The sequence below is a fragment of the Dasypus novemcinctus genome, chromosome 13 (genome assembly GCF_030445035.2).
Source record: "Dasypus novemcinctus isolate mDasNov1 chromosome 13, mDasNov1.1.hap2, whole genome shotgun sequence".
Lineage (NCBI taxonomy): Eukaryota > Metazoa > Chordata > Mammalia > Cingulata > Dasypodidae > Dasypus > Dasypus novemcinctus.
Window position 1 is genome coordinate 26,014,099 of NC_080685.1, and position 282,419 is coordinate 26,296,517.

The 282,419-nt window shown below is 46.0% G+C and overlaps 10 protein-coding genes and 1 long non-coding RNA gene across 34 annotated transcripts; 4 read left to right on the top strand and 7 right to left on the bottom strand.

Moving 5' to 3' along the window:
* The first annotated feature begins 7,486 nt into the window (after nt 1–7,486).
* Nucleotides 7,487–118,084, top strand: SNX27 (sorting nexin 27). The gene is made up of 12 exons (XM_058309642.1): nt 7,487–8,014; nt 41,787–42,018; nt 59,587–59,779; nt 61,402–61,466; nt 62,750–62,854; nt 71,643–71,721; nt 74,119–74,282; nt 99,526–99,615; nt 112,037–112,186; nt 112,518–112,646; nt 113,031–113,090; nt 113,987–118,084. The coding sequence occupies exons 1-12, from the start codon at nt 7,695–7,697 to the stop codon at nt 114,032–114,034; spliced, it is 1,635 nt and encodes a 544-aa protein (XP_058165625.1). The 5' UTR covers nt 7,487–7,694; the 3' UTR covers nt 114,035–118,084.
* Nucleotides 118,085–123,005: 4,921 nt separating this feature from the next.
* CELF3 (CUGBP Elav-like family member 3) lies at nt 123,006–137,204 on the bottom strand. 12 transcript variants are annotated; one of them, XM_058309645.2, is made up of 14 exons: nt 137,129–137,204; nt 136,250–136,355; nt 135,013–135,095; nt 130,013–130,061; nt 129,468–129,593; nt 129,291–129,370; nt 128,346–128,489; nt 128,074–128,215; nt 127,674–127,823; nt 127,212–127,277; nt 126,903–127,019; nt 126,501–126,644; nt 125,651–125,788; nt 123,006–124,041 (listed from the first exon to the last, which is right to left on the bottom strand). In XM_058309645.2, exons 4-13 carry the CDS (start codon nt 130,059–130,061, stop codon nt 125,661–125,663), a joined length of 1,146 nt encoding a protein of 381 aa, XP_058165628.1. In that variant the 5' UTR covers nt 135,013–135,095; nt 136,250–136,355; nt 137,129–137,204; the 3' UTR covers nt 123,006–124,041; nt 125,651–125,660. The 12 variants fall into 12 exon arrangements, 11 of the variants coding, with proteins under 11 accessions (XP_058165628.1, XP_058165630.1, XP_071063540.1 ...); XM_058309647.2 differs by having other exon boundaries at nt 129,468–129,596; nt 137,129–137,193; XM_071207439.1 differs by having other exon boundaries at nt 126,903–127,016; nt 137,129–137,175.
* Nucleotides 137,205–143,095: 5,891 nt separating this feature from the next.
* Nucleotides 143,096–150,075, top strand: RIIAD1 (regulatory subunit of type II PKA R-subunit domain containing 1). 2 transcript variants are annotated; one of them, XM_071207440.1, is made up of 5 exons: nt 143,096–143,197; nt 143,642–143,718; nt 148,219–148,265; nt 149,276–149,452; nt 149,959–150,075. In XM_071207440.1, the coding sequence occupies exons 1-4, from the start codon at nt 143,114–143,116 to the stop codon at nt 149,344–149,346; spliced, it is 279 nt and encodes a 92-aa protein (XP_071063541.1). In that variant the 5' UTR covers nt 143,096–143,113; the 3' UTR covers nt 149,347–149,452; nt 149,959–150,075. The 2 variants fall into 2 exon arrangements, with proteins under 2 accessions (XP_071063541.1, XP_058165631.1); XM_058309648.2 differs by having other exon boundaries at nt 149,276–149,403.
* A 17,507-nt stretch (nt 150,076–167,582) lies between these two features.
* MRPL9 (mitochondrial ribosomal protein L9) lies at nt 167,583–174,013 on the bottom strand. Its single transcript, XM_004451750.4, has 7 exons — nt 173,835–174,013; nt 173,536–173,692; nt 172,949–173,073; nt 172,690–172,740; nt 171,587–171,688; nt 171,045–171,128; nt 167,583–170,917 (listed from the first exon to the last, which is right to left on the bottom strand). The coding sequence occupies exons 1-7, from the start codon at nt 173,976–173,978 to the stop codon at nt 170,783–170,785; spliced, it is 798 nt and encodes a 265-aa protein (XP_004451807.1). The 5' UTR covers nt 173,979–174,013; the 3' UTR covers nt 167,583–170,782.
* Nucleotides 174,014–176,548: 2,535 nt separating this feature from the next.
* OAZ3 (ornithine decarboxylase antizyme 3) lies at nt 176,549–179,834 on the top strand. Its single transcript, NM_001290400.1, is given in 5 exon segments — nt 176,549–176,777; nt 177,060–177,196; nt 178,041–178,216; nt 178,710–178,795; nt 179,579–179,834. Coding segments are annotated over 5 exon segments (705 nt in total). The 5' UTR covers nt 176,549–176,613; the 3' UTR covers nt 179,722–179,834.
* On the bottom strand, nt 178,386–196,522 carry TDRKH (tudor and KH domain containing). 8 transcript variants are annotated; one of them, XM_058309652.1, is made up of 14 exons: nt 196,402–196,522; nt 195,748–195,864; nt 188,108–188,256; nt 187,273–187,379; nt 186,072–186,261; nt 185,226–185,365; nt 184,957–185,116; nt 184,073–184,233; nt 183,721–183,893; nt 183,432–183,496; nt 183,019–183,170; nt 182,690–182,791; nt 182,340–182,436; nt 178,386–182,152 (listed from the first exon to the last, which is right to left on the bottom strand). In XM_058309652.1, the coding sequence occupies exons 3-14, from the start codon at nt 188,229–188,231 to the stop codon at nt 182,100–182,102; spliced, it is 1,524 nt and encodes a 507-aa protein (XP_058165635.1). In that variant the 5' UTR covers nt 188,232–188,256; nt 195,748–195,864; nt 196,402–196,522; the 3' UTR covers nt 178,386–182,099. The 8 variants fall into 8 exon arrangements, with proteins under 8 accessions (XP_058165635.1, XP_058165632.1, XP_058165634.1 ...); XM_058309649.1 differs by having other exon boundaries at nt 184,786–185,116; XM_058309651.2 differs by lacking the exon at nt 195,748–195,864 and having other exon boundaries at nt 178,386–181,900; nt 182,068–182,152; nt 184,786–185,116; ... (1 more) ...; nt 186,172–186,261; nt 196,402–196,510.
* A 5,443-nt stretch (nt 196,523–201,965) lies between these two features.
* Nucleotides 201,966–211,668, bottom strand: LINGO4 (leucine rich repeat and Ig domain containing 4). The gene is made up of 2 exons (XM_071207441.1): nt 210,994–211,668; nt 201,966–208,525 (listed from the first exon to the last, which is right to left on the bottom strand). Exon 2 carries the CDS (start codon nt 208,510–208,512, stop codon nt 206,731–206,733), a length of 1,782 nt encoding a protein of 593 aa, XP_071063542.1. The 5' UTR covers nt 208,513–208,525; nt 210,994–211,668; the 3' UTR covers nt 201,966–206,730.
* A 995-nt stretch (nt 211,669–212,663) lies between these two features.
* On the bottom strand, nt 212,664–234,514 carry RORC (RAR related orphan receptor C). 2 transcript variants are annotated; one of them, XM_012522645.4, is made up of 11 exons: nt 234,359–234,514; nt 232,301–232,330; nt 221,540–221,625; nt 221,090–221,231; nt 219,408–219,920; nt 219,058–219,179; nt 218,012–218,144; nt 217,801–217,872; nt 217,472–217,582; nt 216,281–216,390; nt 212,664–213,327 (listed from the first exon to the last, which is right to left on the bottom strand). In XM_012522645.4, the coding sequence occupies exons 1-11, from the start codon at nt 234,396–234,398 to the stop codon at nt 213,166–213,168; spliced, it is 1,521 nt and encodes a 506-aa protein (XP_012378099.1). In that variant the 5' UTR covers nt 234,399–234,514; the 3' UTR covers nt 212,664–213,165. The 2 variants fall into 2 exon arrangements, with proteins under 2 accessions (XP_012378099.1, XP_004451816.1); XM_004451759.5 differs by having other exon boundaries at nt 217,765–217,872; nt 234,359–234,511.
* Nucleotides 234,515–235,489: 975 nt separating this feature from the next.
* Nucleotides 235,490–282,139, top strand: LOC139436270 (uncharacterized). Its single transcript, XR_011645382.1, has 3 exons — nt 235,490–235,577; nt 253,213–253,316; nt 275,347–282,139. It is a non-coding gene; the product is annotated as an uncharacterized lncRNA (long non-coding RNA).
* On the bottom strand, nt 239,641–245,825 carry C2CD4D (C2 calcium dependent domain containing 4D). 4 transcript variants are annotated; one of them, XM_004451761.3, is made up of 2 exons: nt 241,903–245,825; nt 239,641–241,091 (listed from the first exon to the last, which is right to left on the bottom strand). In XM_004451761.3, the coding sequence occupies exon 2, from the start codon at nt 241,013–241,015 to the stop codon at nt 239,963–239,965; it is 1,053 nt and encodes a 350-aa protein (XP_004451818.1). In that variant the 5' UTR covers nt 241,016–241,091; nt 241,903–245,825; the 3' UTR covers nt 239,641–239,962. The 4 variants fall into 4 exon arrangements, with proteins under 4 accessions (XP_004451818.1, XP_071063543.1, XP_004451819.1 ...); XM_071207442.1 differs by having other exon boundaries at nt 241,593–245,825; XM_004451762.3 differs by having other exon boundaries at nt 242,004–242,577.
* THEM5 (thioesterase superfamily member 5) lies at nt 250,616–257,731 on the bottom strand. Its single transcript, XM_004451763.4, has 6 exons — nt 257,492–257,731; nt 255,932–256,133; nt 254,505–254,643; nt 251,566–251,676; nt 251,137–251,261; nt 250,616–250,809 (listed from the first exon to the last, which is right to left on the bottom strand). Exons 1-6 carry the CDS (start codon nt 257,609–257,611, stop codon nt 250,766–250,768), a joined length of 741 nt encoding a protein of 246 aa, XP_004451820.1. The 5' UTR covers nt 257,612–257,731; the 3' UTR covers nt 250,616–250,765.
* Nucleotides 282,140–282,419: the final 280 nt, after the last annotated feature.

Consider the following 282,419-nt stretch of genomic DNA (forward strand, 5'->3'; position numbering starts at 1 on the left):
TTCTTCATAGTCTACTTGGCACAGCTTCTTCTTAGGCACACAACCTGGGCACACGGTTCAGGTTTGGGCAATTATAGTTCTTCACACTTCAGGTAATATTCATTGGTCCATGTGGTGGGCACCTGACTCAAGGAAAGGCCAATGAAAATCCTTCCCCAGGAAATTATATGCAGATGCTGAGGAAAAGAAAGATGTCTTTTGCTATTAGACAGAGAATGAAAATGAGCAAAAATGAGCAGCAGATGAAAAAGAGAGAGGAAACCTTGAGTTCTCTCTGTCTGACCCTAAGGCCTTGTTCCCTAGACTGCTCACTTTAATTCTGTGAGTTATCCCAGTGTGGCAGGTGATATTTTTCAAAGATGGCCGCCATGATCTATCCCACCCCACAAGCTCTAATTACAAGGCAGCATTGACATTCCTCCATCAAGTGGTAGGGTCTATGTCCCCTCTCCTTGAACCTGAGCAGAGCGTTATGACAGCTTTGACCAAAACAGTAGATTGGAAATGATGCTACCTGACTTCTGAGGCGAAGTCATCAAAATGCCATGTACTACTGCTTTATTCTCTTGGGGTGTTTTTTCTTGGAACTCAGCCACCATTCTGTGCACAAGCCAAGTAGCCACGACAAGAGGACATGTGTAAGGATCAGGACAACAGCCCCAGCAGAGGTCTCATCCGCTAAAGGGAGGATGTTGCCAGATGATGCCAGCACATCCCCTGCGTTGTTCTTCATTTGCACTCCTGGCCCACAAAGTCCATGAGCATAATGAAATGATTGTTTTGCATTACTAAGTTTTGGGGTTGTTTGTTGGAATACTCAGTGTCCAACCTAGTTATAGGAGCCAATAAATTATCTTTTTTGCTTAAACTAGTTTGACTTGAGTTTCTTTTACTTGCAAGTAAAGGAATCTTGAGTAATAAACCCTCCAGACACTGGTATTCTCTACTTTCTGCAGATCAGTTACTCAGTGACAAAAAAAGTAATTTTTCCCATGGTCTTCATGGAAAAAGTATAGGAAGGTAGTGAAGAGGAAAGAGTCACAAGTAGAGAAAAGTCCTATGAGCTTCCTCCCCCCTCCTTTTTTTAATCCCTTAATCCACAAGGCAAGACATGCCTCACTGCCTCATTCAAGTCATTTACTTTTTCCTCTTATGGTTGAGTTCTGGCTATTGACTTGCTGAGTGACCTTGGACGACTCACTGTACCTTGCTGGATCTATTTCTTTTTTTTGGCAGGGGCAGGGGATGGTGGCAGGGGGAGCAATTTCTTTTTCAGCAAAATGAAGGAATGAATGGTATAGCTGAGATATTTTTGTGTATTGTTAATAAGAGCTGTGTGCTAAACACTGTGTTAGGTATTTTCCACATATTATTTATTGATCCCCACCACAATCCTATGCACCAGATATTATTAGCCACTTTATGGTCCTTGAACTAACAAGGACCGTTGTGTCTAAAAAAGGGGCCTTATTGGGGCAGTTGAAAAAATGGAATATAGATTGCTTTATATCAATGTTCAGTTTCTTGAACTTGATGACTGTACTTAATGAGGTTACATAATTGAATGTCCTTGTTCACGGGAAATATACATGGAAGTATTAAGTGTTCAAGGAACACGACGAATACTATTACCATCAAATGTTAAGAAAATAGACTAGTAGGAAGGTAGATAAATAGACAATGGATGGATAGAATGATATAACAAATGCAGCAAAATGTTAAAAGATGGTAAATCTGGGTATCTGGGTAGGGGGTATAAAGCAGTTCTCTGTATGATTTTTGTAATTATCCTGTAAGTGTGAAATTATTTCAAAATAAAAAGTTTAGAAACAAATTATGATCTAAGCAGAAAGGCACTGGCCTTAAATGCAAAAGGAGTCATATTATTTATTGCCACATAGCAAATTACTACAAACTTAGCAGCTTGAAACAACATACATTTATTATCATGGTTTCCATAGGTCATGTGCCCAGACACAGCTTAAGTGGGTCCTCAGGGTCTCACGAGCCTGCAGTCTTAAGCTTTGGCTGGACTGCGTTCTTTTCTGGAGCATGGGGTTGACTTCCAAGCCCATGTGGTTGTTGGAAGAATGCTGGTCCTTGCGGGTGGAGGACTGAGGTCTCCATTTTTTTGCCCACTGTCACCCAGGATTGCTTTCAGCTCCTGGAAGTCCCTGCAGTTCCCTGCCACGTGACCTTTTCCATTGGCATGCCACAATATGGCAGCTTCCCCTAGAGGCCAGCAGGAGAATCTCCCACTCTGTTCTGCTAAGAAAGAATCTGACATAATGTAACTTAATCTTGGGAGTGAAGGCTCATCCCCTTTGCCATATTCTATTATCTTGAAGCAAGTCACGAATTCCACCCACGCTCCAGAGGAAGGGATTACACAAGGGTGTGATTCATTAGGAGGTCACCTTAAGGTACTACAGGAGTTTAGCAAAGAGATGTCAGAGTAATGGAATCCTCAGGGAAGGTTTCATGGTGGAGGATTTATGGTAGGGCTGGAAGGATGAGTAGAATTCAGACCAGCAAAGAGGGAAAGAGAAGAGTGAGAGCATCTGGGAACAAAGGACTATGTGAGCAAAGGTACGGAGGTAGGATTCTCATCTAAGTAATTCCTACACAAAAAGGCGATGGAAGTCTGCTGACTTTGCAGATCACAATGGGTAAGAGGAGATTTTTCTCTAACTAAAAAGAAGCTGGGTAGTGGAAAGAGTCCTCACCTTGGTGTCAGAGAATTCTGATTCAAGATACAGGCCTGTTATTAACCAGCTGTGGGATATTGTGAACACTTCTATTTACCTTGTTATTGTGAGGACTAAACAAGCTCTTGAATGGGAAATGCTCCGCAAATTGTCCAAGTCCTATTTCCAAAGGTGGCTTCATCAACTTTCAGAACTCTGCTCTCTCAGGGTCCCCCAGCTTTATGCCTCCTCTTTCTCAGTCTTCCTCTTCTAGTCTCCTAAATGGCAGGGCATTCTCTGGGTTTTGACCTTGGCACTCCTTCATCTCACTACATGCTCTGCCTTGGGGTTTTCCCAGAGCTGATGACACTCAAATCCATGCTCTTGCCCAGACCCCTTTTCCCAGTGCCAGACTCACACATCCAACCACTTACTAGACAGTTCGCCTTGAATCTCCCACAGGCCCCTTGAACCCAACATGCCCAAAACTGAACTTATTATCTTCCCTGCAAATCTCTTTTCCTTCCTTTTTTATGCCCTGTCTTGGAGAACCACGTCCCTAGCTACCCTGTTGACCAAGTCAGGAATCGTAGCTCCCTCACCCTCACACCTGAGATCCAAGTGGTCACCAAGTCCCTACTCGCTAGTGAATCCCCCTCCTGTGAATTCCCAGCTCCACTGCCCTAGTACGAATCTCATCAATTCTCACCGAATCACAGCATGTTGCTTCTTTTTTTTCCCCAAAGATTTATTTATTTATTTCTCTCCCCTCCTCCCCCCCCCCCCCCCCCCCCGGTTGTCTGTTCTCTGTGTCTATTTGCTGCATGTTCTTCTTTGTCCGCTTCTGTTGTTGTCAGTGGCACGGGAATCTGTGTTTCTTTTTGTTGCGTCATCTTGTTGTATCAGCTCTCTGTGTGTGCTGCACCATTCCTGGGCAGGCTGCACTTTCTTTTGCGCTGGGTGGCTCTCCTTACGGGGCGCACTCCTTGCGTGGGGGCTCCCCTACGTGGGGACACCCGTGTGGCTCGGCACTCCTTGCGCGCATCAGCACTGCTGTGGGCCAGCTCCACATGGGTCAAGGAGGCCCGGGGTTTGAACCGCAGACCTCCCATGTGGTAGACGGACGCCCTAACAACTGGGTCAAGTCTGCTTCCCAGCTTGCTTCTTAACTGGTCTTTCTATCTCAATTCATTTGCCACACTTTCTGCAGTGTGAACACAAATTTGATAACACTGCTGCTTGGTTTAAAAGCATTCAGAGGCCCCCAAATACTTGGGAATGAAATTCAAACTCCAGGGCACAATAGTCAATATCCACAGCCCTCCTGGATCTGACTCTTGCCCACCTGTTCAGCTCACTTCCCTCTAGAATCTTCCCTTTCCCCTCTGCTCCAGTCCTACTAAACTGCTTGCTGTTCTCACACTGCACCATGTTCTTTCAAATTTCTGTGTTTAAATGTACTCTTCTCCTCATCAGAAGTGCCCTTCCACCACTACTTTTCTATTTCCCTCTATGAATACTCAGCTTGGCTGTCCCATTTCATGAGAAGTCTTCCACAGCCCTTCATCCTCCAGACAGTTGAAGAGCTCTCCTAGGTGCACGCTAGCATTTTGTGCAGGCCTCTATCACAGCTCTCACTACACTGTATTGTAATTGTTGTTTTTTTGGTGGTCTCTTTTGCTAGACTGCGAGTTCTTGAGAGCAATAATGATGCCTTAGTTTCTTATTTTCAGTCCTCTGATCACCTTTCCTTCCAATCTGATTCTTTCTAAATATTTTATTTCTATATTGTTGAATAGGTAACATATTGACCTGATTAAACATTCAAAAGTTACAGAAAGGTGTATGGTGAAGTTTCCCTTCTACCCCTGGCCCTCACCCTACGTGCCCAAACCCCTCCCCAGTGGCGATCAATGCTATCAGTTTCTTCTGAATACTTCCAGTGATGTAAAGATGTATATAGTTTCCCCCTTTTCTTTATACAAATTTTATCATGTACTACGGACTGTGCTGTACCTTGTTTCCACCTAACCATGTACAGTATCCATGAGATCATTCCATATCAGCACATGAAGAGCTTCCTTATTCTTTGTTTACAGTTATACAGTTTTCCATTGCCAGGATGTATCACAATTTAACCAATGAACATTTAGGTTCTTTCCAGTCTTTTGCAAATACAAATAATGCTGCAATGACTAACCTCAAAAAAAAAAAAATGTCATTTCACCTGTGTGCAAGTGTAACAGAATGAACTGCTAAAAGTATAATTGGCAGATCAAGGGGTATGTGCATTTGTAATTCTGACTATGCCATACTGCCCTTCATGGAGTTTGTAGGTATCTTAGTTATGTCTGTATCCCTAGCCACTATTACAGAGCCTGGAATGGAGTATGCATTTAGTACACTTTTGTCAAATAAGTAAATGAAAAGGAAATTAGCTTTTTAGTGGCAGTTCTGTTCTTTTTCCTTTCTCTGACTTGCTTTAGTAAATAAGTTCCTTTCCATTCAGCATTCCGTTCAAACCAAAGATTCACATTCAATTCAAATGCCTTATTATTTTGGAGCAAAATTATTATTCCAACTCATTAATTTAAATATTTGTGTAATTAATAGATATCCTTCTTCATTCTCTTGGTTATAAGGTCACATTTTATTTGTATGTTCTTATTTTTTTTTATAGGCTTTCTTTTTTTTTAGATTTTTAAATTTTTTATTTATTTCTCTTCCCTTCCCCGCCCCTCCTCAGTTGTCTGCTTTCTATGTCCATTCGATGTGTGTTCTTCAGTGTCTGCTTGTATTCTTGTCAGTGGCACCCGGAGTCTGTGCCTCGTTTTCTAGTATCATCTTGCTGCATCAGCTCTGTGTGTGCGGTGCCATTCCTGGACAGGCTGCACTTTTTTTGCACTGGGTGGCTCTCCTTATGGGGCACGTTCCTTGCACATGGGGCTCCCCTACGCAGGGGACACCCCTGCGTGGCAGGGCACTCCTTGTGAGCATCAGCCCTGCAAGTGGGCCAGCTCATCACATGGGTCAGGAGGCCCTGGGTTTGAACCTTGGACCTCCCATATGGTAGGCAGATGCCCTATCGGTTGGGCCAAATCCGCTTCCCTGTATGTTCTTATTATACTGACTCTGAGTCCTCATCCCACATTTTGTGAGATGTCTTAATTCTTTTACTGGTTTTTCTTTTCCCTAAATAATTCTTGGAAACCCTTACATAGTTCATAAATTCTTTGAAGGGGTTGCTTGTAGCTTTCATAAGTCATGAGACTTATGCAAGTTGACTCTTGGTGTCTTTTAACCATGTACCTCTGTTTCTTCTTCTGGATTCATTGTTCATTAATTATGTGACCTCCTTTTATCTGCTTACTCATTTGTAAAATAGAGGACATTTCAGGGTTGTGAGGATTAAATTAAATTATGGATGTAAAGTGCTTAGAATAGTGTTTGGCACATATTAATATTGGGAGAGACAGTTCTCCAAGGGACTTTTGCACTCCTACACATCTTCCTGGGTATGCTAAGAATGCAAGGCCCTGACTGCTTTTTACCAGGGTTGTTTCTCATGGTTGTGTTTACACTGAACAATCTTGAAGGACAAAGTAATGTCTCCCTCTAGGGCAAAGAACAAGTTTGCCTACTGCTCCCTATAAAATAACAGATTCCCCAAGCACACTGTTCCTTACCTGTGATGTAAATCTACTGAATGTGCATCATTCACCTGAGCCCTTTGTGTCATCCAGTGGGATTTGGGGGACAAGAGGAATTGACACAACCATGGTGATGTTTATGCTGTTTGCTATGCTGTAATAATCCTTTGTCTCTGACCCAGGAGTCTCATGTCTCCTTCAGCATCTGCAGAACAGTAACAGATTAACTTATTAGCACCTATCAGTAGGAACCCAAATACCAGATAGGAGAAGTAAGTGCTTATGTAAGCTACTTTCATAATTATTTTAAATAATTTTCATGGTTTGTTTTTCATTATTACTCATTCTTCTTACTTTTCTTCATCAGGGACACTGTACAATATGTATAAGTCAATAAGTTTAGTAGGCAGCCTAAAAGTGGTACTTGCTGCCTGTGGCCAAAAAAAACCCAAAAACCAAAATCAAAAACAAGCAAAATCCAAAGAAATAAAATGAATTTTAGATAAAGTAATTTCAAAATTATTGCTCAATTGAAATTACTTGCCCACTTTAATATACAGCTCTAAATCACAGAGATGATAGTTTCCTTTCTACATATACTTTTGCATATTTCCAGCATAATATTCATGTAGTTGCAATACAGGAAAAGAAAGTTGCACAAAAATAACTAGGTCTTAGTTCCTGTTACTTAATAGCTGGATGACTTTGGCCACTCTAAGGTTTAGTTTCCTAATATGTGAAACAGGGAAACTAATTCATGATCCAGTTGTCTCACAAGGTGGATGGGACCGTGGAATAAAACAATGTCCTGAACAAATGAGATGTGGTTATAGTTTAAGACTGTGCTGCATCACAAATGTTTATTTACCCCAACGTTATCGTTTTCAGAGGTTATGAGATGAAAGAGGTTATGAAATGAGAGGGAAAAAAAATTGCACAACGGCAACAGCTGAATCATATTGCCACGACGGGTGTTGAGTTAGATGTTCACCACCCAACCACAGACAACCAGAGAGGATGAAACGCCCAAGAACATAAATGACAAACTACAACTCCCAGCAGGCCTTGCTCCCAAACGCGTCACATAAACTCTGCTCCGGCCCGGGCCCAACCCCCTCCCCGCCCCCACCAACCAGAAACTACATCTCCCAGGAGGCTTCGCGGTGCCCAACCGGCCGCTTTCCCCTCGGCGCTGCTTCCCCTTTACCCTGTAGGCAGCTCGGTGGTGACTAGAGTCCCGCCGTCGGCGAAGCGGTCGCGCACGCTGGGGGGTCGCGCGGCTGCTAGGAACGGCGAGCGCGCGCGGGGAGGGAGTGGAGGCGTAGGGGGGCGGGGGTACGGCTCGCTCGCTCGCAAGATGGCGGACGAGGACGGGGAAGGGATTCACCCCTCAGTCTCTCACAGGAACGGAGGCGGTGGCGGCGGCGGTGGCGGTGGGGGGTCTGGGCTCCACTGCGCCGGTAACGGTAGTGGGGGTGGCGGCGGCCCGCGGGTCGTGCGCATCGTCAAGTCCGAGTCCGGCTACGGCTTCAACGTGCGGGGCCAAGTGAGCGAGGGCGGGCAGCTGCGGAGCATCAACGGGGAGCTGTACGCGCCGCTGCAGCATGTGAGCGCCGTGCTGCCCGGGGGGGCGGCCGATCGGGCCGGGGTGCGCAAGGGGGACCGCATTCTGGAGGTGTGAGTATCGGGGCCGCTCGCCGCCCCTCCCTGCCCCGACCCCCTCCGCTTGTCCCAGCATCTCCCCTCTGTCCCTGTCACCCTCAGACCGCACCTCCCCCACCCCCGACCCGGCCCTCTAGACCCCCGCCCCCCTCAAGGCCTACGCTGCCCCGCACCTCCTGTGATTGACTCTTTTATCCTCACCCCCGTCCCATCCCCCACCCCCTGCGTTCCTGCGACTCCTGTCTCCCTCCCTGTGGTCTCCAGTTGATGTCCCTGCGCCCCAGTCCTTTTGCACCTCCTCCCCACAATCCTTTGGCTTCACCTCCTTTTTTGCCCCTTTTGCCTTCCCCTTTGGCATGCTGCTCTCTTCTCACCGCGCCTCGCCTGCCTCATAACCTCTTCTGTTCCTTACTGTCAGCAGCATCTCCTTTTCTGACCCAGCCGCTGTCGCGTCCTGCCCAAACTCTCATCTTTAGCATTTTAGTTACTTGTTTGTCCCTACTCTCTTAACCCGCTGTGAACTGTACCTTCTGCCCCCTAGACCAAGTAGGCAGGACCTCTCGTCTGCTCCTACTTTTCCTCCTTAAACGTCATCCCTCCACCCTGCACTCCTTTTCCTTTTCCCCTCCTTACCGTTAAGCACCCCGTATTTTTCCATCCTACTGTGCTCCTTTTCTTCCTTTACCTCCCCCCTTTTGCATTCATATTCCAAGATGATCCCTTCTTTATTGACCCTTGCCTGCCTATTTTCTCTTTTTTTCTTTGACACTCTAGTTTCTCATCTCATGAGCCTCTGTTGTACACCCTGTTTTTGAATCCAGTGTCTCCATCACCACATCGCTCTAAGTGCATCCCGTACTCGCTCCTTGTCTTTCACGCTTCTTTTTAGTCAGGTTTATGGTAGAGCTCTCTTTAGCTCCTCGTTCTCCGAAACTGCTTCCCCTTTGAGTCTTTGACCTCCCCACGTTTTCAGGATACCTGCCATCTCCATTCTCCTACTCTATCCGCTCTCTTGTAATCCCTCACTTGATTTTATCCTATTCTTTCTTTCCTCTAGATGGCTTTCCCTCACTGCTCTTTTTAAAACCCCATATCTACTGCTGTAACCCAATCTCCTTCCCTGCTGCAGTCCCTCCCACTTCATACTCCATCCTTACTTCCCCACTGCATCCCTGAAAGCTCTTTCGTGATGATGCCTTATCTGGCAATTTCTGTGCAGTACTCTAATCCAGGTGTTACATTTGTGTCTTGTACACTGTATAATAATTAATATAGTGATTTTGGGTTGACTTATAGGTGTATGCTATTATTATCTCCATTCTCCTCAGCAGTCTTCAATCATTTATTTTTCTCCTTCTTACTGAATCTGTCTTATATATTCCTTTCAGACTTTTGCCCTCTTCCTCTATGCTTGGGTTTGCCCTCATGAAATCCTTCTCATTTTTTATTTTAATTGTAATGAAAATAGGTTTGTCCAAGGTTTGTGAAAGGGCCAGTCTCATGAAAGTCTAGCCTATGCAAAAGTCCATTCCTCCTTATTTACCTTACCCCCCCCATCCTTGACATTCTTACTCTTCCACTCATTGTTTCCTCATTCTTTCCACCTCACCTATAGTAGTTTACCAAAGCAGGTGGTTGGAGAGATTATACCTTTCCTCTGCCGTTTGTGTAAATAGGTGCTGTCTTTTCCCGTTTATGCCTTCTATACTGTTTTCTAGTATTCTCTGGCAATATATTCTTAATCTGTTGGGGGGGGCAGGGCATTTACACACACAATGCAGTAGTGACCTTTTGGTTTCTTGTACCTGGGCACCTATGTATTACTCAGTATCTGTGCCCTCTGTTTCCTTCTGATAGAAGCTCTTGGAGTTGTCATTTTCCTTTCCCTTTGGAAGTTAGCCTTCAATTCAGTTTACTTTTAAATTTAAAACTAAATGTTTATTTAAAATTATAAATTTATTATAAAGTTCTAAAGCATTGACTTTTTGCAAGAGCTAAAGAAACTAAAATAAATAATTCTGTAGACTACAGCTAATGTGATCTACCACTGCAAATAAATGCATATATGACAGCAAACATAGTTAGCAGTTTCTTGCCTTTTTTATGGTTTCTGCAGCAGAGCCCACAGAAGTGAATACTGTGAAGGAGACCTCTGATAGTCCCTAGGGCAGGCAGAAGAACTTGCCTCAGGCCCAGGTTCCAGTCTAGGCCCATTCCTCCTTTAAGAGCAAAAATACTGCAATTTGACATATTTCTTGGGTGCTGAGTGGAGAACTTTGGATCTTTGAGTGGGCAGGGCAAAAGAATACTCTTTGTACTCTTTGCTTACAGGACCTCTTTCTCAAAGGTTCTGGTGATCAGAAATCTAGCATTGTTTTTCCAACCTTTCCAACTGTGTGTATTTGGATGCCCAGATTCTCTTTGAAGGTTCTCTGATGCCATAGTGGAAATAGCGATAGTTGCAACACTGAGCTGCAACTATCGAGCTGAATCAACTATACGATTTCTTTCTCTTTCCTTCCCTTCTTCAAAGTCTGTGTGTGTCTTTATATTTTCAAGTGAGAGAAGGAAATTATGGACCTGATTCTGGAGGGATACTAGTGCCTGCTAATTGTTTTTATCTTGGTTATGTTGATGTTAATTTCCTTAAAGCATTCTCTAGGCAACACTCCTTAGAGCTTTTCTCTGTCTCTCACCCAAGTTCTTCAGATTAACCTTTCTGCTGTCCCAGGAAACCTTTGCTTGTTGATAAAGTGCCTAGTGGGGTCTGGGCTAGGGATATAGATTTCAAGTCTAGGTGGATATCTGGATCTTGATAATTACTATTTAAGACTTTCGCCTATTTTAGATGCATTCCAGTTTTCATATATTGCTGTTTGGATAACTCAGAGGGGTGAAAGAACAGAGTAACTTTGAAATTTGAGATTTAAGGAGATACAAGTTTGGACACAAGCACGATCATCGATTTCTTTATGTTTCTTTTACAAGTCTGCTTACCAAGGCTGCCTACTCATTGAATCTTGGAGTAATTAAACTATATTGAAGCTAGTATGGTTCAGTTTGTCCTTTCTCTCTTTAAAACTAACTAAATTCTAGTTGGTTTGTGAAGGAGTCATGCTGCAGGGCTTGGTACTGCAATATGAGCAAGCCCTCTGGGCTCTAAATTTTACTGCAGATGGAAAGTTTTCTTGTTTAGCAGTGTTAGTCTCCACCTTGTAGTTTTTCCCAGTGTAACATACTTTGAGGGGCTTTCCTTTGATGTGTATGCACCAGGGAGCTAATGAGTGAAGGGTGCTTTCAACAAATAGCCAAAATAAATATGTCTTTGAACTAATAATATCGTATGTGAAGTAACATTTGACTTAAAGTTAAATTTTTTTAAAAGATTTATTTATTTTTATTTCTCTCCCCTCCCCCCCCCAGTTGTCTGCTCTCTGTGTCCACTCGTGTTTCACACTGGGCCGCTCTCCTTATGGGGCACAATCCTTGCGTGTGGCGCTCCCCTACGCGGGGGACACCCCTGCGTGGCATGGCAGTCCTTGCGCACATCAGCACAGTGCATGATGGGCCAGCTCCACACAGTCAAGGAGGCCCAGGATTTGAATCGCGGACCTCCCGTGTGGTAGGCGGATGCCCTATCCATTGGGCCAAGTCTGCTTCCCTCAAGTTAATTTTTTTAAGATTAAATTATTTCCAAGGGCTCTTGATTGATTTCTTGAGAGATGCTCTTAGGAGTTTAAGTGTGCAGTGGATATGGATATGGGACTGTCTATATTTTTTAGGGTCCAGCTGTGACTCTTGGTTAGTTTGACTGATACTTGGATGGTATGATCTTTAAGCATGAACTCCTAAGGTTGGTTGACTTGCAAATGATGATATATTTATGCTAGCCAGAGAATATATGTTTTCCTACTTGTTAGATATAAGATAAATATCCAGTAGCTTTCCTTAGTAAAAGTTAAATTATAAGAGAAATTAAAACTATATATGTCGACTTATTTATTGAGAGTAAGTTAATTTTAACAACTTATCAATATCTCATGGTTCTTTTTTTTTTTTTTTTTTTTGGCATTATTCTGTGTGAGTTTTGAAATCATAGAATAAAAAAAGGTTGTGCCATAAGTATTTTTACAAGTTAAATGTGTCACGTAATAGTCATTAACTGCTAAGTACCTTTTCAAGAACTGCTTTCTCATTTGTAACTGAATTCTGTTTACCTCAAATTTTCCAGGTAGAATTCTGGTAATCATGTTTGAAACCATGGTGGTTGATCAAAGAAAGTTTTTATGGCAATGATTCTCAAGCTTTAGTTTGTGTAAGAATCACTTGTGTGCTTGTCTAAAGTATAAATCCTCAGATGACCCATTAGGGTTTATGATTTAGTAGGTCTTGCATTGGGCCTAGAAATCTTTATTTTCTCCTGCTTGGCCAGGTGAGGATAATGCAGGTGCTTCTCCAATCATGTACCCAGAGATGCTGCAGGTTATAGGATTTGAATTTTCAATTAATTTTATCTTAACGGTTACTTTGAGAGTCATGAACTAAGACCATACATACAGAGGAGTAATAGTGATTTGTTAGGCTCCTGAATTCTAGTTTAGATGGAAAATCAGTTAGGTAGATAGTGGGACTAACTTCTCTTCCTGATCATCCATACTTTATTTATTAGATCTTGCTAAACTGTTGCAATAAAGGTGGATTGTTAGGAGGTAGAATAACTTAATGGTAATAATCATATCACTTTGGAGTTTGTATAGTGTATTGCAGTTTGTGGAGTGTTTTTATATTTGATCTTTACAACAGCCCTGTGAAATAGGGAGATTATAAACTCTTTGAGGGCAAGGACAACCTCTGTGTTTAGAATTGTATCCCTAACCAAAGGTCTGGCACATAGAAGGTATTTTTCAATAAATACTTGCTGAATGAATGTATAAGTTTTTTTTTTTAATTATTTTTTTATTCATTTCTCTCCCCTTCTCCCCTCCCCCATTGTCTGCTCTCTGTGTCCATTCACTGTGTGTTCTTCTGTGTCTGCTTGTGTCAGCGGCACCTGGAATCTGTGTCTCATTTTTGTTTGTTTGTCATCTTGCTGTGTCAGCTCTCCGTGTGTGCTGCGCCATTCCTGGGCAGGCTGTACTTTTTTCACGCTGGGCGGCTCTCCTTACAGGGCATGCACCTTGTGCATGGGATTCCCCTATGCAGGGGACAACCCTGTGTGGCATGGCACTCCTTGCATGCATCAGCACTGTGCGTGGGCCAGCTCGTCACACGGGTCAGGAGGCCCTGGGTTTGAACCTTGGACCTCCCATGTGGTCGGCGGAAGCCCTGTCCATTGAGCCAAATCCACTTCCCTGTATAAGTATTATTCATATTTTATAAGAGAGGAACCTGAATGTTGCAGTAAATGGCAACCACAGTTAAACCCAATCTTGGTCTCTCAATCCAGTATATTTTCCATTTTACTGTCATCATTTTCTTTGTTTTTTCAAATATTCTTGACTATGAATAATCACTTAAAATTCTTAAAATTCAGTCACATCCCTATGAACTTGGGTAGCAGTTAGGCTTCAGTTCTACTATTGTGAAATCTGTTTTCTATCTTTATTTTCTGCTTCTCTTCTGCTGTTAAACTGGATGGGAGACAGGTGACCAAGCAGGCATTCTTTTCCCTTACTTTTGGACTCTTTACACTGTTGGTTATTGGAGAATAGAGCTTGGTAATCATAATTGTAACTTGAGGAAATACTTTTAGTTTCATAGGTAGTGGAAGTGACAAACAAATAAAACTGAATTTGAAAATAGCATTTATCTTCCCCGCAGAAATCACTGCTACAACATTGCTATGACCAGGAGAAGATCTTTTGTTACTAGCATAAAGATTTGTCTGGGTCATGTAAATTATTATGAAGAAGAGGTCTCTTCCTGGCCACTACTGACCAGTTTATTTCAGGTGAGGGCTTATTACTATGCTCTCAAGGGTAGGAAATTATTTTTTAAGTTAAGTTCCATTAGGAATTCCTGTAATCTGGTAGATAAGCAAAAGAGCTTCAATTAACAAGCAAACACTTATAATTTATGGTCACTATAGAGTGCTTCCTGAGTATAATCTGTAATGAGTGCATTGCTGACTCAAAGGATATTGTGGTGGTTTAGGTTAGAGCCAGTTAGGCTCAGTAATTGACTATCAGCTGTGTAGATGTTTTCTATGCTTCACTCTGGCAATCCCATAAGAACCTATGTATGGGTGGTACAATTCCAGCTCCGCATTTGGAAACAAATTATTTAGTCAGTGTTTTAATACTTTTTAAAAATTGCAACTCACAGTAAGAGATACATTTTATATTACAAATATAAATATATGCATATATATAATACAAAAATATATAAAGAAAACTTCCTGAAACAAATTTTACAAAACTTTATTTACTACTGTCATGCACTCTGGTATTTTTAGTGTGTTCAGTATCTTGTTTTTGTTTTGTTTTGTTTCGTTTTGTTTTAAATACTGGTTGTGGCCCACTACATTAATTTCATGACTCATTAATTTGTGATCCAGTGTTTGAAAAACAGTGATTTAGGGCATCAGTTTTTCCTGACGTTGGCCCACTAATATTACCTCATATTTGGTCTGGTTCCAAAAGTAAGCACAAATTATGTGTAAAGTACTGTTAAGCTTGTATAAATCGCTGTGCGCCTCCATTCCTGCACTTGAGAAGCTTGCACTCAAGTGGGAAAGGTACGAGTAAACAATTTACTCTGTGTAAGGCAAAAGGAAATGATGAAGATAAACGAAAAAAAAAAGCAGTGGAAATTTAGAGGAGTGATTATGTTAGAGAAGATTGGTGGGGAGATAGATCATAGAAAGCTTAAACTCTGAGTGAAAGACAAGAATAAATTCAGTAGGCAGAGAAGGGAGAAGGAGGATTTTATAGGCTATGGAAACTATGATCAAGGCAAGATGTGGAGAGGTCTTTGGATAGCAAGGGGTGTAAAGTGGCTATTTGTGGACTATTATGGTGATAAGAGGTTAGAAAGGAAGGTTGAAGTCAGTTCACAAAGGGCTTTGAATGCAAAATCCTGAGAAGTTTCGATGATTTTCTTCCATATATGAGGTCAAAAGATAGTTGTATGTGCATTAATCCCCAGGACTTCCATGGATTTAGTTTTTGTTTTTGTTTTAATTTCACTGAAGTATATCCTTCATACATGAACATACATAAACGGTGTTTAGTAAAAGTTGTGAACTTACAAAACAAACATGCATATCATCATGCAGGGCTCCCATATAACACCCACCAACAACATATTTGTGCAACATTTGTTACAAACTATGAAAGAGCAGCCTTAAAATATTACTACTAATCCTGTAGATTTAGTTTTAATTTAATTATTTACCAGAAGAAGTTGAATAACTTTTCCAAGGCCAAAAAGGAAAACCATTGTTAGGAACTAGAATGAAGAATTTCAGGGCCTCTAGTCTGTTGGACTGTTTGTACTATGTATATAAAGAAGAGAACTAAGTATGACCAAGCTCTAACTAACACCCAGAGCTGGGAACAGCTGGTAAGGAGCTATTTGCCTTTGACTTGTGTATATATTTTACTTCACAGTCCAATCCAGCATCTCTGATAACCCATTTCTATTTCCCTTACATTTTAAATTACTATACTTATTGTTGTATTTACAGTTGATGAGTTTCATCCATAGGCTGCAGGCTGACTTGTGCTCTACCCTACCCATGATGCTCTGTTTTATTTGTACTTTACTCCAGGTCTGTTCCTCTGATTTGAAATCGCCTTCTTTTTTTAAAATTAAATTAAATTAATTAATTAATTTATTTTTAATTTCTCTCCCCTTTACCCCCCCCAGTTGTCTACTCTCTGTGTCCATATGCTGTGTGTTCTTCTGTGACCACTTCTATCCTTATCAGCAGTACCTGGAATCTGTGTCTCTTTTTGTTGTGTCATCTTGTTGTGTCAGCTCTCCATGTGTGCAGCGCCATTCTTGGGCAGGCTGCACTTTCTTTCACGCTGGGCAGCTCTTCTTATGGGGTGCAATCCTTGCGCGTGGGGCTCCCCTATGCGGAGGGCACCCCTGCATGGCACAGCACTCCTTGCGCGCATCAGCACTGCGCATGGGCCAGCTCCACACGGGTCAAGGAGACCTGGGGTTTGAACCATGGACCTCCCATGTGGTAGACGGACACCCTATCCATTGGGCCAAGTTCACTTCCTGCCTTCTTTAATTTTAATCTTTTATTTTAGCATGCAGCATGTTGTTGGTAGTTGAGGGGACTGAACACAGAAAGGGAACTTAATATAGTACTAAGGTTTACCCCTGAACTCTTCCTTCAAAATGAAAATTCACACAAAGAACCTTTAAATAAGTTTAAGAATCATGGTAATGACTACAAAGTGAATTTTTGTTTTCTCTGAGTAATGTGAGGAAGATCTACTTCAGGATTAAATTTTTTGTTATGTTATTATTAAATGCTAGGTAGTATGTATTGCGTCTTTTGTTTATTACTTTTTGCTCCCTGCCAATTAAATAAGGTTCTTATTGTGGTTGAGGAAATACACCTATCTGTAAGGTATTTAAGTTGCCGAGGAGCTGTATTTGAGTATCCTTATGTATACTTCCTCCCATCAGTCAATTTCTCTTGTATGAAAACATCTCTTTAAAAGTGATTTTGGGGGAACAGGTGTGTAGCTCAAGTGATTGGGCACCAGCTTCCCACATATGAGGTCCTGGGTTCAACCCCTGGTAATGCCTAGAAACAAACAACAAACAAATGCAAAACCAACTTTCATTGTTGGGGAGCAGATGTAGCTCAGCGGTTGAGCGCCTGCTTCCCATGTACAAGGTCCTGGGTACCTCCTAAAAAAACAAAACGATAAAACAAACAAAAAACCTCAGAAATATTGGAGCAGATGTTGCTCAGTGGTAGAGCACCAGCTTCCCATGTATGAGGTCCTGGGTTTAATCCCTAGTATCTCCTAAAACAAAACAGATGCAAACCAAAAAAAGAAAAGCAAAATACAAAAGAATTTGTGTGTGTGTGTGTGTATATATATATATATTATTTTTTTTAAAGCTGCTTTAAACTCTTCAGATTATTGTGTCAGACATCAGAGCAAGACTAGACTGGCAGGTCTGAGTAGCCTGTGGACTTTATACGCAAGTAACTAGCTTACTTCTCTTTGGAAAATTAAGAGTGGTCTGCAAAGAGTCAGCTGCTTTTCAGAAACTGATTACTCTTATAGAACTATTCGGTGAGATTAGGTAGGAAATTGTCTCCCCCACCCCCCAAGCCCCCAAAATCCTGTAGTGCTTTTATATCTGTGTATCTTTCTAGTTATATTTGTTTAGCATGTTTTAAAACTTGGGAGATTGATTAAATGAATATTTGAAGTTCTTAGAAAATGTGATGACCTCTGTGAAGGTTTTGTAAACTTCTTCCTCTTTTGCAGGTCAGTGTAATCATCTATAAAATTTCTAACCCTCTGTGTAGTTTGTCTACAGAATCTACCATTAGCATTAATATAATCACTTTGATTCTGGTATGGTTGAAAACTTTTTGGATATCTTTTCTCTAGATATGTAAACTGACTCTGTCTTTACTTGGAAACAGCAGTGAGTTTTGTTCTCTTTACCTGGTGTTTTGAACACAAGGGAAATGTGACACTAATGTTTCCCTTGTGAGTTATGTGCTGATATATTATTTTGGATTTTCCTTTCTTACCCAGTTATCCTTAATACTTATAAGTAAAAAGTCCTACAGTACCTTACTTCCTCAATATTTTGAGATAGACTACAGACTTAAAAATCTGTAGTCTGTCTCTCAGCTTCCAAAAGGATTTGCCCAGGTTTATTATGAATTTAAAAGATGGTATTTCATTGTTAAAAGGCCATATCCCTTCAAAAGTATATTTCTTGTTATTGATTTTTAAATGCTGTCTTTCATAAATGAAGGTATTTTGAGCTGTTTTTTCAGTAGGTTTCCACTATTCCTATTTATGCACAATACCACTTGGGACCAATTGAATATTTAGGAAGTGGGTCATTGGGATTCAGGGTGCAGGCTGTGGCCCCAGAACAAATTTACCAGATCACACGAGGAACCATAATTTTAATCTCATGCAGTGATTCAGAAATGGTAGTAAATAGAACTCTAAAAATTAATGTTGTTTTCTTTGGTAATTTCTCTCCTCTTCCCGCTATTGTCTGCTCTCTGTCCATTCGCTGTGTGTTCTTCTGTGTCTGCTTGCATTCTTGTAGTGCGGCACTGGGAAACTGTGTCACTTTTTTTGTTGCGCCATCTTGCTGCGTCAGCTCTCCTTGTGTGTGGCGTGACTCCTGGGTGGGCTGCGCTTTTTTCGCACGGGGCGGCTCTCCTTGTTGGACGCACTCCTTTCGCATAGGGCACCCCTACTTGGGGGACACCCCTTTGTGGCATGGCATTCCTTGCTTGTGGCAGCACTGCGCATGGGCCAGCTCACCACACGGATCAGGAGGCCCTGGGTCTCGAACCCTGGACCCTCCATATGGTAGGCGGACACTCTATCAGTTGAGCCACAGCTGCTTCCTGGATTTTATTCTTAAATTAACTTTCACTGTGATGAGTATACCAAATTAAAAACATCTGAGAATTGCATTTAAATTAGCCATGTAGGCAATGATTCAAAATGTACCAGATCTCAAACTTGATTTAGAGTGGGTTTCAGGAAAGGATTTAGGACTGGTTATATTTGTATTGCTGGTGAATAACCAAATGAAGGTTCCTCAGAAATGGTATACATAGGAGGGAGAGAAGTTAGTTAGGTTTGGGAAACCAACATGCCTGATAGCAATGTTATTCTAACATTTCTATCTTTCATTGCCTCATAGTGGGAAGAAGTAACCAAATATCCAGCTTTACTTTTTTTTCTTTATTTTTTAATGTTACATTAAAAAAATATGAGGTCCCTATATACCCCCACCCATCCAGCTTTACTGTGGATAGAACTATTGAGTTGCTATGTGCTGATCAGGTTTTTAAAGATAAAAATTTCAAAAACAAACAAAATTCTATCAAAACAAAATACATCAGTGTTGTATATTTTTGTGTGACATGTCAGAACTTAATTTAAGACCTCACTGGTAGTTCTTTAGTCTCTCACATTTGAGGAAGGGCCTTGTGCTAAAATGTTTTCATATTAAGCATTTAGTTTTTAAGAAATGAAACAATGTAATTATAATAGATTATTCCCAGAATTCCCATGAAATAAAGGCTTGCTTTTAAAATGTCAATGTGTTTATTTCTTATTCCTTCTTCTCACCTCATTTTTGTTATCCTTGGAATCAATGTTTATATTTAAAAATTAATTTTAAAAATTACTTTCTAAATTATCAATACTTCTGAAAAAAGAAACAGCTAAGTTTTAAGTTGTATAATTGAATGCTATAGTCTATTTTTTAAAAAAGATTTATTTTATTTATTTTTCCCCCTTTCCCTCCTCCTGCCCTGCTGTTTTTGCTGTCTGTGTTGTCTTCTCTTCTCATTTTTCTCCTCTAGGATTTACTGGGATTCGATCCTGAAGATTTCTGATTGGGATTGAGATTCCCTATCAGTTGCGCCACCTTAGTCTTAGTTCCTTGTTTCTGCGGGCGCTTCACTTTGACTCTCCCCTTGTGTCTCTTTTGATGCATCATCATCTTACTGCATTACTCACTTGCGTGGGGCACTCGCTCACAACATGGGGATTCGCGTGGGCACTTGTGTGGGCACTGGCTTACCATACGGGCGCTTGCGTGGGCACTGGCTCTCTGCGTGGGCACACTTTCTCTTCTTTTTCACCAGGAGGCCCCAGGGAGCAAACCCAGGTCCTCCATATGGTAGGCAGAAGCTCTATCAGTTGAGCCACATGCACTTCCCTATATTCTATTTTTAAACTTCATTTCTACCGTGTCACACATTAGAAAGCAAAACCACTGATACTGAAGTTTTGAAAAATGTAGAGCTTGCACAATGTTATTAATACTTCCCCCAAATAGTGGTACCAGTGTAAAAGTTAAAGAATGAAATTGGAATTGCGTGAAGGAAAACATTATTGAGTTTGTGTGTTAGCCTTAGTAATTTTAATGTAGGAGAATATTTTAAAATTCTAAGATTGGAATTTTGGGTTGTTCTAGCAGGGAAATGAACAAATTCATTTTTATTCTTGGTGATGATGGTTATATTGGCCTTTTAGGTAATTATCATATAGCAACTTTTCTTCTAAATAGGTTGATTATATTTTTATATTTTTAAAATATTTTAGAACCATAAACTTTATCGTACTTTTTTATGAATGAAAAATAAGATTCATTTATTCAGAAGTAAATCTGAGTATCTTATAATATTTATATAATGATTGATTTGAGATTAGAAGATTTGAGGACTCTGTCACTCCTTCCCAATAATAAACTTTTCTATCTCCCTTTTGGCTAGAGATACTAAGGTTGGAAAACAGATGAGTCTTATTTGTACTTTTCTTGTCTCAGGCAGCATTCTTTATGAATAGGATACCCAGCCAAGTGTAAAATGTCCCAGTGATGGTAAGCAGCTTATTTGACCAGTTACTTATTCTTTTTATCCGTTTTTGGGAAAACCATATACTGATTGATACACTTCCCAGTTTCTCAGCCCTGGCAGGACCAAATTTCATTGTTTTTCATATTCCCTTGAGTCCAGTGTTAAATTTCTGGATGTAGGTACTTAAAAATATTGGTATAATGATTGGCTCTTGCTTTTGATAATTAAAAAAGAAACCGAAAGATCTGTGAAGTAAGGTTTTCCTTAGAATCCGGGAAATCTGCCTAATTCAGTTTATGTGTAGTTGCCATTTGTTGTTTTTCCCCCTCACCTGCCAGAGATGAGGCTTAGAATGTATAGGCTAGGCAAACAATAATTTGTCAGAATTATTGCATTAAAAGAATGCTTTATGACAATAGTCTTAAAAAGATCAAGAAGAGAAAACAAATTGATTATAATTTGGGGACCCTATAAATTTAATGTTGGCGTTTTCTATTCACTTAAATTTAGGCCCTTGTTCAATCTGGAAAATCGTTACACTAATAACTCAAGAGAGGAAATATGTTTTTTAGTTTTAATTTTGTTTGCTTGGTGGGCAGAGAAAGAAACAGGAATAAGTGACAATGAAATTGTTTTGTGGGTATAGCATCCTAAGTGAAAATAAAATACCATTTTACTCTTTAAAGCTATGGCATTTTTCTGATTTGAAGATTTCAGATCTTGGCTTGATTTTTGTGGCAGAAAATGAAATAGCTTACTTTTTCTTGTTACTGAATTATTTACTAAGGAATCATGATAGAGTCCTAACCTTCTGACTGGAGACTTTGTAGTGTTTGACAGTGGAGGTCAGATGCACTTTGATTTATTAGTTTTTTTATTCTTTTCATTCTTAAATTTTAAAATTCATTTTTTATAATTAGAAAAGTAAAATAATAAAATAATTATATTATAGAAAATTTGGAGACTTCGAAAAAGGAAAAAAAAAAGCACCCATAATTGTATTATCCTAATACAACTACTTTTGGTATTTTGGCTATCTTATGCATTCTTAGGAAATTGAAATAATAATTTAAAAAAAAATTTCTTTCCCCTTCCCCGCCCCCCCAGTTGTCTGCTCTTTGTGTCCATTTTGCTGTGTGTTCTTCTGTATCCACTTGTATTCTTGTCAGTGGCACCTAGAATCTGTGTCTCGTTTTTTGTTGCGTCATCTTGCTCCGTCAGCTCGCCATGTGTGCAGTGCCATTCCTGGGCAGGCTGCACTTTTTTTGCGCTGGGCGGCTTTCCCTGCAGGGGGGCACTCCCTGCACGTGGGGCTCCCCTCTGTGGGGGACACCCGTGCGTGGCACGGCACTCCTTGCACGCCTCAGCACTGTGTGTGGGCCAGCTCATCACATGGGTCAGTAGGTCCTGGGTTTGAACCTTGGACCTCCCATGTGGTAGGCAGACGCCCTATCCGTTGGGCCAAATCCACTTCCCAATAATAATTTTATATATAACTTATAATTAGCTTTTTAAAAATCTAATAGATTTATTTTCTAGAACAGTTTTAGGTTTACAGAAAAGTTGAGCAGATAATATGGTTTCCATGTACCTCCCACACTCCCCAAACACACGTAGTTTTCCCTATTAATTAACATCTTACATTACTATAGTACATTTGTTAAAATTAATGAACCAATGGTGATATATTACTATTATTAACTAAAGACCATAATTTATTCAGGTTTCCTCAGTTTTTATCTAAAGTCTTTTCCAGAATGCCACATTACATTTAGTTGTCATGTCTCCTTAGGCTCATCTTGGCTATGACAGTTTATCAAACTTTTCTTATTTTTGATAAGCTTGACAGTTTTGAGGAGTACTGGTGTATTGTAGGATGCCTCTCTATCGGAATTTGTCTGATTTTTTTTCATGATTAGACCCATGAGGGCTTTGGGGAGGAAGATCACAAAGGTGAAGTACCATTTTTCATCACTTCATATCAAAGGTATATACTATTAATATGATTTATGACTGTTGATGTTAACCTTGATCACTTGGCTGAAGTAGCGTTTGTCAGGTTTCTCCACAGTAAAGTTATCTCCCCTCTTTCCCCCAGCTTCTTCATACTGTACTTTTTGGATAGAAGTCACTATGTGCAGTCCACACTTAAGGAGTGGATGGGGAGTTATGCCTCCTCAATTTAGGGTGGAGTATCTACATAATTTATTTGGAATTTTTCTGCACAGGAGATTTGTCTTTTCTCCCTCATTTATTTATTTATTCAATCATTTATGTCAGTATAGACTCATGGGTATTTACTTTATACTTTGGGTTATAATCCATTACTACTGTATTTGCTGCTCCAGTCATTTTACCTTCGGCTTTTGGAGGTTCTAAGTTGGCTCCTGTGCCTCTTTTCACTTTATTGTTGAAGCCTCTTGTTGGTTTTTTTTTTTTAAAGATTTATTTATTTATTTATTTAATTTCCCCCCCTCCCCTGGTTGTCTGTTCTTGGTGTCTATTTGTTGCGTCTTGTTTCTTTGTCTGCTTTTGTTTCTTTGTCCGCTTCTGTTGTCGTCAGCGGCACAGGAAGTGTGGGTGGCGCCATTCCTGGGCAGGCTGCACTTTCTTTTCACGCTGGGCGGCTTTCCTCACGGGCGCACTCCTTGCGCGTGGGGGCTTCCCCATGCGGGGGACACCCTTGCGTGGCACGGCACTCCTTGCGCGCATCAGCACTGCGCCTGGCCAGCTCCACACGGGTCGAGGAGGCCCGGGGTTTGAACCGCGGACCTCCCATATGGTAGACGGACGCCCTAACCACTGGGCCAAAGTCCGTTTCCCTCTTGTTGGTTTTTTAAAAAATTTCTCCCCACCTCTACTGCCTTGTTTACACTTGCTGTCTGCTCAACTTTTTTTTTCTTTTTCCCTTCCCTCTCCCATTCCCTTCCCGCCCTGCTGTTTTTGCTGTGTCCATTTGCCGTGTGATCTTGTGTTATCTGTTTCTCTTTTTGTCTTCTCTTGTTTTCCTTCTCTAGGATTCACTAGGATTCGGTCCTGGGCACCTCTGATGTGGAGAGAGGTTTCCTATCAATTGCCCCACCTCAATTCCTGGTCTCTGCTGCGCTTCACCTCCCTTCATCTCTCTTTTGTTGCATCATCATCTTGCTGCGTGACTCTGACTCACTTGCGTGGGTACTGGCTCACCGTGTGGGCACTCAGCTTGCTGTGCAGGCACTCAGTCACCATGTGGGCACTCATCTTGCCGTGCAGACATGTTTTCTCTTCTTCTTTTTCACTAGGAAGCCCCAGGGATAGAACCCGGGTCCTCCCATATGGTAGGTGGAGGCCTTATCACTTCAGCCACATCTGCTTCCCTTGTCTTCTTTTTAGGAGGCACCAGGAACCGAACCTGGGGCCTTCCATATGGGAGGAAGGTGCCTAATTGCTTAAGCCACCTCTACTCCCTATTAGTTGTGTCTCTCATTGTGTTTCCTTGCTGTGCCTCTTGGTTGCGTCATCTCACTGTGTCACCTTGTTGCGTCAGCTTGCCGTGCCAGCCTGTCATGTCTGCTTGCTGTCTTGCTTGTTGTCTTTAGGAGGCACTGGGAACCAAACCTGGGACCTCCCATGTGGTAGGCAGAAGCCCAGCTGCTTGAGTCACATCCACTACCCTATTGTTTTTTCCCCCAATGTTTTATTAAGAAAAATTTCAAACATATGAAATAGTTGAGAAAATTGCACAGTGAATACCCATACACCTACCATCTGGATTTTACAATAAATATGAAGCTGTAATTATTTAATCACATATCCGTTAGAGTTTGTTTTTTTGTTTGTTTGTTTGTATGTGTGTATTTTAAGCTACTGGCTTTTATTTGTGGAAAAAGTCTAGGTGGGTAGATACTACTTGGGTACTCTGCCTTCCTAACATATCCCAATCAATGTATGTTTTTTTGTTTTTGTTTGTTTGAGCACTTCCTTATTTCTGGTGCTATAAGATGTTCCAGGCTGATCTTGTCATATTTTCTACCCCAGTCTTAAAATCAGCCATTTCTCTAAGGAGTCTTAGTTTCTTTTCTTGGAGAATGGTATTAGAAACTGAGAACTGGGTGCTAGGTGTGGCTTTTCCTTTTAGGCTATCTTAGATGACAGAGTAAAGAAATATGTGTGTGTATACTATATGTGTGTGTAATATATTATAAACACACATAAATATTTCTATATGTAACCACATGTGCATCTATTTTAATTTAAGCATGAGTTCTTACTGATGTTTCCACTCTCTTCCCACATGGCTCATTTTAGCCTCCATCCCTTATTTACTTTTAAATTTCCATCTTTTTTTTTTTTTTAATTTTGTTTTAATTTTTATTTTTTAAGGTTTATTTTATTGATTTATCTCCCTTTCCCCCACATTGTCTGCTCTCTGTATCCATTTGCTTTGTGTTCTTCTGTGTCTGCTTGCATTATCCAGCAGCATTGGGAAACTGCATCTCTTTTTTTGTTGCGTCATCTTGCTGTGTCAGTTCTCCATGTTTGCAGCCACTCCTGGGCCGGCTGCACTTTTTTTGCGCGGGGCGGCTTTCCTTACGGGGTGCACTCCTTGAGTGTGGGGCACCCCTACCTGGGGGCGCCCCTGCATGGCATGGCATTCCTTGCACATGCAGAGCTGTTCATGGACCAGCTTACCACACAGTTCAGGAGGCTTTGGGGATAGAACCCCGGACCCTCCATATGGTAGACGGTAACTCTATCAGTTGAGCTACTTCTGCTTCTCTGTAAATTTCCATTCTAACAGGAAACTTGACTCCCTTATTCTCCATCCATTTACTTAATTTGTTCATTTCTAGTATACATGTATAGTACTGTCAGATTTATTAACTTATCCTTATGGGAAGCAACATTATTGACTAAACACTTAGGTGTAGGTTTTTTGCCTTTAGTCTTACTTATTTCTAGAGTTAATATACATCTGCACCTTTTCCCCACTCCCTTCAGCGAAGTTGTTTCATGAATTTGTAATACAGTTAGGTTCTCTTGTCACAGTCTGCGTACTTTCCCAGGCCTCCTGATTTTTAAAAAATGTACATATATTAAGGCTCACTCTTTGTATTATAAAGTTCTGTAGGTTTTGACAAATTCATAATATCATGTGCCTAATGTATCATCATTCTGTATGCATCATACAGAATAAGTTTATTACTCTAAAAATTCTCTGTGTATTATCTATTAATCTATACCCTCAACTCAAATGCATGGCAAATACCCATCTTTGCCTTTTGCAAAATATCTTATAAATGGAATTTATAGTATTTTTCATTCTGGCTTCTTTGACATAGCAATATGCATTTAAAGTTTCTCTGTGTTTTTTTGTCCTTGATAGCTCATTTATTTTTATAGCTGAATAATATTCCATTATATGGTATATCACAGTTTGTTCATCCATTCACCTATTAAAGGACATCTTGATTGCTTCAAATTTTTGGCAATTATGAGTACAGCTACTATAAATATTCGTATGCAGGTTTTTGCATGGACATAAGTATTCAACTCAATTGGATAAATAGGAGTATAGTTGTTGGATCTTATGTAAGACTATATTTAGCTCTGAAAGAAACTGCCAAACTGTCTTTCAAAGTGACTGTACCATTCTGAATTCCTGTCAACAAAGAATGAGAGTTCCTTTTGCTTTACATCCTTGTCAGCATTTATTTTTGTATTTTAGCCAATCTAATAGGTATATAATTAGCATTTGCTAATAATGTTTGCTTATTCTTCATCTGTAAATCACTTTTGGTGAGGTGTCTGTTCAGACCTTTTGCCTATTTTTAAATTGTTTTAAGAATTCTTTGTATATTTTGGATACAAGTCCTTTATATGAAATATGTTTTGCAGATATTTTCTACCAGTCTGTGGCTTTTTTGTTTTCTTAACAGAGTCTTTTGCAGAGCGGAAGTTTTAAATTTTAATAAAGTTCAACTTAACGATTTTTCTTCATGAATTGTGCTTTTGGTGTTGTATCTAAAAGCTCATCAGCAAACCAAAGGTCACCTAAATTTTTTCTTACGTTATCTTCTACAAGTTTTATAGTTTTGTATTTTTATTAATATAATCTACTTTTTTTTTCTTAGGAGGTACTGGGAGTTGAACTTGGGACCTTGTGCATCTGCTCCCCTATAATCTAGTTTAAAAAAAAATCAGTTTTATTGATATATATTAATAAAGCATACAATTGCTCTAAGGTGTACAATCAATGGTATTTGCTATAATCACATAGTTGTGCATTCATCACTTTAATCATTATTAGAGCATTTTCATTATTTCAGTATTAATAATAAAAAAACAGACAAAGAAACAAACAAGAAAATTCCTCACTTCTCAGTCTCTCTACGCTACCCGCCACTGTGCATAGCTCCTGTTTCTAGCTATTCTATCTAAAATATGTAATCAATGGCTTTTCTTATAATGACAATATTGTACATTCATCATCTTAAAAATTCTATAACACTTTGATTACTACAAAAAGAAAGACTCCAAACCCCTTAGCATTCCTTCTTCAGACCTAGATAACAACTAATCTTTCTTCTTTATGAATTGGTTTATATTTACATTGTATATAAAGGAATCATGCAATATGTAGTACTCTGTATCTGCTCTCCTTCACTTAGTATAATGTGGTTCTTTTGGGGCTGATACTAACAATATATAGTATTATAATTGTTCAGCGTCAAGGAAAAATGGTCTTATATATGCAATTCTACCCATATTTATACTTCACATAATATATTTATCCTTCACATAATATATTTGGTTCATTATAAGGCAGGCATACAAAATTTATCCTTTTCTGTGTCTAACTTGCTTCGCTCAACATAATGTCCTCCAGGTTCATCCATGTTGTCATCTGTTTCTTAACTTCATTTCTTCTTATTGCTGTATATATACACCATTGTGTATATACGCCACAATTTATTCATTCATCAGTTGATTTACACCTTGGTTGTTTCCATCTTTTGGCTATCATGAATAACGGTTCTATGGACATCAGTATGCAGATATCTATTCACGTCACTGCTGTCACTTCTTTTGGGTGTATACCTAGCGGTGTATTGCCAGGTCCCACGGCAAGTCTATGTTCATCTTTGTTAGGAACTGCCAAACAGCCCTCCACAGTGGCTGTACCATTCTGTATTCCCACCAACAGTGAATAAGCATTCCTGTCTTTCCACATCCTCTCCAACATTTATGGTTTTCTGACTTTTTAATAGCAGCCAGTCTAATAGGTGTGAAATGATATCTCATTGTAGTTGATTTGCATTTCCCTAATCACTAGTGATGTTGAACATTTTTCATTTGTTTCATCACCATTTGTATTTCTTCTTTGGACAGTTGTCTTTTCAAGTCTTTTGCCCATTATTTATTTATTTATTTGTTCATTCATTCATTCATTTATCCCGCCCCTTGCGGCTTGCTTGCTGTCTGCTCTCTGTGTTCATTCACTGTATGTTCTTCTGTGTCTTCTTCTTTTTTTTTTTTTAAAGATTTTTTTTATATATATATATATGTTTTTATTTATTTAATTTCCCTCCCCTCCCCCGGTTGTCTGTTTTCTGTGTCTTTTTGCTGCGTCTTGTTTCTTTGTCTGCTTCTATTGTCGTCAGCAGCACGGGAAGTGTGGGCGGCGCCATTCCTGGGCAGGCTGCTCCCTCCTTCGCGCTGGGCGGCTCTCCTAATGGGTGCACTCCTTGCTTCTGCGTCTTCTTGTCTCCCTTTGTTGCGTCATCTTGCTGCACCAGTTCTCCGCGGGCACGGGCTGTTAGCTCTACACAGGCGCGGGCCACCTTGCCTTCACAAGGAGGCCCTGGGACATGAACCCAGGGCCTCCCATGTGGTAGATGGGAGCCCAATCGATTGAGCCACATTTTGCCCGTTTTTTAATTGGATCCTTTTTTTTTTAATTGTTGTGTCCTGTGATCTCCTTATATAGATCATGGATATTAAACCCTTACCAGATATGTAATTACCAAATATTTTCTCCATTGAATCGGGTTCCTTTTTACCCTTTTGACAAAGTCCTTTGAGGGACAAAGTGTTGAATTTTGAGGAGGTCTCATTTATCTGTTTTTTTCTTTGGTTGCTCATGCTTTTGGCATAAGGTTTAAGAAACTACCGCCTACCATAAGATCTTGGAGATGTTTTTCTACATTTTCTTCTAGGAGTTTTATGTTGTTTTTATATTTAAGTCCTTGATCCATTTTGAGTTAATTTTTTAATAAGATGTGAGATAGTGATCCTCTTTATTTTGGATTTGTCTATCTACTTCTCCCAGCACCATTTGTTGAACAGACTGTTCTGGCCCAGCTGGGTGGGCTTAACAACCTTGTCAAAAATTGCTTGACTGTAGATGTATGAGGGTCAATTTCTGAGTTCTCAATTTGGTTCCATTGGTCAGTCTGTCCTTATGCCAGTACCATGCTATTTTTTTTTTTACCACTGAGGCTAAGTAAAATGCTTCAGAGTCAGAAAGTGAGAGGCCTACAACTTCATTATTTTTTAAGACATTTTTTGCTATTCAGGGTCCCTTACCCTTCCAAATAAATTTGATTATTGGCTTTTTGATTTCTGCAAAAAAGGCTCTTGGGATTTTTATTGGGATTGCATTGAATCTGTAAATCAGTTTCAGTAGAATTGACATCTTAACGATATTTAGTCTTCCAATCCATGAACATGGAATGTCTTTCCATTTATTTAAGTCTTTGTCAATTTCTTTTAGCAGTGTTTTGTAGTTTTCTGAATGCAGGTCCTTATGTCCTTGGTTAAGTTTATTCCTAAATATTTGATTGTTTTTTATCATTATTTGAAATGGAATTTTTTTTCTGATTCCCTCCTCAGATTGCACATCAGTAGAATATAGAAACACTATTGATTTTGCTTATTAATCTTATATTCCACCACTTTGTTGAACTTGTTTATTAATTCTAGTAGCTTTGTTGTGGATTTTTCAGGATTTTCTAGTATAAACTACTTTTTAACGTAGCATTGGCTCAACATATTTCTGTTATTTTGTTCTTCATATTTATAATTTTCAGTGGTTGCTTTGCAGTTTATCAAAGTATTGTGCTAAATTTTCTTGACCATTCATGAACGGAAAAGAATAGAAACAGAAATTTGGAAACAACCCAAATGATGAATATGTTTGTGCCTAAGTTCTTGCCCTCATGGAGTTCATGTTCTGTTGTTTTTTTTTCCCCCTTAGGATAAATTCTCAGTAATGCCAGTATGAGTTGAAAAAGCCTGAATGTTTTTATGACTTTAGAGCTATATTACTAGTAATTTCTTTCTAAAAGAATTTTTACTATTTACACAGCCACCATCTCATATTCCAAATGATATATATCATTAAAGTTAATTGAGATATATTTTAGAAATCTTTAGCCCTTCACTTTCTCTAGTTGTGCTTCTTTCATCCTACCAATAATATTACATATTTAATGTTCCAGAACAGTAATTTTGTGCAGACCTGTTCAAGGTTCCCGTCTTTTTTATTGCATCAACTTTTAAAAAAAAAATATCGAAGTCTATCACTCACATATAAACATACGTAAACAATAAGTGTATAATAATAGTTGTGAACTTACAAAAGAAACATGCATAGCATCATACAGGACTCTCATAACTCACCCTACCAGCACTACCTTGCATTGTCATTAAACATTTTAAACTAATGATTGAAGAGCATTGTCAAAATACTACTACTAACCAAAGTATTTTTCCCAACCCACACTATTATTATTATTATCTTTATATCATTTATATATGAACACACATAAACAATAAGTGAATAGTAAAAGTTGTGAACTTAAAAAGCAAGCATCTATAACATTATACAGGGATCCCATACATCAACCCTCCACAAACACCTTGTATTGTCATGGGACGTTTGTTACAGATTATGAAAGAATGTTGTCAAAATCTTCCTACTAATTATAGTACTTATCTTACATTTGGTGTATTTTTCCCCAACCCACCCTATTATATTTTTTAAGACGGAAGTTGCAAACTTATAAAACAATAATGCACATGTGTAGAATTCCCAAACAACATCCATCTATCAGCACACCACACTGTGGTGGAACATTTGTTACAAATAAGATAATATCATCTGATTGGTTACCACATCCATAGTGTATATTTGGCACACATTCTTCATACTGTCCCATTTTCAACACAGTACATCTTTGGCATGGATGCAAGCATATTACATTATTACTGCTAACCTAACTCCATAGGTCACTCCAGTTATATTTTTCCCATGCTTCTCCACATTCCCACCACCCTGCAGTAGTAATGTACATTTGCTCTAGCTCACAATGCCACTCTTGCATATGTACCATCAACCACAGTTCTCATCCACCTCTTGGTTTACTGTGCTATTCAGTTCCTAGATTATTCTCTAGCATCTGTCAGTTGGCATTTACATCCCTAGACTACCATTTTCAGCCACATCTTCATTTATAAACTAGCTGTTTTACTCACTATGTGTTACAATCCACTTAATACATTTCCATGCTTTTACATTAAAGCTAATTAAAACTTCTACATATATTAAACACCAGTAGTCCATCTCAGTCCTCTATCTCCTTTAAGAATCCACCACCTACCACCAGGTCTTGAAGATATTTTTCTACAATTTCTTCTAGAAGCTTTTTGGTTCTTGCTTTTATTTTTAAGTTTTTGATCCATTTTGAGTTAATTTTTGGATAAGGTATGAGATAGGGGTCCTCCCTTCCTTCTTTTGGCTACGGATGTTCAGTTCTTTCAGCACCATTTGTTAAATGGACTGTTCTGCCTGAGCTATGTGGGTTTGACAGGCTAGTCAAAAATCACTTGACCATACATGTGAGAGTCTGTTTCTGAACCATCAATTTGGTTCCATTGCCCTATGTTTTTGTCTTTATGCCAGTACCATGCTGTTTTTATCACTATAGCTAGGTAACATGATTTGTCAGGATTATATTGAATCTGAGTAGAATTGATGTCTTCATGATTGATATTTAGTCTTCCAATCCATTATCATGGAATGTTCGTCTAGTTATTTAGGACTTTTTAAATTTCTTTTAACATTGAGTTGCAGATTTCTGAATACAAGTGCTTTACATCATTGGTTAAATTTAATCCTATTTGAGTTTTATCTGTCATATTTTACTTTCCCCACTCTTTTGACACTTTTGGTTACTTTTATTGATATAATCTTCAGTTCTAGACTCTCTTCCAGGCCTCTCTCTCCTGTCTTTTCTTTTCAGGCTCTAGCACACCCTTTAGCATCTCTTGAAAATCTGGTCCCTTGCTTAGAAATTCTCTCAGTTTCTGTTTATCTGTGAATGTTCTAATCTCACTCTCATTTTTGGAAGACAGTCTTGCTGGATATAAGATTCTTGGCTGGAAGTTTTTCTCTTGTAGTATCTTTTTTTTTTTTTTTTAAAGATTTATTTATTTATTTAATTTCCCCCCCTCCCCTGGTTGTCTGTTCTTGGTGTCTATTTGCTGCATCTTGTTTCTTTGTCTGCTTTTGTTTCTTTGTCCGCTTCTGTTGTCGTCAGCGGCACGGGAAGTGTGGGTGGCGCCATTCCTGGGCAGGCTGCTCCCTCCTTCGTGCTGGGCGGCTCTCCTTATGGGTGCACTCCTTGCGCGTGGGACTCCCCCACGCGGGGGACACCCTTGCTTGGCACGGCACTCCTTGCGCGCATCAGCACTGCGCCTGGCCAGCTCCACACGGGTCAAGGAGGCCCGGGGTTTGAACCGCGGACCTCCCATATGGTAGACGGATGCCCTAACCACTGGGCCAAAGTCCGTTTCCCTCTTGTAGTATCTTAAATACACTGTCTTCTTGCCTCCATGGTTTCTGGTAAGAAGTCAGCACTTAATCTTATTGGGTATCCCTTATGTGTTATGCATTGCTTTTCTCTTGCTGTTCTCAGAATTCCTTCTTTGTCTTTGGCATTTGACATTCTGATTTGTATGTGTTTCGGAGTTGGTCTTTTTGTATTTTTTTGGCTGGAAGTACATTGTGCTTCTTGGACATGGGTATCTATGTCCTTCAATAGGTTTGGGAAATTTTCTTAAATATTCCTTCTGCCCCTTTTCCCTTCTCTCCTCCTTCTGGGACACCCATGACATGTTTGCACATATTTGCTGTCTTTAAGTTCCCTGAGACCTTGTTCAATTTTTTTTCCATTCTTTTCTTTATTCTTTGATATGTTCACTTTCAGAGGCCATTTCTTCAAGCTCACCAGTCCTTTCTTCTGCCTCCTTAAATCTGCTATTATATGATTCCAATGTTTTGTTTTTAATTTCATTTACTGTGCCTTTCATTCCCATAAGATCTGTTGTTTTCCTACGAATGCTTTCAAATTCTTCTTTGTGCTCATCCAGTGTTGTCTTTATAGCTTTAATCTCTTTAGTCATCTCATTGAATTTATTAAGGAGATTTGTTTGAATATCTATGATTAGTTGTCTCAAGTCCTTTATGTCATCTGGTGGCTCATCTTATTCTTTAACTGGGCCATATCTTCTTGTTTCTTGGTATGGATTGTAATATTTTGTTGGTGTCTTGGCATCTGGCTTACTAGAGTATTTATTCTGGGTGCAGTTTCTCTCTTCATTTTAGGACTTCCTGCCCTTTCTCCCTTGCTTGTTTGCAGTAGGAGCCAAGGATGTAGTTGGTGCTATACACTGTGGAGGCTCAAGCTGCCCTCATTGCCCCAGGGACCGATGAAGCTTCTCCCACCTTTCTCCTTTGCCAGGGGTAGGACAGTCACATCTGTGTAGAATATTCCAAGTCCTGCATGCCTAGACTTCAGTTGCCCAGAGAGACTGATGAGGCTTCATGCCCGTTTCTCCCTGCCTGGGGATGGAGCTGCAGGTGTGGGCAGCAGTCTATGCAGTGTGGATCCAAGATGACCACGGTTGTCCCTGTAGACTTCTGAGTATTCAGTCTGTGCCAGCCAGATGTACCTGCAGTTACCTCGATAGGCTGGTGCAGGGCTTGCCAACCTCCTCCCTGCCAGAGGTGGAGCTGAAGCCTAGTCTAGGACTGCAGGCCGATGTGCGTGAAAGAAACCAGTTCCAACGTCACTGTGATTTTTGGTCCTGGCTTCCCCTCAGGCTGAGGGTGGGGTCAAAATGGCAGCTGCTGGCCTTTTTCCCACTTGGACAGATTCACACCCAAGCTGTTCCTTAGCCAGCCGAGTCTACTAATCAGTAGCTGAAATCAGTGGCCAACTGTCTCCTCCTCCCTTGTTTTTGGGAAATGGAACTTCCAGTTCCAGCCACAGAATAGCTCCTGGGTGGCTTGCACTGCTAAGAGTAGGACAATCACCGGCCTCCGCTGCTTGGCCAGTAATTTCCCAGAGGGGCTGGCACAGGTTCCCCCATCTTCCTTCCTCCCAGAGGTGGGGCTGGGCCTTAGGTTAGACCTGCAATCTGACCTGGATGGAATGAAGCTGGTCCCTACCAGCACTGTGATTTTCAGTCAGCTCTGCTTCCCCTCATGCTGGGTACAGAGTTAAGATGGTGGCCACCGGCCTCTTTCTGACTTGGACATGCTCAAACTTTAGCTCTTCTCTAGATTATACTTTAGTCCACTGAATTTACTCATCAGTAGCTGAAGTGGTGCCCAACTGTCTTTTCTCCCCCGTTTTTTTGGGAATTGGAGCTTTCAATTCCAGCCACAGAACAGCGCCCAAGGTGGCTTTGTTCCTCCAGTGGAGGATGGGCACTGACCTCCGTGGTGTGGAGTGCTCTCCATATGAATCTTCTCTTGAGACGGGCAATCTCCTCTTTCCATTCCTTCAAGGATGTGGCAGGATGCTCTTCTGTTCTCCTGGAGTCCCCAGACAGGTTCTTTAGCTAGCTCCAGATAACTGGGTGATTACTAACTACCCTGTAGCAGGAGCTGTCTCTAGGAGCTCCTTACTCTGCTGCCATCTTGCTGGTTGTCCCCCTTCCCCTCTTTTTTGATATATTCATTGTTTATGCGTATCTGAATCTCATATCTCAAAAGTTTGAGAGCAAAGTGCAGCATGTTTGGAAATACAATTAGTCAATAACTATTTTCTGTGACTTGTTTGCCTAAGTAAGATAACAAGGAAGCAGACAGAGTTTGATGAGAAGGAGCTAACCCAAGCCTTGATGATTTAACTGCAGAATTAGAAAGGATACTTTTTAAAATTGATACAGTAATTCCTTGCTTTACACTCCAATTTCTATTATTGCTATACTCAACAACTGGACAATGAGCAGTAAAATGTCAGAGGAAATGTCTTTATTCTGATGTGCTCAGGGTTCTGCTTTTCTCCAACTTGTGAGATCTTAACCCCGTTTTTATTTTATTTTTTAAAGCGTATTTTTAAAAATTTCTCTCTCTGCCCTTCCCCACCCCCCGCCAGTTGTCTGCTCTGTGTGTCCATTTGCTGTTTAACCCCATTTTTAATAAGATATATTGTGATGAATGCTGTAGGGAGTTCATTTTAAAAGGTTGTTATAGTTGAAAAGATGATATAACAACTATGTTAAGTGCAAAAAAATTTCCCATAGTTCCAGCCACTTCAGATATTTTCATTTTTTACATATTGTGCCTTTCTAATGGGCAAAAACATTTTGCATACTTGTAATCACAATGGAAAATGTTTTAAAATTTTAAGTGCAAAAAAACCCAAAACCAGACAATCCATAGTCTTTGTTTTTTGCATCTAACATAAATAAGAACTTTCCATGTTTCCTTATAGTCTACATAAATATTTTTAAGAGGTGTATAGTCCATTTGCTTGATGTACTTCAGTGTGTTTGAAAGTTTCCCTAGTAATAGGTATTTGGATAAACATTCTTTTTCAAATTCTCTGTTAGACGAAAAAGTTTTACAGCTTTGAATGCTTAAAAATCTAACAAAAGGAATTTATTTAGATCCCTTAAACAAAAATCTGTGTTATATTTGCAAAGCAATATAATGGTATTAACCCAGCTTTTGGTGATTTTGACTTTCATCTCTCACGTTATAGCTTTAATAAAGTTGAACTCGATGTTGCTATCTGATCTAATTTTAAAATCATCTGTTGCTGAGGTTCTTAATGATACTGGCCTTAAAATATATGCCCTATTGTTTATAGGAGATGAAGACTACAAGTCAAAGCAGTAGCAGGGGTAAAACTAGCTCTTGGCTTAAATTTTCTCTTCTTTACTCCATGAAACAGACTTGTAAGAGTTGCACATATCCGAAGTTTAGCTTCTTTTCAACAGAGATAGGGTAGGTGAGTGAAAAAGCCTGTGTTTTATCCATTAAAAGTTTAAAGTTGCAGATAGGTGTAGTGATTCATCTACTAGGATGGACGTAGCTACATTGTTCATAAGAGTAAAAAATTCAAAGTAATCTGAAAGTAGAATAGAGTTTAAACTGTTTGATTCTGATGATGGATTACTAGTTCACATTTATAAATGAGGCCATTGTATAGTATTTATTTTAATATCAGTTTTATTGATGTTTAATTTATATACTGTCAAATGCACACATTTTAAGTGTAGAATTTGAGTTTTATCCAATTAAGATATGGAGTACTTCCAAAACTTCAGAAAGCTTCCTTGTGCCTTTTTGTATTCAGTACTCACCACTTCCTCCTTCCTCTCTAGACAACCAACTGATATGATTTCTACCTCAATAGAATAGTTCTGTCAAATAAACGAAATCAAAATTTTTTTTTTGAGATTCATCTATGGTGTGTGGATATCAGTAATTTGTTCTTTTTTTATTGCTGAGTAATATTTCTGTTGTATGAATATGCTGCGGTTTCTTCACCTGTTGATCGACTTTTGGGCTATTTTTACTTTTGGACTTTTATGAATTAAGCTATAGTAAAAATTTGACATTTGTTTGTGGGGACATGTTTTCATTTCTCTTGGTTAAATATTTAGGAGTGGAATTGCTAGTTTATATAGTAAATGTATGTTTAATGTTAAAAGAAACTGCCAAATTGATTTTGTTATCAAACAAAATCCTATAGTGATACATGAAAATTCTAGTTGCTGCACAGCCTCATCAACACTTGGTTTTGTTAGTCTTTTTTTTTTTTTTTAAGCCATTCTTGTAGGCATGCAGCCATTGAGTTTTAATGTACAAACTGAAAAGTGTATCACTCTGCATGCAGTTATAGGAATGCTTTTTCTGTTTTTTATAGACTGCCTCTGAGGACCAATTACCCTTTAATTACTTTTTTGCATGGCACAGGGCATAGAAGATAATATTCTGTTTACCGTGTAGAATGGTTCCTTGCTATGGTAAATAGAGTGTTTGGCATTGTTACATTTCCATCCATACCTCGTGTTCATTGTATACAGCTTCCTTCATAAGCAGTGTACAAATCCTGACTATTAAGAGCTTTTACTCTTGCTTCTGAGAGTTTTTATATTAGCTTTGCAATTTCCCAAGCTGTCTAACTGGTCCAGTCATATTTAAAGACTCCTATTAGCTAAGTAAAGACCTCTCTTGTGGGACCAAATGTTGTTTTAATATAAAAATGAGACAAATTTTATTAAAATTATCAAGTATATCTGTACAACACTGAAGACATAAAGTAAATTGGGTATCATCTAATTGCCTGAGGAAACAAGCTTTTGGTCTATTTGTTGGTTGTTGAAATATATTTCTAGTCTTCCCCCACCCCCCATTGTTTTATTATGAAAAATTTCAAACATATGGAGAAGTTGAAAAAATTATGTAGTGACTACCCATACACCTACCATCTGGACTTTATATTAAACATTAAGCTGTATTTGCTTAATCACATATCTGTTAGAGTTGTGTGTGTGTGTGTATGTTTGTGTGTGTGTGTGTTTTAAGCTACTGGCTTTCATTTGTGGAGGAAGCCTATATGGGTAGATAGTACTGGGTACTAGGCACTTTTGTGTGGTCTAGACCTAGAGGCTCTCTGATGTGATGGCCTTTTGAAGGTGGCCATCTTAATGAACCCTATCATCACAGTTGTTGAGAGGTCAGACATTTATTTTGAAATGAGTTCTAACCAGCTTATTGTACAAAGACAGAAGTAAGATAAGGGAAACTGGTGGTAGAAAAGTTTTGCATTGTTAGGAGACCAAAATACTACCAACTTGCTTGTATAGCTGGTACAAATACTATAACATGGTAACTGCCATTTTTTGACTAGTTACCGTGTTCTAGATTCTGTGCTAAGTGCTTTTTCTCATTTCAGTTGTCACTACAACTCCATTAGCAGTAGGTATTATTAGCCCCAATTATGGATGAGGAAATTGAGGCTTACTGAGATTTCCTAAGGTTTCATATCTGTTAAATGACACAGTTGGTATTCAAACCCAAGTCTAACTCCAAAACCCATGCTTTGACCCAGAAGTCTGTCAAAAGTTCCCCTCATTGCAGGATATATATTTTGTGTTCATTTTGTCCAAAGTATTGGGCCACACCTGATTTGGGCCTGGTGAAGTAGCATTCTTGTGAAAAAGAGGTTATTATATAAACATTTTTATGATTGGAAAACCTCTTACTTCTTGAGGGAGGAGGATACTTTTTAATCAGACATCCTGTTTTTTTTGTTGTTTTTGAGTTAGTGGGGCCAGGGATTGACCCCAGGATCTCGTATTTGGGAAGCCAGCACTCAAGCCCTGAGCCACATTGGCTCCCCTGAGTTGTTTTTTTTATATCTTTGCTTGTTTGATTTTTTTGTTTTTAGGCGGCACTAGGAACTGAACCAGGGACCTTTTGTGTGAGAAGCAGGCATTTAACCACTTGAGCCACATCTGCCCCCCCGGAGTTTTGTTTTGTTTTGTTTTTGCTTGTCTTTTTCTTTTGCTTGTTGTTTGTCTGGTGTTTTTTTTTTTATTTTTTTTTATTTTTGCCTGTTGTTTGCTTGTTGCTTGTTTGTTTTTCTTTAGGAGACACTGGGAACTGAACCCAGGACCGCCCATGTGGAAAGTGGGTCCTCAACTGCTTGAGCCACATCCACTCAATGACCTCATTTTGTTCTCTGAAGAATGTAGGAATTTCCAGTTTTGTATTAAATTGTGGAATGTATACCGATCCTTCTATAGTTGAACGAAGTAAATATTAGCAAGTGTGTTTAGAATGTGATTCTGGTAGTTCTTTCTTGTCATTTTTAAAGAGGCTTTTGGCATGATAGCCAATTTGAAACTTGAACTTACTAATAAAGAAGTAAAACCCAAGCAAGCAAGTTTAAAGAATCACCAACTGTCTCGATGCTTGGCTATTCTTAGAGTAAGCCACACTTGTTTCTCTGATGATTTTCATGGCTTTGTTCTGTGAGTGATTTCAGGAACTGTGTACCCTGACTTGAAAAATGAATTGGGCAGAGATGTGCATTTAAAGCATTAGTGGTTGACCTTTTTGGAGATTACATATTCCTTTTTGAAGGTGACAAAATTTGTGGGCTCTCTCCCCAGAAGAAAGTGCATTTATGCACATATGTATAATTTTACACACAAATTATGTGGTGTTTCCTGCCTCCTAAGTCTGTCTTCAGAGTACCAAGATTAAAAATCCTTCTTTTAAAGGAAAAAATTAGGGAGCTGAAAAGATTTGAGCATCAGTTCTTAAACTTTTTCACTTACACATCTCATAAAATAAATTGCACTAACAAATCTCTTGTTTTAGTATCTGTATGTTTTGTTCAATCTTTAAAGTGTTAGTTTCCTCAGTTTGTTAAAAAGAATTAACATAGATATTTGTGAATAAGCTAATTGTCTGATGATTTGTAACTTTTGTTTTTCAATTTTATTTCTTCTATAATCAAAAGATTTTTTCAGCACTACTACTAAGGCCAAAGAATGATGAAATCCTTTGTCAATCCCTAACTTTAGGTTCCCATTTCTACTTTCACATAATCTCTTCATAGTACATGGTATTTCTTTCCTATTTATACCTTTTAACGTGCGTATTCAGGCAAGTTACATGTTTTATTGCATTAATCTTTTTAGTAACCCTCTTAGGGAGTTATTGTCCCATTTTACAGATGAAAGCAAGGCTAAGAAAGGTTAACTAACTTGATCAAGATCAATTCTGCTACTAAAAGGCAGAGTCAGGATTTGAACCCAGTTAGATCTGGCTCCAAAGCCCATTTTCTTTCCATTTTCCCATTCATCTGTGTGGGAAGAGTTGACCCTGTTTTTCTGATCACTAGTTTGACCTGATCATATTTTATAAAAGTCCAAATTTCCATTAGTAGAAGGGGCTCTTTGTTTTCTTCTACAGTTAGCCTATTGCAATTACTGAATATTTTTTGTGTAAGTTAGACTACAGGGTGTGAAATGTCAGTAGAGCTAAATTTACTGGGAGATTGTTAAACCCAAAATAAGGAAAGAAACTAACTGGGTGATATCATGCCTCTTTGTTTATATGAATGGATGTTTCAGATACCAGTCTCTAACAGACACAATTCCAGTGCCTGAAAAGTTTATGGAAGGCTTGTTACTAAACTTAGCATCATTTTCAGGAAGGAAAACTCTAATGGTTTAGAATAGGACTGAAGAAGAGTTTTAACTTTAAAGGATATATCAGCTTTAACTATCAAATTCATTAGAGGCCAGGTGTGTATTTTCTAACTCTCTTGGAATAGCAATGGGAGGGAACCTCTAGACCAGCTGCCCAGTGGCTTTTGGCTGAGACAGCAGGCTGGGTTAACATTCTGGGAAAGTAGTTGGGTTTGCTGAGTTTTGTGAGACTCAGCATATTTCTTGACAAAATTATTGTTCATACAAACCTTGTGCTTTTCCTAGTTTCAGCCTTTTTTATACACAGTGAAACAGGAAGGAAAATGAGTACATTGATTTACTGTATGTTAGAGGTTTGCAATAATTAACAAGCTGTAGCTCATTTTCCCCTGATAGGCACTGGGATAAGGCAAACCCCTTCCCCAGTGTCTGAGGGCATGGCACTTTCCCACAGGTTAAACAAAGAAACCACACAGAGACAGGAATAAAGGGAGATAGAGATCTTCGCATATCAGAGGGAGATGGAGATCTTCACTACCTCTACCTGCATATCCGAGGCAGACAGAAACCTTCACTATTTACATATCAGAAGGAAATAAAAGAAACCCTTTAAATCCCTACTGATGAGAAGAAACATCTGCTCCTGCTGGCATTCCAAGAAACCAAAAACTCCCTAACCCATTATCGAGGAAAATTTTCACCTCTAGGGCTTCCTCTTGGCCCCTGCACTTCACCTGGACCCTCAATCCCCCTCCCACTATCATTTTCCCGCCTAGGAAAGTTCTATATAATTCTAATACCCCTTCTTCCAGGGGTGGGCTGAAATCTCTCTTCAGACCCCCACCATGGTGGTAGGGGGACTGAAGTCTGTTCTTCAGACCCTCTCCATTGGGAGAGCTTCTCAATAAATTCTTTTTCTGCCTGTGGTCAGTCAGTCTCCATGTCCCAGTGAACACTGTTTTTCTCCAACACTGTATAACCAGAGATCTGTATTTTCTAGTCTGAATTGGTTATATAGTGCTGTAAGTGAGATAGCACAAAGCAGAAAAAAATAGATAAAATCCTGAGAGAGATGACTTGAAGTGATTGAGAGTACAAAGGAAGTTGAATCAGATAATATTTTAGAAAGGTAATCTTGATTTTTAGTTCCCAAGGCAATTAAACTTGGTATAAAGGAAAATTAAAGTTAACTAATTTGGGAATTGGGGGAGGAAATTGGGTATAAACATAAAGAAATTATCTTGAGTCATACTTTTTGAGTCTTTATTTACAAATTAAGGGAATTCATTTTATGAAAAGTTTCTTTTAACAGAATTCCTGTGAAGTTTAAAAAAGGATAGTACAGTTCAAATGGCAGAACTGTCAAAAACCACTTTGTATTGTATACATACTTAGGATGAGGAAATTAGGCTGTTTAGCTTAAAAAAAACTTTGTTTCCTCCTCAGCTTTACCCTCTCTTTCCCAAGTGCTTTCGTGAAGCTGTGTGTGGGATTCTAGTACTGAGGAAGGGTAGGTCCTTTCACTTGCTTCCATCCCTTCCCCCTCTTCTCCCATAAGTTCACAAACACTTTTTCACATTAAAACACAATTTTTCTGGAACCAAATTTATCTTTTGATTTTATGGTTCATGTGGTTGACACTGGAATGGGGGCAGGAGGGTGGAGACATAAGGTATTTAGACCCTTCTGGTTTATGGGATTGTTTTTTTCCCTTTTTCCCCTTAGGAACGGCGTGAATGTTGAGGGGGCGACACACAAGCAGGTGGTGGACCTGATCCGAGCAGGCGAGAAGGAATTGATCTTGACAGTCTTATCCGTACCTCCTCATGAGGTGGATAACCTAGATCCCAGTGACGACTCGTTGGGACAATCATTTTATGATTACACAGAAAAGCAAGCAGTGCCCATATCGGTCCCCACATACAAACATGTGGAACAGAATGGTGAGAAGTTTGTGGTGAGTGTCAGCCCAACTCAATCCTCAAACACCTAGCTTTTGTTTACCCTAATTTTATCATATACAATATATATTAGAGCAATAGTATAAGAGACTGCAACTTAGGTCAGTTTGTCTACCAGGAAGATGGGTTCATTCATAAATAAAAAGACCCTGACCTAATTTATTGGGCGGGGTGGAGAGTGAACTACAGTAATAAAGAGTCCTATTTCTGCTTAAGCATAATTCCATTTTATTTCTAGAACAGTTATAAGTTTGTACTCTGGTATGTTGTAAACATGTGAATTTTGTTAGTTTAGTTTTTTTGGGAGGGGTGAGGGATTGACCTATCTCTGCTAACAGTAATCTCTCACTGATTATGTTATAGAGCTCTAGAATTAGATTAATTAAAGGAGGTGGGGTCTTTCAAAACATTCTGGTAATGCTGAGCTCCATCCATTTCAGAAACTGCACATCACCTGCATTCCTCTCTACATCATGTTCTTTTTCTTTTTGTTTGGAGCTATGTCTGTGAATGATTAAATTAACTATGGTCTTTCCCAAGGTGCTAATTCTACTCTGAATGCAATTTACATGAGCTATTTTACACATTCCCAATCTGTTACTATTGTAGATATGCAGGAAAGCCCATCTTGAGTTCTGCCAGCCTCTTTACTGAATACCTATGTTTTTTAAAAAATGTTATTGCCACAGGGAAACCAATCTATTTAATTTTTCTTTTGGTTGCAATATGCTTTATTTGCCTTTGATTATTTTAAGAGCATTGATTTAATGAGAAATGTTTATTTTTCTTTGTAGAAAATGCAGTGGTTTCTGTTAGATGTTGGCAAATAAACTACATATGTTTAAAGATAATCTGCTGACTGCAGTTTCTGAAACTGGGATTTGTCCTCTGTAAAGGAATAGCCACTAGACATTTATGGCAAATTCTTTTTAAGGGGGAAGATGAGAAAAGCAAAAGTTGCAGAAGGATCAAATAATGTTTACATCTGTAATTTAGCTGGAGATATAGCACATAGATTTTATATCAGTATGGTCTTTGTATTTTCAGAACCATATATACAACACAGAGTTTTCTACTTCAAAAGATCTGTACTTTGAATCATAGGGCATTTAAGAAGTTGAAATCAGAGTTGTGTTCTAAAAGAACAGGTTGAATGATGAGGTTTTTTTGGGAATTACCTAAGTCCTTAGGAAACTGACTAGGCTTGAGGAAAGTCTTAATTATCTTTTTTGAAAAAAATCAACTTTATTGAGCATAATTTACCTACGTTAACTTTCATCTATTTTAAATGTCCAATTTTATGAGTTTTAACAGAAGTGTATAGTCTTATAACCACCAACACCACAATCAAGATGTAGAACATTTCCACCACTCCTAAAAGTTCCTTATGCTGCTTTGCAGTGCGTCTCTTCTCCCTGCCACCTCCCCTGGCAACCCCTGATCAGCTTTCTGTCACTATATTTTGCCTTTTCAAGAATGTCAAATAAATGGACTCATGCAGTATGTAGTCTTTGGCCCTGACTTCTTTCACTTAGTATAATCCTTTATGACTGATTCACATTGTTGCATATATCAATAGTTTGTTCCTTTTTAATTGCTAGTAGTATTCCATTGTATGGATTTGTCCGTCGTATGAATGTTATCCATTCACCTGTTGATGTCCTTTTTTTAAAAAACTCCTTCTATTTTTTAAATTTTAGTTTTTATTTATTCCCCTCCCACCTCCCTGCACTGTGTCCCCATTCCCCATCCCCCCCCACCCCCATCCCCACCCCACCCCCATTGTCTGCTCTCTGTGTCTATTCTCTGTGTTTGTCTGTGTCTGCTTGTATTCTCATTAGGCGGCCCCAGGAACCAATTCCTGGATCTTCTGGAGTGGGAGAGAGGCAATTACTCTCTTGCGCCACCTCAGCTCCCCTCTTCTGCTATGTCTTATTTTTTCTCCTCTGTATATCTTGCTGCGCCAGCTCTCAGCGTCAGCTGGCACTCCTGTGCATGGCGGCTTTCTGCATGGGGTGACATTCCCACACAGGGTGACACTCTTATGTGGGGCTGCATTCCTGCGTGGGCCAGTACTTCGTGTGGGCCAGCTTGCCCTCACCAGGAGGCCCTGGGGATCGAACCCTGGACCCCCTATATGATAGACAGGAGCCCAGTTGGTTGAGCCACATCCGTTTCTCTGTTGATATACATTTGAGTTGCTTCCCATTTTGGGCAGTTTATGGCTAAAGCTGCTATGAAATAGCATTAATGTACAGGTCTTTATGTGGATGTATGTTTTCATTTCTCTTGAGTACAAACCTAGATGTGGAATTGCAGGGTCATATAGCAAGTGTAAGTTTAACCTTATGTGAAATTGCCAAAGTGTTTTCCAAAATAGCTGAGCTATTTTTTGTATTCTTAACAGCAGTGGAGAATTCTCTTTGCTCCACAACCTCTTCAACACTTGGTATTTCCAGTATTTTAATTCTAGGCTTTCTAGTGGGTGTGATGAGCTTATTTCATGTGCTTGATGACAATTCATTTATCTTCTTTGGCAAAGTGTCTGCACAACTCTTTTGCCATTTTAAAAACTGGGTTTTATTATTTTGTTATAAGGACTCCTTATATATTCTAAATATGTCCTTTATCAGATAGATTTTTTTGCATTTATTTTCTCCCAGCCTATGGCTTGTTTTTCCTTTTTTTTTTTTTTTTTGTGAAATCAAGGTTATCAGTGTTTTCATTTATGGATAACATTTTTGATGTTTTCTTATAGATTTATAGTTTTAGCTCTGTTTGGTTTTTTTTTTGTTGTTATTTTTTTTTTTTTAAGGAGGTACTAGGGATTGAACCCAGGGCTTTATATATGGTAAACTGGCGCTCAACCACTAAGCTACATCTACTCCCCAATGAGAGTAGATTTTTTCATATGTTTGTTTTTAGGAGGTATTGGGGATCGAACCCAGGACCTCGTACATGGGTAGCAGGTGCTCAACCACTTGAGCTACTTCTGCTCCCCAGTTTTAGTTCTTTTTATTGTAAGAACTTTATTGAGGCATGAGTCACATACCTTAAAACTCACTCATTTTAAATATATGTGATCTTTAGTATGTTCACAGAATTGGGAACAATCACCACAATCAATTACAGAACATTTTCATCACCTTATAAAGAAATCGCATGCCCTTTAGCTGTCATCCCCCAAAAGTCTCATTGCCTCCAACTCTAGGCAACCCCTCTCTGCTTTCTGTCTCTATAGACTGTTTTGACATTTCATATAAATGGAATCATGTATTGTCTTTTGTGATTGACTTCTTTCACTTAGCATAATATTTTCAAAGTTTATATCCATATTGAAATATACATCAGTCACTTCTTTCCTTTTCATTGCTGAATAATATTGCATTGTATGGATATACTGCATTTTATTTATCCATTCAGCAGTTGATGGGCATTCAGGTTGCTTCTACTTTTGGGCTGTTATGAATAGTGCTGCTGTGAACAGTGTGCTAAGTTCTTATGTGGACATACACTTTTATTTCTCTTAGATATATACTTGGGAGTGGGATTGCTGGGTTATATGGTAGCTATATTTAATCTTTAAGGTATTCCAAAATGTCTGCACCATAGTTTTAGTTCTTATGTTTAGGCATATGATCCATTTTGATATAATTTAATAATTTTTATGTATTGTATCATATAAGGGTCATGATTCTTTTTTTTTTTTCCATATGTATATCCATTGTGCCACCAACATATGTTGAAAAGAATGTCCTTTACCTATTGAGTTCCTTGGCACCATTGTTAAAAATCAGTTGACCATATGTGTATTAGTCAGCCAAAGGGGTGCTGATGCAAAATACCAGAAATTGGTTGGTTTTTATAAAGGGTATTTATTTGGGATAGGAACTTACAGTTACCAGACCATAAAGCATAAATTACTTCCCTCATCAGAGTCTATTTCCACATGTTGGAACAAGATGGCTGCCGACGTCTGAGAGGGTTCAGGCTTCCTGGATGCCTCTGAGCTCAGCTCCTCTGTTTTCTCCATATGGTCAGCTGTAGACTATGAGTCCTTTTAGACTTTGCCTCTGTCCACAAGGTCAGCTGTAGACTCTCAGGTGAATGGCTCTCTCTCTCTCTACCTGGGGTTTCTGCCATGTCTAAGGAGCTATCTCTCTTCCTCTGTGTTCTTCTCCTGGCTCAGGTCCTCTCTTCCTGGGGCTTGCTTCTCTTTCCTCTGTGAGCTTACTTCCTGGGGCTCCAGTTTAAGACTTCAGCATCAAACTCCAACATCAAAACTCCAACATCAAAAACCCTCAGCTCTGTCCTTTGCCATGCCCTAATGACATCGCCCAATCAAAGTCCTCATCATAACTTAATCACAGCCAGGTACAGACCAGATTACAAACATAATCCAATATCTATTTTTGGAATTCATAACCATATCAAACTGCTACATTCCACCCTCTGAATTCCAAAAACATATTACAATATTCAAAAAAACCTTAAATCAGTAACAATGCAAGTACTAAATCATATCACAATCAATTTAAAGAAATATGGTTTGTCTTGGGGCAAAGTTCCATCTGCTATAGACCTCTGAAACTTACAAAACAACTTATCTATTTCCAATACACAAATGGACAGACATAGGATAAACATTTTCTTTACAGTAAGGAGAAATTGGGAGGGAAACATGAGGCACGAGTCCTCTACAGTTCAGTAAACCTGCAAGGCATACTCCATTCGATTTCAGTCTGAGAGTCATTCTTAAGATGATGTTTCTTCCCCTTGGTGCCTTATGGGAACCCAGCCTTTCCACATGCTTGCCCAATGGCCATTTTCTTGGTTCCACCCTCATCAAGCACCTGCGTATCGACCAAGCTCCAGACCTCACCCTCCAAGAGTGTTGGGGTGATTGCCACACCTTACCCAATCTTTGGGTTAGAGTCTTAAGCCCCCTGGTACAGTAATGTGAAGACAACATTCCCCCTAACCTTTGGCAAAAGGTTCAACCCACTCAGAGCAACGAGTTGGCTACCTGGACTTCCCTAACCTTTGGCATACAGGCTCAACCCTCTCAGAGCAATGAGTTGACACCTGGCCTTCCCTAATCCATGGGGGACAGGGACAGGTCCACCCCTCTCAGACCTGTGGGGTGCTGACCTTAAATGCCATAATCCTTGGGGAATGTGCTCCATCCTCTCTGTGCCCTGGGGTGGCAAAACTCTCTCAGAACATCGGGTGGGAATATCCACTCTCTTCAACTGCTGGTGCAAACTCACCCTCTCTGTACACATAAGTGGGGTTCCTCTCTTGGCCCAAGGTAATGTCTTAATTCCGGATCTCAGCTTCCATGGTTTTCCTCTTAAAGCTGTTTCTCCTTCAGTCTCTCCTTTCCATGTCCCTTTTAGTCCAAGCTGACAGTGGTTTTGTTCATATAGGTCTCTCAAAAACCTTGTTGGTTTAGCATGAAAGAAGCAGGGGTTCAAGCCGTCAGACAGTAAGACTTTCTACAAGTCTTTTTGAGATGACTGCATCTTCAATCCTGATTTACAAGAAAGCAGATTTGGCTCAACTAACAGAGCGTCCGCCTACCATATGGGAGGTCCAGGGTTCAAACCCAGGGCCTCCTGACCCATGTGGTGAGCTGGCCCAAGCACAGTCCTGATGCACGCAAGGAGTGCTGTTCCATGCAGGGGTGTCCCCCGTGTAGAGGAGCCCAATGCACAGGGTGTGAGCCCCATAAGGAGAGCCGCCCAGCACGAAAAAAGTGCAGCCTGCCCAGGAATGGCACCGCACACACAGAGAGCTGACCAGCAAGATGACACAACAAAATGAGACACAGATTCCGGGTGCCACTGACAAGAATACAAGCTGGTACAGGAGAACACACAGTGAATGGACACAGAGAGCAGACTCCGGTGGGGGAGTGGATAATAAATATTTTTTTAAAATCCTGATTTACAAGTTCCAGGTTTAGTTAAGTCCTCCAGTGGGGCACTTTCATCTGGGAGCTTGACTTCCAGAGGCTTGGAATTTCCAGAAACAGTTTCTGTTTTCTTTGTGCCCAACAATTCAGTCCTCAGTATATCTCTCTTGTCTAGCATTTTGCTATAAACTGCAAGCAGAAGTCAAGCTGCATTCTCCAGGTTTACTTTGGAAATTTCTTCAGCTAAATGCCCAGGCTTGCCATTTTCAAATTCTGCCTTCCATGAAACACCAGGAGTTAATCTTGCTAAGTTCTCTGCAACTTTAAAACACAGATTGCATTTCCTCCAGTTTCCAATAATAGTTTCATCATTTACTTCACATGTTGGAGCAAATGGCTGCTGATATCTGTGAGGTTTCAGGCTTCCTGGGTTCCTCTCTTCCCGGGGCTTACTTCTTCCTGGGCTCAGGGTTCCTCTCTTCCTGGGGCTTGCTTCTCTTTCCTCTGTGAGCTTACTTTCTGGGGCTCCAGCTTAAGGCTTCGGCATCAAACTCCAACATCAAAAACCTCCAACTCTGCCCTTTGCCATGCCTTTTATCTGTGAGTCCCCACCCACCAAGGGGTGGGGATTCAACACCCAAATGATGTGGCCCAATCAAAGCCCTAATCATAACAATCACACCCAGGTACAGACCAGATTACAAACATAATCCAGTGTCTGTTTTTGAAATTCATAATCATATCAAACTGCTACAAGCCTGTTAAGCTTTTATTTCTATCATTTCCATTTTACATTTTCTTAGTTTTCAAATATGAGAAATTTCCCATCTGTTCATACATGTTGCCCACCTTTTCCATAGTTCTTTTTTAAAATATATATATACTTTTTAATTGTTTTAAAGATAGTTGTGTATGTATACATACTTTTTAATTTTTTTAAAGATACTTAGATTACATAAATGTTACATAAAAAATATAGGGGATTCCCATATGCCTCACTCCCTACCCCTCCCATATTTACTTACATTAATAACATCCTTCATTAGTGTAGTACATTTGTTAAAATTGATGAACACATTTTGGAGCATTGCCACTAAGCATGGATTATAGTTTACATTGTAGTTTACACTCTCTCCCACACAATTTTGTTAGTTATGACAAGATATATAATTATGTGTATCTGTCATTACATTGTCATTCAGGACAATTCCCAAGTCCCGAAAATGCCCCCAAATGCACCTGTTTTTCCCTCCTCCTCCCCTCAGAAACTACGGTGGCCACTGCCTTCACACCAATGATAAAAGTTCTTCCATTGCTAGACTCGCTAGACTCACAATAAGTCTATAGTAGAATAACTGTAAGTCTACTCTGGTCCATCATTCATTCCCCAGTCCTGAGGATTCTGGAATGGTGATGCCCACTCCACCTTTAATTGAAAAGGGACTTAGATCCCATGGGGCAGATGGATGGAACTATCTTGCTTGCAGTTACAGACTCTCTTTGTTCTTTCAGACGATTGTTGACCATCATCATCTCCTTGTTTGTTGTTTTGGGTGAGTCCACTGAATTGGAGAGTAGGTGTTGCAGCTCTGTTGATATTCAGGGCCCAACTGGCATATGGATAGCCCAAAAGACTTAAGTCTCTTGGACACACACCTATCAACTCTAATACTAATTGTAGGTTCAGATAGAAGGGGCAGAGGAGCCATGTATTGGGAAACCACAACTGAGTCCAACTCTGTCACACTGGGGAGGATGAATTCCAAAGTAGGGCCCACTCACAAGGTGCAAACTCCTCATTTGTCTGCCCTGCCTGTAGTGTCTGGATGTCTCCACAGCCTTCAGGAGCCCTACTATTTGAGGCAATATTTACTTTGGCAGTCAATGAGATCCTGCTGAGACATGCATAAGTGTAACCTCTGGAATGACCTCCCCATTCAGTTTGAAGTTTCTTTGCCATATAAACTCATTTGTCTTTACCCTTTCCCCCTTTTGGTCAATATCTTTTTCCAGTTGCATTACTAGTTGGTGCTTGATAGTAATCCCTTGGTGCCAGGGAGGCTCATCCCTGGGAGTCATGTCCCACACTGGAGGGAATTTATGCATTTATATGCTGAGTTTGGCTTAGAGAGAGGCCACATTTAAGCACCAAGGAGGCTCTCAGGAGGTAACTTTTAAGTACCCTATAATACTAGGCTAAGTTTCCATTTCAAAAGTAAAGGTTCATAAGTACAGTTATCAATATCAAGGCCTCATCAATGGTCCATTCTCCTTCACTAGTCACTGCCCCTGTACTCAGAGGATTCTTGCTGTCCCATTAGAGAATGTGGCAGGGTTCTTCAGGATGGAAATTTGATATTCTTTTGGTTATTGTGTGAGTCTCCATACACCCAATACCCCATGAATGCTTGAACATATTTATATGCCTTATAGTATGTCACAGGTGAACTTCCTCCCATATATCCCCCATCACTGACACTCTACACCAATGATCCTTCCCTGCCACAGTTGTAACTGTTACCCTTCTGTGAGCCAAAACTTCTTAAAAAAAATGAAGGCAACTAAATAACCAAATACAATAAATAAGAAAATGAAATTATAATGATAATTTTAAAAATTAAAAAAAAATTTAAATTTTGGAATAATAAAAAAATGTAAAACAAATTAAAAAAATTTTTGACATTGTCTTTCATCACTGTAAGATCTTTTGTCTTGTGTGTACAGCGATATTTTCTTCCATTTATACCCCCAGTGTCTTTTATTTTTCATTTTGTCTTTTATTTTTTTTTAAGATTTATTTATTTGTTTATTTTTCTCTCCCCTCCCCCCCACCCCAGTTGTCTGTTCTCTGTGTCTATTTGCTGTGTCTTCTTTGTCCGATTCTGTTGTCAGCGGCACGGGAACCTGTGTTTCTTTTTGTTGCGTCATCTTGTATCAGTTCTCTGTGTGTGCGGCACCATTCCTGGGCAGGCTGCACTTTCTTTCACGCTGGGCGGCTCTCCTTACGGGGTGTACTTCTTGCGTGTGGGGCTCCTCTACACAGGGGACACCCCTGGCGTGGCAGGGCACTCTTTGCGCGCATCAGCACTGCTCATGGACCAGCTCCACATGGGTCAAGGAGGCCCGGGGTTTGAACCATGGACCTCCCAGGTAGTAGACGGACGCCCTAACCACTGGGCTAAGTCTGCCACCTCGTTTTGTCTTTAGAGAAACTTCAGGTTACAGAAAAGTGACGTGTGGAATATAGGGGATTCCCATATATCCAACATTCTCCCCCTTTTCCCCTTCCCTTATTAATAACATTTTACATATGGATGGTGCATTTGTTACAATTGATGTACTCCATTTTTTTTTTTTTTTAACATATTAATGATGGTTATTTTAGAGACCCTGTCTGATAGTTTCAACATCTGGGTCATTTCTGAGACTGCTTTATCTCTTTTTTTTTTTTTGGAAAAAAAATTTTATAAAATATTACCCCATACATTTTTATAATATGTGATTTCACATTAATTTATGCTTTATCTCTTGACAGTGGATTTTTTTTCCCCTTGCTTTTTTGTCTTGTAATATTTGATTGAATGCCAGGCATCATATGTAGAAGGACAGGATAATGAGGTAAATAGTATGTGTACTTGGAAATAGAAAAGTCCTTTCTCTTGTTGGGATATTGAGTCAGTCAAGTCAGGAGATAAGGTGAATTGGGTTTTGTTGTGGTTATCATTACCTTTATTGTGCCATAGACCTCAAATTCCTCTGGCAGTCAGCTACTATTACCTTGTGCTTAGAGTGGGTGTTGGGTTTCTGGAGAGTTTTTCTCAGTGTTTCTGCCTTTGCCTCAGTATTCAGCCACCCTGCATACCTGTACCAAAGATAGGTTCTCTCTCCACACTCTTTCTTTTCACCCAGTAGTATATGGCTCTTGCTTTTTACTTGGTGGGTGAGATAGATGGATTCAATGTTATCTGGTCCAGTGTCATTTCAGAATCTGTATGCCTGGTCTTGAGGGTAAGGGTTTCTTAGTTTCTCTACCCCTCCCCCTGATTGCAGCCAAACTCTTAACATATCTATGGTTGATCTTGAGAAGGAATTTCCTGTCCTGTCCCCAGTTGTAGCAGACCTCTTCTTGGTGTCAGTATAGGAATTTAGGGCCAAGATGGTTTCTTGCCTCTTTCCAGCAGAGAGAGGTTTTGCTTTTACATCTTTCCCAGAAGCAGTGGATTTTTCCCTGTGCCCTCTGAACAAATGAGAAGTTTTGCTGCCCAGCCCCCAATGGCTTAAAGCTTCTGCTTAGTAGAAGAAGGAGCTCTGGGGGAAGTGGATGGGGTATTGTGTCTCTCCTCTAACAGTTGCCAGTCACCTCCTGCATATCTGCACCACCAAGGGAAGCTATTTCTAGTCTCCTGCCCTTCCCCTAGTCTTTCTCCTGAGTACAGTGAAGGCGATGGAAAAGACTTGAAAGTGAGTGGGAATTCTCCTTTTGTCTCTAGGGTGGGAGTGCTATTCTTGCAGCTTTCTAAATCCTAAACAGAAGCAGAAGCAGCCTATTATAGCTTCTTAATGTTCTTGTCTGCTAATTCTTTGATCTCTGTCATTTCTGGGTAGGTTTCTATTGACTGTTTTTTCTCCTGGATGCAGGTCAAATTTTTTTGCTTCTTTATATGTCTAGTTATTTTGTTTGGATACTATACGTTGTGAATTTTCTGTAATCAGGTGCTAGGCTTTGTTATACTCCTTTAAAGATTATTGGGCTTTTTCCAGCACACAGTTAATTATTTACAGATCACTTTGATCCTTTTGAGATTTGTTTTTAAGCTCTTTTAGAATGGGTTTATAGTAGTTTTTTCCTCTAGAAATAATTTAGCACCACTCCCAAAGCATAGCCCTTTTCGGTTTTCTTCTTCTTCTTTTGGTTCTATGATCTCTTTATTTTTTTAATGTTACATTCAAAAATTGTAAGAGGTTCCCATACACCCCCCACCCCCTCACTCCACTCCTCCAACATCAACAACCTCTTTCATCATTGTGGCACATTCATTGCATTTGGTGAATACATTTTGCAGCACTGCTGCACCACATGGATAATAGTTTACATTGTAGTTTACACCCTTCCCCAGTCCATTCGGTGGGTTATGGCAGGATATATAATGTCCAGCATCTGTCCCTGCAATATCATTTAGGACAACTCCAAGTCCCGAAAATGCCCCCACATCACATCTCTTCCCTCTCCCTGCCCTCAGCAACTACCTGTTTTTGATGTTGATATTATGGTAAGAATGAATGACATTTCAGTTTTCAAAAATAGGGTATTTAAACCCCACTGCATATTGGAATCAGGCTTTGCCTAGGAGGCTTCACATCTCCTAGCTGGGGATCCCCAAAGTCATATATTCAGGGACATCTTTGTTCTGTCTGGAGAGAAGTCAAATGATTCCCGCTTCTATGTGGACTCAGAAATTGTTCATCTTATAGGTCCCCCCAGTAATGGTTCTTTCCTCAGATTCTTATTTAGCTAAAGCCCAAGGGGATTCTATGCAGATATCTGGAGCTTTTTCTCTCTTTAATTCCCTCTTCTTGGTTACTCTTCTAGCTGCATTGGCCTCCCTGCACTCCAGTCTCTATCTCCTCAACTCAGTGAAGTTATTGGACTCAGTTTGGGTGCTTCTCCTTGAACTTAAGGAGTCACCTTCAGGCAGAAGCTTAGGCTATGGTATCTTGTTTGTTTCCCTTTACTCAGGGATCACAGTTCTGAGCCATCTGCTGTCTAGTAACTGAAAATAGTTTTTCCTATATTTTGTCCAATTTTTAGTTATTTACAGTGAAAGGTTAATCACAGACCACCCAGAAGTTCCCAGATTGTCTTATAAATGCAGAGTATTTTTATTGAGCAATAATTAAATTAAAAGTTGATTTGAAATAGTCTTGGCTTTAAAAGAAATACCAATGGAACTCCACATCATACCACATAACAAAATCAATCCCAGGTAGATAAAGGACTTAAATGACAAAACAAAAAATTTAAAGCTCTTAGTAGAAAATATAAGTGAATATAGCTTATAGATCTTGGGGGTAGGGAAAAGTTTCTTAAGGCACAGAAATCATTGGTTGTAAAAGAAAAGATGAGTAAGCTGGATTGTTAAAATGAGAACTTTTTAAAACTCCAGTGATCCTTTAAATATAGTGAAAAGTTACAAATTGAATTAGGAGATGATATTTGCAGTACACACAAATGGTGGAAAAGATAATGTCAAGAACCAGGGGGAAGCAGATATGACTAAAGCAATTGGCCTCCCTTTTACCATATAGGAGGTCCAAGGTTCGAACCCCGGGGCTCCTGGTGAAGGCAAGCTGGCCCACACCATGAGCTGAAGTAACAAGATGACACAACAAAAAAAGAGACACAGAAGAAAGACAATTAGAGACACAACAAACCAGGGAACTGGTTTGAACCAATGGCTCAAGCAATTGAATGCCTCTCTCCATGTCGGAGATCCTGGGATTGGTTCCTGGTACCTCCTGAAGAGAAGACAAGCAGACACAGAAGAATGCACAGCGAATGGTCACAGAGAGCAGATAGCGAGCACAGGCAGCCAGTGGAGGGGGGGAGAATAAATAAAATAAATCTTAAAAAAAAGAACTCCACAGGTCAATGAGAAAAGCACAAAAAACACAATATAACATGAATACATAATGCATACATAATAAATACATGAATATTTATTTTATGAAAGAGGATACTCATGGCCTATAAGTATGTGAACATCATTAGTAATTAATAAAATGTAAATTAGGACCACAGTGAAAAATCTTTTCACACCCATTCTGTTGGTGAAAATTAAGAGGATCTTTTTTATTTTTAGGTTTATTTCTCCCCCCACCCTCGTTGTTTTGCGCTTGCTGTCTGTTCTCTGTGTCCATTTGCTGTGTGTTCTCTGTCTGCTTTTCTACTCTTAAGGCAGCTCCGGGAACTCATCTTGGGACCTTCTGGAATGGAAAAGAGGCACTCAACCTCTTGTGCCACCTCAGCTCCCTGGTCTGCTGTCTTTTATTGTCTCTCCTCTCTGTCTCTTTTTGTTGCATCATCTTGCTGTGCCAGCCCTCCGTGTGGACCAAGTTGCCATGCAGGCCAGCTTGCCTCCACCAGAGACCCTGGGAATCAAATCCTGGACTCCTGTATGGTATACAGGAGCCCAATTGCTTGAGCCACATCTTCTTTCCAAGAGGATCTTTTTATACATTGCTGATAGGAATATAAATTGGCACAATCACTGTAGCTTACAGTTTGGCATTATTTCCTGAAATTATACTTTCACACATGTTGTAACCCTGTAGTTCCACTCTTGCATATAAGCCAGTTGAACCTCTTATACATGTACAACAGGAGGCATGTATCCACATGTTCACAGCAACATTGTTCACAATAGCCAATCTACAGAAACAACCCAAATATCCAATGGGAGAACAAATTAAAAACAAACTGTGACTTTTCATTCTGTGAAATGTTATATATAACCAAATAAACCACAAAGATATATAACATTGTGGATGAGACTTAGTAATATAATATTAATAGAAAATTAATATTTTTAATATTAATTGAAGCAGGTTGAGCTCCTGCTTCCCACATGGGAGGTCCCAGGTTCTTTCCAAGCGGTGCCTCCTAAGGATAAAAACAAACAACAAGCAAACAGACAAGGGAGCTAACTCAGGGGAGTGGATGTGGTTCAGTGGTTGAGTGCTGGCTTCCTACATACAAGGTCCTAGGCTCATTCTCTGGGCCCGGTACCATTAAAGAAAAAAAAAAAGTAAATCCTAAAATATCTCATTCAGTATGATATCCTTTAATTAAAATTCTCTTTAAAAATTAAAATAAAAAATGTTAAGGATTACACTTAGATGTTTAAAAAAATCTGTATTAAAAGAAAAGCAAGGGAATGATGAACATGGTTCAGTGTGAATTTGGGGGGAAATGAAGCAGAGAGATGAGATGGAGAAATTATAGTTATTGTCAAGGTCTTAACTTGCTTGTTACATGATTAAACAAAAAGCTAGCCATAATGATACTGTATTATGAACCAAATATTATGATTAATTCAGTTTTGGGCACCTAAGGTCCAAAAAGGGGGAAAAAAAGAAAAGTCATAGCATTCATTTAAGATCTATATTAAAGAAAACACACACACACACACACACACATACACATACACTTCAAGTTATTTAAGAGGATGATTACCTTCATGCTTTTCCGCTTTCCAAGCAGAAGCCTAAATTATGTGTGCATTTGGGAAGGATCCTTTAGATAAGGATCCCATGATTTCATCCAGATAACAACTAGGAATGCTACTACCTTTTAGCTGTTATAAGCAGCTTGTGAGGGCAAATAATGAATCCTTTTAAAGTTGCATTTTCAGCTAAACATGGGATTTAATGGCAATATAGCTTTGGATATAATTTGTTAATCATTATGTACATTGAAGATTCATCCAGATCAATATCATGAACCAGTTCAGGGTCTTTTACATTTGGGAGCTCAACTCGAGTAATGTTGCCATGGCTTAAATGTATTCTATCACATTTTTCTAATCACTTCTGCATTAAATAATCATAAGGAGATTTTCTTTGTGTGTTCAGTAGCACAATTCCTGTTGGTTACTAAAGGTTTGAGAAAAATGCCAACATTTTAATATTCAGATCATATATAGAATATGGGGCTATCATTTTAAAACCTTAAGAAGTCTGTAGATGGGGGTTAAGGGACCAAAAAACCGAAGATCTGACATTTGGGGTTTCGATTTTTGCTACTGAATACAGAGCCCAAATGTGCTAGAATTGCTTTTCCTATACTGGTTTTGCTCATTTTAAGACTTGATGAGTTCCCACCTTCTGGCATAGATTCACTAGGACTATGTCTTGAGGGTAGGAGACATATAAATGGGTTTTCAACATTAACATATTGAGAAACAAATTATTTTGAAGCTGAATTCTGAAACTTTGACTTGTAGAATCCAGAAAAATAAAAATAGGTTACTGATTAGATAAGTTTTTCACATTCATTCCTCACTCATAAATCTGTCTTTTCCTCTTACTGGTTTTAACAACAAATGAGTGCTGTTTGAAACTTGTTACTCTGTTACTACTGGCTTTGCAGTCTGAAATTCTAGCTTGACAGGTCTTAGAGGAAGAATATGGTCGCTTAAAGAAGAGGTTGACTAGTGATCATTAAAGTCAATGTACTATCATATTTAAAGGCAAGCTAAACTAACTTTATCTAATTCCGTCTATGAGCCAGCGAATCTGAAGATTTAAACTAAGGTGGAGGGAGCGGATGTGGCTCCTTCTCATGTGGGAGGTCCTGGGTTCTTTTCCTGGTGCCTCCTGGAGAAGGCGAGCAAACAGTGAGTAGATAGACAAGCAAACCATCTGGCAGAAAGGGGGATAAATAAAGAAAAATAAAGTAAATTTTAAAAATTTACTCCTCCCCTCCTCTCCCTTCTCCTCCTCCCCCTCCCGCCACTGCTGCAGTTGTAGGGCTCTTTCTACCTTGAGAAAGGTTTTACTGGATTTAGGACCACTATGTCACCCTTGAGGAAATGGAGTCGTAAGTCTCCCTGTGTGTGAATTGTCAAAGACCTGCTCTAGTCTTCCTTGGAAAGAGATATTTGGGAATATCTTTGAATCAACAGTGCCACTAGCTAGTTTTTCCTCTCTTCTTTTCTTTCATGTGTGAGGAACTAACTCTAGTTTTATAATACCATTGATGTTGTGGATTTCCTTTTTCATCAAGGAAAGCTGATGCTATTGAGAATTTTGGAAAGTTGAGAGAAGTAAGAGTATATAAGACCACAGGGAAACGGACTTGGCCCAGTGGTTAAGGCATCCGTCTACCACATGGGAGGTCCGTGGTTCAAACCCCGGGCCTCCTTGACCCGTGTGGAGCTGGCCCATGCGCAGTGCTGATGCGCGCAAGGAGTGCCCCGCCATGCAGGGGTGTCCCCGGGTAGGGGAGCCCCACGCGCAAGGAGTGGGCCCCGTAAGGAGAGCCGCCAGCGGGAAAGAAAGAGCAACCTGCCCAGGAATGGCGCCGCCCACACTTCCTGTGCCGCTGACGACAACAGAAGCGGACAAAGAAACAAGACAACAAGACGCAGCAAATAGACATAGAGAACAGACAACCCGGGGAGGGGGGGAATTAAATAAATAAATAAATCTTAAAAAAAAAAAAAAAAGAGTATATAAGACCACATTGCCTGAATCATACTTCTTGAAAGTGCCTCCCTCTAAGAGAATGTGTGGTCTTATCTGAGGGGAAGACCATTTTTATTTTTTTATGCTATTATACTTCAGAAAGTAGTGATGGAAATATTTGGTAATATGTGTGATTCATTTCAATTACAAATTTGAGTTGATAGTCACAGGAAGAATACTTACTGGTCAGAATCACATATATCCTTAGAGGCTGTTTGGTAGTGATTGGTGCCTTTGGTTCTAATTTTGGGAGGGATCACAGGAGGATAGTTGTGAGAAAGGAGCTTTGAATGAATAAAAAAAATTTTTTTCATTAAATTCACACTCCTCCCTAAATCATAGAAACATGGGTAAAAGTTGAAGGAAAAGTTTTGGTCTGCATTCTTACTGACTAGCTCCTCATTATCGGAGGAAATTTTCTGTTTTGTGCACATTTAAAATTCTAAACTGGTTTTTGCTAGCCTAATAAACATAATTTTGGGCTAATTTTTTCCATCTCTGCATTATTTGATATATGTTCCAAGGGTCCAAAGTAACTTGGATTATTTTATGTTTTTGGATTACTCATCCTACCACTTCACTTTTACTAGGGCATATATTCAAGAATTGCATATACATGCAACAAAATTCGACTAATATTTACTGAGTTCCTACTATGTGCCAGCCCCTGTTCTAGAAGCTTGACATGCATCTGTAAACAGTAGAGAAAATCTGTCCCATACTTCATGAAGATTACTATTGAGCCACTATTGCTCCAATTGTTTTTAGAACTTTTCTTTGGAATTAACTTCAGAGCCAGTTTGGGCCACTTTCACATATCAGTCAGCTTGCTTTAATAATCAACCCTCGTTTTTTACATCTCTCTCCAAATTTGCTTGCTTATTCATTCACTGTATTTACCACATTGGCCTCGAATGACTTTTTAAACTTTCTGAAAATAAAAGTGTGTTGGAGGAAAATTTTCCCCTGAGTTGGCTCCCTTGTCTGTTTTCTCATTGTCTGCTCATTTTGTTTTTTGCTTATGTTTGTTTTTTGGTTTTTGTTTTTTTTGCTCATCTGCTTGTTGTTTTTGTTTGTTGTCTGCTTATTGTTTGTTTTCTTTCGGGACCTGAAACTGGGACCTCCCATGTGGGAGATGGGTACTCAACTACTTGAGCCACATCTGGTCCCTGGAGGTCATTTTAATAGTGAAAATACAATCATGTCCTGCTGGAAGGGGAATAGCCCCCTTTTGTGCATATAAATTCTGCCATGTTTATTAAAATGTCTTATTTTAAAGTGACCTTTAACATGTTCTGTGATAAGTGCATAGCAGAATACACCTAAGCAATATCAACCTGAACATGACCTTAGATGATTCTGTAATTTAATTTGTAGTAAGTAAGCTCTTTTCTCTCACCAGGTGTACAATGTTTACATGGCAGGGAGGCAGCTATGTTCTAAGCGGTACCGCGAGTTTGCCATCTTACACCAGAACCTGAAGAGAGAGTTTGCCAACTTTACATTTCCCCGACTTCCAGGGAAATGGCCATTCTCATTATCAGAACAGCAATTAGATGCCCGACGTCGGGGGTTGGAAGAATATCTAGAAAAAGGTAAGATTGCCCATTAAATTCTATCCTGAGTAAACATGGGGGCTGGGTGTGTAGTGCAACTCCTAAAGAACATAGTGAAAACAAGTCAAGTTTCTGAATACAGGTGTTTAATGCTCAGATCTTTGAAGGCAAGACTAAATTGTCCACTGAACATGTGATCAATATTCTATGTTTTATTGGCTTTCTAGACACTTACCAACAGAAAAATGCATACTTAGTTTTTAATATATTAAGGATCTTATTTATAGGATTATAGTATTTGCTAGTAAACATATTCAGGCAGATTTACTAGTATGCCTCATTGATTGGGGAGTTAAGTGGTCAGTATTTAAGACATTTTCATTAAAATGACTCTTAGTTCACCAACATATCCTGTAAGAAAACTCTGTATTCTTCTTATGGTTCTCCTTGGATAGGTTTGCTGAGTTGTAGGTAATCTAAAGTCCCTTGTTTAAGAAGGTTGTAGGAAGAAATATTGAAACATACTTGTTATATCTCAGAGCTCACAGCTTAGTAGTCTGTGGATGTTGTGCCAAAATATTTGTTTATGCTAGAATGACAGGGAAATGACACAGATCTCCTGAAAAAAATAGTTCATCTTGTGACTCAGAAAAGAGACATTGCCTTACTACATTATAGAGTTATATAATTTGCTAGTGACACAATTGGTTTTTCATTAAAATAGTAGCTTAATAAAATTATGGTCTTATCTGGTATTTGATAATTCTATGTCCTTGTATCCTTGCATAAAAACTAATTGACCTGGTTGAAATTTTTTTTAAACATTGGTAGAGAGTTTTATCCCTGAAGAAAAACTGTTTCCCCCATAGAAAGTAGTGAAACTTCCTCAACTGTTCTTAGGTTTTTTTATTTTTATTTTTTAAAACATGGATTCGCCCTTTGAGAAATGAGAAACATAGCCCTTTGAGAAATGAGAAAGGGTACAATTTTTTTTTCCAGTCAAGTGGAAATAAATTATCAGTTTAATTTGCCATCCTTGTGAGTATAAAGAAATTGACTTTTTAGATTTAGGTAACGACTACCTGCCTGCTTTACCTCCTTCCTTTTTTTAAAATATTTTCCTCCGGTTTTGACATTAAAGTCGATGAGGTAAAAGATGTGCTCAGACTAATATTTACTTACCTATCCATTTTTACCCAAGTGGGTTTAAATAAATGCCTGTGGTTCTCTGAACTGGCTTTTTCCTAGGTTAAATGGATGTTCTTCCTTTTGTAATTCATTTTTTTATTTGGTTTATAACTGATTGATCTTTCCCTACCACTGACTCTTTTTTCTCATGCTCTATTGTTCTGGCTTGTTCATAGTTCACACAAAACTGCAGAATTAGATTTACTGAACTTCTGTTTCTCTTTTCTGGGTGACTTCCTTTGACTGTGTTTAATATTTTTAAGAAGCTACATCTTTGTATCTCCTAGTATTCCTCTGTTCTAGAAAGTCTTTATAGGATTATTTGTCATGCCTTAAAATCTCATATGCCAGGAGTGGCATGCTGCCTCAGCATTGCCTACTGCTGCTGATGTATACTTAAACCTTAATATGTTCTTGACTTTATATTCTTGATTTTAGGGCTTCATGCCAGATTCTATCTTTGTTTTCTACAGTGTGTTCAATACGAGTTATTGGTGAGAGTGACATCATGCAGGAATTCCTATCAGAGTCAGATGAGGTAGGTGAATATCCCCTATAGTGATTATTTACCTCTAGGTTACTTGTGGGGAAAAATAAAGATACAGATTATGGATTGAATTGCCATAAACTCTCCAAACAACTGTAATTTTTCTGCCTCCTTTTTATATGTATCCTGCTTGTCCTGCTTGTCCTTCAAGACCTAGTGCCATGTCCACTTTTTCTTGGAAGCCTTCCCTGATGACTTAAGTCACCAATTTTTCATTTCACTAAGAAATTTTAGTCAGTACAGTCAGTGCCACTCAATTGTCACCTTGTTGCTCTCTCATTCTCTAATTTTTAGACATATAATCAGATTATCACTTTATATTTTTAGCTTACTAGAGTGTGAACTACCTTTAGGTAAGAGATAAATCTTGATCATCTTTATATTCCCAGTGTTTTCCACAGTGTCAAGCATGTTATAGGTACTTAATAAATGTTAATCGAATGGAAGGATAAATGTGCAATGTTAATATATTAAATGATGCATTATCCACTAACTATTTTATCTGTATATGTCTTATTTGCCCAAGTAGATTATAAGCTTCTTGCAGATACGGACTTATAATAAAGGTAATGCTTAGGATGGTTTTAGGTAATGAACAGTACTTTTTTTTTTTAAGTGGTAAATGCAGAGGAACTTGTTCCTAAATAGCTGTTTCTCTCTAATGAGAATTAACAATATGAATATTTTGTTAAAGGAATGTGTTAATTATAAGCAATAAGAGGATTTCTTTTGAATTAAGGAGAATAAGAATTGCTTACTCTTTGTTAGCAAAAGAGGGCATCATACTAACTCAGATCCCTGAGTTTAATTCATTTTTCCTTTCAAAGGAACCAAGATTATTTTAGGGTTCAGAAAGGAACTTAAAATTCATCTGAACTAATCTACAATCCTGACCATTTAAACTCAGAGAATATTTGTTGAAACTATTGCTTTAAGTTATTCTTTCATTTGTAGGTTCTGAGTGGGGTTAGGGAAATAACGAAAACCTGATCTGTTTGACCTATATTGTTTTATACAAGTTCCCTATTTTGAAATGTGAACATGTTGGCATCAACATGTTTCTTCCCTCCCTGTCATTCTTAAAAGATTAACTGCTACGCCTAGAGTCAACTTTATGACTTGTCAATGTATTGGCTTTTAAGGCATCCTTTCCTCCCTTTTTATTGGAGCTCACTTCCTCTCTATCACATGTTTAGATTATTGTTTAGCTAGCATGTTATAAGGAGAGTGAGGATATAATGACTTATAAATTCTTTCTTTGTCTTTTCCCCCAGAACTACAATGGTGTATCTGATGTAGAGCTGCGAGTAGCACTACCAGATGGAACAACAGTTACAGTCAGGGTTAAAAAGAACAGTACTACAGACCAAGTATATCAGGTAAATTAAACTTGAACAAATGGATTTCTATGGATGATTGAAGCCAAGGAAAATTGGTTAAATGAGTTAACACACAGAAAGTGCATTGAGTTATCTGACACATAGTAAATATTAGTAAATGCTAGCTACTGTTGTTGTTACTGTTAATTTAAAAATACTTTGCCTTGTTGAAAAATCCCAGGTTATAGTGTCTGTGATTAACTCTTTTTTTTTTTTTTAAAGATCTATTTATTTCTCTCCCCTCCCCACCCGCAGTTGTCTGCTCCCTGTGTCCATTCACTGTATTCTTCTGTGACCACTTCTGTCCTTATCAGTGGCACCTGGAATCTGTGTTTCTTTTTGTTACATCATCTTGTTGCATCAGCTCTCCGTGTGTGTGGCACCATTCTTGGGCAGGCTGCACTTTCTTTCGCACTGGGAGGCTCTCCTTACAGGGCGCACTCCTTGGGCATGGGGTTCCTCTATGCGGGGAACACCCCTGTGTGGCACGGCACTCCTTGCGCGCATCAGCAACTGCACATGGGCCAGCTCCACATGGATCAAGGAGGCCCGGGGTTTGAACCATGGACCTCCCATGTGGTAGGCGAACACCCTATCCATTGGGCAGAAGTCTGCTTCCCTGTGATTAACTCTTAACCTCCTCCTTGTTTGTATTCTAAAAAACTTTTATAACATACATGAAGACAGACTAGTACATTAAAGCTCCCTCACTCATATTCAGTTAACTGTCAAGATTTTGCTGTATTTGCATCATCTATACTTTTTTTTCCTTTTTAAGTATTTTAAAGCGAATCCCATATTATTGGACTTCTGTGCATCTCTAAAATATATGAACATGCCTTCTTACATAACCACAATCCCATTAACTTAAAAAATTAATAATATTTCCTTGGTATTAACTAATAACTAATCAATAGTCAAATTTCTCCAATTATCTAAAAATGATTTTTTATTGTTGGTTTGTTAAAATCTGGATCTAAACAAAGGTCCTTAAAACATTTTATGTTTTGGCTTTTATGTCTCTTAATATAGAGCAGTCCCCTGTCCTGCCTGCCTCAACATTTTTTCATGTCATTGTTTTGTTGCAGAAATTGGGTCAGTGTCCTATGGAATGTCCCACATTCTGAAATTATCTGTTTATTTCTTTTTGGTGTCATTTATTATGTCTTTTTCTATCTTCTTATATTTTCTGTAAATGGGATTTTGCTATAGAGGCTTGATTAGGTTCAACTTAAAATTTTTTTTAAGAATACTTCATACTTAGTGCTATATACTCCATATTACTTCCTAACAGGAGGTTTAGATGGCCGAGCCTGTAGTTGCCCAGACAGACTGATGAAGCCTCATGCCCCTTTCTCCCCTGCCTGGGACAGGGATGGTGCTGCAGGTGTGGGCAGCAATCTATGCAGTGCAGGTCCAAGATGACCTCAGTTGCCCTGGTAGGCTACCAGTTATTCAGTCTGTGCCAGCCTGCAGTTACCAGGATAGGTTGATGTAGGGCCCGCAAGCCTCTTCCCTGCCAGACGTAGGGCTGAAGCCTAGTCTAGGACTGTAGGCCTATCTTGGTGAAAGAAACCAGTTTCTACCATCACTGTCAATTTTGGTCCTGGCTTCTACTCATGCATGAGGTAGAGTCGTGCCTGCATGACTTGGATTATTCTACACCGCTGTGACTCTGCCCCTATACCTGGCAAAGGAGATGGTTGGGAGAAGCTTCAATGGTCTTTCCACAGCTTATAGCACCAATTACAGCCTTGGCTCCTATTGCACAACCAGCAAGGGAGAAAGGGCAGGAAGCCCTAAACTAAAGAGAAAAACTATACCCAGAATAAATACTCTCATAATCCAGATGCGAAGACACCAACAAAAAATTACAATCCACACCAAGAAACAGGAAGACATGGCCCAGTTAAAGGAACAAGATAAGCCTCCAGATGATATAAAGGAGTTGAGACAACTAATCGTAGATGTTCCAACAAATCTCCTTAATAAATTCAGTGAGATGGCTAAAGAGATTAAGGATATTAAGAAGACATTATTAGAGGGAAGCGGACTTGGCCCAATGGATAGAGCATCTGCCTACCACATGGGAGGTCTGCAGTTCAAACCCCGGGCCTCCTTGACTCGTGTGGAGCTGGCCCATGCGCAGTGCTGATGCTCGCAAGGAGTGCCATGCCATGCAGAGTGTCCGTGCGTAGGGGAGCCCCGCGCACAAGGAGTGCGCCCTGTAAGGAGAGCTGCCCAGTGCAAAAAAATTGCAGCCTGTTCAGGAGTGGCGCCTCATACATGGAGAGCTGACGCAGCAAGATGACGCAACAAAAAGAAACACAGATTCCCAGTGCTGCTGATGAGGACAGAAGTGGTCACAGAAGAACACTGAATGGACACAGAGAGCAGACAACTGGGGGGGAAGGGAGGGGAGGGGGGAGGGGGGAGGGGGAGGGGAGAGAAATAGATTAAAAAAAATCTTTAAAAAACACACACACACAGATTCCTTGTGCCACTGATAAGGATAGAAATGGTCACAGAAGAACACACAGTGAATGGACACAGAGAGCAGCCAACTGGTAGAGCATCCATCTACCATATCGAGGGCCCAGGTTCAATCCCCAGGGCATCCTGAGCTGTGTGGTAAGCTGGTCCACGTGCAGTGCTGCCGCGCGCAAGGAATGCTGTGCCACGCAGGGGCGCCCCTGCGTAGGGGTGCCCTACGTGCAAGGAGTGCGCCCCGCAAGGAGAGCCACCCCATGTGAAAAATAGCACAGCCTCCCCAGGAGTGGCGCCACACATACGGAGAGCTGATGCAGCAAGATGACACAACAAAAAAGAAATGCAGTTTCCCAGAGCCGCCAGATAATGCAAGCAGAAGCAGAAGAACACACAGAGAATGAATACCAGACAGCAGACAATGGGGGGAAGGGGAGAGAAATAAATAAAAATCTTAAAAAAAAAAAAAGATGTTGGATGAGCACAAAGAAGAATTTGAAAGCATACATAAAAAAATAGATCTTATGGGAAAGAAAGGTATAATAAATGAAATTTTAAAAAACATTCAAATCATATAATAGCAGATTTGAGGAGGTAGAACAAAGGATTGGTGAGCTTGAAAAAATGGCCTCTGAAAATGAACAAACAAAAGAACAGATGAAGAAAAGAATGGAAAAAATTGAACAAGGTCTCAGGGAACTAAATGACAGCAAAGGCGTGCAAACATAAATATCCATGTCCAAAAAGCACAACATGCTCCCATCTGAAAAAGTGTGAATAGACCAACTCCGAGACACATACTGATCAGAATGTCAAATGCCAAAGAGAAAGGGAGTTCTAAGAACAGCAAGAGAAAAGTAATGCATAGCATATAAGGGACACCCAATAAGATTAAGTGCTGATTTCTCATCAGAAACCATGGAGGCAAGAAGACAGTGGTCTGATATATTTAAGATACTATAAGAGAAAAACTTCCAGCCAAGAATCTTCCAAAAATGAGGGTGAGTTTAGAATATTCACAAATAAACAGAAACTGAGAGAATTTCTAAGCAAAAGACCGGATTTTCAGGAAATGCTAAAGGGTGTGCTAGAGCCTGAAAAGAAAAGACAGGAGAGAGGCCTGGAAGAGAGTCTAGAAATGAAGATTATATCAATAAAAGTAACCAAAAGTGTCAATAGAGTGGGGAAAGTAAAATATGACAGATAAAACTCAAATAGGAATAAACTTAACCAATGATATAAAGCTCTCATATTCACAAAACTGCAACTCAATGTTAAAAGAAATCAAAAAAGACCTAAAGGGCGGCAGACTTGGCCCGGTGGTTAGGGCATCCGTCTACCACACAGGAGGTCTGCAGTTCAAACCCCCGGCCTCCTTGACCCGTGTGGAGCTGGCCCGTGCGCAGTGCTGATGTGCGCAAGGAGTGCCGTGCCACGCAAGAGTGTTCCCCGTATAGGGGAGCCCCATGCGCAAGGAGTGTGCCCTGTAAGGAGAGCCACCCAGTACGAAAGAAAGTACAGCCTGCCCAGGAATGGTGCCGCACACACGGAGAGCTAACACAACAAGATGACGCAACAAAAAGAAACACAGATTCCCCTGCCGTTGACAACAGCATAAGCAGACGAAGAAGACACAGCAAATAGACACAGAGAACAGACAACCGGGGGTGGGGGGGGGGTGGAGAAGGGGAGAGAAGTAAATCAATAAATCTTTAAAAAAAAAAAGGCCTAAATAACTTGAAAAACACTCCATGCTCATGGATTGGAAGACTAAATATCATTAAGGTGTCAATTCTACTCAAAATGATATACAGATTCAATGCAATCCTGATAAAAATTCCACCAGCATTTTAAAAAAATTGAAAACAAGATTATCAAATTTATTTGGTAGCATAAGGGGTCCAGAATAGCTAGAAACATTATAAAAGGAAAAGCGAAATTCTCTCAGTTTTGGATGGGAGTACGCTGTGCTTCTTGGACATGGATGTCTATGTCCTTCAATAGGTTTGGGAAATTTTCTACCATTATTTCTTTAAATATTCCTTCTGCCCCCTTTCCCTTCTCTTCTCCTTCTGGGACACCCATGACACATGTTTGCACATCTTTTGCTGTCTTTAGATGTGACCTTATTCAATTTTTTCCATTCTTTTCTTCATCTATTCTCTTGTATGTTCACTTTCAGAAGCCATTTCTTCAAGCTCTCCAATCCTTTCTTCTGCGTTCTCAAATCTGCTATTATATGATTCCAGTGTTTTTAAAATTTAATTTACTGTGCCTGTCATTCCCATAAGATCTGCTGTTTTCCTGTGTATGCTTTCAATTTCTTCTTTGTGCTCATCCCATGTCTTCTTAATATCCTTAATTTCTTTAGCCATCTCATTGAATTTGTTAAGGAGATTTGTTTGAACATCTATGATTAGTGTCTCAACTCCTTTATGTCATCGGGAGGCTTATCTTTTTCCTTTAACTGGACCATATCTTCCTGTTCCTTGGTGTGGATTGTAATTCTTGTTGGTGTCTTAGCATCTGGCTTACTTGAGTATTTATTCTGGGTGTAGTTTTTCTCTTCAGTTTAGGGCTTCCTGCCCTTTCTTCCTTGCTGGTTGTACAGTAGGAGCCATAGTTGTAATTGGTGCTATGAGCTGTGGAGGCTCAAGCTGCCCTCATTGTGCCAGGGACTGATAAAGTTTCTCCCAACTTTCTCCTTTGCGAGGGATAGGGACAGAGTCACAGCTGTGTGGAATAATCCAAATCCTGCAGGCCTAGACTTTAGTTGCCCAGAGAGACTGATGAGGCTTCACACCCCTTTCTCCCCTGCTTCGGGCTGGGATGGAGGTACAGGTGTGGGCAGCAATCTATGCAGTGTGAGTCCAAGATGACTGCAGTTGCCCCTGTAGACTTCCAATTATTCAGTCTGTGCCAGCGAAAGGTACTTGCAGTTACCTGGATAAGCTGGTGCAGGGCCTGCCAGCCTCTCCCCTGCCAGAAGTGGGGCTGAAGCCTAGGCTAGGGCTGCTGGCTGATCTGGGTGAAAGAAACTGGTTCCTACTGTACTGTCACTGTAATTTTCAGTCCTGATTTCCCATCAGGGTGGGGGTGGAGCCAAAATGGCAACTACCAGCCTCTTTCCAACTTGGAGAGATTCACACCCCAGCTGGTCCTAGGGTTATATTTTAGCCAACCGAGTCTACTAATCAGTAGCCAGAATCAGTGGCCAACTGTTTCTTCTTCCCCTATTTTTGGGAAGTGGAGCTTCCAATTCCAGCCACAGAATAGCTCCTAGGGCGGCTTGTGCTGCCAGACTAGGACAATCACCAGCCTCTGCGGCTTAACCAGTAATTTCCCAGAGAGGCTGGTGCGGGACCCTCCTCTTCCTCCCTACTGGAGGTGGCACTGGGGCCTAGGCTAGAGCTGCAGTCTGATCTGGATGGAAAGAAGCCAGTCCCCACCAGCACTGTTATTTTCAGTCTTCCCCTGCTTACCCTTGTGCCAGGGGGAGTGTTAAGATGGCGGCTCCCGGCCTCTTTCTGACTTGCACAGGCTCAAACTTCAGCTGTTTTTAGCATTATACTTTAGCCCACTGAATTTACTCATCAGTAGCTGAAGTTGGTGCCCAACCGTCTCTTCCTCCCCCGTTTTTGGTAAATGAAACTTTCAATTCCAGCCACGGAATAGCTCCTAAGGCAGCTTGTGCCTCCAGTGGAGAATGGGCACCTGCCTTCGTGGTGTGGAGCACTCTACTTACAAGTCTTCTCTGTAGATGGACAGTCTCCTTCTTCCATTCCTTCAAGGATGTGGCAGGATGCTCTTTTGGTCTCCTGGAGCCCCCAGACAACTGCTTCAGCTAGCTCCAGATAGCTGTGGGTGTTTACTAACTGCCCTGTAGCAGGAGCTGACTCTAGGAGCTCCTTACTCTGGCCATCCAGCTGGTTGTCCTTTCCCTCATTTTTGAAAGACAGTTTCACTGGATATAGAATTACTAATATTTGTTTTCAGCATTTTAAATATGGTTATCCCACTGCCTTCTTGCCTCCATGGTTTCTGAAGAGAAATCAATACTTAATCTTTTTGAGACTCCCTGATAATGTGACACATTGCTTTTCTTTTGTGACTTTCAGGGTTCTCTTTTTGTCTTTGGCCTTCAACAGTTTGGTCTATTTATATTTATCCTGTTTGGAGTTTGCTGTGTATCTCGTATATGTATATACATGTCTTTCATTAAATTCGGAAAGTTTTCAGCCATTATTTCTTTGAATATTCTCTCTGCCCCTTTGCCTCTTCTCCTTCTGGGACTCCCAGATGTGTATATTCATTCTTGCTGGTGTCCCACAGGTTCCCCAGGCTCTTCACTTTTCTATATTCTTTCTTTTTATCAGACTAAATAATTTCATTTGTTTTATCTTCAAATCTTCTGATTCCTTCTTCTGTAATCTCCAATCTGCTGTTGAGTCCCTCCAGGGAATTTTTAATTTCTATTACTGTGGTCTTCAGCTCTTTTTGGTTCCTTTCCATAATTACCATTGCTCTATTGATAATTCTCTTTGTGTGTCTGTTGTTTTCCTGATTTCCTTTAGTTTTTTTCTATGTTTGCCTTTAGCTCTTTGAGCATATGTAGCACCATTTTTTAAAAGTTTTTGTCTGGTATGTCCCAGGTCTGATTCTTCCCATTGATGGTTTCTAAATGTTTAATCTTCTCCTTTGCCTGGGCCATTACTTCCTGTTTGTATGTTTTATAATCTTTTGTTGAAACCTGGACATTTTGGTATTTTAAAGTATTATCTCTGGATTTTAGACTCTGAGCATCTGTTCCTTAAGCTTGTATCCAGCTAGTGTTATGACAGTACTTTCCTTGAATGCCAGAAACTAACAAAAAATAAAATAGGGAAAAAAGAAAACATCTTTCCTAGTCTTTGCAGATTCACCTATGTATATGCTCTCCATTAGGGCTTATCTATACAAAAAGCATAGAGAATATTCAAGCCCAGAACTTAAGGGCCCTCCCTGATCCTTTCTGTGCATGTGTCTTCTCTTGGGTATGTACTTGGGGCCCTAGGAATTCTCCTGTTTATACCATTCCAAAAATCCCCAAGAAAGTTTCCTCACATTTCCAGCATTACATGTATATCCTAGAACCAGGAATCCCTTGCCTCAGACAATATTACTTGACTGCTCACCCACAGTATTGTGTAGGAGAGTTTCATGAGTTGCCTTCCGCAAGGAGAGCAAGTTCTTATACAGTAAGTCCCTCACACCACCACCAGACAGGTTAGGCCAGACATACATGCTCCCAGTATATGCACAAGGGTTACTCTGTTCCCTTTGGAACTGGGAGCAGGGATCTGCACTGGGAGTGCAGGCTGACTCTATGATGAGCCAGAAAGGAGTGGCGGAGAGGCCAGACAGGATGCCATGAGATCCTACCACTTTAAGTAGCTTTTCTTGATTTGGTGCTGGCCCTGTTACTGCAGTCCTTTAACTGTTTCCTGGAGCTTTGAGAAAGATGTTTCTGCTAGTTCTTGCTGGTTTTTCAGAGCTTCTATGGGGGAGTGGAGCCTGAAGCATTTCACTCCACCATCTTAATTGGTATATGACCTTTGTTCCTAGAGGGAAGGGCTGAAAACTTGTTTAATATGCCTCTGGTTGTCCCAACGTTTGGCTATTTCTATGTGGATATTAATGATGGGAATTTTTAGGGTATGGAGATGCTTATGTCCCCAGCCTGAGATGTGGATCATCTGAAAAATGAATAAAAATAGATTATGAAGCATGAATGAAATTTACAAACTGTGTTAAGCCTAGGAACCAAAGAATAGATTTTGTGTCCTCAGGTAAATGTTGGCTGAATTTGTGAGACTGGCTATTTAAAAATTTATTTTCTTCTTAAGATTTGTCCTTATGAAGCACACTTCCTATAAGTGCTGATAAAAAAGACCCTTGTGTGTTTCAAAATAAAGAGTTAAAAAATAAATAAGGCCCATGTGGAATGGAATCCATTGCAGAGAGGAAAGCTGATCTTTAAGGAGGGAACATTATCAGCTTGTATTAGAGGGTACAAATTCATATTTGGAGATCATAGTTGTTTGGGTCAAATACACGTATTTTTCTCCTTTGTAATCACATACATGTACTTGCCTGCATGTACACCTACACACAAAGATGAATGACTATGGAACATGAATCTAGTTTATGTGAAGTCAAGATGTTCCTCCCCTGCCCCCCATCCTTATGTATTCACCTATCTTTTCCCACAGCATTGTCTGATTAATTTCTCTGAAACTAATCTATCCTATTTATACTTCAGGCTATTGCAGCAAAGGTTGGCATGGACAGTACAACAGTGAATTATTTTGCCTTATTTGAAGTGATCAATCATTCCTTTGGTAAGTTCCAATGGCTCATATTAAGTTTTGCTTTGGGGTATTTTACTCTAATACTATTAGATTGAAGCTCCTAGAAGCTGCCATATTAAAATTATTTGCCTGGAGAAGAAGAGCTTGACAACAATGGGAGATCCCATCCTTAAGACTGTTTCCAACAAGCAGATGAAATAAATCCCTTTAAGCCCAGGTCATTAGGGTATCTGATCACTGTTGATCTTTTTCCTGTTTTATAAGTTACCCCATAGCTGACTCAGATACATTCATGAGGGTCTGTTAAGTCAGAGTTTTAAAACTCATATATTTCAATAAAATAGCCTTTAAAAAATGAGGATTTTCTGTGTGGCCACAAGTTATTTTAGTGCACTCTACATATTTGTGAAGATTTTAAAGAAGAATAGCTTTTTATAATCAGGTATTAGAGATATTTTGCTTAAAAGTCTATGCTTTGGGGAAGCAGATGTGGCTCAAGTGATTGGGCTCCCATCTACCATATTAGAGGCTCAAGGATCAATTCCTGGGGCCTCCTGGTGAAGGCAAGCTGGCCTGCATCACAGAGAGCTGATGGCCTCTGCCATGGAGAACTGGCACAGCAAGATGACGCAACAAAGGGAGATGCAGAAGAGAGACGGTGAGACATGCAGCAGACCAGGGAGCTGAGGTCGCTTAAGCAACTGAGTGCCTCTTTCCCACTTTGGAGGTCCCAGTATTGGTTCCAGTGCCTACTAAAGAGAGATGAGAAGAGAATACAAGCAGACACAGAAGAACGCACAGAGAGCAGATAGCGAGTGCAGGTGGCAAGGGTTGGGCAGGATAAATAAAATAAAACTTTTTAAAAAAGAGTCTGCTTTAATGCATATATTTGAGTTTTTGTGAATAGAGTCCCTCTTCCTGGGATGTCTTAATTGCATGATGACAGGAAGTTTCTCTTTTATTTTATAAAATTAGGGATGGTAGTCACATTGTTTGCTTTGAGAACACAAAGGAGTGAAAGTCTGAGCATTTGTTCTGAATGGTATCAATTTCCTACAGTTCATAGGTCTCCTCCATCTCTCTCTCTGTCTCTCTCTTTCACACACACACACATATGGATAATATTGACTGATCCGACCTTCCTCATCCCAGAAAATGGTAGACTTGGGTCCCCCTGCAGTCCCAAGTCAAGATAGAATAACCTTGATGACCCGTCAAATGGCAAAATCCCTATTATTTTTCTTTCCAACTACCTACTGTCTGATGAGGTATACATAGAAGATATTACAAAGGATTACTAGAAATTAGGACTCTTGGACTCTAATTTTATCATTCTTTTCTAAGCTTTGGTTTCACTTTCTATAAAATGGAAAATACTAATTGAGTCTTTTTTTTTTTAAAGATTTATTTTATTTATTTCTCTCCCTTTCCCTCTCCTCATTGTCCGCTCTCTGCGTCCATTTGCTGTATGTTCTTCTTGTCCACTGGGAAACTGCGTCTCTTTTTTGTTGTGTCATCTTGCTGCATCAGCTCTCCTTGTGTGTGGCGCCACTCCTGGACAGGCTGCACAATTTCATGCGGGGTGGCTCTCCTTGCAGGGCACACTCCTTGTGCATGGGGACACCCCTGCGTGGCACAGCACTCCTTGCATGTGGCAGCTCTGCGCATGGGCCAGCTCACCACATGGGTTAGGAGGCCCTGGGAATCAAATCCTGGACCCTCCTGTATGGCAGGCGGATGCTTTATCAGTTGAGCCACAACTGCTTCCTCTAATTGAGTCTTTTATAGTGTTATAAAGTCAAGTAAACATCAGGAAAAGAAAACTCTGAACCTTTTCAAAGAAATGCAATATAGAAATTAAAAGTGGTGGTATTTTAATTCTGCTTTTTGTTTTGTTAGGAAGAGGAAGTAACCTTACTCAGAAGATACTTTTTGCTTTGAAGACTGCCCTAGGATTGGGGGTGGGGGCAACCTTTCAGCTCCTAGCAACAGAAGTTGTTCATTGAGAAATTGCCATTTGAGAGATTCCGAATGCACTGTAGTTGAGTAAGAGGGGAGAGAGGTAGCTTTAAAGATGCTCAGTGGACATAAGCTATGAGCTGTAACTTGAAGATAATGACTCAGATATTTTAACTGAATTTGGAGTTGGTGCTCTGCAGAGTCAGCATGTTAACTGCCACTCACGTGATAGGTTCCAGTTAGTCTGAAGCTCAACTGGCCATAGTCATAGTTAGAGGGTATAGATTCGCTGGACAAACAGTTCTTTTATACTTTCTAGGCAGAGTTCCTTGATGGATCTGAGCTGATATTCTGACCTCATTTAGTTAATGTTAATGTGCCATTTTTTGATCTCCCTTATACAGTTTATACTAGGGAAATTCCTTATATATGTTTTCATTCTAGCTTTATGTTTTGTCTTCTCTTCAGTACGTAAGCTGGCACCTAATGAATTTCCTCACAAACTCTACGTCCAGAATTACACATCAGCTGTGCCAGGCACCTGCCTGACAATTCGGAAGTGGCTTTTTACAACAGAAGAAGAAATCCTCTTAAATGACAATGACCTTGCTGTTACCTACTTCTTTCATCAGGTGGGTGAATTGATCTCCCTGAAAAGGACTCATTTCTTTTTCCTGATTGTATGTAGAGGATATTTGCCAATTCAGTGTGGACCTTAGGTTAGCTGCTTTGCTCTTTCGTCTTACTTACACTTGAAAAATGTTCTATCACATATCACAAAAGATAAATTAGCTAGCTAATAAGAGTAAAGTTTAAAATATTAAAGTTTTTAATTTTAAATATTAAAAAATATTGGCTCTTTTTTAATCAATAGAAAATTATTATGACTATACATATTTTCAAAAATGTTTCTTCAATATTATACATGCATAGAGTTTAAAGCATTAAATAGTTCTGTAAGGTTTATTATGAAAAATAGTAGATGCTCCCACTTGACATCATCTTTCCCTATAGGCAAGCACTATTACCTGTTTTAGCTTTGTTTTTTGTTGTTGTTGTGTGTTTTGCTTTGTTTTATTTGGTATTTACCTCCATGTCTCTATAATAACTTAGTTATATTGCTACTACTTGGCTTTTCAGATTCAAGTAGTATCTCTTAATATCCCACTATAGAATATGAGAACTTAGCTCCTTTTCCTCTCCTATTCCCACCAAGTATGCATAGCTTTTTTTAAAATAAAATTTTATTGAAGTATATCATTCATATACTAACATACATTAAAATAAATATATTATAAAATTTGTTAATTTACAAAACAAACATGCATATCATCATACAAGGCTCCCATACATCTCCCCACCACCAACACCTTGCATTGTTGTGAAACATTTGTTACAAACTTTGAAAGAATATCCTCAAAATATTATACTAACTATAGCCCATATCTTACATTTGGTGTATTTTCTCCCAGCCCACCCAATTATTAACACCCTGTTTTAGTATTATATGTTAGTTATTGTTCAGGAGAAAATGTTCTCTTATTTGTCCTGTTAATCACAGTCCGTCATCTACCATTGGGTTCCCTGTGTTAGGGGTCCCTTGCTTTGTACTATCCATTCAAAATGGCTCTCATTTTCATCACAGATTTGTGCTGTCATCACCGTAGTCAGTTTTAAAATGTTTTCATTACTTCATAAGGAGAAATCCCATACCTGCTTATACCCTATTGTTGTCCCTTAGTATTGAAAAAATGTCTTCTATTAACCATAATCTTTATCCACCACTAAGTTACTATTATACATTCCCTAGGTTATTCTCTAGTTTCCTTCCAATTGACATTTACTTCCACACACTACCCCTTTCAGCTACAATCACATTTATAAATCTGCAGTGTTAGTCGTACTTATTATAATGTGTTGCTCTCAACTATTCATTTCCACACTTTTTACAATTAACCTGATTAATAATGCTATACACATTAAGCATCATCTCCCATTCTCAACTTATCTTCTGTTTCCTAGTATCCTACTATCTGTAGTTTACCTCTGTGTGTTTACTTATTGTATTTAGTTCGTATTAATGATACCATACAAAATTTGTCCTTTCGTTTCTGGCCTATTTCACTTAACTTATCCTCTAGGTTCATCCATGTTGTCATATGCATTCCAGTTTCATTTCTTCTTACAGCTGAATAGTATTCCATTGTGTGTATATATTGCATTTTGTTTATACATTCATCGGTTGATGCACAGTTGGGGTGGTTCCATATTTTAGCAATTGTGAGTAATGCTGCTATGAACATCAATGTGCAAATGTCAGTTCTTGTCCTTGCTTTCAGTTCTTTTAAATATATTCTTGATAATGGTGTTACGGATCATATGGAAATTCTATATTCAGGCTCTTCAGGTACTGCCAAACTGTCTTCCACAATGTAGAATGGCTGCACCATTCTACATTGCCACCAGCAGAGAAGGAGTGTTCCTTTTTCTCCACCTCCTTTACAGCACTTGTAGTTTTCTGTTTTTTAAATAATGTCCATTCTATAAGGTATGAAATGGCATCTCATTGTAGTTTTGATATGCATTTCCCTAATAGCTACTTATGTTGAGCCTTTTTTCATGTGCTCTTTGGCCATTTGTATTTCCTCTTTGGAGAAATGTCTGTTCAAGTCTTTTGCCCATTTTTAAATTTTTTTTTTTTTTTATGATCTCTTTATATAACATGGATAGCAAACCCTTATTAGATATGTGGTTTCCAAATATTTTCTCCCATTGAGTAGGCCACCTTTTGCTTTCCTGACAGAGTTTTTTCAAAAACAAAAGTGTTTAATTTGAGGAAGGTCCCATTTATTTTTTCTTTTGTTGCTACAGCCTACCATGAGATCTTGAAGATGTTTTCCTAAATTTTCTTCTAGGAGTTTTATGTTTGTAGCATTTATATTTAGGTCCTTGATCCATTTTGAGTTGATTTTTATATAAGATATGAGATGGGATCCTATTTCTTTATTTTGGATGTGGATATTTGTTGGCCCAGCTTGGGGGGCTTGACAGCCTTATCAAAAATCACATGACTGTGGAGGTGTGGGTCTATATCTGAGTTCTCAATTCAGTTGCATTGGTCAATCTGTCTATTTTTATGCTGGTAACATGCTATTTGTTTGGGTTTTTTTTTTTTTTACCACTATATAAGTAATTTGCTTTAAAGTTAGGAAGTAAGTTCTCCAACTTCATTCTTCTTTTAAAAGATATTTTTGGCTATTTGGGGCCCCTTACCCTTCTAAATAAATTTGATAATGGGATTTTCCTTTTCTACAAAAATAGCTGTGGGGATTTTTATTGGGATTGCATTGAATCTGTAAATCAGTTTGGATAGAATTGACATCTTAATGATATTTAGTCTTCCAGTCCGTGAACACAGAATGTTCTTCCGTTTAAGTCTTTTGTTTCTTTTAGCAATATTTTGTAGTTTTCTGATTATAGGTTCTTTATGTCCTTGGTTAAGTTAAGTTTATTCCTAAATATTTGATTATTTTAGTTGCTATCATAAATGGAATTTTTTTCTGGCTTCCTCCTCGGATTGCTCATCAGTAGCGTATAGAAATGCTACTGATTTTTGCATATTAATCTTGTTCCCTGCCACTTTGCTGAACTCATCTTCTTTTAATAGCTTTTTTGTGGATTTTTCAGGATTTTCTAGATACGGAATCATATCATCACTGAGTAATGAAAGTTTTGCTTTTTCCTTTCCTATTTGGGTGCCTCTTATTTCCTTATCTAGCCTAATTGCTCTAGCTAGAACTTCTAGCACAATATTGAATAACAGTGGCGGCAGTGAACATCCTTGTCTTGTTCCTGATCTCATTTGGAAAGCTTTTAGTCTTTTACCACTGAGTGCAATAGTAACTAGGTTTTTCATATATGCACTTTACCATATTGAGAAAGCTTCCTTCTATTTCTATCCTTTGTGGTGTTTTTATCAATAAAGGATATTGTATTTTGTCAAATGTCTTTTCTGCATCAATTGAGAGAATCATGTAATTTTCTTCTTCAATTTATTAATGTAGTTTATTACACTAAGTGATTTTCTTGTGTTGAACCACCCTTGCATACCTAAGGATAAAACACACTTGATCATGGTATTAGTTTTGTTTTTTTCCTATTCATTTTTATTTTTTTTTATTTTCGTTTTTTCTTTGTTTATGTATAAGTTTTTTAATGTGCTTTTGGATTTGGTTTGCAAGTATTTTGTTCTTGTATCTATGTTCATTAATGATATTGGACTGTAATTTTCTTTATTCGTAGTATCTTTATCTGGTTTTGGTATTAGGGTGATATTGGCTACATAGAATGAGTTTGGTAGCATTCTTTCCTGTTCAGGTTTTTGGAAGAGCTTGAACAGGATTGGTATTAGCACATCTTGGAATAATTGATTGAATCACTTGTGAAGCCGTGTGGTCCCAGGCTTTTCATCTTTGGGAGGTTTTTGATGACTGTTTCAGTCTCTTTACTTGTTTGTGATTGGTTTGTTGAAGTCTTCTATTTCTTCTAGTGTCAGCCAAGTTGTTTGTGTGTTTCTAGGAATTTGTCCATCTCATCTATGTTATCTAGTTTTTTGGCATGTGGGGTCCAGTGGTAATGTCCCCCTTTCATTTCTGACTTTATTTGCATCTTATTAGGCTGCCAATGCAAAGTACCAGAAATTTGCTGGCTTTTTTTTTTTTAAGATTTATTTTATTTATTCCCACCCCCCTCCCCATTCCCCCATTTCCCCCTGTTGTCTGCTCTCTCTGTCCATTTGCTGTGTGTTCTTCTGTGTCTGCTTAGATTCTCATTAGGCGGCTCTGGGAACCAATCCTGGGACCTTCCGGAGTGGGAGAGAGGCAATTATTCTCTTGCACTACCTCAGCTCCCATGTTCTGCTATCTTATTTTCTCTCCTCTCTGTCTCTTGTGTCATCTCGCTGCACCACCTCTCAGTGTCAGCTGGCACTCCCACACGGGACAGCTTTCCCACGCGAGGCGGCTTTCCCACACAGGGCAGCTCTCCTGTGCAGGGCCGCATTCCCGAGTGGGCCGGCACTCTGTGTGGGCCAGCTTGCTGTGTGGACCGGCTTGCCCTTGCCAGGAGGCCCTGAGCATTCAACCCTAGACCTCCTATGGTAGATAGGAGCCCAGTTTTTTGAGCCACATCCATTTCCCTGCTGGTTTTTATAAAGGGTTTTTATTTGGTGTAAAAATGTTCAGTCCCAACGCCATGGAAAGTCAAGGCACCATAAGATGTGCTTTCTCACCAAAGTCAGGTGCCACATGTTGAAGCAAGATGGCCACCAATCTCTGTGTGGTTTCAGCCTTCCCGTCAGGGCTTCCTCTCTCAGGCTTAGCTGCCCTGCTTTCTTCCTGATCTCAGCTGCAAACTGGCTTATGGCTTGTCTCTTAGGGCATTCTCTTTCTCCTGACGTAGGCCTTGTTTCCCTTCTATATCATTCTTGGCCATTCTGCTCTCTCACTGATTTCAGCTGTAACCTATCAGGCAAAATAGCGTCTCTCTCCCCAGGGCCACAGCTGTTTGAGCCTTCGCCTTTCGGTTATATGGATAAAAAGTGACAGAGCTCTCTCTTCCTGTGTCTGTCTAAGTGAGTGTCCATTTATATCAGACCCAGCAAGAGAGTGGAGACTCAACTTGAGTTGCACCCACTAACATAGTCAATCAAAAGCCCTGATCTTAACTAGTAATCTAATCACAGACACCCCATCTGAATTTAATACAAAGGGTTTCATACCCAGAGGAATAGATTAGGTTTATTAACATAATCTTTCTCTTTTGGTGATATATAAAATAATTTCAAACTGCCACAGCAGCCTCATTTCAGCCTAGCTAAGGGTTTGTCAATTATGTTGATCTTCTCAAAGAACCAACTTTTGGTTTTGTCGATTCTATTGCTTTTTGTTCTCAATTTCATTTATTTATTCTCTGATCTTTATTATTTCTTTCTTCAGCTTGGTTTGGGATAAATTTGCTGTTCTTTTTCTAGTTCCTCCAGATGTGCAGTTAGGTCTTCAATTTTAGCTCTTTCTTCTTTTTTAATGTAAACATTGAGGGCTATAAATTTCCCTCTCAGCACTGCCTTTGCGGTGTCCCATAAGTTTTGGGTTTCTTTTCCCCCTGAGATGGCTCCCTTGTCTGTCTGTGCATTGTCTGCTCATTGTGTCTGCTTGGAAGCACCAGGAACCAAATCTGGGACCTCCCATGTGTAAGGCAGGTGCCTAACTGCTTAAGCCACATCATTCCCCCATCCTATAGGTTTTGATATATTGTATTCTCATTTTCATCTCAAGATATTTACTGAATTCTCTTGCAATTTCTTCTTGGACTCACTGATTATTTAACAGTGAGTTGTTTAATCTCTATATATTTATGAATTTTCCCTTTTCTGCCTATTATTGATTTCCAGCTTCATTCTGTTTTGATCAGAGGAAGTGTCTTGTATAATTTCAGTCTTTTAAAATTTATTGAGACTTGTCTTGTGACCACTCAACATATGGTCTGTCCTGGAGAAAGATCTGTGGGCACTTGAAAAGAATGTATGTCCTGCTGTTTTGGGGTATAATGTTCTATAAATGTCTGTTAGGGGAAACAGACTTGGCCCAGTGGTTAGGGCGTCCATCTACCACATGGCAGGTCCGCGGTTCAAACCCCAGGCCTCCTTGACTCGTGTGGAGCTGGCCCATGCGTAGTGCTGATGCACGCAAGGAGTGCCCTGCCACGCTAGGGGTGTCGCCCGCGTAGGGGATCCCCACGCGCAAGGAGTGCGCCCTGTAAGGAGAGCCGCCCAGCATGAAAGAAAGTGCAGCCTGCCCGGGAATGGCGCCGCCCACACTTCCCGTGCAGCGGACAAAGAAACAAGATGCAGCAAATAGACACAGAGAATAGACAACTGGGGGTGGGGGTGGGGGGGGCAATTAAATAAATAAATAAATCTCTTTTTTAAAAAAGTCTGTTAGGTCTAGTTCATTTATCATATTTTTAATTTATCCACTGTCCAGATGATCTATCCAATGTTGAAAGTGGTGTATTGAAGTCTCCAACTATTATTGTAGAGACATCTGTTTCTCCCTTCAGTTTTGTCAATGTGTGCCTCATGCATTTGGGTCTCCAAGGTTAAGTACATATGTATTTATTATGGTTATTTCTTCTTGGTGAATTGCCCCTTTTATTAATCTATAATGACCTTCTTCATCCCTTATAACAATTTTGCATTTAAAATCTATCTGTCCGATATTAGTATCACTACTCCAGATCTTTTTTCGTTACTTTGATTTGGTGGAATATCTTTTTCCAACCTTTCACTTTAAATCTGGTTGTGTCCTTATGTCTGAGGAGAGTCTCTTGTAGACCACGTATATATGACTCATATATTAGTCTCTGTCTTTTGATTGGGGAGTTCAAGCCAGTAACATTCAATATTATTACTGTAAAGGCATTACTTACTTCGTCCATTTTATCCTTGGTTTTCTGTTGTCACATCTTATTATTGTCTGTCTTTTTATCGTTCAATTTATCCTTCCTAATAATCTTCATTTCTTCATTTCCTCTCCAAGTCTCTGGCTCTTGTATTTTCCTTTCAGGCAGCAGTACTCCCTTAGTATCTCTTGTAATTCAGGTCTTTTTGTAACATACTTTTTCAGTTTTTGTTTGTCAGTGAAGACTTTAAACTTGCCCTCCATTTTGAAGTACAGTTTTGCTGGAAAAAGAATTCTTGGCTTGCAGTTTTCTCTTTCAGAGCCTTTATCATATCACTGCCTTCTCGCCTCCATAGTTTCTGAAGAAAAACTGATACTTAAGTCTTACTGAATGTCCCTTATATTTGCTTTGCTTTTCTCTTACTGCTTTCAGAGTCCTCTCTTTATCTCTGATGGTTTCCATTCCGAATAGTAGGTGTCTTGGAGAAGGTCTATTTGGAATTATTCTATTTGGGGTGCATTGTCCTTCTTGGATATTGATATTTATGTCTTTCATAAGGGTTGGAAAATTTGGGGCCATTGTTTCCTCAATATTTTTTCTACGTCTTTTCCATTCTCTTCTCTTTTTGGGACACCTGGAATGTTCTTTTTTTAATACAGTGTTCAGTTCTTGTTTTGTGGTTATAGTGTTTTTTCTGACTTTCCAAGGTTATTAATAATAGTATTTTCTTTTGAAGTTTCCTTTTCCCTGCATATTCTATCTCCTCCCTTGTTTATGCTATTTGCTTGTTTTAGTGCTCTGTATTAGAGAATTTCCTCTAACATAGATATCTGCTCAAATTTAAGATTGGGAGACTACAGAACTGATAAGAAGTTCAGCTTGTGAGTAAACCTTTTTGACTTGAGAACTTCCTTGTAGAGAAACTAAATCTTAAGTCTTCTGCTGGTTTGGGGGACAGCAGTCATCTGGCTGCAGGGAGCGAAGGAGAGGATCTGAGAATCAGACCGCTTCTTAAATAGGCTTTCTTTTCTTTCTTTTTTTTTTTAAAGATTTATTTTTTTATATAACCCCCCACCCCACCCCCAGTCCACTCTCTGTGTCTATTCACTGTGTGTTCCTCTGTGTATGCTTGTATTCCCATTAGGCTCCAGGAACCAATCCAGGGACCTCCCAGAGTGGGAGAGAGGTGATCATTCTCTTGTGCCACCTCAGCTCCCTGATCTGCTGCATCTCCTATTATCTCTCCTCTGTGTCTCATTTTGTTGCGTCATCTTGTGCCAGCTCTCCACGTGGGTGAGCACTCTGCGCAGGCCAGCACTCCATGCAGGCCAACACTCCACGTGGGCCAGCTTGCCACACAGGCCAGCTTGCCTTCACCAGGAGGCCCTGGGCATCGAGCTCTGGACTTCCTATATGGTAGATGGGAGCCCAATTGCTTGAGCCACATCCACTTCCTTGGATAGGCTTTCAATCAGTCTTTTTTTAAGCCACATACTCCCTCCTACCTCTTCTAGATGAGCGCTTAATACTACTACTTCTTGAGTCTTTGGGGAATTTTGTGGTATATATTGGAATGGTTCTCTGCCCTCCTACCAGTTTAACAAAATCAGTTTTCTCAAGTTTTCCAAGTTGCTACTCATTCAACTGTGTGCCAGATTCCAGAATTTTGTTCTGGTTGTCTCCTTCCATTCTCCCTGATTTTGTGGATTTGTTCCTTAAAAAAAATATATATATATCTGTATATATCTATATATATCTATATATCCCTTTACTGACATTTTAGTGGAGTTTCAGCAAGAAGTACAAGTAGATGATTATTTTTAACGTACATTTGTATCTGGAAGTCTCCTTTTATGGTCTTTTTCTGCAAGTATTTACACTTATAGCCGGCATTATTAGGTATTTATATTGATGTGTAAGTTTTACATAGTTCTAATTATTATCCTAATGTAGATATAATTTTGTACCCTTTTTTCCCTTTTCTACATACCTTTATAGTTCTTTCATATATGATTCATGGCTGAATTAATGTACTATATGTGTCTAATATTTCCTCTTATTAGTTCCAGGGTATTTTTTGAGTGTGTGATTATAACTAATTCTATTAGGAACTTTAGTAACATCACCGTTGTGCATGTGTTTTTCTTTTGAATAAATTCTTGTTTTACTAATTATGTTCATGTTGTATGAACTATTACTATACTTTGACTTTTTGTCTTAAACTTTTAAACCTTTATCTGTCGTTTTACAAATATTCTATTCATTTTTCTTTTTATATTAGTATTACTGATTTTTGTTGTAGAGAAGTTTTAACATATTGTATAATAGTATTTATATATTCCTTTGTAATTTCTGTTAGTTTTCTCTACTCAATAGTAAATATAAGTATGCTATTATTTTTTAATTACCATTATTTTATTTGTAATATTTAATGCTTTTATCTATCTGGAGTTTATTGTGGTATATGGTAAGAAAGGCTGGTCTAAGTTAAGTTTTCTTTATGTTCCTATCCAGATGGCCCAGGAGGATGTATTAAATGATGCATTTTCCTAATTTATTATGCATAACTTGTCTTTTATTAAATTTGTTTTTATATATTGTCTATTTTGGGATATGTCTTCTGTTTATCTGTTTCTATTTTTGACTCCATTACTTCCTTTTGATTATTGTTTCTTTAAAATACATTTTAAGATCTGGGAAACCTAAATCTTTTCTCTTTTAAAAGGCCCATTTTATTTTTCCACGTATTTTTTAGCACATTTCAAAACACTTTATGAAGTATCCTATTACTATTATAATTGGAATTTCGTTACATTTATTTGTAATTTAAATTGAGAAGAATCACTGCCTCCATCTTCTGGCACTTGTGAACAGTGCCGCTATGAACATCAGGTATGCAAATGGCTGTTTGAGTCCCTGCTTTCAATTCTTCTGGGTATATGCTGGATCATATATTAATTCTATACTTAGCTTCCTGAGGAACTACCAAACTGTCTTCCACTGTGGTGCACCCATTTTACCTTCCTACCAAAAATGAATGAGTGTTCCTATTTCTCCACATCCTCTCTAACACTTGTGGTTTACTGATTTTTTAATAGTAGCCATTCTAGTGGGTGTGAAGTGATATCTCATTGTGGTGTTGTTTTTAATACCCCCACCCCCACCCTGAGATGGCTCCCTCAGCTCTCCGTCCGTTTTCTCCTCACCTTCTTTAGGAGGTACCGGGAACCAAACCCAGGACCTCCTATGTGGGAGGTGGGCATCCAATTGCTTGAACCATATCCACGCCCCCTTGTTGTGGTTTTGATTTGCATTTCTCTAATAGCTAATGATGTTGAACATCTTTCCATGTGTTTTTTAGCCATTTGTAGTTCCTCTTTGGAGAAATGCCTATTCAAGCATTTTGCCCATGTTTAAAATTGGGTTGTTTGTCTTTTTATTGTTGAGTTATAGGATGTCTTTATATATTCTGGGTATTAAACTCTTATCGGATACGTGGTTTCCAAAAATTTTGCTTCCCTACATTTTCTTTTAAGAGTTTTATAGTCTTCAATATGCTTTAAAGTCAGAAAGTGAGTCCTCCAGTTTCATTTTTGGCTATTTGGAACCCTTCCAAAGAAATTTGATATTTGGCTTTTGCAGTTCTACAAAGTAGACTGTTGGAATTTTGATTGGGATTGCATTGAATCTGTAAATCAGTTTTCAGTAGAATTGACATCTTTACTATATCTAGTTTCCCAATCCATGAACACAGTATGTACTTCCATTTGTTTAGGTCTTCTTTGATTTCTTTTAGTAATGTTGTGTAGTTTTCTATGTACAATCCTGTATATCCTTGGTTAAATTTAATCCTAGATATTTGATTCTTTTAGTTGCTCTTGTAAATGAAATTTTTTTTCTTGAGTTACTCCTCAGATTGCTCATTATTACTGTATGGAAACACTACTGATTTTTGCGTTTTGATCTTGTATCCTGTTACTTTGCTGAACTCATTTGTTAGCTCTAGTAGCTTTGTTTTAGATTTTGCAGAACTTTCTATATATAGGATCATGTCATCTGCATATAATAGAAGTTTTACTTCTTCCTTTCCAATTTGATGCCTTTTATTTCTTTTTCTTGTCTAACTGCTCTGGCTAGAACTTCTAGCACAATATTGAATACCAGTGGTGACAGTAGGCATTCTTGTCAAAGTTCCAGATCTTAGAAGAAAAGCTTTCAGTCTTTCACTGTAAGTACATTAGCTGTGGTTTTTCCTATATGCCCTTTATCATGTTGAGGAAGTTTCATTATATTCCTATTTTTCTAAGTGTTTTTATCAAGAAAGGATGCTATATTTTGTCTAATGCTTTTAGTGCATCAGTCAAAATGATCATGTGTTTTTTTCCCCTTCATTTCGTTAATATGGTATATAGTACATTAATTGATTTTCTGTTTTGAACCACCTTTGCATACCTGGGATAAAATCCACTTGATCATGGTGCATGATTCTTTTAATTTGCTATTGGATTTGATTTGCCAGTATTTTGTTGAGGATTTTTGAATCTATATTCATAAGAGAAATTGGTCTGTAATTTTATTTTCTTGTACTGTCTTTACCTGGCTTTGGTATTAGGGTGTGTTGGCCTTATAGAATGAGTTCCCTCCTCTTCAACTTTTTGGAAGAGTTTGAGCAGAATTGGTATTAATTCTTCTTGGAATGATTGGTAGAATTCATCTGTGAAACTCTCTGGTCCTGGGGATTTTCTTTGTTGTGAGGTTTTTAATGACTAATTCAAAATCTTTACTTGAAATTGGTCTGTTGAGATCTTCTGTTTCTTCTGGAGTCAGTGTAGGTTGTTCCTGTGTTTCTAGGAATTTGTCCCTTTCATCTAAGTTGTCTGATTTGTTGGCATACAGTTGTTCATAGTATCCTCTTGTGATTCTTTTTATTTCTGTGGGGTAATAAGTCTACCTTCTCATTTCTGGTTGTATTTATTTTCATCTTCTCTCTTTTTTTCTTTGTCAGTCTAGCCAGAAGTTTGTCAATTCTACTGATCTTGTCAAAGAACCAACTTCTGGTTTCATTGATTTTCTCTCTCTCTCTCTTTTTTTTTTAAATTCTGTTTCATTTATTTCTGCTCTAATCTTCATTATTTTCTTCCTTCTACTTGCTTTGGTGTTAGTGTCCTTTTCTTTCTCTAGTTCCTTCAGGTGGTTAGCTAAGTCTTAGATTTTAGCTTTCTTTTTTAATGTACATATTTAAGGCTATAAATTTCCCTCTCAGTACTGCATTTGCTGCATCCCACTAGTTTTTTTTTAAACATATCAATTTTATTGATACATAATAGAGCATACAGTTTATCCAAAGTGTACAATCAATGGTATTTGATATAGTCACATAGTTGCGCATTCATCACTTCAACCATTATTAAAGCATTTCATTATTTCAATAATTATAAACAAAAAACAAACAAACAAGAAAATTCCTTACTTCTCAATCTGTTTCCCCTACTGTATATAGCTGCTATTTCTGGCTATTTCTGCACAGTTATTTATTTGTTTATTAAACTGTTTTATTGAGATATATTCACATGCCATATGATCTATCCAAAGTGTATAATCAATAGCTTCCTTTTTAGCTATTAAAAAGTCCTTTATTGTAAAGTTGTAAAATAAACAGAAAAACAGATCAAAAGAAATTACAAATTTTAAGAGAGAGTGCAAGGCCAGGTTAGATTTAATATAATCAATTATAAAAAATAGCATAGCAACAAACCTTCATAAATGTAAAAAGTAATTCAGATATAATAGGAATTAATAATAATTCTAATTTTTATATTATAGCTCTACCTATTGAACATAATCTCAATTATTGGTTTAGTTCTTTAATTTCCATTTAGGCCATAATTCTTTCTAGATCATCAAATTCCTATTTGGAATTCTTCACATCTTTTGGAATGAATTACAACAGATAACAGTTTGCCAACTCATAATCTTATGAGGCAGAAAAATTCAAAATCTTGTTCAACAGTAGTCATGGTAATCATTAAGTAATTGTTATTGATCCAGATAGATTATTTTAATTAAAGGGTATGAATAAGAAAGCATTAAAGAAAAATCAGGTATCCAAAAATATATCTCTTCTTCAGTCCTCTTCAATTAAAAGCCAGTGTTTGTTTTGTATGAAAAAAATTATAGAATACTGATGAATTTGTACAGAATACAGGAACAATTTGCTAGTTGCACTGAGTTATTATTGTTCATATGTTGTTATTTTACATTTATCTGGTCTACTCCAGCTTTTTTTTGGTTACTCTTTCCATGGAATACCTTTTTCCAACCTTTCACTTGTGACCTGGTTGTGTCCTTATGTCTCAGGTGGGTCTCTTGTAGACAATATGAGATGGCTCATATTTTTTTATCCGTTCTACCAGTCTATATCTTTTGATTGTGGAGTTCAAACCGTTAACATTCAGCATTAGGACGTGGATGTGGCTTGAGCGATTGGGCTCCTGTCTACCATATGGGAGGTCCAGGGTTCAGTTCCCAGGGCCTCCTGGTGAAGGCAAGCTGGCCCACATGGCAAGCTGGCCTGCATGGAGAGCTGGCCCACACGGCTCTTATGTGCCTCTAATGTGTATATATATATATATATATATATTTTGGAGTGTGCTGCCTGTGCAGCAAGCTGGCCCATGCAAGAGTGCTGGACTGCACAGCAAGCTGTCCTAAGTGGAGAACTGGCACAGCAAGATGATACAACAAAAAGAAACACAGAGGAGAGACAATAACAGATGCAGCAGACCAGGTTGCTGAGGTGGCGCAAGAGATTGAGCACCTTTCTTCCACTCTGGAAGGTCCCAGGATTGGTTCCCAGTGCCACCTAAAGAGAAGATAATCAGACACAGAAGAACACACAGTGAATGGACACAGAGAGCAGACAAGAAGGGGTGGGGAAGAAATAAATTTAAAAAACAAAACAAAACCATTCAATGTTATTATTGTAAAGGCATTGCTTACTTCATCCATTTTGTCCCTGGGTTCTCTGTTGTCATATTGTTCTATTGTTTGTCTTCTTATCCTTTAATTTACCCTTCCTGATAATTTTCATTTCTAAACTTTTCTCCAGTTCTCTCACCCTTGTTTTTTCCTTTCAGACTGCAGCACCCCCTTTAGTAACTCTTGCACATTTGGTGTTTTGGTACATATTCTATCAGGTTTTTTTGTCTGAGAGGACTTTGAACAAACCCTCATTTTTGAAGGACAGTTTTGCCAGATACAGAATTCTTGGCTGGCAGTTTTTCTCTTTCAGTACCTTAAATACATCATACCACTTTCTTTTCTCCTTCATGGTTTCCTATGAGAGGTCCACTTAACCTTACTGAGTTCCCTTATATGTGATGCCTTGCTTTTCTCTTGCTGCTTTCAAAATCCTCTCTATCTCTAATGTTTCTCATTCTGAATAGTAGGTATCTTGGGATAGGTCTGTTCAGATTTATTCTGTTTGGGGTGCACTGTCCTTCATAAGGGTTGGGAAGTTTTTGGTCATTATTTCCTCAAATATTTTTTCTGCCCCTTTTCCATTCTTTTCTCTTTCTGGGACACCAATAATGTGAATGTTTGTGCATTTCATGTTTGTCATTCAATTCCCTGAGACTCTGATCTATTTTTTCCATTCTATCCTTTTTCTAGTCTCCTCTCTTTCCAGTTCAGATGTTCTGTCTTTAAAATCATAAATTGTGTCTTCAAGCAGTTCAAATCTGCTCTTATGTGCCTCTAATGTGTGTGTGTGTGTGTGTGTGTGTGTGTGTGTGTGTGTATATATTTTTTTTTTTTGGAGTAAAAAGGATATTTGCTGTTTTTCAGTTTATTTCAGAGTTTCAAAGATTATTTCCTGTATTAACTCAGCCAAAGGGGTGCTGATGCAAAATACCAGAAATCTGCTGGCTTTTATAACAGGTATTTATTTGGGGTAAGAGCTTACAGATATCAGGCCATAAAGCAGAGTTTACTTCCCTCACCCATCTATTTCCATGTGTTGGAGCAAGATGGCTGCTGACGTCTGCCAGGGCTCAGGCTTCCTGGGTTCCTCTCTTCCCAGGGCTTGCTTCTTTCTGGGCTCAGGGTTCCTTTCTTCCTGGGGCTTGCTTCTCTTTCCTCCGTGTGCTTATTTTCCAGGCCACCAGCTTAAGACTTCAGCATCAAACTCTAACATCCAAAACGCCAACATAAAAAACCCAACTCTGTCCTTTGCCATGCCTTTTATCTGTGAGTCCCCACCCACCAAGGGGCAGGGACTCGACACCCTACTGAGTGACCCAATCAAAGCCCTAATTATAACTTAATCATGCCCAGGTTCAGATGAGTTTACAAACATAATCCAGTATCTATGTTTGGAATCCATAACTATAGCAAACTGCTACATTTCCCTTCCCTGTTTTTATAATTTCCTGTATTTCCCCATCCAATCTTAGCTGCCACAACCAGACAGAAAGTGCAAAGACCTTCTTTTTCTTACATCTGTAGTGGAAACCTTAGCAGCAGATATTCTCTAATATATTTTTAATCTTATCCATTGTGTCTTTCTTTCCCATAAAGTCTGTTACTTTTCTTTGCAGGCTTTCAAAGTGTTCTTTATGCTCTCCCAATGTCTTATTTTTTTTTTAAGATTATTTTTATTTATTTCTCTCCCCTTCCCCGCCATCATCTGCTCTTCGTGTTCATTCGCTATGTGTTCTTCTGTGTCTGCTTGCATTCTTGTCAGGCAGCACCGGGAATCTGTGTCTCTTTTTGTTGCATCATCTTGCTGCGTCAGCTCTCTATGTATGTGGTGCCACTCCTGGGTGGGCTGCATTTTTTTTTGCATGGGGTGGCTCTCCTTGTGGGGCACACTCCGTGCGTGGGAGGCACCCCTACGCAGGAGGCACCCCTGCATGGCACGGCATTCCTTGCATGCGGCAGCACTGCGCGTGGGCCAACTCACCACACAGGTCAGGAGGCCCAACCCTGGACCTCCTATGTGGTAGGTAGACGCTCTATCAGTTGAGCCACATCTGCTTCCCTCAGTGTCTTCTTAATTTCTTTAGTCATATTTTCTTTAAATTTTTTGAAGAGATTTTGGAGAGTTGTGTGATTATCATTGATTAATTGTATTAAACTCTGCACTCTTCAAGATATTTGTTCTTTTCACTGGGCCATCTCTTCCTTTTTCCTAGTACGGCTAGTGATTTTTCGCTGATTTCTATCTAGGCATCTAAATATGTTGGTGACTTTACTCTGGTGGCTTATTTCTCTCTTGCATATTGTTTTTCACAGCTCTTATTTAATATTTGGTTCAGCTTATTTTCAATCTATAAAATGCCCAGCTTAAGTTTTCAAAAATCGGGCTACAGACTCACTAGTGGGGGCAGAGATTTTCTCCTGGAGGTTGGATACAGAGAGCTCAGTTTTTCCAGACCAGCCAGCAGATGGCACTAGTCAGCATGTCTTTCCATGGAGGAGTTTCAGTCTTGGCTTTCCTGTGTTCCTGTGTTGAATCTCCAGATCAGAGATTCAAAGTGGGCTGTGCTGGCCAAATTCACTGAAGAAAAGCACCCCAACCTCCCCCCCCCCCCCCACCTTTTCCCTTGAAACAGCTGACAGGGAGAAAGATGTCTTTTCCCTTCTCAGTGAGCAAGTATTTTTACCCAGTGTAATCTCTTGGGGTTGGGGGAGGGGAGCCCTTCCCAGCCACCATGGGGCTTGGTAACTCCTGTTTGTCATTTTGGCTTCTTCATCTCTCTGGCCCTTACCCTCCTGGGAGTACTGTCCTGGTCTGCTGACCCCCAGAGTAGATCCCTTGGACAGCTTTTGGCTCTTTCTCCATTGTTTTTGTGAGAGCATTCAGTTCTTTCTGTCCATCACCATCTTCCCACAGTCTGCATTCTATAAATTTTGATGTGTTGGGTTCGCATTTTCATTCCAATCAAGATATTTACTGATTTCTTTTGCAGTTTCTTGTTTGACCTACTGATATTTTAAGAGTGTGTTGTTTGGGAAACAGACATGGCTCAACTGAAAGAGCATCTGCCTCCATATGGAGGGTCCAGGGTTCGTTCTCCAGGGCCTCCTGACCCGTGTGGTAAGCTGGCCCACACGCAGTGCTGCCATGTGCAAGGAGTGCCGTGCCATGCAGGGGTGCCTCCACCTAGGGGTGCCCCACGTGCAAGGAGTGCACCCTGCGAGGAGAGCGGCCTGTGTGAAAAAAAGGTACAACCTGCCCAGGAGTGGCTCCACACACAAGGAGAGCTGATACGGGAAGATGATGTAACAACAACAAAAAAAGAGAAAGTTTCCCATACCACCTGATAATGCAAGTGGACACAGAAGGACACACAGCAAATGGACACAGAGAGCAGACAACGGGGAAGGGGAGAGAAAGAAATAAAAATAAATCTTAAAAAAAAAAAAGCATGTTGTTTAACTTCCTTATATTTGTGAATTTTCCAGTTCTGCCTGTTACTGATTTCCAACTTCATTTCATTATGCTCAGAGAAAGTTCTTTGTACAATTTGAATCTTTTGAAATTTATTGAGATCTGTTTTGTGACCCAACATGGGATCTATCCTGTAGAATGATCCTTATGCGCTTGGAAGAATGTATATCCTGCTGTTTGGGGGCTCAGAGTTTTGTATATATCTGTTAATTCTAGTTCATTTATTGTATTATTCAAGATCTCTGTTTCCTTATTTGTCCTCTCTCTGATGTTCTGTCTGTTGATAAGTGTGGTAAATTGAAGTCTCCAACTATTATTGTAGAGGTATCTGTTTCTCTCTTCAGTTTTGCCAGTGTTTGCCTCATGTATTTTGGGTCTCCATGGTTAGGTGTATAAGTATTTATGATTGTTATTTCTTCTTGATGTATTGCCCCTTTTATTAATATATAGTGTCCTTCTTTGTGTTTAGAAAAGTTTTGCATTTAAAGCCAATTTTGTCCAATATTAGTATAGCTACCACAGCTCTTTTTTTGTTACTATTTGCATGGAATATCCTTTTCCAACCATTCACTTTCAATCTGTTTGTGTCTTTGTATCTAGGTGAGTCTCTTATAAACAGCATATAGTTGGATCATGCTTTTATGGCCTTTCTGCCGATCTGTGTCTTTTGATAGAGGAGTTTAATCTATTAACATTCAATATTATTACTGTAAAGGCAGTACTCACTTCAGCCATTTTATCCTTTTTTTTCTTTTTTCTTTCTTTTTACCTTTATATTTACTCTTACTGATAATCTTCATTTCTTTGCATTACTCAAAGCCACGCTCTCCTGTCTTCCTTTCAACCTGAAGAACTCCCTTTAGTAATTCTTGTAGAGGAGGTCTTTTATTGACAGACTGTCTCACTTTCTATTTATCCATGACTATTTTAAACTCTCCCTCATTACTGAAGGAAAGTTTTGCCAGATAAAGAGTTTTTGGCTTGCATTTTTTCTCTTTCAGTACATTAAATATCATATCACTCACAGCATTCTTGCCTCCATGGTTACTGATGAGAAATCAGCAGTTAGTCTTATTGCAGATCCCTTGTATGTGTTGAATCACTTTTCTCTTGCTGCCTTTAGAATTCTCTCTTTATTTTTGGCATTTTACATTCTGATTAGTATGTGTCTCAGAGCAGGTCTATTAGGATTTATTCTTGGACATGTATATTTATGTCTTTCATAAGAATTAAAAAATTTTGGGCCATTATTTCCTTAAATATTCTTTCTGTCCTTTTCCCTTTTCTTCCTTGAGGATACTCCATGATGCATATGTTTGTGTACTTTGTGGTGTTATTCAAATCCTTGAGACAGTGCTCAATTTTTTCCATTCTTTTCTTTATCTACTTTTCTGTTGTAAAATTTCAATTATCTTGTCTTCTAGTTTGCTGATTCTTTCTTTGGCCTGTTCATATCTGCTGTTTTATGCATCCATTATAGTTTAAATCTCTTCTGTTGTGCCTTTCATCCCCATAAGTCCTTTTAAGTTTCTGTTTATATTTTCAAATTATTTTTTACGCTCACACATTATCTTCTTAATATCTTTTATCTCCTTAGCCATATTTTCCTTCATGTCCTTGAATTGATCTAGGAGATTTGTTTGAAAATCTTTTATTCGTTCCAAATTCTGTGTTTCCTCTGAAGTTTGAATTTGTTCCCTTGACTGGGCCATGTCTCCCTATTTCTTAGTATGGCTTGAAGTTTTTTGCTGATGTCTAGGCACCTGATTGTTTTGATGAATTTACTCTGAAGGTCAGTTTTTCTCTCTTGCCTAGATTTTTATTGGCTTTGTATTAAGGCTCTTCTTTGATGCTTAGTCCACCTTATTCTAGATCTTTAGAATAGTCACTGTTTCAATTATCAGATTTTTTCAGCTTTCATCTCATCTGATTCTTTCCCTAGATATATGGTACAGTTTTTAGGGTTGCACTTTTTGTGCAGTTGTTTCACCTCCAGGAGAAAGCTTCCTTTCTTCTCTTCCTTCTCTAGGAATCTTGATCTGCTCTGTTTGTTTTTGTTTTTCCTATGTAGTTTTTCACATTCCTTTCATTGTCTCTAGCTGCTTTTGCCTGGAAGGGAAGTTCTGGGAGGAGGGTCATCCTGGAGAGGACTTTTCTAAGTCAGTATTCCCCAGTCAAAACAGAGGTAGGGACCCACTAAGGTGGCCCAGCCAGCTTCAAAGTGCCATGGGGAGGGGATCTAGAAAGATGCCAAAAGCCTCTTTGACAACCCCCCAAAGCTGTGCTTTTCTGGCCTGCCCAGCAAATTCAGCCCTTCAGCTAACTGTCCCCCACAACCCTGAGGAAGTACTACATCTTTAAATCCCCACCACCTCCTCTCCTGTCCATGGTGAGGTTGAAATGATGATGGCTGCTGCTGCCTGTGTCCAGGGCTGGTTGAAACAATAGCTCAGAGCTGGGGCCCAGTGATCCTAAACTCACTAATCAAAAGCCGTGATTAGGGAAGTGGACTTGGCCCAATGGATAGGGCATCCACCTACCACATGGGAGGTCCAAGGTTCAAACCCGGGGCCTCCTTGACCGATGTGGAGCTGGCCCACGCGCAGTGCTGATGCATGCAAGGAGTGCCCTGCCATGCAGGGGTGCCCCCATGTAGGGGAGCTCCACGCGCAAGGAGTGTGCCCCATAAGGAGAGCTGCCCAGTGCGAAAAAAGTTCAGCCTGCCCAGGAATGGCGCCGCACACATGGAGAGCTGACATAGCAAGATGATGCAACAAAAAGAAACACAGATTCCCGGTGCCACTGATAAGGATAGAAGTGGTCACAGAAGAACACACAGCGAATGGACACAGAGAGAAGACAACTTGGGGGAAGGGGAGAGAAATAAATAAAAAATAAATCTTTAAAAAACAAAAAACAAAAGCTGTGGTTAGTGATTGGCCATCCTCCACCCCCATTCTTGAGGAAGAGGATGTTAATGGCCCTTACTGTCACCAGTGAGCTAGCCAAGGACTGGACCCCAAAGCAGCCTGCCATGAGAGTCCAGGATGACGGCCAGCTGGCAGCTGCTGTGCTGAGAGAGTGACTCACTGTTCTCACTATAGTTTATCAGCCTTTCCTCCCACTTTTCCCTGGATGCTGTACAGTGTTATTCTCTGGAGCCTCAGAACAGTTGTTTCAGATAGTTCCTGCCTATTTATTAGCTGTTTTGGTGAGAAGACTGAGTCCTGAAGCTCCCTACTCCACCATCTTCCCCAGAAGTCCCCAGAGTTTCCTTTCGAATTACAAAACTGTAAGAGAAGAATAAAGTATTTAGATATATAGAAAAGCCATTATTCAGTATATTTTATCCAGCAACTTTCTAAGCTCTCCTATTCCTCAAATGGTTTTTTGATTGACTAGGTAAATAATTGTGTATTTTGGAAAATATTTATATTAGTCAGTCAAAGGGATGTTGATGCAAAATACCACATATCTGTTGGCTTTTATAAAAGGTATTTGTTTGGGGTAGAACCTTACAGTTACCAGGCCATAAAGCATAAGTTACTTCTCTCACCAAAGTCTGTTGCCACATGTTGGAGCAAGATGGCTGCCAATGTTCAGCCTTCCTCTTTCTCTTAAGGCCCCATGATCCCAGCTTCTTCTAGTATCAGATGTAGGCTGGGATAGTCTCATCTCCCAGGGCTCGTTTCTTTCTGGGCTCAGCTGCTCTGCTCTCCTCCCATTTGTTTACTTCCTGGGCTCCAGCTCAAAACTTCAACTAACTTATGTCTTGGACCCAGCATCCTATTGGCATGGCCCAATCAAAGCCTTAGTCATAATTTAATCAAGTAAGAGTGAAGCCTCTGAATCCAGTACAATCTAAAGTACCCAGAGGAAAAGACCAGTTTATAAACATAATCCAATATCTATTTTGGGGATTCATAAACAATATCAAACTACTACAATATTAAATTTTTTCTCTTACTTTTGTTATTTTTGTATCACTTTGATAATGAGCACGTCTACTGTTACCTTATTTTATTGATTCTAAGATGCTATTTGGGGAAGCAGATTTGGTCCAATGGATAGGTAGGTCTGCCTACCACATGGGAGGTCCAAGGTTCAAACCCCAGGCCTCCTGACCCGTGTGGAGCTGGCCAGTGCGCAGCGCTGATGTGCGCAAGGAGTGCCATGCCATGCAGGGGTGCCCCCATGTAGGGGAGCTCCACATGCAAGGAGTGCACCCCGTAAGGAGAACTGCCCAGCATGAAAAAGTGCAGCCTGCCCAGGAATGGTGCTGCACACATGGAGAGCTGACACAGCAAGATAATGCAACAAAAAGAAACACAGATTCCCAGTGCTGCTGACAAGAATACAGGCGGACACAGAAGAACATGCAGCAAATGGACACAGAGAGCAGACAACTTGGGGGAAGCAGGGAAGGGGAGAGAAATTTAAAATAAATAAATAAATCTTAAAAAAAAAAAGATGCTATTTGATTTTAAGTACTACTAGAAAAGAATCTGCCAATTAAACTGAAAATCATTGATTGTAAGATGCATCCCAATTTCAGAGATGCTAAAATGTAATATAAAAATGCAATTTGGAACTGATGAAATATTGGCTGTTAGATCATGATGTAATGTGCCTTTTCCTTGAAAAATCGGTAGAAATTCATGGTAGTAGGCTTTTAAATTCTGGAAAAACCTGGCAGATTGAATACATGTATTTAAGCTGTTCCTTCTTGAAAGGTCACTAAATTGAAGTTTAAAAAGGCATAAACCTGTGAGGACAAAGAGAACAAGAGAAGAGACCATAGCAGAAAAGAAGTGTCAGCAATTTTTAGAAAACAATAATTGAATGAATTGAGATGTTTAACTGTGTACCTCTTTTACAGAAATTAAAATTAGGAATTAAAATTTTTATCTTTATTAAGAAAAATCAAGAAATTTAGCGTGATAATTTATGTTTTCCGGGAAATGGACTTTTGCCCAGTGGTTAGGGCGTCCGTCTACCACATGGGAGGTCCGCGGTTCAAACCCCGGGCCTCCTTGACCCGTGTGGAGCTGGCCCATGCGCAGTGCTGATGCACGCAAGGAGTGCCCTGCCACACAGGGGTGTCCCCTGCGTAGGGGAGCCCCACGTGCAAGGAGTGTACCCTGTAAGGAGAGCCGCCCAGCGTGAAGGAAAGTGCAGCCTGCCCAGGAATGGCGCCGCCCACACTTCCCGTGCCGCTGACGACAACAGAAGCGGACAAAGAAACAAGACGCAGCAAAAAGACACAGAAAACAGACAAACAACTGGGAGAGGGGAGGGGAATTAAATAAATAAAAATAAAATCTTAAAAAAAAAAAAATTTATGTTTTCCTCTCGGCTAGTCAGGCAATATAACCTGGATTAGAAATGAGAAAGGAGAAAATGTTTTTATGACCTCACATGAATATACTCAGTTGCTGGAATAGATGATCACTCTGATGCTAGCATGCCATCTCTGCTCTTAGGAAATGTTCATCAAATATTTAAGTGCTATTAAGAGGTAGGCACAGTTCCAGGTATTGGAGATAGGAACAAAACAAAAATGTAGTATTTTTACTTGGTCATCAGAAAAATAATTCCAAAGCCTTTTCCCTTAACCAAGTAAGACTTCAAGTTACATGAGAAACTAAATAGATAAATGTATGCTTATTTGTTTCCCCACCTTACTCTTCCCCCAGTTCTTCAGTAATTGGTTTAAATTTGGTTTGGAGCATCCAAGTTCTTTGGCGATAAGTAACAAAGTGTCCATTTTCTACAGGACATGTGGTAGTTCTTGTTGAGCATCACATCTGTGGATATAACTCCTGTTCCTAAATGAGCCCTCCCTTGTTTGGCCAGGCCTAGGAAAAGACTGGCATAATCTTTCTATTAGGCAGTCCCAGGCAGGACATTAATATCCCTCCTGTGGTTCTTGGAAGAATTTAACAGCTAAATGATACTCATAACAATGATATTAATAATACTATCTATGTATACTTTATAAAGGTCTTAACATAACATCTCATTTTATTGTCTGCATGTGAGATGAGTAGTATTCCTGTTTTACAGACTCGGGGGGTTTAAGTGACTTACTTAAGTATACACTGGTAAGTGACAGAGCTAGAAATTTTAACTAATCTGTTGACTTCAATCCTGAACTCATTCTGTTAGCCAAGTGTTTTCCCTTAAAAGACTATGGGAAATTATTTCCACCTGAAAAAAGTAATCTCCTTGCTAAAGTTCAATTTATGGAAAATAAAATAGAATCACCTAATGAAACTTCATCCACACCCGTGAAATGAAACCAAAGGTCAGGTTACCCAAATCAGCAGTTTTCTGATAAAAGTTTGAGTGTGCCCCTCCCTGGTATCTGGACAGAGTTGTCCTTGCATTGCTCTCTCAAGTTAGATTCTGAATGCTCTGGACAAATAATGCTATTTGCTTTGTTGTATGTGTGTGTGTGTGTGTGTGTTTGTGTGTGTTTTTGTTTCTCCCAAAGATCAGTTTTCCCTTCCATTACATTTTTAAAGTTTTTCTTGGGATATGGAAAATTGGAGTGAGGCTGGGAAGGGTATGCAGATTTCATAGAGCTGCTCCAGGAGCTGCAAGTGTTATTTTAATTATGTAATTTGAGTAATTACATTAAATTATATAATTTATAATTAGATATTTTTCTAAGTACCTTTGTGTATAAGTTTTATTGTGTTTTTTTTCCCCATTTATAGTCTTATGTTTGCCACTGTCTATCACCCTAGTTTTAAGGCCTTATTTCATTTCATGCTTCAAGTGCCATAACATCATTAGTCTTCCTTATTTCATTCTCTCCTTCAAGTGCTGTAACATCGTTGGTCTTCCTTATTTCATTCTCTCCTTAACTTAATTCATTCAATACTCAAATATAGATCAAACTTTCTTTTTATTGCTTATTTTATATAGTTTCCTGTTGTCTATCTCCGTAAGTCCCAATTCCTATGTCTGATTTTTAGGATCCTCCATAATCTGTTCTTAACCTACCCATCCAACATTATCTGTCCCCTAACATGTGCCCTCTATTCAAAATCAGACTATCTCCTGAAGGTATACAAGTTCAAACCCATTCCTATTTATTGACTTCAGCTTATAGTTTCTCTTATTCATCCAATCCTCTGGGTCCAACCAAGGCTTCCTTGATAAGTGTAATTAGCAATAAGCTCCCCTGTTCTAACTGCTTACGTCACTTACTGTCTGTTCTGCACATTTTTGCTCTTTTATTACATTACCTTTAATAAAATATTATACACTTTTATTGTTCTCTCATTGTTTCACATACATAAACTAACCCAAATTTAAGCATAACACCAGAAACCAGATGTGCCTCGAACAATTCTTGAACATGTACCAGACGCATTTTAAATGCCTGTTAAGGGAAGCGGATGTGTCTCAACTGATAGAGGGTCTGTCTACCATATGAAGGGTCTAGGGTTTGATCCCCAGGGCCTCCTGACCCATGTGGTAAGCTGGCACACGTGCAGTGCTGCTGCATGCAAGGAGTGCCATGCCATGCATGGGCACCCCCTCGTAGTGGTGCCCCACACACAAGGAGTGCACCCTGTAAGGAGAGCTACCCTGCGTGAAAAAAGTGCAGCCCACCCAGAAGTGGCACTGCACACACGGAGAGCTGATGCAGCAAGATGACGCAAAAAAAAAGAGACGCAGTTTCCCAGTGCTACTGGATAATGCAATCGGATGCCGAAGAACGCACAGCGAATGGACACAGAGAGCAGACAACTGGGGGGGGGAGTAAATAAGTTTTTAAAAATGCTAATTATGTCAATAAATATGTGACAAGGCTCTCTGAGGATGATGACGGTTCAAATGGATAAGATTTATTCTGGATGTGAATCTGCATCTCTTTATTTTTTGCAAGACCCTACTTGATAATGACTTTTACTTTCTTTTCTTCCTTGCCTTTGTTTTGGTGACAGGCTGTTGATGATGTGAAGAAAGGTTACATTAAAGCAGAGGAAAAGTCCTACCAGTTACAGAAACTGTATGAACAAAGGAAAATGGTCATGGTAGGTTTATGTTCCCTATAATATCTTTATAAAATACCCTTGCTTTATTTCTCAAAGCTTTTGCTCCGGTCATTTTTAAAAGGTGTTATAATCTGGTCCTTGGTTTTAATAACACAAGGAAAAGTTTATCGACTCATGAAAAGTCCCTTGTGTCCTCCATTTAGCACACAAATAGCTTTTATTACTATACATATATATTTATTATTAATAATAACCAGAGTATTCCTTTTTTTAAGCAGTATTCTTTTTGATAAACAACAAATGTACTAAAGCAAATGTGCAAAACATTACAAAATGATAAAGATTTTGTAAGAACTGATATTTAGATTGTTCGCATTAGAAATTATTTTAGTTGTGATTTAGCAATAGGAAAATCATTTGTTTTTACAACTTCCATTTCTGTAGTTAAACACCTGTGCTCAATAGTGCTTGTGGTTGGTATGATGTCCTAGAGCTATTCAATCAATAGCAACTAGCCACATATGGCTATTTAAATTTAAATTTAAATTAAGTAAACTTAAAAATCCAGTTCCTCAGTTACACCAGCCACATTTCAAGTGCTGACTCGTTACATGTGGCTAGAAGATACCATATTGGATAGTGTAGACACAGAACATTTTCATCATTGCAGAAAGTCTATTGGACAGGGCTGCCTAGAGTGTTTCTTAAATGTTTTAAAATTAGTTTTCAATTTGTATCTGCCATAAATACAGGCATGGAAATTGTCAAAAATAAAATTTGTAAAAAAACACCTTTAAAACTTCCACTCATGTTTAGCATTTTAAAATTTCTCCTAGTAAATGGGTTAGAGTTTTACTGGACAAAACTTAGAAAATCTGACAAGAAACTTAGGAAATTTGACAAACACAGTAAGCTATTATGAAATCACTTTTAGGCTCAATTTTATATCTCTTAATTACCCAGTTAAGAACTAGAGTGCAGGGGAGCAGATATAGCTCAGTGGTTGAGCACCTGTTTCCCATGTACAAGGTCTTGGGTTCAATCTCCAGTACCTCCTTTAAAAAAAAATGGATTTAATTCAGTTATCATTTATACATTCATTTAGTATATATTTGATTGCCAGACACTGTGCTAGGCACCAACAAGACAGTGTGAACAGGACTGACAAGGAACTGCCCCTTATGGAGCTTACATTCTAATGGGAGAGGCAAATATGAAGCAAGGAGGAAAAAAAAAGAACTAGAGTGTAGCTGATACGTTTTCCCATGGGCCACTGGTATTGAGTATAAAATGTGCTTAAACGTAAATGTGTGTATAACACATAATGCTGCAATCCGATTTTAAAGAAAGCCCCATCAAAGTTTGAATTTTATTCAAATATAATTTCATGTATTCAAGTATCAGTTTTCAAAGACATTAGCCTAGCCAGTGATCATCGTCAATACATAGAAACTTCCAATTCAGGTGGACCCTTCAGAGTCCTGGTACCATTAACTATAGCAACTTAGTAGGGTTGATAGACCTATGATTAGGGTATCAGGACACTTGGGGGACTTATCCTGGTCAGTTGCACAATCACTGTGAGACCTTCAGCATTTCAGTAAATTTCTTGGTTTTGTTTTGGGGATGTTCATATAGTCAGATGTCAACTAGAGTCTTGACAAAATACTCCAAGGGTCTTGTAGATAATAAGCTTTGTATAAAGTTCCCTTGTTCTCCAAATCTTTTAACATTCACACAAACAATAGACACATGTAAATTATATTTCAGGAGTGGTCTGAATTTCCCATTGTCGAAATGGCAAATAAGGAGTTTCTACATTAGTATTTTTCAACATTATTTTTAATGATTTAACATAAGGCAGTATGTGTGAAAGTCATTGTTTCTCAAAATGTGGTCCCTAGCCCATGTATAAGAGAATTACCTGTGATGACTATTTAAAATGCAGATTTCTGGACTCCACCCAATATTTACTAAGCCAGAATTTCTGGGGATAGGACCTAGAAATCTTTATTTTTAAAAAAATACCCTAGTGATTCTGAAACTTTAGTTAATACAGAATCATTATTGTAGGTGTTTGGGAAAATTGGCTTCCAGGGTTCTTTTCAAGCCCTTATTTCAATTGTGGACCTGGTTTGACCATTGGCAGGTTGTTTGAGAGTGCAGAACATTCTGTAGAATGGATCTTGACCCATTCAGCTAAAGTTTTCTGCTCTGTTAGTTCTGAGTCTCTGCTTTAATAACTGTCCTATTTCCATATTATCTGCCTTGCTGAATATTAAACATTTATAAAATATCCCATGCTGTACCATTCTCCTTCTGGTCTAGTGTGGCTGCCAACTAAGTGGTAGATGAATCAAGGAAAGTAATACTCAGGATCTGTACATAGCTCCTCAAAACAATATTAAAGGAGAATGCCACAATCATTTTGTGTTTTAAATATAAATATACACCCCTTTGTGAATGTTTGAAAACAAAAGTTCACTTGTCTTTTGGAAATTTTGAATTTATGTAAATTTTTAAATGTTTTTTCTTTTCTACATTATGCAATCCCAGAGACTCTAGGGATTGTGCACTTAAAGCTGAGAAATACTACCCAATCTGAAAATCTCTAAAAACCTTAAGTCTCCCCAATGAGACTTTAGCACGAGGTCTCCTCACTAAGGGTACAGATGCTCTTGGCTTTCACTTAGGTTATTTGTAGAACTTACACTATTAGGAAATCCCCTGAAGGTCTTTTGCTTTCAAAGACTAACACCCTTGAGTATGGAGGGATAAATCAGCCTTTTTATTCAGAGGGAAGAGAAAAGGCAAATATTATGTGGCTGGGTTCATTCTCATTTACTCATAATAACCATACAGCTGTTAGTCCCACTTTATGGAGGAGAAATGGAGTCTGAGAGATTAAGATTTTTTACCCAAAATCACATAGCTGTTCAGAAGTAGAGTTGGGATTTGGAAAGAGGATTTGAACCCATTTTTGTCTTGCTCCAATCCATATGATTTTTCCTATATCAGAGAAGAGAGTATGGCAACAGAGTCTTTTATTTCCAGATGGTATAGGGAAGCCCCCAAGTAGAGTAATTTACTCAGGGTCAAAAGAGAATTCAAGATTTGTAGAGCTTCATATCTCTGTTGATCTCTTTTCTTTTCTTTTCTTTTCTTTTTTTAAATGAAGTGCACTTCATATGTTTTTTTAAAGATTTATTTATTTATTTCTCTCCCCTCCCCACTCCACCCTGGTTGTCTGTTTTCTGTGTCTATTTGCTGCGTCTTCTTTGTCTGCTTCTGTTGTTGTCAGTGGCACAGAATCTGTGTTTCTTTTTGTTGTGTCATCTTGTTGTGTCAGCTCTCCATGTGTGCGGCACCATTCCTGGGCAGGCTGAACTTTCTTTCGTGCTGGGTGGCTCTCCTTGCGGGGCGCACTCCTTGCACGTGGGGCTCCCCTACACGGGGGACACCCCTGCGTGGCAGGGCACTCCTTGCATGCATCAGCACTGCGCATGGGCCAGCTCCACACGGGTCAGGGAGGCCCGGGGTTTGAATCGCGGACCTCCCATGTGGTAGACAGATGCCCTAACCACTTGGGCCAAGTCCGCCACCCGGTCTCTTTTCTTAATCCCTGCCTTTGCACATTTCCTTTTTTTTTTTCAGGAGGTACAGGGGATTGAACCCAGGACCTCATACATGCAAAGCAGGCACTCAACCACAGAGCTACACCTGCTTCCTTGCACAATTCTTTTAAAAAAAGAAAAAGAAAAAGTATACAGTGAAACTCTTAATTAAGAATTTGGCAAAAAATATTTTCAAAACAATTTTGGGGAAGTGGGTATGACTTAAGCAGTTGGGCACCTGCCTACCACAAGGGAGGTCCCCAGGTTTAGTTCCCGGTACCTCCTAAAGAAGACAAGAAAGACAGCTGACACGATGGGCCAGCATGAAGTCAAGGAACACAGTGAGAAAGACAGCAAGCAGGGAGTGGATGTCGCTCACACGATTGGGCACCTCCCTCCCACATGGGAGTCCTGGGTTCAGTTCCTGGTGCCTCCTAAAAAAGTAAAAGAAGATGAGCAGACATAGAGAGCACACAACAAACAGACACAGAGCAGACAGCGAGCACAACCTAGTGTGTGGTGGGGAGGAATAAATAAAATATATTTTTTTAATTTAAAAAATGAAACAAAACAATATTGGTGGCTCTCAAAGAAGAGAGCTCCCAACAAATGTATCATATGAGAGCTTTTTTTTGTCAAAGGACACAAGCAAAACTGGTCTCAAGACTCCATGACAGGGAAACGGACTTGGCCCAGTGGTTAGGGCGTCCGCCTACCACATGGGAGGTCCGTGGTTCAAACCCCGGGCCTCCTTGACCAGTGTGGAGCTGGCCCATGCACAGTGCTGATGCGTGCAAGGAGTGCCCTGCCACGCAGGGGTGTCCCCGCGTAGGGGAGCCCCACACGCAAGGAGTGCGCCCCATAAGGAGAGCCGCCCAGTGTGAAAGAAAGTGCAGCCTGCCCAGGGATGGCGCCGCACACACTTCCCGTGCCGCTGACGACAACAGAAGCAGACAAAGAAACAAGACGCAGCAAATAGACACAGAGAACAGATAACCGGGAGAGGGGAGGGGAATTAAATAAATAAATAAATAAATCTTAAAAAAAAAAAAAGACTCCGTGACTTGGAAGCAGACTTGGCCCAATGGATAGGGTGTCCGCCTACCACATGGGAGGTCTGCAGTTCAAACCCTGGGCCTCCTTGACCCGTGTGCAGCTGACCCATGCACAGTGTTGATGCACGCAAGGAGTGCCCTGCCACGCAGGGGTGTCCCCCGCGTAGGGGAGCCCCACGTGCAAGGAGTGCGCCCTGCAAGGAGAGCCTCCCAGCGCAAAATAAAGTGCAGCCTGCCCAAGAATGGCGCCGCACACACAGAGAGCTGACACAACAAGATGATGCAACAAAAAGAAACACAGATTCCCGGTGCTGCTGATAAGGATAGAAGTGGTCACAGAAGAACACACAGCGAATGGACATAGAGAGCAGACAATGGGGGTGGGGGAAGGGGAGAGAAATAAATAAAAAATGAATCTTAAAAAAAAAAAAGATTCCATGACACCCACTGGCATTTGTAGAAGTCTTGAATAGCTTTGATCAAAATTTACTTATTGAGCATGTAGAAAGTTACTGATGAGAGCATTAGGAGGTTGACTTGAAGTGAGTGCCAAAGGCCTGTTCACAGGGCACTCTTTCTTTTAACATTTTATTGCGGAAATTTTCAAATAGATAAAGAAGTTGAAAGAATAGGATGGACAGCCCCATGTATTCATTCACCAATTTCAACAACTATCGAGTTTATTCTATTCCTGTTGTATCTCCTCTGTTTCATTCCCCACCGCCCCCCAGAGTTTGTCTTGTTTTGTTTTGTTTTAGGAGGTACTGGAGATCGAACCCAGGACGTTGTACATGGGAAACAGGCAGTCAACCACTTGAGCTAGATCTGCTCCCCCAGAGTTTTTAAAAGTTTCTACCATACATGCATCATTTTGCAAAGCATTCTTAAGAGAGAAAAAGGATTGTTGAGCCCACTGGCTAAGGATATTGAAGCTGTTTGTTTTTCATGATTTTCTTTCTTTCCTTTTTTTTTTAACCTTTTATTTTGAAATACTTTCAGACTTACACCACAGTTACAAAAATAATACATATCCCATACAGAGAATTCCAACATACCCCTGTCCCCAGGTACCCAGATCCACTAATTTTTACATTTTGCCACATTTGTCATTTTATTTATCTGTCCATCCATTTATCTATCTGTCTCTCTATTAATCCATTTTCTAAACACTTGAGTATAGGTTGTATATATCATGCTCTTTGAACACTTAATACTGCTACATACATTTCCTAAGAACAAGGATATTCTCCTATGTAACCACCTTAAGTGCTATTATCAAGTTCAAGAAATTTAACATTCATGCACAGCTTACAGTCTATATTCCAAATTTTTCACATGCCCTAATAATGTCCTATTAGATCCTGTCCAGGATCACCTATTGCATTTAACTGTCATTGTTGCTTAATTGTGGGAACATATATACAACATGAACTTCCCATATCAACCACTTCCAAGCATACCATTTAATAGGATTAATCGCATTTACAATCTTGCGGTATCCTTACCACCTTCCATTACTAAAACTTTCCCATCTTTCTAGACAAAACCTTACACCCATGATGCATTAAATCCCCATTCTCTCTGCCCCCTATCCCTGAGAACCCATACTCTAATTTCTGTCTCTTTAGGCTTGCATATCCTCCAGTTTTTTCTTTGTAGTTACCATGGGACTTTAAGTTAACATCCTAAAATCTATAACAATCTTGTTTGCTTCAGTACCAACTTAATTTCAATAAATATACAACCTATGTTCCTATACCCCTGTCCTCCCACCATTATATAGTTCTTGTCACAGATTACATGTTTATATGTTATCCAAAACTCTGACTTATCATTATACTTTATGCATTTGCCTTTTAGATCCTGTAGGAATTAAAAAGTGGAGTTATGAACCAAAAACACAATAGCACTGGCTTTTATATTTAATCATGTCATTAACTTTCACTGGAGATATTTACTTTTTCATGCAACTTTAATCTGTTGTCTATTGTCCTTTCCTTTCAAACTGCAGAACTCTCTTTAGCATCTCCTGTAGTACCAGTCTAGTGGTGACAAAGTCTCTCAGCTTTTGTTTATCTGGGAATGCCTTAATCTCTCCTTCATTATTGAAAGGCAGTTTTATTGGATATAGAATTCTTGATCGGCAATTATTTGCTTTCAGCACTTTAAATATGTCATCCCACTGTCTTCTTGCCTCCATGGTTTCTGAAGAGAAATTAGCACTTAATCTTATTGAGACTCCCTGATAACATGACACATTGCTTTTCTCTTTTGGCTTTCACAGTTCTCTCTTTGTCTTTGACCTTCAACAATTGGATTATAAAATGTTGTGGTGTGGGTTTATTTGTATTTATCCTGTTTGGAGTTGGCTGTGCATCTTGTATGTCTTTCATTAGATTTGGAAAGTTTACAGACATTATTTCTTTGACTATTCTCTCTGCCTCTTTGCCTCTTCTTCTGGGACTCCCAGTTATGTATATTGGTTCTTGCTGGTTTCCTACAGGTTTTCCAGGCTTTCTTTACTTTTCTACATTCTTTCTGTTTCTTATATTGGATGATTTCATTTGTCTTATCTTCAAGTTCTCTGATTCTTCTGCCAACTGCATCTGTTGTTGAACCTCTCTAGGGAATTTTTATTTTACTGTGGTCTTCAGCTCTGTTTGGTTCTTTTTCATAATTACCATCTTGCTATTGATATTCTCTTTGTGTTCACCTGTTGTTTTCCTAATTTCCTTTAGTTCTTTGTTCATGTTTGCCTTTAGCTCTTTAAACATATTTAAGATCATTTTTAAAAGTTTTTGTCTGGTATGTCCAAGGCTTGGTCCTCCTCATTGATGATTTCTAATGCTTTAATCTTTTCCTTTGCCTGGCTCTTCACTTCCTGTTTTTTGAAACCTGGACATTTTGATATTTTAAGGTGTTCTATCTGGAATTTAGACTCTGAAGCATCTGTTCTTGAAGCTTGTAGCCAGCTAGTGTTTTGAAAGAGCTTTCCTTGAATGTCAATAGCTGGGAAAAGAAGAAGAAGAAGGAAAAAAGAAAATGCCTTTTCTAGTCTTCACAGATTGAACTGTGAGAGGGATCTCCTTCAGAGCTTTTCCATGCAGTTAGTTTAGAGAAGAGCTTGAGGCCAAAGCATAGGGGCCTCTATGATTCTGTACATATGTCTTGTCTTGGGCATGCAAGTATAGCCCTACGAATTTCCCCATTTACACAGACACAAATGTCCCCTCTTTCCTAGGAAATAGTTTCCTCATAGTCCTTGGCATTGCAGTGTATGTCCCACAACCAGCAATCCCTTGCCTTGGCAGGACAACTTGACTGCTCTTCCACAACATGCTGTAGGAGAGTTCTGTGATCTGCCTTGTACATGCAGGGCCAGTTCTGTGACAATAAGCCTTCAGTGAGTGTCCTAGTCCAGTCCCTTAAGCTACCACCAGACAGATTGGGCCAGATATACACGTTTCCAGGATGTGAATGAGTTATTCTGTTCCCTCCAGAATCAGGACCAGGGACCCACACTGCAAGCACCAGTGAGGGGAAGGGGCCAGCCAGGGTACCACAAAATCCTCCCACTTTCCCCCTCCACCCCCCCCCCATGGCTCCCTTGTCTGTCTGCTCATTGTCTCTGCTCATTTTTCTGCTCATTGTCTGCTCCTCTTCTTTAGGAGGCACCAGAGACTGAACCTTGGAACTCTCATGTGGGAGGTGGGCACCCAACTGCTTGAGCCACATCTGTTCCCTCCTCTTGCTTTTAAGTTTCCTTTTTCTTGATTCAGTGCTTGCCCTACTATTTCAATCCTTTAACTGCTTTCTGGAGGTTTGAGAAAGATGTTTGTCAGTTCTTGGTTTTTCACAGCTGCTCTGGAGGTACAGAGCCCTGAAGTCTCTCATTCTGCTGTCTTGATCAGGATAGGGATAATGGAGCTTTTAAAATTATTTTTTAAGTTATCATTTATTGATTGCCTAATTTTACACTAAGTACTATGCTAAATATTTTATATTTAAAACTCAAATAATTCTGAGAGGAAGGTGCTGTTATTTTCTATTTTATAGAAGAGGAAATTAATGCTCCTGAGATTAAGTAATTTGGCTGAGTTCAAGCAACTTGTCCAGTTTTACTATTAGGAAGTGATGGACCAGGATTCAAGCCCAGGGCAGTCTGTACCCAAGCTCTTTTTTTTTAAGATTTTATTTTCTATTTATTTCTCTCCCCTTCCACCCCACCCCCAGTTGTCTGCTTTCTGTATCTATTCGCTGTGTGTTCTTTTGTGTCTGCTTGTATTCTTGTCAGCGGCACCAGAAATCTGTGCCTCTTTTTGTTGCGTCGTCTTGCTGCGTCTGCTCTCTGCATGTGTGGTGCCACTCCTGGGCAGGCTGCACTTTTTTCGCACTGGGTGGCTCTCCATACAGGATGCACTCCTTGCATGTGGGACTCCCCTGCATGGGGGACACCCCTGCGTGGCACAGCACTGCTTGCACGCATTAGCACTGCACATGGTCCAGCTTACCACATGGGTCAGGAGGCCCTGGGTTTGAACCCTGGATCTCCCATGTGGTAGGTGGACATTCTAGCAGTTGAGCCAAATCCACTTCCCTATACCCAAGCTCTTAATCACTCCTTTGTATATTGCTTCCTATACCAGTCTTTGCTGCTTGTTATAACCCCAGAACAATTCTTTCTTCTTCTAAACCACCCGTTCCCTGTCATATTTACCATAGTTTAATAGTCAGGGGGGAAACGGACTTGGCCCTGTGGTTAGGGCGTCCGTCTACCACATGGGAGGCCCTCAGTTCAAACCCCAGGCCTCCTTGACCTGTGTGGAGCTGGCCCATGCGCAGTGCTGATGAACGCAAGGAGTGCCCTGCCATGCAGGGGTGTCCCCCGCGTAGGGGAGCCCCACGTACAAGGAGTGCTCCCGTAAGGAGAGCCGCCCAGCACGAAAGAAAGTGCAGCCTGCCCAGGAATGGCGCCATCCACACTTCCCGTGCCGCTGACAACAGAAGCGGACAAAGAAACAAGACGCAGCAAATAGACACAGAGAACAGACAGCCGGGGTGGGGGGTGTGTGTGGAATTAAACAAATAAATAAATATTTTCTTTAAAAAATTTTTTAAAAAATAGGGATTCTTTTTGTTCAAAGGGGCAGTAGCGGGATTAAGTAGTATCCACATTTACCACTCATTTATGAAGAATGATCAAAAAGGAGGTGGGGTCTTCCAGGGATGGTTTCTAGAGGCATTCAGAATGGTCCAGTGTTTGACATACTGTCGTAGGCTATGCTACAAAAGTGCCTCTAGCAAAACTAGGCTGTCCAGGACCCCTGGTCATAGAATTATTTGCCTTTGTATCAGTGAGGTTGGGAAAGCACCAAAATCTGTTTGTGGTGTATGCCCAGGTCGACTGTGGGGAGTTCATGCTGTGAGACCTAAAGTTCTTATAAGGTTATCCAAAACAAAAAAACATGTCAGCAGAGCCTATGGTGGTTCCATATGTGCTAAATGTGTCTGTGACAGGATCAAGCTTGCTTTTCTGATTGAGGAACAGAAAATCATTGTGAAAGTGCTGAAAGCACAAGCACAGAGTCAGAAAGTTAAATAAAGAAATAGGAAGCTTTTTTGAGAAATGTTTTTTAAAAAGGGTAGAGAAGCAGCTCAAGCAATTGAGCTCCTGTTTACCATATAGAGGACCTGGGTTTGATCCCCAGGACCCCCAGGTAAAAAGAAAAAAGAAAAAGAAAAAAGGCATCCCAGACCTGCACGGAGATAGGTGCAGGCTCCTGCATGGCAAAGCGATGCACCAAAAAGACTATGATGTATACAGATAGGGAAAAAAAAAGGATGGTGAAGTAGGATGCTAGAAGGAGGGAGAAATGAGGGGAGAAATATAGTGCAAATAACGTATTGTGGCACTAGAAGCCCCCCTTCTAAACCGACCCTTTCCTTTTATAATTTTTCACTTTCACAGTGCTGTTATTTTACTTAAAACGGAAATACAAAGTAGGGAAGGGAGTGTATGGTATGATTTTTTTCCTTTCTCTCTCTGAGCCTTCTCAGACAGCCCTGGTAACAGTAGCAATAGTTATAGGTGCCATTCATTGGTACCAAAGCCATAGGTTGCCTTGCATTTTTTTGTGTATGCCTTTGTCCCTTCCTTCTCTTCTCTCTTGGTAAGGCTGAAGGTGCGTTAACCTTGAGTTCCCCAATGCATTCTAATAAATATCCCTGCCCGATTAGTTGAAATAAACTAGGGTGCTGTGCCTGTGACGTCTCTCCAGCACTCTGCACACATTACCAGTGTATTCTGTTCTTCCTGTGTGACGTACAACTGGGTGTGTGGAGGTTCACAGCTCTGCCTTTTTCCCAGGTAATCGCTGAGAGGAAACCAGGTCAAAGTCCATGAATCTTAATTTTTTTCACTTTATCTTCCTTTCTCTGTTTGTCTTTTATTCTCCTTCCCATTCCTCTACTTTGACTTTCTTCCCTCTCACTCAAAATAGTGAACTGGGTAAAAGAGGTCATTGTTAACTGTGGAGGGCAAGAGCCACAGAGCTGAGTTAGATTCAGTAGTTTAGAGGTATATTAGATTCCTGGGCTGCTCCAGCAAATACCATGCAAAAGGACGGCTTAAACAATGGGAATTTAATGGCTCATGTTTTTGAGGCCGGGAACAAGTCCAAATCAAGGCATCATCCGGTGATGCTTTCCCCTGCCGTCTGTGGTATTCTGGGGCTGACTGCCGGCAGTCCTCGGTCCTTGGCTTCTCTGTACTTGGTAATGCACATTGGCAGCCTCTCCTGGCCTCTGTTCTCTTCCAGGTCCCTTGAATTTCAGCTTCTTGCTTCTGTGTCTTTCTCTCTGTCTGAGTTTCATTCCTCTTATAAAGGACTCAAGTAATAAATTAAGAACCATCCTGGGCCACACCTTAACTAAGTAACCTCATCAAAAGGCATCTACTTACAGTGGGTTCACCCCCATAGGAATGGGCTAAGTTTAGGAACATGTTTTCTGAGGTACATACAGCTCTAAATACCACAAGAGGTATCCCTAAATTAGTCTTGTAACATTATACCTATGAGAGCCATATATGCCACTTGATTTTGGTCCAGATGCTTTTAAAGAGGTACTGGGGAAGGGCTGGGGGACAGTGGGGCTGCTTTGGAGACTAGTTGGTGATAGTGAAAGGAGCACTGGTCTACGTATTAAACCTGGGTTCTAACCCTGGTTGTACCACTTATTACCTGTGACTTCAAGCAAATCTCATAACTGCTCTAGGTTTCTATAAAATGACTAACTTAAAAGGTCTCTGTCAGTTTAACATTTTATGAATCTGAGATTTGAGGTGGTTTAATCATGGTCACTGAGATCATTGTAACTTTTGGTTAGAGAAGAAAAAGAAAGAAACTAACTCCCTTTCCTTAATTATAACATAGATTTGATCCCTATTCTTTAAGTACAGTGAAACTAGAGAGCCAGACTCATTGGCATCTTGTGTTTCTTCTAGTCCTAGGAATCTCAGCTACAGTGTCACTTCCAGCTTCATTTGTTTGTCCTTTTCTAAGTAAAGAAAGGGAGCAGGGTGTCTAGAGGTAGGAAAGCAGAAGTCGGAAGTGGAATAAAAGATTGTTTCAGGGACCTGTCCCAATTTAGGGATAGGTGTGAGATCAGAGGCGGGGTCTTCAGATTGCTAGGTGAACATAATCTCTTTGTTTCTTTTCTTGTACCATCTCAGCAGCTCTTCATTGTGGTTTAGTTCCATAGTAACACCTTTCCCCTTCCTTTTTTTTCTAGTACCTTAACATGCTAAGAACTTGTGAAGGTTACAATGAAATCATCTTCCCCCACTGTGCCTGTGATTCCAGGAGGAAGGGGCATGTTATCACAGCCATCAGCATCACGCACTTTAAACTGCATGCCTGCACTGAGGAAGGACAGCTGGAGGTGAGAGTTCAGCCTGGGGCTGGAGAAGTCTAGGGGATAGGGCTAGGAGCACTCGGGATACTTCGATATTTACTCACTTGTTAGGTTTTAGTTCCTTCTCGGGGAGAAATGAAATCAGAACTGTATTTTGGCTGGGGTATGTGAATAAGCACTGGGCACTGGCTCCACTCTGATTTTCAACTCCATTGGCTGCTTCCATTGACTTTTACTCTTTAGTTCCATCATTTCCCCGAAATGATGTAGACAGTCTTCTCCATTCATTTCTCTTCTGCTGCCTGACTCAGAACCACCTTACGTGACTTGACAGACACTCTTGTTCTTGGCTGTGCAGAACCAGGTAATAGCATTTGAATGGGATGAGATGCAGCGATGGGATACAGATGAAGAAGGAATGGCCTTCTGTTTTGAATATGCACGAGGAGAGAAGAAGCCCCGTTGGGTTAAAATCTTCACACCATATGTGAGTAATAGATGGGGATGCATGCTTGGGGAATGCAGATTGGGCTTCAGTTCTCGGTTAGCTAGAGGCATAGATGGAGAGAGATACAGAAACAGCAGCTGTCTTGAGATCTAAACCTGTTTGAATCCTAGAGCCTCAGGTTCATCGAGTCTTTCCTTTAGGCCCCACTAGGATTGGCAGTTTCACATCCCCCTTAACTCACAATTACCACTAGAAGGAGCTAGAGAATAATAGATGAGGGAGGCCTTGGTCTCTCAGTGCCTGTCAGGGTTTTTTCTGTGGGCTGAGCAAGTTGGGAAGGTGGAGTGTCTGGGGGCAGGAGTTCATAGACATGGCCTGGTGGTGCTTGGCTTGAGAAGTGTGTTGCTACTTTTTTTTTTCCAGTTCAATTACATGCACGAATGCTTCGAGAGGGTGTTCTGTGAGCTCAAGTGGAGAAAAGAGGTAATTCTAACCAATTCTTGAATTGACTTTTTCATCTGTTTTTTTGTTTAAAATTTATCAGCCTGTAGCTACACAGGCTGGAACCCACACCTCCATATCTGCTTTTCTAAGAATATCAGCTAGGGACTGGTTATTCCATGGGGCCCGGCACATTCTTCCCTCTAGAAAGGTTGGCCTCCAGATGGCAAACAGGCTGTGCAAAAAAGTCCTGTCTCTTCCTTTGTCTAGAGGGTAGACATTGGTTACAGACTATTCCATCTCTCATGATTTCACAGACCCTCCACTGCCTGTTTTTAATCCAGTCACCCTCCATGTTGTTCCTAATCCAGAGGGGCAATTGTTTTAAGTTTCAGCCAGTTTGACTGGCTAAATCTCATGACAGAGATTCTCTAGACTTATCAAGAATGTATATGTTTTGGAAGATGTTTGCTACTGCTCTACTGCTATCTGTATGTGCCAGGGTTAGAGCAGAATTTGGAAGATGCTGAATAATTAGCCATTTATTCTTAATGTTTCAGAGATTCAGAAAGTAATGTCAAGAACGTGCAAATTTTTATTCTTGATATAGTAGAAGAAGAAAAAAATTGGGCTCTGGCAACCAGATCTGAGTTCTATCCTGGCCTTTTCTCTTTCTGTGATTTTGGGTAAATCAGCCTCCCAAGATCTCAGTTTCTCATCTGCAGAATGGGACGGCTAAACCAAATAATTAATATCCCAGGTCCTTTCCTGTTCTAAAAGGCTATAATTTTATATGGGAAGTTTTGTCAGGGGAGGGGCCAATTAGAATTAGTCATCCAGTTGTACATTTTCAGTTTCTGTTTAAGGGTTGTCTCCAAAAGAGAGGCTATGTGGACACCTAAGGCTTCCCAGTAACACTTTTCTTTTTTTCCTTTCAGAACATTTTCCAGATGGTGAGGTCACAGCAGAGGGATGTGGCCACCTAGCCTTTCCTTATCCCCTCCCTTCTCTTGACCCTTATCCTTTTAGCCCTCTCATCTCCCATGTCAGACAGAGTAACCATTAACACAAAAGAAGAGAAAAAAGGAAAAAAATCAGTATATTCAAAAGTCCTAAACTAAATGTTATTAATAACTCCCTCTGAATTTCATGTCTCTGGAATTGAGCTGGTAAAAAACAACAGATTGGTCAGTACCAAGAGTCAACTGAGTTAAGACAGGAAAAGAAATAAGCCCAACCAACTTGCCAAAGGTATCTTTGTTCTTTCACCTGGGCCTCATACCAACAGACTCTCCTTGTACTATATTTTTAAAACTGGAACTATGAACTCCATCCATTTGCACTGTTAAGACATATATATGTATGTATGTAAAAATTATATATACACAAATTAGCTGCACGTATATACATATATATATTTCTTTTAAAATTTCATATTGATGGCAGTACCTTTTTTAGCTTGTGTTTTTACACACCTTTCACTAGGATTCATGATCTCTCTCTTGCTCTCTTTATTTTGAAACAAATTTTAAAAAGGAAAAAAAAAATTTTTATAGGGAAAATACCTCTCCTCATGAAGGACTCGAAAAGTTTACAACCTGCTTGGTTTTTTTTTTCTCCCTTTATTGTACTGAGTACAGATTCTGGCTTATGGGTTGTTACTGAGTCTGAGGAGCAAGGAGCATAATTTCTTTATCTTCTAAGAGGGTGCAGGGGTGAGGGTAGGGAGAAAAAGGTGTGTTTCTAAAGGGTAGCAAGGCAGCAAGATATGCAGGGAGAGTCTACAGACTTGGTGTGGCCTCTTGATTCCAGTAGTTTTCCTGGTCCTCTGTCTCTCTCCAACACATGGCTTTCTAGCCAAGTTCCACATCTCCTCCCTGCTTCCCTAGTGCCCCTTGTTTGCTTTCCCCCAGCTCACTTTCTATTGTCCCAGAATAGAAATGAGGATGGGCTTAGAAGGAGGTTACCACAGGAACTTGAAACATAGTAATTACTTTTTTTCCTGCCTTTTCTGAAGCAGGGATAGTGCTAGGGATCAGAGTTAAAGTTGATACCTTTAGGCCCAAAAGTTGGACTTATGTGGGGGAAAGGAAGCAGTGCCCTAAGTGCATAAGCTTTCCCCTACTCCATTCCTGACCAGTAACCACCCTTAGCTATTATATTCTCTGTGACTTCCTTAAACAGTAGTCACAGTATCTTCAAAACCTTGGGATAGGTCAGTAGTCTGTGCCAACCAAACCGTAGCCCCACCTAAACTAGCTGAGGGCCCAGGAAGAAGCAATAGGAATATGGTTGATCTGGATTGGATCTCAACTTTTACGTCGGAGACTAAAGAAAGACCTTTTTGTCCCCTAAAGAGCTCCTTATCTCACCTTGCAGTTAGACCTTTTGAGACCTAAGAGCTACATCCCAGGGTCAGGGACCAGACCTGACAGTGGTAGGGCAGCATTCTCAGCCCCTGGGCTCTAAGTCAGGCTCAGATGCAGCTGAAACTCATCTTTGAGCCTTCTGTTTTTTAAGCTTTCTCCACCTTCCAAGCAAACATCTCCATTGGGTAGCATTTTTTGCATTGCCTAACTGGAAAGCAGTCATACTTGGTTGTGATCAACTCCACTGAGCAATGTTGGGATGGTTTGAAGTTTTCTTTTTTTGTAACTTGCTTTTTTTTTATTAGGAGGTACCAGGAATTGAACCTAGGACCTCATACATGGGAAGCAGGCGCTGACCTACTCAGCTACATCTGCTCCCCAATGAGTATTGGTTTTTTCATTTTGTTTTGTTTGTTCATGGGAGGTACAAGGAATTGAACCTGGGACCTTGTACATGGGAAGCAGGTGCTCAACCACTTGAGCTACATCCACTCCCCTGTAACATATTTTTATAGATCATTGTGAGGCCACGTTTATTCTTCTCTCACTCTGTTGTCCTGGCAGCTGCTTACCCCAGTGGCATTATAGGCTCACCTCAGACATCCTGTCCTCCCCTTTTCCAAATCCAGGTGGAGTCAGGAATGCAAAACATAAGAATGCTCATTGTTTAAAGTTGCAGAGAGTGATCCATGATTCAAAGGCTTTGACATAAGATTGACACCTTTTTTTGGCTTAAACAAATTTAATACTGAGCCAAGGACCCTGGAAGGAAGATATTTTGATTTCCTACTCCAAGATGCGAAAGAGGCTTTTGGTACCAGCTTTGTTCAAACTGTAAAAATAGCAGCAGTTTGCCCCTACTCCCTTATAGTGGGAAAGGAATGAACAAATCCCAGAGTCCAGTGACAGCCCACATGCTGGCCTCCGAGTATGATGTATTTGGAGGATACCCTGGGGATTTGGAGGCCTCTTACAGTGGTGGATGCTGCTATGTTCCCTTTCTGGCATAGCATCCACTTGGTGCTTTGGAGATTGGGTGAGGGACCCCATAGATAGTTGGCCTATTCGCAACTCCTGTTCAGGAATAGCTCCCACTGGAGGCTGTACCACCATCACAACACCCAGCTGCAGCAAGGAAATGGGAAAAAGGGAGACTCCAGGGGACGCACCTTCTCGCCTTCTTCCCACACAGGCCTCCTCTGATGGAGGTAGAGACTGCTGTGGCCGTGGAAGTCCACAGGATCAAGCTCCTCTTTGAATGAAGCAGTGTTAGGTGTGACTCTCCTTTTCCCTTTCTCTAATCCTTACTACTTTTCTTAGTCTTGGGTTCTTCCCAAGGAGGCTCCTACCCAGTCTTTTGCAGTTTATCTCTGGGAAAGGGGGAGACTCCCCCCTTTCCACTCAGCAGAGCCAGCAGGGTCTTCCTGGTCCCGCATTGTCCTCCCCTCCACTCTCAGTTTCTGTACTCTGGGGCAGAAGCTCAGGGCTTTGAGGGATCAGGAGGAAGTATAGGCCCTCAGAAACCCATCCCTGAAGAAAATTTCTTGGGCCATGCTTTGTGCTCTCTGTTTATTATATTTTTTTTCTAGCAATTCTCCATTTTTCTGCCCTCCCTTGCCCTAGGTCTAAGTGCAGCACAGGTACAGATATGTATATGTGCTCAGGGCAGCCCCTAGGCCTGTAAAGAGCTCTCAGGGAGGAAGTGGATAAATTTTCCAACATTCCCATGCCTGGCCCATGTTTCACCCTTTAGTTTCCCATTCCAGGCCAGTAGCTTCGGGTTGTCCACCTCTTGTAGCTCCAAACCCAATGCATAGAGCAGCAAAATAGGGCATTGATAGGCGACACCTCTTTCTCTAATCGCGGAATTTGCTAACTTAGGGGCCTGGTTCCTAGGAAGCAATTTTCTTAAAGGTAACTATGTCCTAATTGACTCAAGTTTCCAGGCATGGAGGGACTACTGTGTCCTTCCTTCTCTCCATCATACTTTCTGACTGGATTGATTGTAGAGTTGAAACCATTTGATCTGTTGGACCCCCCAACACATTGCTAGGTTCCTTTACCAACTTCATTGTGTCACGTTCAACTTCCTTTTGAAGGGAGGATAATGTGGTTAAATTCTGAGAGATTATAGAGGTGATGGCTCTGCAGCGTTAGCTCCCCTTCTTCCAGTGCTACCTCCTATCTTCCCCCTCCCCTAAACCTGAGCATGTCATGCCAGGCCTCATTCATACCAGGACAGCATCGGCTCACTCCTCAGCAATAATCTGGGTGTGTGGGAAGCTTAAGGCTCTGGAGAGGAACAGAATGGAAGAGGGGAGTGACATGGGCTGGGGGCCCTTGGCCAACTGCTAAACTTGGATACCAATTTTATATCATGCCCTGCCCCCCTTTTAAGCCAGTGAGCTGGGCTTCAGTTCTCCCCAGGCGATGCACACTTTTAATTTATTTGAGAGAAACTCTAATTGTATTTTCACTGCAGTATCTTGTATTTTTTATTTGTGATTTAAGAAATGTGAAGAGAAAATACACAGACACATAATGGCTAACAGTGTTTCTTTCATTCCTTGTTCTAGAGCTAACCACTCTAAAATTGTTTGGTAATGTCACTTAGTGTAATTAATTGTAACATATTCTTTTAAATAAATTGATTTATTGATGAAACTATTCTTTGGTTTCCTAGACGACAAATCCTTTGGGTTATGTGGAAAGACATGAAGAGGGACCTTTGAGACTTGAGTTAGAATGGTCAGTCTGAAAATGCAAAGGAATGTCTAACGAGTTCTCCTCCTAAGTAACTCATGATGCAGTCTTTTGAGGGTAGGGGATGGGAAGGGTGGGAAAAGGAGGAGCCAGGGATGCCCTGGTCTACAGTTCTGTTCTCAATGGCTTCTTGGAAAATTCCTTCTTCCCCCTCAGATCTCAAAGAAAATTCCTTCTTCCCCCTCAGATCTCAAAGAAAATTCCTTCTTCCCCCTCCTCTCCTCCAGACTGCACAAAATCCAAGACTCACAGGACTCTTCTCCCTCGCCCTATACAGAGAGAGCCTGGCAGAGCTCTTAGGAGAGATTAGCACCACCACCACCCCATTTCTCCCATAACATGACTATACTTTTTCATTTTTCCAATAACTAGGAAACTTTTTCTCTCCGAGGGGATCTGAGCTCAAGGTACATATAACCCCTCATGAATGCCTAGCAAAATGCCAGGCCCCGTGGATGGTTATATTCCCTCCTCTCTCCCTATAGTCCCTGAGAATTAGGGTGGTCCTGCACGCCCTTTGCTTTTGGAGAGGAATCTTAAGTACTGTGGCCTGATTATCTACTCCTGAGTGTGTTTTCTTCCCTGTGCATTAGTTCATGGGCTGAATCTGCTCTGAAGAGAAACCTCCGTTTTTATTATTTTATTTTATAACCCTTAATTATGTGCTTTTCACATAAGAGCAATGACCAGTTTGAAATTTGTTGAGTAGTTTGGGGAAAGATATTGTTTTGTGTCTCCTTCACCCAGTGATCAGCATTGAATATTTGAAATCTAATAGTTGAATAAATCTTATATGGGAAATTTTTCTTCAACAAGGAAAAGATTCATAGGAGGCAAGAGTAGAAATTCCAGGGCTGGAAATACAGAGGCTGAAGTCAACAAATATATATTGAATATCTACTGTGTGCAGTGTATTTTGCTAGATACTGCAACAGGTACAAAAAGCAAAGTCAAACATTCTACTAGTTACAGCCTCCTAGAGGAAAGGAGAAATTTACAAATGACCATGATACGGCAGTGGAAGATTTTTGTGCCATAAGAACTATAAAAGGAGGGAGAATGACCTCTGGGTGAGGGCAATTAAGGAAATCTTTATTAAGAAAGTGGTGTTCAAGATGATCCTTTTAGGATGAGTAGGATTTCAGTAAGAAGGCATGCAACAAGCATTGAAGGACATGAAAAACAGTTCTTTTTGACTAGAGCTTAGGGCAGGTGTAGAAGTGAAATGGAAGGTTAGGCTTTGGAGAGCCATGAATGCCAAGCCAAGCTGTTCGACATTAAAAACAAGAAGAGCCAGAGAATTTTGTGGGTTTTTTTATGTAGTTTAGAAATATTGCGGGAAGCAGACTTGGCCCAGTGGTTAGGCGTCCATCTACCACATGGGAGGTCCATGGTTCAAACCCCAGGCCTCCTTGACCCGTGTGGATTTGGCCCATGCGCAGTGCTGATGCATGCAAGGAGTGCCCTGCCGCGTAGGGGAGCCCCACGCGCAAGGAGTGCGCCCCATAAGGAGAGCCGCTCAGCGCAAAAGAAAGTGCAGCCTGCCCAGGAATGGCGCCGCACACACGGAGAGCTGACACAGCAAGATGACGCAACAAAAAGATACAGATTCCCGTCCTGCTGACAACAACAGAAGCGGACAAAGAAGACGACGCAGCAAATAGACACAGGGAACAGACAACCGGGGCAGGGAGAGGGGAAGGGGGGAGAAATAAATCTTTAAAAAAAAAAAATTGATGTTTAAGTGAAGGTCATAATAATTGAAAGGAGGGAAATGGATATGAAAAATGTTTTGGATATAAAATCTTTCATGATTTAGTAACATTGAGTGTATATTATTAGAAGGTGCTTAATAAAAAATGACTCCATAGGTTTCATGTCAAGGTGATTGGAAAATAGATATATTTAAGAGTTGGAACTTTGGGTCAGAAAATATTTTCCCTTTGGACTTAGTAAGATTTAGGCACAGATAGAATATGCAGATACAGATGTCTAGCAGTCATTTCTTAATTACTTATTGAGTGCCTTCTAATGTTTGGGCACTGTTTAGGTGGAGATATGATGGAGTACAAGTTAGAGTGGGTGTACAATAATTTTTAAAAGCTAACTCTGGCCTCTGGGGAGCAGAGACTGTAGGAAAGCAGGAGGGGAAACATGGGAACAAATGAGGCTATTGCAGGTATTTAGTGGGTTGGTGGTGACCTGGACAGTGTTGATGGAAGTGGACATAAGAGAGAAGTGAGTAGATCAGGGATGTATTTTAGAGACAGAACCAGTAGGGCTTTGTCATTGGATTGGATAGGAGATGTGAGATAAAGGGTGTAATCAAGCTGTTTGGCTTGAGCTGGTAGAGAGTGATGCTGTTTACTAATGACGAAGGCTGGAGGAGGAAGAGTAATACCTAAATTGAGCTCAGGAGAAAAATTAGGTTAGAAACATATCTGGGAGTGAATTTCATTGAGCAGATGAGAGGATGCAATACTGGAGGGAAACCCCATTTATAGGGAACAAGTGGAAGCTGACTCCTCAGTGAAACAGACCAAGCGAGGGGCCAAAGGACAAGGATCTTGTAAGAACCAGGAGTTTGGGTCAGGGCTATCCAAGTTCTCAGATTTGGAGAAGAGAATGAGACTTGGCCGTGCTTGGAAATTCCTTCGCTTACAAATGCAAGAAACTAAGACTGAGAAAGGCTTTGAAAGTTCAGCAGGAAAAGTAAAAGACAGAGAACCCATGGCTCTCAAGCATATGCAGGGTTCAATCCCAAAGGAAATGGAGATACCCTGAAGTTTATATACTTCAAAGATCTAAAAATACAGGAAGGGAATGGAAATGTATTAGAGGAATTAAGTCAGGGCCTTTTCTCCCTGTCATATTCTCATGTTAGTCCCTCTAACTGAGGTGGTTTTTCTAAATGTCTGTTTTCATTTCTACAACTGGAAGGCTTCTCCCAGTCTCTACTATTAACCTGTCGGCTCCACTCTTCAGCCTTAAGAAGTTATTTTCCTTTTCTTCCCCTTTATGCTGCCATTAACATTAGAACAGTAACTTGATTATTTTAGAAAAAGAAACTGATGCTGAGTTTGATCTTGCTTGGTCTGAAGTTAGGGGATCCCACTGTCATTTCCTATTTTCTTCTGCTGTCACATTTGATTACTGCTGCCTCTTCTGCTCAGAAGAGATGTTAGTGAAGCTTCAGTAACTAAACTACTCTTTTACACCTTTCCTACTATGTATTTGGAGGCAAAATGATGCTAGAAACACGTATAATTATATAAGAAACAAGTTGGGGGCTTTTTTTTCTCTCTAAGATGGTCTCCTGCAATCAAAGGATCTGGAGATCTTGCCCAAAAGTTTTGTTTCCTCCAAAAGGCCCCTCGGGGTGTCTCCTTCATCCCCATCTTTCTACCTTACTGACCTACTGCTTCCTGGGAAAAAAATCTGAGCTCATCCTTGGACAGGGGTGGGGGAAGCAGCAGTGACAGACTAAATGCAGTCATTAATGTTGGTGTGAGGGGCTGCCAGCCAAGGGGCTGCCTGAGTTCTGGGAAAGTGCCAGGAAGGAGGAGACTTCCCAGTCTTCCTATCTCCCCACCCCCACGCCAGGAGAGAACTCACCAGTCAGTAAATCACTGTGGGAAATGCCCTTGGTCTAAAACTTAACTTTGGTCTAAAACTTCCATCTCTCTGTCCTGATTCAGAAGCTATTCTGAAGCCTCAGTGAGGCAGCTCAAGGGAAAATAAATACCAACTTCTGTTGCCCTCCTCCTCACACACAAACACCTGCATCTCTAATTGGGATTGTAGATGCTGTGTACTTGGTTGAGTTTCCTGACTGAATATCTAGGCCTCTTGCTGATGAAAAACGCACCCCTGATCTCTACCCATCCAAAAGACCTATTTTCTTTCCTGAAACAGTGTCTACAGATATGTCTCTAAAGCACATCGCATGTTGCTTCTCTGGCCTGAAGCCAGCCCCAACCGAGAGAGGCTGGAAAGTGAGCACGTTTATAGGAAGGGGCACAGTGAAGACGGGTAGCCGGTACCTGCCTAGAAGCGCATGGCCAACCTGCTGCTGAGGCAAGGACTAAGTTCCCTGGGCCATCCTCCTGAGCCCAGTCCTAAAACAATTTACCGAAAAGAATCTAGGAGTTGGCTTATACAGGCCACCTTCTACCTGATGGAGGAGTCACTGCTATAGCCTGCTTGATACTTCTTGGGATCTTTGCCTCAGGTAAAGAATAGATGCTTGAACCTGTGAGAAGAGAGTATCGTGGGCTTCAGAGTCTGACAAATTGGGTTCAACTCCTGCAGCCATCTCTTACCAGCTCTGTGACTCTGGGTTACTTAACAATTCAAAGCCCCCATTTCCCTGTCTCCCAGTAAATGAGAAAAGGCACATTAAGGGCCCAGCACAGAATCACACACACACACACAGCAGGTGCTTAATAAATAGTGGTGCTACAGTTAGCTCCCAGTATCCCCACTGGCCTGGGTACAGAGATGGCTCATGCACATGACCAAGGGAGAAACTGAGGCCCAGAATGTGAGACTGAATCCATGGCCTTCCAGGGGGCAGGGCTGGACACAGGAGAGAGGCCTGCTGGCCTGCTTTCCTCCCTCTGCCCAGCTCTCCCGAGCATTCCAGAATGCACCCTCAGAGAAGGGCAGGAGAAGCTGTGAGTGAAGTCTGGACCCTGCTCAGAAGCAGGGCCTGGGTCCTCCCTGATGGGGTTTTCTCTCCTATACCTCCCTCCCCTCCTCCCTCCCCTGCCCACTCCCTGCATGTACCCCATCCCCTACCCTCAACCTTCCAAGACTCAGTTGATGCTTTTAAACTTTTTTTATTTAGACAGAAAAGACCAACTCTTTCAAAGTAAAATGCAATAAATAAATAAGTTAAGCATAGAGAACTGTCTGAAACGGACTCCCAAGTCTCCCCCTTACCACCCCCACCCCCACCCCATTTTCTTTTCCCCAAAACCTCTTCCTAAAGAAAATGATCAGATAATAAACCCCTTTAGCCCTCCCCACACCCCTCCTCCCAAATACCCAGTTACCCCCCAAATTTAAGGGAGAAATCAAGAGAGAAAATACCCAAGGGAAACATTGTCTAAACTCCCAGAAAGAGAGATGGCAGCGTCCGGGCCAGGCCGGGCTGGATAACGCACGGGTGGTAGTGGTATTTACACGGAGGGGACCAGCAGAGACTGTAAACATTTTTAGGGGTTCAGGGGGAAGGTCTTTTCCTCGTGAAAAGAGGAGGGTCTCTGTGGCTGACTGGCAGGGAGGCAGCCCTCAGGGCTCCCCACACCCTCCTTAGAGGGGGCCCTTGGGGGACGCGGTGAGTTTTAGGGCTGGGAGCCTGGGACCCAGGGATGTCCTACCTCTAGCTGAGGAGGGCGGGGTATGAGAACCAGCTGCTGAGAAACCCCTAATGCGGGGAAGAGGCTGGAGCAAGGGCAGGGCGGGAGTGTGTGGGAGGCCCCAGCTGCCCTCCTGGGGGCCTGCACAGGTAGGACAGGCCCACTGGTGGGGGAGGCAGCTACGAAAGCTGGGCACAACAGACCCCGACAGAGGACCTCTAGCAGAAGGCAGACACCCCAGAGCCTTCGAGCCGTTCTTTGCTCCCTCACCAAGGCCAAAAGGGCACCTGAGAGGAAACAGGCCCTTGGAGCCAGGGAAGCATAACCAGGGCCCTTCAGAGCGGCGGGGTGGTGGGAGTGGACGCGTGTCCTGTGCGCCCGGGGCCATGAAGCAGCTTTTGCCCCAGAGCCCAATCGGGCCAGGGCAGATGTGCAGAGAGGGCCTGGGCCAGCCGTGGGAAGAGGGGTGAGGTGCCCCTTCCTCTGGTATCTCCAGACCTGTGAAGGAAGGAAACATGGGTGTGAAGCAGTGGGGAAGATGGCAGCCAATGCAGGTCACAGGCTCTACAGGGAGGGAAGAGGCAGCTGGGGGCGGGTAGGGGGTGGCGGGGTAGAGGATGGGGCTGTCTGAGGAAGGCAGGTCATCAGAAAGGCCTCAGTCGAAATGGAACCATCCAGCCCCCACCCCCACCCCCCAAGCCATTAGCAAAGGGCAGGGACAGAGGAGGTCAGCGGGGAGGGGAGGGTGGAAGACAGAAGAAACCAAAGCGTACATAGGAAGGAAGTTTTCAAACAGCCCATGAGAAAAATAAAGACTGGAAGATAGAGACCTAGAGCGGGAGAAGGGCAAAGGAATGACAAACAGGCAGGCGGAGAAACTAAGGGCAAGGAGAAGGGGGTGCAGTGTAAGAGACAGACACCTGGAGAGAGAGAGAGGGAGCGTCCTCAGAAAGAACGACAGAGAAGGCCAGGGAGAACTCAGGTCTGGGCTTAGGGCTGAAGGACCTAGGCCCCAGCCCCTAGGTCGTGCTCTCATTCCTTTTTTGGAAAGGAACAAAGAAAGCAGGAGAGAAATGCACAGAACACAGACCACAGTCACCAACCACTGTTGACCAAACACATCCCGCGAGCTGCCCCCGGCCCTGACCCTGGGCTGGGGGGCGCCTCCCTCCGCGGCCCCCTCCCCAAATAACAAACAATCGGCTCCAAAGACAACACGCTCGTTCCATGCAACTTACAGGGGCCCGGAGCAGGGGTCCGGGGATGGGGGCTTCGGCTTTCGAGACACGGGCCCTGAGCTGGGGGGGCCCCCAGAGTTGGGGGGAGTTAAGCAGCCAGGATTGGGGAAAAGGGGGAGAAACAGAAAATGTGGGTATTGTTCTTGGGTTGTGTATTTCAGGGGTTTGGTCCAAAGGTAGATTAAGCAATACGAAAGTAACCAATGCTCACGTCTCTGTGGCCATGAGGTTGGGGTGGTGGCGGGCAGTGGGGCGGAGGGACCTGATAGTGAGATCCACAGGCAATACAACACTTCAGCTTCCTCCTTCCTCAACCAGAGCTACTCCCAAGAGGCCTGAAGGCGCTCCCCCCACTCTGTTCTGTGCACTCTCTACTGTCCCGTGGGCCTACTGCTAAGTAAGAAAAACTAGCTGAAGCCCTCCTGTCCCCGGAAGACAGATTCCAGGAGCCAGTGATTCTAGGATCCTCCAGGACCCTGAACCAGCCCCCTTAGCCCCTCACCTACTTCCCTAATTCCACTCCAACCCAAAGGAAAACCAGAAAGAGAAAGACACAGACAACAGACACTGAGCAGACACACAAGACCAGATATTGGGCAGGTTCTGGGGCGTGGACACAGATAGGCATAGATGGGGCTCTCCTGCGGCCAGTGTGTGTGTGTGTGCGTGTGTGTGTGTGCGTGTGTGTGTGACTTGCATGACTGAAAAAAGCTGAGAGAGCTGCCCTAGCTCCCTGCTTCAGGTGCCGCGAGTCAGGGGTGGGCAGGAGGCAGTGGGCATCCCTGAGGGTGGTGGAAAATGGGAGGGGGCAGTCCCAGCAAGGGCCCTGGCTGCAGTGTGCAGGGGCACAGGAGGGGAGCAGGACCCACCTGAGGGCCCTCAGTAGGGCCGGTTGGCATCCTTGGGCCGCTTTAGCTGGACTTTGAGGCGCTTCATGCCGATCTGGAAACCGTTCATGGCCTGGATGGCAGCCTGGGCACTGGCCGGATTGTCGAAACTCACGAAGCCTGGGGTGAGAAGGGCATAAGGCCCGGGCCAGCCCCATGTCGCTCCCACGTGCTTAGGACCAGGGTCTGCTCGTTGGTTTCCCTGGACCACCCCCCACCTCCTCCAGGTATCCCAAATGCCTAGAGAACAGCCTGGCACATGGTAGGCACTCGGTAAGTATTTGTGGGTTGACTGATGGATGGAACGGGTCCAGTTCAGCCACTCACAAACTAGGACGTTCTTTCCAGCACTTTGCAGGGTGGCCCCCTCCTCAGCATGAACCTGCCTTTTGAAAACGTCCAATGCCAGGCCCTACATGACCTCTGAAGCAGGAAGGACTTGAAGGTTCCCTTTCTCCCCTGAAACAGCCTTTCAAAGACATCAAAGCCACTAAAACGTATTCCCTCAGCCCTCCTCTCAAACACCGAATATCCTCAGTCCCGGAGCCCATTTCCAGACCTCAGGGACTACAAGTGCGAGAGATCGTGGATCTGCCGGTTCCTGGGAAGAAAAGCTGGAGCCGTGGTTTTCTGGAGAGGGAGATGGGCCTGGGCAGCAACTGGTGGGGGTACCGAGTGTGTCAAAATGGAACTTTTGTATCCTGGACAATCTGGACTTCAAACGTTGGACCCATGGTGACCCCAAACACCTTTGACTCGGTCAGACCTTGTCCAAATTTGGAGTTTGGCAAAACTGTGCCATGTTTTGTCCTTTGGATCATCATATTCTTACCAAAACATTTGCTCTGATTGGTGGCCCGATCAACAAAGACTTTGGCTGAGATGACGTGGCCAAAGGGGACAAACATCTGGAGGATCTCGGAGTCGGTGAACTCCTGGGGCAGGTGGTAGATGAAGATGTTGCAGCCATCGGGGCCTGCAGGCCAGTGGAGACAAGAGGGAAGAACTTAGGGACCGGGAGACAAGCTCGAGGCGCGCGGGGCCCAGGGAAAGCAGAGCCTGGAGGGCCTTCCAATCCCAGCCCCCGGCAACGTGGGCCAGGGCTCCAGCCACCTCGTCCCCCTCACTTGTGTCTCCCGGCCTCTGGCAAGAGCAGGGCAAGAGGGAGCCCCTGAACCCACAGCAAGGGCAAGTCTATCCCCGGAGCTGTGAGGAGCTGGCCCCGGCCAGGCACCTTCTCGCTGCTGCTGCTGCTGCTGCTGCTGAGGGGGCGGTGGGGGCTGCTGGGCCACCAGGGCAGGAGGCTGCGGGAAGGCGGGCGCCACGAGGCTGTAGGCCGCAGGGTAGGCTGCTGGGGAGGGGAGAACAGAGAGAGCCAATCCCCTCCTCTAGCCCAGGCCAGCGGAGCCGCAGGGCTCAGGGAAGGAGCCACCTCAGACCCCTGACGGGCCCTCCTCCGGGTGCGGCTTGTCCTACAGCCCAAAGGCCCCCCGGCCTCTTGCCCACACCTCCCACCCGGGTGGGTGCTGGGCTGGGGCCTCACCTGTGTAGTGCTGCATGCCCGCGTAGGCCTGCTGCAGGGGGTCCACGGGGGCCGCGGGGCTCTGGGCTGGGGAGACAGCACAGAACCCTGAGAGAGGGGCTGGGGGGTGGCTGGGAGCCCCGCGGCACCCCCGGGAGCAGAGGCCAGGCAGATGGGGAGGAAGAGCCACTTCTGGGCATGGGGCGTGAAAAGAGGGGGCAGAGGTGCACAGAGCAGTGGAAGAGGGGCAGGAGGCCGTCGCTGGGGAGGCCTGAGTGTGAATCTGGGCTCCGCTGGCCGGCCCCGCAAACCCAGGCAAGTCACTTCACCTCGCCAAGCCTCAGTTTCCTGGACCGAAAAGGACTGAGCATGCCCACCCAGGACAATGCAGGAGAAGGTGGCAGTGTCATAGCTGCAGGCAAGAGGGGGTGGTGGCCTTGGAGGGCTGCGGAGGGGAGGGGTGGGGCAGGCAGAGAACCCCACCTGGGTAGGGGTGGACCCCGTTGGGATACAGAGCATCAGGGGCAGGCTGCCCAGTGGGCTGGGTGGGCACAGGGCTGTAGCCGTTGACGCCCAGGGCAGCAGGGATGGCAGAGACGGGCGTAGCAGCGATGGCAGGAGGAGTGCTGGTTCCTGGGGAGGAGACCGCGACCCGGACCGAGCAAAGAGAAGCAGAGGACACACAGACGCAGAGAGAAGCAGTCAGCCAGGCTGAGGCGGAGGGGAGGGAGCGGGCCGCTCTCTCACCCCTAAGTCCCTCCTGGACCCCACGGCTTCCCTGAGCACTGCCCCGTGCCGCCCCCCCCCCCCCCGCCCCCCGTGCCGCAGCCCCCTGAGCCGCCTCATCCGTGCCCTGCCCTGCCCTGCCCTGGCCAGGCCTTACCTGAGGAGGGGGTGATGGGGGTGGCGATGAGGCCGTTGGCGTTGATGGCGGCCATGTGCTGCATCTGCACGGCAGCCATGCTGGCCATGGGGCTGAGGTAGGCACTGTGAGCTGCTACCAGCGCCGCCTGCTGCTGCATCAGCTGCCGGGAGAGGAGAGTGGGGCCAGGGCCCCGGCTCCCCGGCCTGGCTCCCTCCCCCAACCCGGGGACAGGACACGGGGGACCAGGAGGGAGCTGGAGGAGGACCAGGCCGGCCCGGGGCGCTGCTCACGGCCTGGGTGTAGGCGCTGTAGGCTCCAAACTGGAGGGCGATGGGGCTGAACATGCCCAGCTGCGTGGCCACCTGCTGCATCCGGCGGAGCCCTCGCTCCTTCTCTGTGTCAGCAAACTTCACCACCAGGCTGGACGAGGCACCCTGGGCACGGGGAGGCACAGAGTCAGCACCGCCGCCCCAGAGCACCGGGGCTCGGCCTGGGCTGCGGGACTCGGGGCTCGACCCCTGGCAGGGCAACCCGCCCCCCTGCCGGCGTGAGCCGAGGCGCGTCCAGCCCCGCCTCTCCCCGTGCCCACGGTGCGGGAGAGGCGCGAGGAGGCGGCGGCCCGCAGGCCTGAGCCGCGAGGCGCACCCCGAGCGCAGGGCCCGGGCCCCTCCCCGGCCGCACTGCGCCCCGCGCCCCGCCCACGCCCCTCCCCAGGGTGGGCCCCTGGAGCGCCGCCTCCAGTTTTAGTACCAGCCCGGGGCAAAGCACCAAACTGGAGCATCTGCGGGGCTGATCGGGACCTCGGAGCCAGGAGGCTCGAAGGTCTCCAGCGCGCCGGCCGCCGTCCCCGCTCCGCGTGCGGGCCCAGCCCTGGCTGGAGAACCCGAGCTCGGCGCGGGAGCGGCCAGGGCCCTCAGGGGCTCGCCACGCCGCGCAGGAGCCGCCCGAAGACGCGCGGGGGCCGGTGGCCTGACGCCCCGCAAATGCGGGTGGCGCTTACGGAAGAAGGGCAGGAGGGGCGAGGAGAGCGGAGGGGCCGGGGAGGGGGCGGGCGGGAGGAGGAGGAGGGGCCCAAGGTCAGGCATGAGGAGCGGGAAGAGGGCAAGCCCGTCCGCAGCGGGAGCGGGCGCCCCAGAAGTGTGACTCTTGCGGCAGGAGAGTCCCTTGCCCTGGATTCCAAGAGCCCGCGGCGAGGGGCGTGGCCCCGGCCCGGCGCCCTGAGGTGCGGGGCTCACCGGCAGGGTGCGGCTGCTGTGGAGGGTGTTGATGGCCGCCTGGGCCTCGGCGTGGGTCTGGAACTTCACGAAGGCACAGCCTGGACAGGCGAGGGTGGAGGGGGAAAGGGCTGAGGGCCCGCCCAGCTCCCCGAGGCCCAGGGCCCGGGCGCCCCGCGGGGCCGGCCAGGCGGCTACCTTTGCTGGTGCCGTCAGGCCCCCGGAGCACAGTGCACTCATCTATGGTCCCGAAAGGCTCGAACATCTTGCGGACGTCCTCGTCTGTCTGCTGCTTCCCTAGCATCCCCACAAAGAGCTTCCGGTCTTCTGGGGGGTAGGGGCACACGGGGAGTGGCATGGCCGGGGCTTCCCGGCTGCTCTCCCCGCCCTGCTCCAGCTTGGGACAGGCAGGAGCCTGCGCCCTTCACCTTCCGGTCCTCCCTGGCGCTCCAGGCACTCCCCCTCCCTGGGACCCAGGGCTCCGCGGCGTCAAAGGGGCGATGGCGGTGGGGGGTGTACACTGACGGAGCGCTCGCCTCGGCTCCGAGGCCTGGCCCGCCACCGCGGGCCTCCGTTTTGCCATCTCTGCAGTGGGCCAGCTCACACCCTCTTCTGGCCACGCTGGCTCTTATCCCTGCCTTGACCAGAAGCCTTGTCCCTTAAGACAGACTGCCCCTGGGCTACGCCAAGTCCCGGGCGTGGGACGGGGCGAGAGGGGCTGAGTCCAAAGGGACGGAACCTACCTCCACGGCTCTCGCTGTCGGCTGGCTTGACCTGGATGGGCCTGTTCATCTAAGGAGAGAAAAGAAGGCGGTTGCTGGGCACCTCCTCCAAACACCCCCGAGAACGCCACCCCCGACTGGGCCCTGCAGGGAGGCCAGACCCCGGCCGGGCCCCCAGCCCTCTAACCCTCTGCTGGGGAGAAAGGGAGGGGGCCTAATCTCGGGCAGGATTAGGCCAAGGGCATTAGAGGCAGTGGAAGGAGAGGACGGAGAAAGGCTGTTCAGGGGGCAGAGCTCCTCGCTCAGGTCGGGACCCGGATGATCTGGCCAGCGATAGGTGTTGCTCCCCTTAGGGGAGAAGGGGGCCTGCCCACGGGCCCGGGGCCTGAGACACAGCCCAGGGTTGGGGGGGGCGGGACTCAACAAGAGCTCCCTCGATTCCAAAGGAGAGCAGAGACCACCCTCCGAAGAGGCCGCAGGAGGTCTCTACACTGAGGGAGACCCCACAGATGCCCGGCTTCCTTCTGACCCCTAGAGGTGGGTCTGCCTCTCTTTCAGCCCCCCTACACCCCTTGACCCCAGGGGGAAGCCACTCGGGCTGCACAAAGGGAGCAGATGCCCAGTCTCCGTGGCAACGAGAGAATGCGCGCCATGGCAACCGCCCACTCAGCCTGATTTATCCGTCCCCGTCACCCTGGCGACCGTGGTGACGTCATCACTTCTGCTGCTCCACACACCCGGAGCAGGAGTGGGGAGGGGGGTGGGTGGGAACTGGGTTTGCGGGGGGAGGAGGGCTTGGTGGGGGCTGGGCGGTGGGGGAGGGGTCCAGGGAAGCTTCCTGCTGCGGGAGGGAGGCCCGTCCCCTGCTCCAGGTCCCAGCCTTGGTCTCTCTCCAGACCACACAGCTGTGAAGGTGGCGGTGCTGCCCCGTGCACGCGAGCAATTCTCCCCAAACCTGCCAAGCCCTCCACACCTCTCCCCTCTCCCCCGCCCCCAGGTCTCTCCTTTGTTCAGCCTTCAGGAGAAATGGAGAAATTCCCATTTCTACTCCTCTTGTCCACATCTGTTGAGAGGACTTGGAAAATAATCCCGCCAGTTAAGTTCTTTAATCAGGGAGGGGAGCTTCTTAGCTGGAGAGTGAGGGGAAGGACTCAGTATTTAACATCTGAGAAGAGCCTGCTTTTGTGGATTTTGACCCATGGGGCACACCCACTCACCCCACTCATCTGATGGTGGGACAGTCCTATTTTCAGTGATGATGACGATAAAAACAATAAACATTCATCTACATCCTGAGGGTGGAGCTAAAGATACCTCAGAAAACACAATGGAATGAGCTAGGTTCAGGGACTGACCCTGTCTATCCCTAGCTGAGTGACCTCGGACAAGTCATTTCTCTCCTCTGAGCCTCAACTTCATCAAGGGGCTGGGTCTGATCATCTCCAGTCAGGCCCCCGTCAGCCCCAGTGTTCTAGCACATGGAGACATTGTGTCACCACCGAACCCAGAGAAGTGCCCAAGTGAAGGCTGCCTCCTACTCCCTCGCACACTGGACCTCTGAGATCAACTCTAAGCCCCCTCAACCAAGAGTCCTTCCCAGGGGCCCACCCCTCAGACCTCTGGTGGGGGAACAGCTGGTGGGGGATGGAGGGGAAGTCACACAAATCTCCCCCGCCAGTCTGCCCCCAGCTTTATCGTCCGCCAATCTGGGATTATCCCATCCCAGGCTCAATCTCCTCAGCAGTGTGTGCGCTCTGCGGAGTGGGTGAGGGGGGCTTCCGGGCAAGGCAAGGGTGGGAGGCAGACGGCGGGGATCCTTGGCCTTTCACACTCCAGCCAAAGCCATCAGTGCTCCCCTGACAGGGCACCCCTCCGCCGCCGGCCCCTGCCCCCCAAAAGAGAGGTGGGACCAGGATCAGGCTGGCAGGGTTAGGGAGTTCTTATCTTGGCACCAACCCCTTCCCAACAGTCCTTGGGGAGCCGCTGTTCGAGTTGGAGATGGGGACCTGGGCCCAGAGAGAAGGGACGGCCCGTTCTCCTGCTCAGGCTCCAGGCAAACAGGTAGCGAACCAGCAAATACGGATGCTGACATGGAGTCACACGAGACGCATGCAAGGGTGCCACGGCACAGGCCCCCGACGACGGAAGGCTCCCCCCACCCAGCACCCGCACAGCAGCCTCCCGGGGTGCCCCCAGTGCCCCGTGCCCAGCCTCCCTCTTCTTGGCCTGGCACTTCCTGTGGGGAGCTCAGTCTTTGTTAGCTCAGCTTGGGCACACCTGCCCCCTCCCCTGAGCCCAGCTGCGCCCTGTTTACCTGGCAACCAGGAGCCGGGTGCCTCTTCCCTAGCTACCACCCCCAGGTGATAAGCCCTCCCTAGGGCCTCCCAAAGAAGAAGGGGCTATTTATACCCCAACCCAGTATCACTGAGAGTCCCCCTTTGGAGGCCAGCACCCCTCTCGCCAGCAGCAAAGACCCCATTCCCAAGAAGAGCTCATTCTCCCCACAAAACCCAGCTCTCCGAGGGCACAGGCCTGGCATCCTGCCACTCCTGGCTCCAAACTTGTGCCTGGTCCCAGGCCATGCACCCTCCCTTCCACGGCCCGGATGCGTCCGCCCATCTGCACACTGGCGGGGAAGGCCATGGCCCCAGAGTGGGATTTGGGTCCTGTGGGGGGTGGCAAACAGGACATCCCTCACACCACTGCCTCCAGGAGGCCACACTCTACTCTGAGGATAGATCCAGGGGCCTGCGGCAGAGCCGTAGGGAATTCTTGGGGAGAGAAACGGAAGTGGGGCTCCACAGCCATGGGTTCAGCTCCCGTTCTTTCTCCATCCCTAAAATCATCCTAATATGGTAGCATCTTCCAGATTCCGGGGTGGCAGGATGGGCGAAAGAGCTAAATGCCCCCCTTAAAAAAGAACCTGCAGTAAGAGGGCATGGAGATTAGACAGCTGGAAGAACTTCCCAGCACAGTTGTGCGGGAGCCAGCACGCTGTGCACACAAACACACAAACACATGCTCAGTGATGGAGGGGAAGCTGTGCCGCCAGGAAGAAAGGCAGGTGGCAAGAGAACAGGCCTGGGATGCAAAGGATCAGGCGGGGCCTGGCCAAAGACATCTGCTCCCCTAGACTGCCCCGGATATGCTCCCCCAAACCCCCAAGATGGGGTCCCCCTAGGACCCCTCACTTCCTATTTGAAACCCTGCCAGGTGGTTCTGGACTCTGCCCCTGGGTCAAGTGCCAAAGTGGAGAGCGCAGCACCTGGCGGCCGGGCAATCATTAACCGCCCTGCTCCCTCACCCCACCTGGGCCTATTTGCTCAGGAGGGGGAAGCAGCGCCCTTCCCCACCCAGGCCTTCCTCACCCAGGCCCTTCCCCACCCAGGCCTTCCTCACCCAGACCCTTCCTCACCCAGGCCTTCCTCACCCAGGCCCTTCCCCACCCAGGCCTTCCTCACCCAGGCCCTTCCCCACCCAGGCCCTTCCCCACCCAGGCTGGAGCCCCTCCCACGCCGCTTCCAGCGCTGCAGGGGCCCAGTCCCAGGGCAGGTGCCCCCTCAGGCTCACATGGCCCCTGGACTGCGCACCCACCCCCAGGCCATCACTCTTCACCAAACTTTCCATTCTTCGTCCCCCTTTTCCTCTCTAGCTCTTCCCCCACCCCCCAGGCCTGAGATAAAGGAGACAGGGACAGAAAAGACAGAGAATAGCCCTGGAGATGAAAATTGCTTTGGGGGGGGGTGGTGTTCCACGGAGGAAAGGGAGGGAAAAGGAAAGTTGGGGCAGGGTGGGGAGCAAGGCTTCCCAGGGGTACGCGTTCACAGCTGCACACCTGGGCTGGGCTCGAGGCTTGCACGCGTGTGCTCGCCCTCGCCCTCCCCTTGGACGCACGAGCCTGCTGGCACGCAGCACAGGCCTCAGCTCGCTGGGGTGACTGCTGACCCGGCGCTCGCCACAGACTGGACAAGACAGTGGGGAGCTGGGGGGGGGCGGTAGGCAGCGGAAACCCAACTCTCAGCTCAAAGGCTGAGGCTGAGGGGCCACGGGTGGGGTGGGGTTTGAGGCTGGGGGTGGGGGGTGGCCTCCTGCTCCTGGGCCCTCCCCGCTCCCCCCCCAGCTGTTTTGTCTGTTTCTCTCCCAGGAGGAGGTGGAGAGCCGGCACCGCTCTCCTTTTGCCACGGGGGAAGAGTGGAAGCCGTGGCAGGTGAGTCTGCGGCTCCCAGGCTGTGCTCAGCACGTGTAGGCTGAAGGGTAGGATGGGAGTCAGGCCTCAGGACCTGGGAGCCCGCGGGAGCAGAGAGATACAGAGGCCACGGGGCGTCCCCTCCCGGGGCTGCGGGACCGCAGGGCCGCCTGAGGCGCGACAGTCCTGCCCTCAGTGGCCGCCAGGCCTGGGGCAACCTGCGAGGCCGGCAGAGAAGGAGGGACAAAGAGACACGACCTTGCGGGGCGGGACGGCGTCTGCGGGGAGGCGGGCGCGGCCTCCCTGGGCCCACGCGGCGGAGTCCGGCCTCCACCCCGACGGCCGCCCCTACCCCAGGCTCCCTCCCGGCGCAGGGCTGCCCAGGCCCCGCTGCACCCCGACGCCCTGGACTCCCTTCCCGCCGCTGCTCCTGGGAGACCCTAGGCGCTGGGCCCGGGGCGCCCCTCCTCACCCGGGCTCCACTTCCGCTCCCGACGGAGCCACAAAAGCGGGCCCGGGCGCCTCCTGGCGCTCCGACCCCCACTGGGTGTCCCACGTCTCGCCACCCCCTCCCCACGCCTCCCAAGCCAAGTCCCCCTGAGGGGGGCCGCCCCCCGGGCCGCGGGGAAGGGGCTGCATCTGCTTCTTTTGCAAAAGTCACGTTTACTCCGATAGCTGCTGCCTTTCTCCCCAGGTGAGAAGACAGGTGTGCGCCTCCAGCGAGAAAAAAGGACACGAGGAAGAGCCCGTGGTCTGAGAGGAGGGCGGATGCGAGTCTCCTGTCAAGGGCCGGGACCTTCTCCGGCCCCCTGGCCCTGGCCAGGCTGGGACTCACCCCTGGCAGCGTCTTCTGTTCGTGCAGGGCGCTCTGGGCCTTCAGGGCTGAATCGCGGGCACAGTACGTCAGGAAGGCACATCCTGAGGAGGGGGCAGGGGCAGAGAGACAGGGCAGGGCCGTGAGTCCCGGGCTCCCCTCCCCGAGCAGCTGCCGCCTCTCCCCTCCCGCCCTGAGGGCTGTGAGGGAGCACCCGGGGTGAGGACAGTGCGGCAGACACCCAGAAGGCCTCCTGGAGGGGGGACAGCAGGGAGGCCCCGGGCCGTCGGGGCTGGGCTTTGTGTCGGGGCAGGGGGCCTGTGCTCGCCAGGTGACAGGAAGGCGCGCAGCGCGGTCCTGGCCTCGGCTCCTTTCCCCTTTCTTCTTTGCCTCCACCTCCCTCCATCTTGGTCCTCACCGCCCCTTCTCCTCTCCTATTTTCCCCATCTCCTGATGGCTCCCAACTCCACTCCACAGGAGGTAGGTGGAACGTGAGAGTGGAAAGGGGAAGGGAAGGGAAGAGCGGTGGGCCGGAAGTGCCTTTGCCCTGGGCCGTGGAGGAGGGAAGACCGTGTGGCCGCCGGGTCCCAGCGTCTGGACTTCCCTAGGTCCTGACTCCTGGCCCCGGCCTGGCCCTCGCCCCAACTCGGCTCAGCCAGCGCGGCCCTGGGACAGGCCTGGGAAGCGCGCTGCCTTCACCCCCAGCTCTCTCAACTTTCTCGGTCCCCACACTTCCAGGTCTTTACCCACCTCTGCCCTTCACAGCCCTCTCCACTCGGGCCCTCTCAGGCCTGGAGCTGTCCACCCCATGCACACCCACTCTGGCCAGTGGGGGCACCTGACCCTGTGCCCCAAACCCCATCCCAAGATGAGCTGAGGCTCTTAAGAGCCTCATTTTTGCTTATCACACATCCTCACGCGCCTTCTCTCTCCTCATCTCCCATACCAGCTCCATTGTCCCCCATCCTTTCTTGAGTCTCCCACGACATCAGCTCCACCATCTCTGGGGTCCACATCCCTGCAGCTCCCCTGACAACTCTTCACCCAAAGGAGGCCCCCCTCAGCCTTCCCGCCTGGAGTGCTCTGTCCACCCCAGCTGATCTCTCCCGGCTCCTCCACTCACACTCCCCAGGCCCTGAACGCTTCCTCCTCCCGGCTCAGCCCTTGGCGGCCACGCCATCCCTTCGGCTGGCTTCCCCCCTCCTCCCAGCCTCCCAGCGCCCCCCTGCAGCGTCGCCAGCCTGGCCTGACCCCTCACCCTTGTGCAGCCCGGTGTACTTGTCCTTGATGACAGTCAGCTCGAAGATCCGACCAAACTGTTCAAAGATGGGCTTCAGGTCCTTTTCCTCCAGATGCCTTGGGATCTGCCCCACAAACAGCTTGATGGCATCCGGCTCCTTCATTGGGGCGGCCCAAGAGGAGGGGCCGAGGGGAGCAGGGAGAGGCCCAAAGGCCAGGGGGAGCTGCCCAGCACGCGGGGAAGTGGCGGGGGCCGGGGGCACAGCTGGGGCTGGCTTTCCCTTTGGCCCCCAGCCACGCTGCTCAGCAGAGGGCCGCCTCTTCACACAAAGGAGGCCCGGGGAGTTGAGGGACAGGGGTCAGGGGTCTAGGCAGACACCGGCGTGCCACCAGGGGGCATAGCCCGAGCGAACGCGCTCCCTCCCGGGGATTTGGCAAATATCCCAGGTTGGGGCTCAGTTGTGGCCAGGACCTGGAGGGGGTTCCAACGGCGGCAGGGGCTGAGGCTCAGAGGGCCGGGACCTGGGGGCGGAGGGGGGCACTGGAGGCAGGGAAAGGCCCGAGGAGGACGAGGAGGATGGGGGCTGGGGGGGTGGGGGCCTGATATGGTGGCCAGCGGCGTCAGTGAGGGGGGCCCCCTCCTGAGGCGGGGCAGGTGGCTCTCTCGTTGGCTTCCCCTGCAGGACACCTCCCCTGTGGTTGATCCTTCTGCTGGGTCTGAAGATCCCTGATGCCAGATGCTTGATCTCTGATGGCGGCAGGGCTGCGGGGGTCCCTTTGACCCTGCTGCCCCCCTTCTGGTCCTCCCCTCAGCCCCCCTCCCACCCCCACCCCGGCCCCTGGGCCTGGGCTGCTGCCGGCTGCTCCCGCCGCTGGGGCTGCCTGCTTTCCCGGTCACCTGGGTCCCGGAGCTCTGCTCTCCGGCCGCGCTCTCCTCAACAAAAACCTCCCCCTTCCACACCCCCCTCCCCACTCCCACCTCCTTTCCCCTGACATCAGTGATGTCAGTCTCAGGGGTGGAATACAAATTCTCTACCCTGGAGAGGGACGCACAATCCCGGCAAGAGCCACGCCCTCTCTCTATCGCCATCCTCCCCGACTCCCCCAGAAGAACCGCTGGTCCTGTGGATAATCACCCTTCCCCCATTTTACTCCCAGTCGGGAGTTGGGCAAAGCACTAAAATGGAGAATTTATAGAGGAGCCCTAAGGTGGGGTCCATTGTTCCGGGGGCTGGAGCTGTCCCCGGTGCTGGAGGAGAAGACCCAGGAGAGGCGGCGGGGGGGAGGAGGAGAGCGGAGCCTGGCAGCTGGGGAGCCGGAGAGTGGGGAGCCGGGCAAAGAAAGCAGGGAAAAGGGGATGGAAGAGGAACGGTGGGGCACGTTGCGGGGGCAGGAGGGGCCGGCGGCCGGGGGAGCAGGTCGCCGAGCCCGAAGGGGAAGGGCAGAGGGAGCCCGGAGAGAGCAAATAGGAAGGGAGGTGGGGAAGCGGAAGGCAGGGCGAGGTGAGTGCCGAGGGAGAGCTGCGCCTTTCTCCAGAAAAGGCACCGAGAGACGGGCTGGCTCGCGGGCCTTCGCCGGCTCCCCTTGCCTGCCCGGGGGGCGTGCGTGGAGGCGTGGGCGGCAGCGCTGGCGGCGCGAGTCCCGCCGGTGAGCTCCGCGGGGCCCGGGACCGCGCTCAGCCCGGCCTTCCCCCGTCCCCCGCGTCCAGCCCCGCGCCTCGCCCGGCACACGTGCCTCGGGTCAACGGGGGACCTCTGACAAGAGCAGAGATTCCTGACTCTGCCAGGGGGGGAAAGCCACAGCTGTCAGGACCCCCGTTAGGGCAGAGGAAACCCGAGTACCCCGTCCTTGGCTTGGGATGGGTTCCTGGAGTGGAAGTCTCCAATCGAGTCCGACAGCAAAGACGGCACACGTGGGGGGGCCGTTAGGGCCCTCAACAGCTCCACTTCTTTGCGTGGTCAGTATGCTCCACGACCGCCGGGGGTGCTCACCGACCCGGCCTCACAGCTTTTGTGGACCCTCCTGCCTCCCTGTCATTCCCTTCTTCACCCCAGAGTGAGAGGGACGTCTCCCCTGGGCCGTCAACTGGGTCTCCGAAATAGGTCCCTACCGAATCCCAGCAGCCTCCATTCCTCAGCCATCACCGCAGGCAGGCCCTTCTTCTGGCAGAGAAGTAAGGGGCCAGCACTTTTTAAAAAGGTGTCCCCGTGCATCGTTCCAAGTGCTTTGTATTTGCTAACTCATTTAACCCCCATCACCACCCTTCAAAGTGGGTCCTATTGTTATCTCCTAAAAAAGATGAGGAAACTGGGGCACGGAGAGATTAAATAATTTGCCTAAGGCCATGCACCTGCTAAGAGGTCTAGATGAGATTGGAGCCTGGACAGTCTAGCTCTGGAGTCCACACGTTTAACTCCGATATCAAACGTTCCTCTTGGGCATCAGGGGAGTGGTTCCATCTGGACTTTCTCCCCCTGGTGTCTTTGTTTGAGCCCCAGGTGAGAGATAGTTCCTTCTTTCTATTGCTTCTCTGGCGACAACATTCCGCCCTTCCTTAGCCTGGGTTTCTGTGGCCTGGGGTTGCACTCGGGCAGTTGTGTGTATTTGTGTGTGTGTGCATTCATGATTACATTTCATCGTATGGATGCCCAGGTCCTCCCCATAGTCCCTTTAAGATGGGTAGGGGGAGAGCAGGGAGAAGGTGTGACATCAACACGAGGGAACGAGAAAGTGCGGACACATCTGGAAAGTAACTTTCCACTCGCCCACCCCACCCCCACAGCTCCTTTCCTGGCCTTCTAATCTGATCTTGGTATTTCTGGAGATGCTAAACAGATCACGCCCTCTGAGGATGGAGCCTAGGAAGACCCCGCGGCCCCGTTGATCTCATTACTCTGTTTCGAGTCAGCAGATCTGCCGCCCTGCCGCTCATTCAGGCTTGGGGCTAATCATATTAATTGAAATATTAAACATTCACAAAAATGAATTAGAATGAACTCCCTTCACTCCTCCTCCCAGTCAGTAATTGGAGAGACAGCTGCGGGCAGCAGAAGGCCTCCACCCTCGCTTAGTTCAGTCCCCAGTCTGAGAAGAGAGGCAGGATTTAGGGGAGAGGAGGGGGAGCACATGTCAGGCCCTGCTTGCCGGGTGGCCACAGGCACGTCTCTGGTGTTCAGCTCTTGGGGGATGAAAGACTGGGGGTGGGGGGTGGGGTCCCCCACCCCATGGCTCAGAGGCCTGTTCTGGGTCCAGGAGGAACGGGGCTTCCACGCCCTCGTTCCCGCAAGAGCCCCCCTCTGCCCACCAGTCCCACGCGCCCCCTCTTCTTCTGCATTCAAAGCTAAGATGTCCTTCATTAAGAAAATGGACTTTATACAGGGAAAGCTCTTCTCCAGGTTTTTGATTCTTAGGAAATGAGAATTGCCAGATAATAAGGCTAACTTCCGGCAAAGGCAAAATAGGCTGGTGGTATGGGCAGAGTGGACAGTCACCAAATACAGGCTGCACTGACTGAACACAGAAGGAAGATCCATGCAGCAGAGTCTATGAGAGGGGACCATTAACCTTCCTCCTCCAGTGCGGAGGTAAGGCAGGCCAACACTAAGCAAGAGTGAGGAAGGAGACGCACTTAAGAAAAATAAAATTAGCCTCTCTTACACACATGGGTATCTGGGCCATGGGCTGGTGATCAATTGAGAAAGGCTCAATTGCTTCTCAAAACACAAGAAGATCACAGATTAGCAGGAGGAGGACATCAAATATTTTATCGGGGGGGGGGGGGATGGAGAGAATTATGCAAACATATGCGTGCATGTTGTATGTGTATAGATTGGCTGGTTCAGACCAGTGCTAATAGAAATATAATGTGAGCCATGTGTATAATTTTAAAACTTCTAGTAGTTACATTAAAAAAGTAAAAAGCAATTGGAATAAGTTTTAACATTTTATTTAACCTGATATACCCCAAATATTTATTTCAACATGTAATTTATATAACAATTATTGAGATTTTTTTTTTCACTAGAGAAGTTGTGCATTTACAATCATCATGCATTATATACAGGATTCCAATACAACACCCCACCACCACCACCACCTTACATTGTTGTGGAACATTTGTTACAAATGATGGAAGAACATCATCAACATAATACTGTAACTATAATACGTAGCTTACATTTGGTGTATTTTTCCCATAAACCACCCTAATTTTAACACCATGTATTAGTGTTGTGTATTTGTTATAGTGCACAAGAGAACGTTCTCATATTTGTTCTGTTAGCGACAGTCCATCATGCACCATGGGGTTCATTGTGTTATACAGTCCCCTGTTGTCTTAGTCAGCCAAAGAGGTGCTGATGCAAAGTACCAAAACTCTGCTGGCTTTTATAAAGTGTATTCATTTGGAGTAGCCGCTTACAGTCACAGGGCCATAAAGTGTAAGTTACTTCCCTCACCAAAGTCTGTTGCCACATGTTGGAGCAAGATGGCTGCTGGTCTCTGCGTGGGTTCAGTCTTCCTCTTCCTCCTAAATGTCTCTCTTCCTGGGGCATGATTCTTTCCAGGCTCAGCTGCTCTAGTCTTTCCACAAGGTCAGCTGTAGACTGTCAGGCTCTCTCTTCCCTGGGGCCTCTGCCTTGTCAATGGAGCCTTCTCTATTCCTCTGTGTTCTTCTCCTGTGTATTTACTTCCCAGGGCCCCAGCATCAGAACTCCAACTCTCTCCTCTCTGTGTCATCTTTCTATGTGAGCTCCCACCCACCAAGGGGGCAGGGACTCGATGTCCTTCTGACATGGCCCAATCAAAGCCTTAATCATAATTTAACCAAGTAAAAGTGAAACCTCTGAAGTTAATACAACCTAATACACCCAGAGGAACAGACCAGTTTACAAAGATAATCCATTATCTAATTTTGGAATTCATAAACAATATCAAACTGCTACACCTGCCTTGTACAATCTATCCAAAGCATATGCACATTCAGCGGCTCTCAGTTTCATCACAGAGTTGTGCAGTTATCACCTCAATTTTAGAACGTTTCCATTACTCGATAAGGAAAAAGCCCTTTCCCCCTTATTCCCTTCTACTGCTGACCCTTAAGCATTGGTGTAGTATGCTCTTTGCCATTGATGCAAAAATACTACAATATTACTGTTAGCTATAGTCCATTAGTTACATTTGTTGTATTTTTCCATATATCACCAGACTCTTAACATCTTGTACATTTGTTCTAGTTCATAGAGGAACACATTCTTGTATTATTAACCACATCTTCATCTACCACCAAAAATTATTGAGATGTTTTACATGTTTTTTTTTTTTTTTCATACGAAGTCTTCTAAAGCTGGTATCTATTCTACACTTAGAGCACATCTTAATTTAGACCAGTCACATTTTAAGTATTCAGTTGCCACAGGTGGCTCGTGGCAACCATACTGGACAATGCAGCTCTAGAGTTTCCACCACTAGCTTCTCTGGGGACTCTGCATGAAGGCGGTGAGAAGAGACAAGTCTTGGCCAACAGGAACCATCACCTCTGGCTAACCTCTGCTCCTGCCTGGAAAAACAGCACTTCTGGCAGATGGCACCTTGACTCCCTCTCACTCTATAAACTCTCTCCTAAACAAACAAAGTGATTACTAAGCTGGATGGGTCCCTGGGAAGGGGCCTGCTGGCTACAACCTAATTTACCTCCTGTGGTTTTCCGGGGCTTGGGAACTGCCAACACTTGCATTTCTTTTCCAGAGGCAGACCTTCAAGGCCAGGGCCTAAGGCCGAGGCTGTTCCTCACACTATTTCTTTTCTCGTTGGGCAGTTGTTCACAAATCTGAAAAGTCAGCCTCCCTTTTGGGTTCTCTCCTCCTGCCTCTTCTAAAGCCTCTGCTGGGCACAATCTCTGTGGGTGTAGAAGCTTCGTGTGTGTGTTTTGACAGACAGGCTTCTGCCCTTTCTAGGTGGCTATTTTCAGCTCTCTGGCTTTATATTTCACTTTCCTTTCCTAATTAGCTACTAGACCAACTCTCTTCCTTCTCCTCTAGTCATTCTGGAGTGGGAGAAATAATTTAGAAGTTATGAGATGCCCAGAGTGAAGAGAAAATAAAGCTACATGAAAAAGTCAGTTCAACAGGGGAAACTTCTGGTAAGATGCCCACCAGGTCTTTTCCAGAATCTTCATTAGGAGACCTTCCCTTCCTTTGCAGAATTCTGTTCACTCCATCTAGGCTTTCTTGTGTTTAAGAATTCAAGACTTCAAGTGTCTACAGGACAGAGGGAAGAACCCTGGATCCTCTTCCCCAGGGACACTGTGCCAGGACCCTCTCTTCCAGCTTCGCTCTAGGGCTAAGGAGAAAAAACGATTTGAGGTTCTGTGGGGCCAAAAAGAAGGGTTCATTCCAAATACAATCAAGCCAGGGAATAAGTCCAGCCTTATCTGAAAAATTTTAAGTACATGTGCCTCATATTCAAATCAAGGTCAAATTAAATATTGCCATGGTCTGCCAACAACCTGTGTGGCCCTGGAGCCAGTCAAGGGACCCTTGGAACGACTTCTTGGTGGACTTCAGTGGCCTCAGCAGGACCGTGAGAGGAATAGCCCGCGGGTCTCTCAAGCAGCCCTAGTGACTGTGCCCCAACGTACCCCGATCACTAAGGGCCCTCCCCAAGCCTCCTGATGGGTCCCCAAATCCGGGGCCGGAGATAATTCCGACAGCCTCCCAAGGGTGCTCCTCGGCCTGGGGCGGCCCTCGCGTAGCTTCCCCCTGTCCCCGCCCGCCTTCGCAGGGGTGGGCGGCCTCGAAGGCGGGGCCGGGCGGGGGCGGGGCCGGGCCGGGCGGGGGCGGGGCCGGCTGAGTGCGCGGCCCGTCGCCTTGACGACGGCGACAAGATGGCGTCGCTGCAGAACGGGCTGGTGGGGCCCGACCCGGGGGCGCTTAGCCCGGAGCAGCTGGAGCAGCTGCGCAACTTCAAGGTGGGTGCGCACCCGCCCTCCGCCTACATAAAACTGCAGCTCTCCCAGGACAGGGGTCCCCAGACGGGGAGGCGGACCTCCAAGAGAAGGGGAGGCCCGTTTCCAGGTGAAGGGGCGGGGGGTCGCGGGTCACCCCCGGCTGAGCGGAGCCCAGCAGGCGCCTAAAAGTGCGTAAAGAACTGAAGCAGGGATCGGGCTAGAGAAAAGGGTGGAAACTACTGCCGGATACATTAAATGAGATACAAGCAAGCACTTCCAGATGATAGGGACCCGACAGGTAAGGCCTCTAACCCTGAACGAGGGGCAGCCAGGAGATGTTTAATCTGTAAATAGATGGACGGCCTAAAATTTCAAAGATCCTGGGAAGAGCCCTGGGTGAAAGGCGCATGCTTGGACCCTGAGTCTGTCTTCTAATGGAAAGTGGCTCTTTGCTCTTCCTCCCAGATTCAGACTCGGATTGCTAACGAAAAATACCTAAGGGCCCACAGAGAAGTAGAGCTGCTCGTAAGTGGTTTCTTCAGGTAGGTGGTTTTCCATGCTGGCCTTGGACAACCAGCGGGAAAATTTACCGTATCTTCTTGGGGATAGATGCTTTAAATCAGGGGTTCCTTTTTTGTTCCACAGGCCTTTACCAGTCAGGTGAAACCACAAGCCCCTTAATAAGTCCACACTATACTGTATATTACTTAATAAATATATCACCCACATCAACATGTCCCCACAAGAATAATGTTTTATGGTGGTTTTTTAAAATTTCAATTCAAGCTCATGGACCCCTTGTTAAGAACACCTGCTTAAAATAAACCCTCCCTATTGCATCTTTTAAGGTCTGAAAAATTAGAAAATATGCAAAGATAGACTTTTTTTCCAAATCTGGATTTGGTGGCATTCAGGGTTTCCTTCAGTTATCTCTAAATTCTCAAAATATTCATTCACTTCAACTATAAGAAGTGACACTTTGAAGAGGGAATTCAGCATTGAGGAACCCAACAGGCAGCTCTTGGGTGTAGAACACTTTTCTCAAAGAGTTAACAGGCTCATTAGTAGAACTTAAAAAAAAACAGTTTTTTTTGAATGGCTGGCTCTTTCCTACCCAAGAACCACTGTTGTAGAAAGACTCCAAGGGTTGGAAGCCAATGCCCCATAAGTCTTGGGAAAAGAGGACATTTTCCTAAGTGTCTGACAGCATGTTCTTTCCTTCCCCCACATAGCCTTTCAGCCTGACATTTGCTTGAGTGGAAAAATCTATTAGGATGAAAGGCAAAGAACTGAGGGGGTGCAGTGGAAATAGTCATGGAGCAGCAATGGATGTAAACAATAAGAGCTATCTCAAATACTGTTAACTGTAGACAAACAGGCAAGGTTTAGATATTAATAAAGGTTTTCACTTCCAGGCACTGTACTGGTTTCCTACACAAGCAGGTACCACCACATATAGTGATTGTGTAGTCAATCTTATTACTCCCATTGGACTGAGGCTCCGAGCTGGTGGGGCCATGTTTGGGTCCCCAGTGCCCACACAGTGTGTAGCATGTTGGTATACTTTTGTCGATCCTCCCAGTTTTACAGGTGAGAAAAGTGAAAGTTCAGAGAGGTGAAGTAACTTCCCCAAGTTGCTGAACCAGGAATTACACCCCTGGTTTTGTATGTTGTAAGCCCACAGTCCACAGACCAGGGAGCTGGGAAGCACAGAGGGGGCACTTTCCTTTGTCTTCTCAAAAGTAGACCTGAGGGGAGGTATCTTTTCCGCTCAAGTCCCTTTGCTTTTCCTGGATCTCACTGTTTTGTTTTTAATTTTAATTTTTAAAATTTTATCTCCTTCCCCCTCCCCATCCACGCTCACTGTCTGCTGTCTGTGTCCATTCACTGCGCGTTCTTCTGTGTCTGCTTGTCTTCTCTTCTCATCTTCTCTTAGGAGGCACCAGGAACCGATCCTGGGACCTCCGACGTGGGAGAAAGGCACTGCTTCCTGGTCTGCTGTGTCTCTCGTTGTCTCTCCTCTGCTGTCTACCTTTACTGCATCATCTTGCTGCTCCAGCTCAGCTCTCCACGGCATGGGCCAGCTTGCCTTCAGGAGGCCCCAGAAATGAACCTGGGGCCTCCCATTTGGTAGATGAGAGCCCAGTCGCTTGAGCCACATCCGCTTCCCTCACTGTTCTTTATGATTTAACCATTTCTCTGAGTGGCAGCAGGCTCTCAGAGGGCAAGGAGGGGAAGGAGAGATGGGAAACTGAAAGCTATCCAGTCACTCTGCGAAGGTGGTTTTCTTTGGGCAAGGGCCAATGTCTGGGCAGAAGATAATTTAAGGGTTCTCTGTCAGTATCAGACCTGGACATCAGGTCATCACTTTTTGCACCTTTTCTTCTAAATGGAAGTCAAGAATGACACATTCCTATCCTGGGGAGCTTGCAATACAAGTTAGGAATGATTCCAGCCGAGACTGGGGATGGAAGTTAGCCTGAATTAAGGCAACATTTGCATGTTTGCCTCCTTCACAAAGAAAAGGATCCGAATCCTTGGGGGCGGTGAAGAGGGCGCTGTTTCAGTCACATGTCAGGGCTGACCCTGCTCCTCTGGCCGGGAGCAGGCTGCAGAGGCTGCTGGGTGACTGTGACAGCCCCAGGGCCCTTCCCCTTCCTGTTGGTCCTCTTCCCCAGGCCACACAGGCCACTCCACCTTTCTTGTCGCTGCCCCTCAGGCTACCCTGTGTGAGAGCCTCCTGACCCCTTCTGGCCCCTTCTCCTTCTGGGGTGGTGGGGCGGGAAGGGAAGGCTTTGCTGTTGTTGGTTTGGTTTACTGTTGTTTCCTGCGGATGGTGCCGGGGTGAACCAGAATCAGCTCTGGAAGCTTCCGCTGGTCCTTTCTGAGAGAAAAGAGGAAGGGAGGAAGAGGGCCCAGAATCCTGGGCAGGAGCCTGTCCTCGCCTGCTCTGCCCGCCTCTGCTCTAGACTCACCCGGAGCCATGACAGGCTCTTCTGGGGGGGGGGGGGGGCGGCCTCTCCACTGGGCTTTTCCAGAGCCTGCTGACTCACAGCCCTGCAGCCACGGTTCTCCACGTCCGCTCACGTACACAGAGCACGGCACTCTTACTACCATGCGCTTTGGACCTGAAAAATGGAAAGTATAGGGTTCTCATCTATCTTAGGTATCCAGAAACCACAGGTTTTAGGTTGGATTTATGATGGCAATATGTGAAATTGTAGAAAGGCTTTATGAGGTGTTGTTGTAAATACCCAGGTAAATGAATCTTCCCCAAAGAAAGCACTGATCCTAACTGATCATATTACTCCTCAGCTGGAAAAATCTTCACATTGCCTTTTCTTTGCTTTCTTTCTTTCTTTTTAACATTCTATTAAAATATAACACATATACAGAAAAGTGGCGTATGATCAGTGTAAGGCTGGGTGAACTTTCACAAACTAAAAACACACCCCGCGCCAGCATCCAGGTCGAGAGAACATTTCCAGCAGGTCAGACCCTTCGTGGTCCCTTCCAGTCCCTCCTCCCGAGGCGCGGCATCCTGATTTCCAGGAGCGCAGAGCCATTTTGCCTTTTTATGCTAGGGTTAGGTCCTTTCGCTCAGGTATCTTATAGGTCCTTTGTTGTCAGTATCCCGCTGGGTGGCTGCCACACTTGATCTGTGCCCCCTGTTGTCTTGGCGGTTGTGTATGAACACTCCTCCCTGGCCTTCAGGGCCCTCCATGCCCCCCACCCCTCCCTGCGTGCGCCCCCACCTCCAGCCAGACTGGACTTCCCTGCACAGCCCACAGCCCACGCGCGTGGCACAGACCTCCTGGGGTGCGCTTCTGCGCGCTGGGGAGTGGGGTGAATCCAGCCTGGTTCCTGCCCTGGAGAGGCTCGCTGTCGCTAGGACGGGTTGGTTTCCTTTGTTTGGGGGGCCTTGGCTCTGGCTGTTCGCCCGATCTGGGACGCTCTCGTCCTTCAGCCCTCAACTCTTGAAATCCCACGGGTTCCTCAAGGGGCCTCTCAAATGCCGGCCACCCTGTGAATGCTTTTTTGGGTCCTGCTCTCAGTTACCTCTCTCCTCTGCTCCCCCATAGCACCATGTGATACCCTCCTTAGCGGGGCCTCCTCTCTTTCCTTTCGGTTAATGTAAGTTCCTTGCAGGGGGCCCTAAACTTCCTCAGTCAGTCGCTCAGCATCGAGTGCAGGGACTTACACGCCATTTGTGCTTGATCGTTGCCAAACTGAACGGAAGCGTGCGCAGAGCACGGGGGCTTCCCGGGCAGGGAGACGAGACGTTCTTCCGAGCTGGTGGGCAGTGTGGACCGACGGCCGGGAGAAGACGCCGCAGAGAGCAGCGGCCTCGGCGTCACGGGCCCGGGCCCTGTCTCCCTGACCGTCTTTATGAGCTTGGGCAAAGGGCTGCCCTCCTGGAGGTCTGGTTTCTCCATATGTCACCATATGTCACCTGGACAATTACTATTGCGGTTTCCCAGGTTGCCAGGAAAGTGGGTGTTTGTGAGTGGACTTCATGAGCTCTGAAATGCCCTGATCGGGACATTTTCATTTCCCCACTGGCCTGGGGACCGTGGGACGCTCCCCTCCCGTCCGCCGTACTGGGGACTCAGGGTTCGCCTCACTCAGCAGGTCACGGGATTGCGTGTGCGCCCCTCGCGTGTGAGCCCCTGAGGACCAGGCAGCCTCGCCCTCGCCTCCGCCCGCCCCGCCCGCTGGGGACCTGGCTGTCTGGCTGTCTGGCTGTCTGGCTGTCTGGCCGTGTCTGTGGAATGGCAAGCCCGCCTGGCTGCCGCCCGGCTGCTGGGTGAGACGCGCAGTGCCCGGGGCCTGGGTCCGTCTCCCCTGAGGTGCTCTGCGCCGTGCCCCAGGTCCGGAGGTGGAGAAGATCACGATTGGGAGGTTTTGTCAGAAGCCCTCTGGCCTGGCTCCCCAGCGGCTGCGTCCCCGCCTGACGGGCCCCACGAACGCGCAGCACCCGGCAGCGGCAGCCGCCGCCTGCCTCAAAGCCTGCTTCACCTCCCGCGCTTGATGTTTTCCAGGGAAATGTTTTTGAAAAGGCCGGACAACATTCGAGAATTCGCTGCAGGTAAGGCAGTGTCAGGCTGGGGTGTCTGATGACAGCAACACAAGAAGTATTTTTGTAGAGTTAGACTCAGGCAAAGCCAGGCTTCTCCCTGCAGAGTCTGGGGTGCTTTTTCACCCGATGATCCCCCAAGGCAGCTTTTTTCAGGTCTCTTTCTTCCATTGTCATTTCCTCAAAAAGCGGACAGAAAAGAGATGAGGTGGAACTTCCTCAGGGTGAAGGTTATTAAGAGTTTTGAGGGTCCCAAAGGATCATACTGGTGGCTCTTTCCCGGGGAATCTTTAAAGCAGGGTTCACAGCCCTGCCTGTCATTAGGATCACCGGGGGAGCTTTCAAAACATGCAGATGCCCAGGCCCCACCCCAGAGACTGGTACTTAACTAGCCCGCGGCGGGGCCAGCAGCCAGCCTGGGGGGCTCCCTGGCGACTGGAAGGCGCTCGGTGTCCCGGAGGCTTGAGGTCGCTGCCGGGAGGGAAGGCGCGGGGCTGGGTGACTTCCCACCTTCTGTTGGCCCCGGGAGGTGGCTCTGTTCTCCAGCCGTTTCCCCCGCATCTGAGTCTCTGCTGCCACAGCGGAGGCTGCCCCTGATCCATACTATGCCGGGTGTATAAAAACCTTCTTCTGTCATCATCCGGCAGGAGCCTTGCCCTCCTCTGAGAGGGCGGGATGTCTCAGAGCCAGGAGCTGGCACGCACGGCCGAGACAAGAAGACTCCTTGGCATTTGTGTGGCCCTAAGATGGGCGGGAGCAGAACCCCCAGAGCAGCCCTCAGCCTTCTGACGGGCGCGGGCGCGGGCGCGGGCGCGGGAGCCACCCTGCGTGGGCCCTTCCTGGGAACGCTGGAGCGGGCAGGGCCGGGACCATGGGACGGGCTGTGACATGGCAGGCTACGCGGTGGAGCAGGGCCGCCAGGGAGAGTCCTGCTAGCACAGGCCATCCTAACTTTTTAAGAGTCCCTCCCAGGCTTTCTCCCTCGGGCTTGGATGATTTCTTCTTTTTCATTCTTATCCCAGACTATTTCACGGATCCAAGACTTCCCAACAAGATTCACATGCAGCTAATTAAGGACAAGAAAACCGCTTAATTAGCAACACGATGCTGCTCAGCTGTTGGGAGAGGCCAGCAGGACTCCTGCCCCCGGGTAGGTGTTAACCTCCCTGACAGACGGACGCCTGGACACGAGCGCGGAAGTAAGCGCTAGTTTAGTGGTCCAGGGTGTGAAAGAAACCAGGTGGAGAGGCTGAGGAGAATGCTCAGTGTTCTTGACACTATTCTGGGGAGTTGGGGGACTGAAGAGAGGCCCAAGGGTTTGTCTAGTGTGTCAGTAGCAGAAAGAGACAGGCTTCTTACCCTAGTGAGTGGGATTAAGAGAACGGAGACGGGAGGCGCGCAGGGGTACAGAGCATGACAGGGACAGGGAACGGGACTGCTAGTATCAAGACCTTGCTCTCACACTGCTACATGCCACAATGTTCCAGCACCTGTGTCCTTGGTAGTCAGAGGGAGAGGGCTTCCCGTGGCTTCTGGAAGGAGCAGGAGCAGCATCCCCGTTTGCACTTTTCCTGCTCCCCTCGCCTTCAAACAAGCCTGTGCCATTAAGGCCATCACTCGGTTTTCAGGCAGGATGATTTTTTTGTTTTAAATATAAGTGGGAAGAAGCCACCCTCCTAATTAAACAACGCTTTCTGTCTCACAGGGTCATCTGGAAGCAAGAGAGCCTGCTGCCATCAGTGTGGGTCTCCAAGCTGCCTTGGGCTCTGTCTGCTGTCGCAGAGGCTTTTACAGATGCTCATTAAAAACAGACCTCCCTGTGCGCTCTGCTTGATTGCCCTCAGAAGGAAGAAGACGTCCTTTGGGGGGGGGGTCTGCTCAGCCCCACTGCGACCTGCAGGGTGGCCTCGCGGGAGGTCCGTGGGCTGGGGGCCACACAGGCCTCCGGCCGGGGCTCCCCCTCCAGGCCCTCTCACTCCTAGAGCCCAGACCGGCGGGGCCTGCTGGGAGGGTCCCGAGGACCCAGCTGGTCATGGTGGGCCCGAAACAAGCTGGGGCCACACTGGAGCAGTGGCTCTTGTTTCTCCATCTCTTCCCTCCTGGGTTACAGTGCAGAAGGTGATGATTAACTTTTATTTCTGTAGAAGCAACGAGAGGAACTGGGCTGGAAGGACAGCGAGAGAAGGTTAGATTAGACCTGGAAAACCCACCCAGGGTCATGAAGATTGTGAACTTTGAGCCTAACAGGTCACTCGGGTTGTGGACTTTGTCCTTGAAATTTTTTTTTTTTTTTTTAGGAACAAGCTGCCCAGCCATTGAATTTTTTTTTCAGCTCAGAGGCAGGAGAATGGATCAGATGGACCTTACGAAGTCCTTTTCAGACTTAAGAGTCTTAGAAGTCTCATATGTTTATGTCCTTACTCTTCGGACTCCACAACCCATTGCCTCCACTGTATAATGAACCTCTGACCTTTGTGTCACTTGTCAACATCACCATGGCACAAGAGGCACAAACTAAAGCGGAGGTTATATTATTTGTATTCATCTTCTCTCCGCCTGCCTTCTTCCCAGCCACTGTCACCTCTAGTAGTAAAAAGGGCAGCAAAGAGGGCGTTTAAAGTACTATTAAACTCTGCCTAATAAGACATGGGACAGGATCCCGGGCAGTTATTTTAAGTGCTTTCAGAATCACACCCCGTCAGCAGCAGTAACCCTGGCAATGAGGTGTCTGTTTAGAAAATCCACGTGAAGTCTTCAGCCTAAAACAGGTATCTATTAAGGGCCTCTTACGTGACGTGTTACATTAGACACACAGAACCTTCCCTGAAAGAAGAGATCTGCAATGTGGGGGGAGAGCAGTGTTCTTATTTTATTTTTTATTTTTATTTACCTCCCTCCTTGCGGCTTGTTTACTGTCTGCTGTCTGTGTCCATTGGCTGTGCGTTCTTCTGTCTGCCTGTCTCCCTTTGTTGGGTCATCTTGCTGTGCCAGCTCTCCGCGGGCACGGGCCAGCTCGCCTTCACTAGGAGGCCCCGGGACGTGAACCCAGGGCCTCCCATATGGTAGACGGGAGCCCAACTGATGGAGCCACAGCTGCTTCCCCGCAGTCTTTTTGTTTTAAGATAAGTACGTGATTTAATACTGTGAGAGTAGAAGGGCTCGATCTTGTGGGGTGTCCTGGTGCAAATAAGAACTACAAATACATTACGAAGCCTCATCTTCCTGAATAAGGAATGAATTTAACACCTAGTCATAGTGGAGCTACTTTGTGTGCGATGCTGTGCTGGACCCTGTGGGTAAGATGTAAAGATAGTCTGTGCCGTTCCGTTGATTAAGGTCTGGGGAGTGAGCAGCTTTCCTCCCATAACCTCATCTTTCTACTCTAAGCCCTAGCATGTAGGATTGTCAGTGGCCACTAATCTGAATGTCTCCTCTATTAGCCTGAAAGCTCCATGAGGGTAGGGACTAAATCTAAACATCTAACTTTCCCTTTTGAATCCCCAGCGCCTAACAGTGGTTGGCATCTCGCAGGTACTCAGCAAGCATTTGTAGTGAGGATGAATGAGTGAGTGGATACCTCATTGATTGAGCAATCACGTTACAGTACTTTAATTGCCGTAATGGACATTATATACCCACGATGGAAGTATGTACGTAATAAAGAGGGGAGGAGGAGAAAGAGCACCAGGTCTTCCTGGGGGAGTGAGGAAACCTCATGGAGCCTGGCGTGTGATGATGGGTGAGAACGGGTTTGGCAGGCGGCAGGGGAGGGGGGGTGGGACCTAGGGTGCTTCTGCCCTGCTGAGCAGGGTGGTGGGGCAGACCTGCTTGCCGCCTGCCCATTCCCATCATCCCTCCCTTTCTCGCTAACAGAACCCCAGTTGTGTTCAGGACAGCAGTGGGCTCATCTCCAAGTCGTGGATCATGGTTGATCTCAGGCAACCATGACAATCCCATTCCCCAATTTCCCAGCTTTCCTTATAGCTAGGGGCAGCCATATGCCCATGAGGTATGGGTAGAAGTGTGCTGGGAAAGCTTTTGCTTTTTAAATTTAAAAAAAAAAGGGAGGGGGGTGGAGAGGTAGTCCTCCCCCTTCATCCTGATTTGAACCTGAACATGATGTCTAGAGCTGGGCAGCCACCTGGAAATCTTGAAGTGACTTTTCATAACCACCTCTGGGGTTGTTTAGAGGTAAAGAATGGATAATGGGGGAGCAGATGTAGCTCAGTGGATGAGCACCTTTTCCCCATGTACGTGGTCCTGGGTTCAATCCCCAGTACCTTCTAAAAAAAAAATTATCCCCTTTTGGAAGCGGATGTGGCGCCAGCAACTGGGATGCCGCCGACCACAGGGGAGGTCCCAGGTTCAGTTCCTGGTGCCTCCTAAAGAAAAGCCAGACAGGGAGCTGATGAGATGGGCTGGCGCAGCAGCGAGCTGATGCAGCAAAGTGACACAACCAAAAGACAGCAAGGAAACACAATGAGGGACATAACACAGGAGCAGAGGTGGTTCAAGTGATTAGGCACCTCCCATAAGGAAGGTCCTGGGTTCAGTTCCCGATGCCTCCTGAAGAAGACGAGCAGATGGCGAGTGCAAACAGTGAGGCGGGGGAGAAATAAATAAAAAATAGTTCTTTAAATAAGAGGACAAAGTCACATGAGGCATGTATGGGGTGTATGTTATTAGAGTTATGTAAAGTATAAGGGGAGGGGAAGTGGGAGAGTGTGCCAGATGAGGTGGGGACAGATCACAAAGGGAACTGTGTAGCAGTGTTGAGGTCAGGATTTTATCATGTAGGCTATAGAGAGCCAGAGGTGATTTTAAGCCCAGAGGAGTTCATGAAGAGATTTGCACTTAGAAAACCCACGCTCAACAGAGACTGGGAAAAGGGAGCGTTTAAGTCTGCCAGCTTCCGGAGCAGAAGGTGACAAGAGAAAAGGAGATGAGAAGAGCTGTTGGATCAGCCCGAGAGCACTATGTGCCCCACCTGCTCTCAGATTTATTCACCTAACAGCTAGACTGTTTTTTTTAAGAAACCTGAGGGAGTGGATGTGGCTCAAGCAGTTGAGTCCCACCTACCCGGGTTTGGTTCCTGGTGCCTCCTGAAAAAAACAAAAACAAGCAAAACAAACGATAAGACCAACTTAGGGAAGCTGAGGTGGCTCAGTGTTTGAGCACCAGCTTCCCACAGACGATCAGATTCAATCCCCAGCCCTGGTACCTCAGAAAGAAAAGAAACTGGGAAGCGGACTTGGCCCAGTGGGTAGGGCATCCGCTTACACATGGGAGGTCCGCGGTTCAAACCCCGGGCCTCCTTGACCCGTGTGGAGCTGGCCCATGCGCAGTGCTGATGCGCACAAGGAGTGCCGTGCCACGCAGGGGTGTCCCCGCGTAGGGGAGCCCCACGCACAAGGAGTGCGCCCCATAAGGAGAGCCGCCCAGGGCGAAAGAAAGTGCAGCCTGCCCAGGAATGGCGCCACACACACAGAGAGCTGACACAGCAAGATGTCACAACTAAAAGAAACACAGATTCCTGGTGATCTGATAAGGATAAAAGCAGTCACAGAAGAACACACAGCGAATGGACACAGCAGACAACTGGAGAAATGAATAAAAAATCTTAAAAAAAACCTAACAAACCTAAGTCAAGTTATGTTATGCGTAAACCCTTCAGGGTCTCCCATGCATTTCAAATAAAATCCATGCAGCTTTCTAGGGGCTATAGAGCTCCATGGGACCCCTCCACCTCTCAGACATCCCAAGGTGGTTGCCACTTCAAAACCTTTGAACTCCATCGGGATTCCTCTTCCCCAGCTTTTCTCACGAAGAGTGGACCATGCCGGCATCTTCTCTGCTAAAGGGAAGTGAAAACTGTTTAAAGCGACTCCACTAGGACTCACTTTTCTCAAATGGCCCTGCTGGAGGAGGCAGCTGCTGGTGTTGGTTCAGCGCCTGCAGCTCTGCGGTTTCCTCTTTCCCTCGTGGCGCAGGAGCAGGAAGGGACGGCCAGGGATGCCTGCCCCACCCCCACCGGCTATTTTTTTCCTGCCCCCGCCTTGCTGGTTTTTGCTGTCTGTGTCCATTCGCTGTGTGATCTTCTGTCTCTCTTCTCTTTTTGTCTTCTCGTCTCATTTTTTTCCCTCTAGGATTCACTGGGATTCAATCCTGGGAACCTCTGATGTGGAGAGAGGTGCCCTGTCAATTGCACCACCTCAGTTCCTAAGCAGCAAAAGGTTAATACCTAAAAATACTGAAGCCACTGACTTTCACTACCGCCTCGTTGATCAGAACTGTGTACATGGCCACCTCCCTGAGGCAGGCTGGGACACTCCGTGTTTAGCCAGCAACAGTGCCCTGGAGAGCTTCCTGTCCCTCTCTCAGAGTCCTTTCTTAAGCAGTCCAACTAAGCCTCTCCCAGCCATTTTCAAGATACTTAAAAAAAAAAATTTCAGCTATCTTCTATCACATCACCCTGTTTTGTTTTCCTCAGAGCACCTGTCACTGTGCTTGATCTTATTGATCTTATTATTCTGGTCTATGGCCCAAGGATACGAGCTCCAGTGAAAGCAGGCCTGGCAATTCTTGCTCATCACCCCGCGGTCAGCGCCCAGAATGGTGCTCTGCTCGTGGTCGCCCTCAGTACCCACTTGCTGGATGACTGGATGGATGCATGGGAGACTGACTGAATTCAGAAGACTGAATGCAGAATGCAGGCCTGTTCTGTTCCATGGCATAACGAACAGGAGGTGGCGTGTTTAGGAGCTGGAGCTGACAGGCCTTGGTGAGTTGAATGGGGTGGAGTTACAAGGAGAGTGTAGACTCTAGAATGACTCCCAAGTTTCTTGCATGGGCCAGTAGAGGGATGATGGGAACATTCACTAAGAGAATAAGGGAAGAAGGAGGAGAAGTGGAAAGATGAATCTAGATTTTAAAAAGTTTCCTCTGAATTTTTAATTACAGTATGAGTGATATTAATATGAGTAGCTTCAGTGGGTTTCTGGCAGCCGTGAATGAGAGTGCAGCCGTGGATGGACACTGCCGCGGAGACCGCTTTCCAGGAGCGTGACTGGGAGAGGAAGATGGGAGGAAATGCAGCAGGAGAGAAGCAGGGGCAAGCGCGGGCTTTTGTATGCTTGAGCATTCAGTGATCTGACAATTTTCCGTCTTTTCTGCTCTGTTTTACAGGTAGCCTAAACATGTTAGGAGATTCTTGGAGTTGCTGCTCAGATTTGATATTGAGAGAAAAGGATATGAGCTAGTGGGGAGCTGTAGGCAGGCCCTAGCTTTGCCACTGCGTGAACCAAGGCAACCTCTCGGTGTCGGGTTCCTTGCCCTCAAAATTGGAGCAGTAGCTCTCATGTGCTTGCTGCAAGGATCACCCTCAGTCCTGCTTGTTCTGTCTACCGTGCTCACGCGGTGGGAAGGGCAGTCTCCGAAGCAGGGCGCTCTCAGGCTGAGCTGGACTGGCCTCTACTGCCCTCTCCTGGGCATGGCTGCGGAGCTTGACACAACACTCGGAGAATGCCTTAGGCTGAGTGGAGTCAACCGGGGGAGAAAGAGGAAGCCAGAGTGGGAAAACACTCTCACATTTACAGATCCCAGAAATAGTTTTGCAGAAATTTAAAAAGCCAGGGCCTTATCTCTGGGCAGGGCTGCTTCATAAACACCCTAGATGTTTCCTTCTTAAAGTGTTTGAAGAAATCTTGAAAGGTTGACCATTCATTTATTCATTCATTTATTCACTCATTCGTTCATCAACTATTAGGGCATACTATGTACCCAGGAGGCTAAGTTCGAGGACTCAGACACACTCTTTTCTCAAGGAATTCATAGTCTAGTGAGTGAAGACAGCTGCATAATTATAATACGATTGCAAACGCAAAATAAGAGAAACACGCAAGCCACTGTGGGCTCATAGAGGAGAAGCGCCCACCCAGCTCTGAGACGGTGGAGTGGGGGCAGGAGGAGGTGGTCAGAAAATGTTTCCCAAGCAGGAGCTGAATGTTAACAGGTGAATAGCAATCACAGGCACCACTGCACTAACTCCATGTCTTCACTGTTAAATCTGAATTCTTGTTTCCTCTAAGGGAATTGCTTACTGAAGCCTTCCCTGACTTATTTCTGTTTATCCCAGTCTGAGGACCTTGGTTTTCCTATCTGTAAAAAGAGGGATTTGTACCTGTGAGCGTCGCTGACATGACACAAACGCTGACATCCTGTTTGTGAAAAAACACCTCGGGAGCAGGCTGGCACGTGCAGGTGGGCAGGCAAACCTGCGAGTGTTTCAGCATCTGTAGGAAAATTCGGCTTTAATTCCAAAGAACCAAATGTGCTGCGCACGTAGTAGCCCCTCACCGAATGCTTGTTGAAAAAGAACAGGCGCAGCAAGCGTAAACCCTTCCAGCTGGTCCCTCGGGCGGCTGAGCGTCCGATCCACAGAGCACGCTAACGCGTGACCTGTCCCTTGTGGATCTGCTGGGAGGATTATCGCTGCACACCTAGCCACCTTACCCAATGCCTGGCCCATAGTAAGCCCTCACAGACAGCCGCTATTAGTTCAGTGAAGTAGCAGGACTCAGTAAATTATTTTCCCAGGACCAACTCAACCTGGTGCAAGGGACAGTCACTGAGGAGACAATCACAAGTGTGGGCACCCTGCTAAGAAAGGAGAGGAGGATCTAAAAGGAATACAAGTTGACATGTGAGTTTAGGAGTAATTAGGGACTGAAGAGCTGGAATTTCTTTAGACAGCTTCTTTTAAGGCCCGATACAAGATTCCAGGTGTCCTGGAATCTGAGGCAGTTCTTGCAAGACCAGAATTCTACAAAGTACCCCACTCAGGGATCAGGCTGGAGAAATGACTGAGCACGTGTTTCCCCAAAGAATTACATCGAGGAATGAATCTCTGGGGACTAGGAGAACAGTGACAATCGTCAACTGGTAGCTATAGGGTAGGACAATTGCAACATACCTGAAAACCAAATCTGGTGTAAAGAGGCTAAATGAGTTACTGCATTTATTTCCCACACTTTACAACTCTAGAGAAATGAGGCCAAAGGGTAGGACTGAGTCATAGAATCTCTTAAAGTAGAAATGGCCTTAGAGTCTGATCTTTTTTTATAGTTGAAGAAGTTTGCCCATAGATTACTGAGTGACAGAGGACTGGCTCTCTCCTGATTTCCAGTGTACCTTGGTTCTAGTAACCTGTGCTGCCTTTTTTTTTTTTAAGATTTATTTTTTATTTATTTCTCTCCCCTTCCCCATGCCCCCGCCCCGGTTGTTTTTGCTGTCTGTGTCCATTCGCTGTGTGTTGTTCTGCGTCTGCTTGTATCCTTGTTAGCAGCACCCAGAATCTGTGTCTCTTTTTGTTGTGTCATCTTGCTGCGTCAGATCTCCGTGTGTGCGGCACCACTACTGGGCAGGCTGCAATTTTTTTGTGCTGGGCAGCTTACGGGGTGCACTCCTTGTGCATGGGGCTCCCCTACATGGGGGACACCCCTGCGTGGCAGGGCACTCCTTGCGCGCATCAGCACTGCGCATGGGCCAGCTCATCACACGGGTCAGGAGGCCCTGGGCTTGAACCTTGGACCTCCCATGTGGTAGGCGGACACCCTATCCATTGGGCCAAATCCGCTTCCCTGTGCTGCCTTTTTTAACTATCAGAGGCCTAAGAAATAATCAGCTAGGGGGAAAAAGAGTACCTAGAATTATTTAGCTCAGAGAACAAAAAGTGGCTGGATGACAGTTCAGTAACATGGAAGTATTAAGTTTCATAACTCTAGGTGGTTAACTTTACCATTCTAACTGTAGATGAGGACAAAAATCATTTATTCAACAAACATTTGAATTTCAACTATGTCTTACTCAAGGTCATGTTCAACCCCATGATTTTTTTTGTTTTTTAAATGAATTTGTTGTTCTGTACATGGCCTTGAACTAGATGTTTTGGGAATATCTATTGAGTGTAAAGAAAGGTGGTCCACCCCTCAAAGGAGGAGGCAAGATGCATTTTTTTCCTGAGTATTATTTCTCAGTACTACAGTTTTATGCTATTATTACAGAGTGAACACAGCATTATTACCTTGCACCAACAGTAAAACACATGGTTCCCGATCTAAAAGTTTATACTTTATTATAGCATTGTGTCCCAAAATTGGCAGCTTATTGAAACTGAAGCATTGGAAGCACAGTATAGACTTTTATTAGATCTGGTCCAGGATCATGTATTGTCTTTAATTATTATTTTCTCTCCAGTCTCCAGTGTATTTTTTTTAAAGATTTATTTATTTTTCTCCCCTTCTCCACCCCCGCCCCCCCGCCGCCATTGTCTGCTCTCTGTGTCCATTTGCTGTGTGTTCTTCTGTGTCCGCTTGTATTATCCAGCGGCACTGGGAAACTGTGTCTCTTTTTTGTTGCATCATCTTGTTGCGTCAGCTTTCCATGTGTGTGGCATCACTCCTGGGCAGGCTACGGTTTTTTCACGTGGGGCGGCTCTCCTTGTGGGATGCACACCTTGCACATGGGACACTCCTACGCGGGGGCACCCCTGCATGGCACAGCACCACCTGTGGGCCAGTTTACAACTCAGGTCAGGAGACCTTGGGGATCGAACCCTGGACCCTCCATATGGTAGACGGATGCTCTATCAGTTGAGCCATGTCCGCTTCCCTCCAGTGTATTCTTGATCACATATGTTTAACGGACCATAAGGGGTTAGGATTAACCTACAATAAACCCAAACACCATGTCTATTTGGCTTTGGAATATACCACTGTATGATTTTAACCTCAGCTGATGACCTTTCCAATATTAAAGTAACGGACTGTGAGATGCCATACACCAAACCAAGAGAGAAGTCATCTAGAGCTCTCATGAGAAGTATTAGTATTAAAAAAAAACCACTATAGGGACTTCCGGGAAGATAGCCTACTAGAAAGACATGCAACTCTCTTCTCCTCCAGAGAAATAGCTAGAGGACAGGTTCAAACGGCCTGGAAAAAGATATCCTAGGGTTTAGGACACCAGGTGAAGGCTGGACATTACCCAGAAGACAGAGGGACAAAAGAGGGGAATCACGATGGCAAAACCATGAGTTGAAACCAGTGGCTGCTACTTCTGGCTCCCTCTCCCACACTAAAGACAGTAGAATTCTCGGGCCTCTGAGCCAGCTACAGACAAAGGGGGCTCCAGGGATCCACCACCCCAGGAAAGGGAGGAGGGAGGGACACAACCAAGGCTGACTCAACTTCTGACCCACAGATTTGGTCTGCTGTGTCTCACGAGCCCTTCCAGGCCAGCTGGGGCCGTGCCATTGTCTGCCGGGGGAGCTGGCAAGGAACTGAATAGATTCAGGACTAAAGATATCTGACCCTCCCAATCTCCTCTACTAACCAGGACTGATGTTGAGGACCCAGAGGGGAGTGGAATTATTTCCTACCCGGGAAAAAGGTAGGGGCTGCCAGAGAAGGCTGGGAAACTGTCTCTGAGAAAGCTTGAGTTACAAGGCTCTTAGTGTCCAGGAAGGAACCTTAATCACATTGATCTGTGGTCCTTGTTGCAGCAAACACTCCCACCAGGCACTGAACTGAGAGTGCTGACCAAAGAGCGCCATCTTCTGGCAGACTAGGGAAGTGCATGTGAGGAAATTAAAAATAAGTGAGAGAAGCTTTTTCTGGCCTTTATAGCCTCCCATCCCAAAGCCCTAGGAAGTGGGTCTGCAACCCATTACTGTGTCCAGGGCCCAGTTTTGAGCAACTAACAGGGACAATCCTAACAATCCAGGTCAAATGAAGAAATAAAGAGAAGCAGTAACACACAGCCTCCTGCCACTAAATCCCTACAAAAGAGAAAGAAATAGAGCATTTGAATAAACTACCATCCTAATCAGATACCTAAACATGAGCAAAAATTATGAGCCATACTAAGAAAATGGAAGATACGGCCCAAGAAAAGGAATATATCAAAGCCCCAGAAGAGACGCAGGATTTGAGAGGACTAATTAACGAGATACACACAAATTTCCAAAATCAAATTAATGAGTTGAAAGACAATATGGCTAAAGAGATAAACAACATCAAGAAGACACTGAGTGAGCAAAAAAAGAGGATTTGAAATCCCGAAGAAAAGCAACAGAGGTCATGGATATGAAAGACACAATAGGTGAGATAAAAACACATTAGAGGCATACAACAGCAGACTCAAAATGATGGAAGAAAGAATAAGTGATACAGAAGACAGAACAGCTGAAAGTGAAGAGAGAAAAGAAAGGGAAAAAATGAGCAGGAGCTCAGGGAGTTGAATGACAGCATGAAATGCAATAACATAGGTGTTATGGGAGTTCCAGAAGGAGAAGAGAAGGGAAAGGGGGCAGAAAGAGTATTTGAGGGAATAATAGCTGGACATTTCCCAACTCTCATGAAAGAATTTACATGTCCAAGAAGTGCACCACACCGGAATCAGAATAAATCAAAACAGACCTACTCCAAGACACATACTACTCAGGATGTCAAATATCAAAGATAGAATATTCTGAGAGCAGCAATGAAGATGCAAACCATCATATACAAGAGACGTCCAGTAAGACTTAGTGTGGATTTCTCATTAGAAACCATGGAGGCAAGAGGACAGTGGTATGATACAATTAGGATACTGAAAGAGAAAAACTGCCAGCCAAGAATTCTTTATGCAGCAAAACTGTCCTTCAATTATGAAGGGGAGTATAAAATATTCACTAACAAACAGAAACTAAGAGAGTTTGTAAAAATGAATCCATCTTTGCAGGAAATATTAAAGGAAGCCTTATAGCCTGAAAGAACAGGAGAGAGAGGCTTGGAGGAGAATATAGAATAGCAGAAAAGATAAGTAAAAGAGTAAAAACAGATGAAAATATATGAAATATGAAAAACAACAAAATGGTGAATGTAAATAATGTGTTTACAGTAATATCATTGAATATGAATGGATTAAACTCCCCAATCAAAAGATACAGGCTGACAGATTGGATTAAAAAAATATATAAGCCATCCATATGCTCCTTTTAAGAGACTCAACTTAGACCCAAAGACACAAACCGGCTGAAAGTGAAAGGCTGGAAAAAGATACTACATGCAAACAGTAATAAAAAAAAGAGCAGGGATAGCTATAATATAGGACAAAACAGACTTTACATGCAAAAAAGAGATATAGAAGGTCATTATATATTAATAAAAGGGACAATCCATCAGGAAGATATAACAGTCATAAATATCTTTGCACCTAACCAGGGTGCCTCAAAATCCATGAGACAAACTCTGGCAAAACTGAAGGGAGAAACAGACGTCTCTACAATAATCACTGGAGACATCAACACACCACTCACATCATTGGATAGAACTAGACAGAAGATCAATAAGGAAACAGAGAACCTGAACAATATGATAAATGAGCTAGACCTAACAGACTTATACAGAACACTGCATCCAATCTCAGCAGGTTATACATTCTTCTCAAGTGCCCATGGATCTTTCTCCAGGATAGACCACATGTTAGGGCACAATGCAGCTCTCAATAAATATAAAAAGGTTGAAATTATACAAAGCACCTTCTCAGATCATAATGGAATGAAACTGGAAATCAATAATAGACAGGAATAAAAGGTAAATCTGCAAATGTGTGAAGGCTAAACAACACCCTCCTAATCAGTGGGTCAAAGAATAAATTGCAAGTGAAATCAGTAAATATATTGAGACAAATGAAAATGGGAACACAACTTACCAAAACTTATGGATACAGTGAAGGCAGTCTTGAGAGGGAAACATATAGCCCTAAAGAAGAAAAAGCTAAACTCAAAGATTACCTGAAAATACAATCAGAAATGAAAGGGGGGCAGTTACAATGATGCTACAGAAATAAAAAGGCTTGTAAGAGGATAGTATGAGAACCTGTATGCCAACAAAATAGACAACCTAGATGAAATGGACAAGTTCCTAGAAATGCACAACCTATACTGACACTACAAGAAATACAAGAACTAACAAACAAATCACACTTAAAGGGTTTGAATCTGTCATCAAAAATCTCCAACTGGTGGAGGACTTGCCCCAGTCGTTAGGGCATCCACCTACCACATGGGAGGTCCACGGTTCAAACCCCGGGCCTCCTTGACCCGTGTGGAGCTGGCCCATGCACAGTGCTGATGCGTGCAAGGAGTGCCATGCCACCCAGGGGTGTCTCCCGTGTAGGGGAGCCCCACACACAAGGAGTGCGCCCCGTAAGGAGAGCCGCCCAGTGCGAAAGGAAGTGCAGCCTGCCCAGGAATCGTGCCGCACACACGGAGAACTGACACAACAAGATGACGCAACAAAAAGAAACAGATTCCCGTGCCGCTGACAACAGAAGTGGACAAAGAAGACACAGCAAACAGACAACTGGGGTGGGGGTAGAAGGGAAGAGAAATAAATAAATAAATAAATAAATCTTTTTAAAATCTCCAACAAAGAAAAGTCCAGAACCAGATGGCTTCCAGATGAATTCTCCCAAGCATTTCAAGAGTAATTAACACCAATCCTGTTTAAACTCTTCAAAAAAACTGAAGAGGAGGGAAAATTACCCAACATTTTGTGAAGCTAACATCACCCTAATACCAAAGTCAGATAAAGCCACTACAAAAAAATTACAGACCAATCTAACTGCGGCGGCTTGCTCGGTCGGTAGAGGTGGGGTCTGGCTGCGGACGAGGGGTCGGTCCAGCTCTGGACGAGGGGTCGGTCCCGCTTGGGACGAGGGGTCGGTCCCACTTGGGATGAGGGGTCGGTCCGGCAGCAGACGAGGGATCGGTCTCACAAGGGGTTGCGCGGTTCGGCTGACGGGGTCGCCCGGCGAAGCCGGCGACGAAGGGGTCGCCCGGAGAAGCAGGCGACGAAGGGGTCGCCCGGAGAAGCAGGCGACGAAGGGGTCGCCCGGAGAAGCAGGCGACGAACTGGGGACAAGGGAGGCCAGGCCCTTGTCGGGGGCTCTCAGGACTGGAGGGCGCACGGCAGAAGAACTACCACGGAGACAAGGTAAACACGCAAGTCCAACTTTATTGAGGGAGAGGCAACAGTTTTATAGGGGCTGGGGAAGGCTGATTGGTCGAAGCCACACCCTGTTCTGATTGGTTGCCGGCGAAAGGTCAGTGGGCGGTACTGGACGGGGGAGGGGTGGTGGTTAGGGATTGGCTGTCGCTGTTGCTGGGGGAAGGGGCAGGGTTTAGGGATTGGTGGCTGCTGTTGCTGGGGTGGAGGGCAGACTTGAGTTTCCCGCCCACGCCTGGCTGTTGCTGCTGTCGGGGGAAGGGAAAAGGGCGGGCTGGATTTTTCCGCCCACACCTGGCTGTTGCTGCTGTTGGGGGAGGGGAAAAGGGCAGACTGGAATTTTCTGCCCTGCGCCTGCGCAGGGAGAAGGAAGAAGAAGGGTGCCGCCCTACAGGCATCGTGTGGCGCCATCCGGGAGGAGGGGCGGCCGCGGAAGCATGGCTGCCGAGAAGGGGAGACCCGAGGGCACTCTGCGCCCATGCCGAGCTTCCTTCAGGGGTGGCGGTGGGCCCGACCAACCAACCTATTATGGGGGCAGCGGAATTAGGCCTACCACGGCCGCTCCCCTTGCCAGGCCAGCAAACCACACTTCAGCCCGAGGGGTGACCGCACTAACGAACATAGATGCAAAATTCTCAACAAAATACTTGCAAATCAAATCCAATAACATATCAAAGGACTTATATATCATGACCAATTGGGATTTATTCCTGGTGTGCAAGTTTCTTCCAACATAAGAATATCAAACAACGTAATACACCACATTAAAAAATTGAAGGAAAAAAACCAGATGATCATCTCAATTGACACAAAAAAGGCATTTGACAAAATCCAGAAAACTTTCTTGATAAAAACACTTCAAAAGATAGGAAAATTCAATATGATAAGACACATATGAAAAACTCATAGCCAACATTGTTGGCTCAATGGGGAGAGGTTGAAAGCTTTCCCTCTAAGATTGGTAACAAGACAAGGATGCCCACTGCCACCACTGGTATTCAACATTGTACTAGAAGTCCTAGCTAGAGCAATAAGACAAGAAAAAAAAATTGAAGGCATCCAAATAGGAAGAGAGGAAGTAAAACTCTCACTATTTATGGATTACATGATCCTATACTTAGAAAATTCTGAAATGCCTATGACAAAGCTATTTGAGCAAATAAATGAGTTTGTCAATGTGCAGGATACAAGGTCAACATGCAAAAATCAGTAATGTTTTTGTACACTAGTACGGAACAATCTGAGGACGAAGTCAGGGAGGAAATTCCATTTGCTATAGCAACAAAAAGACTCAAATACCTAGGAATCAATTTAACCAAAGAATCACAGGACCTATATGCAGAAAGCTACAAAATAATGCTACAAGAAATCAATGAAGACCTAAACAAATGGAAAGACATTCTGTGTTCATGGACTGGAAGACTAAATATTGTGAAGATGTCAATCTTACCCAAACTGATTTAGATAGAATGCAATACCAATCAAAATTCCAACAGCCTACTTTATAGAATTAGAAAAGGCAATTACCAAATTTGTTTGGAAGAGAAAGTGCACCCAAATAGCCAAAAGCATTCTAAAAAAAAAGAAAGATGTGGGAGGAATTTCACTGCCTGATCTTGAAACATATTACAAAACTACAGTGGTCAAAACAGCATGGTACTGGCATAAAGATAAACACATTGATGAGTGGAATAGAATTAAGAGACCAGAAGTAAACCCGCACCTCTAGTCAACTGGTTTTTGACAAATTTACCAAGTCCATGTTGAAGAGACAAAATAGTCTTTTCAACAAATGGTGCTGCAAAAACTGTCTATCTGTAATCAAAAGAATGAAAGAGGACCCATATCTCACTCCCTATACAAGAATCAACTAAAAATGGATCAAAGAACTAAATATAAAAGCTACGACCATAAAACTATTAGAAGAAAATGTAGTGGAACATCATAAAGATCTTGTGGTAAGTGGTGGTTTCTTGGACTTTACAACCAAAGCACAAGCAACAAAAGAGATAAATGTGGCCTCCTCAAACACTTTTGCACCTCACAGGACTTTGTCAAAAGGGTAGAAAGGCAGCTAACGCAATGGGAGAAACTATTTGGAAATCACATGTCCGATAAGGGTTTAATATCTATGATATATAAAGAGATGTTACAACTCAACAATAGAAAAATAACCGACCCAATTAAAAAATGGGCAAAAGGCTTGAACAGCTTTTGTCCAAACAAGAAATACAAATGGCAAAAAACACATGAAAAAATGTTCTACATCACTGAAGATTAGGGAAATGGAAATCAAAAACTACAGTGAGATATCATTTCACACCTATCAGAATTGCCACTATTAAAGAGAGACCTACAAATGTTGGAGAAGAGGTTATTCACTGTTGGGGATGCAGAATGGTACAGTCACTGTGGCAGACTGCTTGGCAGTTCCTAAAGAAGTTGAATATAGACTTACCACATGACCCGGCAATACCAATACTGGGCATATATCCAGAAAAACTGAGAGCCATGACATGAATAGACATTTGCACACCTATGTTCATAGTGGCATTATTCACAATTGCTGGAAGTTGGAAACAACCCAGGTGTCCATCAACCAGCATGGATAAACAAACTGTGGTGTATTCCCATGATGGAATATTATACAGCTGTAAGAAGAAACAAAGTCCTAAACCATGACAAACATGGATGAACCTAGAGGACATTATATTGAGTGAAGCAAGCCAGTCACAAAAGACACACTTTTACTGTATGATTGCATTACTATGAACTGAATATATTGTGTAACGTATTGTATGATTTCATTTATATAAAATGTAAATATATCAATTTATAAAGATGAAATTTGATTAGTGGTTATGCAGGGGTAAGGAAAGCATGCTAAGGGGTATGGAGTTTTTGTTTTTGGATTAATGAAATCCAGATTTTTTTGTGATGAATGCATAACATTGTGGTTATACTAAAAGTCATTGATTAGACACTGTAGAAAGATTGTATGGTATGGGTATATATATCAACAAAACTCCTTAACAAGCCAGACACAAAAGGACAAATACTGTATGATTGTCCTATTTTGAACTGTATTAGTCAGCCAAAGGGGTGCTGATGCAAGTATCAGAAATCTGTTGGCTTTTATAAAGGGTATTTGTGGTAGAAGCTTACAGTTACCAGGCAACAAAGTGTAAGTTACTTCCTTCACCAAAATCTGGTGCCACATGTTGGAGAAGGATGGCTGCCAACATCTGCAAGGGTCAGCCTCCCTCTTCCTTTTAAGGCTCCGTGGTCCCAGCTTCTTCCAGTATCAGCTGTAGCCTGGAATAAGTCTCATCTCTCTCCCGAGTCTCATTTCTCTCCGGGCTCAGCTGCTCTGCTTTCTCCACAAGGCCAGCTGTAGGCTATCAGGCTAATGGCTTATCTCTCTTCCCAGGGCTTCTGCCTTGTCTAAGGAACCCTTCTCTCCTTCTCTATTTCCTGGGGCTCCAATATCAAAATCAAACTCCACCTCCCTCCTCTGTTGTGTAGTTTTGTGAGTCCCCACCCACTAATGGTGTGGCCCAATTAAAGCCCTAATCATAATTTAATCAAGTAAAATTGAAACCTCTGAAGTTAATACAATCTAATACACCCAGTAGAACATCCCAGTTTACAAACATAATCTGATATCTATATTTGGATTCATAAATAATACTGTTACATGAACAAAATATATTTTGAAATAAATATCTTATGTGAAATAGGAAAATGGGTAGAATTGCCTGAGATCATTTTTCTTTGAAGCTGAAAAATGTACCACAAAATGTTAATCAGAACAACAAAAAAACCCATATTATACTAAGTGAAGGAGACAAGACAGAGTACTACATATTGTATAATTCCATTTATATCAAATATAAATATGTCAATTTTTAAAGACAAGATTAGATTAATGGTTATGTAGGTCTGAGGAAGGAATGCTAAGGGATATGGAGTCTTTATTTTTGGAGTAATGAAATTGTTCTAAAATTTTTGAGATGATGAATGTACAACATTGTGATTATACTAAAAGTCATTAATTATACACTTTAGATAGATTATATGGTGTGTGAATATATCTCAATAAAACTGCTTAATAAATAAATAACTGCAAGAATAGCCAGAAACAGCAGCTATGTACAGCAGGGGAAACATTGACAGGTGAAGAATTTTCATTTTATTATTGAGATAATGAAAATGCTCTAATGACTGAAATGATGAATGCACAGCTTTGTGATTATACCAAACACCAATGATTGCATACTTTGAATGATTTGTATGCTTTATTAATGTATCAATAAAATTGATTTGTTTAAAAATATCTGAAAAAAACATAAAAAGTACTTAATAAACAAATAAATAATTGTGCAAGAACAGCCAGAAACAGCAGCTATGTATAACAGGGGAGAGAGAGATGCAGAAGTGAAGAATTTTCTTGTCTGCTTTTTATTACTTAGTATTGAAATAATGAAAATGCTCTAATAATGACTGAAGTGATGAATGCACAACTATGTGATTATACCAAGTACCACTGATTGTACACTTTGGATGAATTATTAACACATATAAAATTGGTTTTAAAAAAAAAAAAAAAGGTACTGTCGTGGACACCATGCTGTGCCTCCCAGACACTCCATTTGGGACTGAAGCACTCATGGCATGGCCCCCACACACATCACACAGGCTACAGGGAATTCTGGTGGCTGACAGTTCTCAAGTAAGTCCTCCTGTAGGAATTACCCTTAACTAAAAAAGTCACCCAAGGTCATGCCTCCCGCCTGGGTCAGCCTGCATTTAATAACTGGTCAGTGTTGGAGCATAAAAGTCTGGTCCCCTTGCCGCAGTGGGCACACTTCTGCAGGGCCACCACAGCTCCAGCTCCAGGGTTCCTTCTGCCCAACACTGTAGACTTCACTTCCTCACAGGTGTTGACCCTGACAACACACCTTAATGAACTTCCTGTACTAAAATGTCCATCTCAGGGTTTATTTTTCCATGGCACCCAACCTGGCTATAGTTGCTATCAGTAGTGCTAGGAAAGCAGATTCTAAAACAGAATCACCTGCTGTTGAAGACTGACTCATGCCCCCACAAAAGGCATGTTCAGGTCCCAACCCCTCATTAACAGGATCTCCTGGGATGTTACCTTGATTAAGATGTGAACTAACTGAATCAGATTGGGCTTTAATCCATATTACTGCAGTCTTTTATAAGCAAAATGAAATTCAGATAGAAAGCCATGGGGAGCAGTAAGAAGTCAAGGGAACCTGGAAGAGAAAGATGCTGCTGCTATGCGCACTGCCACGTGACAGAAAAGCCAAGGGCCAAGGATCACTGTCAGCCAGCCCCAGAATGCCAGGCTTCGAGAACTGAGCAGATGAGAAGAGGGGAAAGGCTGGGTTTGGTTAATGTGTGGGTTAATATAGGTGGAAGTGAACTGAAAATAGTCCATGGCTACTCTATGGCCCCACTTAGACAGCAGTGAGAGGAATTCTTTCCAAAGGGCAGTTTTAGGGAGTATACCTGCCTGAAGTGAGACTATATATAGAGACTCCTAGGCAGTGGTGACCAGCTTGGCTGACCAGGACTTTGGCAGCTGTCTGCTCTCGGATCTGGGTTTCCCTCTGGAAACTGCCTTTGGCTGAAGACAACCATGACCAAAGGTTATGCCACTTTCCCGGCCAATGTGGGGATATACAAGTCTGGTCTGCATGCCTGAACAGGGCACATCTCTACAGTCATCCCAACCAGAGCTCCCTGAAGGACTGACTGAAGCATTTGTTGAGATGACATCAGTTCACTTTTTTACCCAGTCCTGCTGTCTTCACTCTCCCACAGGTGCTGATCCTGAGGACTTCCCCCAATATACTTCTTAAAAAAAAATCTCTCCCCTTGCCCCCCACCCCCTGCAGTTGTCTGCTCTGTGTCCATTCACTGTGTATACTTCTGTGACCGCTTCTATCCTTATCAGCGGCACTGGTGTTTCTTTTTGTTGTCATCTTGCTGTGTCAGTTCTCCGTGTGTGCAGCGCCATTCTTGGGCAGGCTGCACTTTCTTTCACGCTGGGCGGCTCTCCTTACAGGGTGTACTCCTTGTGCGTGGGGCTCCCCTACGCAGGGGACACCCCTCTGTGGCAGGGCACTCCTCGTGTGCACCAGCACTGCACATGGGCCAGCTCCCTACGGGTCAAGGAGGTCCGGGGTTTGAACCTTGGACCTCCCATGTGGAGACGGATGCCCTAACCATTGGGCCAAGTCTGCTTCCCCCAATATACTTTCCACGTGCAAACCTCTCAGTGTTTCACTAGGAACTCAGCTTGTGACAAGTTAAACACTTTCTGAGATTAGGCATGTGGTGCCTTTTCATCAATTTGAGAGAGCTTCTTGATGATAGTGGGGACAGGGGATAGGGAGATACATTAAATGAGCTTTCCATTTCAAGGAGAGTAGGGATGGGGATAGTTGCAGTGGCAAATTTCAAATACTGCCAGTGCCAGATCTGGGTACTAGAGTTCTGGCAAATGTGAGGTAGCAAACAGTTATCACTACAACTACTGATAATGACAAACCTCTCATTAGTCAGGATGGCCTCACATGGATAAGTGAAACAAAGTGCTTAACTGGCTCTGGGAGTGGTGGGTGAGCTCAAATAGGATGATAGAAACCAATCTCTCTGAATTTCTGTGAAGGATAGCAAAGGAGTTAAGGATCCCATCTTTACCCTCCCTAAACCGTATGACCTTACATAATATGAGTGGCCTCAGCACAATCCAACTGTCAATATCCATTAATGGGCTCTGAATTCATGAAAAAGTATCCACTTCCCTCATCTCCCATCAAAATACCTACTCCAGAATTGCATAACTATCCCATATAAACTTTGATCTGACAACCAAGGTTATCTTATTTTTTTCAGGATTTCAGGAGTTCCCTTTTTAAGCTTCATTCACCTGCAGCTTTTCTCCAACAATTGCTCTTAGGCCATATTCAAGTCTCTTAGAGAAATAGAATCCAGTGTGTTTATTCAAAGGACATACCTTTTTACAAATGTTCAGTTTGAGTGATAAGAATGAGCCAGGAACTAATATACTAGAGACAACAGCTAGCTCTGACTGTTCCAGTTAGCTCTGAGTGAGGAGGGAGGGGCTAGACGAGACCTAGACTGTTTCAGTCCATTAATATCCAGCTTATCAAATTTACAGCCTGATACTTCTTGAGCAGGACTACCCTAAGAAGGGTGTGTGTGTGTGATGACAGTTCAATACAGAGATGGCGAACATGGAGAATTCAACCAAATATGCACAATTCAATCTGATGTCCCTGTATGTTCTCTAAAATTCCATATACCATCAGAGCTGGGAGTGAGATCAGGGTGCTGGCCCGTCTTTGCTTCACTGCTCCTCCAATTCTGCTTCTAGGACATTGGGGTCTTGGAAACATCTGGTTGCCTTGGAGGAGGGTAGGTTCAGAGCACCTGAGAGTTGGTGGGGGCCGTTCCCTTGGCAGCTTGCTGAGCTAACCAGTATTTATATCTTTTGGTCTTGGGCCTCTCAAAGTTCACCACGGACATAGGTACCCTCACAGTGTCAAGGCCATTTACCTGTAGACAAAACAAGAGGAATCTTCAAAATCCAAATGGGCAGATGAGATCTACCACCACCCAGGTCCAGCTTCCCATCCTGGCTTTTCGCCCGTCAGAAAAAGGAGGCAGTATGTGAAACACGTACCGTCACCTCACACCAGTACTCGCCCCACCGTGTGATGGGCTCTTCTGGTAACTTTAATGCATGTGGGGCTACCACAACACCAAGCTGAAACAGATCACAATAGAAATAAACTGTTTTCATGGCTTCCATTCTATACAACCTCATAAAGTGGATTCTAAAAGTTCTTGTACAGAGTGAATTAAGCCAGAGGGTTTATTCTGGCTGACCCTTGGGCTGACAGAGCCCTCCAAAGGAAATGGCAGAGAAACTCAGCCCTTAAGATCAAAATAATTTCACCCACAAAAGTAAAAATTCTCCAGGAATCACATTTACCCAACTTTTCTCTAGTTAGAGGGGAAATGAATGAAAGTACTATCCTCTCCTCTCAATCTTCATATTCTATGTAACCACTCTGTCTTTAGCCATTTCCCTCCCACACTTCTGCAAACCAACCAAGAACATACTCCCCAACTCAAGTTCGATGATCACACCCTTTCCTAACAACAGTACTGATCCTTAGATAACCCCCTCAGGGGATATAGTGATGTTCGTGAAGCACTCACATTCTTAAGGAAGTGGCGGGCAACTATTTCAGGATTTAGCTCCCATTTGACGTTGTTCTTCATTCCCACCTCCAGGTGACAGCTTCTCAAAAATTTCACTGTCTGAGAGGAATTATAATAGCTGGATTAGAGTTCAAATCCAAGGAGAGGAAACATGTTAGTAAGGGACATAAGGTCTGAGAGCTCAGAAAAAGGGCACGATTTCTGTTTCACAGCCAAGACAGGGGAGAAAATGAATGGGAAGGCTAAAACATTCTTATTGTCTCAAGGCTGACACAGTGGGAAGATGTTTTAGCAATACTTTGTAGGGGGATATCATCTGGACCTGGTTGCTCCTAAGCAAGGAGAAACAGATGTCAAGGTTAGGCCCATCAACAGAGAAACTGGTTTATCTCAGGATGGAATGACTTTCACAGACTGTTTTAACCCAATACTTTTGGTCCTGCAATCCTACTCGCACCCCATTAATGGTGTCTCCCTGCTTGTAAAATGAAGTAGAGATATATTAGTCAAGAATTCAAGATTTTTATAAGTCTGGCCCCAATCTTGATACTAGCTGTGTTTCCAATATTATACCACATAAATTCTCTGCTTTAGCTAAACCACCTTATTTTCTATGTTAAAGTATGCCTTAAATTTCTACTTAAACTTTTTCTCCCTTAAGAACACCATTCCCATTCCCATCCTCCTTGCCTACCTAAAGCCTACTAATCCCAAGCCTAATTCAATCCCATCTGTAACAAAGCCCTCCCCATTGACTCAGCCCATTATGGTTCATATCAGTCTTATAATTTACTGCCTTGAATTACCCATCATTTTCTCATGTGCCTAAGCTCTCTCCAGCCTGTCTATAAATATCCCTGAGGGCAGAGCTCTCATTTAACATTTTTCCATGAGCTCACCTGTGCCCAAGATGGGGCCTTCCTCAGCAAGCAAGGGCATTTCATCCTATAGGTTAGGACCTGCCACGAGGTCTCCATGCCACTTACCAGCAGCCACAACACTTCCCCTACCCTGTCTGCAATCAGGAAACTTCAGGGAAATCAAGGAGACTCTCAGGAAGACGGTGACTCCTGTACGTGACTGAAAAAGATTCTACTCACCGCCTCACCTGCCATGGTTTGGATCTTCTCTAATTTTCCTTCTTGTCTCAGCTTGAAAAGAAAGTGAAAAATAAAAAAAGTGTAAAAAAAGCAAGCTCATGACAAGTAATATCAAACTCTTACAACACTGGGCATGGGTTGGACTTCAAATTAAATATCAATTTCAACTCAGCAATCCTTTCTTTCTGGGAAGGAAGTTACTACAGAAAGTCTTTAGGTCTTATTCCTCCAAGTCCCTCTGCCCTTCCTTTGAGCTCACCGATTTCTCCTCTTCAAACAGCTTCTTGTTTTCAGGGGATGCATATACAGCCAATCCCTGAGGAAGGAGTCGATTACGGGCCAAGGATTTCTTCACTGAGACCAGGTCACCCCGAACTCCAATTTCTGCCAGTGAGAATGACAGACACTGGGATCAGAAGGACTATCTATGAATTCATAAAGAAAAGAAAAGGAGATGATCAAAGAAAGCAGCACCTCTTATTCTGTCAGTGCTTAATCTTCCTAAAAGAAACATTAACTCATATTCTCTAGGAACAACGTTTAAGAGACTTCTAATTAGTTTTAGGACCTGATTTAGAAATTTAATATTCCCCGTAGGAAATGAGGCATTGCCCCTCAGAGAATTTCTGTATCTGTGGGACATACTGTCAGGTTTCTCTCCCCCACAGTGGTAGTGCTGTTGCTGCATTCATGTTCTAATTTTCCTCTCAGGACGATGTTACAATCACAGTACTCTTTTTGGCTCCCTCTTCTTAAATACAGATCTGATTATTTTCACAAACTAGAAAAAAACAACGCAAGCAGGTTTATGGGAGGAGGACAGAGAGAGGTTGGCGCGTGACGTACCCTCCACAGACTGCGTGAGAATGAGCTCCAAGTTCTCTTTGGGTCGGTGTTTCGTGTCCTCCACCAGCTTGTAGACGCGATGTCTCCGGTGCAAGCGCGGCTTCCGGCCTTCCCCGGCCAGGGGCACCTTCCACCAGCGCTCTACGATGACCGTGCCCTAGCGGCCGGGAAGGCGAGGGTGAATGAATCTCCAAGACACACACCTCTCTCCCACCCCAGACCGCCAGCACCTCGAGGAAAACCCGCCACCCCCGGGCTGGGACCCCATCACGTCTCAACTCGCCCGACCCTGCCCTCACCAGATTATGAGAGAGGCTGAAGTCGCGCTCTGGGCCGGGGGTGCCCGCTCCATGTCGCGACCAGAGTAGTTCCCGGACTTCTCCTCGCAACAGTGGCTCAGCTCCCGTCCTCCGCAAAGATCTAAAAATGAGAGCAGCCGCCATATTCCCCGGCGCGAAGCGAAGTCTGAGGAAGGACCCCGGCGCCCGGCGTCAAAATAGGCCCCGGCTAGGGCTGTCCTCGGCGTGCCTGAGTTTGGTTTGACTAGAGGGAAAGAGGAGCCCTCAGGTTTTACCGCGTTTCCGACCCTGTGAGGTCTGAGATAATTTCTCCACGATTCATCATTCCCCCTATTCCTTTCTGTTTTGGGGAGGGGGGCCACCCATAATTGTTGACAGATAGAGGAATGAGTGTTAGGGAGACAGCGGAAAACACGTTTTCTCCCTCTTGGCTTCGGGGGCTTTGATTTAGCTCTAGGTGCTAATGTCACTTCCAATGCTGACATTCTGTAGTAACTGGATCCTGAAGGAAGGATGCGGCTCTTAAAAAAAATTTTTTTTTTTTTTCTGTTTGGTAACATGCACAAAACGAAATTTCCCATTATCACTTTCATGTGTACAATTTACTGGTATTAATTACATTCACAATATTGTGCTATAACCACCACCCATCATAAAAACTTTTTCAATTTCAACCGAAACTCTGTACCTATTAAGCAGTAACTCCCCATTCCTCCTCACCCTTCCAACCTGTAATTAACTGCCTATGTACTTGTTCACTTTCCTTTACCTCAAATTCACTTTTGAGGAGTCATCTAACAGCCATTACATTGCAGTATTTAAGATATTAAAAGAACTGTTCTATAGGCATATAAACCATATGAAAAAGAGACTATGGCAAGACTCAGTCCCCCCTCTAAAAAGTCTCAGTACTGGGGAGACTAAGTGGGATGAACAGTGTGTTTATGGGGGGCGGGAGGTTGTGGAAAGATGCTTTATGCATCATCTTATTTGACCCATGACCACCCTTAGGTCATTTCTTCTTCCATTTACAGTTTCTTTACCTGGGTTTCAGGACACCAATTTTGTTTGCTTTTATGTTCTTCCTACTTCATCATTCTTCACAATCTCTTTTTCTAATTTTTCCATTTCTCCCCACTTCTTAATGTTAGGGTGCCCCTAGGATTCAGTCCTTGGACCTCTTCTTAGTATACACTCACTCTTGATGATGGTATCATGCCTTAAAATGCTATTTATGTTAATGACTTTCAAATCTTTGCCTGCATAGTAGACTTCTCCAAACTCCAGATTTGAATATCCGATTGCTTGTCACCTTCCCTTTATATGCCTAATGGACATCTCAAAGTTAACATGTCCAAAACAGAACTCTCTCTACCCCTCCACACCCCTACCCCAAACTGTCCTACCTGTAGCCTTTCCCATCTCTATAGATGGAAACATTTTTTCCGTTCTTGGACTCATTCACTTCTCTGTCATACTCCACCAGCTCCTCTTGGTTCTACCTTTAAGCTATATCAAGAATCCAACCATTTACCACCAACCCTCCTGCTTCACCTTGGATTAAGACACCACCTTCATCTGGATTACTGCAATAATCTCCTAAAAGCTCCCTTAATTCTCTATAGTTTATTTGCAGCACAGAGGCCAGAATTTTTATCATAGTGAAAGAAAAGGCTATACAATGATAAGCTACAGGGCCCTGTGTGACCTGGCCCCATTCACTCCCTGACCTTATCTTTCTCCTCTCTGTATTGCTCACTTTGTTCCACACACAGCCTCCTTGCTATTTCTTAAAAACTCCAGACACATTACCTCCTTAGGCAGGGCTTTTGGACTGGCTAGTTCATCTGCTTGGAATGCTCTTACTCTCTGATGTTGGCTTGACTAACTCCTTCACTTCCTTCAAGTCTTTGATTAACTATCACCTTTTCAATGAGGCCCGCTTGGAATACCCTGTTCCAAGTCTCCACACTTCTGATTCTCCTTTATCCTGCTCTATTCTCCCCCCAAAGCAGTTATCTTCTAACATATTAAATAATTTATGTATGGTTTACTGTTTGAGTTCCCACTATTAGAAGATATGTTCCATGAGGCAGGGATCTTTGTTTTGTTTACTGATGTATCCCAACCACCTAGAATAGTGCCTGGCTTGTAGGCCCTCAAATATTTGTTGAATGGATGCGGTCTCAAACAGGTGGCTGCAGAAATCAGTCTTGCTCACAATGTCCTGATTTTTTATCAATAGTTTTTATTCTTTGAATTAGAGGCCAACAGATATATTTTTTAATGGAGAAATTTACCACAAAAATCTTTCCAGTTTCTATTGAAAAAAGCAGGCACTACTGAATCTGTTCCTCTATGATAACACTGGGTGGAGCCAAAATGGGTCTGCTTTCTTCAAGACAGGGTGTGGGATTTCCGTTCTGCTACAGCTCCACTCTGTAGGACCACCATTTTTAATTAGCTGTCCAGGCCCCGGGAGGCATTTAGTTTGTAAAGGGCCAGGTGGGCACAGGTGCTTCAGCAGGGCTATTTGCTAACCAGTACTGTTTTAAAGCGTTTTAACCACTGAGACAACTGTAAAGGGCATATGGGTTTAATATGAGCATTCGGTTAAGTGGGTAGGATGGGGTAGGAAAGCGGCAGAATCCTGAAGTGACTTAAGGGCTGACCTCTTATGTCATAGTGCCCACCAGGTCACAATGGCACCAGGGTGCTTGTACCTCTGCCTCCCATCTCTGAACTTCACTTTGCCGCAGGGAGGCACTGAACTGAGAAACTGCCTTGTAACAGGCTGCACCCCTCTCTTTACTCCCTTTCTTATATCAAGAGGGGAAAAACACGGAACTACCTCTACCCAATCTGGTCCCCATACGCCTATTATCTTTACTGCTACAAATACCGGATCACCCTCCGGGAGAAGATGTTTCCTTTTTATAAAAGGTACTTATTTTCATCTCTACTTGTATTTGTTTATATAAACTATAAGGAAGAATGGAATAATTTGAAAGAACTTCCCAAGTAGCAAGAGATGGTATTAGCAAAATAGGGTGGAAGGCTGAAAGGGAACTTTAGAATTTTTCCATCTAAGAAAATGGAAACAGAAGAACTGGCCCACAATAGCTGTAGAAGATAGTGTTAGAGCTTGGTCCTGCATACCTGGAAGCTATGAATACCCTCCCCCAGATCCTGAGGTGAACTAATTTGGGCCTTTTTCCCAACCAGCATCACTTATAGGGAACACGAGGACCTAACACTCCGGCCCCGTTCCTGCCTCCAGTGCTCCTGAGTCCCTAGTAGGCCTCCAGGTGGGGAGAAGCACTGACCAGGGTGACCACGACCAGCTAAAAGAATTGTACTCGGTAAGTGGACTGTGAGCTGATGCCATGACAGGGAAGCCCCTTGCTTGCTACAATACCTTGTGGAGGAGGGACAGTACCTAGCTGGAAAACTAATCACAGAAAGTTAAGAGCTAGATGGAACCTTGGAGCTCATGTGTAAAAGCCACATATATTATAGGTAAGGATTCTGACCTAGAGATTTAAAGTCAAGGTCACACAACTGTTGGTGAAAAGCAGAATGGGAAAAGAGGAAGGATGAACAAGGGCTCTTAATGGGGAATGGAGTCTTAATATTCAAAGAACAGGGAACTGATGTGGCTCAGTGGTTGAGTGTTCGTTTTCCACCTATGAGGTCCTGGGTTCAATCCCTGACACCTCAAAAAAAAAGTTTAAAAAAAAGTTCAAGGGACATAAAATTGTTGGGCTGCTAAGCTGGGACTAGAACTTAGAACCCCTATGTACCCTGCGCATGTCCGTGTGTCATACTGCATTAACATACCTGGGTATGATCTCTGCATTTTAAATGGCATATGGGAGAATTGAGGAAACCCACATGATGAAAAAAGTGTGACACTATCAATGAGAATGAAAATTAAATGATACAGCTTAAAAAAAAAAAAAGGCATTGTTCTTTAAACATTCATTTCTAAGGGGTTAGTGTACCCCTGAAGTGATGTCAGCAGGTGAAGTTATACTCCATCTACTCCACATGCTAGACTGAGCTAGGTTCTAGGACTAAGGCTCCCAAACAGCTCCCTTCTTGCCTCTCTGGACACAACCAGATCTGCCCGAGGTCTGATTTTGAGGACTAGGAGAGCTCAGAAGCAGGAGACCATAACTAATTTTTACTCCTGACCCCTTCCAGGCTGGGAACCTGACAGTGCTGTCTGCTGACCCCCTGCTCCACCAGAACCCAGTGCAGTTAGACTTCCACTTCCGCCTCACACCCCAGACCTCTGCCCATTGGCACGGCCTTCTCTGTGACCATCGACTCTTCCTGGATATCCCATATCGGGCCTTGAATCAAGGCAACCGGGAAAGGTGAACTGAACCTGGATGGGAAGTGGGGAAGGAAGGGGTAAGGGATTTCACCCTTCTATCACTTAACAGTCAGGGAGTGGGTATACTAACCAGTGAGGGCTGATTCAGGAGCTGGATATAGGAAAAACACTCACCTGACAGACAAGCCATTCAACTGAGCCAGCATCTATGGTTCCAGGGAAAGTGTTTATGGGAGGTGGCACATAAGTGGGGAATCCATAAATTGTTGAGTAACAGGAAGTGCTTTCCAGCTGTTTGTCTCTAGCGCAGTCCCTTCCTTCTCCTCCCCCTCCACTACCCATCAGTGGCTTGCTCTTAGTTGTTAGTCCAGTGGTAGACAATTCCTTGGCTTTGGAGAAAAAGTGACCAAAACGAGTTTAGCAACTTCCATTTCCTTGCAGAGTAAAAACTGACCAATGAGATCTCTTCTGCTCCTAGTAGGTGTCTTTTTGGATCCTGAGTTAACTGCAATCTTTCTTGCTCTGGCTTCTAGTTTGACCGCAACTCTGGAGTATGTGGAGGAGAAGACCAACGTTGACTTTGTGTTTGTGAATTTCCCAAATGATCGGAATGATAAAGGTGATCTTCTCTGACCTTCACTGCCCTTAGTGCTGAAGCTGCTGGCAGCTTTTCCTGTGTGGGAGACCCTGCTCCCTCTTTACAAAAAGGCACCCTCAAGCATTTGAGGGATTTTTATCCCACCTCCTGCCTCAGAAATCAAGGCATCTAACATTTTATTCATTCAATTTACAAGTAGACTATCTGGAAGCCACTTCAGGCAGATTTTAGAGGCCAGACTGAAGAAGCATTGATGAATCCATTCAAATGGATTATGCAGAATCCATTCAAGAGGTTGGTAGGATAGAAAAGATCTCAGATGTATTGAGAGCCTACAGCATGAAGGGGTTGGGTATAAGGCCATGAGGATAAAAACAGATTTAAGCAGATGCCTGCAGCACATATTATATAAACTATAACCGCTTCCCCTTCAAGTTTATGTTCCGTTGGCTATTAGACAAAGGGGTGGTCAATAATGATCATTCATAACATCTGAGCACTTACACCATCATGATGTTAAGCACATCATAAATATTGAGTCTTCAGTCCTGTGAGGAAGACTCTAGAATGTTTTACAAATGAGAAAACTGAGATTCAAAAGTTAATTTGGAGAATGTTACAAACCTAGTTAAATGTTACAGTCAGGGTTAGAGTCTAGGTCTGTTTGATTTCAGAGTAAATCATCTAATGCCTGCACAACACTGCTTCCCCTATGGCCATTCCCTAGAAGAGGAGACCAACTCTCTGGGGAAGTAGATGTACTGAGCTCCACAGTGTTTGCTAATGATTTTTTTCCTTTCACAGGTGCTTTGTTGCGGGCCTTCAGCTACATGGGCTTTGAAGTGGTCAAACCAGATCACCCTGCCCTTCCTCCCTGGGATAATGTCATCTTTATGGTGTATCCCCTTGAAAGGGACCTTGGCCCCCCACCCAGTGAACCTCCCTGACCATGCTTATTCCTACTTTGTGAGGGGCTGGGAGCCCTGACACATGGGGACCAAGGGTCCAGGATGTGATTCAGGACAACTTCCTTCATCCTAGGAATAAAGGGCAGTGCAATTCTCAAGTGTTCCCTCTTTCTTAGGGGGCAATAATGACGTGGGCTGGAGTGGAACATGAGCCTTTTAGAACTGAATTCACTGTAGGATAACAGTGAACTAGAGAGGCAAAGAACCCAAGAACTTTAGGTTCTCTTTGCCTCTCCCCTATCCTGAAACCATTCCTCCATTTATTCAATAATCATTTACTAAACACATGACAAAATACAAGAACCAAGTAATTAGGGAACTCAGAAAGAGCCTTTTTGGGAAGTTTTCAAAATATATTTGTGCTTAAATTGGAGACAAGTACTAATTCCTTCTCTCTGAATGTGGAAGAAACCAAGGAAGTATTCAGGGATCCCTTGGCTTTGGCTCAAGGGGAGTATTTCAACAGATACAATAGCAAAGAAGAGGGCAATCTCAGCAGCAGGAAAAGTACAGGATTGCAGTGGCAGTGTGGCAAGTATCTCATAGAATGGGATGTAAACTGACAAAACTGAAATGCCATGTTAAAGGAATAGACTTACATACAATGTAATGAACTGCAGCTAGGAGTGACCCTACTCATTTTCTGAAGCAGGAAGTCCTATAAATTACATCAGAGGATAAGAGTAAAAGATCCCCGAGGAGCTGAGGAAGCTGGGGACCAAATGGCAAGGCTGTGGGGTAGCTCCAATTCCAGGCTTGAGCATTTCTCAGTGAGCAAATTCAGTAAACTGCAGCCAAAGTTGGAAATGTCAAATCAGGGAAGCCTCTCACCGATTCCTACAAGACTACACAAGCTACTTATCACAACTTCTTCACTGGAGCCTGTTACTTTGTACCAATATTTTTTGGAGGAAAAAACCTCTTATGACTATGGAAAAATACAGTTGCCATGTAGTATATAAGTAGATTTTACTAATCCTTGCACAGTATTAAAAAGTCCTGTGTAAGGCATCCTTATGTGCTAATCCAGTTTATCTTGTATGATTCTTAAAAAAAAGTTCATTCCACTTGTCATTCTATCACCCACATTACTCACATTTATAATATTTAAGTACCTTCTAATTCTCACTGGATCCTCAAAATACTATCAGAAATGGAAAGATGCAAGGAAGTGGGCTATCTGAAGTCTTACAGTAAGTTTGCAGTGGGAAGCGATTCCTGGAACCCATTTCTGGAATCCTAATACAGGTCTTTTCCTCCAAATAGTTTAGGTGCAGGGCTCTTTTTTACACAGCCAAAGCCTAAATGATTCTGATTCTTGTGCACAGCTGACTGAAGTAACTTTAGGGAAATGTGTGCATGGGAGAGACACGTTTCATAGATGTTGGCAATTTTCCCCAAATTTAGGCAAAGAAGATAGTTTACCCATAGGTCTTGCTTCCACCTTGGAATTTAATCAGCATTTGGTTTTAATTTTCTTGAGAACTTTATTCAGCAAAGAATCCCATTTTAAACAAAGTTATATGTTCTTTCTCTCCTTATAGATCTACGTGTGTATATACATATAGACACTACACTAGCAACTTATTAATATTTCCTAAGTATTCTCTACTTCATGTGCATTTTAACCGGTTTACAGGAAAATAGTTGGAGCATTGCTTCAAAAACCCCATCTCCAGTAACAGCAACAGTTGAGGCTGGGATGCAGTATTCTCTTCCCAGTTCCCTAGACTTTTTAATGTAATTATGCTGATTTTTACCTTTGCCTCCTGACCCACTGCAGTCTCCAGTTCACCACTCACAAACTTCCCTTAACCATAATCACTCTATGAAGTAAGCCAGAAGTCTTCAGAATCATCACTTCCAATGACCAAAAACCATGGCTGTTTCCCGGCCTCAAAAAGCACATGGCCTTACAGTGATATGTTTTATGACTGGTATATGGGAATAAGCCTGATGTTGAATAGCCAGGAAGTAACAGAGCAGTATTCAAATACTCGAATGGATACAGGGATGTGGAGTAGGGGAATGTATTTGTCTCCCTGTATCCTCCACACTTTTCTGATAAGTCCAACGAAGTAGATAACACATTTGGTACACAATAAACCAGACCATGTGTCAGTCTCTTCTCTCCAGGTACCAAATCCTGTGCCAAATCCTGCCAAAGACACAAAGACAGGCTCAACCTGAGAACAAGTTAAATTGCAGGAAAGCACCTGTAGAGACATATTAAGGTGGGACACAAAGGGAAGAGGGAAGAGAGCAAGGCCCCTGCTGTCAGCTCTCATTACTTTCCAACTGCTACAGATGACGGATCCAACTCACAGCAGATGATCAAGCCAGCTGAAATACAGACTTCAGAGTAAGTAGTCATCTTCAAGGTTATCATCACCAGACATAGAGGCAGCTTCTACGGAGCAAAAAGGAGAAGAAAGTTAAACACTGCCCTATTCTGGTCAGGAAGGTCCAGGGGAAGGTTCACCTGGCCTTTTGGTGCTTAGTGTTCTGGCTAAGCACTAAGTCTTAACTCCCTAATTTGGAGAGGTTGAGAGATGGTAACCTCCAAAGATGTTCTATGGAGGAATTGCTGTTCATACCTGATAAGCTAAAGCAGGACAGGGTATGTGCTATTTCTCCAGGGCTCTTCTTGGCCTCAGTCAGCATGCTGCCGAGAGATACATCTGTTTCTGTGGCCTGCAGGAATGAAAACAAGAGAACAGTTAACTGATGGGAAAAGAGAAGCCACCCTATCATTCTGCCCATAGGAACTGGTTAAGGCAGATGAGTTTGGCTCTGAGAGAGACACAGTGCCTCCTTTAATCAATTAGTGGAGCAACTCTGTGAGAGCCCTGAGGAAAGCTCTCTACAAAATATGACTAGAAGTCCTTGTGTTTCCACGCACCATGTCTAACTCAAAGAAGCACCAGAATTGACTATAATGGCTCACCATTTCTTGCAATGTGTCTGGGGAAGTTCGGTTTTCTTCCATGTCTTCAGGAAGCTCGACTGCATATCCTTTACGTACTAATTCTAATCCAATATCAAGTTTCTGAGAAGAAATATGAAAAGGGAATGATCGTCTTTCCGTAAGGAAGAGGAAATCTAAGGAAATGGGGTAGAAGACCTGCTATGAATACTGTAAAGACATTCCTCACTGGTGGACAGTGAGCAAGATCTTGGGAGCTAGGAGTAATATCATTTAAGGGTTTCTGGGAAAGAAAAAGTAAATGAGGCAGTATACTAAAAGAGTGAGAAGTGAGTGAACCCTCATCTTACCTTCCCATTGCTAGTATCATATAAGTAGATTTTTGGCCAAGTTGAGATGCCAGTCTGGACATAGCTAGAGATCTTGGCCACCAGGGGTTTCCAGTCAGCACAGTGAGTGAGTCTGTCAAATTCATCCAAAGCTTCCTCTTCCCACTGTTCACCTGGCAAAATATTGTAGGGGAGGGTCTAATAAGAGGTCAGTGCTAAGAAGGGTAGGGAATATACCCTGGAGAGAAATTATAACTATTCCTTTCTACTCCAGAAAATACCTATGTCTTCTCTGGTGAGAGTGGACCTGACTGCCAGGGAAGTACTAAGTATTAGTGAGGAAAAGCACTTGAGGGAATGTGAAGTCTTCCCGTGTGTTACATGAAAATTCTTCTACCTAGAGTCAGTGTCACTAGGCCATGTGATCATTTTACCTGTGGGTGCAATCCGTGCCAGACTACACTCAATTGCTTGAAATGGAAGGCTTAGAAAGTCACTCCTATAGTGAAAGAAGAGACTGAAATTAGACTCCTAAGGCCAAGAAGGGTATTCTTCTATTTCTTGCTTTTAGACAAAAACCACCAACCCAGAAGAGGATAGATGATCATCTGTTCTCTGCAAATAGGTTGTCTTCCAAATCCTCCTCACCTCCTGGTAAGGAGTGGCAACAGCGCACTCAATAGTTGGGCTCCAGTCTGACTCCCACCTTGACTCCACACTGACCTGAGAGCTCTGAGGTCCTTCAGTGGGCAATCTCCATTATCTCCAAAGTCAACAAAGTAGAGGTCCAGATTCCCATTCTCCAAGGTGCCAAGAACCCGGGCTCGATACCAGGAGCCATTTGTAGGTAAAGGTGCTGCCACAATGTCTCCTACCTGCACAGTCAAGTCTTCAGGCTAGACATGGGGATGAGGAGTCAAGAGAGGGGAGAGTTAGGAATGGGTCAGTTAATAAACGGACACAGGGAATACCAGAAGGAAGAATGAGTAGCTGTTCTACCAGAAAAAAAGTGTATTACAATGAAAAACGTGCCCTTCTTTCATTAAATCCTAACCCCGTCCCTATGGCAACTCACCAGACTGTTGTCATAGTGCTGGGTCATCTCACTGACAAGCTTATCCAGTTGGAGGCTGCGGGAGCCAATGATTTGGATCCAGAAGTGGTTAGGGTGTTCAGAGGCTGAGACGTAGACTTCCAGGTACTCATCAGCATGGAAACTGAAGTCAGGACTGGGGACTGAACACAGGGATAAGGATGTGGTGGCCACATCAGAAACATCTCTGGTTGGAATGAGACTGCACTGGGGAGTGGGAGATGCCAACAGTACGTGGCTGTTACCACATTAAAAACGGCTTGAGGGACAACTGATAAGGTTTTGAGCACCTATGCACAAAAGAGAAATCTCAGAGCTTTTTCATTCTTCTTGAATAGTATTTTTAAAAACAGTAATGAGACAGGCAAAAGCTCAGACTGAGTATTTAATTGTTTAATAAATAGGAGAAAGAAAATCATGTAAATTCAGGTATTTGATATATCACTTACAGACTAGTTTCCTTTTGTCAGCATATTTCTATCTCATTCCCCTTTATCATTAGTTGGTTTGTATTCAGAAAACCATTACTTATGTTTAGTACCAATCCAAGTAAAATATTACTGGAAAAACATCTATATGACAGATTTGCAAGTAATTAAGAAAACAAAGTACTTTTTATTACTTCCTATTTTGAGTCCTCTAAGCCAGTATTTCCATCTTTCCTATGGCTAATGGGCTCCCTCTTTGTTACATACTTTCAAACACAGACATCTCTGGACTGGCCTGGGCTCCAGACTCCTCCTGAAGGTTGTCACCATTAGGTTTTCCCCAGGCACCTTCTTCCTGTGCTGGCCCTACAACAGCCATGTCGCCACCTCCATTGTGTGGAGGAACTGCCAGTGTTGTAGCCTGCACTTTGCTAGTACCAGTGTTTTTCCACATAGTTGGCTCTCCAGCTCCACCTGGCTCTGTCACTTCCTCTCTTCTTACACTAATGGGCTGCTTGCGTGGGACTCTTGTTTCTGCAGAATGAGCAATTCTCTTCCGAAGTTCTTCATCTTCTGAAACTTTCTCCAGGATCAAATGCTATGGAAAACATGAAAAGGCATGACATCTATGTGGCCAGATATTCTGACCCAGGGCTGAGTAAAGGTTCTTCTCATTCTTAAGCACAATTCAATTCTAAGCTACTTACCTTAGCTGCTGCCACTTCCCTCTGTGTTCCTGAGATTTTTATAAGTCTTGATAGTAGTAATGTCCCCTCTGATTCTTTGTCACAAGTAATTTTGGCTCCAGAGGCCTTACAGATAGAACGAATTGTCTCACCACCTCTCCCTGCATTGAATAATACACAAAACTGTTCTTCCCTCCCTGCTAACCTAAACTACTAGAAAAATCATATTCTGTATAAACTGGGAGAAGAGAGTCAGTTTTCATTTCCAAATTAAACAAAACGTAAGATGTTAAATGGAAACCAGGAGCTGCTGAAATCCTTACTGTAGGGAGGAGAATATTGCATTATTTACTTTTTCCACTTTATTTAAACTCTACACCTTGACAAGGTTAACTTCTTTATGCCATTTTCATTTTCTGACCACTCAGCAAGGACATTCTTTATATCCCAAGCTCTTATACTACCCAGAACACTAGGCCAAGAATGGCACATTTCCCTGGCTCTCACGGCAGCACTAAGGAATGTCCTATGGAAAAGCATAGCAGGTGCTCTCTATAGCACAATCTTGAAAGATTAGGGATAACATGAACATTCTTAATGTCCCTTTAAAAATCTATTATGAGGTAAATACATTTACCCGAACCCTTCTGGAACCTAATTTTAAGGTTCAGATCATATAACTTCCTGAACTGAGTTTTATTTTAACACTGGTTCAATAAAAAAATAAAATTCTGGTCTCAATGTCCCTGTCTTTTTTTTCTCAGCAAGGTGAAGGCGGGGAAGACCAGGAAAAACCTTGGGGAAATGTGAAAAGAAAGGCAGAGGTAAAGAATAAAGAAAACAGCAGAGGAAGCCATCCAGTGGTACCTATGATTCTGCCCACAGATCTCTGGGGAACTGAGAGCTGCTCAGACACGGGGGTATTCTCTGTCAGGATCTGATGGATTGCTGCTTTGGCTTTGCACACCTGAACAGGAAAACCACTGATAAGCAGTACCCGCTCATCGCCTACATCCTCTGTGTCCACGTCAATCCGAGCGCCTGTCTGTTTCCGAAGCTGTAGAGAAAAGGATACATGAATCCATGGTAGTAGGTTCTGGAAGAGTTCCATAGGGGCCTAAATCCTGGAGGCAGATGGGGTTAACCACAGGAATCAGTTATGCTAAAATGCTAAAATCAGTCCTCAATTACTTGTACTTATGGAAGATTAGTGACAAAGGTAACCCCAGTTATTTTAAAACAACTTCTCGGGAAACGGACTTTGGCCCAGTGGTTAGGGCGTCCGTCTACCACATGGGAGGCCCGCGGTTCAAGCCCCGGGCCTCCTTGACCCGTGTGGAGCTGGCCCATGCGCAGTGCTGATGCGCACAAGGAGTGCCCTGCCACACAGGGGTGTCCCCCGTGTAGGGGAGCCCCACGCGCAAGGAGTGCACCCATAAGGAGAGCTGCCCAGCACGGAGGAGGGAGCAGCCTGCCGAGGAATGGCGCCACCCACACTTCCCGTGCCGCTGATGACAAGAAGCGGACAAAGAAACAAGATGCAGCAAAAAGACACAGAAAACAGACAACCGGGGGGAGGGGAGGGAATTAAATAAATAATAAATCTTTAAAAAAATAAAAATAAAAATAAAACAACTTCTCTTTTGGTTTAGAACTCTTCCTTTCCTCCTAATTTTTATCTGATTAGAAATCAAATATTTTGTCTTCCTGATGTTCCAACTGAACAATGAAAGATGGAAAGAACAAGGCAGAGAAATTCAGTATTTCCTGGCAATTAATGAGAGTTCATTAATTCCATAGTAGAAAAGAATGGTTCAAACGATACGAAGCTGAGAATCATCCAATCAAAAGCTCTGATTTCAATCTAAGTCATCCGTTCTCTATGGAGCAGAAGTACTCATCTCTAGAAGGAAAACCGCTTAGTTTGCTAAAAAGTTCTTGTGCTTTTTCTTGTTAAATATGCATACTATCGGTATGTTTTGTGGAATGGGGGAAGAGAAGGGAAGATGAAAAAAAATTTATAAAGAGTCGATCCCTGGGAAAGCCTGTTGCCTTGTCGCACACTTACCTGTTTAATATTGGCTCCTTGGCGGCCAATGATCAGCTTCACAGCCTCCTGGGGAACCCGCATCTCTATCTCAATGTCATCTTCCCCAACAAATGTCAGGCGCTCTTCTGCACAGATGATAATAATCAGATCAAGCTTGGATTTAACATCCAAAGCTACTCTAGCCTTCCCCAAATCTGGCTGTCCAACTGATACTGATCCAAGAGATAAACTGAGGATCTCAACCATAATGACAAGGAGAAATATTTTCTGAGTGGGAATTAGAAGGTCCCAAGAAGATGGGCCTTCTCTCTTCTGAGGATGCTTTTTCAGATGCTAAAATGGGAAAAGCATTATTTAGTCTTTGCAAACAGGAGGTGCTGGGTATTGAGCAAACTATTCTTCCCAAGACATATAATTTCCAAAGAATGAGGGTTTAGAGTTGGCAGAAGAGTCAACTAAGCTCAGAACTTCTTCTGACTGATTTGTACATAAATCATTTACTACTCTAGGTCTAGCTTGTGGGGAAATTGCCTTCTCCTATCAACTGAATAGAGAGAAGGAGCATGTGAAGAAGATAAGAATGCTCATACACACACACATTCCATTGCAGCATTGATGCTATTGAAGGGAACATGTCAATGGAATTATAAAATGACTTCTTCATTCCATAGACTAACTTTATAGTAAAATTGTAAGAAAGAAGAAACCAAATAGTTTTGGTCAAAGATCTCTCAAAGAAAGTCAATTACAAGCCAACAATACCAGTTCTGGCAAGGGAAGAGCTTTCATTTCAATTCATCAAGGATGGAACAGTTTGAACATTTCCACATGCACAGCCATGGAGTTTACATACCTCTGCTTTCCCTATATCTGCGGTATAGGATATAGGCAACTGTTGCACTAGCTGGGATCCCAAGACCCAGTGCTATTTTCTGAATAGTGGACAGGCTTGTCCAAGAAGTCCTTTCAGAGGACATTTTCTGCTGTGCTATGACTTACATCCTGAAACAAATAAGGGAGAAAAGCTTTTATTCAACACTTGCTAAGACTGGCAGAGGCACACATTTTAATATTACTGAAAAGAATACTATTGTCTAACTTCGCATTTCAAAAGCTTCACAGTTTCAAAATCTAATTCACTTAAAAGGTCTCAGGATATATAAAAAAGTTAGCTGAGGGACACATACACATACAACGAAATGGAAGCATACTTCATTCTCCCTGTTCCAAGGAGAAATGTGATAACTCTGTTACAACTTCAGTAGACAAAGGAACAGAAAAAAAATATTAAATGAATCACATTCTAAAAATATGTATTTAGATTTTGTGTCAAACTATTTCAAACTCCTTTTTGTCCTTCTGTCCAGGCCTTTCCAGAAGCTGTTTTCTCTGCATGGAATGCAATTCCAGGCCTAGTAAAGGCCTTGCTACTTACATTTCTTGGAAATACAGTCTTTATTTACCATCTCTACTTCTGATTTCTATTAACTTTTCAATGAACAGTTAAAGGGGGTTCTGCTCTACTCCTTCACCCAAACTGCAACTTCCCATATATGAGAGTGCGTGCATGAAGCCTTATCTCACCTTACCTCTTTGAGCAGCAGGAAGGCAGCCATCCCTTCACAAAACTTGGTTTCTTTGTCCTCCTGGTTTCTCCTATTTCCCTGGAGGACCTTCAAGTTTTGGCCTTGTCTTCCTATATCCTCTATCCAACTGCTATTGCCACTCTGCTCTTTGGACAATTTTATCTACACCTGCAGCTTCAAATGCTTCCCATATACTAGTGACTCCAACAACAGTACATGTGGCCTAATTCAGATGCTTAGCAAACCTCAGTTAGACCACTGCAGTGGCCTTCTTCCTGGACTTCCTGCTACTAGTCTCACACTTTGGTTTGCTGCCAAGCAAATTTTAACATGTCCCTAACTGGATTTCCTTATTCCATGCACCTTCTCATCCTCCTAGACAATTATTTTATCTCTTCTTTTTTCAAACCTCTAGCACCTCTTTCCCCATCCTCACTTTCAACTGATATCCTTGTTTCCTATTTCACTGATAAAACAACAAACATTCAGAGAATCTCCGTAAGTTCCCACCACATTTACCCACCCACCTAGCTCCTTCTGCACCTAATTACTCTATTCTTCTGTGGCCATGGATGACTGTGTTCCCAGCACTGTTGTCTCTCATAAAGTGTTCCTCTACCAGTTCTCCCTCCTTTTCCAGTATCACAACATTAATGGTTCCTTCTCTTCTGGTTCTTTCCTTCAGTATACAAATATGCTATTGTTTCTCCCTTCTTGAAGAAAACCCTTTCTAGACTCCACTTATTCCTCTAACTACTTCCCATTTCTTACTTTCCCTTTTCAGGAAAACTCAAGAGTGAGTCAATACTTCCATCTTCAATATCTCTTCCTGAGTCCAACCTAACTGCTCTTGTCAAGGTCACCAATGACTTAACATTGCTAAATCCAGTGATCAATTCTTGTCCTCATCTTACCTGACCTTGCCAAGGTATCTAGCATAGCTGCTGACTCCCTCTGTTCTGAAACGCTTTTCTCACTTGGTTTCCAAGACAGCACTCTCTCCTGGTTTTCCTCCTCCCTTTCTTCAGTCTCTCCTTTGCTGGTTCCTTCTCATTTCCCTAACATCTAAACACAGGAGTACCCCAGGGCTCTGGACTTCACCTTCTCAGTTTTAACTATACTTACTTCCCTGGTGATCTCATCCAGGCTCATTCATGGCTTGGCTTTAAATCCCATTTATATGCTGATAACTTCGAAATTCATAGATCCAACTAGAACTTTTCTTCCAAACTCCTGGTTTGCATATCCAACTGTCATCTCCATTTGATATCTAACAGGCATCTAGAACTGGGCAACACTGAGGTCCTCATTTTATCCCCTCTTCCTAGTGTTTTGACATCTCGGTAAAAGGTACCTCCATTTTTTAATTGTAGTTGATCAGGCTAAAATCTTAGTCATCCTCTCTGTCTCAAACTGCACATCCAGACTGTCAGCAAATTCTACTAGCTCCACTCTTCAAATTAAAAAGCATTTGGCCACTTTTTACTTCTCTAGGCCCCACTCTAAACCACTATCTCTTGCCTGGATTATTACAACTGCTTTCTAATTTTCTTCCCTGCATTTGGCATTGTCCCTTTGGTTTATTCACAACACAACACCTGAGTAAATCAAATGAATTTACTAATCTGCTCAAAACCTTCCAGGAGCTTCTCATCTCATTATCATTAAAAGCCAAAGTCATTACAGTGGCTACTTCATCTTGAGTGTCCCTCCATTACAATGTCAAGTCTATAAGGGCAAGAATTTTTGTTTTTCTATATCCCTAGTGCTTAGCACACAGTAGCCTCTCAAATATTTGTCAAATAAATGAACACATTTCCTCATCTGGCTTAAATGTAAACTCCTTAATGGCACAAAAATTTCTTTACAACCTGATGTCTGCCTACAACCTTCACAGCCTCATAGTCTAACTCCACCTTTAATGGGGGAATATGATGTGCTTCCTTATGTATCCTTGCTCCAACATGTGTCACTTCTGTCTTCTTAGACTTACTCCTTATCCCATCTGGTGTCTGTGGCAAAATTCTATGCCTTCTTCAAGTCTCAGTTCTAATATCACCTCCTCTTCTGAGGCCTCTGGGATTTCCCCTAGCTGACTTAGGATGTTCCTTCTGAGTTCACACTTCTTCATGTAAGATACTGCCATTCTGGCATTTTTTTCTCACTGTAATTTAACTGTTTATTCACTATGTCTGTGCCTTCTAGACTACTGGCTTCACCAATATAGACCTACTAACATTTGAGAACTTCTGTATGCTAGATGCTATGGTGGTACTACAGATTCAAGGATGAAAAGATAAACGTATTGAGTAGCGACAATACCAGGCACTTTATTTACATTATTTCATTCACTCTTCATACAACCCTGTTAAGTAGGAAATATTAACCCCATTTTTACAGAGGAGTACACACGCTCAAAGTGGTTACTTAACCTCTTGCCCTGAGGCAGGGCTATCATTTGCTTATTAAAAACCTTTTAATGTGAGTATAGAAGTTCCCCTGCCCCCTCTTCCTTTTACCTAAACTCTCAAAGGAACAGTAATAGGTTATCGTTCCTCTTTATTTTGATCAATACACTTAATTCAAAATTAATAAGTACTGGTGGAAAACATTGTAAGTGGTTAAAAAAACTAAAGTTTTTATTTTCATCTATTACAATCTAGTAGAACAAAACACAATGTGGCTTTTAACTAGATTTGCTTAAAAATAACTGAGGAAAATGTAATTTATGCTGTAATTTGCTTCCAGGTACAAAAATTCAATCTAAAGGATTATGATATACACCCCCCCACCAAAAAAAAAAGTCTTTTTCCTTAAAGGAAAAAAAAAACCCCACAAAAGCCTGGTTGTATGCCAGTAAGGCTAAAAAAAAAAAGAATATAGAACGTACTCAGGAATAAAACTTTGATTCTAAATGGGCATTACCTGAAAGTTTATAAGGAAAAGAGAAGATGTAGCGTGGTAATCTTACTCCAGAGAGTAGATAAAATCACAAAAGGAGAGTGGATTTCTTACTCCTGTCACACAGAAGACCATGATTTACATCTGATCTCAGAGAATTTTACTGACCAGCAGAACTGAATAAAATTCTTCAGGGAACTGCCAGAAGTCTGATAAATCTATTATTTTCTAGTGGATAATTTCAACAAATTTAATCCACCTTCTTGCTGAGACTCATGGTCTGAAGAGAAAAACACAATCTCCTTTTATTATTTTCGTTGGGAGCTCTTTTCAAGAGTCCTATTATGGGTGATCAGTTACTCAGCAGATCCAGTATAGCACTTTTAAAGATTGAGTTTCAACCTGAAGGAATTTTTTTTTTCCTTTTCTTTTTAGGGGATAGGAAAAAAGAATTTAATGTGCGTTCGTTCTCAAGTATGAGGCTCCTTCCCTAATTCACTGGGTAATTCATTTATTAAAACAAAAACAAAAACAAAACAAATCAGGCTGCAAATAAAATCTTCCACCACTGAGAAGTTAAGGTGGCATGATGTAAATACCAAAGGAAAGGAAACAGGTTTTGGATCATAAAGGAAAATTTTTGTTTAAATAATTTTTGAACACATGAGCCTCAAACTGCTACTTTCCTACATTGAGATGGTTTATTCTGAATGTCTAGAAAAGATTTGAGGGAAGTGGACTTAGCCCAGTGGTTAGGGCATCCACCTACCACATGGGAGGTCCGTGGCTCAAACCCTGGGCCTCCTTGACCAGTGTGGAGCTGGCCCATGCGCACAAAGAGTGCCCTGCTACGCAGGGGTGTTCCCCGCGAAGGGGAGCCCAACGCGCGCAAGGAGTGTGCCCCTTAAGGAGAGCCGCCCAGCATGAAATAAAGTGCGGCCTGCCCAAGAACGGCGTTGCACATACGGGTAGCTAACACAACAAAATGACACAACAAAAAGAAACACAGATTCCCGGTGCCGCTAATAAGGATAGAAGGGGTCACAGAAAAACACAGCAAATGGACACAGAGAGCAGACAATGGGGGGGGGGATAAATTAAAAAAAAAAAAATTGACTTATGTTTTCCTGGTCACTCATTCACTCATTATCTTTTCACATGGTCTTTAAAGTACAAAGCTTGTTTTCAATATTAATGTGCCTCAGCTAAACAGTGCTATATCCCTGAGTCATGGGCTGAGCATAATGGGATACAAGGAAGAATATGAATTCCAGCCCCGAGACACAATACAGTAGGAAAGATAAATGCCAAAACAATTAAATGCAAGAAACGCATTTAAGGTAGGGGAGGGGGAGGAGTTAAGGCAACAACTGGGAGGTGCTAGAGGGTGCACAGTTGAAAACCACCTCATTAAAATGCAAATAGTTTTTTCTGCATTCAAACCAATATATATTGACTGGGTATGCACTGTGTGCTTGGCCCTGGAGCAAAATAGGCAAGACAGACTTCGCAGCTGCTCTCTTGGAACTTTCTGGTAGGGAAGGTCTTATCTTGATGGGCAGAGGTCCTTACTTGCTTTTCCCTAGCAGCCTTTCCATTGTTTCCTTAAAGAGTTTTTCAGTATTAAAAGCTTTGGGAAATAAATCTAGCCCTGTGAAAAAGAGCAAACATTTGATCAGCACTCTGCTGTCTGCTTTTTTTTTTTTTTTTGAGAAACCAGGGTTGGGGATTGAATCTGGGACCTCTGATGTGCGAAGCCAGCACTCAACCACTGAGCCACATTGGCTTCCCTGAGTTGATTTTATCGCTTGTTTTGCTTGCTGTGTTTTCTTTTTCAGGAGGCACCAGGAAAAGACTTTGGGACCTCCCATGTGAGAGTGGACCCTCCCATGTGGGAGCAGGCACTGAACTGCTTGAGCCACATCCACTTCCGCTGTCTGCTTTACCACCCCCTTTTTTGACCACAATTCAATCTCCAGGGCACAGAAATCAGAATTTTAGAATTAGAAGGGACGGCAGAGATCTTGTGAACTCATTAATAGCACTTGCAGCTGGGGGAAACTGAGGTCCAAGGAGATAAAAGAATTGTCTTAAGATCACAAAACTTATTAGTCACTTCTACACAGTGTGAATACAAGAGAAAAAAGTCTGTTTTGAAGGCCAGTCATGATTGCACCTCTTCAAGTAGTCTCAAGGGACTAACAGCATTTTTCAGTTCAGAAACTATCAAGATTAAGGCAAAAGGACATGATATGCCTCTGGCTTTGCAGACATTCCCCCTCCCCCCCAACACACACACATCCTGACTCTCTAAACTAGGTTGGGTTCCATTGCTAAGGGCTTCCCTAGTACCCTGAACATCCTTTCACAACACATGCCACTCTTGTAATTCTAGATTAATAGTTGTGTCTATAGTGAGAAGGAACTGAGACAGCAAAAAGTGGGTGTATCGACACCAATTTGGAGACTAGTCCAGGTGGAGATGATAGAGATGAAGAGCAGATGGAGGGAAGAGGATGTGGCTCAACTGACAAAGCATCCACCTACCATATGGGGGGTCCAGGGTTCTAAACGCAGGGCCTCCTGACCCCTGTGGTCCCCCGTGTAGGGGAACCCCATGCGCAAGAAATGCTCCCCATAAGGAGAGCTGCCCGGTGTGGGGGGGGGGGGGGGGAAAGCGCAACCCACCCAGGAGTGGCGCCACACACATGGAAAGCTGATGCAGCAAGATGACGCAACAAAAAAAGAGACGCAGTTTTCTGGTGCCACATGATAATACAAGCTGACGCAGAAGAACACACAGCAAGAGGACACAGAGCAGACAATGCGGGGGGGGGGGGTAATAAATAAAATAAATCTTTAAAAAAAAGAGTAGATGGAGTAGGGAAAATTTTAATAGGTAGGTTCCACAAGACCTAGCAATTGATTTATGGAAAGGTAGAGAGTAGAGTCAAGGAACTGGCTATCAGGTTTCTGGTTTGAGCATATTGTAGATGTTGGTGGTTGATAGAGAATGTTAACAATTTGGTGGTTATGGTAAGGGGGTGGGTGTGGCAGGAAAATGAATGTCCATAAGGATAAATTTATTAGGCAATTCCTACTTGAGCCAAAAGCTAAATTTCACTAACTCCTCTTCAGCTCTTACAAATGAATTTCGTGCTGATTGAGTTATCAGCTGATATCTCAGAGAATGAGTATCTACTTGATTAATCAAGAACAGTTTTGCTTATAATTCACATATCCTTTCACAACGTTCTAAGTTTCTGTTGAAAAAAAGAAATAAAAGTGGGAAATAACACGGTGCAAACAGAGACAATTCAGTACAGTATTGAATGCTGGCTTGAGTTTGTTTTTTTTACTTAAAATTGAATGGGAAGGAAGAAGAGACTAGAACTTAAGACCACAGTATCTAGGGGAGGCAAGGTTAGAAAAAAAAAAAGAGGACACACATGTATATCAACTCTAATGATTGGTTTTCAGTAAAATCTAACTTTGGAATTTCCTGAGGTGGTGGAGATGGCAACACAACACTGTAAGCAAAATTAACAGTACTGAAACATATCTGAATGTGGTTAAAAGAGGGAAATGTTAGGTTGTAATATGGTAACGGAATAAAAATTCAATTTAAAAAAATCCATGGAAATGCACTACACAGCAAACCCTAAGTTAAGCCATGGATTATTAAAATAGTACAATGATAAAAAGTGCTTTCAATTGTTACAAATGCTCCACATCAATGCGCGGTGTTGATAACAGGGAGGTATACGGGAATTCTGTATATTAAGCATGGTTGGTCTATAAACTCACAACTTCTCTAATAAAGAAAAAAATTAAAAAAATAAATTAAGAAAACAGGTGCTAACAAGTATTCGATGTGCGTATCCCACCCAGGTTTACTTTTCTATCATTGTTTCAAAAACATTCTTAGGAGTCAACTCACCCTGTGAGCTCTACGGGGGCAAGGATATCTATCTCACTACAACACCCTGTAATAACCAGAACTCACCAAGTACCTAAAACATGGTAATAAGTTTGTTGAACTGAAGCAGCTCAATCTTCTCATCCCTGCTACACTTATTTTAAAACCAGTGAGTAGAAAAAGCCTCAACCCGACGCTTTCAAGCTGAAAAAAAAAAGGGGGGGTCTAAAAATAAAGTTTTGAAATGAGAATCTTCAGTTTAAAGCCCACGACGGTGATACCTGCATTAAGAGAAATTGGCGGAACAATCATCCCAATTTATTATTCTGACGAAGTACAGAGTCACCCTAATAGAGAAACTAAAGAAAAAGCTGGGGAAGATAACAGGCAAAATAATCTGATGGCGTTTCTCAGTCTCAAAAAGGAATCAGACGCAGAGCCCAGACGGACGCGGGGCAAACCCTCCCGCACCTGGTCCGCTGGGCTTCCCCCGGGGACCAGTGTTTCCTTTGGATATGGTTTACTACCTCCCGAGGTAAAGCGGCCCCCGAAACAACCCCCAACCAGCGGCCGATAGCGCCTCCCACCCCCCACCCCCCACCCCCGCACCCCCTCGCCTCGCCCCGGGGCTCCTCGACGCCTCCTTTCCCTCAACCAGCATTTTCGCCTCCACGTTGCCAACGACTCCGCCGGGCCTGCCTCTCCCATCCCCAAACCTCCGCTCTCGGCGCCCGCCTTTACCGCTCCTCGACGGTAGGCTGCTGGGTACACCGCCTCGCACCTCAGCCCAGCAGCCTTCACCTCCTCCCACTCGCACCGCGACTCCCGGCGCCGCCCGCCTGGCTCCCCCCGCCACTTCCCCGCCCCCGTGGCCCGCCGGCACCAATCAAAGCCCGGCTCTCAGGCCGACCAATCACCGTCCCCGCCACAACCAATCTTTCCGCGGGCTGCCCCTGAGCGACGTAGCTGGTGCGGGTGATACCCAATTAGCAGGAAGGACTTCAAAGCCGGCCCATGAGACCAGCCAATAGGATTCAGCGAAAGCTGGCGGCGTTAATAGGGCTCGCACCTGCTGAGAATTAACAGCCTGTCAGAGGCGTGCCTAAACCCTCGCAGTCCTCCTTTGGCCAGTTACCCGGGAGGCGCCCGCCTCCTAAGCCTTGGGGAGAAATCAGCGCTCCCAAGGCTCGGATCGAGGGGTGAGAGGATTGAATCACTTGTGCGTGTCACCGTTCGTACCACACGGGTGCGGTTGTACAAAGCCAGTGCCGTTCCACAGCCCAGTGCACTACCACCCATAGCGGCCCACTAGGGCGACACTCCACACCGGGTTCTTCTTGCGATCTCGGGCCTCGACTGGTCTCCCATCCCGTGACTGGGCTCAGGAGACGTGGAGACATTTTGGGGGGAAACACACAATAAACTTCGTAGATGGAGCTCAGGCCCAGGGAAAGGAACCGCGCGTCGAGAGCGAGGACCCACTCTTCTGTCCTGCACCAACGCTGGGGAGCGAGGCAGCAGCACGAACGGGGCTGATGGGGCCCTGCTTCCCGCGGCCCCGGGGTAAGGGAGTCGCGCTGGGGCGGGAGGCCGGGGCAAGCCTTCCCAGGGGCTTGCGGGAAACAGCCTGCGGGGAATCGCGCCGCCGGGGCAGTTTCTGCGGGGGCGAGAAACGAGGTGCGTTTTTGAAGGCGACGGTTTGCTCTGCTGGATTGAATTCCAGCCGCCGGCCGCCGCCCTGGACCGTTAGGAACGGTTGGACGCTGTTGCCGCCCCCCACGTCTCGCCCGCCCCCCCATGACTCCCCCGCCCTTTCGAGACTTCCCCGCCCACCCATGGCTTCCCAGCCCCCAGGGCTCCCCCCACCCCCCAAGAGCTCCCCCGCCTCCCATGGCTCCTCCGCCCTCTCATGACTCCTCCGCCCCCCCCAGGGCTCCCCCGCTCCCCCGTGACTCCTCCGCCCCCCCCCAGTGCTCTCCCCACCTCCGCCCCTCACTCTTCTGCTCACCTCAACTTCCTGCTCCTTCCCATCTCCCTCTCCCCTTCTCCAATCCCTCACTCCGCCTCTCCCCCACTTTTCCCCACTCCCGCTTCTTCGCCACCGCCTCCCCCCTGCTCCCACCCCCTCCCCCCCTCCCCCGCTGCCACCCGGGACCCGCGCCTCCCTCTCCCTCTGCCCGGCTCTAGGCGCCCACCTTGGGAAGCTGGAGATGGGCGCCCTTTGTAACTGCTCCAGCTTTCGTACTAGCTTGTATCCTGGCACATAATAGGTTCTCAATAAACGGTTGTTAAATGAAAGCAGTATTGCATGTTTGGTTCAATTCAGGAAAATACCTTGGGGCCTTAGTTTTTCGTTTATTATTAATTAAAAAACAAAACAGGTCGTATGACTAGGTAGTACATACCCATTGCACAAAATTCAAAAGCAAAAAGTTGCAGTGGATGTCTCTTCTTTCCTTATCCCCCGCCCCCCCCACACACACCGGCTCACCACTCCAGGGGCAACTAGTTTTACCAGTTTCTTAGGAACTTTTCACAAGATAATCTATGATTAACAAACATATATTTTATATATTCTTCCCAATAGATATTATACTTACATATTATAATCCTATTTTGAAACTGCCTTTTATGTATCCTAGAACTTTTTCCATAGCAGCACATTTACCTCCTAGTTTCATAGATGCCTGAGGGATATATTAGGGGGAGGTGGGGGGGGAGGTAAACTCTTGGAAGGGAAGAAGTATCACTTCTTTCTCAAGTGGAGTGTTTACACCTTGCTGTAACATTTGAACTTTCACAGGAGATGTAATAATTTTGATAATAAAATTCTTAACCATAAAAAGAAGATATATTTAAGCAGTCTTCTAACATTATACTGATATGCAAGCATATTTCATTTCGCTGGTTTATGAGATTATCTGTATGATAAATATTCGCACGCGTATGGTGTCAAAAAGGTGGTGGTGGGTTTTTTGTTTTGTTTTTGTTTTTTCATTTGAGAGATAAAAGTTTCCAAATTGCCTTCCTCCCACAGAGATTTTTCTAATTTTCATTCCAACCAGCAAAGTTTTGAAAGCTTTTGGTAAGCATAATATTGGCAAGTTTTCCTGGTTTTCTCTGCCCTCAGAATGTTTGATAACACCCTTATACAGGGTGTTATCAAACTTTAAAAATTTTTTGACAGTCTAATAGTATGATGGTATCTTGTAATTTTAGTTTTCATTTCCCAAATTTGGGTAAGATTGAGTATCTTTTATTATATTTGAGAATTGCATTTTATTTTTTGGAAATTATCTTTATATCCTTTGTTCATATTTTTATTGACTATTGGATCTTTTCTTAAATTTTCTCTTTGTCCATATATCAGTTAAAAATATTTTGCTCTTTTTCCAGTTTGTCATTTGCTGTTTTCTTTGTTTATGCTGATGTTTTTGCTATGGAAATATTTAAAATTTTTATATAGTTGAATTTATCAACATTTTCTTTGATAACTAGAAAAGCCTCCCACACTGAAGGTTATTTAAATTTTTCTTTGTTTTCCTCAAATTCTTTTATACTATCTTTTTGGATATGTAAATCTTTTTTTCATAAGGAATTTCTTTTCTTTTTTTTTAAAGATTTATTTATTTACTTATTTCTCTCCCCTTCCCCCCCCACCCCCCAATCCTGGTTGTCTCTTCTATGTATCTATTTGCTGTGCCCGCTTCTGTTGTTGTCAGCGGCATGGGAATCTGTGTTTCTTTTGGTTGCATCATCTTTGTTGTGTCAGCTCTCCATGTGGGCGGCGCCATTCCTGGGCAGGCTGCACTTTCTTTCGCATTGGGCGGCTTTCCTTGCGGGGCGCACTCCTTGCGGGGCGCACTCCTTGCACGTGGGGCTTCCCTACGCGGGGTACACCCCTGCAGGGCAGGGCACTCTTTGCACGCATCAGCACTGCGCATGGGCCAGCTGCACACAGGTCAAGGAGGCCTGGGGTTTTGAACCTCGGACCTCCCATGTGGTAGACGAATGCCCTAACCACTGGGCCAAGTCCGCTGCCTCTTTTCTTTTTTTATTTGAGAAGTGAGTTTACAAAGCAATCATGCTTATCATACAGGATTCCCATGTATCGCCCTGGAATTTATTTTGATGTAAGGTGTGAAAAAGAAAGCCAACTTTTCCTTTTGTTTTGTTTTATTCAACCCTACTCATTGAATGACCCATATATCCCCCATTGTATTTGAAAAATCCAGAAATAGACCCAAATACATATGTCATTTGGGTCTATTTCTGGATTTTTCATGTTGTTCCATTGATTTTTTTTAAGTGTATGTACAATATACATGCAGAAAAGTACACAAGTAATAAGTGTACATTTTGATCAAAAACTAAACACAAATCTGTAAACAACATCCAGCAAGAAACAGAACATTAACCAGTGCCCCAGAAACTGCCCTCCTGTCCCCTCCCAGTCACTGCTCCCCTCAAGGGTAGCCACTCTCTGATTTCTAACAGCATAGACTAGTTTAGCCTATTTTGTTGTTGTTTTTTAATGTGAAGAGATCCACACTGTATGCATTGTTTTGTGTCTGGCTTCTTTGGCTTAATGTTATTTTTGTGAGGTTCAGCCATATTATATATAGTTGTAGACTGTTCATTCTTATTATTGTGTAGTACTCTATTGGGGGGATATACCACAATTCACTTTTCTTTTTTTCTGTTGATGTTATTTTGATTGGAATCGCATATTTTTATATTGCCTGAGGGAGAATTGTGTTTATGTTGCATCTTCCTTTGTATTTGTTCAAGTCATTGATGTTCTATCAGTAGCATTTTAAAGTTTTCATTATACTGGGTTTACATATTTCTTGTTAAGAGTATTACTAGGTATTGGAAAACCTTGATTGCTATAACTATTTTTATTTTTTAAAATGTAAAAGTGAGAGTATTTCAGACCCAAGGAAAAATGTCCAGTTTCACTATAAAAAGCACACACCCACTTCAGGGGCCCATCATCTTCCAGCTCCAGTTGGGGTGGGGGGCAAAAAAGAGGAATTGAAGTGGAAGTCTAAATGAATGGATTAAAAATGAAAGTACAGGAAGAATTTCTCAATCATCAGAGCTGTATGAAGCTAGGAGGAATCACCTTTCCTAGAAAATTAAAGAGTGTTATCTCCTAACTGGCAGTGAAGGGAGGAGGGGAGCAGGGAGACTAAAAAGGATAACACTAAGTGAAATGATTTCAAACTTGTTCTCAAGTCACTGCAGGATTTGTCATCTCATTCTCCCTGTAAGAGCCCAAATTAGGATTGAAACGGTTTTGAGAGGCTGAGATTGGGCGAATTGTGATCTCTTTATTCTCATTTCCAGTCCCTAAGAATCCATTCTCTTTCCTTGAAGGGTGCTCTGAGCAGAGTGCAGGAGGCAGTGCAGTAGATGAAAGTAGTTAATGTAGGGTCTGGGTTGCCGAGAGAATTCAGTGGGCATGCGTCCACTCATTAAATGGAAGCAGGAAAGTAGACATTAGCTAGAGGACTGGGCAGTGAGGGGTTCTCAAACACAGGTAACCTGGCTCCAGAGCCTTGGCTGCCTCACATAGTTCCCTTCCCAGACATAGAACAGTCTTCAAACGCTATTCAGGTGTCTGAGTTTGTGTGTTTTTAAAAATAGCACTTATTTCTCCCTTTGCCTTTTGTAGGAGTCACCCTTTCCTCACTCATTACTCAGGCTCTTCATGAGCAATCAGCAAGTGGGAGGATGGCCTTAGTATCATAAATAATGCTGGTGCCACTAATCAGTCTTTGAAGCAGACTGAGGAAGTTGTGACAGGAGCAGAGGAGAGAGAGCTTTTCCTCAGCCTCCCCTGCTGTCACCACTCAGCTCTCCCTACTTAATTCCTCTTACAAAGTATTTTGGAGGAAGAGGACTCAGCAGCCCTTGGCCTCAGATGCTCTCTGCCCTAAAGCACCACCACCACCCACACTTCAGCAGCAAGAGTCCCAGTCAGAGCCTCCTGCCCTCCCTGAAAGGTAGACGCTGGGAGGGGTAAGGGATCAGAAGCTGGGGGCAATAGTGTGTTTGCTTACAGGGTCCACCTACCACCTGCCCTTCCCTAATGTCTACTTCACGCTCTTGTCCTTCCCAGCTTTCCTCCCTCGCCTCTCATGGGCCCTGGGGAGCAAAGGCAGCCTAAGCTCTCAGCTTTTTCCCCTTCTCAAAGCAGAGGTTCTTTTTTTTTTTTTTAATAAATTTTGAAATTTAATAGATAACTTATCTGTTACAAAGATAGTTTATCCAGCTTAATGACAAAACCGTCAACTCTAGAGATCCAAATTATCTTTTATTAATGAAACAAGGGAAAACTGACTTCTCAATCTTTACATAGAACTACAGATGAAGCTAAAAAAAACCAAGGTCTTGTTTTTAAAACAATGCATTAAATGCAAGGGCTTTGGGAGCGCTTGTCTAATTAACTCGGATTGTCATATTTCTTCCCATATACAAAATGCAGAGACAGCAGAGATTCTTAAGTTGCATTCCATGGAGTCTGTGATAGCTTTGGGGTGACTGTGACCAATGTATAAACGTTTTTGTTCTTAGCTCTCAGACTCTCAAGAGAGTTCATAGTTGGCACCAATTATTCTCAGAGGCGTCTGTGACTCAAAAAAGTTGGCAATCATTGCCTTGCGGGGCTCTTATACATCAAGGATCCAGTGCAGCAAAGGAACTAGAAGGCTGAAATTAGGGAAAGAAAATGTCAGAGCCTGAAATACGGAGTGCTGAAATAGGTACCAGAGCATCTTTGGATCCAAAATTCTCTCAGCTTAGGTGAGACCATGTCTGAAATGGAAAAGAGGATGGGTGGGTGGCAGGAAGGATGAGATGATCTCAGGAAGGTACCGTCAGGAAGGACAGGGCAGAAGGTGGGCAGAGTCAAACTCTCCTCGAATCTGAAACAGCTCAGAGCTGGCAGAGGCATACTGGGGAATCCCTGAGCAGCTTCTCTCTAATCTAAGGTTGTTGAAGTTAGAAAAGCTCACAAAAGGAACTAGGAAATCTGGAACTTCCATTAAGCCAGGAGATCTTTGCAGGAAACAAAGCATTTCATTTCAGTCCTTCTACAAATAGGATACTGATCCCTGGAATTTCTGCTCCTTTCTACTGGTCCCTGAGGTAGAGGCAGTAAGGACATCTGCCTTGGGGAGAGGGGAAAGAGATAGAGGAAGGAGTGAAAACAAACAACAACCAAACCCCACAATTTCCTGAATCAGTTGCATTAGTTACCAAAGGTGAGGATCAACCAGTCTTTTCAGTCCCCACTAAGGAGTCATTTAGAGCTGGTGGGGTAGAAAATGCCCCCAGCTTCCTCCTGTCACACAGGGCAGATCCTGTAAGTGACAGGCCCTGGGGAAGAGGCTCTAGGAGGTGGCAGTGGCTACAGCAGTGGGTGGACTCAAAGGCAGCTCCCTCACTAACCAGCTCTGTGCACCCCAGCACATTACTTAACCTATCTGGCCTTTGTTCTATAAGCTAAGGTACATCCCTACCTTACAGGGTTGGTATAAAGATTAAATCGGAGAGCACATATACAGCCACTGATTTAGACTAGGTCTTTAAGAAGCATTTTTGTCTCACTTCTGTTCCACTACTTCCCCACCCTGGACAGACTCTCCATTGGATTGCCCCCATCATGTGGTCCCAAAACAGCCCTCTCGGTGCACATGGCCTACACAACTTCTGCACACACACCACATGTACACCTGGCCCTGGTTGCCTTCACACATTTACCAGCACACTCACAACTGCCTGTACCATCCGAACTGAGCTAAAGACAGGTAAGATAAGAGAGTGGCTTGCTGATGACCGACGAGCTGTGGAATTGTTCAGCACAGTCACCTCAGCACAGTACCCTGCTTGGCCAGCGAAGGTATGGAAAGCCTGTGAAAGGAGACTAAGGGGGGGCGAGGGGGAGGGGGTTAACTCCACAGGCATGTCCCCAAGGTTGAATATGCTTCTTGGGGGGTGCTTTGCCCACCTCTGCCAGGGAGACCCTCGTCTCTGCCCAAGGCTGTGGCATGTGTAACTGTGCTGTCGAGTGTAGTAGCCCCTGGCCATGTGTGGCATACTGAGCACGTTAAAGGAGGCTAGTATGACTATGGAAAGGAATTTTAAATTTATAGTAACTTAAATTCAGAAACTGATACTTGGTTTAGTTATTGGAAAACTTTTAAGTATGTTTGGAACAACGTGGATGGTAAACAACTTCAATAGTAAATTTTGGGAAACCGACTTTGGCCCAGTGGTTAGGGCGTCGGTCTACCACATGGGAGGTCCGCGGTTCAAGCCCCGGGCCTCCTTGACCCGTGTGGAGCTGGCCCATGCGCAGTGCTGATGCGCGCAAGGAGTGCCCTGCTACACAGGGGTGTCCCCGCGTAGGGGAGCCCCACGCGCAAGGAGTGCACCCATAAGGAGAGCCGCCCAGCGCGAAGGAGGGAGCAGCCTGCCGAGGAATGGCGCCGCCCACACTTCCCGTGCCGCTGACGACAACAAAAGCGGACAAAGAAACAAGATGCAGCAAAAAGACACAGAAAACAGACAACCGGGGGAGGGGAGGGGAATTAAATAAATGAAAATAAATCTTTAAAAAAAAAAATAGTAAATTTTATGAAATATAAATACAGATCGGGTATTTTTGGTGTAAATTTAGTGACTGAATTGAGATGTGCTGTGAGTGTAAAATATACATTGGATTTCAAAGACTTAGTATAAAAAAAGATTTAATTAATTTTATGTTGATAACATGGTGAAATAATACATTTGGATGCATTGGGTTAAAGGAAGTATTAAGATTATTTGTTCTTGTTTCTTTTCACTGTTTAAAAAATGTGGCTACTAGAAAATATGAAATTACATATGTGACTTGTGCTCTATTTCTGATATTCCTGTTGGGCAACAAGGCAGCAGCATCTCCCAGCCCCAGATGCATCATCTGCTCCCACTGCCTCAAGGGGCTTTCCTTCCCGAGAAGATTTCCCTCAACAGCAATGCTGCCTACACGCTCACCCGCATTGCAGGGGGCGCAACTAGAGCGAGAACCTCTAGTACCCGGCCCCCACTTCCCAACCTAATGAGCTGCTGGTGGAAGGTTTTGGAGAGGAGAAGGAGGCTGTACCCCAGGAAACCTTTCTGGCCTCTTATAAACTGGAGAGGAGGCAGTTGCTGGGACGCTGATTGAATTGTGGATGCCTGGTGGGGAGCAGGCATAAGGTTGGAGGCTCAGGGATACGCGTTTCTCAGGAGGGTCGTTTATTTTCTCCAGGCTCGCTCCCCAAATTGCTGGATTCTTACGTTCACCTCTGGCTCCCCCCCCATAACCCCATCTCTGCCCCACAAATGAGTTCGCTCGCAGGTGAAGTCCAATTCCTTTCTTCTGTGGTGACCGGCTCTTCTCCCTTTCAGGGACAGTTTGAGCTGGGAGTCTTCTAATGAATGGAGTGTGCTCAGCGCAAGGACAAGAGCCGCAGGAAATGGCTAGGAATTGTATGGAGTAGGGGTGGGTAGAGGGGAACTGAGGACGCTGGGCAAAGGCTGCTGCAGAGAAGGCTCCCCAGGGCCTCGTGATTCTCTGCCGCTTCTCTATCCCTCCTCCCTGCTCCTTTCCTCTCCCTTTCCCTCCTCCCCTTCCTTGATGCCAAAGTGGTTGCCCTCTCCCTTGAGCTCTCAGCATCTCTCTTTCTCTGGCTCTGTTTTCGGCAGTTAGCAGTGCCACCTCCTATTCTACCTCCCCATCTGGGGTCTCTGTAAGACGGGGACCTCTATCCAGAGACAGCTTCCCAGGGGAGCTGCACTGAACACAGAGCAAAGGAAACTGCTGAAGGGTAGTGGAAATTAACTAGGCTGGCAGTTCCTGCTGCCCCCCCTTCCCTCCATTTTTCACTACAGCTTGCTGTGCCCTGTCCTTGTTTCTCCAAGCCTGCTGTGTTTTGGGTCCCTCTCTTTTAACAATTGCAGATTCTTTAGGCATCTTCTAGGAGTTTTTTCTTGCTTTTCCCCAAGGGCCCTAGGGAGCTCTGATGTGGGAATGAGAGGGAAATCCTGTCAAAAAATGAGAAGGGAAAGGAGCTGGGTGTCCTACGTTGGAATTTCCACAGAGGGATCCCCTGGAAGGTAGAGGCTCTCAGTTTCTAGCTCCAGAGATGGAGAGTTGGAGGGGAAGGTTGAGGTTGAGACTGTGGCTGAAAGTGCGGATGGCTCCAGGCAGGGCAGAGCGTTTCTGTAAATCCAGTGTGTCAGGCTGGCTTAGATGGAGGCGGGAAAGCCATGGGATACATATCAATGGAAGGCAGAGAGATTAGGAGATTTGACCGAAAGGAGGGGTGGAAACAGACTGAAGTAAAGGAAACTCCAGAGATCACATTTAGTTCTGACTTCTGCTGCTCTGGCTTTTTTGGCAGCAAGTTTAATGATCTAACAAACAGAGGCAGATGGTGGAGGCTCATGCAGATACAGTGCCAGTTTGCAGGTTATCTTCCCCCATCCCACATTCTCATCCTCTTCTCCTTAGCAGTAGGGTCCTTGGTTCTAGTTCCTTGTGCCTGGGGAGGGGGTAGATCAGAAAAAAGAGGGAGATAGCCTGGTTGAGGAGAAGAGCAGATGCTCCAGAAGTAGCACTTCTCAGTCCCCCTTCTGAAATAATCTTATAGCTGTGGTTGGTAATTAGTATTGGTTATTAAAGGATACAAGTGTGTGTGAAGCTAGCTTAGTGGTTTGACTAGCAGACTGGAGCCTGCATGCCGTGTTTATGTTTCCTGCTTTGTGTGTGGGTGGGGGGGTGGAGGGAGGTTGTTCTGATGACAGGGTCTCCATGCTCAGTACCCCGGGAGCCTCGGGGAAGAGATGGCAATGCTGTCCTCAGATTGGTAAAGCACAGGGAGGTAGGCTCTCTATCAGGAGGCATTAGTGCTTGCAGACAGGAGATGCTGGAAATCTGTGCTGCATGGGACTAGGTTCTGGCCAAGTAGTCTTGGTTCTCTCTTCCCTTTGGTATCTGAGGCTGGCTTGGCTGGGTCCCCAGTGTAGAGGGAGAGTTCAGAAGAGCTTGGCAGTGACCCGGTTACCCCCAGAGTTCTTATCCCCAGAGGGACGGGGTGCCACGAAGTCAAAAGCCATGTGATGTTTGACCCGGCCCTTGCCCTTGCTCCACAGGGCAATGAGGCCAAAGCAGAGGGTCACCGAGGTAAGGAAGGGGAGAAAGCCAACTGCCAGCACCATAGCCACACCTCTGCTATCCAAGAAGAAAGGCCCTGGGATCCCTGGCATGGTGATGTTGGGGTCAGAGAGAGTGCCGTTTGGTGGTTCAACTTGGATTACTTCCAGCCAGGTCTTCAGGGAGTCATTCCCAGCTACATTGCTGACCACACAGACGTAGGCGCCTCTGTCCCGGAGCTGCACTGAACGGATCTCCAGGGTCCCGTCCTCTAGCACCCTTACTCTCCCAGCCCTTCCCAGCCAAGCTCCCCAAGGCCTCATCCAGGAGACCGTGGGGGCTGGGTCTCCATCTCCAGAGCAGGAGAAAACGGCTTGCCCTCCCTCCTCTGCAATGACCCATCGTGGCCCAGACTTTCGGATGAGGGCTGGTTTGCAAGTGAAGTGCCCTGGGGGTAGGATGTCTGAAAAGTCCCTTAGACTCTTCCCCTGTACATGCTGGGGGCCAGCACAGGCAGGGGGGGACTTGCCGAAGTCTAGGCGTTGGCGGAGCCGGAGCAGCCAGAGGAGGCGGCAGTCACAGGTCAGGGGGTTGCCAGACAGCCTCAGGGTGACCAGTTTGTCTGGAGAAGGGAAGGCGGTTTCCTCTAAGGTCTGAAGGGCGTTATCTGCCACGTCCAGAAGGTGGAAGGCAGTCAAGCCGTGGAAAGCGTGGGCAGCAATGGAGGTGAGGCACGCCCCCGACAGGCGCAGCTCCTGGAGCCGCACCAGGGGGCTGAGCCTTCGCGCTGGAATGGCCGTAATGGGGTTCTGAGATAGATCCAGGACCCTGAGGAAGCTCAGGTGGTGGAGGGCCTGGAAGGGCACTGAGCTCAAATTGCAGCGTGTGATGGCCAGGCTGCTGAGATTGAGGCCAGCCAGGCTCCCAGGCTCCAGAGACTCCAGGGATGGCCAGTGGTGGATCTCCAGCTCCTTTAGCTGCCCCAGCCCCCGTAGCACCCCAGCTGGCAGCCTCCCAATATCTAGTTCTCGAAGTTTTAGGGCCATTAGCCCTGGAAGACGAGCAAGGGCCAGGCCAGGCACTGTGCTGAGGTTGCAGCGCTCCAGGGTGAGGGAGCCCAGCTTCACTAGCCCTGCCAAGGCCCCTGGAGCCACAAACACTAGGTGGTTGTCCCCAATCTCCAGCTGCTGGAGGCTGCTTAGCTCCCCAAAAGCTCCGTCTAGAAAGAGGATGATCTGGTTGAGGCGGAGGTCCAGCAGTGTGAGGGCCGGCAGGCCTGAGAAGACCCCGGGCCCCAGGATTCGGAGGCGATTGCCCTGCAGCCGCAGGGTGAGGAGGCTCTGCAGGCCCCGGAAGGCCCCGGGCTCGAGTGTGGAAAGCTGGTTGTAGCTGAGGTCCAGTTCCTGGAGTAGACCCAGGCGGGACAGCATCCCCTGCTGCAGGCCCCAAAGACGGTTCCCACTCAGGTCCAGGAGCTCAGTGTCCAGCGGGAGTGCCCCCGGCACAGCCTCCAGCCGCCTGTGGGCGCAGAGCACTGCCCGAGGCTGGGAGGTGCAGTCACACGCAGCCGGGCAGCTGCCGCTGCTCCCTCCAGGCAGGAGGAGCAGGAAAAGGAGGGGGCTCCACGGGGACCAGGCTTGCTTTGGAGCTGTAGCCACATCCATCCCCTCTTCAGTCCTGGAATAGATGATGACATGGCCTTTATGGAAAGCGGCTTTAGATACCGGTAACGCTGGGCTGCGCTGTCCTCCTAGAGGAGGAAGAGATTGGCCTCTCCCTCTCAGCACCGCCAGCACGTAGGACCCAGGCCCAGGCCCAGTTCTGGGGTTCCAAGTCCCTGAGGCATCCTGGGGCTCCTCTTTGGGAAACCTCTATTTTCCTTCCCCTTCCAGTCTTGGATAACAAGTCAAGGTACTTACTAGCTCGTGGGACCCTAGTCCGGCCTAGTTTCTGAGGGAAACCTTGTGGGAATGGGACAGGAAGCAGGAAGGAAATGCGTTGGACTCTCCTGTGATGGGTCTTCCCCCATGTCTGTGGGATGCAGGACTAGCCCAGGTCCTTTCTCCCTGATAGTGGGTCTCACCAGGCTCTGCTCTGTCCCCTCTGCCCCCTTTGTTTTCCACATTACTTGGCATGAGCATGGATGTTGCATTGCCACATCTACCCATAGCTTTGGCTAAGGCTCAGGGGGGTCACGTCCTTGACCAGGAGCTCCCTGTCTTGACTGGAGAGGGGCTCGGCTAAGTCACCCAAGCCTGGGAACATGCACACCAGAGCGCCGGCCTGCAGGCTCCACTCCCTGCCTCTCTGCTCTCCTCCAGCCTGGTCCCGGGCCCGAGGCTCTGGACTAGCAACACCTACTCTCTCCAGAATAAATGAATGGATGGTGGCCAAGCTGCACATCAGCCACGGCCCAGGGTGCGGGCAGGGAGGCTGGGAGGCTGGGAACCCCTCACGAGACGCCTGAAACAACTCCAAGGGCAACCCCTTCTCCTCTACAGATGAAGGATGGAGTGTGTCAGGGATGCTAAAGTTATGAGTTTTGTTGCTTGGTCGTCAGGCTTAGGCTTCTCTTATACCCCTCATTAGTGGTGTTTTGATTCAAGTCCAGCGTGTGAGTCTGAGGGAGATCTCTTGGCCCCCTTGGCCTCAGCTGCCTGAGCAATACACGAGATATTGTGAAGCGGGCAGGCGTATGTGAGGAGAGACAGTATCTGACCTGGCACCTGGAGCGGGGAGGAAAGGAGCCCTTGGCTATCTGGCCCAGGCAGTACGCAGAACCTGTCGACCTCAAGCAAGTTTCTGGGCAGCAAGGACCTGGGCAGTAACGGGAAGACAGTGATCACTGAATACTGGCTAAGGTCATAGAGGAGAAGCTGTCCTATAGGTGGTGAGAGCCCCATGACTCACCCTGCTTCATGCCAACAGAGACCTCAAGGGAGGAGAAGTACTGGAATTGGCAGGGAATGGCTAAGGAGCAAGGAGCCGGCTGGAGCTCCCTGGGAGGCAGGAGGCCTGGGTTCCTCCCTAGCTACAGCTCCTGAGCACCTTTGGGTGGAATCCACGAGCGTCAGGCTTTCTGGACCCCACAGAGGCAGCTTTCTACTGCGTGTCCCGTTTCCCCCACGTGGATCTTAGGAGAGGCAGCTGAAGAGACAGCGTGATTTCTTCCCCTTTCTTTCCCACTCTGTACCCTCCTCTGGAAGGATGGTTCTGGCAGCAGCTTACAGCCACTTCAGAGGACTGTAGTGTTGGGAAATTGAGGAAAGAAGCCAAAAGAGCAGTAAGAGGGGTGCAGGGTGGAACCCACTGTGAGGAAACTGTTCTGAGGCTCAGGGATGAGGAAGAGCGGCCTGGGGTAGAGGCTGCTAACCAGACTCCTCCTGCCCCTGTGCCAGCCTAACAGGTCTCCTTGCTAAGACTTCTCCAGGGACAAAGATGTGCCAGCCTCCCTCATTCTCCCTGTGCCTGTTCTGGGAAGTCCACCTGCAGCTAGCTCTTTGTCACTGCTGTTGCAGTTCCTGCTGGTCCTTCTTGCTCTGCATTGAGCAAAAGTGCAGTGAAGCATGTACCCCAGCTTCCCTCCTGCCCACTCCTGTGAGCTCCTTCTTTGGCCCTCAAGCCTGCTGGGCCCGGGGCTGGGGGATCTGGGCCCGATCTCTTTTCTTTATTTATAAGGTGGCTAATTTAATCACAAACTTTCCTTGCCAATCTCCATGGCTACAGGACTGGCTTTCAGCCACTTTGCAGGAACAGATAGGTGTTAGAAACACTTCTTTCTCTCCCTAAATGGGGGTGGGGTCTGGGTCATCATCCCCTCAAGGAATGGGGGCTTTCTTCTCGTCCTTATGTGACAGATCTGACCATAAAGAAGTCAAGAATAAGGTATGAGGACCACGATTTCTGGACTAGCCACCCTGGTTGTGAGGGAGCACTGGGGAAATAGAGGCAGAAGCAAGAGAGGGGTGGCCTCCCTGGAGTCCTCTGAGTGCTCAGAAGCACCTGGGACATTTTAGTTTTCCCCTCAAAGTCCTGTAGGACGAGGATTAATGGTCGGCCAAAAGGGACATGGGTCTAGCCTTATCGCTGAGAATGTTACGGAAAAGGGCAGCTGCAGCTTCGGGACAGCGGTTGGGAGCACTTACCGGAAAAGCTGGAGGGCGGCATCAAGTCGGGCAGCACATCTGTCCAGGGCCGGGGCTCCTGTCCCATTCGCACTGCACCTCCGGCCCCTGCACCTCCCCCGGGGGCCTCACTCCCGCTGCCTCCCTGCCTGCCTGCCTGCCGCTGCTGTGGCCGCTGCTGCCAAGACTGAGGTACAGAGAAGAGCCAGAAAGCATTTCTCCTTTTTTTTTTTCCTCCTCTCCCTCTTTTTAAACCGGGCGAGAATGAGTCTGCAGCAACCCTGTTGGTGCAAAATAAATAAATAAAGCAAATAGGGAGGGCTGCAGCAGGCGCCACCATGGGACGGTGAGGTGTGTGGGGGGAGCAAAGGCGCAGAGGGAGACGCTGGTGCAGGGGAGGGGGGCCAAGAGAGGTAGCTAGGAAGCCGGGGAGGGTCTCCCTGACATCCCGGGCCACCTCTGGGAATCCCTAGGGCTGAGCGCCTTCCAGAGGGGTGTCTCTAGATCTGTCTCCTAGATGTGGAACAATTGTGTGCAACCTCTCATTCTAAATGTCCCCTGTGGGGCCTCTTTTGTGCGGAAAGTTCAGTCTAGAATATCTGCTGTGGATCTTAGTCTGAGGTTCCTTTGATGCAGGCTCCTAAGGATTCGTCTCAGCTCGTAAACCTCACCGGGGGACTGCTCAGCCCAAGGAGAAGCTGGAGCGGGCTAGAATCCTCCTGGGTTATAAAATTGATGGATTGCTGAACTGGAAGCCCGGGTCTTGACGCAGGAAAGAGACTGGAGAGTAGGCATACAGTAATCTTATTTAAGCCCCACCCCCTTGCTCGTAAAATTATTTTATAAAGAATGGCACAAGTTGGGGTTTATATTTACCCAGGTAATCCCCTCCCCTGAGGTAAAAGTCAAATCTCCCTCCCTGTCACTTGTTTGTCTCTCCGATGAGGGTTCACAGATGTTCTGGGGCAAGGTAAGGGGTTGAAGAGGGGACTGCCCTGGGTCCTTCCCGCCGCTGGAGTCGCAGTGGGGGCACCGTGTCTGCTTTCGTTCTCCACGACCAGAGCAGTGCCAGAGGGCGCAGCCGGAGGGAGGCCCCGAGCACCGTCCTCGGCCTTCTGACTGAGCTGTGTCCAGCCATCTCTGCTTCTCCTGGGGTTTCTTGTGGTTGAAAAGAGGGGCTGGGATAGAGTTTGGACCACTTCGAGTCTAATATTGGTGGACTGGAGAACGACAGAAATGTCCCCCTCAGGCTTGGGGCTCTTCCCTGAGACCACGAAGCCCCCTGCCGTGTGACCCCAAGGATGAGCGCAATTGTGCCAGATGACCTGTCTTCAGAATTGCGTAATTGCAGGTTGAGTCTGTGAGTCTGTGTTTCACCTATATGGGACGTGTGTCTCTGATCAGATTTGGGCTAATTCCTAAAGTCTGTTTTTAAAGTGCACATTAGAGGCGTGAATTCTAACTCTCCTTTTTTATGTCTGTGACGCTCTTGGCCTTCGTTGTACCCTAATCCCACCCACAACCCTGTAAGTCAATCTTCCTCCCTTACCCCTTACCCTCCATCCTGTCCTTACCCTCCATGTATCCAGTTTTTGTTGTTGTGTTTTTGTTTTTTTTAAGACCCTGAGAAAAGGGCAGGGTACCCAACCACTTCTTTGCTGAGCTGGGAGAAAGAGGGAAAGCAGAAAATCTAAAGATCCAGATTCACGTTATATACAGGTCCTTCCAGGCTCCAGTTGCCTGTCTCTGAGCTTGATCTGTCTCCCCCAGCCGAAGCCCACAGGGAGGTGCAGTGAGGTATTTCAAAGGCCTATTCTTAGCTTCAGAGCCCAGAGTCGAGAGTTCCATTTATCCAGAGCACCTTGGATTCCCCCATGTTGTCCTGAGGATACCTTGGTCCTCCTAGAGGTTCTTATATCCCTCCCCCGGCCTCCCAGAAGCTGGCGGTAAAGGGGTATGGGAAATGAGAACAGAGCCGAGGCTGGAGGTTTCCTCTATCCCCACCCTTTGACGATTGTCCCTCTGCCAGGCAAGCCTGTGGGCAGAAAATCAGTCTCAGCACTTGCTCACTCCCAAAGAACATGTGGGGACCACCTTCCAGAGGACATGGGAAAGGAAAAGGCTGAGGGTAGAAGAGGATCCAGGGAGGCAGGCCAGCGGGCTCGAGGGAAGGAAAGGACTCCCTCCTCCAGGTCACTTGGACAGCCCCTCGGGTGGCTCAATTTCAGTGCTGAAGAGTTCCTTGTAGAGTGGGGGGAAAGCAGCTTGAACCACGATGGGGTGGAGGTGCTGGAAGGTTTGCAGCTTTTCCACGTGCTGGCTACACAGGCTCCGAAGCTTCCCCTTGGGTGGCAGCTGGAGGTGGGTTAATGGGGAAGGGAGGGACAAGTCAGTACTTCGGGCCAAGCCACCACCTCTCTCCCCAGAGCAAAGAGGTCCTGTCCTCCTTCCTGGGCTTGAATCACCCTCCTTGCTTTTCCCCGAGTGCTTGGCACTTTTGGAACAACCAGATCCCATTGGTAGGAATTTGTATGTGTTCAGGAAACTGGAAGCAAGTGAGAGCTGATGGGGGCCAGGTGCAAGTTTTCTGAGTGATATCCCCAAGTCTTGTTCTTGCTACTCCATAAATGAACCCTGTTAAAGACTCTCTGACACATACTTTGTACTCTCATAATAGTGAACTTCTGTACCTCTCTGTGTCATGTGCCATCATGTGCACTTTTGTTCACACAGCTTCCCTTACCTGTGCCCTTCCGACTCTTCTTTGCTTGACTAACTCTTACACGCCTTCAAGTGTCACGTCCTCTGGGAACCTTTCCTTGACTATCCCCAGTCTGGATGAAGGGCCCTTCTTTTGGGTTTCCCTCTGTGTAGCACTTACCACATTGTAGTAAAGTGATCCAACCTGCCTGCCTTCTCACCCTAGATTTCAGCTCTGTAGGTAGGGTCTCTCTGTGTCTCTGAATCCCCTGTACCTATCATAATACCTGGCACACGGCAACTGCTCAATAAGTCTTTGAACTAAACAGAATTCCCAAGCAGGTATCCAACATTGATAGCAGTAAACCAATCCTGCTGACACTCAGCCAGAGCGGGGATGGACAAGGAGCAGAGACCGATGTGGAGGCAGGCAGGGACACCTCACTGGAGAAAGGCTGAGAAAACCAGTTCTCTCCTGCAGTTTCCCACATAAGCAAACAAGGCTTAAAAATAACTCTCTCACCAACTACCAGCCACCCCCCCCCCCCACTGGTTTAGCTTCCTAGGAGAGGGGCAGTCAGAGGAGTACAGAGAATACGCAGCCTGAAGATACCTTGATATCTCTCGAACATGCTCTCTTTTCATGCCATGGCTTTGTTTTGCGTTTGCCTGGGCTATTGCAGTAGTTTCTTTCATGTACTCATTCATTCAACAAACAGTTATTTAAACAACAACAATAACAGCAGCAGCAAAACCAAATAGTTATTGAGAATTTACTCTGAGCCAAGCCCTGCGATAGGCTCTGATGGTACCTCAGTGAATAAAATAAAATCTCTACCTTTATTAGATTTATACTCTAGTGAGGGAGCCAGAAAATAAACAAATATATATGTCATATAATAAGTTCTATAAAGAAAATAAAGCAAGCAGAGGAGTGGAGGGTATTTTATTGTGGAATGGAAAGAAAGACCTCTCCTGAATGAAGTGGTGGAGCAAGCCTTTGGAAAACTTGGGGGAGAAGGTACTGGCAGTTGGAACAGCAGGCACAAAAGCCCTGGGGTAGGACTGGGCTGGATGTGCAAAAGGAATAACAAAGAAGCCAAGGTAGCTGGAATGGGTGGTTGAGGGTGCAGTGGAAGGAGAGCAGATAAGAAAAGATGGCTTTTGGCCATGACACAGATTCTAGATGTGATTCTAAACATGATAGGCAGGTATAAGAGAGTTGAGAACAAAAGGGCGACATGATGTGATTGACCCTTTTTAACGGGGTCATCTTGGATGCTGAGCAGATGCCCCGTGACCACTGCAGCCCAGACAAGGGTGGAGCAGGGATCCAATTAGGAGGCCAAATCAGGAGAGCTGATAGCAGCTGGACTAGGTGGTAACTGTGAGGGATGGGATGATGTTTTAAAGGCGAAGATCACCAGGTTTGCTTTCTCACAGCTCTTTGTTTTTTGTCTCTCCTCCTAATCAATCCTACAAGACTTGAAATTCTTCAGGAAAGAGATTGTTGTTTAAGTCATTTCTGTGTTCTCAGCACCGAGCACTCTACCTGGCACATAGCAAGTGCTCTATAAAGATTGCTCGAATGAGTTATATACAGAAATCGTTTTATTCCAAAATAAGTTGCCTAAATAATGCCTCTGATTATCTCATGCCTGTGGCATTTGGGGCTCCACATTGCCTAGAACTAAAGCCGTGACTCTTTAACATGTCATTGAAAGTCTTCTTTGGTTAGTCCCTGATCTGATTTCCAAGTTATCTTCTGACCCCTTCAGTCTATCCCAGCTCCTGATCCTACACTTTGGTCAAAATGTACCACGAGCTGGTCTCCATGTATTCACTATGTTCCCTCATTATTTTTGCTCATATTGTTCCCTACCCTGAATGCCTGTCCATCCCCATGAATGCCTATGAAAATCTTTCATGACCTATGCCCACCTTTTCTTGGAAGCACTTATGATTCACTCCTTTTTATTTTTATGTGTGTTCCAAGCTCACAACATTTTCAGAATATTTTATTATAGTAATATAAGGGTGGGGAGCACAGGGATACAGTAGAAAAAGCACTGGGATTAAATCTCATATTTATCATTTACCAATTGTGCAAACTTGGACAAGTCACTTAAGTCTCCTTATTGGCTTCAGGGAGATTTCAACACATGTCCTATTGATTGTGCTGCCATGAGGATGACAGAAATGTCTGTGAAAGTACTTTATTAATTGCATTATTATGATACCACATATCGTATTCTACTCTATATTAGAGTTAGGGCTCATGAATCTCTTCATATCAGATTATAAGGTCTCGGTGGGGGCTAGGACCACATCCGTGTATCTCTCCCCAATGCCTTCTACAAGCAGGTGCTGGGTAAGTGCAGGCTATATCAAACTGAATTGTCCCCTGGCCGTCCCTCCCAATTCTAGGCTCTCTACCACCCATCTTTAATCACATGCAATGTCCACTCTCTCCCGTAGTTCCCACTGCTGCTGCAAGCTCACTAACACAGTATGGCCCCCTCTGTGCTCAGACCCTGCCCCTCACAAGCCTTGACGCCACAGATGTGGCACTGGGCCTGACCTCCTCTACCCCGGGGACTGTTCCTACCTTTGCCAGGATGCCTTGGCGGTGAGTCTTGCAGAGATGATGATGAAATGCCAGCTCCAAATTGTACTGCAGCTGTTCTACTTTCCTCTTATCTTGGAGCCCTGGCCGGTCTGAAGGAGGGGTTGAGACCATAGTGGGAACAAGAAAGAACATGGATATTAATTTCTACCAGAGGGTGCATCGGTCGGGGCATCTGTGCTGGGAAGAGGCCTTCTCAGCAGAGGATTTTTGTGTCTTGCGTTTGATAATGGTAAGCTCTGGGACCTTGGACTTGGCTGACAGTCTATAAGGAAAACTGGGGTGAAAGTTTCCAACCTCCCAACTCCAAGCTACCCTCTCCCTGGTTCCCTAATGTTTTACACAGCCCTTTCAACGCCAGGACCCCAGATAGGCAGTGGCCTCGGTGAAGCTCCAGCCCGCACCTGCGCTCCCAGGCCAGCCCCAGGGCCTGGCCTCCGCAGCAGTCTGTGGCTAGCTTCAACACACAACCCACCTTTTGCCCTGGCTCCATAAAATAGTCAACAGCCATCCTCTCTTCCAGTTTCACAACTCCTTTCTGCTCTTAAGCTGATCTTTTAAGTTTTTGTTTCCGGTTCAAGGGGCACATTTAGCTCTCTACTCACTGGCAGAGCCAAAAGATTGATAACCTTGATCTTTGTAGTCAGGTTACAGCTCCCCCCACCTCCCCACTCTTCTCCTAGAATACTTTGCGTTCAGCTGGCCCAGCACAGCCCATTCCGTTCCAGTGGCGTGGATACCCAGAGTCGTGCCATTAGAGGCCGAGGGTCTCAACAGCGCACATACAGTTGAGGTTCTTAACCTCGGCAGGCCATCGCAGTCACCTGGGGAGGCTCTCAAAAGTCCTGATGCTCAGGCTGCACCCCAAATCAATTATACTGGAATCTCTTGGAGCAGGACTCAGGCATCAGTGTGTTTTTAAAGCTCCCCAGGGATTTCAGTGTGCTACCACAGTGGACTCACTGACACAGAGTAACAGACTAATTTCTAACAGGGAGGTGGCTCACTTCCTCTCAACCTCACTTCTCCCCACTTCTACCCTCCCCCCACTTTGTGCTGTTCTTTTCTGTCTCAGCAATTCCCTAGATTTAACCACATCCTAAGGTCCAGGCTCTCCAATATGCGCCCCCTCAGCCACCTGAATGCCCTTTACCCATGCCCAGCGACACTCACTGGCATTGATGAGAACAAGGGCAGTGTAGAGGGCGATCTCGTCCTCAGAAAAGCGCAAGGCACTTAAGGAATGGGAGAAGTCAAAGATGGAGCTGATGAGCTCGCTGCAGCCTGATGGATGGAAATGAGAAGAATGAGCCAGGTGGGGGAGGCCAGGACGCCCGAGGACACCCACCCTGTAGGGGCCTGGAGCCACCGCAGCAACCTGTCCTGAAGAGAGGGTGCCCTGGGTCACGGAGCTTTGGAGGGGGCTGGCATCAGACTCCTCTCTCTCGTCCCCCCCTGCCCCTCACCCAAGGCTCGGAACAGCTCCACGCCACCGTATTTGCCTTCAAAAAAGACTGTGTGGTTGTCGGCATTGTAGGCCCGGCACATCCTGACCAGCACCACCTCCATGGCTCCTGGGAGGGGGAAGAAGAGGCGGGGGGGGGGGGTCAAGCAGAGCCAGCTCCTTCTCTGCTCCCCGCCTCGGGGTGCCGCCCCCCTCTGCTCGGCCCTGCCCCACACTCCCCCCAGACCTGCCCACCCCTCCCGGGGCACCTGCTTTGAGTAGCACGATCTGGTCATTCTGGCAGAGCTCCATAAAGCCCGAGAGCCTCTTGGCGAACTCCACCACGTACTGAATGGCCTCGGTGAGGCGGTGCGCACAGCGTTCCCACATCTCCCACATCGACTGCAGGGAAGGAGGAGGGTCCCGCTGTTTTCCTCTTTAGGACCCTGTGGCCCTCCCAAGCCCCTGGGAGCTTTAGTTCAGGTAGTGCAGGGGGCAGGTTCTGAACTGCACTGGCATTTTGAGCGTACTCGCAGTGCAAACGCACACTCGGGGATCAATTCCTGTCAGTTGTACTTACTGAGCACCCCCTGGCTGCTGGCACTGACTTAGCTGCTGTGGGGGAATAAAGAAATGTGTGAGCAACAGCTTTGCCCTCCAAACGTTTGCATTCCTGTTGAGATGAATAGGACGTACCCAAAGGTCTCAACAACCTCGAGAGGCAAACGGTAAGTGCCAAATGAGTGGTTTGAGAGCAGAGTCTTGCCAAAAGTGCAATAGAAGAGAAGGCACAAACTTTGGAGCCAGATGGGTCTGAATTTGACTTTGACTCCATCACTTTGTGATCTCGAGTGCGTCTGTTAACCCCTCTGAGCTCAGTTTCCCAGTCCATGAAACTAGGAATAAACACCAACCTCACAGTTTGGTTGTTTTAAGAATTGAGGCTACTTTATATAAAGCATTTAGCACAGTGTGTGGCAGAGAAGGGGTGTTTAAGAACCAGTAGTCAGGATTATGATCGTTGATATTACTGACAGAGGAGGAAGGAGTATCCCCAGGTCAGGGTGGTAGAGGCTGTGGATGAAGGCTGGGTAAAATTTTAATAGGCAGGGGCTAAGGAAAGTGCTCACCCATCATCAGCGAGGGCGTAGACACACACATATACACAGTCACACTTAAAAGCGGGGTAGGTGGGTGCACACATTTGCCGGCAGACCCGCCCTGCCCAGCCCACTTGCTTGTGCCTCAGGTCGCCCTGGACTCTCCCCGGGCTGGGGGGATGGCCTGTCTCCCCAGCACGGCCTCCTGGCCTCACCTTCCTCTGGTACCCGGTCACCTCCTCCCGGGAGAAGACATTGGCGCGCTGCCGCAGCAGGTCCTCCAGCCGCAGCTGACACGTTTCTCGGTAGGACTTACAGACGTTCTGTACCAGGTGCTCTGGGGGCCGAGGAAGAAGGCACAAGCTCGATCTCAGCCAGCTCCTACCCCTGTCCGTATAAGGGGCTCCCCTGCCTAGGCTGCACCTGCTCTGCCTCCTCCCTGGGCCCTTGGCCCAAGACCCCTCAACTCCCTCGGGCTCCCATTGTCACGGGATACCAGCTGAGGCCCCCTCCTGGGAGCCCCTCCCTCTTCTTCACCACCCCCTCGGCCTCCCCAGCCGCTCACCAATCTCCGTCAGGGAGGCATAAGGCACCTCCGGGGTGCTGCGGAAACTGGGGCTGCAGTAGCTGTCCGGGCCCCGTCCCGGTTCCCCAAGCCCAGGATGCCTGGGATCCTCAAAACGAAGTCCGCATCTGTCAAGGGTCAGCTGGCTGCCTGAGCTGCAGCAACTCTCCCTGCCCTCAGCCTTGCCCCGCTCGGGGCTGGGTTCGAGGTGGTAAGAGGCCCTGGTGAGCCCTGCCTTGGCCAAGCTGTTGGAGAACGAGGGCCCAGAGCTTGGCGCTTTCAGGAAACCAGGGGGACAGGCAGAGGCCTCGGGCAAGTCAGGCGAGGAGCCCAGGGGCAGCTGCCCGTCTGGGAGCCCCACGGTGTAGGTGAGGGCATCTGCTCCTTGGGCCCCCGCAGGCGGGGTCTTGGCCGCTTGTTCCCACTGCTGCTGCTGCTGCTGCTGCAGTTGTTTCTGCACTTCTGCGTGCAGGCTGTCCCTCTGCTTCTTGGACATGCGGCCAAACTTGACAGCTGAAAGAGGAGGGCCGGGGATCAGGAGTTTTTGAGGTACGAGAACACGGCAGAGGGCAGGTTCACCTGCCGCTCCCTGAATAGCTGATCCAAGCAGAGCTTCTCTAGCCTCACCTGAGAAGCTCCCTTCAGGGAATTTACACGCAGGACCCTTCCCTGTTTCTGCGTTAGTGTTCTGTCCCCCTCTGCCACTTCCATCTCCTGAGCAAACCCTTCCAAGCTCTACGCCAGCTGCTAACAGCGGCAGAATTCAAGGAAGGAGCCCGGGCTGGGGATGCTGGCCTCGTGGTATTGGCGCCGGGGAGGGGCTGAGTAGGGGGCCTCGCGCGTATCGGGGTCACCTCGCCTGTCGAGGGGGGTCGGAGGAAGAGGAGCGCTGAGAACACAGGTCTCCCTGTGGTCAGGCCTGCAGGCTCCCTGGTGACCTACATACTCACCACAGCCCAACCCAGCCTCCGCGGCTTGTTTCTGAACATCCTCTTCTGCTCTCTCTTTCCTGCCTTTTCGCTCCCCCCGCCACCCCTCCCAGGTGTGGGGGCACAGCCCCTCGCCCCGCCTGCCCCTCTGCACCCCTGCGTGTTTCCTTTCGCTTTGTTATTTTGGGCACTGAAAAGTGCTGACAGACTCCTTCTGGCTCTTCATCACCTCATGCCTCCCCCTGCCTTGCCCTGGGCTCCTCCCGTGGTGGTGCGGGGGGGGGGGGGGGGGGGCAAGGCGGTGGTGGGCGAGGAAGGTGGACCAGCACCTAGGAAGGTGCTCTCAGGCCAGCGCTGGCTCCATTCCCCGCCCTAGCCTTGAGCCTTGGGAAGGAAGATGGCGCTGGGACGAGAGCGATGGAGTAGGAGGGAAAGTTTGGAAACCGATGGGCTCTGGCCCAGGGGCGGGCAGAGTGAGGAGAGTTCATCCCAAGGAAGCAGCAGCTGAGGCCTGGGGCTTGGGGAAAGGAGGCTTGTCCCAGCAGAGCCTAAAGCTGGGGACTCCGAAGAGCTTTGATGGGGTGACCTACCCATCTCCAGGGGGTGGTGGGAGAGAAAAGGGGCGGTCAGAGGAGGAATGGAGAGCAGACCTCAGGAAGAGAGCTTCTGCGGGCCAGTCCCTGTCCAGCGCGGCAGGCCAGGCTGCCCCTCTGGGGACCAGGGAAAGCTTAGGGGGTGCCCGTGTGGCCTCACCGTCTCGAGACATGCCCAGTGCCAGGCATTTCTGCAGGCGGCAGTGCTGGCAGCGGTTCCGGCTAGTGCGGTCGATGGGGCAGTTCTGCTGACGGGTGCAGGAGTAGGCCACGTTACACTGCTGGCTCCGGCGGAAGAAACCCTGGGGAAGGCACGGCTGCTCATCCAGGCCCTGCCCTGCCCTGCCTCGCTCCCGCCAGCTCTGGCTCCAGCTTTTCCAGACCCTACACCCTGTCGGTTTTCTCTCCCCCTACACATAGTGTGATTGCAGTTTGTCCTTCGCAGTGACTTCCCCAGCTTTGTGCAGGGTCCCCCAGGTAGGACGCCAGCTCCGGCAGCTCCCTCACTGCCTCCGGAGAACAGCCCTGGAGTCAGAACGAAGGCCACCAGGTCCCTTCTCCTCCGACTCTGAAGAGACTGGGCGTGTGCCCGTGCACACCTGCAACTCACCTTGCACCCCTCACAGGTGATAACCCCGTAGTGGATTCCAGACGATTTGTCCCCACAGATTTTGCAAGGGATCACTTCAATTTGTGCTGGAAGAGAGAAAGAGAAGGTCAGCCCGGGAGCCTCTGGTGTGTCCTGCCACCAAGTTCCTGGGCTCTAGGATAAAAGGACGTGGTGCCCCCCACTTCTCCAACTACTCCAACTTGCCGTTTCCTCCTGCCATAGGGAAGGAGAAGTGGAGTGCCAAATGCTGCTCAGTGGAGGGACCGTGGAGACTTTTTTTTTTGGGGGGGGGGAGGGGGAGGGGTGTTGAAGGAGGCAGCCAGGAGGGAGTTGTATCAAGTCTGGGGGCAAAAACAGCAGCTGCAGAGAGGCCACCTGGGCAGCCCTTCAAGTGGAGAAGCCCCAGTTGCCTCCCTCCCGCCTTGGCACACAGGAGTCCTCGCTGCTCACAACACCTGCTTCCCGCCCAAGGGGCTTCCTCTGCGCCCCCTTCCCCCAGAGGGCCCTGCTCCCAGGGGCAGAGTGTGGAGCATGGCAGGAAGATGCCACGCACCACCAGGAAGCAACCGAAGCAAGGCGGGGATGCAGCCGTCCTCCACAGGCAGGGAAGGCTCAGGGAAGGGCTGCACAGAGACGGAGGGCAGGGCATGGGGGCCACTGCAGGGCTCCAGGGGTGGGAGAAGCGGCGGGAAGCGGAGCCTGGGAGAATGGCGCTCCACAGCCCTGCGCCTGCTGGTACCTGGGAGCCGAGGAGGAGAACCCAACGGGGCTCCCAGAGGGGTGGCTCTGGGTTTATGCTCACGTGCGAATGAGCTCAGCTGCATCCGTCCGCAAGAGCACAGATCGCGACTGTGAAAACTGGCTGGGACTAGACACCACCCTGTCAATCTCCTTCTGTATTTTACCGATGAAGAAACAGGCCAGAGGAGCAAAGGCCTTGGGCCCAGGTTCACACAGCTGGCCTGCCCCAGGGCTGGAGCTACATCCCGGTTATTCCCCTGAGCTTCCCAGTGTGCTGCTCTGTGGACATGGCTTTTGGGCGCACATATCAGTGGGCATTTTTGAAATTGCGCTGATTTTGTGTGCATACGCACGCACAGGTGAAAGGCACTTGAGCTTTATCAGCCAATGGGTGTACCTGCTTGAGCCAGCGCACACTCAGGCCTATTTGTGTTTGCTCCCTGGGCACCAGGAGCCCCGTGTTCTCTCTCCCATGGGCATGTGGTGACGCGTGCATGCCCCTTCTGCCTTCACCATGGCTTGCTGCTGGCCCCAGGGTCCTCTCCCCTCCTTGGTCCTGACCCTTTCAGGGCCCGCTGCTCTCTGCTGAGTTTAGAGGCCAGGGGGAGGCCTTCCCCCAGCCCATCTTTGCAGGGGAGCTGGGCAAAGCTCGAGGTCCCTGGCTACTGTGGCTGTTTTCAGCCTCCTCCCTCTGAGTGGAGAAGGCCTGAGGTGGAGCAGATGGAAAAAGTGACCCCAGCCCTTCCTCGTAGCTCACTTGTCTCCTACCCTGAGGGTCAGAAGTAGTAGCTCCCTCCCAGCAGGGTGAATCCACATTCCTTGAGCTCCCTTCCAGCCAGGGACCCACCACTCCCCAAACATTGTGTTCTTCATCCTCAAATTGTCCCTCAGGTCCAGGCTGGCCTGGAAGCAGCTGCCTCCTTGTGGGGACAGGCTCACACCTTAGAACTCTCCTCACTCACACTTGCTCTACAGAGGTCATCGGGGAGCAGACACAAGGGAACTTTTCAGATTCTTTCCAATAAATGAAGAGCAGGTTTTAATGCAGGGAAGGGAAGAGAGGAGGAGAAGCAAACCGAATATGTGGAAGAGAGGTGGAACATAGGCAGGGGTGGGGCACCTGCTCCTCCAGTCACTTAAACTCTCTAGGTCTGGTTCTCTCATTAGTAAAATTGGGATAAAAGCCCTATCACCTGTGCGTGGGGTGATGGTAGGTGGTACAACGTGATTAAACGATGTCACCCGTGGTGAGCGTTGGGTAAGTGGTCAGGTACCACGCGTGCTGGTCATTCCTGAGCCACCAGAGCCAGTGGGCGTGGAGACAAGAGCCAAGCCCTGGGCCTGTAATTCTGCTCTTGCCGGTCCCCAATGCCTTCCCCCTTGAACACTGTGGTATCTCTCTCCTCAGCGGCCCTAGGCCCAGAGAGGGGAGAAAACCAGCATGGGTCACCCAAAAAAGCAAGCGGGTGGGAGATTAGGCCAAGCCACAGTGGGAACTTAGGCTCCCAGCCCAGCAGTAACCACAGGCCTCCCTGCCTCTTCCCTTCTCCAGGAGCCACATCCGTGTGCGTGTGTGTGCTGACCACACGGGTGGCCCCAGACACATCTCCCTGCCCCTCGCCTGACCCACCACTCGCCCAGGCCCTAGGAAACTTTCAACAGGGTCACCGAGATCCTGCCCTTCGCATGGGAAGGTGTGGCCAGCCGGGGACCCCCTTCACAGAGATGGCGTTTGGGGGATGCGAGAGCCTTGGACCCCAGCCACCCCTCCTCCCCCATCCTCCCCCACTGTCGCACACAGTGAGACAGACACAGAGACTCCGAGCCAGAGTGTCAGACCTTCTAGCCTCTCTGAGAGAGAGACCAAGGGGTTCAGGGCCTGGGAGGAAACAGAGGCACAGACCCAGAGACGGAGAGAGAGCCGCAGCAACCCAGACAAGCCCAGGCTCGTGCCCGACCCGCCCCCCTCCACGCCGTCCCCCTCCACGCCAGCAGGCCCCGCTTATCCTGCTCCTCCCCCGTTCCCCTGCCACCTGTACCCTCTTCAGTGCCATCTACCCAAAACCTCAAAGAGAAAGTACTGGTGGGTGAGAGTGTGTGCCTTGTGGAGGAGGGGATGGGAGCCAAGGAGAGGAAGGAGAGTGGTAGAGGAGGTGGTGGGGGAATGGGAGCTGAAAAACACCTTGGATAACTCACCTTCAAAACCCAGCCCTGGGAGCCACCACCCGAAGCTGCAGGTGATGGGAACCCAGATTGGGGAGGGGGAGCTGAGTAATCACAGGATTACTCAAACTGTGGCCTGGGAGCCTGGCCTGCCAGGAACTTACCGTCTACGGGCCTGACAGTGCCAGGAACTGGAGCCAGCCAAAGGTCAGGAACCCCGAGGCCAGCCCCTGCCGTGCTTGACTCCCACAGCGGCCCCAGCTCTGCCCGCAACCTCACCAGCTTCCTTGTGTCTTACCTGCAGCCCTCCCGCTGTAGCTCTCTCTCCAGACCCTTAGAATACTTTCCCCATCAAAGGAAAACTCTCCAATCCCACACACTCCCAAAGGAGCGAGACAGCGTGCACTAGCTCCTTACACCATCTGGGGACTGGATGGCTCTATTCGGTTTCATTTCAAACAACTGTGAAAAGGCAGATCCTGATTCTGTGCGTCTAAGGTGGGGCTATTTTTTTCATTTTTTTCGCTTTATTTTAACAAGCACCGGGCCCTCCGCATCCGTGTTGAGAATCAAGAACTCTTAGTCCTCCTTCCTGCTTTTGGGCCAGACGGCTCTTTTCTGGGGGGTGGGGTGGGGTGAGTGATCTGTCCCCCGAGCTTATTCTTGTATCTTCCCCCCCATCCAGCCTGACCTCTAAAACTTCATTCTGATACAGCACTGGGAAAAGAGAATGCCTCATTTCTGGATTGCTTCGCTTGACTCCGGGCATGAGGGATCCCCAGGGAGTAACCTGTAGACCCCCCTACATGGAGAAATACGGTAGAGCCCAAGCCATTCCTCCTCCTCAGCCTCCCACCTGCTCTAATCTCATCCAGCTCACAGCTGTGAGATGCATTGATAGTGCTTTGTGAAAGCAGCCCTGCGCCAGGCCCCCTGCCACCTTAGGAAGCCAACCCTGGGCCCTGTCCAGGTGCCCTATGCCACAGAGAGGAAGTGGTAGGAGCAGAGGAGGGGCTGCAACCTCGAGGGCCTGCTCCCCTCCAACCCCAGAAGCACCCTGGTGGAGAACGGATTCAGGCGGAGGATCCCTGGGGTCCTCCTGGCCTCCCAGCACCCTCTCAGTCTGGAGCTGGGTGGGTCTCTCCCCCTCCTCTCCAAAGGCCATTGATTAAGGAAGGATAATAATAATGATAGCCGTAAGTACTGACTGGGTTCTTATTCTGTGCCAGGCACTTTCCGTAGTGTCATTTAATGATCCCAACAACCCTATGAAGGAGGTACGGCTAGGATTGTCCCCATTTTACAGATGAGGAAACTGCGGCCTAGAGAGAATAGTGGCTTGACTAAGCTTCCCCAGCCAGAAGAGATGTGTGACTAAAGCCGGTGCCCTCAACCGCTAAGCTGTATACCCTAAAAGATGAGATGCCTAACCGCACCGAGGAGAATGAGCTGGGGGGCAGGGGCAAGGGAGAAAGGATGAAGTGAGGGGGGTGGGCTAGGAACAGAATTCAGGGGGGACCCATGGGACTAAAGGCAGGCCTCATGCCCAGCGTCACCACCCAGGCACTTATTACTTCCTCCGTCCCAGCTCCTCCTTTGTGTTCCCTGCGTCCTTCTGCCTTCACCGGTTTCTCAAGGGCAGGCTTCGAAAGCCAAGGTGCAACAACTCGACTCCTCCATCCCCAACAGAGCTTCTGACTGCCAGAAGAACACAGCTCCTTCAGGGCGGGGACTGGGTTTCATACACCTTGGTAGGCCTCTCTTTGTAGGAATGAATGAATGAATGAGGAAATGCACCTCTTTTCTTAGCTTAGGCCCCTCTACTTCCCAAAGCCAAAACTCTCAGTCTCTCTCACCACTGAGACCACAGCTCGGTCCAAGGGTCCCCTGTGTACCCAAACCTGCCACCAGTCTCCCTCCCCTCTCAGGTCTCAGTTCCCCCAGCTTCTGCAAAGCTGGAAACCAAGGTGGTGGGTGCTGCGCCACAGGGGAGCAGGAGAGGGAGGACAGGGTGGGAGCTGGGAGGGAGGGGGTTCTACTCGGTGAATCTGAGCCCCAGACCAGGACCCTTCCCCCAGCCCGTGGCGAGAATTTTCTGCTGATACACCCAGATCCCAGGGCTGAGAAAGTAGTGAAGCTAAAACTCAGGTGGGCGAGGGAGAGTGGGGTTTTGAAAAGCCACGAGAGACAGCCACCCGAAACCCCCTCCTGGTGCCCCCGCCACCCCCGCAGTCTGGGACAGGAGAAAGGAGGAGAAGCAAAAGAATCGCAGGTGAAAACAACCAGGGAGTGGGGGAGGGGATGAATCACCCGCGGAAGCTTTGAGAAGTGGGGGCCCGGGCGCCCCCACCAGCGGCCTTCCCTACCTCCAGGGTCTCAGCTCCCCCTTTCCGGGGCATCTTTGGCTTCAGAAGGCCAGCCGGCCCAGAAAGACCTTGCCTCTGGCCTTGAGGCACCTTTCCCCAAACAGACATCTCCATCTGTTCTGAGCCCCAGAGCCCCAGGGAAAGAGCTCCGTTGCAGCAGCAGAAATGGAGGTTAGACCTTAGGAGGGACGAGCCCTTGGGGATAAGAGCAGGACCCCAGGGCTGCCTCGCTTGGAGAGAACGTAGCATGGGAAAGTCCTTGTTCCTGGTGATCCGAGTTAGGACCTCAGAGGCAGGAGAGGGGTGGCAAAACCAAGTCAAATAGTTTCACTGTGGGGGGACTCTCCAACTCTTAGCTCCTTGGATTTGGGATTCAGCTAGGAAAGGGAAGAAAGGAAAAGGGGAAGGCGTAGGAGTGGGGCAAGGAAGAGGGAATCCTTTCTCAAGTCCTGAGAGCCCTGGGCTCTGGCAGCCTGGGCACCTGGGCTTCTCTGACTGGCCGCCTGCTCGAGAAAGCACAGGGCCCAGCAAGTCAGGTATGTGACAGGCGCCCCTTGTCCCCCATCCCACTCCATCCTGGTCAACGGGGGGGAGGGGGGAACGGACGGACGACTATTGGCTCCACACTGGCCGAGCCCCTCAGGGGAGATGACCGGGCCACCCTCCCTCGGGCTGGCTGGGCGTTCTCTTTGGCTAATGGTCATTTCCTCGCTATTGGACAGCAGCGGGTCACCAGGGCAGGGAGCCCATGCCATCTCCTCGTCAGGACTCCATGGAGTGCTTCCCGCTCGTCGCTCTCCTAGACCCCCCAGTGACCCCGCGACTCCCCTTTGCCGTCAGTCTCCTCTTCTCTCCTTTCTCCCTATGCCTGCGTGCCTTTCCATTTCCTGCCCTCCCGTGCTGTCTCTGGGGGCGTCGTGCCTCAATGCTTTTCGCTCTCCTGGTATTGCTCCGGTTATCCTCTCTCTGGATATTGCTGGACATCCCACGTGTTTCGTAAATCCTTCTGTCCTTTGCGTTTGGCCTGTGTCTATTTCTTGATCTGGTTTTCGGGTGTGTCGAAGTCCAGCCATGGTTGGAGGGGTAGTGGCTCGTGGCCAGCTCTCACCAGGGGGAGTGAGTCGTAACATGGGGCTATGAGACACCCAGAGGTGTCCAAGTGACAAGGACCAGTGCCACCGAGTTCTAGACTGGAGGAGACCCTTCTCCTGCCTACCAGTCGGGGTGAGCGCTGGGGGCTCTAGCAGAGCTGCCCGAGCTAGCCTCTCCCTCAGCCGGGGCTGGGGACTCCTGCCCTCCTGCCAGGCTCTCCCGCCCACCCACTCGGCATCCCAGGGTCCATCCACTGATCTGGGGCCGCTTCTGGGAAGCCCAGTCTGCCAGGCTTTGCTGCCAATGAGAGAAGCTAGAAAGGAAACCCAAGTGCCAAGGGGCTCTTGTCCCTCTGGAATTTTTGGCTCTTCTCCCCCTCCCCTTTTCCGGCAGGCTCTCACACCTGCACCAGCTCTCACACCTGCACCAGCTCTCACACCTGTGGTCTCTGTCCGCTCCTCCTCTTTCTCCTAGGCCTGCTCCCCCCACCCTCCCACTGCCATCTGGGGATCCTAACTCAGGGACCAGTGCTCTCCCCGTGCTCCTGGGCCCTGGGAACTGGAAGCTGCTCCACAGTGGGTTTTGTTGCTGTTTTGTTTTTAAACTCAGATCCCTTGTTTCGCAGACCAGGCGACCAGGGCCCAGGGACGTGCCCAGGGCCACAGGGCCAGGCAGCCGCCAAGGTGGCCCCAGAAGCGGGTCTTTTGACTCGCAGTCCACGGGCCTTTCCAGGACCGAGCTAGCCTCCCTTCTGTGGCTTGTGGGACGACCTGAGGCTGAGGGCTGGGCTGCCTCAGGCCTCAGGCCACAGGTCCACGGGGTTTCCCTTTTCCTCCTCAGCCCTGTGATCTGAAAGCGTCCTCTGGTTTCCTTTCCGAGTACCGGGCTGACTGCCTGGCCCACCCCAGCCCTGTGGAAGGTACACAGACCCTAGACATCTGCCCACCAGCTGTTGCCCCCCAGCTGCGAGCCAGGCAGGGGGCAAGGCCGAAGGCTTCCTGCTCCCAGTTCCACTGCCTCCATCCTCCCATCAAACGGGCGATGAACGTGGGGGGCCACACGCGCGCGCACTCACACACCCTCGCACGTGGTACCCTGGCTGGCTTCCACTTGGTCCTCTCTGTCTCCCGCCCGGAGGCTGACCCCTCGGCCTGCTGACCTCGCTTTCCTCTGCCTGTGCTGCTGCTTCAGGGCACAGTGTCGCCCCAATCACAGGCAGGTTGGAGTCACGGAGGCAAACACCACACTCGGTGCTAGGAGACCAAGTTCAGGCCACCCCTTAATTACCAGCTTCCATCCACTACCAGCTGTGGAACCGTGGGCAAAGCACTCGGCCCCCCTGCATCTGTCTGTGTGTCAAACGGGGGGCTGGATACCTCAGATGCCCTCGGAGAGCCTCTCCACCACTCCTGGCAGGGGCCCCTCAGCATTTCTTCCCCCTTGCTGCTCTCAGGGAACTGCTTGGGGAGTGAGCGAGGCTCCCCAACGACTCCACCCATCTCCCTGACAGATTTTGACCTTGACCCAGACACAGGGACCAGGAAGGAGCACTCAGCTTTCCTCACACTGTTCCCAGGCCCCTCCTTCCCCGCTCACTCTTTCCAGAGGGCTCAGGGATTCAGCATCCAGGACCGCTCCAGTGCCCCATTCACTTACTTCTCATGACTGAACCGTTGGCCTGGCCAGCCTTGGCCACCTGTCCTCAGCCGGGGTGGTGCAGGGATGGGGGACACGGCCCTGTCAGCGACGCCTCAGCCCGCGGCTCTGCACCCCGCTCTCCCCCCAGTGCTCTGGGCAGGGGGGTTTAAGCTCCGCACCGCACAGGTGGCCCAGGGACAGCCCCCCCCAACTCCGCCCCCCTGGGGTGCAGCGGGTAAGACGACAGGCGCCCCACGTGGCCAATCTGGGCCTGGGGCAGGGGTGGGGGTTGGGGGAGGGTGTGAGGGGCGGGGCAGCCAATAGCAGGGGGCGTTGGAAAATTCCAAAACCACATGTGACAGCCACACGCGGTAAAGGCTGTTTCCACCCATCAGGGTAGTTCTGGCTGGGGAGCCAGAATGGAGCGCGCAAGAACTGAGGGTTAGGTACCTACTGTCTCCCCTGCTGAGGAGCCCCTGAGCCTACCCTTCCTTGCCAGATGACTACAAGGGGCAGGGATGTGTCCAGAGGTAAGTCACAAGATGTTTGCGCTGGGAGATGCCGGTGCCACTTGATGAGACCCCCGTGATCTGCCAACAGCCTGCATGGGCGGCTGCCCCCCACCCACCATGCTCACCTTCCCTCCCTACAAACATGATTTATGTCCTGATCAAGGGAAGAAATGATAATAATAGTAGTAGTAATCATCATCAGGCAAGTGCCCACCATCGGCAGGGAAGTTTCCTGAGGAGCACACTTGTTGAAACTGGAATGCAGATGATAATCATAAATAATAATAATAATAGTGGTATTATGTGCCCAAAATGGTTTAACATGTTTTCCATAGGTTAATTCTCACAAAATAATTCAGTGAGGTAGGTACCGTGGTCCCATTTCAAAGATGAGGAAAGCAAGACAGAGAGGTTATGTAACTTGCCCAAGATCACAGAGCTAATAAGTGGCGGTGTCAGGAGTCAAGGCCAGGCAATTTGGCCCCAGATCCCACCCGAGGGATGGGAAGGTTTCTCTGGCTCAAGCCTGCTCTTGAGGGTGTCTCCGCCTGGGGGGTCTCCTGGCATGTGGGTCCCTCTATCGGCCAGGCTCGTGGCCGGAGGGCCTCGGGGGCAGTTTCAGTGGCTCTTCAGCCTCACATTTGTTCTGAAGGGTCTCTCAGCCTTAGGGGCTTCACGCAGGGCCCCCAGTATGGACTGCCTCTTGGTCTGGGGGTTCCCTCTAAGGTTTCTCATCTCAGACACCTCCTGGGATTGTCTCCATTTGGGGGTCATGAATCTCCTGGGTTCTCTGGGCCCACCCCCCTCGAAGGTCTCTGGGCTTGCCAGGGCTCTAGCAGCTCCTCAGCGCGGCTTAGGCCTTTCTGGCTGGACACTCATGGGGTGTGGGGCGGGGGGCGGGGTGGAGGCTGAGGGCCAATGGACGGAGAAGGGGATAAGGGGGTGTGGTCCTGCCAAGGTCCCTGTGGTAAGGGGCTAAGGGTAGGAATGGGGTTAGCCTCTCCCAGTTCCAGCTGCTCCAAAAGTCCCCCTTCTCCCCCCACCCACATACGGTCCCGACGCCCCTCCGCCAGCGCATCGGCGTCACTCCCTGACCCGCTTTCCTCCCAGGGCCCTGCTCAGCATTTCCGTGGGGCCCTGTGGCTAGGGGCAGGCGAGGCACTGATCAGGATTGTGCTGAGCCAAGCAACCCCCCATTCAGGAGGATGGAGTGTCCTGAAGCACCCCGCCCCGGCCCCTGCCCTGAGATCTCCCTGCTTGGAACAGGAGGGAGACTCAAGGCAATTGTGGCAGTGGGAAGGATGGCAGTGAGCGCTCAGGAAGAAATGGCAGGCGCTCAGGAAGAAATCCCAGGGACCACCATGGAGAAAGGCAGGTGGCTTCTCCCACTCCAGAGCAGCTCTCATCAACTCAGGGATCCACGGTTACGGGAGCCTTGCCCGGGGAGCCCACGGCTGGAGCTGATGAGATGTACACCTTGGGAATGAGGGGGAGTGGGTGCCTTTTCTGGGGGAGCAGCCTCTCCTGCAAACTAGGAGGGTAGATCTGATGTGCTGAGAGGTCCCTAGGGAAGATATGTACTCACTAATAACCTTTGGGAAGTCCTTCCTGAGCTCTAGGCTGCTTCTCACATGCTGCAGCCTCAGGCTTGCAGGACCCCAGGACACAGCGTTCCTGTCCATTCTGTTGCCCACAGACACAAAGTCTGTCTTGCTCTCTGGCCCTGCACAGTCTGGATCCAGGCTTGCTCGCATCTCCGGGTGCACTGAACGCCGAGCCGGCTCTGCTGCCACAAAGCCTGGCTCCCTGGCCTCCCATAGCCCGGCTGAGTTCCGGAGGCCACCCTGTCTCCACGAGCTCCTTCTGTCCCCCTTCCCCTCAGCAGTCTGCCCCCAATCCCTCTCCCAGTTCCAGCGCCTCTGTCCAGCAGCTCCACGGCTCGCGGTTTCCTTTGTTCTCGCCTAGTTTTTTTTCACGACGTTCCTCCCTCCATCACTGTGCGGGCTCCGCTCTTATCTCCTCCCATTGCCCTTATCTTGTGGTTCTTCATCCCCTCCCCCGCCTTCCTGGTCTCGCCTTCGCTCCAGTTTTCCTAGGCTCCGCCTCCCCCCGGGCCCCCGCCCCAGCCGGTCTCCTCCATCTCTGTCCAGCTCTGCACCTCTTTCCCGCGAACCTCCCTGAGCCCTTAGCGAGTCCTCCACCATCTCTGCACACCCAGCGCCAGTTCCGGCCCGCGAGCCCCCACTCACAGGTGTGCGTCTTCTTCGCAGCCAACAGCTCTGTAAAGAGAGGAGAGAGGGTCAGAGTCAAAGGTCAAAGATCACGGGGGTGGGGCCCAGAGCCGCTCCCCCAGCCGCCGTCCCCACCCCCATCCCGTTCCTGCCCGGGAGAGCCTGGCGTCTGCGGGGAGGTGGCCACCCTCTGCCGCACGCTCTCTCCTTCGTCCTCTGCCCTTCAGCCACCCTGGCCCCGCTGCCTCCGGGACTCCCACAGCCTGGTCCTTCTGCCTGGAACACGCATCCCTCCCGCACCCCTTAATCCGGGCAACGTCCCTTCTTCCCTCGGGTCTCAGATTCTCTGTCTCTTCCTTGGGGACCCCTGCCCTCCCCTCCCCTCCGATTACACATTCACTGCTCCCTGCCTTTGATTTCCTGGCACTCACCATGATTGTGTCATTATCTATTCAGCGGGTCTTTCCTGCTAGACTGCAAACTCTGTGAAGGCAGGGACCGTCCCGTGCGCCTTATTCCCGAGCCTTGCCTAGGGCCTGGCGCACGAGAGGTGTCCTGCAGTAAGAGCTAGAGCCCTGCGCGTGTTAAAGCTCTCGGCTGCTTGCCTTTGCCTGGAAGCAGGGTGGGGGGTGGGGGTCCAAAGGTCTGGGGTGGGGAGGAGGATGGTGAGGGGGATTGGAGGAAGAGGAGGGGAGAGGGCACACAAAGGAGGCCTCTGCTTCTGGGTCCGGCTGGAGGCCAGCAGGAGGGGGCACAGGGAAGCTGCCGTGGTGTGGGCAGGGATGCGTGGCCCTCCAGGGGGCGGCGAGGACCAGCGGGGCGGCAGCTGCCCAGGGGACAGCTGAGGGGTCGGTCATTCATACCGTTGGCATTTATTAAAGGCTCTTGGGAAGAAGCGTCCCCTGCCAGGTCTGTCCCTTTCCTCTATCCACACAGCAGTGCCTCACAGAGCGCAGGGCCAGCCTTCGGTCCCAGGAAGCCCTGTAGCTCCCCTAACTTCTGAAGCTGCCCTCCTGTTCTCCCCCCTTTCTGCTCTCCAACCCTGGGCATCTCCCGCCGCCACCACCCCTCTGTCCAGGAGCTGCTCCCCACTGGCAGGCTTCCTGCCAGGGCCGGGGGGCAGGCCAGGGGCTGACGGCTGGGAGCCGGCTGGGCCTGGGTAGGGGAAGGACTGCCCGGGAGGGAGTGGCTCCATCCGGCCCGCCCACCTCCCGCCGAGCCTCCTGGCCCCACCCAGCTTCCTCGCCCAGAGGCTTCTGGCTCTCGGGCCTCCCGAGCGGGGCGGGGTGGGGGGACTCAGCGTCCCTCCCTCGCCCGAGCTGCGGAGAGGAGTTCTTGCTCCACCCGGCGGCCCTGGAGCTTGACAGCTCGGGCGCTCCCCCCCCCACCCCCCCAGCGCTCTCAGCTGACCCAGCCTGTGGCCGTGGGGTCCCGCCCCGAGGAGCCCACTAATGGGGCCGAGGGCCGCCGGACCCCCCATCCCACCCTCAATCTGGCGCCCCCCATTCTCTGCAGAAATGAAACCCCAAGCCCTTGGCTGGTGCCAGGCTAGTGGGCAGGAGCAGCCGGCAGGGCGTGGGCTCCCCTCCCCAAACTGTCACTTCTGAGAGGCAGGTCCGGTTCCTCCATTTCTGAATGAACCCAAGGGGAGAACGGCCCACCCCTCGGCGCCAGCTGAGCTGTGCCCAGGCCGCAGCCCACACTCCGGCCCCTCATCCCGCTCGCTCCACTTCCTTGATTCTGCCCTCTCCTCCCCTCACCCCCCCGCCTCTTCCTTCTTCCCGTCTCCCCCTCTTTTCTCTGGACGTTCCTGTTTCCCCCACTCCTCCTCTATCATTCGCCCGTCTCTTCCCAGCTGCTCCTCCTGTTTCTCCTTCGGCTTCCCTCAGCGCTTGTCCTGTCTCCCCCTCCTGCCTTCCCCTGCTGCGCGACCCCCCCTCGCTCCTCCAGCTCCTGCCCGCCCCCTCCTCCTCACCTCTGCCCCTACCTCCTCTCCTCACTCCTGGCCGTCTCACCGTCTCCTCCCAACCTCCCCGCGGGCCCTTCCACCTGCCTCGGGACCCTCGGGCCTCTTACCCCGCGAGGCTCGGTGGTGTCTCTGTGGGGCCCTGTCCATGGGGCAGCTCCCTGGGTGCCGTCCTGGCTGCCCTGGCTGCCCAGGAGGGCAGGGAGCAGGGCCCAGGGGAGGGGGGGGAGGGGAGGGAGGCAGCACCTGGCCCGGGCGGCAGGCAGGGGAAAGGAGTGGCTGGCAGAGTGTCCTGGTGCCAGGAGGGGACAGGGCTTTGGAGCCTCAAGGGGAAACAGGATACGCGAAGGGGAGGGAACTAGCATTTCTTGATCATCTACTGTGTGCTGGGCCTCTGCCAGGCACTTTGTGTACATCCCTGGTTTCATTCCATCCTCCCAGCATCCACCATGAGGCCAGCCTAATTATTCCAGATTTACCGATAAGCCAAGTGATGCATGGAGATACTGTTCACGACTTGCCCCGAATCGCAAGGATAAGAAGTGGTTGCGCTGCAACCTGAACCTGGGTTTTTGTGACTTCAGAACTGTGTGCTTTCCACCTGGCCAAGAGAGGTGACAGGAACAGGGGAGCCAGGCAGGGGAGGGCAAAATCCCACCAGTTCCTCAGCTCCTGGGGGCCTCTGCCTGCTTGGCCCTGCCCCCTGCAGCCCTTCCCCAGAAGCCCCTGCTCCCGTGGCCTCTACATCCCCCTGGTCTGCTGGGGGATGTGTCTGGAGGCAGAGGAGCCGTGGGATGGGGAGAGAGGACAGGCACTAGGCAGGACTAGTGGGGGAAAGGAGAGCCTCCACCCCCAGACTGAGCGGGGCCTACACTCTGGCCGGCAAGGAAGGACTCCGAGGAGGGCGCTGGGACGAGGCTCCCACGCAGCCAGGATGCCACAGCTCTCCTGCTGCGGCCTCGGCCCAGAGTTTGATTAGCTGGGCCTGGCTCTCTTGGTTACCCAACAGGCTGGCTGGCCAGGGGCCAGGCTGCAGTGGGGAGGCTCCTGGCACCTCCTCCTGCTCTCGCTCCCAGCCTCCCAGCGGGTAAACAGCAGTGCAGGAGCCAGCCACACCACAGCCTCGTGACTCGCCCACTCCCCCCCCACCTGGTGCACGTGGCACCTGGCGTGGAGTGGGCCGACAGCTCTCCCTTCCCTCTCCTGCCCTCTCATCTCACCCTCCTCCTCTCGTGCCCTACCCTGGAGCCTCACACCTTGCTGCCATCAGCACCTCGGTTCCTGGGTAGCTCCCAGAGTCCCCCAGTGGCTGCAGCTTGAGGGACAAAGGTTAGAGGTGGAGAGGGACTTTCCAACTCCTAGGGTGGTTGGCAATGGGATGGGGAGGGAGGGAGAGTGGAGTGGGAGCTTTTGGGGACCTTCTTGTACGGAGCCCCTCAGAGAGTCTGGTTATCCCCAGGCCCTCTTCCAGGCCCATGTGGCTACGTATGCTTCTCTGTGCAGAATGGGCTGTCAGTTTATTTGGGGGCTCTGCTGCTCGGGCAGGTTTGGGGTAAGAGGCAAAGCTCTCCCTTGCACCACCCCCCTCACGCTGGAAGCTGGCAAGTGGAGCCAGCGAGAGGCAGGGGTGGGAGCGGTGGGGTGGGGGCGCTCTGCCCCCCTTCCTCCAGAAGGCCTGCCTTTGGACTTGTCTGCAGCCGTGGTTCTCTTCCTCCCACCGCAGGGCCTCGCGGTCTCTCCCTGCCGGGCCCTGCCTGTCTCTGTGGCTCTTCTGTTCTGGGGGCCTCTCGAGCCCTCCCCTCCCTGTCTCTCCTCCTCTTGCAGCTCCTTTTCCTCCCTGACTCTGGATCTCCCAGGCCCCTTCCTGAACCCCCACTTGTAGGCATAGAATAGAGGCCACGGGGGGAGGGCACCTGGCCCTGGCCCTGTGCCAGGCAGCCCGGCCCACCCCAGATGCCACAGGTATGGCTGCCTCTCCCAGCTGTGCCACTTTGTGCCATTGTGTGGGTTGGGGAGGAAGTGATTGGGGGTTGGGAAGACAAGGTCCCGGCCTCTCGGCCTAAGCAAGTCACATGCTTCCTAGACATTCGCATCTACCCCTTCCCTGCCCTAAGCATGGATGGCTGGGGCTCTTCTCCCCCGGGGTAAGAGGGTCACTCGGTCATCTTTTGGGGAAGTCCCCCTGATACCTGACCTTGCTCCCTCTTGCTGCAATCACAGCCCCTGTACTGGAGGAATCAGTTCATTCAAAGCACATTAGTGGTTATTTCCGCCTCAAATACATTCTTATATTGTTATGAAAGAAAGAGACTGATAGGAATCAGAGAATCATTCCACCCCGCCATGTGCCCAAGTCCCTTTATCAGGCCAGAGAATCTCAAGGCAGGGGGCAGGCCGCCTGGGCTCGGAGTGTCGGTGGTGGTGTGGAACTGGGAGTAGTCACCCACTTCTCCTTCTCTTCCTCCCCACCCCCCACTCCCCAAACCACAGAAACCACTTAAAGCTCAGTTCAAGCCTGCCCTTCCAGAGAGGGACTGGGGGTGTGAGGGTAGAACACATGGGGGACGAGGGACGGACGAGGGGCCGGGCAGGCTGCCGTGCTCACACGGCCCCAGCCCGGTCCTTCCCCTCTGGGAAGCCTGATCCAGTGATTAGGGATCACCTTTCTTTGGCTCCTGGCAGGGAGCCATAGCTGGAGAGAAGTCAAGCCCCTGGTGTGACCCAGGGCCACTGGATGGTTAGAAAAAGGGACAACCTGGGCTGTGCAAACATCTGCGGCTTCCAGCTCCCGCAGCCTCCACCCCTCCCCTCCCCTGTCCCAAAGGCCACTGTGGGCAGAGGAGGGAACGATGGGAGTTTGACCCCAGCTCCCGGCCCAGAACTTTCTATGGTGACCCTGCCTATCCCACTCATCTGTCAATTAACATTTACGGAGGCTTCAAGGAGGGTTGAGAAGCAGGAGCTTTGCTTTTTGGAGCCAAAAGACTCAGATAAGAATACGGCCTGCGATTTATTAGCTGTGGATCTTGAGGCAAATCCTCGGGCCTCCCCAATCCTTAAGGACCACTTCAGTGAGGACCAAATTCAAGTGTTTGTGAAAGTGCTTTGGGGTCAACCCATCTCTACAGGCAGGAGGGACTCTGTGGAGCTTACGTGAAGCCATTCATGTTTCCGTGGCTTTGGCTGGAAAATTCCTCCAGAGGCTGTATGGTCCCCGGCGCAGCCCTCGAGAGCTGTGCACAGCTGAGAGAACTGCACCCCAGTGGAGTGGACTTAGGTTCCCACCTCCCTCCCTCCCCTGGGCTGCAGGGTTTGGGGATGGGAAGTTTGGGATGGATTCCCAGTCACAAACCTTCCCTCTGCAGGGCAGATCTCCAGCCTGGCCCTGTGGCTGGGGGCAGATGTGCTTAACCTCTCTGATCTATTTCCCCTGTAAAATGGGAATACTAACGCCTGTGTTACCAGTGGCTGTGATGGTTGAGATAACGCAGGTGAAGTACAGGATCTGGCACAAAGTACTGTGAAAAAAAGTTTCCTTTCTTTCCTCCCTCTTTTCATTCCTATACTTTTCCCTTCTTCTCTTTTTCTGAACGCCCCTTCCCCATCCACCTTTTCTGCTTTACTTTCCTCCATAACATACAGCACTTAACATACTCTACATTTTATTTATTTATTTGGTAGTTTCTCCACATTCGTTTTGATCATGGCTGGATCCAATGCCTTGCACCTCAGAGGCCCTTGCTAAATATTTGTCAAAGGAAGGCATGAGTTCCTTTAACTCAATGACCTAAGTTCAATGACCTCTAAGTTTCCTTCTAGCCACTTTCCAAAGGACATCAAATCTGGTTGATCACCAAGGATTATTATGGGAAGGTTTGGGGGCTGAAGTCCAGTAGGAGGGATAGCGCTAGACCTATGGGTGGACTTCCCAGAATTTACATGTGTGAAAAGAGTGTGAAAAGATTGGAGAGCCATCATCCTGGGGAAAGAGGAGACCCCTTTTAGAGTGACCTGGGTGGGAGGCTGCAGGTGGACAGTGGGGCTATTACAGTGAGGTCTTTAAGAGCAGGGACTCTGGAGCCAGACGCTTTGGGTTCGAATCCCTTTTGGGTTCTACTCCTGACTAGCTGCATGCCCAATGTCACGTTGAATAACAACAATGCAACTTCATGGGTGTTGCTGGGAAGAATGAATGGGTTGACATGTTGGAATAGTTCCTTGGGTGGGGATCGTCTAGTTGTAGCTGTTAGCACTTAAAGTTTCTTTGGTGAATGCTACCACCTGGTGGACATCCAGAGCAAGCTTTCCCTGGCTAAGGGCTGGGTGGGGACCTAAGGGAGGGAGAAGAAACCAGGGATTGATCTAAAGGGAAGGGGTGTGTGCTGTGCAGTTGCACGTGCTGAGGTTTCATCAGGATCCAGGCTCAGTCCTGTGCAGAGCCACAGAGGGCAATGAGAAAAGGCCCAAGGGGGAGGGTAGAAGCAGCTGGGCTAGCCAGTGCCTGCCTGCCTTCTTCCTCCAAGCCTGGCCTGTGCCAAGAGGAACCAGCTCCAGGGAAGGGAGAGAGAAGAAGGTCACTGCTGACGTCAGGGACATTCGGGGAGGAGGTAAACACAGCCTGACCTACATTTATCCATCTTCATCCCTCTCCCCCTACTGTGCTTGGCACCTTGAGCACAGCACTCACCTCTGCCAGGACCCCTCTCCCCCCAGATCTTATTCTGAGGAGGCATTGAATCTTAGTCATTGCGTGCCCACGCGCAGCTCTGACTCTTGTGCACCCCCAGTCTTGCCCGGCCCTCCCACCCTGCCAGGGTGGCACAGGTGTGGAGGGGAGAGGAAAGACAGAGGGAGCCTAGGGGCACTGTGTGTTAGTCTGACGTCCTTTGACCCATTCCCAGGAGCCAAGAATCTCATCTCTCTTCAAGGACAGATGGAGGTGTGCGTGTGGGCCTGGGGGTGTGAGACCGGTGAGGGGGACCTTTGTGCTCATTTCCCCTTGTGAACCTCGAGGGCCTCCCCCGGAGGAAGGGGGCCTGTGCTGGTTTCAGCCAGAGCTTTCCGCAGAGTGGCTTAGTGATTGGAGGGCTCCCTGAAGCGGTGGGGCACTTCTGAGCGGGGACTGTGGACCTATCCAGCCTGGTCCTGCTGCACCAACATCTCTTGGTGAAGGGAGCCGGGAAGCCCGCCTGTTTAAGGAGCCCTTCCAGGATTTCTGATGCCCGGTCATTCTGATGTCCATTCACGTTTGAGAACCCCTGCTCCAGGTCTGCTCTGATTGGGATGGTCTAAATGAGCTCTTCCACCCCTTCACTGGCCAGGGCAGAGGGAGGAGGGCACGCTGCTGAAGATCTGAGGGTGTAGGGTGCCAAGGAAGGGGAGAGACCTGGGCTAGAGACAAGCAGACATTTTATTAGCAAAAATAAATACAGGCAGGGCAGAGGGACAGAATGATGGACTGTGGGCCCAGGGGACCTCCTGAGGAAGAGAATCCCAGTCTAGAGCAGGGGTTCTTAACCAGGGGTCTGTCAGCTTGAATTGAAATAATAATAATAATAATAATTAAAAAAAACATTCTGGTGGGGAGGCGTTGCTGCCAGTGTGATGTATTTATTACATAGTACACAGTATAGTGTGGACTTAGTAAGGGGTCCGTGGTGTTCACCTGACTGGCAAAGGGATCCGTGGAACAAAAAAGGTTAAGAACCCCTGCTCTAGAGGCTGTAATGTGTGGGCACCAGGGAGGCTCCTGGGCCTAGCCCCCCACCCAAAGGGGGCAGCAGGGCAGCAAGGGGAATCTCACACTCCCCCAGCAGCACGTCCCGGCGGAACCCCGCGCCGCGGTCCAGCACCTTGGCCCTCAGGCTGCGGGCAGCCAGGTCCGGCGGGCCGAGCCCGTCGAAGAAGAAGTCCTCGTTGAAGATGGGGTTGGCGCTGCACTTGACCACGCGGCTTCGCTGGCCCCGCGGCCGGACGCGCGGCCGCAGCCTCAGCACCACGCAGCAGCCGCCGCCGCCGCTCCCCGGGCCGGCCCGCGGCCGGGGCAAGCCCTCGGCGCTGATGAGGCGCAGCCGCAGCCGCCGGGGCCCGGCCTGGTACTCGGCCGAGAGGCGCAGCTGCCCGCCGCGCGGCCCGAGGCGCAGCACGCTCTCCTTGGTGGGCCGCAGCTGGCAGCACAGGAAGTCCAGGTGGAAGAGCGGCGGCGGCGGCGCGGCGGGGCGGCGCGGCGCGAAGGGGCTGGTGTCCGCAGAGCTCGCCTCCTCGGGGGACAGCGAGTGCGGCCTGCGCCGCTCGGGGTGCGGGCATGGGGAGCCGAAGGGCGACGAGTCCGGCGACGAGGCCGTGTCGCTGTCCGGGGCGCGGCAGAGGCGCAGGTCCGGGGCGGACACGTGCAGGCGCGACTGCGCCGGGGGGAGCCCCGCGGCGGGGGCGGGCGGCGGCGAGTGGAACAGGGACTCGCGCCGGCGCGTGTGCGGGCTCTCGGGCAGGAAGGCGCAGCCCGCGCGGCCCGCCAGGTGCGGCAGCGAGCAGGCCGCTGGCAGGCCGGGGCCGCCCACATCGCGCCCGGCCGGGGGCTCGGCGCCGCCGGGGTCCGGGAGCCGAGGCGGGATGAAGAACTGCGGGATGCGGTCGGGGGTGAGGACGTTGGGGCAGGCGCGGGCGGGCGGGCCCGGAGCGCGGCGCTTAGGGAACAGGCTGGAGGGCGCCCACCAGGCCCCGGGCTCCGCGGTCCCCACCCTGTAGCCGGCTTTCTCCAAGAGCCACATGTGGAGGGGTGGGGTGATGAAAGCCGAGGGCGAGAGGGTCCAAATCCGGGGTCTCAGGTTGGTGGGCTGGGAGGAGCTGGGCCGGGAGAGAAGAGGAGCGGCAGGTGGGTGATGCTGCGAGTAGACACCGGATGGTCGGCGGCCGCGCGCTTCTCTCCTCCCTGGGCCCACCGGGCGCACGGCCCCCATTTGAGCAAGAAAAGACCAAGGACGGTGAAGATGGGGGTGGATGGTGAGTGGGGGGAGCCCAGAGCCAGATGGTCACCTTCTCAGATGTAGGCCTTGGACACCCCGATACACAGACTCTCCCGTTGGTACTAAAGATGCCCCCACCCATCTCAGAGTTAGACGGCACAACGCACTCCTCTAGAAATCGAGTGACAGCCGTATCACAAAAGGTCTGCAGTCATGAGCACGCACCCAGATCCCAACCCCACTCGTATACACGCGCCCCTGAAGAGAGAGTGAGGCCCTCGGGGGCCTTCCCACCTCCTCCCCCGCCCACCGACTGGAGCCCCACGGGATTCCCTGCCCTGCGCGCAGCAGGGACTGAGCCATCCTAAGGCCCCAGCCCCACCTGCCTCCTCTGGCTCCTCCTTCGCCTTCCCAAATGGCTTCTGGCCAGAACAACTGGCTGGTGACTGTGGGCACCTAGGCCGGTCCAAGAGGTCGCACCGCTCCCCCCTCCCCCCCCCCGCCCCCAGCCCTAACCAAGACGTCCCCCGAGCCCCACAGCGTCGCGAGTCTGCAGGGCGGGGCCGGGCGGTTGGCTGCCCCTCCCACTGTCTACTCCTTTTCTCCCCGGGAAACCACCGAGCACAAAGGCGGCATTGATTCGCCGCCAACCCCGGAGCCGGCTCCGGGAGGCTCCGCCGCAGCGCGCTCACCATACTCCCGCGCCGCAGCTGGGAGCGCGACGTTCAGACCGTCGGCGCAGTCGTCCGAGCTCACCGCGGGCTCCTTCGGGCGCCCAGAATGCAGGCCTCACCTGTGGGCCGCCGCAGGGTCCTGGCCTCTGGCCCGGAGGCTTGCAGAGCCAGGAGGGGAGCAGCTTCCTCTCCAGCTCGCTCCCCCAGCCCAGTCCTTCTGGGAGGAGCTGGCAGGGGCCTCCGCTGCCTACGTCCGACCGCTTTTCCTGGATAAACACAGCTCTGTCTCCGCGGCCATCAGCCCAGACTTCTTAACTCCTTCCTCCAGCCGGAGCCAGGTTTCTAGTTTCTACCAGCAAGCCAATCCTGTGCCCCGGGCCTCTTCTTCTGGACCTGAGCTGCTGGAGGGGTGCATCAAAGAGGGAGAAGGCCATCAGTGGGCATGGCTGCCCACCCTCTGTGCTGCTCTGGCCTTACCCCAGCCCTTCCAGGTGGAGCTGACGGCATGGCCGCACAAATAAGCATTTTCCACAAAGCCCTCCGTGCTGGACTCCTGCCTTTGGCCCCCATTGGTTGGTTCTGGAGCATGCTGCCAGGCCACCCAGAGAGCCCCCAGGCAAGGAAAAGAGGACATAGAGATACTGAGGACAGAGCGGGTTCTGACAGCGAGTCAAGGTCAGGCTGGCCCATGCTCCCATCTGGGCAGAAACCTGTTCAACTGTGAAAAAGGAGGCTGTCCTTCCTCCCAGTCTCTGCCCCCTTTCAGGCAGAGCCTAGGAAGCACAGGCCACCACCAACAAGAGGGGCCCCCCAGCTGCTCCCCAGGCATACACGCCACCTTCTCAAAGGCAGCAAGCTCCTTCCCTGTTTAGGCCCTTTGCATGGGCTGTTTCCCCTCCTAGGATCACTTTCCCCCTTTATCCTTCCAATCTGGAGGCCCTCACTGATACCCTCCCATTGAAATTAGGGGCTCCCGTTGTGCACTTTCGTAGCACCCTGTACTTTTCCTTTGTGGTATTGACTACAGTTTGTTTGTTTGTATCCTCTTTATTGGTGTGATTATTTAACATCTGCCTCCCTTACTAGACCGTAAGCATGAGGCAGACTGTGATTAGCACAAGGCAAATGTTCAATCAGGATTTGTTGAAATGAATTGACGAGAAGGGCCTGGAAAGGGGGAGCAGAAGTGAAGGGGAAAGAGATCTTGGTGTGGCCCCCAGCACTTCTGAGGGGTCTCTCAGTCTGGGGATGGCTCTTGTGGGACTTAGATGTCAAAAGTAGAGTGGGTTACTGTGCTTAATGATGACATTATTAATTGTATATGAATTGTACCCGAATCCGTTTGTTCCTCCATTCACTGAACGCCAAAACTGTGCCAGGTCCTGTGCTAGGTGTGTTGGGGATACATAGAATGGGGAGCAGTCTGAGGTGAGACTCAGACAATAAACTTGCAAACAGCAGCAACAAGACAAATGGTGGAGTTTCGGAAACAAGCAAAGTGAGACAAGCCAGTTAATACAATGACTATTCTGACCACTGTTCCTGGAGAGTTTTGCTGATCAAGTATTTTTGTGGAAATCCCCTGCTGACCCCCAGCCCCTCCCTTCCTGTGACTCCCTTCTCCGGCTCAGCGCAGTGTCACTTCTGGGGATGGTCAGCCTGTGTGGAGTGCTGGGGCCAACGAGCGCTCAGGGCTTTGGCATCAGTCAGGTGGGCTGGGAGTCTGGGCTCTGCGACTTCCTAGCTGTGTGCCTCCGACAAGTAACTTAATCGCTCTGGGTTTTACCTTTCCCACCTGGAAAAGGAAGCGACCATGCCCAACTCTCAGAATTCGTGTGAGGATTAAGTGAAATAATATATAGATGGCAGGCTGACATCTGCTGAACGTATAAGAAAACAAAAACCCTAACTTCTGACATGACAGTAAGGACATTTTTGGCTTCCCGTATAAAAAGTCCAGAAGTGGGTGGGATTCAGGGCAGTTTAATCCTGTGGTTCAATTCATTCACTCATTCAACCATATTTACCAAGCACCTACTATGTGCCAGGAGTTGTTCGGGGCTCACAGCAGTGAGAAAACAGACAAGGCCCTGCCCTTGTGAAGTTCTTACTTTAGTGGAGGAAGAAAGACAATCAAACTGAATTAATAAGATGCGTAAGTATTAGGTGGCTGTAAGTTGGGAAGGGCGCTAGAGTCTGTTGGGAGAGTCGGCAGTTTTAAATAGAATGGTCAGGGATGGTCAACTTGAGAAAGTAAAATTTCAGTAACAATAGGAAGGAAGGAGGGAGGGTCCGTGCGGTCTCTCTGAAGGAAGGGCATTCTAGGCAGGGGGAATAGCAGGTGCAATGGCCCTGTGGCCTGAGCCTGCCTGGAACATTCTAAGTGGCAAGGAGGCCAGTGTAGCTGGAGCAGCATGAGTGAGGGGGAGATGAGGTCAGAGAGGAAATGCGGCCAGACTGTAGGGGCTTGTAGCCACTGCAACAATTTCAGCTTTTACTTGTGGTGAGCAGAGCAATGATAGGACACAGCTTCTGAACTTGTCTGCTTTCTCAGGGAAACAGGTCGTCAGCTGAAAGTGATGATGGTGGAGGAGGTGCTGGAGGTTCAATTACAGAGGAGTGGGTATAGAACCACGGGAGAGCAAATGGTCTAGGGAAATGCAGGATGTCTGCTGGCAGCATCAAGCACACCCACTTTAGGGTACTGATCAGGACTTTAAAGCGAGGCTGGCCAGCATGGCTGTGGGGTTTTCCTCCAGCTTAGTTCAGCTGTGCAGTGCACAGGCAGAAAATGGGCAGAGATTGGGATTTTGCCAGGATCATGCTCCATATCTGACAGCTCACTTTCCCTTCTCCCCCTCTTCTTCCATATCCTTCTCTTTGTGGATATTTAATTAAGGTTGCATGGGAGAGTATGCACCATCAGGGCCATGGGAAGGAAAATGGACTACAAATAATCCAGTCTGGTTGTATTAGTCAGTGGTCTGGTCAGGAAAAAAGTGCTTGCTAGGTGGTTGTAGAGGGAAACTTGGTACAAAGGTGCTGGAAGAGCTAAACAGGTACAAAGGATGGTGAGGTGTAATTCAGCAGGACCTGCTATGAAGGGACACACCGCTACTTGAATCACCTCCTGAATCAGAGAGAAAGGGATGATGGCTCAGTTCTCTCTCTCTTTCTTTTTTAAAGATGCATTTTATTTATTTCTCTCCTCTTCCCCCCCCATTGTCTGCTCTCTGTGTCCATTCGCTCTGTGTTCTTCTGAGTCTGCTTGCATGATCAGGCAGCACTGGGAAACTGCGTATCTTTTTTGATGTGTCATCGTGCTGCGTCAGCTCTCCGTGTGTGTGATGCCACTCCTGGTTGGGCTGCGTTTTTTTTACACGGGGCGGCTCTCCTTGCGGGGTGCACAATTTGTGTGTGGGGCACCCCTACACGTGCCCCTGCGTGGCATGGCACTCCTTGTGCGTCGTAGCACTGCGTGTGGGCCAGCTTACCACATGGTTCAGGAAGCCCTGGGGATCGAACCCTGGACCCTCCATATGGTAGACAGATGCTCTATCAGTTGAGCCATGTCTGCTTCCCTCATTTCTCTCTTATCACCTTCCAATCTGCTGCCGGTGCCTCCTGATACCAAATGACAAGGGAGACTGGGAAATATGGTTTTCAGGGGCTAGCCCTCTGAATTTAAAACAAAGTAGAGGGGAAAGGATGTGGCTCAAGCAAATGAGTGCCCGCCTCCCACATGGGTGGTCGTGGGTTTGGTTTCTGGTGCCTCCTAAAGAAGATAAACAATGAGCAGACAACAAGCAAAAACCCAACACAAAGCAATGAGCACAAACAATGAGCAAAAGACAATGAGCAAACAGATGAGGGAGCCATCTCAGGGGGAGGGAGAACCTTTTAAAAAATTAAAAAACAAAACAAAACAGAAAACAAAGTAGAGGCAGGATAGGGGATGAGAGCAATCACTCAAATGTCTGGCATGCTGGTCGTCAGAAGTCGGCTTGATTTGAGCAATAAGATAATCACATTTAAAAGGAACTTGAAGGTTACCTCATCTAACCCTCTCATTTTACACAGCAGGCAAGAGAGCTAGTGATGTGTCAGTCAGTTGCAGATTTGAGACTAGAACCCAGACATCCTATTTTTCTTGTACCCCTTTGAGTGGGGGATGGGGCGGGATGAGGACCCAGAGTGCTACCTCCTCACCTCTTCCAGCACCATTGCTGCTACTCCTGGAGAGCTTCCCAGGTAACCCAAGGGCCCTGACCTCCTTTCTTTTGCTGGTACTGTTGTAGAAGAATCCTCAGAGGACTGGGCAGTGGAGAGGGCCTCTCTGGGTTCAAGTCAGATGGAAGAGGCAGTGAGGGACAGGCCTTTTCTCCAGCTACTCAGGCTACTTCTACCAGACTCCCTGGGCTTTTGGGCTTTGCTGAGCTATAGTCCCAAGGCCTTGAGCAGTGACCTCAGGCAGCATGACTTGGCCACCGAGTCCTCTATAGGCTTGGCAGATGATGGGGTTGGGATGTACTGTGCCTTGCAGCTCTTGTTGCTCATCCAGGAACTGCAATGAAAGACCTAGCTCTGTGGTCTCAGTTCCAGGAATGCCTTGGGGCCCCCTTCTTTGAGCCCTGGTATGAGCTGCTGAGTTTCTTCTTGAACTGACTTATCTTGCAAACGCTTTGTTCATTCTTTGGTTTCTCTTGGCACTTGACTCAGACACATCCTCTGCTTCAGGCAGAATTGGCCGCTGTGTTTGCCTGGACTCCCTACTGGATTCCACCCCATCTACCTTGGCAGTAGTTGCATTCCAGATAAAGCATTACCTATGGGGATGGGTTTGTGAATGTGGAGGCAGCAACTCCCCTTGTTTCTGCCTAGAAGGCCTCCTGGGGAAGGAAGGGAGTCTGTTAAAGTCCTAGAAACTAGAGAAGTGTTCTGGCAGTTATTTCCCTCACCCAGATCCTGTCTACCCACCTGGCCTTGTCTGACATGCCCAGCCTCCCCTGAGAGGCTCCCACTTCTGGGGATTTCCACCCTGTGCCTATTTCTTTTAGAACCTGGTCCCACTAGAGAAGTGGCAGGGTGCATTCAACATATTTTAATATGGAAACTCAAACTCAACTGTTTGGCTTTTCTTTCTTTATTTGACTTCACTGAAGTGCTCCTTGACCATGAGTCAAAGGCAATTAGTTTTTCAGTACACAATGATTTAGGCTCAGGATTTAATGGACTGTCAATGGCAACAAAGCATGAAAGGAGAAGAGAGTTTTTATGTGAATATACAGGGACGGAGATAGTTGGTTGCCACAAGATTTCTGGCCATGACCTCCAGCACATCTCTAGCTTTTGGAGGGCACTTGGAAAACAAAGGCCCTTTGAATCCCATGCCCACTTATTCTTGGCTTATCACTCAAGACTTATGGCTTATGAAGTGTGTGATCTGGCTACTGCTGAATTTGTGAATTTGTGCACAACTCACTGACCTTGTTCCTTGTGACAAAGATTTGCTGTCTTGAATCTCCAGCCCATGATCCTGAAACCCCAGTTTGGACCTGAACCTGAGTTCTTTACTTACCAAGATAAGGGTTGGGACATGAATTCTTCCTTCCTCTGCTGACCCTCCTCTCATATAAGGCAGTGGTTGCTAGCTATTCACCAAACCCATTTCCCTTCCTTCCTTAACATGTACATTTTCCAACCAACTTCCCTTGCAGTTTGGTGGGGGTCCTGTGCCTGTTCTGAGCAATGGAATACGGGGAGAAGTGACATTATCCAGGAAACACCTCCCTTGTGGTCCTTTCTTTGCTCATCTGGAACTGGATGTCATGTGTTGAAGATGGCAGAGCTTTTCTCAGTCAAGTTCCTGAATAACTCCTAGCCACATCCAATTGAACTTTATGCTAATGAGAAGGAAATTCTATTTAAGAAAAAGGTTAAGCTACAGAGATTTAAGGGTTTGTCTGTTTCAGCATTTAGCTTTACCATACCTAATAAGAAAATCCTTTATGATATGTCCCTTGGAGCTCTCATTCTTTGGGAAAACTTCCTTAGTCTTTTACTTCTTCCCTGAAGATCTACTCCACTTGTTGGCCTTAATGGAATCCTGGTTATCCCAGGACAGATACCTCTTCTCTTACAGCCCTCCCTGTGGAAGATGCTCAGTTTTCCAGCCCTCACTTCCCCAGGGCCAGAGGAGGTACACTGCTTCTTCTAGTCCATTGCTCTCCTCCTTATGTCAAACCTTTACTCCTTTGAAGTGTGCACCTTTAGGCCATGTTGCTCTCTTCCCTTCTTTTCTGCTGTTCTCCCCTGACTACTCTGCTGTTGCCTTGGGGTCCTGCTAGCTGGCTTATACCATCTTCTCACCCCAGATTGGCACCATTCTAGATTCCTATTGTCTACCAGCAACTGGGCCTTTGGCATGCCTTGGCCTCACACATACTTGGTCCATTTGCTATCCTCATGCTCATGCTGGTTCTTCCAAATCATCACCCTTTCTCCAGACCTCTTTCCTTGTTGATGGCCTTGTCTTCTATTTCACTGAGAAAGCCGAGTTGCTCCGGGGTGAATTTCCTCAACCTCTGGTCCTTCTCTGTAGCCTCACCTCTTCCCTTTTGGTCTCAGAATCACATTGATGCTCTCCTGTGACTCCTGTCTTCACTGTGCTCTTGAACCATCTCAGACCAGGAAGCTGCTCCATTGGTAGACCTCTTTCCTAGACTCTCAGCCTCTCTCAACTGGCTCTGTCTAAAGCTATTTATAAATATGGTCAAATAGTTTCCTTTAAACAACAACAACAAAATTCCTAGAATGAATTACCCACACTTATCTCCTCATTCCCCATTCATTTTTAAAGATTTATTTTTTATTTATTTCTCTCCCCTTACCTCCCCCCATTGTCTGTTCTCTGTGTCCATTTGCTGTGTGTTTTTCTGTGTCTGCTTGCGTTCTTGTTAGCAGCGCCAGGAATCTGTGTCACTTTTTGTTGCATCATCTTGCTGTGTCAGCTCTCTGTGTGTGCAGTGCCACTCCTGGGCAGGCTGCGCTTTTTTCACGCTGGGCTGCTCTCCTTATGGGGCTCACTCCTTGCGTGCATCAGCACTGTGCATGGCCCAGCTCACCACATGTGTCAGGAGGTCCCGGGTTGGAACCCTGAACCTCCCATGTGGTAGGCAGATGCTCTATCAGTTGAGCCAAATCCACTTCCCACCCCATTCATTTTTCTCATCCACCACAATCTGGATTTCACTCCCACCTCCTAAAATTACTATGCTAAAAAAGACCACTGCCCTCCCCATCACACATCCAAAGGCCTCTCTTTAGTTCTCATCTTCCTTGCTTTCTCTGCAGCATTTGATACTGCTGACTTTGCCTTTTACCGACGGTCATGCCTGTGCCCTTCTTAGCCTCCTTAGTGGGTCCTTGTCCTTTGCCCCAACTGTAACCCTTAGGGCCATCTAAGGTTCTGTCTTTGACCGCATTCTCACTCCTCCCTCTCTCTCCCCTCCTTTCTCCTCCTCTCACTGTCACTCCCCTTACTTTCTCTTCACTTCCACTCTGCATCATTCACACCTGTGGGTTTCATATCAGTTTTATATTCATGATTCATAGATTTTCATTTCCTGCCAAGACATCTCCCATGAGCTCCAAATCCCAATACTCAGGTCTCTGCTGGCACTTGCCATGTGGAAGTTCCATAGACACTTAAAGCTCAGTCCATGTAAAACTGAGTTCCTTATCCACCCCCCCCCTTCCTATATATATATTAGGTACCAGGGTCAGAGATTGAACCCCAGACCTTGTATGTGGGAAGCTGGCACTCAACCATCAAGCCCCATGGGCTCACATCTCCCCTCACTTCAAAACTGCTGCTTCTGTATTTCTAGTAATGTGACCTGGAACACTCAAGCTAGAAACTTGGAGTCATTCTAGATGGTTCCCCCTCATGACTCTACTACATACGATGGCAATGGCAAAATGGCCATGGCTTGCACTTCTTTTACTTTAATGTTCCCCATATCTCTTAGCTTCATGGCTCTGACCCATGTCAGGTCCTTACTGTTTCTGTTTGGAGCCCTGCAGGATCTCCTAACCAGTGTTTCTACCGTCAGTCTTGCCTACTGCCACCAGGGTCATCTTTCTGAAAAACAAAACTTTGTCACTCCCCAGCCCAAACCCTTAAAGCTCCCTTTGCCTACAGGGAAAGTGCAAACTTCACAGCAGGGCTTATGAAACAGGCCATGGCCTGACCTGCCCACCTGCTTACCTAATCCCTCCCTCAGCTTCTGCCCTACTCAGCGCCTTGTTGGCCTCCCGTCACTGTGCACTTTGACCCCTCTATGCCCTTGCTCTTACTATTCCCTCCTCTGTACTACCTGCCTGGGCAATACCACTTAACATTAGAATCACCTCAAACACAGGATCCTCTAGAAAGCCTTTTCTGATCTCTTTCCTGAGTAAAATTGACCTCTCTTGCTTTGTGCCTCCCCGGCATCCATAATGGGGAGGGAGCTTGACAGGCACTTTGTCCCACACATACCCCCTGCCTTTGCTGGGGATGTGTTTTGAGGCCAGGGACTCTGTCTTTTATCGCCTTGTGTTTGGCTTCACCCTGTGCCCGGTGCCTGGCAGATGCTCAGTAAATCTCTCCTCTTGGTGCCAAATGGGAAGCTCGGTTGGTTGGAGACCCTGGAAGGATTTTGACTCTCAACTACAAAAGGTCTTGGGCTCAGAATGGGGATGAGACTTTATTTTCCCAGCAGAAAGTGCCCCCTCCTTCACCACTCCAGTGGCTTCCTGAGGACTCCTCCCTGCTCTGGAGCAGGTCCCGAACAGGCAGGGTGGTCAGTGGTAGGTGCTTCTGTAGGCATGGCAACCGTTACTGGGGTGACTCTTCTTCCAGCTGCAGCTGAAGGAAAACAGCTGCAAGAGAAGGGTGAGCTGAGTGGCAGGAGCCAGGGCGGGGATGGCAGGAGCTCAACAGGGTGCTCTGGGCATTTTGCCACCAGTTACTTGTTCCTGGGATCTTGTTCTTGTGTCACAGGTTGGGCAAACCATGCCTAGAATAAATCCTGGTTGGGTTTTTACACACTTGGTCTGTGCCTACAGCAGGCACCCCATCTCAGCCCTAACAAACTGGGCCAGCTTGGACAGAGCCTTAGCTTTCTTCCTCTCTTCCGTTTGTTCTGGGGGTGGGTAGAGTGGGTAGTGGCAGAACAGGGCATGGGGCCGAGGCTGAGACTTCTTTACCTGAGGACTTGGCATAAACTGTCTCCTGGTCTCTGGTCTGGGCGATACAGGAAATGTAAATCTTCTGGTCCTCGATCTTTTCCACGTCAACATTCAGTACAACCAGAGAGCCCACGGGGATCAGACTGGAAGAGAAACCGGAGTAGCCCAGCCTCGTTTCAACCCCTGTTCTCCCATCCCTCCACCCTTCCAGCTCCCATCCTTCTGTTTGTCCCTCCTCTCCACCCCCAGCAAAGGACCCATAAGTGGTCCAGGGCTTCGGGTCCTGCTCCCAGAGCGTAGGCCAAGGTCACCTTCTGGCCAGGGAGTTGCCTGGGACTGGGCTGGGCGAGGAGAGTGTCAGGCAGGGTGCTCGTAGCAGGGACGGCCACCTCACCCCTGATGAAAACGGCCATGACTTTGGCCAATAGCCCAAGGACTCTTACTCACTTTTTGAACCTGATATTGAGGCTGAATGTGAACAGCCCCTCTCCAGCCAGGTAGGCAGTTTTTGCAAAGGTCTCATCCACCATGGCCGCCAGGGACCCTCCATGGGCAAACCTGGGGGTGGGGTGGGGAGGAAGGCTAGGGCTGTGGCTTCTGGGCTGACTAGGTCTTCCCCAACCCTGCGGTGGAAGCACCTCCTGTCTCACCCTTTCCCCAGGTCCCTCCCAAACCAGATCTTCAGCGTCAGGGCAGCCAAACAGGAAAGGAAACAGAGCTGGATCTCATCTGATCAAATCAGTCAAAATCATCTGAGCTTGTCTCCCATTTTACTTCAGCTGAGTGTTCACTGAGACAATTCTTTTTCTTTTCTTTTAAATCAGGAAAAATATGTTGTTCTTACAGAGTTAATGGAAAAACATTTTCTCTGATTCATCACCTAATTGCTGGCAGCAGTTGCCATTATTCGGAAGGGTGCACTCATACAGGGAATGAAAAACTCCCTGAGCTCTTTCGCTTAGTCTTTGACGTGCTTCCTTGGGCTGTCTCTCACCTAACCAGTCACTGCTGCAAGTGCTGAGCCCACATTTTCAAGATGGCTAAATGTGAACTGTAACTTACAACCTACAAAGTGCTGACAAGATGGACACCTGAGCAGTGCCGCCTGTGGAAAGCTGGGAGCCCACTTCAGCAGGATGCTGCAAACATTTGCTTTATTTAAAGGGCAGAATATTCTCCTTTTCACTTTTGTACCCTGACCTTGATGCCAAAGCTACTTCACTGTTGGTTCGTTAGGGGAAACAGAAAGCACACAACTGTAGAATGCAATGAACACAAAACAGATCTGAGTTCCTGATTGTGAAAAGCATGATCTCAATTCTCTGGGGACCAGGTCAGCTGTGCCCTCCTGTACTGCCACCAAAAGGCTTCCTGGACCTTTGCCCCCTCTCCCCCCCTTTGGTGGAAAGAGCAGAGGCCAAAGGAACCATTCCAACCTGGTTTAACTGCTTGTTCTCTGGCTCATGACCAGGATGATTTTGAGCAAGTTACTAAAACCTTTCTGAGCTTTAGTTTTTTTCACTAGGAACTGTAAATAAAATACTTCCTATGTCATCAGATTAAATGAGCTACTTTGCAAAGCCTCATGCATGTATCCTTCCCCACGGGCCCACCCCAGACTGCCTGAAAGAGGGAAAAGGAGTTAGTGGCAAAGAATCCCAGGCCTGCTCCCCGCTCCTTGTTCTCACTGGGCAGGCAGGGGACCCACTGGCAAATTTATGGAATCTGCAGGGTGGCTCCTGCCAGCCAGTACCCCCTCCCCATTGCCTAGGGGCTGGGGGAACCCACGGGATCCGCTGCTAGCATCTGCCTCACCTCCCTGTGCCCCACCCCTGTCTCCTTGGGGTTTTCCTCTTGAGAAGAGAGGGTTCTGGGGCCCGGGTACGAGTTCTGTCTTATTCTGCCAGAGTCTACACATACTCATTTGGAGAACAGTGTCCCCAGGGAGGTCACCTTGGGGATGGCCAAGGCAACCACGGTCTGAGTCCATGGCCTGTGGAGGCGCTGACATCTATTTAGCACCCTGAATCTGTGAGCCCTTCTCAGGCCTTGGGACCCGAAAGCTGCCCCACACCCTCCCCTTTCTCCTGGCAGGAACTCCAGCACCAGCCACAACCCTCAGCGACTATCTGGAGCGGGAACAAGGAAGCAGGAGGAAGCAGACAACCGTGGACTCGGTGGCCCAGTGGCCTCAAGCAGTAAGTCCAGAGCCATTCTGATTTCCTGTGTGGTCTGACTTCCTTCCTAGGTCTGTGCCATATTTAGAGGCTCAGAATACAGTAGAGAGAATAATGATTTGGTGTCCCAACGCCCAGATCAGAGTTCTGGATCTGACCTTGACCGTCTGTGTTACCTTGGGTGCTTCAGTTTCCCCACAAATAAATTGTGGGGTTCGGATTGATGGTATCTGTGGTGGTTTGATATTATTGATATTAAAAGAGATATGGATTATGTTTGTAAACTGGTCTGTTCCTCTGGGCGTGATACCCTTTGATTGATTTAAATTCAAAGGCTTCATGTTTACTTGATTAAAATCAAGATTAGGGCTTTGATTCAAACACATCATTAGGGTGTGCAGGGTTGAGTCCCTTTTTATATATAAACAGATGCTTAATCAAGTACACAAAAGTAGATACACACAAAGTAGATACACAGAGAAAGAGAGACAGCTCCATAGACAAGGAAGAGACCCTGGGAAGAGATGAGCCCTGGGCCAGCCTACAGCAGAGATCAGGAGAAGCTGGACCCACGGAGCCTTAAGAGGGTAGAAGAAGGCTGAACCCTCACAGACGTCACCTGCTAGTTTGCTTCAACACATGGCAACAGAGTTTGGTGAGGAAGTAACCTTGAGTTGGACTCTTTAGAGCCTTGTAACTATAAGCTTTTATCCCAAATAAATACCCTTTATAAAAGCCAAGAGATTTCTGGTACTTTGTGTCAGCACCCCTTTGGCTGACCAATAGAGTATCTGATATCTCTATTGTGCTTTACTGTTCATGAGCATGTACACATAAGCCCATGAGATCATGGCTATCAGCCACCCTGGCAGGTAGATGTTATTGCCCCATATTTCAGATGAGGAGACTGAAGGCCAGGGGTCCCAAGGCCAGCAGCAGTAGAGCAGGACTGGAGGATGGGCTCTCCATTCCAGATCTTGGCCTCTTCCAAGTGCACCTCATTCTTCTCAAAATGACCTCTAAGATCCCTGCTTGCTGGAAAATTCTGAGACCTCCCTTGTGTGCACCTTGGGGACTGGACCAGATGACCCAGGATGTCCTTTCCAGATCCCTCAGACTCCGTGGCTGGTGGAGAACCTGGCCCACCCTGCTGAGCCAAGCCCAGGAGGCAGCCAAGGACAATTGCCCTGCCCCTGCCCTTGGCCTTACCCTGGGGGGCCCTCCAGGTAGGGGCCTGGTTGGAAAAGACACACAGACTTTTTCTTGGCTGGGTGGAAAAAGATGACATACTCGTAGCCTTGACCTTCCACTTGGATGCACCTGGTGAAGAGGCGCCCGTTGCTTTTGTCTGGGGAGAGACAGGCATCGTCACTGCTGGAGAAGGGAGGGTGTGGGAGCCTGAGTCCAGTCAGGAAGCAGCACCATGGATTCATTCAGCACCATGGATTGAGCCCTGCCTTGGGTACAGGGTGGAGGAAAGAGTCACAGGAACCCCAGGTCCACCTGCAGGGAGCCTCAGTCTGAGGGGAAAGGCACAGTCTCTCTTCCCAGCTTGTGCTCAGTCTGAGGTGGGGAGACACTCAGGGAGCCATCATTTTGGGAGGGGGACAAAACCCTGGTCCTCAGGGGGCACTCAGATGGGGTCCCCGTAACCCCTGCCTTCAGGGGGCACCTACTCTAAAGAGAAGAACATGTTCCCTGTGCTCAGGGAGCCATCATTCTGGAGGACACAGCCCCCGCCCTCAGTCTGAGGGGAGAAGCAGGAAGTTCCCTGGCTGAGGGCAGATGTAGGACCAGGGCCAGATCCCTAAGGGACTTTACGCATTAAACATAAAAATGGACGTCATGTAATTTACATAGAATTCAAAATAAAAGCAACGCTAAACAGTAAAGCAAGGACAGAAAAGTCCATGGAAGTCTGATTTTCCCCCCAAGGCAACTACAACTGTCTGTCCTTTTTTTGAAATATCAGTTTCTTTGAAAAGATTATCTTGGTGCTACTGCTTCGATTGTGCCATAAACCCAAGGGTAGCCCGCCTACTGTACCCCCCGTTACCGAGTAGGAAGACCAAACACACGAGTGAGAGAGACGAGAAACCGCAGGTACGCGCGCATGCGCCCGCGCGCCCACACCCTGCGTGCCAAGAAAGATGAAGGCGGGCGGCGCTATCCCTGAGCTGGTGGGTGTTTCTGGGGCGCGCCTCTGGGCCCCGCAGAGCCAGGGAGGTGCGCCAAGGCCTGCTGAGGCCTGCAGTGGGCCAGGGGTGGGAAGGAGGACTTGGGCTGGGCTTGAAGCACAGGGAGAAACACCCAGGGAGGAGTCGGGAAGTTATCCTGTGGGGACGCACGTGCCTGGGAGCAAAGCCAGGCCCTCCCTCTGGGTGCTCGCTCTTCAACTGGGAGGAGGGGAACCCGAGACCTGGGAGAGGACCCACCTGTCCACCTGCCTGGGGCTGCGGCGGGAGGGTGGCCGTGGAAGGGGGCTGGGAGGCAGCTGGCAAATGGCCCTTCAGGGGGTCTTGGCCCGCAGGGTGGCTCTGCTGCAGGAGGAGGCCTGCCGCCCGGCAGGGCAGGTCCTGGGGAGGCCCCGGCCACCGCGGGCAAGGTGCCCTGGGGGCCACCCGGCCGGGCCTTACCTGAGGGGACTGCTAGGCTGGAGGGGAGCTTGAGGCCATGGATGTGTTCCCTGTTGGACTTGAAGGAGGGCACTTTCACCCAGCCACTGGCCTTGGTCTTCTCCATGAAGTCCTGGTACAGGCTCAGCATGTCTGGACTCCAGCTGGCGTTAGGGAGGGCATAGTCCTGGAAGTCTGTCTTCTCCGGGCAGAATCTTGAGACCTGGGCCAGAAAAGTCAAGGGGGCTAGACAGCTTCCTGGGCTCCTCTGGGTGCCTCTGGGGAGAGTCTGTTTCTGGGTTCCTGGGATCCCTTAGAGTGTTAACTTGACGGAAGAGGCCCATCTTCCTTGCAGAAGGTTTAGGGATCCCTGTGTGTGACTGCAAGGGGACCCTAAAGAACAAAGGAAGGGAAAGAAGGGATTTGCTGCTCTATGGTGGCGCATTACAAGGGTCCCATTTAAAACCTGGGAGCAGGGAAGCGGATTTGGCCCAATGGACAGGGCTTCCGCCTACCACATGGGAGGTCCAAGGTTCAAGCTCAGGGCCTCCTTGACCCGTGTGGAGGTGGCCCATGCGCAGTGCTGATGAGTGCAAGTAGTGCCCTGCCACGCAGGGGTGTCCCCCATGAAGGGGAGCCCCACACGCAAGGAGTGCACCCGTAAGGAGAGCCGCCCAGCGCGAAAGAAAGTGCAGCCTGCCCAGGAATGGTGCTGCCCACACGGAGAACTGACGCAGCAAGATGACACAACAAATAGAGACACAGATTCCCCTGCCGCAGACAAGAGTACAAGGAAACACAGAAGAACACACAGCAAATGGACACAGAGCTCAGACAGCTGGGGGCGGGGGGAGGCGGGCGGGGAAGGGGAGAGAAATAAAAAAATAAATAAATAAAAAATAAAACCTGGGAGCAGCTCTTGAGGTAGGGAACTGCTATTAGTAGCCCCATTGTACAGATGAGGAAACTGAGGAAATAACGCCAACCTTTTGAGTATAAACTGACAGTCAGACGAGAGCCCATCCTGAGACACTGTCTACCCTGGGGCTGAGACTTTTCATGGACCCCTCAGCTCAGGGGCTCCTCCAGCTCTGTTCACAGCCATGCGCCTGCCTGGGCAGGGCGACCTCTTTGAAACTTGGTTTAGGCCCTCTCAGAGGTGCGGTGGGGGCAGGGACTGTGTTATTCTGTGGGACACGAGTGAAACTACTCACACACCAATCCCAGCTGCGACCCGTGAGTGGGCTGCTTGCCAACCCTGGATGAAAGACAGTGGAGTCTGTCCCGGGCAGGCGCCCATCTAGGGACACAGCAGCCCAGTGGCAGGGGGCAGTCCCAGAGGTCGAAAGTGACTAATTGGTGGCCAAGACTCAGACCAGAAGTAAAGTGTCCTGGTGATTTCAGTCCTGGATCTGGGCTACTTGGTATCCCTAGAGCAACTTCCTTTTGCTAAATCACATGGCTCCCCAACTCGCTGCCTGCAGTCTCTGGCCAGGAGCTGGGAAGAGGCGATTTGGGGTGCTCCGTAAGCCCTGGGCTCCCTGGAGAGGGGCTGCCAGTCTGGCTGAGCTGGGCACTCACCAGGGAGTCTGCGGAGGATCCAGAAGCTGAGGTGAGGTTGAGCCTGGGCAGGACGCAGGGGGCACCAGGGAGGGCTCTGTGGAGGCCAAGCCTTGCCACCTGGAAGCATCTCCTTATCATGGCTGAGAGGCCGGGGTCCCGGTGGGTTGCTGGCTGACTCCTGAGGAGGGGAAGGTGGGGAGAGCTTTTCAGCTGTGCTGTGGGAGCTGCCGCCTCCAGACAAGCCTTTGCAAGTTTCCACTGCAGAGAGGACATATTTATAACCAGGGCAAGACTGGGCTGGTTGGAACCAGCACCCAGGGATGGGGAAATAGGTTGGGAATTCTTGCCTAGGACTTTAACTGGTCCCAGAGCCCCACTCAGGGCTTGAGGGCTTGGAGGCGAGTGGGGAGCAGTGCAAGCCTGAGTCCACAAATAAATACTTATTAAAGGAAATATTTATTTAGAAAGCACGGAACGAAATTGTGAGGGGTCTTGGAGACATGGAGTCTAGGCGAGCTGCCTGGGTTTTCTGTGGAGAAACCCCCAGATTCCCAGGAGGATGAGGTAGGTCCCTTTCTTATCGGACAATATCTGTGATATGTGTCTTACAGCAAGACTGCTCTGAAAAGTTCTGGAAGTGACTCAGAGCTCTCAACCCCCCATCCTCGCCCACAAGGGTTAGCACACACAGCCTTCTGTGTGTGTATGTGGGGGGGGTGGGTGAGGGTGGGAATTGGGAGGTGCAGTGGTGAGGGATAGACAATCATTTGGGAAACCCAGGGAGAGCTGATAGCTGCAGAAGATGCTGGGAATGAGGTGGGAGACTGGGCCAGTAGATGCTTTGCTACTAGCAAACTGGTAAGCCTCAAAGAGAGAACTTTGCATGCATAGAGAGGGGTGCTTAGTAAGACCATGGACTTTTTTGGTATTGATTGTTCTTTCTTCTATTGAATTAAAACTGCCAGTTTAATTCACTAGAATAAAGCACTTTCTAATTGTGCAAAGATAGAATAATAAAAATGATAATGATGGTGATGATGTTTTGGCAGGTTCTGAAAGATCACACTGGTTTAATATGGAAATTCAAAGTTTTTGTCTACCTCCCATATTTGGCTTCCCTGAAAGACTAGAATATAAATGTTCTCCCTCACCTCTTGTGAAGGTTTGAATTAAATTTCCTCAAGGTCTGGGGAGACCAGGTTTTTGATCGAGTCAGGCTCTGGGTCCAACCAAAAATATTTGAATTAGTTGCTGTTGCAGTTGGATATAGATATCGAATTCCAAAAATAGATATTGGATTATGTTTGTAAACTGGCCTGTACCTGGGCATGATTAAGTTATGATTAGGGGGCGGCAGACTTGGCTCAGTGGTTAGGGCGTCCGTCTACCACATGGGAGATCTGCGGTTCAAATCCCGGGCCTCCTTGACCCGTGTGGATTTAGCCCATGCGCAGTGCTGATGCGCGCAAGGAGTGCCCTGCCATGCAGGGGTGTCACCCGCGTAGGGGAGCCCCAAGTGCAAGGAGTGCGCCCTGTAAGGAGAGCTGCCCAGTGCGAAGGAAAGTGCAGCCTGCCTGGGAGTGGTGCTTCCCACATGGAGAGCTGACACAATAAGATGACGCAACAAAAAGAAACATAGATTCCCATGCCGCTGACAACAGAAGCGGACAAAGAAGACGCAGCAAATAGACACAAAGAACAGACAACTGGGGCGGGGGGTGGAGGAAGGAGAGAGAAATAAAAAAATATATATGATTAGGGCTTTGATTGGGCCACGTCAGTAGGGTGTTGAGTCCAAAGACATGGCAAAGGACAGAGTTGGAGCTTTGATGCTGGAGTTTTGTTGCTGGAGTCTTGAACCAGAGCCCCAGGAAGTAAGCACACAGAGGAGTCTGGTTGTGAGGAAAGAGGAGCAAGCCCCGGGACGAAGGAAACCCTGAGTGCAGAGAGAAGGAAGCCCTGGGAAGAGAGGAACACAGGAAGCCTGAACCCTGGCAGACGTCAGCAGCCATCTTGCTCTAACACATGGCAAAAGACTTTGGTGAGGGATGTAACTTATGCTTTATGACCTGGTAACTGTAAGCTTCTACCCTTAATAAGTACTCTTTATTAAAACCAAAAGATTTCTGGCACTTTGCATCAGCACCCCTTTGGCTGACTAAACAGTTGCCGACATTTTAAAAGGGAATTTCACATAAAGCTAAAGGTCAAGGATCTCTGGATAAATGGAAGGATCTGGTAACAAAGCATCTTCTTCTTTGTGAGGCAATAGTTGGCTGGAGCTCATGTCTTGTGTTTACTTACCAACTGGCCTCCCCTGGGATTAGGTGTGCCTTCATTCCATTTGCCAGTGTCTATGTATGACCCTTGATTCGGAAGCTAGGGCTTGAGGAGGGAGCATCACAGAAAGGAGGAATCTTTGAAAGCATGGAAGGACTGAAAAGGAGCTAGAGGAAAGGGGCATGGGGAGAAGTTGTTCAGCGGGGAATCTTGAAGGCTTGGAGGCAATCTCAGCAAGGATGCCCCAGGAGGAGGAAAGGGCCATCCTGGCAGGAAGAATCAATAAGTGGCGAAATGGATGTGGCTCAAACAGTTGGGCTCCTGTCTACCATATAGGAGAGGTCCAGGGTTCGATGCTCAGGGCCTCCTGGTGAGGGCAAGCTGGCCCAACACAGAGTGTCAGCCCAAGCAGGAATGAGGCCCTGCATAGGAGAGCCAGCCGACACAGAGAGCTGGCGCAGCAAGATCATGCAACAAGAGACACAGAGGAGAGAAAATAAGAAGACATAGCAGAGAAGGGGAGCTGAGGTGGCACAAGAGAGTAACTGCCTCTCTCCCACTCTGGAAGGTCCCAGGATTGGTTCCCGGAGCCACCTAATAAGAATACAAGCAGACACAGAAGAACATACAGTGAATGGACACAGAGAGCAGACAACGTGGGGGGGGGGGAGGCAGGGAAAAGTAAATAAAAATTTTAAAAATCTTAAAAAAAAAAAAAAATCAATAGGTGAACCTGGAAAAGCACATGGTTGTTTCATGGCTCAAGAGCCACTTGGGAGCTGAGTTATCACCATGTACAGTCAGGCCTTCCCTGCAGGTAGCATAACTCAGGTCTTTCTTTTGTTTTTTGCCTAGAGGAGTGATACCCTCTTAATTGGTTATTTCACAATTGTTAAATCAACTTTTGATTATTTCTATTATTATGATTTTGTAAGCTTTTTTCTTAGCCTTACACTATAGTTACATTTTTTTTTTCTTGTGCAGCTTTTATTTTCCTTGGGTTGATAATTACCAAATTTCATCTGGCAATGTGGTCCAGGGCAAAGAGGGGGATTGAAGGAGGCGATGAGTGATTGAGATGACCAACCCTGATTTCCCAGTTGGAAGGGAAGGGAGTCCAGGAGGGAGAAAATAAGCGATATGAGGCCCTGGTGCTGTCTGAGATACTGAAGAGCACATACGGTGGAATCAAGGGCAAGGCAGATGGAAGGTAATTAGGAAGAAAGTCATATGAAGAGAACATCTGTAGGTCATGACAAAACCCTGAATAGAGAGGCTGGAGTATAACAGAGGAGGTTGTCTAAGGCCATTGAGGAAGAGAGAGATTAGGATTGTGGAGAGGGTGCTCCTTTCCCTCTTTCCCACCATCCCACACATTTTGGGGGTTCTTTCAAACGCTGAGCCATCCTAGATGTGTTCTGAACAACTAGCCTGTCAAAGAAAGGGAAAGATGCTCGGCATGCCTTGAACATGTTTTGCTGTTAGCATGACCTTTGGCCCTTAACCCTCTCCTTCTCTGTGAACTCAGCTCCGAGGAAACAAAGAATTCTCAGCTCAGAGTAAATAACGCTTCTTCCCAGACTTGGACTCTAGAGATACAGCTAGAAAAAGAAAGAGGGACGTCAGCAAAGGTTCAGCATACTTTGGAACTCCTGTTGGATGTGGATTTCGCTTGCTGTTGTCTGCTCATTTCCAGTTTGGGATCCACGGGGGAATGAGTCTGGGGACTTCACTGGATGAAGAGAAGCACAGCTGGGCCTGACGTGACTGTTGATGAAAGAGAACCAGCAGGGATGTGCCCATGAATGTTGAACCACCAGGTCTCCAGGTGCGGGTGGGTGACAGATGGGACAATTCTGATTTGTGGCATTTGCCAGTTTCTGTGGTGTAGGCTGATTTCAACCTACCAAACATGTCACTGACCCTGACCCTGAAGTTGGGAAGAGGGGTGCACAGTTGGCTTTTGCATGCTTGGAGCAATGCAAAGCAGCCGGGTACCTGGGCCTTGTTGCCTCCTTGGATCTCTTCTCAGCCCCAGGTCCTTTCTCCCTTTTAGCAGGTCCCCAGATCTAAATTCGCTCTCCTCCCACATCTCACAAGACTGTGGAATAGAACTTATGTCCCACAGCCTGCCCTCCTCCCTAAACAAGTTCAAAGGACCTTTGCTGTTGGAAGATAGTCACTGTTGATCCCTGTTCCCTAAGGGAACCAGGACAAATGTTAACGTTTCCAGAACTCTTACACAATCCCGGCCATCAGCTCCTCTGGAGGTGGGGTAGAGCCCCCGCTGAGGGGGCTGGCTGGCTCCCCTCTGTGCTAGTGGGCTTCCCACCCCTTTCAAAGTGGTTCTGTCTGGGTTCACTCCCATCTGGCCTTTTAGAGCCAGGAAGGAACTTCCCGACTGGCCTTCCTAGACGCCTTTCCTGCTAGACCAGTGTGAGCTCAAATCCCTTCTGAAGCCTGGGCCTGTGGGCTCACCAGGGGCAACTCCCGGAGCGCTCCTGGGCTGCCCTTTACCTGTCAGTCCTTGGCTGACCCCCTCCCTCTCCTGCTAAGGCTAAACCTGCTCTCAGGGGACGTTCCTTCCTCCCTTCCTTCCTTTCTCTCTCTCTCTCTTTTTTCTTTCTTATAGGTATACAGAAAAATCATGCAGAAAGTATAGCTTGCCTATAAACCCCCACTCTCACTCACACTTTCCCTGTTATTAAACTTTGTGTGGGATGAAGCTTGGTTTCTGAACCGTCTTCCTCGAGGCCATGCTGGGCGGAGTGTCTGTGCACAGGAGGGAGTGAGGAGCGGCAAACTCAAGGGCGCTTGGAGGGCGCAGCCCTGACTGCACCATCGGGACTTGGCGTGAGGGAATGCAGGCCCATTTGCCAGCTCTTCTAATTTCTCAAGGAAAGTCAGCTCCAAATCCAGACTTCCACTTGTTGCAACTGATTTAAATAAATATTGTGTGGGCCAAACCAAACATCTCTGATTCAATCTTGTCCTGTAAGCAGATAGTCCTGCCCCCTGGTTCTAATCTCGTCCCTGGGACCTTCCCCTCAGTTCACCTTCCCATGAACCTGACTGCCCCAGATCGAGTCACCCTGACTGCTCCCACATGAGCCTGTCTTTTCTCTGTTCCCTCTTGGGGAACCTAGATTTATTTTACAATCTAGACACCCACAGTGGGCCTTTTGGGAAAGAAAATCACTGTCACACAGAAACCAATGAATCACTTGACTCTGCATAATCTTGAGAATATCTCCCAGAAATGCTGAACCAACCACTCAGCATTTCAAGACTGGAACTGACTTCCTATTTGTGAACGGCTGAGAGAGATGGGGCCTCTAAGCTTAGAAGGCTTTGCGGTGTGTGTATGTGTGCACGTGTGTGCATGAGTGTGCAGCTCTGATGGGGGGCCGACAGGCCCATCCTTCAACCCCCCTCCTTCTCCAATCCAGAGAATAACTCGAGAGGCAGTACCTTCATGCCAGTGGGACAGCCAGGTAGTGCCATTGGTACATCCTACTCCACCAGGTTGGGGTGTAAATTTGGGCCACATTCCTTTTAACAAGCATATTGTTGACACCCATTTCTCCCCATAAAACACAGAAATGGGGTGTCACGAACTGTTGAACCTGCTCAGTGGCCAAGCTTGTGACTCCCCTGAGTAGAGGTAATGGTGCCTTCACCAGCTGCTGCTGGGGGCCCAGGGCCTCAGACCCCTTTCCTTGGGGCCATGGTGTCCTGGGGTCCACACAGGAGAATCAGAGAGAGGTGGAGCCAAGAACCACGGAGGAGCAGCTGCCAGGCTGTGGGCGGAGGAGGAGCTGGGCGCTTGCTGGGCGATTCAGCTACCAAGTGGCTCCCCAAGGAGCTCTGGAGCAATGCCCCTCACAGGGGAGCCTTCCCAGGTCTTCCCACCTCTACCCTCTGCTCCTGGGCTTCTTAGGTAAGAAGCCCTCTCCCTTTTGCGGCGATTTCCTGCTAACTTCCCCCTAACTACCCTTCTCATCCTCAGGTCTTTTAGTGGGGTGGGGGAGACCCCCTTTCTTCTCAGAATTCTCCCAGTCTCTCATGAGAGCCCATAAAACTTAAGCCTAAATGCTTAGCGTGTGAAAAACGGGTTCCTCTTTCCCTGAGGGCTGGCAGGGCTCATTTTTTGCGCCCCTGGAGGATGAGCTGGAACACTGGCCTTGCATTCTGAGAGTGCCCTGGAAAGACCCTGAACTGGTCAGACCATGGGCTTCCCTGCGTGGGGCCAGGCCGTCCAGGAGCGCCTAGTCCTGGGGCCCTGTCCTCGCTTCTGTCTGTGAAGACAAAGAGCTCAAGGGGACCCCTTCCTTCCTGTGGCTGTGGCTCCTGGCCTTCCGGAGGGCAGGGAAGGGTGGGAGATGGGGCCTGTTTGGAAGGGCAGGTCTCCTGTCCACAGGCGGACGTGCATCGCCCCTGAGCCGTTGTGGTCCTGTGAGCAAAGAGCAATGCTGTCATCGCTACAAGGCCACCAGAGAAGGCCTTGCTCCTACCCCTGTGCCCTGTTAGGCTGAGGTGGCCTGGCTCCTGGGCACCGTGGGCTCTACTTCCTGCCCCCACCTCCAGCAACTGCAGCCCCAGAGTTGCCTGGCTTTTCTAGTGCACACACACACACACACACACACACACACACACACACACAGACATACCTGCCCACCCCGGCACACGCATATTCACACATGTATGCACACACACACTCATGCATATACACACACACGTATACATGTGCACACACCCACGAATGCACACACATGGGGGTTAGTGCACTCACTCACACATATGCAGATGTGGACATACTCAGATGAGGCAGGCTAGTAAATTAGGGAATCGATAGACGGATCTGGTACCTGGCAGGAAACCACGTGGCCATGAATACCCCACAAGATGGCTGCTGGAAGGACCTATGAGAATCCCTACTTGGAAGCAGATTTCCTCTGGAATCAAGGAGAAGCCCCCGATAGTCTCCAGGGGCCTCATCATTGGGCCCTCCCGGGGGACTGAGGGGTGGGGTAATCAATCAAAACAGCAAACAGCTGGGATTCTTCCCCCTACATTAGCAAAGGGGCAGAATAATTAATGGTTTAAAAAGTAAGCGCAAAAGCCACACCAGCCCTGTTCTGCCATTTTCTCCCCCAGCCTGGATCAGCACGCAAGAAAAGCTGAGCATTTGGAGTCTGTAATGGGGAATCTTAGTCTGTAAATCAGCCCTCTTTATCTCTTTTCCGCCCCTTTCCTCTCTACCTGGGATCCATAATCTGTTATTTTCTCCCATTTCTCTTCCATCAGTTCCTTAATAAATTACTGCCTAACTAAACTGGCTTGCTCTTAAAATTCATTTTTTGTAGCTCAGCCAAGGACCTAGAGAAAATCCAGCAGCACATACATACAGCACGCACAGGAGTTTATGTGCACACATAATCACACACACACGTACACATGCAGTGCATTCTTACACAACTGGACAGACAACAAACACACTGGTGCATGCACACAAAATACCTGCACACACACACACATACATACACATGCATAGGCACATACAAACACATGGCACGAGTACTCACATATACACCTGCTCACTCACACAGATACCACATGCAAGCACACAAAGAGGCACGAGTATACACACTCACACTTACAATGTGCATGTGTATACACATGGCCATACTTTCCAAAAGGTGTGAGAAGGGGAGGAGAAATGTGCGTATGTATATATGTGGGGGGAAATTTGGAGTGAGTTTCGGGAATTGTGATGCTGATATCTATTGGGCCATGAATTGTTCATCATAGTTTAAAGTTTTGTTTCTCTTTAATTATTTCTATGAAAGGTCACAATGTGAGCGGTTATTTTACTTCTTAGTTTGAACTTCTTAGTCCTCCCTCCCTCCCTCCCTCTCTCCCTCCCTTCCTTCCTATTTTTAAAGAGGCTTTAGATGACATAAATGTTACATATAAAATATAGGGGATTCCTATATGCCCCCTTACCCCCTCAACACTTTCTCACGTTAACATCTTTCTTTAGTGTGGTGCATTTGTTACAACTGATGAACACATATTAAAGCATTGCTACTAACCGTGGACTGTAGTTTACATTCTAGTTCATACTCTGCCCCACACAATTTTATAGGTTATGACAAAATGTATAAAGGCTTGGATCTGTCATTGCAATGTCATTCAGGACAATTCCAATGTCCTGAAAATGATAAAGGGAAAGGAGAAATGGTGGCTAAGGGAACAACCTTGAGGCTGAAGGTATGGAACAGAAATTTCTCTGGGTGCACAATTTTGCCAAATAATCCCTCCCTGAAAGGGCTTGGTTGGACCAGAGAGGCTGACTTCTTCAGAGGTGAAACCCCACAGACCCTCAGACTGAGTCTGGAGGTGCCTCCAAGAGCCATTGGCTGAAGTCTCATAGAGAAGGAAACTCAGGTTCACTGAGGTTAAATTTCCTGTTCATCCACAAATCTAGCCTCATTGATTAGATCTCCAAAATATATTTTAATCTGTCTACTTCCTTCACCTATCATGCATATTTAAGCTCCAAGGAAAAGACACTAATCCCTTACATTAGATGCCTCCTTGGACCAATGTCTGTAATGGAGGGGATGAGGAATTACAGTTGATAAGACTGGTCATAGGGAAGTGGATATGGCTCAATCGATGGGCTCCCATCTACCGTATGGGAGGCACCGGGTTTGATTCCCGGGGCCTCCTGGTGAAGGTAGGCTGGCCCGTGCTGTGGAAAGCTGTCAGCCCATGCCGCCAAGAGTTGGCGCAGCAAGATGACACAACAAAGGGAGAGAAGCAGACACAGAGGATTGAACAGTGAATAGACATAGAGAGCAGACAGTGAGCGCAAGCGCTCTGCTTAAAAAAGAATAATAAATCTTAAAAAAAAAAAAGACTGGTCATAGGCCTGGCCTGGTGACCAGGGGTGTGATTGGCAGCCCCTTGAAAATCAAATGGAACTCGCAAGGGTTGTCCCACCAAGTCAGCATAGTCAGCACAGGGAGAAGGGATGGTGCAAAGACAAAAAACTGGTGTCCATGACCGTATCTTAGCAATAGCCCAGATGTTTCTGCTGCAGAAATGAGTAGAAATAAACAAAGAGGTCAGTCATGATGGGGAAGGGCTGGCCAAGGAGGCATGTCCCATTGTGAAGATTGTGTTTTGGGAGAGAAGGGATGAAATGGAGACAAAGTAAGAGAAAGGAGGTGGAGAAAGTGGCATTTTGAAGTCTTATTGTTTAGCGTTTTCAATCCTAGAGTTCTTCAGAAACTAGCTAAAGTTTGTGGGAGCATTTCACAAATGGACTGAGGACTTGGGCGACTTTATAAAAGCATATTTTAGATGTCAGCAAGGTGGGATATTATTCCTGAATTCTATTTCTAATACTCTTCCTTATTTGCAGTGGTATATTTATTTTTTGCTAAGAACAGTTAGGTACTTCAGAGGGGCTTAACAGCTCAAGTGATGTCCCCTTTAAGTAGGCAATTTATTCTACTTGTCTTCTTGACTCAGCTAATGTACAATTAGCTCTAACTCTGTAACATCCATCCCCATATCTTTACACTTATTCTTATTATTTTAATATTTGAGTTTTTTTCTGATCCTAAAATGGACGTTAATGATACTGCTATCATAGTTTGTCTTATCATTAAAACTTGATCAATTTCTTGATCAGGTTATCTTTGTATTAGTCAGCCAAAGGGGTGCTGATGCAAAATACCAGAAATTGGTTGGTTTTTATAAAGGGTATTTATTTGGGGTAGCAGCTTACAGACACCAGGCCATAAAGTATAAGTTACTTCCCTCACCAAAGTCTATTTTCATCTGTTGGAGCAAGATGGCTGCTGACATCTGTGAGGGTTCAGGCTTCCTGAGTTCCTCCCTTCCAGGGTCTTGCTTCTCTCTGGGTTCAAGGTTCCTTTCTTCCTGGGGCTTGCTTCTCTTTCCTCTGCGGGCTTACTTCCCAAGGTGCCAGCTTAAGACTTCAGCATCGAACTCCAACATCAAAACTCCATCATTAAGAACTCTCCAACTCTGTCTTTTGCCATGCCCTTTATTTTATTTTCTTATTTTTATTTATTTCTCTCTCCTCCCACCCCCCACCCCGTTGTCTGCTCTCTGTATCAACTCACTGTGTGTTCTTCTGTGTCCACTTGCACCCTTGCTGGGAAACTGCGTCTCTTTTTTGTTGCTCTCGCCTATCACCACGGAGGATGTTCTAGTTCCTAACATAGAAAACAGTGGGCTTCTCGGTCTGTGGAGGGACCCAGTGCTGCTGTCACTGCAGCTATGTCTCTAATGGGCTCTTTGTTCACTGTGGCTGCTGAGGCATGCCCCCCACTGAGCATGTCCCCACAGTTGTATGGTGGCCCCAGCATACCTTTGCTTCCATGATGAGAGCCACCCTTGCTTTCTTGGGGTTGGGGTAGGAAATGGGCCTGGGTTCCCACTCTGCGGCACTCTACAGCAGACACTGTTCTTAGGCTGTGGTCATAGACGTGGCCACTTCCCTGGCATGCAGTTTCCCAGACATCTAAACAGGCCTCCTCATGGCCCTGGCTCCACAGCACCTTCCCCTTCCCAACTCTTGCCCACTGCTCCTGCCTCTTTCTGCCTTCATCCCTCCCTTTGCACCTCCACCCATGAGTACTTCCAGACACATTTCAAAAACTTTGAATCCTGTGACCTTGGTCCCTTCCCTCTTAGAAAGCGTCCAGGATCCTCCCTGACCCTACTTCCATCACTACTCTCTAGACTCCACCATCCATAGTTAAGGGGGGTGGGATGTTAAGGGGATGAAGGGGTGGAAGGAGGAGTGACTTGGCTCCACCTGTCCTGCTGCCTAACAACATTCCACCACTGGAAACGCAAAGGGGGTTAATAGGTCAGCCAAGAGTAGCCACTTTTCTTGGAAAAATGTTTTGAAGTATTACCTCCCCAGGCATTTCTCTATACTTTTCTGATTATAGGTTAAGTTTATTTCCTCCATTGGATTATAAATCCTCGATTACTGCTATGCTTATTCAAAATTTAATCTTCAAACATGGCACATTGCTGTGTGCTTTGTGAGCCAAAAGTTGGGAGTGGATGTGGCTCAAGCAGCTGAGCTCCCGCCTCCCACATGGGAGGTTCTGGGTTTGGTTCCTGGTGCCTCCTGAAAACAAAAACAGAAACACACAAACAACAAGCAAAACAAACAATAAAACCAACTCAGGGAAGCCAATGTGGCTCAGTGGTTGAGTGCTGGCTTCTCTTGTTCCAACATATGAGATCCTGGGTTCAATCCCCAGTACTTCAAAAAAAAAAGAAAATAGACTGACATGGCTCTCAACCAGTGTCAGCAGGAGGTGAAAGAAATAATAACAGCAAACATAGGACAGAAACCAGATATTGTGCTAAGCATTTTACATTCATTTACTCACTCCTCATGACAATCCTAGGAAACAGGATTACCTTCTATTACCTCCATTTTACAGATAAGGAAACTGAGGCACACAGAGCTACCTCAATTGCTCTAAGTCTCAGAGCCAGGACAAAATCCAGATTGTCTAGCTTCTAAGTCCCAGCTTTGGCTTTTCTTTTTTCATTGTGACAAACCCACCAGATCATGTGCTGCCAGAGGACTTCCCTTAGAGGCAGTCTGGTAGCACGAGGAGCTACCGGAGAAAGCACTTCTAGAGTGAGCTCGTCTACCAGTCAGAGTCTTTAAATCAGGACTAAGAGTCTTCTTAGATGAGCACAGAGCCCAGGCCTGGTCAAGAGAAGCCAAGTCTCAGTGAGCTCTGTCTTCTCTGTAAAGGCAGGGGCATTCTAGGCTAATCACTTTCTCGACACATATTTACTGAAGACTTACTATGTACTGTACCAAGTGCTCTACATATATTTATTCTTTTTTTTTTTTTTAGATTTATTTTATTTATTTATTTATCCCCCCCATTGCTTGCTCTCTGTGTCCATTCACTGTGTGTTCTTCTGCATCTGCTTGCATTATCCGGCGCCACTGGGAAACCGTGTCTCTTTTTTGTTGCATCATCTTGCTGTGTCAGCTCTCTGTGTGTGCGGCGCCACTCCTGGGTGGACTGCTCTTTTTTCATGGGGGTTGGCTATCCTTGCAGGGCCCACTCCTTGCACTTCGGGCACCCCTGTGCAGGGGCACCCCTGCATGGCACAGCACTCCTTGCACATGGCAGCACTGCAGCTGGGCCAGCTCACCACATGGGCCAGGAGGCCCTGGGTAGCAAACCTTGGACCTCCTGTATGGCAGGCGGATGCTCTATCACTTGAGCCCCATCTGCTTCCCTGCTGTTAGCATTTTAAGCCCCTAACCCCCTTTACCAGTTATCTGTGCTACAATAATTTCAAATTTTAGCTGTTTAAAATAACATTTATTATCTCACACCATTCCTGAAAGTCAAGATCTTGGAGTATCTTAACTGCATGGCTCTGGCTCAGGTTCTCCCATGAAGTTGCAGACAAGCTGTGGGCAGGGGCTGTCGTCTGAGACTAGACTAAAGACTTCCTTGCTTTGTGGGCCTTTCCATAGGGTTGCTCAGATTTCCTGAGATGGCTTGCTTGTCTGTTTCCTCATTGTTTTTTGCTTGTTGTTTGTGCTTGTCTGCCTGTCGTTTTTGCTCGTTGTCTGCTTGTTGTTTAATTTTTGCTCATTGTCTGCCATTTTTTTCCCTCATTGTCTGATTGTTGTCTGTTTGTTTTGTCCTTTAGGAGGCACTGGGAACTGAACCCAGGACCTCCCATGCGGGAGACGGGTGTGCAAATGCTTCAGCCACATCTGCTCCTAGGGTTGCTCTTTTTTTTTAAGATTTATTTTATTTATTCCACCCTCCTCTGTCGTCTGTACTCACTGTCTGCTCTCTGTGTCCATTTGCTGAGTATTCTTCTGTGTCTGCTTGTCTTCTCTTCTCATCTTCTCTTGAGGAGGCACCAGGAACCAATCCTGGGACCTCTGACATGGAAGAGAGGCATTCAATTGCTTGAGTCACCTCAACTCCCTGGTGTTGTTGTGTCTCTCATTATCTTTCCTGTGTTTCTCTTTTTTGTTGTGTCATCTTGTTGTGTTAGTTTGTGGCACAGGCCAGCTTACCATGGTATGGGCCAGCTCATGGTGGTGCAGGCCAGCTCACCTTCATCAGGAGGCCCTGGGAACCGAAGCCAGGACCCCCCATGTGGTAGATGGGAACCCAATCGCTTGAGCCACATCCACTTTCATGGTTGTTCTTGACATGACTTCCCCAAGATGAGCAAGAAATAACAATCAAGTGGGAAGAACAATCAAGAGGGAACTCACAGTCTTATTATAGCCTGTCATTGGGAATGATGTTCCATCACTTCTGGTGTGAGGTATAAGTGCACCTCGCATTCAAGGGTATGGGAATTAAGCATCACCTTTTGAGGGAAGAGGCAGCAAAGATTTTGTCAATGTATATTTATTTTCTTTTATGTATTTCTTAAAGATTTATTTTTTATTTCTCTCCCCTTCCCCACCACCCCCTCAGTTGTCTGCTCTCTGTCTATTCGCTGTGTGTTCTTCTGTGTCTGCTTATATTCTTGTCAGTGGCACTTGGAATCTGTGTCTCTTTTTGCCTGTTCCTTGCACGTGGGGCTCCCCTATGTGGGGGACACTCCTGCGTGGCAGGGCACTCCTTGCGCACATCAGCACTGAGTGTGGGCCAGCTCATCACACGGGTCAGGAGGCCCTGGGTTTGAACCTTGGACCTCCCATGTGGTAGGCGGATGCCCTATCCTTTGGGCCAAATCTGCTTCCCTCAACAAATCTTTAAAATCTCCAGGAGAGGAGATGTGGCTCAAGCCATTGAGTGCCTGCTTCCCACATGGGAGGTCCCCGGTTTGGTCCCTGGTGCCCTCCTAAAAACAAAAACAAAAAACCAAACAACAAGCAAACAAATCTGGGGCTCAGTCCCTAGCTCCTGTACAAAAAAAAAAAAAAAAAAAACTCCACGTGCCCTGAGGGGTAAGCAAACTACATGCAGACTAGTCACCTGATTTTATGGAGTTTTATTGTAATACACCCATGCCCATTTCTTTTTTATTTATTTTTTTTATTGATTTTGTAAAAATATTACATTAAAAAAAATATGAGGTCCCATTCGACCCCACCACCCCCACCGCACCCCTCCCCCCCCAGCAAAACTCACTCCCATCATCATGACACATCCATTGCATTTGATAATTACATCTCTGGGTATCTCTGCACCTCATGGTCATTGGTCCACATCATGGCCCACACTCTCCCCCATTCCATCCAGTGAGCCCTGGGAGGATTTACAATGTCCGCTGATTGCCCCTGAAGCACCATCCAGGGCAACTCCAAGTCCCAAAGGCGCCTCCGCATCTCATCTCTTCCTGCCATTCCCCATACCCATCAGCCACCATGTCCACTTTTCCCACTCCAATGCCACCTTTTCTCTGAGGTCCTTGGATTGGTTGTGTCCGTTGCACCTCTATGTCAAGAGGAGGCTCAGATTCCACATGGTTACTGGATGCAATCCTCCTGCTTTCAGTTGTAGGCACTCTAGGCTCCATGGTGTGGTGGTTGTCCTTCTTCAACTCCATCTTAGCTGAGTGAGATGAGTCCAATAAATCAGATTGTAGGAGCTGGAGTCTGTTGAGGCTCAGGGCCTGGTTATCATATTGTCAGTAAAAAGATTCAATCCCCTAAATATATCTGAAACCCCAATACCAACTACAATTCCAGTAAAGTAGCATGATAGTCTTATGAAAAGAGATCCCCTCTGGGTCCAGTTTCATCACGCAGAAACACCAGCTCCAAAGAAGGGCCATCTGACATGGCAGTGAACCCTATCTGCCTTGACCATAGAACCCGTGGGTCCCTTTAGCCCTCAAAGGAACCAATACCTGGGGATTGTGTCTACTTTATCTGTCTCTTAGACTCTGCTCAGTTGTGCATAGGGGCAATCCTTCTGACAGCCTCCAGACTCTTTTCTTTTTTAGAGACTCATAGCCATATAAACTCATTTCTCCTTTCTATTTCCCCCTTACATTAGATCAAACAGCATTTTAAAGTCATATTATTCTATGTAGACAGGGATATTCTACTGATCCGCATTGAACCTTCAATTCAAGGTCATTTTCCAGTTGCATTATCAATTGTTAGTTGATAGTGATCCCTTGGTGCCAGGGAGGCTCATCCCCGGGTGTCATGTCCCACGCTGGGGGGAAGGCATTGCATTTAGATGCTGAGTTAGGCTTCAAGACTGCCCATGCCCATTTCTTTACACAATGTCTGTGTGTGCTAATCTATGACAAAACTGAGTAGTTGTGACAAAATTCCTGTGGCCTGTCAGCCTATTTACCATCTGACCTTTTAAGATAAAGTTTGCTGACTCCTGTTTTAACTGATTGATTAAATAAGAGAACTGAGGAAATAGAGCTGTATAAAGATATAAACAACTACAAATAAACACAGGTGTTTCTATTCCTCATTTCCTTTCCTTCAGGGAAAGGCCTTAAGTTTTATTAAGAGTTTGAGGTTAGACATCAGTGGGGGAACTTCTGGATTTCTTATTAGCTTATTAGACAATTAGGTAAGATTCATGTCATATTACTATGGTTCTCGAGTTAAAGAAGTGCGGGATGAGTTTGAAAAAGTTCTGCTAGAGACAGGCACAGGGTCAAGGAATGGATGTCACTTAGGAAGAATCTGGCAGAGAAGACAGGAATTGAAGAAGATGAAAACTTTTTGAGGTCTCTTGCTTGGAAATAAAATAAATAAGAACTTCAAAATATGTACTTACCACAAACACAAGATTGGTATATGTTTTTAGCTCACTTAATTTTAAATCCACACTTAAGATAAGGAATAAACAAATTCAGCAATTCTGAACTAATCATGGTAATTTCAGACCAAGAATACCATCAAAACAAATTTTATTTACCTTTCTGGGATATAAAATTCATAACTTAATTTTGGTGGTTTAAATTAGAGTTAGCCTTATTGTTTTCACCATAGAGAATGTTGCGTATTTGGCACTAAAAAAATATATTTTGGCTGGGGTTTCATGATGGCTGGTTATTGGCTAGAACAATAATTTGGCCTCATAACTCCATGGGATAGAGGGAAGATTGAGGATCCTGAGAGGTAAGAGGATTGGGAACATAGGACCACATGGGGCTTAAGTTTCCTAATATGGAACATAAGGTTTTTCCTGGTTTCCTTAATGTTTCATTTTATCTTCTCTTTTAGAGAAAAAAATTTAATCTTATTTTATATTAATATTAAAATAAGACTATCTTTCTATTGTGCTTCGTAGACATTTAGAAACCTGGGGGTAGGAGTAAAAACTCACTGCCTCACTATGTTTGCACTGATAGTTCAAAGATATTCTAACACTAGCCAGCATCATTTCCTAACCTTCACTTAAGATGTTTGCCATCCATTGTACAGAAATGGAGAAAAGGGCAATGAAGACTGGCTCCATTGTATAATAGCAGACCAGCGATGGAGTGGAGCTGGCGGTAATTCTGACCACACCTCCCTCCATCTTTCTGACTGTCCAGCCACCTTTATCTAATCTTCTATTTATCAAAATACAACCTGATGAAAGCAAGAAAACCAAAGGGCTTTGTCAAGCCTAGGAATACAGTCTGCTGAAAAGCAGGAAAATAATTTTTCCTTTACTGGCTAAGAGGAAACTCTGTGTTAAGAGCTAGTGAACTTTATCTGTTGATTTTGTGCAGAGTCTCATTCATATGTGGCAATGTACCTTGAGCATGATCGAATCTGTATGAGAACAGATTTAAAGGAGGACAGAAAGGGAAATTTGAACATACTTAAAAGCAAGAAGAAAAATTGGTCATTTAGCATTCTTTCAGTTAGGGTCTGTTGTCTTGGATGAAGGCCTGGTATATTTCAAGTTTGGCAAACCTGTTCAGATAAATGATGAGAGTAAAGTATCATCTCTATCTAAACTTCCTTTTCCTAGTCAAATGAAACAGGAGAGCAGTGCTGGCTCATTGCTTTGGTCTTTGGCCTGTCGTTCCTATGCCACCACCACAGGCTGCTATCTGAGCCCTCCCCTCCAACCCCAACAGGTCTCTGTGCGGAATGTGGCCAACAACGTCAGGTCTGGAGATTAATGTCATGAATTTGGTCATTATGGCCCCATAGATGTGTATGTTCCACTTGATTTCTACACTCACAGTCCAGGAGAATTTGCTTATGTTCAATTTGAGGATGTTTGTGATGTTAAAGATGCATTACATAATTTGGAAAGAAAATGGATTTGTGAATATCAAACTGAAATCCAGTTTGCACAGGGGGATTGGAAGACACTAAATCAGATGAAAGCCAAGGAGGGGAGAAATGTATAAAGTTCCTCACACTAAGATGATCATGACAGATATAGATGTTCTAGAAGCCAAAGTTTTGAAAGAAGGAGATCAAGAAGTTGGTCTTTTTTTAAAAGATTTATTTTATTTAACACCCTTCCCCCTCCCGCCCCCCGTTGTCTGCTCTCTGTGTCCATTCACTGTGTGTTCTTCTGTGTCTCCTTGTATTTCATTAGGCGGCTCTGGGAACCGATCCTGGGACCTTCTGGAGTGGAAGAGAGGGGATTACTCTCTTGCGTCACCTCAGCTCCCTGGTCTGCTACATCTTCTCATTTTCTCTCCTCTGTGTTTCTTGTTGTATCATCTTGCTGTGGTAGCTCTCAGTGTTGGCAGGATGGCCTTCCTGCATGGGCCAGCTCACCGCATGGGCCAGCTTGCCCTCACTGGGAGGCCCTGGGCATCCAACCCTGAACTTTTTATATGGTAGACTGGAGCCCAACTGGTTGAGCCACATTCATATCCCAAGAAGTTGGTATTTTGATTAAAACTACTGAAGATCTCACTGTTCTAGAAAGAGATGGACTAGAAGACCACAGCATGGCAAAAGCCATTCTGACAATGATGGATTCAAAGACTGAAATCCATCTTTTTCAAGATTCAAATCCAATTCAAGATCACAGTCCAAGTCCCAGCCAAAGAAAGAAATGAAGGCTAAATCACGTTGTAGGTCTGCATCTCACACCAAAACTAGAGGTACCTCTAAACAGACCCAAACACACATTGTAAATATGGCTCAAGATATGAAAAGAAATCAAGGAGACAAGGAACCCCTAGAGCCAAATCTCAGTCAAGATAACAGTCTAGGTCTAGGTCAAATCTAGATCAATTTCTTGGACTAGTACTAAATCCAGTGGCCACCAATAGCATAAACTGTAATATTTTAAGGCATGTATAATTCATTTACTCAAAATATGGTTTAAATGACGTGGGATACAGTGTTGTAATGGTGCTTACAGAAACCCACTTGTTAGTTTTCCCTGTAATAGTTAATGGTTATAATTAAAATGATATGCTGTTGAGAAGTCACTCTTAACTGTACAGTTTGTTTAATGTTAAGGGGCAGCTATCAATTCGGGGTGTCTCTGTATATTTTTGTAAAGATTTTCATTTTTTATGCTTGAAGTACTGGTGAAAAGATGTTGGTTAACCATAATTTGCAACACTGTTTTATTCAAGATAAAAGTTCATATCCATATTTGGTAGAACTGTTATCGTAGAAATGTAACTTGTTAATGAGATGGAATGATACAAAAATGAAGCTGTAGCCACAGTACAACACTGACTGTTAAGACACACTTAGGTTCAGGGTGGCCTTTAATGCCTTGTCAATATGTCTAGGATAATGGTTTATTTATGAAGCAGAGCAGATTGGTTCTTTTGTTAACCTCGCTGCCTTGGGGAATAATGTTAACTGGGTTAACTAGTATTTTCACAGAAATAGAGTTTTTGACTGAAACATAGAGCCTTCACTGCTTTTTTCTGGTTCCTATGAAGATTTGAAACATAAAGACATTACCAGAATGCACTTTATATTTGAGCAGGTCTTTGATGACAGAAATAATTTTAGGGGAGGAAAGAATGCTGTTTCATGGTTATTCTAAATTTTAAGGAGCATTGTTGACCATAATATTGCTTAGTTTTCTTACTGGTGTTAGAAGAAAATAAAAGTAGGTTTTGTTTGTGTGTATATAATGTAAAATAATTGAATTTTGCTACTTTTGGCACTCAGTTGGTGTGTGCATTTGTATCAAAATATGCCTTCTTTATGAGGGAGGCTTGCTCTTCACACCTCAGTATATTTTATGTAAAGCAAGCTGAAAGACAATACTCCCATTACTAGGTGATTCTGTGGTGCCATAATTTTAAATAATTTTTGAGAAAGGATTAGCCCATTTTAAGCAAGAGTCACATCTGTTGAGTATTTGATCAATTATCGGTGTACTAATTGATAATTAGTACATTACTGTGTTTGGCAGTACCTGGCTGAAAATGAGGAAAGGACATCTGTCTTATTTTGCCACAGGGCTGCTGATGCAAAGTACCAGAAATGGGTTGGCTTTTATAATGGAGATTTTATTTAGGGTAAAAGCTTACAGTTCCAAGGCTGTGAAATGTCCAAATCAAAGCACCATTAGAGACGTTTCATCACCCAAGTCAGCGACTGGTGGTCCTGGGGTCCTGCTGCAAAGCAAGATGGCGGCTGATCTCTGTCGAGGTCTCTGCCTTCCTCTCCATAATCTATCGTCTCCCAGAGCTCAGCTGTGGACAGCCAGGCATAGGGCTTGTTTCTGTCTGGGCCTCCTCTCTCAGTCTTGGCTGCTTTCTTGCTAAGTTTAGCTGTGGGCTATCAGGCATATGGCTCCTCTTTTCAGCTTAGAGCTGCTCTATGGGTGCAGCCTGTTGGGGGCTTCGTGCTTAGGCTTTGGCTGTTAGCGGTCTGTGAGTCCTCTCTCACATGGCAGGATAAAAAATGGCAGAGCTTCCTTTTCCACTATCTCCATTTATATCAGACTCAGCAAGAGGGCAGAGACTCAACCTGAGTTATGCCTCACTGACATAGTCCAATGAAAAGGCTCTCACACCAACAGGAATGGATTAGTAAAAAAACATAGTCCCTTTCTTTTTGGGATTCACCCAATTCAAACTGTCACAATACTTTTTAATCATTTATCTTTTTTTTTTTCTTTTAAAGATTTTTTATTTCTCTCCCCTTCCCCCTCGTTGTCTGCTCTCTGTGTCCATTCGCTGTGTGTTCTTCTGTGTCCACTTGCATTATCCGGTGGCACTGGGAAACTCCATTTCTTTTTTGTTGCATCATCTTGCTGCATCAGCTCTCCATGTGTGTGGCGCCACTCCTGGGTGGGCTGAGCTTTTTATCATACGGAGTGGCTCTCCTTGCAGGGTGCACTCATTGCGCATGGAGCACCCTACGTGGGGGCGTCCATGCGTGGCACGGCACTCCTTGTGGACAGCAGCACTGCGCGTGGGGGCAGCTCACCACACGGGTCAGGAGGTCCTGGGGATTGAACCCTGGACCCTCCATATGGTAGACGGATGCTCTATCAGTTGAGCCACATCTGCTTCCCCATTTATCATTTCTAATATTTCTCTGAAAGTTCGTTCTGGGGGCAAGAAAAGTAACTAGATGACATAGCCAATCTCATTTCAGAATAAAAGGTATCATCTTTAAAAATCTCAGATTGCTTGCCTGCAGATATAAGAAATACTGTGGGAAAATGATTATTTTTAGAGGATTCCTCTTTTCATTTTTGGTTTAGTAATCAAGACCTGTCTGAAGCACAAAAGATGAGTTTTGTTTTTCTTTAAAGATTTATTTATTTTTATTTCTCTCCCCCCTCCCTGTTGTTTGCACTCGCTGTCTGCTTGTCTTCTTTTCAGGAGGCACCAGGAACTGAACCTGGGGCCTCCCATGTGTGAGAGAGGCACCTAACTGCTCAAGCCACTTCTGCTCCCTTTTTCATTGTCTTCGTGTTTCCTCGCTGTATCTCTTGGTTGCATCATCTCACTGTATCATCTTGCCGTGTCAGCTCACTGTACCAGCCCATCGCGTTAGTTCGCTGCCTTGCTCATCTTCTTTAGGAGGCACTGGGAACTGAACCTGGGACCTCCCATGTGGCAGGTGGGAGCCCAGATGCTTCAGCCACATCTGCTTCTCCAAAAGATGGTTTTAAAATACTGTTTGTGGAATGTGTTTAAAGGATTGACTCTAGAACCTTTGTATATTTGATAGCATTTTAAACTTCCATTTCTTTACTGTTTGCAATTAATGTTCATGTTCTGGGTATACAATCATTTATATGCACATTTCTTTCATTTTTAAAGATTTTCCTGGATGCATAGTTTAAACAACAAGGAGTCTATTTAAAACTGTAGTAGTAGTTTACAGTTCTAGTAAAGAGGAAAGTTGTTTTGTTTTGTTTTTTTTTTTCTTATAGAAGCTTCTAAAAAAGTATTTTTAATATATTCTTTTTAATAAATATTGTATACAACCTTTAAAACAATGTTTGGATCAAAACCAGACCCAGTTTATATCCTGCTTGCTGTAAATTAAATAAACATGCTATAATAAAATGAAGGGGAAAAAAACAAGCTGTGAGATAAAACTTATAAGAATCTGCTGTCTCTGCAGTTTCAGAATTAGATGGAAAGAAGCCTGGGAAGAAAGGGTGACTGTTGCCAGAAAGGGTGAGCCCAGTCACCTCTGGAGCACTTCTCCAAGCTCTACCGGTGTTTTGAGGGAAAAGGTGCTGCCAGTCTCACCTTTGCAGTACCCTTTCAGATGGGGTCTTGCTTGCAATTCAGAGGTTCCAGGTGGGCACTAGAGCAGAGCTTCTAGGACTTGGGGCTTCCTTGGGCTTGGCCATCCCACGGTCAGGCTGCTCTGGCACTGGAGGACTCCCAGCTGCTATTTTCGCTATGGAAGGATAACTGGGTAGGGTACCACAAAAGCTATCCCTAATTTATTATGTCAAGCCATAGGGAATTGTCAACATTTGACCATTCTGACCTTCAAAAATGGTGACTTCATATGATTCAACCTAGACATCCAAGAAGGGGAATGAAAAGCAAAAAACCGAAGCTTAAGGAGTCTGTTGTCTGTATTTGGAAGCAGAATGTATTTTCCAGAACATTAGTCTATCAATTCATTTTTAGTTTTGTCTAATGCTCCTTCTGGTGATGATAAGCTCTGCTATTGCTAATATACAATACCACATACTATGTTAAAAATGGTCAATGGTCAACTCAACTATAAAAGAACAAGCAGTCCAGTAAAAAAATGGGTAAAAGGGCTCTCAGTGCCTAGAGGAATCCATACCAAATCTTGGTGTGTATTTCTGTCTTCCTCTCCCATTTCTCAGCAAGCTCTCTTTTTTTCCATTTCCCCAAAAATTCTTTTTACTGGTCTAACTGAAAAAAAAAAATGGGCAAAGGATTTAAGTAGACATTTCTCTAAATAGGAAATACAAATGGCCAAAAAGCACATGAAAAAAAGGTTCCACATCACTAGCTATTAGGGAAATGCAAATCAAAACAAGATCATCTAACACTGCTTAGAATGGTCATTATTAAAGAAATAGACAACAATAAGTGCTAGAGAGGAAGTGGAGAAATAGGAACACTACTTCACTGTTGGTGGGATTGTAAAATGGTGCAGCCTCTGTGGAAGACAGTTTGGCGGTTCCTCAGGAAGCTAAAAAATACAACTGCCATATGATCCAACAATTCCTCTACTAGGAATATATCCAGAACTAAAAACTGTGACACAAACAGATGTCTGCACACTGATGTTCATAGCGGTGTTATTTACAATTGTAAAAAATGAATGGATAAATAAAATGTGTTACACACATAAGATGGAATACTATGCTGCACTAAAAAGGAATGAAATTGGGACACATATGATAAGATGGATGAATCCTGAAGACATTATACTAAGAGCAACGTAAGCCAGACACAAAAGGACAAATATTGCATGGTCTCATTAATATGAACCAAATAGGAAGAATAAACACATGGGGTTAAAACCAAGCATAGGTTATTAGGAGATAAAAGGAGGGTTGAGAAGAACTACTGATGCTTAATGTATGTAGAAGTTTTAATTAACGTGACTCTAAAAGTGTGGAAATGGATAGAGTTGATGGTAAAACATTATAGTGAGTAGCAAAATGGTTTATAAATGGGTTTGTGGCTGAAAAAGGTAGTCTGGGGAAGTAAATATCAATTGAAAGAAAGCTAAAGAATAATCTAGGGACTGAATAACACAGTGAACTCAGAGGTGGATGAGAATTGTGGTTGAGGTTACAAATCCAAGTGCGTCCTTCTGTTAGAACAAATGTACATCACTATTGCAGGGTGGAGGGAATGTGGACAAGGATGGGAAAATTACAATTGGTGTGACCTATAGACTGTGGTTAACAACAATACTATAAAATTCTTTTTTTTTTTTTTAAAGATTTATTTATTCCGCTCCCCTTCCCCCCTAGCCCCAGTTGTCTATTCTGTGTCTATTTGCTGCATCTTCTTTGTCCGCTTCTGTTGTTGCCGGTAGCATGGGAATCTGCGTTTCTTTTTGTTGTGTCATCTTCCTGTGTCAGCTCTTTGTGTGTGTGGCACCATTCCTGGGCAGGCTGCAATTTCTTTCGTGCTGGGCGGCTCTCCTTAGGGGGTGCACTCCTTGTGTGTGGGGCTCCCCTACACAGGGGACACCCCTGCGTGGCAGGGCATTCCTTGTGCACATCAGCACTGTGCATGGGCCAGCTGCACACGGGTCAAGGAGGCCCAGGGTTTGAACCGTGAACCTCCCATGTGGTAGACGGATGCCCTAACCACTGGGCCAAGTCTGCTTCCTTAAATTCGATTCTTTTTTTTTTTTGAGGTACGTGGGCCAGGAGTGAACCTTAGACCTCATCTGTGGGAAGCCAGTGCTCAGCCACTGAGCAACATCAGCTCCCCTTAAAATTCTTGTATCAATGCCGAAGATGTACTGTGTTGATAATGGAGGTGTATGGAAAAAGTGTGCCAAAGGTACGCTATGGACCATCGTTGCTGGTAATAGTGTGATTATCTCATAATCTGTAACAAATGTTCCATCATGGTGTGGTGTGTTGATGAAGGGGTATTGTATGGGGATTCTACACATGTATATGATTGTTTTGCAAGTTCACAACCTCTGTAATAAAAATATATTTTTAAAAAATAGGATGGGTTGGGGGAAAAATACACCAGATATAAGATAGAGACTGTAGTTTGTAGTAATATTTTGTTGATGCTCTTGTACAGTTTGTAACCAATGTTTCACAACAACGCAAAGTGTTGGTGGAGGGGTGATGTATGATGTCATGTAAGTTTATTTTGTAAGTTCACAACCTATACTATACACTTGTTCATGAGTGTTTATGTATGAAAGATATACTTCAATTAAAAAATATATTTTAAAAAAACCAAAAAGTCAATCGTTTAATTCCTAGAATTCCAGACAACAGATTTGAGGTATCCATTCATATAGGAACTAGTTGTATTTCCTAATATAGCCCAAAAGATCTGTTTGCTCATATATAACAAAATAAGCTTTGCCGCTTACAATGTGCACATGCACACACACACACACATGCACCCACATATTTATTCCTCCTTTTGTTTTCTAGCATTTCCAAGTTTGCGGTTTAACAGTTTCCATATGAACTTTTTCTCTAGTCTGCAATGGGACAGATCTCCAGCTGGTGCCAAG

Excerpts from the sequence above, each read along its gene's own strand:
- SNX27 (XM_058309642.1), top strand. The coding sequence starts at position 7,695 with ATGGCGGACGAGGACGGGGAAGGGATTCACCCCTCAGTCTCTCACAGG. Across the intron at positions 8,015-41,786 it reads GGGGACCGCATTCTGGAGGT|GAACGGCGTGAATGTTGAGG; the intron begins GTGAGTATCGGG and ends TTTTCCCCTTAG. Across the intron at positions 59,780-61,401 it reads GGAAGAATATCTAGAAAAAG|TGTGTTCAATACGAGTTATT; the intron begins GTAAGATTGCCC and ends TGTTTTCTACAG.
- CELF3 (XM_012522632.3), bottom strand. The coding sequence starts at position 136,394 with ATGAAGGAGCCGGATGCCATCAAGCTGTTTGTGGGGCAGATCCCAAGG. Across the intron at positions 128,216-128,345 it reads ACAGCGCCTACACCCAGGCC|CTGATGCAGCAGCAGGCGGC; the intron begins GTGAGCAGCGCC and ends CTCTCCCGGCAG. Across the intron at positions 127,020-127,211 it reads GGGCATGCAGCACTACACAG|CAGCCTACCCTGCGGCCTAC; the intron begins GTGAGGCCCCAG and ends TCCCCTCCCCAG.
- RIIAD1 (XM_071207440.1), top strand. The coding sequence starts at position 143,114 with ATGGCGTCGCTGCAGAACGGGCTGGTGGGGCCCGACCCGGGGGCGCTT. Across the intron at positions 143,198-143,641 it reads AGCAGCTGCGCAACTTCAAG|ATTCAGACTCGGATTGCTAA; the intron begins GTGGGTGCGCAC and ends TCTTCCTCCCAG. Across the intron at positions 148,266-149,275 it reads CATTCGAGAATTCGCTGCAG|ACTATTTCACGGATCCAAGA; the intron begins GTAAGGCAGTGT and ends TTCTTATCCCAG.
- MRPL9 (XM_004451750.4), bottom strand. The coding sequence starts at position 173,978 with ATGGCGGCTGCTCTCATTTTTAGATCTTTGCGGAGGACGGGAGCTGAG. Across the intron at positions 173,693-173,834 it reads TCAGCCTCTCTCATAATCTG|GGCACGGTCATCGTAGAGCG; the intron begins GTGAGGGCAGGG and ends CCCGGCCGCTAG. Across the intron at positions 170,918-171,044 it reads AGTACTGGTGTGAGGTGACG|GTAAATGGCCTTGACACTGT; the intron begins GTACGTGTTTCA and ends TTTTGTCTACAG.
- TDRKH (XM_058309649.1), bottom strand. The coding sequence starts at position 188,231 with ATGTCCTCTGAAAGGACTTCTTGGACAAGCCTGTCCACTATTCAGAAA. Across the intron at positions 186,262-187,272 it reads AAGGAGCCAATATTAAACAG|CTTCGGAAACAGACAGGCGC; the intron begins GTAAGTGTGCGA and ends TTTTCTCTACAG. Across the intron at positions 182,792-183,018 it reads ATGATACTAGCAATGGGAAG|AAACTTGATATTGGATTAGA; the intron begins GTAAGATGAGGG and ends ATTTCTTCTCAG.
- LINGO4 (XM_071207441.1), bottom strand. The coding sequence starts at position 208,512 with ATGGATGTGGCTACAGCTCCAAAGCAAGCCTGGTCCCCGTGGAGCCCC.
- RORC (XM_004451759.5), bottom strand. The coding sequence starts at position 234,398 with ATGGACAGGGCCCCACAGAGACACCACCGAGCCTCGCGGG. Across the intron at positions 217,873-218,011 it reads GATCGTGCTACTCAAAGCAG|GAGCCATGGAGGTGGTGCTG; the intron begins GTGCCCCGGGAG and ends TCCCCCTCCCAG. Across the intron at positions 216,391-217,471 it reads CCTTGTTCTCATCAATGCCA|ACCGGCCAGGGCTCCAAGAT; the intron begins GTGAGTGTCGCT and ends CCCCTCCTTCAG.
- C2CD4D (XM_058309654.2), bottom strand. The coding sequence starts at position 241,204 with ATGGGGGCCGTGCGCCCGGTGGGCCCAGGGAGGAGAGAAGCGCGCGGC.
- THEM5 (XM_004451763.4), bottom strand. The coding sequence starts at position 257,611 with ATGATAAGGAGATGCTTCCAGGTGGCAAGGCTTGGCCTCCACAGAGCC. Across the intron at positions 254,644-255,931 it reads CAGCCTAGCAGTCCCCTCAG|ACAAAAGCAACGGGCGCCTC; the intron begins GTAAGGCCCGGC and ends GTCTCTCCCCAG. Across the intron at positions 251,677-254,504 it reads TACCTGGAGGGCCCCCCAGG|GTTTGCCCATGGAGGGTCCC; the intron begins GTAAGGCCAAGG and ends CCCCACCCCCAG.